Here is a 257,958-nt window from a genome sequence, read left to right as displayed (position 1 = left end):
CCACACACCTAGCCACTCACCACAAGACTGTTTCGGGACAGATTCCCAAGTAAGTTTTCTAAACAATCGACTAATCTTAGAGAGAAAATGAAACTGGTTGTTCAGAATTAGAAATAGCAATACATGGGTTACAGATGGATCTTCAAAATACTCCCAAACGGTTGTAATTAGCCCACTGTGAAAGGAGGGAAAGGTACCATTCTTAATATTATTAATAAACTGGTGTCCAGATGAGAAAAGGAAGGCAGTGTAGTTCTGAATATTCTCTGAAAGATAGTTTCCATGGGACCCAAATGATAACAGTGCAGAGCCTGAATTCCAGATTAAAACCAAGGTCAGTGCTTGGCAGCACAGCGAATTAAAAAAAGTGAACACAGATTGTAGCACTTTGTCGGATCGGATATATAGGAGAAAGGAGAATATGACACGGATTGCATGACATAGGAACAAAGCTATTATTATTAACAGGGCAATGTACATGGTTACTAGCAAGCAAGCGTGTTAGTTATATGCGTTTAATCAATTCTATTGTTATCTCAACCCTTCGTGCCCCACGTTGGGCGCCAAAAAGGACTGTGGTGGTTTTACCGTACTGGGCAGCTAAACCCCACAACCGCTCTCTCACTCCCCCTCCTTTAGATGAGGAGGGGGAGAAGTAAAGCGAAGAACAACTCACGGGTTGAGATAAGGATAATTTAATTAAAGGGAAATAATTATAATAGTTAAATAAAGACTACCATGAACTAACAATTTAACTAAGGGGAAAATAAAAAGGGAAAGGGGAAAGGGAGGGGAAAAAAAGGAAAATAAAAAGAAGGGAGGAAAACAAACAAACAAAATAAATGAAGGCTATATGGAAGTGCAGAGGAAAGAAATTACTCTCTACTTCCCACAAATGAGCGATGATTGACCACGTCCTTGAAGCAAGGCCTCAACGCACGCAGCCGGTGTTCGAGAGGAGGACCGACGTCTTCCAAACGAGAGCCCACCCCTCCCCTCTTCTTCCTGTTTCCACCTTTTATTGCTGAGTGTGACATCACATGGTATGGAATATCCCTTTGATTGGTTTAGGCCAGCTGCCCTAGTGATGTTTCTCTCCTCACCTTTTGCCCACCCCCTAGGAGGGTTAGAGAAAGGCCTAATACTGTGCCCCTGCTGCTCAGCAGCAGACACAACACTGGTGTGATAACACTGCTGTTCCAGCTACAAGTACAGAGTACGGCACTGTATGGGCTGCTGCTGGGAAAGTTAACATTCCAGCCAGACCCAATACAGCAATATTTTAGATTATGAGCAGTAAGGTGATGAGTGGGGGAATGGATTCTCCTTTCCACCATGGCAATGCAGCTCCATCACTGCGGGTAAGCTCTGGGGGAGAGCAAATGCTCCTTGTGTTAAAGCAGCCAAAGCTCGTGTCCCCCGAGCACGCCGGGGACAGGACAGTGGCCAGGCGGTGTCCCCAATTTCCAGCCAAGCTGCATTTGGGGGCAGAGCTCGGAAGATGCAGGTGTAAAAAAGAAGGGGAGCAGCCGGGCAGAAGGCAACCTGCTGCAGCCTTGCGCCCAGAGTAAGCCAGGATCCGGCCACCCGGCAATTACGGCTGATAAATGTTTTAGGGTTGTCATGGCAATGAAAGAGCCCGGCTAATCCTCAGGTTTCCTTGCTTCAAAGGGAAGAAAGTTTTGCAGCGCCGTTGGGTGGGTACCTGACTGCGGGAGCGAGCAGCCCCGCGGGCGCTTTCATCTCCGCGCTGCTGCCAGTCCTCCCACGCGCCCAACGCGAGCCGAATCCTGCTGGAGGAGGGGGAGAGCTCCTCGCTTCTTCTCCATCGCCACCGCCAGGCAGTGGGCGAGCCCTTTGTGATCGCTGCTTGTTTATTTGCCACCTCCCTCCGCCGTATTTATGGGTTTATCCCTGGTTTTCCCCATCGCGGGTGGGGATGACCCCGTGCGGCACCGGGGCTGATCGCTGGGTGCCCTGAGCTCCACGAGCGGGCATGAAGCTGGGGTTGGGTGCTGCTGATGTGATGTTTGGGGAAAGGAAAGCCTGAAGACGCCCTGCCCGAGCACCTGCTGCTGGTGCAATTCAGACCTTGCCCTTTCCCCCTTGCCCTGGCCAAACCCACACAACCCCAGGCACCAGCGGACGGCACCGCTGTGGGCACCGTGGCAAAAAGCATCCGGCCCGGCAAACATCTCATTCTGCTGGCCAAGACGACACCTCCAGCCAAATGTCGTGTCTCTCTGAAGCCAGGAGGGATCCAAGCACTTTGTAAGCCCCCAGGGACCTTCCCTCCCCTCGGCAGGCCCCGCATTCACCCTCCTGCTGTCCGCGCACCGCCGCCGTCCCGCTGCAACCGGAGCTTCTTCAGCTCCCCAGCTGCTTGTCCCAGCCTCGCTCCTATTACTGGAAAGTTTTATAGCCACTCACTGTTTGTGATTAATCACTTTGTTTTAATTGCCACTCCTCTGGCTGGCAGAGGCTCAGCAGGGATTTTATGCCTCTTGGCTGCTTCCCCCAGGTATGTTCCAGGGCTGTGATTGCAGAGCAGCGAGCGCCAGGAGCCCGGCGAAAGCGAACGTGCCGGGTCCGTGGGGTGCGGGTCCGGGTGGTGCTGGAGCTCAGCACCCTGCACACGATGCAGCCCCAGCACAAAGGGGCAAATCTGAAATAGGATCAGTGCCGGGAGTGACAGCTACAAGGGATGGGGGGCATCAGGGATGCTCGCCATGGATGCTGACAGCCTCCTGCCAAAAGCTGCCAGCAGGCAGAGGAGGGGTGAGATGCGGGAGCTGTGAAATATCCTCCCGTGGCATTACTGCGCACAGCGGGAACGGAGCGCGAGGCAGGAGGAAATAAGGAACAACCCAAGCTGGAGCTGGCCCAGGGCTCAGGGTGAGGATGCCCTTGCCTCTGCACACAATGCGGCACCGGGCTGGTCCCGGGCCTGAGCCGCTCAGAGCTCCGCATCCCTCTTTTGTGGGGAACCATGACATGAAAATGGGATTTTGATTCAAATGGTGCTGAGGGGCTGGGAAACCAGCAGAGCTGCCGGCGTCCTGAGGCTGTGCCGGCTCGCGCCTCGGGGGGACCTCCCCGGTGCTCCCCCAGCGGGGGCAATGGCACAAAAACCATGCGGCCTCGGCGTCCCAGCCCTGCAGGTGTTACTCCTGGCTTGTCCCAGAACGAAAATTATCACAGGAGGGGTTCCTGTGAAATATCGCTTCGTTTCCCATTGCCATTTTCAAGCATGTGCCTGCCATTTCGGGAGCCCTGCTGCCTCCAGGCAGACCCCCGCTGTACTCGCACGCCTCGGAGCTGGAAATCCAGCGCTCTGCTGCTCCCGGGATCCCTGCTCCTTCCCCACCAGCTGCTCCAGCCACAATCCTCCCGGCTGCACTCAAGTTGATCGCCGAGCACAGCCCAAAATAGCACAAATGCTCCCCGCGAAATGATTTCGCTGGCACGGGGGCTTTATCCCCGGAGGTTTCTCCCTGCTGGAGGCTTGGAGCTGCCTCTGCCCAGGCTCTTTGGCCATGCCCAGCCCAGCAGGGTCCCACGGGGCTGCCGTGTCCTTCGCTGCCACGGCCGCTGCCTACACCTCGCCTGCGTTTTCGCACTGAATAATTGAAGGCGCATGCAACGGCCACAAATATTTAATAGCTTGTGCATCAAAAATTTACCCTTGTTGAAGCCATCATTTTAGACGGCTGAGAGGGCTGGAGGAAAGGCAACAGGGAGGAGATGCTCCAGCCAGGGACAGCTGTAAGGGATGGGAATTAATTCCCCATCCCTCGCTCCCAGCTCCCTGCTCCAAGCCACCCCTGGGGCACAGCGCGGGGTTGGATGCACCCAAGCAGCGTCGGTGGCTGGTGCAGGCTTTGGGCACGGTCCCCTCCAGTGCTGCACGGCCACGGCGAGGAGCTGTGGGGCCGGGCACGAGGACAGCCCGGCCGCACGCACCCCGATGGCTTTTCTCCTCTACTGCCAAGCAGCCTGGATGGCTCGGAGGCCTGGAGCCTCCACAGCCACCGGCGGAGATGGGAGAAAGAGATATAAAAGGCCGTCCTACTTAACAGGGTTTATATAAGGAGGCTGTCTCCATGGCAGGAGGGGAAAACAGACGGCTATGGGAAGTGATGCTCTGAACGCTGCTGCCTTCATGGGGGCAGCCCTGCTGACGGGTGAAGAGGCAGCCGGGACCCGCTGCGGCAGGCGGGGGGCTCAGCCACCCCGGGTTGTCCCCGTTGTGTCCCCACTGCAGCATGCTTGGCCCGTTGGGGGTCAGCCAGCTCCTCCCTGCCACCCTCCCAGAGCCTCCTCGTCTCTAATTAACACCCTCATTAACTAATTTATTTAATGGCCTCACTGCACTCCTGCTTGCCCGGCGCCGTGACCAACGGCTCAGCCTCTACCGACGAATTTGGGATGGAGAGCGCAGGTGCTGCACCCCTGGAGAGGACAGGGCTGTGTCACCAGCACTCTGCTGGGGGTGCCCAGGGGATTTGGGGGTTCAGGCTCACCAGGAGCCCCTGCCATCCATCCCCTGCCTGGCCCCTGGTGCAACAAGGGCTGGAAGCGAGCCGGGAGCGAGCGGCACCTCGGCGGGCAGCGCGTGGCGCCGGCAGGTTCGCTCCCCTTATGGAAAGGCATGTGGCGAGCGGGCGGCGGGGGGGTTTCATTCCCGTCAGCCCTTGGCCGGTGGCAGGGAGCGGGATTAGGCGGCGAGGAGCGGGCACCTGCTGCCAAGTTCCCCCGAGAGGCACGCGGGGCTGGCCCGGGGTGGCCCCGTGCCATGGAAAATGAGCCGGGGGGTGGCCGCTGTGCCGCGGGCATCGAGGGACGGGAGCGCTGCCCTCGGGGTCTGGCAGGGCAGGTGCCTGCCCCAGCCGGGGACCTGCTGCCCCCGGGGGAAACGCAGGCTGTGAAAGGAGGCGAGGAGAAGGCAAGAGAAATCCCCCCTAATCCCAAGGCTCTGCGAGCGGAGGCTTTGGGCCGTGCACCAGCTTGGCTCCTCCAACAGCCCGCCGCGGCTCGTGGCAGCGTCCCAGCTCCCCGGGGGGAGCAGCGGAGCTCAGACGTGCCGGGAAGGCAGCAGTTGCTAGAAGCCATCCTCTGCACGGGGTGGGGGAGACAGGGCAGATTTGGGGGCAGCACCCAGACACAGAGCTGCTGCGAACCCCGGGTGCTGCCTTCGTTTGAGCACTGGCTGCGCTCCTGCTTGCCTCCGGCTGCAAGGATCTGCTCCAGCAGCCCCTGGGATGCTCGGAAATGCTGGGGCTGATTAGGAGGCGGCTGACATGGCCGGCTGACGCTGGCAGAGGAGCGGGTTAATGTCACCGTGGCCTCGGGGCTGGCGGGGGCACGAGGCCAGGGCAGGGCTGCAGCAGCCCGCGCTCCCCCGGCCGCAGGGAGCCTGGCACAAGAGCGTCTGTTCCTTGTAATTAATCCTCAGTGCTATTCATCAGGTGGTTTTTCTCCTCCGGAGGCAGCACAGGTACCCGTGCCCCCTTCGTGTTGCCGTCCTCCTCCCCTCCATCTGCGGCAGCCTCCCGTGTGTGGGCACCTCGGAGAGCCGCATCCTGCAGTGCCACCCTCCTGGTGTCTGTCTGTCTGTCTGTGCTCATCTCTGTCCCTCCACACCCCTCGCCCTGCCCACATCTGCCTGCCTGATGCCCAGCTGCCCGAATGATTTATTCATGGCGTTGCTCGCAGCATTTGCTGACCCACCTCCCTCCCTGCAGCTCCCCATCTCCAGGGGCGCAGCCGGGGGCTGGAGGGGTGTCCGGACCCCGCTGCCTCGCCAGCTGTGAGGCAGGAGCAGAAAGCAGCCCTCCTCCGGGCCAAGGGACAGCTGGAGGGATGCAGTGAAGGACCACTGAGCCCCTTTGCCCCCAAGCCATCACCTCAGCCCCTCCTGCCCAGGAAGCATTTGGACATTGGAGAGCTGCTGGGGGGAGATAAAGGCGGCTTTACGAGGCTCGAAGCTGCTCGAAGCCGTAGATGAAATCCGTCCCTCCAAAGAGCAGGGCCAGGAGCCACCCAGCGTGGTCCCAGAGCCCAGCTCAGCCTTGATCCAAAGCAGAGCCGGGAGCCCTGGGAGCAATCGGCCGTCACCTGCGTGAGTCACCCGTGGCTCGCCCGCAACCTGCAGCAAACAGCTTCTCCTCCAGCCTCGCGTCCTACTTTCCCCTGCTGTTTACAGTCTTCAACCTTCAAGGGTTTGTTTTGTTCCATTTTTTTTTTTTTTTCTAATGCAATTTCACCAGCCATTAGCCCAGAATGCAGCTTAACTCCTCTGTCACTAAATGCATTTTTTATTTTTTTTTCCCCCCAAGCATCTCCGACTGAAACCGTGGAGCTGCTCCGGCAGCAAAAGGCCGTCCCCAGCGGAGCTCGCCCATCACCAAAACAAACCCCAGCGTGGTAAAACTGCTGGAAAAAAAAAAGACAAAGCTGCTGGGGGAAAAGATTTAAACACATTCTTGCCCTGAGCTGCCACCAGCCCTGGGTGAGTGGGGCCACCAATATTTAGGGCAAATGGTGAGGGCGCAGGGGGGTGTTTGGCCCCGTGGCTTTTCCACCTGCAGGCTGGTGGTTCCCCGGCTGGGGCGTTACACCGGGGGGGTTAACGGGCTTCCATGAAGCTGGTGTTAGGAGGGAAAACGAAATGCCGAGGCACAGAAATGTTTTCACTTCCCTCCAAGCTAAGAATAGCGCCTGGCGGGGCCTCCAGGCAGCGGGCTCCGTGCGCACCCTGCGGTGTGGGTGGAGGGGCTGGGGAAACTGAGGCACGGCAGAGCGTAACCTGGTTGGGGTGGGTTAGGGAAGGGCTTGTCCCCTCCTCGTGTGCCTTTGTCACCCTGCTGTCCCCTGCCACGAGGCACGGAGGGGGTGTCCCATGCTGGACACAAGCTGAGCTGCGTGATCTCCAAGGTCTGTGGTGTGCCAAGGGCATGGGGAAAACGCTGTGTTGGGTGGAAATCTGGGGATAAAGGGGGTTTTCTGCACCCCAGTACTGGGGATAAGCGGGGATGGTCACCCTGTGCCGGGTACGGGACCGGTTCCAGAGCTCCTTGGTCTGCAGCGACAGCCCCGGGGCTGGCAGCACCGCGAGCATCGCCTCTGCAGCATCTCCCAGCTCCGTGCGAGAACCCAACCCCCCGACTTGTCCCAAAGCCAGGAGCTTTCTGCTGGAAACTGCCAGCCTCTGCTGTCCCCTGGCCAGGTACAGAGCCTTTAGCCACTGTTTTGCCACTCACCCCGCTCATTAGGCGTTGATGAGCCCCTCTGCTGCCTCCTGCTCCAAGCACATCAGCTGCGATATCCAGTCACTAATGAATGACTCCGGCAATTAATCGCAGGGGTAAGGCCACTCCTAATTAGGAGCAGATTTAGGGAACGAGCACGAGGAGAGCCCTTTGGCTGTTGGCTGCCTCTAGTGGAGTACATGCAGAGGATTACGGTCTGCGGGGCTTTTAAATTGATAATTGAGGAGTTGATTAAGGCCGAGGAGGAGCTGCAGGTGCTGCCGTGGCTCATGGCAGCAGCGTTGGAGCCGCCTGGACCCAGCCTGGCTTGGACTCATTTTCCTGCCAGAGAGCAAGGACAAGGGGATGCAGGATAGCTGGGAATCCCAAAATGTGCTTGAGCATCTGGATTTTCTGCCTGTTCTTGGACCGGTGCTGTCTGCCCCCTGGGCAGGGCACGGCCCGAGGTATGGTGCCCTCGATGCTGTGTTCAGCTCACTGCTGTGTGTAGCTGAGAGGAGGAGCACTGGGGGGTACCTGGGCCCCCCGGCAGCTGTTTGGGTGCTTTGGCCCTCAGATGGGTGCTGCAGGCTGTCCATCCCCTCGGGTGAGAGCTTTTACTGGTGCTGCCACTCCAAATAAATCCCAGGGGATCAGGGGCTCGCTGGGTCATTCCCCTGCTCCCTGCTGGCTCTTTGCAGCCTCTCTGGAGCCCGTCCCTGCAGAGCTGAGCCCAGAAATGCTGGAGCAGCCCCAGGTGTGGCAGAGGCTGTGGTTGGTATCGCACTGTGTGCAGCAGCATCTCCCCTTCGCCAGGAGCTGTACGCACCCTGGTGACCCGTGCCCACGCCGGGTGTGATAAATGTGTGCTTGTCCTTGCAGGTCACCCGTGCTGCTGCGTGCTCGGAGCAAAACCCAGCAGGTCTCAGGCAACAGAGCAATGCCAGAGGCGGTTCTTGTCCTGTCGGGGTGTTCAGCTGGGGACAAACGATGCTGAGACGCAGCTGAAACAAAACCCAAGCAACCACCCAAGGCAAGGAAAGGGCCAGGGGCCGGGCAGCTTTCCGCTAGCGCTGCAGAACGATGGGTCACTGGAAAATCTTAGTGGGAAGCGAGAGGGAAGGAACCAGCTTCTGCTTTCTGATAGTGGTTCCTGCCACGGCCTCCGAAGCTGAGGGTGTGTTAGGAGGGAGTTAGTCATCGGGGACACATCACGCTGCCGGTGCCATGCCCTGCTCCAGCCCCGGCGCTGCCGCTTCCCTTTGGGGCAGAGCTCCGCCGCTAGCAGCTGGCTCCCTCGCCCACTGCTGCTTGTGAGGAGTGACAAAAGCATCCGACTTCTGCAAAAACGGGACTGTGACCTCGTCAGCTGCCAGGGGAAGTAATCTCAGCCCTGTCTCTTTTTTGGTTTGTTCCAGGATTTCACGCTCCCCATCACCGCTCTGGTCGGCCAGGGGAGGAAAAAGCCGCTCCTCTCGCCCTGGGGCTGGCCGCGGGGCAGGGATGGGGTGCAGGAGGGCAGCACAAAGGAGAGAAGGGAAGGAAGGAAATTAGTCAGGGAAGGAGCAGGACAAAGGATAAGAGGGCTCAAGCTGTCCCAGCTGCTGCTCAGCACTGTGCAGGATTGTTGTCATCCCTCCGGCCCCGCTGCAGACCTCTCTCTGCCTCGTTCCAGTCCCTTTGGGATTGCACGGAGGAGAACTGAGCCACGCCAGTCCCAGTCATTTACCTCCTCCCCGTCCTCTCGCATTGTTGCCCACAGCTAATGACTGAAAGGAGAGTCTATTCTTCCAACCTGATGCCTGGGTGATGATATCTGCAGCCAATTTCCAGCTCGGCGGAGCAGAACAATTCTGCCGAGCTGGTAAAGAGCAGAGCAAAGTCTGCTCCCAAAGGTTACGCTCCCGTGCAGGCACTTGGCTCTCGCTTTTCTCTGCAAACCCAGGGCTTAATGTATTTACAAATAAGTGCACAAAGCCCCGCTGCTGCCAGACCACAGAGCGCACAGCCCTGGCAGCTGCAGCACTGAGTCAGGGCCAGCGCGCACCCGGCCCTGCCCCGAGCAGCGGAGCGCTGCCTCTGCTGCTGCGCGTCCCCCGTGCCCAGCTTGGGTGCGTGCGCCCTTAGCCAGCGAGGAAGAGCTGCCTGCAGTTGTCCTCCCCGCTGCAACATCCCCTGGGCACGACGCAGGAGCACGTTCGGGGTTAGGGACGAGTGCACGCTCACCCTCCTGCCTGTGCGCCCTGTTGGCGTCTCTCCCCAAAGCATTTCATTTTTTTTTTGCAATAGGGAAAAAATAAATAGCGATTTATTTATTTTTTCTTTTGCTTGGAGCTCCTCTCTCGAGGCAAGCATCCGTGTGTTTTACTGATGTGACATGTCATGCATGGCCTGGGTTCACCATCAGCTGCTGGGTTTGGTTCCCCGGGGGGCTGCCGTGTGCCAGCTTTGGGCTCAGGGACCCCCAGCACCCCTCGGGGGGCTGCAGCGCTGCCTGCCACATCCCCCACCGAGCAAACTGGGGCTGGCAGGGAGGGGGGGGGGGAAGCAAGCATATTGGTGCCACTGGAAATTAAGGGCAGGTTCCCACGTCACGGCTGAGAGGGAGCTGAGCAGCCGTCTCAGCAGTCAGCGGGGAAATAAGTTGCTGGCGTCACCGGCGATGTGCGACACATGCACGTCTCGCAGAAGGGATCCGGCTGTGCCATATTTGCAGCACAAGCTATTCCAGCAGCCCGTTGGCATTAGGCATTGCAGTACTGGGTTTGTCAGTTTTTGGGGTTTGAGGTAACCCCTGTGCACTCTGCCTGTAGGGTTTTGTGCTTTGCAGAAAGCTTTGGTGGCCAGGTGGGGTCTGCTGGGGGAGCACAGCCCTCGGGGTCCTCCTGGGGACCCTCGGGGTCTCCACGGGGCCGAAGTCTGGGCAGAAGTCTGGGCTGCGACTGCCCTGCTCGGATGGGGCTCAGCATCAGGACGAAGCAGTTGCTTCAAATCACTTCATCTCCATCCTTTTGGCCAGGGCATCAGGGACGGTGACTCCATTCAGCGCCGGCACCGGCGCTCCTTCCTTCAGCGATGTGCAGACGCCGAGAGCTTCATCTCTCCCCGTCACGACTCATTTCTTTCTCACTGAGGCTTTAATTTTTAAAGAGGCGCTTTTAGGCGCAGAGGTTTTAATACCTGCAGAGGCTCCCAGCAGGTGCCACCGAGCTTTTCCAATCAGTGCTGCTGGGGACAGGGGAGGAGAATGGCCAGGGCCGGTGGCCCAGGGCTTGGGGCTACCTCGTGCAAACGAGCAGTGCTCTGCTTGCACCCGGGACCAAGCTGGGACAGAAAGAGAAGGAGGAGACAAAGCTTGGAGCTGGGAACGGGCGTCCTCTGCTGCCTGCGGGCTGTGGGCAGGGGGGACGGAGGTGTCCCCAGCGCTGCAAAGTGCTTGGGGTGCCTGGGAAGCCCTAGCTGAGAGCTAGACAGAAGGAAAAAAAGAAAAAAGAAAGAAAGAAAAAAGAAAACATCTTGGCCTTGGGAGGGAGGCCTCCCCTGCTCCTGCTGCACACCAGGGTGTCTGATAAGCAGCAGCGTCCCACGCTGCTATCGCAGGGCTCCGGGGAAAGGAGCCGTTTGTGTAAGGTGGGGAAGGGCTCCAGCTGCACGGCTGCCTGGTTTGGAGCCCCAGCCTCCCCCGGGAAGCCTTTGGTGTCTGCCCCGCTCCCTTCCCTCCGCCAGCAGGGACGGGGATGGGGAGCGGTGCAAGAAGCCCGGCACCTGGCTCTGGGAGCTGTGTTTGGACAGCAGAGCCCGTGTTTGGATAGCTCCAGGAGGGGTGGCCGGCTGCTGTTTGCTCAGCGCCGCGGCTCCGCAGGGTGCAGGGTGCGCATAGCGGGGTTGTCACCTGCGGGCACAGGGAGCAGAGCCCCCAAACAGCACCCGAAAAAGCACAGCACCTGCACGGGGTCGTTCCCAGCCCCACCTGCAGGGTTTCATCTTTTTATTTTATTTTATGGGGAACGTTTTCACTCCGTGTTTGCAGAGGAATCGAGAGGCAGACGGAGCGCGGTGCCCGTCCTGGCCCCAGCACCCTGCCCACCGTGCCTGGCAGGGGCAGGCATCGGCACCAAGTCGTCTTTGCACCCTCTGGAGCAGCCCCCACGCTGCCCAGCACCCTGAGACCCCAGCACCCAGCACCCAGGAGCCCCCCCCCCCCAAGCTGCTCTGGCCGTGGGTGTGTGCATGGGCTCCTGGAGCAAACTTTCTCCTCTGTTTCTGTGATTAATTCCTCCCTCCCACCACGGACGCCCGCAATCGCATCTATATCGGTGGCTCCCCACTCCTCCTCGGCTGTAAAATATTTATAACCTTCTACATTAGGGCTCTTCTTCTTTCTCCTTGCCTTTTTTTTTTTCTTCTTTTATGCCTTCCACCCGGGCTCCCGGGCTCCGCTGAGCCACGCCGCACCAGGAGCTGCTTCATTTTAATATAACGCAGCGCGCGGACAAGCTGTGAGGAATAATTTAGATTTTGCTCAGGGAATGCAATGCTTTTTTTTTTTTTTTTTCTTTTTAATTGCAGTCATCTGCAGCTTCTTAGCGATGTATTATTGATGGTTATTATTCAAATCAAACAGGCGCTGCTTGTTGTTTTCCCGCGGCTGGCAGTGTTGATGGTTTCCTTCCCCCTGTTTCTCGGAGAGGTCACCTTTTCATCTCGTACTTTTTTCTGCCCGCCTTCGCCACCTCTCCCTGCTCACGGCTGGGGTTTTGCAGGGGCTGAGCTCACCCTGGCTTTGTCCTGCTCCAGCCCCCCTTGGCCACCAGCATCTTCCTCTTGCCCGGAGGCTGCGACACCAGCAAAATACCAGGAACACCAGCAAAATACCAGGGACACCAGCAAAATACCAAGGATGCCTCCGGGTTGGACTGCCCCAGGGGGGTGACACGGGTTAGGGAGGCCTGGCGTTTCTGCACACTGCATGTTGGAGCTGGCTTCGTGCTGTGAAGCAGGGAGGAGGAGATGCATCCCTGCGCCTTCGCTCCTGCTCCTGGCCCTGCGGCATCACCAGGGCGCTGTGAGAGGGCGCGAAGGCACTGCGGGAGGGGGGACCCCAAGAGACAGAGCCCTGCGGTGACACGGTGACATCCTGCTCCTCTGGGCACCGTGGGGCACAGCACCTGGTGCCCCCCGTGCCATCCTGGCCGTTCCTGGTGTTTCTGGAAGGAAGGCACCGAAGTAGGACTCGGGATCCCGGGGCCCCTCCGCCTCCCCACCGACAGCTTGCGGGTGACGGCGGCGCGAGCGGCCCCCCCCCCTTGGCGTTGTCACTTCTCCCTCCTCCCTTTCAGCACTACCCACCGCCTTGTCACTCCCGGCAGCAGGGACTTTCCTCAGTCCCACTGAGGTCCCCGAGGTGTTAGCGTGCTGCAAACACCGAGTACGAGGTTCCTCCTCGATGTGATGAACGGAAGGAGGTCGGAACCGGGGAAGGGGGGGGGGGGGAAATGTTCATTTTGAGGTGGAGCTGAGGATCTCGCCGTCTCCTTCCAAATCCCTTGAGGAAGGGACTGGGGTGTCCCCAAGATCTCTAGGGGTGGCGTTTGGGTTGCCCTAACCACGGGGTGCTGCAAGGAGAGGGAAGGAGTGGGAGTACCCAGGGCTCCTGGGGGGTTTTGGCGTGCCCCTAACCATGGTACCAGCCTCCCCCTGCCCATGGGTGGCCAGGAAGGCGCAGCCCTTCCTCGGCTGGCACAAATATTGGGGTTTTGATAGATTTCGAGCCTGCTGTGGCTCTGGCTCCAAATGGGAACGTACAAGGATATGGGGAGAGGAAAGGCACAGCAGTCACCGGGTGCCCAGGGAAAACCCCACGTGTCTGGCAGCTCCGGAGCAGTTTGGTGATGAATTCCTTGGGTGAATGAGCAATTTTGTCTCCTAATTACGCTCATAAAGCAAAACTGGGCCCAAATCCCTCCTGTCCCACTTTCGCTTTTTATTTTCAGCCCCCCCTCCCGATGAAGTAGCTGCTTAATTAGGAATTAACGGGGCTGGTAGAGTAAAAGATAGCAGGAGCGGTCTAGGAGAGGTTTATTAGCAATAACGTGGCAGGGCAGCTCGGGGATTTTTCTGGGGCTGCGAGGCTCTGGGGAGCTGCCAGGGAGCAAGAAGAAAGCTCAGTCCCAGGTGAGACAAACCCGGCAAGGGGCAAAGCTGGGTGCAGGATGGGACCCTTCCCGGCGGCACCGAGCGGGCTGGGCACGAGCTTTGGGCACGAACCTTGCAAAATGTGGGCACCGGAGCCCAGCAACGCTCAGGGCTGGGCCGAGAGAGGAAAAAAAGGGAAGCAGAGGCAGCGAAAGCCCCTTCTGCCCCAGCCCAGCACCGCAGCAGGCACCTCCTGGCAGCATCGCCGCCGGCTCTGCCTCCCGCAGGATGGGGCCGCGGGGGCGGCCGGACCCCCGGCAGCTCCTGGCATCTCCTGGCTTGGGGTTTATTTATCCGTGAGCACAGAAAGTTGAATCGCTCCCTCTCTCTCTCTCTCTCTCTCCCTATATTTAGCCCTGAATGGAGAGAGATTTCACAGACGCCCGGCTCTGCCTTGTGCTCAAGGCTCAGTCAGTGTTTCCATGAGAAACCCTGGGGTCCAATCCTGCTCTCTGCGCCCCGGCACGGTGACAAAATCTTCCCCCTCGACTCCAGCGCAGCCACGCTGGATTTGTACCCGCGGCGATGAGATCAGGATCTGGCCTCGGGTTTTGATGGGTTTGTAACTTGGCTGATACAACTTGGCTGATTCAATTCATTTTGGGCTAAAACTCCACCTACAAGTTCCCAGCCTGGGAGACATTAAAGACAAATTATTGTGAAGTTTCATGCTCTTTTTAAAGGGAAATCATCACTTAAGCCCATTTTTTTTTACGGGAGAACCCGTCGGGCTGATCTTTTACATTTCAGGGTGTTTTTTTTACTTTGTTGGTCTCCTTCAGGCTGAGCACCGCTCGGGCATGGGATCACTTTCTGCTTTGCTCACACAGCACCCGGCCGGAGTACCGCGGTCCCACATGGCACAGAAAAAAGATACCAGGATCCAGATAACAGCCGAGGCTCCCATCACAGCGGGGCTCCTGCAGGATTTAGGACGACCGGGTCCTGAAACCTGATGCACTCCCGCGGCCGCGTGCCCGGGTGCGCAGCCGGCCCCGCCAGCCCAGCACACGTGGCCGGAGCTCGTTCTGGGCAAAGGAGAGGGAACAAATGAATATCTGAATCTCCAGCCGCCGTCCAAGAGGAGCAGGGAGGCCAAAGGCACAAGCACAACGCGGGGAGCAGCCCTGCAGGGGCTCGCCGGCAGGATCCAGGGTCCCCCTCGGAGCTGGTGACAAGCAGGGCTGCCCCCGGCACAGCAATTTGCTCCCCGGGGACGTTGCACGGGGAGGCAGCAGGGCACGGGGCACCCATCCTGCCACCCCCCGGGCTGAGTTGCCGCCCTTCTGGGACACGTAGCACGCTCTGGGCACTGAATTTATTCCTTTATCCCGAGGGGCTGCGGGACAGGGGGAGCAGGAGGTGACAAAGAGGGGTGGCACCAGGGAGCAGAGCGGAGCGCAGGCACCATCCCAGCAAGCGTGTGGACACATCCTCACAGCGGTATTAGCTCAGCACCAGCCCAGGGCCTGCGTGACCCCAAAACACCAAAACATTCCCCATAGGAACATTTAAAGTACCTTGCCCCAGCGCCCTGCGTGGCTGCAGCGAGCGGGGCCGCTGCGAGCAGAATCCGGTGGCGAGGAGCTTGCGCTCCTGCCAGGGCCCGGCTTTTCCCCGCATGCTTCTCCTTCAAGGTAAAATGGAAAGGGGTTTTCAGCCTCTGTGTTTGCTGTGGTTGCTTTTTTTCTGCTGGATTTTTTTGGCTGCTTTTTCCACCGGCCAGCACCTGGGGCCGGGCCGGAGGGAGCTGCCTTCCCCCCCCTGTCTCAGCCGGAGCCCAAAGAGGCTGCGAATTGGTGGTGTTTTTTGGGCAGGCGCCTTGCCCCCGTTACCAACAGGCTCCCCCAGGCAGGAAGGCCGATTTCCTTTCAGGAGCCCAAATCCAGATGGTCGGAGGCTCCTTCCAAGCTCTGAAAACCCTGTTTCAGAAGGCCCTTAGGTCTCAACAGCAGCCCAGCGCCCACCCCGCTGGCAGCACCGTCTGCCCTCTGCACCCCCAGCTCTTTTTCGAGCTGTTCTGTGGTCACCCAGACCTCATGCTTTAATTTTTTTTGGGGGTGGGGGAGCAGGACATTGGCTTAAACCCACCCTGCTTCCTTTTTGCCGCTCTGCAGTGGACAAACCGTGCTTGGAGATGGAAGATGCCCGAGTGCGCTCGGTGACAGGAGGCGCGCTCTCGTCCTGAGAGCCCCAGGTCCCGTAAGAAGGACTCGCCACGAGGGTTTAACTCCCCAGGAAAATGCTGGGGGGGGGCCCGCCACCAAATATCAGCAGTCTGGGTGCTGCAGGGTGCTGGGTGCTGCGAGGGAGCTCCCCAGCTTCCCTGCCTGGCCAAGCACCGAGCTGGGGGGGACGCCCCATGGGGTCGGCGCAGGGAAAGCACCGGTGCCTGCTCCCCGTCCCCGCTGAGCCAGGGGACAAGGATGGGGACAAGGAGGGCGCGCAGGGGCTCTGCACCACGACCAGCTCACCGGGGGGGGGACACCCAGCACCCAGCAGAGACATTTTAGCAGCACACATTTGGCTTCACAGCTCCACAAGACGGGGGAGGAACCCCCCAGCAAAGAGCCCAAAGCGTTTGCTGGGGGCTGCGCGCGCGGGGACCCTCCCCTGGCACCACTCTGAGCGCAGGTGCAGGCCCTGGAGAGGGGGGGGAAAAAAAATGTTACGAGCGTTAAACCAGGGCTTGGGCGCACGCAGATGTTACACTGGTTTAACTTGAACTGGGTTGCGTGCCCAAACAACAGGATTAGTGCCGAGGGAAGGCTGCCGACACCCAGCGTTGCACCAGGGCCGCGGCGATCGGTGTGCGCGTTTTACCCCTCGTTTCTCCCCCCCCAAAAAAATAAAGGGGTGAGGGGTGGGTCTGCCAGGGCGAGGGGGCCGTGGTTTGTGCTCGAGGCTCTGCAGCTCGAGGGGTGCGTGCGCCCTCCTGGGTGACACCGGCACCCCTTGGAGACGGCAGGGGGGCTGCGCCCTATTTTTTGGGGGGGCTGCCCCCCGTGTTTTGTGGGGCTGCGCACACCCCGATGGGCACGGGGCAGCTCAGGGAGGACAAAACTCAGTGCCCCTGAGGAACCCCAATTTTTTATCGTGGTTTGTGGTGCTCCGGAGATCCCCGTGCCCGGAGCGGGGAGGGTTTTGGGCACGGGGGTACCCCCCCTGCTTTGGGGTCCACACCCCGTTTTGGGGCACCCACTCCATTTTGGGGCACCCACTCCATTTTGGGGTACGCACCCTGCTTTGGGGCACCCCTCCCAGTTTGGGACACCCCCGCTGTGGGTGGGGGGGTCCCCACTGCTTTGGGGGCGCACGCACCTCACCTCCATGGGGCTCAACCCACGCCCCCCAGGGGGTGCAGCCACTGCGGGGGGGGGGTCCCATAGGGCTTGGGGGTGCCCCCAAAACCCAAGCGGGGGGGGCTACACTGGGCAGGTGCTTCCCAGAGCCTTGGGGTGCCAACACCCTTTTGCACCCCCAGTGCTGGGGGGGGGGGGGGCACTGACCGAGGGGGGGGCACATTGCAGGGATTCTCCATGCATTACACCTCCCGGGAGGGGTACAGCACAAAGTGGGGGGGACCCCAATAAATGGGGAGAGGGGGGGGGTCCACGGTGGTGGCCAACAAGGGCGCTGCGCATCCCCCCTCCCCAGGGGGGGGGTTGCACGGAGGGGGTCCTGGGGGGGGGTGTACACCCCAGGGAAAGGACGAGGGGGGGGCGAGGACCCCCGGGTGCCCCTCCCCGTCCCCCTTAAGCAGCCGCCACCTTAAGAGGGCCCCTCCCCCGGCGGGCGGGGGCCAGCCCGGCTCGGCTCGGCACGGCTCGGGGGGGGGGATTGGGGGGGTTGCCATGACAAGCAGTTTCTCCCGCTAGCCCCGGAGCTCGCCGCCTTCCTCCTCCTCTTCCTCCTCCTCCTCCTCCTCCTCCCATGGCCTCCCGGGGGGGCTCCGCCGGTAGCCGGGGCTGGGCGCAGAGCCGGTGAGTTTGGGTTTATTTTTTTTTTGGGGGGGGGGTATTTTTATTATTTTTTTTTTTGGGGTGTTGTACGTTGGGGGAAGCGTCTGGGGGGGTCGGAGCTGCTGCCCCCACCCCGTAGGAGGAGAGGGACCCCCCCCTTTTTGAGCCCCCCCTCCCCGTCTCCAAGTCTCCGGGGAGGAAGGGACGGAGCGGGGGGGGGGGGCAGCGCAGCAGGTGGGATGGGGGGGCTAAAACGGAGTGTGGGGGGGCTAAAATGGGGAGGGGGGTTGCTAAAATAGAGGGGGGGGCTGTGTCTTGGTCCCTTATCCCCCCCCCCCCAGGGGCGATGCGCATCCCCCAGCCTCGGCGCTGCGCGACCCCAAATGGGGGAGAGTCCGTGGGGGGGCGTGAGGGTCTCTGGGGGGGTCTATGGGGAGGGGGGAGGGTCCTAATGGGGGGTGCACCCTGTTTTTTGGGGGGGGGTTGAAGGAGCCTCGCCTGCGTCCTACAACTTGTTGCTCGCCCCTATTTTTTTTTGGGGGGGGGTGTCAGGGTTTGGGGCTGCGTGTGGCCGTGGGGGGGGGGTTGGAGGGTACAAAAAGAGGGGTGGGGGCACAAAATGAGGGGGGGGGGGGCAGGATGCGGCCACTGCCTCCAGCCCTGGGCACGCCGCAGCTTGGCAGCGGGGCCGGAGGGATGGGCAGAGGCAGCGCAGGGCTGGGGGGGGGCCGTGGGGGGGCAGCGCCTTGCGGCAGCCCAAGGACGGTGCAGGGGGGGCTGTCGTGTCGTGTCCCCCCCTAAAAAAAAGGAAAAAAAATAATAAATCAATCCCTTTCCCTTGGGGGCTGCTTGCCCGAGGCGGACGATCGCATCCACAGCAGGAGCGGAGGAGTGGGGAGTGGGGGGGGGGCAGGGAAAAATGGGGGAAAAAAAGGGGAAAAATGCAAAGCGGTGAGGCTGTGGCCCCCCCTGGCCGGCGGGTCTGGGCTCCTGCCCCTTGTCTGCAGCGAGGTCCTGGATCCGCAGTGCTCCGTCCCCCCCAGCATCCCCCCATGGGCTCACGGCACCCCCCCGGGCACGACCCCCCAGGGGGTTGGGGGGGTCCTGGGGTGGCGGCGTGGGGCTGGGGGGCTGGGTGGGCCCCCCCCCTCCAGCCCCCTATCGCCAGAGGCGAGCTGGGTGCTGGGAAGGGCGCGGGAGGAGGGACAATAGGTTATTGTCCTCTTATCTCTGGAGACCTGAGTTTGGGTGGGGGCTCGCTTTGCAAACCCTCCTCGCAGCCTGTTTGCGCCCGGCGGGGCGGAGGTGTGGGTGCTGGGGGGGCACCGCTCTGTGCCCCCCACCCCACACGGCTGCGGTGCTGCTGGGTGCCCATCCGGCACGCTGGGTTTGTGCTGGCTGCGTGGCTCCAGACGGTGCCCTCGACCTCAATCCTTTGCTTCCTGGAGCGCCGAAAGGCACCTGAATTATTTTGTGGGAAGCAGGAGGAGCAGACGCCCCCCCCAATTCCCTCTGCTCCCCCCCCCAGCTGCAAGGCTTTGTCCTGCGGGCAGCCCCTGGGGGGTGCCCAGCCCCAGGAATTGCCACCCCAGTCCCATTAGGGTGGCAGGGACAGGGCTGGCTGCAGGGTGTCCCCCCCCCGAAACCGCAGCTCGTGCTCTCCGGGGATGAATGGAGAGAGCCGGGGGGGGGGTCCTGGAGGCCTCCCAACATCCTCGTGCCCTTTGCTTCCCCGCAGCCGCTGCCTCTGCTCTCGGATCCCTCTCGGATCCGTGCTTTTCCTGCCCCGTGCCAAAGCTGGCGCGGCCCCGCCGTGATGGAGGAGGTGCCCGTGCCGGCTGCCTTCGCCTTGGGCAGGGCACCCGAGCAGCCCCGCAGAGCTTCCCCATTCCTCCAGCAGCCCCGGAGCGCCGTGCCCTGCACCGTGCCCTGCACCGTGCCCGGCCCCTCGGGGCTCAGGCTCCTTCCCCGACCCACCCTCGCCCGCAGCGGGGCCGTGGGTGCCGCGCCGGGGACGCTTTTGGGCCCCCAGCTTGGTGCTGGCACCTTCCCCGTGGAGACGAGCTGGCCGGGGCGATGCTGCCAAAGCTGCAGGTAGAGGCTTGAGAAGGTGCAGGGCGGCGTCACCGCCTGGTTTTTGGGTGTTTTTTTTATGGGCTTGAGACGGTGACGGAGGGAATCCCCTGCGCTGGCTGCCTGGCGTGCCGTGGCTCTGGCTCCTGCAGCGCCGGGGATGCCGGTGCCGAGTGGCGCGTCCTGCCCTGCGCCGTGCCCACGGAGCTGGGAGCGGCCGTGGGGCGACCGCAGGGCCCGGGGAAGGGTGAGTAAGAGCAGGGAGGGACCTGCTGCTGCTCCTCCGCACCATTGTTGTGCAGCAGAAAGCACCGGGGTGGAGCCCTGCGTGGAGTTCCCCCCTTCCCCAGGGCCTTCCCTGGCTCTGCCCCGGGGAGCTGCCGGCACCTTCCGTGCCCGCGCCGTGGCTGCGGGTTCCCTGCATGCTCCCTGCTCGCCTCCTTTTATTTTTTTATAAATATATAATATTTATTTACCCTTGCTAGGCCATGAGTTTGCCCACGGCAGTCGCCAGCACCCGTTGCAGCTCCGTGGAAGGAGCCTGCAGGGATCTGGGGGACGCAAGGAGCCCGGCGCCGAGCGGTGGCTGTAGGGCGAGCAGCGGTTCCCCTTATCTCCTGCCCCCCTTATCTACCGGCTGCTCCCCTTATCTGCTGCTCCCTTTATCTTGCTCCCCTTATCTACCTTCTGCTCCCTCCCCAGGGCACCCGGGCCCCTCCCCGGCGGGGGGAGGCTGCGCTGTGCTCGGCAAATCGCTGCTGCTCTCCGTGCCGGGGGGACACCGCGGTGCCTCGATGGGGTGCGGAGGGGTGGCCACGGCGTGTGCCCAGAGGTGTCACCTCCTCCGGCGTCCCCAAATCCCTTCGTCTCGCCGGAGGCTGCTGGGATGGGAGCCAAGCGGGCTTGGGGATGCGGCGTGAGGCTGGGACGTGGAGAAGTGGTGGAAGAGGAAAGAAATCGGCCTGGGTGAGCTGGGGAACCGAGCCTGTCCCTGTCACCCTCGTGCCGTGGGCAGGAGGGACCGAGGACCCGTCCCGTGGTGCTGGAGATGCTCCCGGGGGATGCAGCTCCCAGCTTTGGGCGCAGTGGGAGGGGAAGGGGCTGCTCTCCCCGGGGAAAAAAAAATCCTCCCTCTGTGCAAAACCCTCATTCCGTGCCAAATCCTCCGTCCTGTGACAAGGGGGGGGACACGGAGGTGGTGGCACCCTGTCCTCCCCCTCTCGTGTCCCCTGGTGCAGGTTCACGGTGCGGCCGTGGGAGCCCCCGCTCCCCGCCAGGGCTTCCCGAGCCTCAGCTAACGAACCGCCCGACTTTGATGTTTTAATTAGTCGCTTTTGGCTTTAATGCGGAGGGATAATAGTTTCCGCGGACTTATAAATCCTGCCCCTCGATTTGTTCATTAGAAAAGGGGAGGGAAAAAAAAAAAAAAAAGAAAAAAAAAAAAAAAGAAGGCAGCAGCGCTAACCCTGGGTAGGGAAAGGAAGAAAGCAAAGGCAGGAGACGTGCGGAGCGCATGACGAGCGGCTGGCGTGTCACTCGCCGGGATGGGGACTCATTAAAGCGCTAATTAAGCAACCCAGATCCTCCGACAGCTCCCCGTGAGTAAGAGCTGAGCGCGGTGCCCTCCCGCCTGGGAGCTCCTGGCTCTGGGTTTTACCTGGGGGAGCCGAGGTGTGGGGCTGGGGTGCGGGGTGCGGGGTGCTCCGGCACGTGGAGAGGGCCCTGGGGGGACCCTGGTGTGGGCATACGGGGCCACAGAGCGCTTCCAGGCTGCCCCCATGGGGGACCTGTCCCATCTGCGTCCCCCGGTGTCCCCCACCCATGCGGGGATACGTGGGGACTCCTCGCTGGGTGCAGGATTTGGCCGCCTGTCCCCGCTGCGTTGTGCTGGCGAGGAAACTTTGGCTTCCATGGCAGGGATGAGTCGGCAGCCGGGCACCAAAACCCGAAGCAGCCGGGCGCTCCGGCGTCCCCAGGCTGCGCCCGCCGTGTCGGTGGCGTGCAAATCCGAGTCCTTTTTATTATTTTTAACGCCATTAACGTGTGTTTTTCCCCCCCTCTGCCGAAGCCACCGGGGTCTGCAGGACGCAGCGAGGCGCTGGGGTGCCTGGGCAGCGCGTCGGAGCCCTACCCGGAAGAGTTTGGCCGGCAGGGGATGGGGAGGGAGGAATCCGATCCCGATCCCTCCCGCTCGCCGACGGGAGCCGAGCGCGGCGCTTCCCGGGGCCTGCTGCTGCTGCTGCCCCCGGCCAGGCGGCCCGGGGAGAGGGGGCTGCACCCCGTGTCCCCCCCCCGATTTCTCCGCCGTCGAGGCCGCCGCCGGCTCCTCTTTGTCTCGGGTGCGTTAAGGTCAGCCCTGCCCGCCGCGGCGCCGTCCCGCAGGGAGCTGGGAACAAGCCGGAGCCTTGTGCCACGGGGTCCTGACCCCAGCATCCTCCTCCTCCTCCTCCCCGCGAGCAGGAGGAAGGCTCGGGGCTGTGCTCCATGCCGGGGGCTGTGTCTGGTGACGGTGGGAGCGGTGGGGAGGGCTGAGACCCGAGGCGGTGGCTGCAGCGGTGGCAACCCCAAAGCCTCCCCCGGGGCTGGGGCCGGGACCCGAAAGCGCCGCTCGCTCGCAGCTCCTGCGCTCCCCGGGCTAAAAATAAGCTGGAGGTGCTGAGGCTGCTCGGCCCGGGGGGGCTGCTGAGAGCTCGGCCCCGTCGGGGTCTGGCCGGGGCTCTCCGTGACCTTTGCTCTTTGCGCAGCGGATCCCCCGCTCGGGTTTTCAGGTCCGGGCTCAGATTTCGGGCAGAAGGCGGCCGATTTGCAGCGCCGCTTCCTAAGGTGCTAATTCAGGACCCCGCTGGGCAGCTCGGGCTCCGTTGTCCCTTTCCTTTCCCTTGGCTTTCTCCGGCCGTGGTGTTCGCCCTCCCTCCTGTGTGGCTTTTTTCATCTTATTCCTGCGAGCCGCCGAGCTCAGAGGCGCCGATGCTCCATCTCTCGCCCCGGCCCTCCCAGAGACTCAGCGGCGCGGCGCTCCGGCTTTTTATCTCTTCCTTCCCACCTTCTTGCAAGCCACTTGAAAGTAACCCCGGGCTGCTGAAGCGCTCGGCTGCTGCGGGCAGAGCTCGGGCTGGGCTGTGCGGATGCTTTTTACCCGGCGGTGGCAACGCCGCTCACGGCCGCGTGCCATCCGTCAGCGCTGTCACCGCCGCGGGCAGCCAAGGGACGCGAGGACACGCGAGAAGATGGCTCAGGCCTGCGGGCAGCTTCTGCCTCGGCTGCTTTCGGAAGCCCCAGCCATGAGGTTTGCTGTGAAAGCCGAGCTCGGGGTGACGTGGGAGGGGGACGGATGCGGGTGTGATGTGCTGGAGGTGCCATTTGGGGCAGGGGATGTTTGGGAAGCTCCCGGTTCTGGGTGCCACCTGCGCACCCACCCGGGAGGAGCCACAAATCTCTTTGGAAAAACGCCGTGAGCACCAAAAAAAATAAGGGGTGAGATATCCTGGTGGCAGAGGAGCCCCAGGAAGGCAGAGCTGTGCCTGGCGAGGGTCACGTCCCTCGTGCCAGGAGAGGAGGAAAGCTGCAGCAGCAGCAGCCCGCTGGGACGCGTTACTCAGTGCCGGGATTTATCCCGCGTCCGGGCGGAGGGACCTGGCTGCCTCTGCCCGGGGGCACTGGGGAAACTGGGGAGTGAATCAGCTGCGGGGAGCCGGGACCGTAAACCCGGCTTGGCTGTGGAAAAACTGAAAGCGCGGCTCCTGCTCCTCTTTCCTGGGTGTCCTCGTGCAGACGTGGCTCTGAGTCACCGCATCCTGCCCGACGCCGCCTGGGGAAAGCGCAGGGGCTGGGAGCTGTGGGGCGCTGGGGGGCCGGGCTGCTCCCCGAGCCGGTGACACCACGGGGAGTGTTCCTGTGACCCGAGACACCCGCGTCCCCACGGCCACGCTGCTGAAGTGTGAAAGTGCCCAGCCCGCGTTTTCCAGGGTGACTAGTGCTGGCTATTTTTAGTCGTCCAGGCTGGGCTCGCCTAAATGATGTCTTTTGAGTTTTATTTGAGGGAGGAGGGGCGAAGCGGAGCCCTTCCCGAGTGACGAATTGCTCGTGGGGCTGACCCCAAGTGGATTATCCAAAACCAAAAAGGGCTGGACCGGCTGAGTGCTCGGGCAGTTTCCTCCTCAGCGAGCTCCTTGGGGAAGGAGAAATCCCCTTTCCCTTGGGGAGAAACCTAACCTCATCCCGCTACCTGCTCCCGCATCCCAGGGGATGCGCTGTGCCCCCGAGGACCAGCCCTGGGAGCGCCGTTCAGCTCCGCAGGGGGGTTGAGTCTGCGGGCTGCTCTTCCCATGGGCGGCTGGAATCACTCGGGTGTGCTCTGGGTGCCAAAACGCAGCTGAGCGCTGCTCCCGGAGGAGAGGCTGCTTTGCCTGCTGGGGAAGGAGGCTGGAGCCGTGTTCTGCAGGTGGATTTTTTTTTTTGGGGAGGCTCAGCCAGGGTGCTACAGAGGTGGCCGCTCGGGCACCCAGTGGGTGCTCGAGGGCTGGGTGCTGCCCTGGGCCGGGCTCTGGTGAGCCCAAATCCTTCAGCATCGCCTTCTGCCTCCGCTCACTGCTGGATTCTGAGGTGTCGAGGCTGTAGTGCTATCTCCTGACCCGCTGCCTTTAATCTCCTTTAATTCATTGCGTCCCTTCTCGCCGTTGTTTTTCCTCTCTCCCCGTCCCTGCCTGCCATCTGCAGACGCGCTCGGCTGCCGCGCGCCAGGCTTCACCTCGCGCTGCCGTCCTGCGTTCAGCTGCCTGCTCGGGGTGGAGCAGGCGGCGTTTCCTTGTTTTTCTCTCCCCTGCAGCATCTGCATGTTTCTCTGCAGGGCAGCAGCCGGGGGAATCCTCTCGCTCCTGCAGTTGGACGTGAAATGCATCAAATCCGTGCAAGGCGCTGCAGCTCGCGCTCCTGCGGCGCAGTGGGGGGCGCGTGCGGGGTCTCTGCTGCTCTCTCCCTGAGCAGATGCCGCCTGGAGGCTTGCGGTGTTTCCTGCCCTGCCTGGCACTGCGCTCAGGGGACTGTCCCTTTTCCCTTTGGAAAGGACAATGAAGGGATCCTCCCTTCCTCCTGCCACTCCTCTGGCCGCAGCTGCCTGCAGCCTCGCTGTTTTCCCAGCCCTGCGGCGTGCGCAGAAGCCTCGCTGCGGTCCTGCCCTGCTCGAGGGATGGGTTCGGGAAGCAGGGACCCGGAGGAGAGGGCAGGGCTTCCCCAAACCTCTCTGCCCTGCAGCAGGAGGTCAGTGTGGAGGACGAGGAAGCCTCGCTCACCCCGGTGCTGTGCTGCTCGGCTCGGTGGCGGCGAGCGGGGAGCCAGCAGCCGGCTCAGCACCATCCGCTCGCTTTATTCCAGGCAGATCCTCTGGCAGCAGAGCGCTCTCGACGCCCCGATCGCTGCAGTAATCTCCTGCCCTATCGCTGCTAAAGCCGCTATTATCCCCGGATTAGCCCTGGAGCTTCGATACCCACCTGTACGCGTGCCTCTGCGAGGCCGGGGCTGCCGCAGCCGCGCTGCCCGCGCGTCCCCTGAGCGCAAAGCGGTGACCGTCCCGCTGTCACCTCGGGTGACCTCGTGGCTCAGAGGCAGTTTGTTCGGAGGGCAGGGAGCGCTGCTCGGCTGTTTTAGGGCAGCTGGGTCTGTGCCAGGTGGGGCACGGCTCAATGGGGGGCTTGGGGTGCTGCATCCCCATTTAATGGGGTGGCTGTGGCAAGGGGGTGCCCTGAGCTTCGTGCCTGGCTCTGCTGCGAGGGTTGGGGTCGCTGCCCCCAAGTGGAGTTGCCCCAGGCTGGTTGGTTTTTGGTGTTGCTGTGGGTTGATGGCAGGGTTTTAATGGGGTGAGCTGCAGGCTGCTTCCATCACCGTGGGGTTGCAATTTGTGGGCACGAAAGGTGTGTGTGGTGGCAAAACCCGGGAGGTGGGCGAGTGCCAATCGGGCTGGGAGGCACCCCCAAGCTTGGGGACACCCGTGGGCAGCAAGAGCCTCGCCGGCAACTTCATGCTGACCCCTGAGGGAAGAGCTATCCCAGTGCCTCTGGGTTACTGGTGCAACTGGAAGCCACTGGGGTGGTGCCTGAAGGACAGCAGGAGGGAGCGTGGGGGGCTTGGGGCGCAGCGCAAGGAGGGCGCTGGGTCAGGGTCAGGATGGGGCCGGGCACAAGGACACGTATTGGGGGACAGGGCCATGGGTCCTGTCCGCTTTGGGGACACCAAGGGGGGGCTGCCCCCAGCTGCTGGCACCCGGTGGTGATTTTGGGGCTGGCGCAGAGCAGCGCAGCCTGGAGCGAGCCTCTCCGCCAGGGCTCAGCCTGGGTGACTCTTCAATCTATCGGCGCTTTAATTAAAGCACGTTAACGGCCTTCAGAAGCATCAACACCGGGCGTAGGCAGAGGACCTAATAACTGGGGAACGCGTTAGCTGCCTGTGGGTTACCTTGGGGCTGTGGCTGGCACCTGTGGGAAGCGCAGCTCTAACAAAGAGGCTTCAAAGAACGGCCCCGGTGTGCGCTTTCCCTGCTCGGCCCCATGTGCTCTCCCCACACCCCCCCTGCCCTGGAGATGCAGGACAAGGGGGTGTCCTGAGGCACTGAGGGGGGCGGATTTTGGCTGTGGGATTGCCCGGGGGCAGCAGTGGGGTGAGGGCTGGGTGCTGCGTGGCTCACCCTGTGCGTGGGGTGGGTGCCCCCTTGCCTCTCCATCCCAACCCCGTTGTTCGGCTCCAGCACTACGCCGGCGAGCCCCTCTCCTCGCTGCCATTTCCCTCCCCGTTCCCTCGTGTCTGGCTTTATTACTTATTTTTTTTTAAAGCAAATTGCTGCTATTTGCTTAAAGAGCTGCTTCTCCAGCCCCGGGCCGTGGGGGAGCCTGGCGGGGCCGGGGCGTGCGCGCACGCTCCCGCAATATTTTGCATTATCCTGAGCAACTGGCTCGGATTAGCTAGTCCTTCCCCTGCCCCTCCCCGTGCTCTCTTGGCCCATCTGGCTCTCCTCTCTTATTTATTGGTACATATTTTCCAGGCTCTGATTTGCCTCTTCTGCAAAGCCGCCGCTCTGCCCAGATTTGATCTCCCGATGATATCACGGGCTTCGCTCGGCGAGGGTCTAATTTGGTGCCGGGGATGCAGGGCTTTCTTCCCTCGTATAAATATTGCCTTTTGGTCTTCTGCGTCGCTCCCTCTCTCCCTCCCTCCCTTTAATTAGACTTCTTACTGCATGGAACAGTTTGCAGTTATATATGGAAAACAGCCTACACTTTCCCAGGAGCGGGGCATGTCGGGAAGGGAAGCGGCGAGCAGCCGGCGCGCTCGCCCTGGGAGCGCGGGTGTTTTTCCTATCGCAGGCACGCTTCTGCTGCCTTTGCTTTTTTAACCCTTTTGGGGCGAGGAGGGGGCTTCCAGCCCCCCCCACCCCCAGGCTGGTTGCTTACCTTTCCCTTTTCTCCTCCCCAAATCCCCGCTGTTTGTTTGGAGCTCTGAATGGAGAAGCCCGGACGTCCCGGTGACGCAGCGCGAGGGAAACCCGCGAGCATGGGTGGGAGAAGTTACCCGTGATGTGAGCTGGAGCCGACACTGTTGGGAGCAGAGGGGACAGCCACCCCGTCCCCAGCCCGTGTGGCAGCGTCCCCTCGGCCGTGTCCCTGCTGCTGGCCTCGGGGTCGGGCACCCAGCTTGGGGACGTGCCCGTGGTGCCGTCCCTGCTGCCCTCCAGCACTGGGGTGGCTGGGCGCATCGGGGTTCCCCTCTACTGGGCTGCACCCACGCTTTGGGGAGACCCTGGGCATCAAGTCCAGGTGTCAAACACGCTCTGTGCCCCCTGCCTCAGTGTCCCTTGCTGTGACCAGGAGGGATTTGATCGCTGTTTCTTATTTTCTTTGCACGTGCTCTCTCTTTTCGCCGAGGAAGCGGCTCGTCGCGCCGGCGGAGAGGTTAGTGCTGCGCGCCCGCTGCCGGCATCGCTCACCGGGAACACCCCGCAGTGGGACAGGGGGCTCAGCCTCACCCCCCCCGGTGATAAAGGGCCCCCAGGGGAGGAAACCAAACCCATCCCAAGGGGAAGCCCGGCTGTGGACGTCCCCTGTGGGTTCTGGGGTGCACGGGGCCGCTGGGGCGCTCGCCGACCCCATGGGTGACAGCAAACGCAGCCGATGCTCCTCCCGGCTGCTGCTGGAGGAAGTGGCGGGGCCTATTTTAAGCCCCCGGGGATGTTCAGGGTAGGAATCCCCTCTCCCTGTGTAATCCTGCTAAAAATACCGTGGCTGTACCCATGCGCCCCGGCCGCTCGCTCTCTGCTTCTCCGGGTGTTGTTTTGCCTGCGAGACGCCCTCGTGCTCCGTGGGTCGGTGCCTGCCTGCTACTTCGTTTTTATTTTAAGCCGAGCTGTTTCTCCTCTCCCCGAAGAGGGTGCGGAAAGGTGGGAGTCGGGACTGCCGGGATCTCCTCCCGGCTGGGGGCTGGCGGAGGGCTGCAGCCCCCCCCCCGGCACCTCGCTGCCTCAGTTTCCCCGCCTCTGTATGGTGCAGGGGGGCAAGGTCCAGCCCCCTCCAGGACGTTGCCATGCTGATTAACGGGCCGTAATTAATCCCTTCCTGCACGCAGGGGTGCTGTTACTGGGAATGAGGCGTGTTGGAGCCACGGGGGCTGTGGCAGTCAGAGCCCAGCAGGTTCCCAAACCTGTGGCGTCCCCAGGCTGGGTGGGGGAGCCGAAGGGAGCCCGGGACTCGGTGCAGGCTGGCTCAGAGCGGCGATGGATGTGCGCCTGGTGGCCAAATCTGAGGGGTGTTTGGGCCAAATGGGTATTTGGGCCAAATCTGATGGGGAGCAGGGCGAAACAGGGGGGACAGCAGGGATGGAGCTGGTCCAGGAGCCTGGTTCTGGCAGCGGTGCCAAGGTCTGGGGTTGCCCCTACCCCTACAAACGGCTGCGGGGCGGGGAGCACCCTGTCCCTTCGGGCTCCCCCTGTCTTGTGTTGTGCTTTAACCCCGTCCTCATGGCCTGTGCCTTTTCCTCCAAAGCATGTCTCCTCCAGCCCTGCCGGTGCTGATGTCCGCTTCCAAGCGATGTTCCCTGCATCAGCACTTCGGGAGCCCGGCCTCCGAGCATCCCCATGGGCTTTGCAGGTTCCCTGGAGGCCACGGGATGTGAGGTGACCCAAAAACCCAGGGCCAGGTCTGCGGGTTGGCGGAGCCTTGGCTGTGGGGGAGCAGAGACGGAGCCCTGAGAACAGAGGTGCAGCAGGGTGCCAGAATGGGGCAGAGCTGTGCTCCCTGCTCCCCTCGCCACAGGGGGAATTGCCCAGCGGATCCAACTGGGTTTGGAGGAGAAGGGGAGGGAAAAAATTAAAAAAAGCTTGAGTGAAATTGCCCAGTTGCCCAATAGTTGGCCGGCTGCTGCCTTATCACCGCCCGTGGTGCCCGCGATGCTGGGGCAGGAGGAACCAGTTTCCCAGTGCTGAGCTGGGAGGAGCAGGGGATGAAGGCTGGGGCTCTGCACCACGCAGCGTGGTCGGGCACCACCAGCTCCGACGTCTCAGCCCCTTGTGGCCCCCAGCCCCGGCATCTCCCCTCCCTTGGATGCACCTGGGGCTGCGGCACCCTCTGAAGGCGCCCGGCCCCGGGGGGCTCCAGGTATTTTTTTTGTACAGCAGAGGCTGGGGCTCGCCTCGTGCCTCCTCCTGCATTCCTCCCCCTGCCCGACGGCTGCGCTACCTTGTAAAGCACAAAAGAATAATGAGAGGAGCCCGGGTGATTTAGTGCAGGCGCCGGGAGAGAAATACCAAGGCCTTAGATGGAAACATTCCCCTTGACAGCTCGCCTGGAGACTCCCTCCGAGTTTTTTTTCTTTTCTTTCTTTTTTTTTTTTTTTTTCCACCCCCCTGAAATTCCTCTGCCCTTGGTGGCGAGGGGAAGCCCGGGGGCGCGGGCAGATTCCTGAGCCCCCAGCTCAGAGGCTCCTGCTCTGGCCACGCGCCGGTGGCTTCGGCACATGGATGCCCCATGTGGGAACCCCGGGGCCGGCTCCGGGGCTGGGATTTTGGATTTTGGGGCGCTGTGCTCTGGGGGGGAGCTGCGTCCGAGCTTGTCCTGCGGTGCCGCAGCGCGTCCGGTGCTCTCCTGCCTCTTCGCCGCTTCTTTTGCAAGAGGTGATGGGTGCCTTGGGCGTGCAACAACAAACCAGTTTTCCTGCCTTGGTGCACAAGAGGCGAAATAGGAGCAAATGTGAGCAGCAGCTGTAATTAGTGGGCTGCTGCCAGCTGCTCGTGCTCCCTGCGGGGGCATGCACCAAGCGGCTGCGCTCCTGCAGCAGGTTGCACCTCGCCACCCCTCACCTGCGCCCTTCTCCTTCCCCTTGGGTCTTATCCTTGTGGCTCAGGCACCGTCCCATCCCTCCAGCACGCTGCTTTTCGGTCCCTGCAGCCCTGTGGGAGGCAGAGGAGGAGGAGGAGGATGTGCCATGGTTTGGGGACGCTGCTGCTGCATCCATCGGGGTCATGGTTGCGTGGTTCATGTCCCCGTGGAGGTTGTGCGGGGCGGGTGCTGCGCCCTTTCCGTCGCCCCCAAATCCGTGCAGATTTGTGGGTGTCTGGGTGGGGGTGATGGGGTTGGGGTCAGCTCTGTCTGGGCTGGGTGTGGGAGGGGATCTGGGCTTCATGGAAGTGGGGAGCAGCTGGTGGCCTGGGGATGAGCATGTGAACCCCCAGGGGTTGGTGGCTCTTGGGGACATGAGCCCCGACCCATCCGAGTCCCCTGCCCAGGCACTTGGCATCGTCCTGGTGCGTGCGTGGTGGTTGTGTGGGAGCCTGCTCCATGTGGGAATTGGGGATTTGACATGCTCAGGTCCCCCCCTTCCTACAAGATGAAGCCTGGGGGCTTCCTCCCCCTGGGTGCAAAGGGCACAAGGGGTCTCCCCAAATCACCGGGGTCTCCCCAAACGGCCGGGCTCTCCCCTGCCTTTAGGCTCTTGCGTTTCCCCAGCTGCTGGGGACATCCCCGTGCGAACACCCTGGGGTGCCCAGAGCCTCCCACGCATCAGGCAGCTGCAGGTTGGGTGGCCCTGGGGGGGTTTCCTGCTGGCGGGTGCCCCGCAGCCATCGAATGTCACCGTCCCCTCCCCTGGGGCTCCTCGGCGAAGGAAGCGGATGCTGCGGTGTGGGAGGTGGCAGCAGGGAGGTGACAGCAGGGAGGTGACATCCCGTTGGGGTGCCCTGTGGCAGGGGGGTGATGTTGGGGCACCCCCAGCTCTGGGGAAGGAGCGAGGAGAGCCCGATCCCGGTGTTATTGGGGAGCAGGAGCGGTGGGAGCGGGTCCTGTGCCCTCGTTGCGTGGGCGCTGCTGCAGCGATGGAGCTGCCCGGGTGATGGGTGAGTGCGAGCCTGGCGGGGTCTGCCCAGGGGTGTTTTTGGGGTTTTCTCACCCGCTTCTCTAACCCCATCGCATGGCGCGTGGCCTCTCTCCGTGGCATCAGGGCGGAGGGCTCAGCTTCCCGCGCCGTGACCTTGGCTGCCTGCTGGGAGCCCTGACCCTGGGCTGAATCCCTCGGTCCCGAAAGGATGAAAATCCTCCGGGGGCTGCGCCAGCCCCCTTGGGATCCGTGCCCCGTGCCCCCGGAGCGTGCCGTTTGCAGCCACGAGCCAGCTCAGCGATTTAGGAGCCTCTCCCCCCGAGAGGAGGGAATGCACCGGGGACAAAATTGCGCCCGGAGCCGCCCCGGTTTCCTCGTGGGTGTCCGGTGCTGCCGGTGCCGGAGGGGTTAAGCGCGGCGCTGGGCGAGGGGAAGGCTCCCCATGGGTGTTGCTGGGAACGAGGAGCCGAGCCGAGCCGTGCCGCTGCCATCTGCACATTGCGATTTGGTGAGTGTGCGGGGAGGGGCCCCGCGCCCCTGCCCCGGGGCTCCCCGGCCCCCTGCTTCCTTTTGTGGGGGGGGAAATGGGGACGGTGTGGGGTGGGCACGGGGCTGCGGGGCTGCTCCAAGCGTTTTTTTGGGGGGGCAGAGAAATGCCCGGGGGGCTGCTGCTTGCCCAGGGCACGGCGATTTTTGGCCAGGGGGGCCCCACGGTGGGAGTCAGGCGGGGTTGGGGGGGTTGTGCCCTCCCCGAGCCCCCCCCCCCCCCCAGGCTGGCCAAGAGCAGCTCCAGCCCCGAGCTTTTGGATCTGTTGGAGGCAGGCAGGGTGCGCCGCACGGAGCTGCCTGCTGAGTGTCCCCGTTGTCTGTCCCCGTGTGCGGGGCTCCCAGCGCCGCTCCCCGAGCTCCTGCTCCTGCTCCATCCCCGCCACGAGGGGCTGCAGCCCGGCAGAGCCCACCCCTCACCCCTCTCCCACCGACTTTTCTCCTCTCCAGCAGCTCCTTGGCTCAACGGGGTCCGCGCGTGGTGGGAGCAGAGCTGAGGAGAGCAGTTCCTGGATGCTTTTTTTAAAAAAAAATAAGATTTTTTTTTCCTTTTTTCTCCCCATTTGGCACCGTAAGCAGCATCCCTGGCACAGCTTTCCGTTGGCTTTGCCATGGCAACCTCCAGCAGCCAAAAGCTGGGGAGGAGACGGCCCCCGTGGCATGGGGCAGCAGGGCAGGTGCTTGGGGTGGGGGGCAGGAACCCCATCAAAGGGGCTGAGGTTTGCTCGGGGGCCTCATCCTGCCCGGCCGAGCTGGGATTTGTGGCTCTGCTCACCCCCGGGTGGGTGGGGAGGCAAAGGGGTTTGGTTTTCTTCCCCATGGAGGGGAGATGTTTGGGGCTTTCTGGAGCAAAACGCAGAGGAGAGCGGGAGGGTGCTGAGCCGGGGCGCTGATTTCCCCGTTATTTGTGGGTTTAACTAAAAAATAAAAAGAAAAAAAAGAAAAACCAACAGCTGAGCTTGGTCGGGTCGGCTGCCAGGTGCACGGCGCTGGGCTCGCTGTCTGCCTGCTCCAAAACAGGGAGGATTCGCCTCAATCTGCAGCGCGGGGACGCGGTGGAGTCCCAGGAGAGCTGGGAACCCGCGGTGGCATCCCGTGGCGCGGCAACCCCGGGGCTCGTGCTGGGGAATTGGGGTTCCCCAGCGGGTTTGCAGGCGCATCCCCGCGTGCGTGCTGCTCTCCATCGGCCCTGCAACAGCTGCCCGAGCAGGCGTCGCAGCGAGCCCTCTCGGGGCTTGCTTTGGAGGTGTCACGCAGGACGTGCCCGGCTGATTTTGACTCCAGCTTGGCTTTTTCTCCCTGGGGAGGGAAGCCGCGAGCCCCCGGCACGCCAGCAGCGTCGCCGCGGATGCGCTGTGTGATTTTTAGGGGGCTGGCAGCACCGCCTAGGCTGCTCACACCACCGGTGCCTGCGGGACGGGATCCAAACCCTACATCCTTGTCCCTCTCTCAGCTTCCCTTTTCCCCCCGTATTTAGGGCCAGGAGGGCTCCTGTGTTCACACCGGTGGCCACCGCGGCGCGGGACGGTCACGCCGGCGCGCACCCAAGGCCGTGCTGGCCCCGGCGCAGGCAGGCCGGGCCGGAGGTGTAATGCAGCCGTTTTATTATTCCGGGCAGGTTCGGCTGCAGCACTGCATCGGCTTCACGGCTCCCTGGCAGCCGCTGCCTCCTCCCCGCCTGCTCCCTCCGCTCCCTGCCCCGTCGGTCCCCGTGTGCCGCCGCGCGCCGGGAGCGCGTCCTTCCCCGCTGCCACCGCCGAGGTCCTTGTCTGTGAGGGGACAGCGGGAGGTGACACGGCTGCTGGCTGCTCCTTCGGGCTCCCTGGTTGTGTTCCTGGTTGTGTTTGTCGCTCTGCGGGGTGCCCAGTGTCCCATAACCTCTGCCTCCCTCGCTGTCCCCACGGGGGTCTTCGGAGAGCCCCCGTCTCCTTCCGCAGTGCCTGGAGGCTTGGGAAATTAATTACTGAGCTAGGGCAGGCTGCTGAATGCTGCGGGACTCGTTAGGCACTCATTAGTGTTAGGTCTTAGCGAGGCTTCAGTGCAGCTCTCCACTTGCCTGGGACTGATCCTGCCCAGCCAAGGAGCGCAGGAGCCTGTCCCGTGCCAGCAGGATGGGGCAGAAATGGGCCAGGAATGGGTCTGGGACATGGGACCGTGCTCTGTCCCCAAGCTGGGACCAGGGGGTGCTCAAAGAGCCCCCTCCCCGCCAGGTCCCTGTGCTCTCCTTGGCCACCAGAGCGAGTCCTGGGGCTGGGGCTGCAGCGGGCAGGAGCTCGCCACCCCCCCGGGCAGGTAACGATGGGTGCCCCGTGGCTCTTTCGGGGCTAATTACGGGCTAGGCCATCACCGTATTAATTAGCCGCCTTTCTCTTCGCCTCTCGGCTCCCTTCAGAAGACGTCAGTGATGGTGAAAGAGGGGGAAAATTAGCGCGCCGAGGTGGGGGGGAATTACCTTTTTTTTTTTTTTTTCCTGTTGATCAGCAGGAGCCTGGTTAATTGCATCCCCCGTCAAGGATGCTGCTGCTCCAGCTCGCTCCCTGCTTTGTGGGGTCAGGGGGCAGAGGCAAGGCTCCGTATGGGGACGGCAGCGTCCCCATCCCATTTCCACCTCCGGCTGGTGCGTGGTGCCTTTGGCACAGGGAGTCCTCAACTCCCCAGTCCTTCAATCCCTCCGTGTCCCTCTGCGTCCCCAGTGGCCACCAGCACTGCTCCCTCCTGCTCCTGGCGCTGCCGTGGGACCCTAAGCCCTGGGGAAGGGAGATGCTCACATCTCTGCCTGATCCCATAGATTTTTTGGGGGGTTCTCCCACCCTTGCAGTGGGGCTGGCAGCGTTTGGGGGCTTTGGGGGATCCGGCTCCTCACAGGCTGCGCTGCGAGAGCTCGAGCAGAGCACGGAGAGAGAGCCGAGCAGGTGCCATTAACGCAAAAACCCCTTTATTTCGGAGAAACACGCAGGGTTTAGCAGTTCCCTGACGGATCTCTCGGCGCTCAGAAGCCTGCTGGGTGCCGCGAGCCCCCTTCTGTCGGCTGCCTCGGGATGCTTTTTTGCTTACCTGTTGCCAGCGCCGTTACCAGGCGCTGCCTCCCCGGGCCGGCGGGGCGGAAGCAGCTGTTTTCCACTGCCGAGCTGTATTTTTAACCCCAGCTCAATGGGAGCATTTTTGGGGCCGGCCAGCTGTGGGCTGAGCGGAGAACCACCTGGCCGCCCTTCCTGCCCCACGGGCTGGGCCGAGCTCAGCTTTCACCATTTTTTTTTATTTTTATTTTTTAATTTTTTTTGCTCCAAAAAAGCCAAACCTTAGGGTTTTGGGGCAGAGCTATGTGGTTTTGTTTTTTTTTTGCTTTTTTTCTTTAGCAGAGCCGGGTGAGCCCGTGGTGCCGCCGCGCGCCTCCCAACCACGCCGCCTCCTCCTCTTCCTCCATACCCATCCCGCGGGGGCTGCGTGCGTCCGGCCGCGGGCCCCCCGATGACGCCCTCCTCCTCTTCCCATCCTTTATTTATTTATTTTTATTTTTTTTTCTCCCCAGCTCCAGTTGCTGTGGTATCCAGGGAGCCTTCCTCCTGCCGCGGGAGATGCACGCCGGGCGTTGCTAAGGTTGCCTCCGCGGTAACATGCGCATCCTGTTTACACCTGCATCCGGAGGAGAAGGGCTCGGCTAGAGGCACCGCTGCACCCGGGCAGCCCCCCAGGGACCCCCGCCGGGCCGTCCCCAACTCCCTCCCCAAAAATCCACAGCCTCGTGGCTGGCCCTTGCGTCCCGGCGCCCCTCGGCGCCGCTGCCCGGCCGGGGCGAGATGACGAACAACGTGGCCGATCACCACCCCGGGAACTCCTTCACCGAAGGCAACCATGAGGGGGATTTCGGGTGCTCCGTGGGGGAGCTCAGGAACCTCATGGAGCTGCGGAGCGCCGAGGCGGTCGCCCGGCTGAACGACTCCTACGGCGGCGTGCACAACGTCTGCAAGAGGCTGAAGACGTCGCCCGTCGAAGGTAAGCGGGGAGCTGGGGCGCTTTGGGGAGCTCGTGGCGGAGCTCGAAGCGCGGTTCTGTCGTGCCAGGCTTCCTGCGTGGGTCCTGGGTGAAAATAGGGGGGCTGGTGGGGTGTGAGGGGGTGTGGGGCTCCTCTCGCAGCCCTGCTGCTGCCCCAACCTCTCCTCTGTTGGATAATTCACATGGGATGTGGGGGAAGGGGGTGTGAAGGTTGGGCGGCACCTGGTGGTGTGGGGATCTTGCGTGTGGTGCGGGCATCCTGGCCAAAGGACAGGCAACGCGTCCCCAAAGCGCTGATGGGGACGGGGAGGTGCCCACGGCCCCGTGGTTTTAGGGCTTCTTCAATGTGAGCTGGAAGCCTGGGTTTGGGTCCTGCTGAGCATTGTAGGTTTGAGTGGTGGCTGGTTTGGTGCTCTCTGTTGGTGCTCTATTTTTGGGGTGCTGGCTGATGTTTGTGGGGGGTTTGGCTGGAAGGATGTCACCTCTCCTCCCCATTTGCAGGGGTGGCATTTTTGGGGCCCCCCCATAAGCTAGTAGGGCCGGGTGCTGTGACTCTCAGCGTGGGGCTGCTTTGGGTGTCTCTGCACAGCGACGCGCTCCCGCCGTGGTGCTAAAAGGGACACAGGGGGAGAAACCCCTTGTTCCCAGCACCGGGATGGCGACGTGGGATGGGGACGTGGCTGCCCCTCGGCCCCGTTGTCGCTGGGGTTAGCGCGTTTCCCAGCTGTGAGCGGGACCGGGAAGGGGAGACAATCCCGGGATGTCATTAGAGAAGGGGGGGAGTCCCGGTGGAAATACCAAGTCCTGACCGCAAAACAATGCGCTTGGCCGTGCCAAAAGGTGAGCGCGCTTTTGGGGGCGGGCGGGGAGGGAAACAAACCCAAACCTGCCCTGATCTGGGAGCTCAAGTACTGAAGGGACACCGTTTGGCCCCGATTTGGGATCAATTCAGGCCTGAGCCCCTGCTCTGCATACAGCTGTTGATTTGGAGGTGACCCAAATCCCAAACCCCATCCTACTGAGCCCAGAGAGCAGAGGGAGGTTATTTCCTATGAGCTGGGCTATTATTAGGAAAAGTGAAAGCCCAAAGCACTGCTCGGCTCCTGCCGTGCTGGGTTTGCCTCTCCGTGCTCCATGAGGAGCCCGATGTGGGGTGTGATGGTGCCCAGCGAGGGAAACCCCAAAAGAAGGGAGCTGCAAGCCCGGCACTGCGCCCAGCCCCAATAATGACCAGGTGGGACGCCCTGGCCAGGTTTTAGGGCAGGATGTGCATCCTGGGGGCTTCCACCTCATAGGGTGGGATCTCCCCTTGCACAAGTGATTTTGGCAGGGGGCTCTCCAGCGTCTCCCCTAACCAAAGATCTAGATCCTAAAAAGGAGGGAAATGGGTGAGTGGTGGGGGGGTCGTAGGAGAAGCCCACCTGCTGCCCCCCTATGGGGTCCCATCCAGACCCCGCTGTGTCCCCAGCGAGGAGCAGTCAGCTGCTGGCCTCTTGCCCTCTGCAACCCCTCCATATAAACTAAAACCCACCCCACCCTCGTCACCCCATGAGAGCGGGGGTAATTAGAGGGGGGGGGGATAGACCCTGGGGGTGCTCCCAGGTGGGTTTGGAGGAGCCACGTGTGCGCCCTCGGTGGCATCCCGTGCCGTGACGCCGGCGTGAGTCAGGCGCGGCGCTGAGCGATGCTGAGCCAGATTTTCCATCTCGGGGAGGCCACGGGGGGCCGGGAGATCCCGGGATTAGGGCTGGGTGGGGATGCACGGGCTGCTCTGCGGGGTTTTGTCAGGGTAGGGGGGGAAGCGGGGCGCATCCTGCTGCTGCCTCCAGCCGGGCCGCCCTGTGGGGAAGTGGCCCCCGGGGTGGGGCCGTGGTGCTGCCAGGCTGCTCCAGGCACCCATGGGTGCCCCAGGGCCGGGCGTTACAGCCCCTGCCCGGTGCATTTCGGGAGCTGGCAGCAGCCCCGGGCTGCTCTTAAGGTGGAAAACGCAGGGGCTTGGTGTGGGGCTGCATTAAGGTGGTGCTGGGCTGGGGGGGCTGCTCTCGCCTCGTCCCCCCCCTCTTGCAGCTCTTTGGTGCACGGGGAGGCAGCGGGGCCCAGTGCTCGCCCCATTGCCGCGTGCTGGGAGGCTGCTGCGCTCCCCCACCCCCTGCAACCCACAGGAAGGGGTTCAGCCCCCCCAAAACCCAATTCCCCCGATAGATCCGGGCTGTCCTACTCCTTCCCTAGCTCCCACCACCCATCCCAAAGCAGGAGCAGCCCCTGGGTCGCACCGTCCCCCATCCGCTGGGGGTCTCGGTGTCCTCTGGGGGGGGGGTCGGAGACGTTCCTGCGGCTCTCCCCGCTGCTTCCCCTTCCCCGAGCTGGCAGCAGAGAGGCATCAGGTGGCTCTGACAGCTCCGAGCGCCGCTGGCGGTGCCAGATTTACGGTTAATTTGCTGCAGCGTGTAAACAAGCCGGCCAGCGCCAACTGGCATTAACTGCGGCACCGGGGAGCGGCGGCTCCGTGCCCGCCCCGGGTGTCCCTCGTGTCCCTCGCCGTGAGGGGTGGCAGGAGCAAAATCTGGGCTCTGCGCCCCTCCGCAGCACCGGAGGTGAGGAGATGGAGGCAGCGCTGTGGCTCGGTCTCATTTCTCGCCGTCCCCTCGCCAGGTCTGTCCGGGAACCCGACCGACCTGGAGAAGAGGAGGCAGGTGTTCGGCCAGAACTTCATTCCCCCCAAGAAGGCCAAGACGTTCCTGCAGTTAGTGTGGGAGGCGCTGCAGGACGTCACGCTGATCATCTTGGAAATAGCAGCCATAATCTCCCTGGGCCTGTCCTTCTACCACCCCCCGGGCGGTGACAATGAACGTGAGTCCCCGATGGGTTTTGGGATGAAATCTCCCCCTTGTGAGTCCGTCCCCCCCCATCCTGGTGGTGCCTCGGAGCTGTGCTGCTCCTGCTGTCCCCTTTGATGGTGGCTTCTCCCTGTCCTTGGGGCCCTTGGTGTCATCCCACCCGTGTCAGGGGACATGCACTAGTGGATGTCTGGGCAGAGCCATCACTGTGGTGCTGATCCTCCCTCTGTTCCCCAAGGGATGCTCATGGTGTAAGAGGTCTGTATGGCCTGGTGGCTTCCCAAATCCCACATGGCTACTTCTTTGCTTTGGGACAAGGTGTCCTTTGGTAACTCCCCCAAACCAGTGCTCTTGTGAGTGATCCTGGGGTCATTAAGGTTGGAGAAGCCCTCCAAGATCAACCACCCCCTGCCCTACCACCACTGTCCCCACTGAGCCATGTCCCCAAGCACCACGTCCAACCTCTCCTTGAGCCCCCCCAGGGACGAGGAGTCCCCCACCTCCCTGGGCAACCCATGCCAACGCCTGCCCGCTCTGTCTGAGGAGAAATGTCCCCTCATTCCCAACCAGAACCTCAGGGAGCACCCCAGCTGTGCTCTGTGAATGTTTCTCAGGAGCCACCAAGCATCCCATTGTACAAAAGGTTTTATTTTTTCCCCCAAAATGCAGTGTGCGGGCAGTCGTCAGGCGGCGTGGAGGACGAGGGCGAGTCACAGGCCGGCTGGATCGAAGGGGCGGCCATCTTGTTCTCGGTCATCATCGTGGTGCTGGTGACCGCCTTCAATGACTGGAGCAAGGAGAAGCAATTCCGGGGCCTCCAGAGCCGCATTGAGCAGGAGCAGAAGTTCACGGTCATCCGCAAGGGGCAGGTGATTCAGATCCCCGTGGCCGAGATCGTGGTGGGAGACATCGCGCAGATCAAATATGGTGAGTGAGGGGCGCGGGCAGCGCAGTCATTCCTCTCAGACGATGGGAGATGCTCTGTTTGGGTGACAGGGCTCTGCTCACCGCTCGCCAGCCCACATCAGGGACTTGTTTCAGCAATCTGCTGGTCCCAAACAACCCACAACCATGTTCTTCTTGGTGAGCATCTCCCCAGCGAGGTGTCTTTGGGAAGACCTAAATGTTGTAGCCCTCGGGCTAGAGGAGGTCCTGCTCCTGGCTCGCTTGTTCCCTGCAGCTCCCGTCAGGAATGAGTTGTGTTTTTTTTCCCTGTATGGTGTTTATTTTCACGTAGAGCTTTTTCCCACCTCTGCAGGTGGATGTTTGTGTAACAGTTCGGTGTATTGAGGCTTTGGGAAGGCGTGGTGTTGATTCCATCAAATCAAATACGAGGAAGCACCATGCGATTGAAAGACCTCAAAACTAATGCTTTGCCTGTGAAGATTTTAGAGCCATTAGATGTCACTCTCCCTTTGCTTCTCCTACCTCTAAGCTTGGTCTGAGACTGAATTTTGAGTCCTTTTGCTAACACCCGAGTCCTCCTGAGACACAGGGCGAGCTGTGGCTGGCCGGGCTGGGACCGACCCCTGTCTTTGCTCCTCTCCTAGGTGACCTCTTGCCAGCAGATGGGATCCTGATCCAAGGGAATGACCTGAAAATAGATGAGAGCTCGCTGACTGGGGAGTCTGACCAGGTCAAGAAGTCTCTCGATAAAGACCCCATGCTGCTGTCAGGTGAGGCTTCTGGGCAGAAAACCCAACTCGTGTTGGCACCAGAGCAAAAAGCCTGAGGTTTTGGCATGGTTCAAAGTCCCAAACCTGTTGGCATCACACTGTGAATTGCTGAATTGATCGGGATGGGATCCTGACCATCTCTTTGGCAACCATGAGAGACATGGGAACAGCACGGGGACCTTTCCAGTGTGTCCCCATTTGGGCAGATCCCATGTCCCAAGCGCCCCATTGCTGCTGGGGCCGGCAGCCCTGGGGGGAGATGCCCCAGGGAGGAAACCCCGGCTGGTGTGGGGGCTTTGTGCTGCCATGGGGAAGGGGCCTCCGCCTGGTCCTGGTGTTTTGGGGGTGATGGAGCCCCATGCTGGTGTCCTGCCTCACTGTACCTCCCTGCGTGCCAGGTACCCACGTGATGGAGGGCTCCGGGCGGATGGTGGTGACCGCCGTGGGGATCAACTCCCAGACAGGAATCATCTTCACTCTCTTGGGGGCAGGAGAAGGAGATGAGGAGAAGAAGGTGAAGAAAGGTAAGGAGATGACTGAACCCACTTCCTCCCTCCTATTGCCTTTCTCCCTCCCCTGGGGAGCATCCGCCAGTGCCCAACAAACCACCGAAGGGATGCGGTTGGGCTTTAGTGTGCCTGACCCAGGCAGTTTGGCAAGCTTTTGGGACAGCGTGGGACGTGCTGTGAGGGGAAAGCCCCTCGTGCACCCAGACCTCGGCTCTCCAGTTCTTTTTGGTCACAGCTCCAGCTCTCTTCTCCTGCCAGCTGCAGCCTGCAGTTGGAGGGTTGTGGGGTCACGGGGAAAAGGGCCGCCAGTGCTGCCCCAAAGTGGCACGGTGCTCGTTGCCACCCCATGGTGGGAAGGTGAGTGCCTGCAGGGTGTCAGCAGCCCATCCAGAGCCTTGGAAACTTGGCTGAAGATCTATGCTGAGCTCCCTGGGCAGGAGATGGAAGCACAGGGGATGGAAGAAGAGGGCGAGGAGAGGTTTGCGCCCTGCTGGGTGGAGGAGAGGAGAGCAGCCGGGCAGGCTGAGCTGTTCCCGATCATGCTGGGACTCGAATGCTTTCCTGCTCTCACGTCTCGCTGCTCCGTGCCAGCCCTCCTCAGCCACAAAGGCTTCAAAGCCAGCGTTGGTGTGAGTCGGGCTGGGGAAGCTGAGGTTCAGCCCAGCTCGGAGGTGGGAGCGTGGGGAGCGGCTGCTGGTGGAGCTGAGCAGCAGCTTGCCTGGGACCCGGGCACGGTGCTTGGGGTTTTCCTTGTCCCCAAGCTCTGGCACTCAGCCCCACAGCAAACCCAGCTCCGTGCCACGTGCTGGGGCCTCGCAGCCCTCGATTTGGGAGTAAAATTGAGGAAGGGAGAGCTTCATTGTGGTACCTGGGGGAGAGGAGAAACCAGGTGTGGTGTATAAATCCCTTTATCATGCTCTGCTTGTATAAATTACAGAAGCACAGGGCTTCTGGTGTTGTGGAGGCACACCGGGGATCCTGATACGGGGACGGTGCCCACCGCAGACATGGGGGGCTCTACCCCTTGTAGTGCTGCCCATTGTGGGGGGGCAACTAGGTGCGTCCCTGTTGGATCTGGTGGCAGCAGGGGGGCCGGAGCACTCAGCACGTGCTGGGCACCCATCAAACTCTGCTTGTGGCTTCTGCCCAAAGGCCTGAGACATCCCATCACCCCGTGGGGTGCTGGTGGGAGTTGTAGGGGGTGCTTTACATATGGGGATGGGGTGCTGGGGAAGCCAGGGAGCTCCAGATCCTCCTCGTGCTGGGGCGCAGGATGGCCTCCAGCGAGGCGAGCTGGCTGGGGTCCCACACTTGGCACCCAAGGGTGACAGCAGTGGTGCTGAGCCCCCTGCACGGATGCTGCCGGAGCAGCGTGCGGCCCCTCGGAGCGGGGCTGGCCCGTCCCATCCTGTCCCCGCTCTGGCTGCGGCTCCGTGTGCTCAGCCCTGCACCCTTTCTCTCTTTGAACAGGTAAAAAAACCGGAGCCCCCGAAAATCGCAACAAAGGTAACCAGCCTCTCCATCCTTTGAACCAGCACCACACTAACTACCGAGCATTCCTCCTTCCTTCCTTCCTTCCTTCTTCTCATGAGTCTGTGCTCTTTGCTGCTCCGGCGGGACTCTCGCCTCGTTGTCCTGGGAGAGGGTGCAACGGTCCCGTGGCTCCGGCACGGCCTCGCGGCGCTGGGCGCAGCGGGGACAATGCAGGCTGGCTTCCCCGTGGCCAAAATCTTCGTGCAGGGGGGACGGGGCTCTTCCCAGCAGCCCGGATCATTGGCAGAGCATCTGTGTCCACGTTGGCGTGACCTGGTGGCTCTGAACCTTCGTGCCCCCCAGGAGCTGCCCTGCTGCGGGCTTTGTGGTTGGGCACGGCTGGGGGAGAGACGTGGGCACATCGCGTCCTCCCGGGATAAGCCACCCCCTGGGACCCGGCCCGCGGGACGGTTGCACCCTCTCCTCCCATGGCCTCGACTCCGTGAGCGTCTCTCGCCAGTGTTTCTCACCCTGTTCTTTGCAGGCTGTGGAGGAAGCCCATTTCTGCACCTCTCTCTCCACCTCTTTCTCTCTCTTTCTCTCTCTCTCTCTCTCCTCTCAGCAGTTTGAGTTGCCCTCCTTCCCGTCAGACTGTGTCCGGGTGCTTGTTCTGTCCGTGTTGGGGGCTGGCATAAGGAGGTGGCAGACACGGGGCAGCTCGGGGCTGTCTCCGACCATCGAGGGGACAGGTCCTGGGACACTTGGGGGGCCCCCGCTGCGCCCCCAGCCCCAGCAGCCTCGCAGGGGGTGGCATCTTCTCTCCCCATCCTGCTCCACAACTCCCAGCCGACCTGGGTCTCCAGACCCTCAGCTGGATGAGGGCAGGGAGTCGGGCCGAGCTGTAACAGCTGTCTTGGGTCCTAAAAACGTGCCCTAAAACCATGATGGATGGCTCAGGTCTGGGTTACGGGAGCTGGCTCACTCCTCTTCAAACTCCATCCGACCGCCTAACCGTCCCCCTCCATCTCACCCCTCCAGCTCCCCTGTGAAAGGATTCCTGCTGAGCCCCCAAAGGGCATTAAAAAGGCATTAAGGCACCGAAGAGGGGCTCAGAGCAGAGGGAAGCCACTTCCCAAGCTTGTCCCTGCTGGGATGGGGTCTGCCAGTGCATGGGAGCTGCTATGGGGCCAGCCCAACGTGCTACAGGGCACAAAGCAGCCCGTGGAGGGGTTGGAGACCTCCTGCCCATGGCCTGGCCAAGGGGTTTTGTGCAGCACCACCACGAGAAATGGTCCTGCCCGGCCCCCGGCCACCATCAGCTCCAAGGACCCTTCATCCGTGGGGCTGGGGCGAGAGGTAGATGGCAAAGACTGAGCGACAGGGAGGCGACAGGGCCCCAGGCCACGAGGTTTCCATGTGCTCGGATGTGTGTGTCGTAGGGAATGGTGTGTGTTGTAGGGAATGGTTTTGTGCTCTGGGTTTTCTCTCTCTCTCTCCCACCACCATCTTTCTCAGTGGTGTCCTGCAGGTCTTCTGGTCTCTCTCCTACTCACACGTGGTGTCTTATTTTGCCCTGGGGCTGTAGCTAAAACTCAGGATGGTGTGGCCTTAGAGATCCAACCCCTGAAGAGCCAGGAAGGGGTGGAAAACGAGGAGAAGGAGAAGAAGAAGGTGAAGGTGCCCAAGAAGGAGAAGTCTGTGCTGCAAGGGAAGCTGACGCGCCTGGCGGTCCAGATTGGGAAGGCAGGTGAGCAGCTCTCCCTGGAAATTTTGGGGTGAGAAGGGGCCGTCCCCTGCCTCCCCTGTGTCCCCTCACCTTCTGCTCTGCCCCTTTTTTTTCCCCCAGGGCTGATCATGTCGGCCATCACGGTCATCATCTTGGTGCTGTACTTTGTCATCGACACCTTCGGGGTGCAGGGCCGGCCCTGGCTGGCGGAGTGCACCCCCATTTACATCCAGTACTTCGTCAAGTTCTTCATCATCGGTGTCACCGTGTTGGTGGTGGCCGTGCCCGAGGGGCTCCCGCTGGCCGTCACCATCTCCCTGGCCTACTCTGTGAAGGTGAGACCTCTGGGGGGGATGTAGAGGGCTTTATGGGGGAAATTCGGTCTTTTCTGGCTCTAACCCCGCCGGCTCTGCTGCCTGCTGCAGAAAATGATGAAGGACAACAACCTGGTGAGACACCTCGACGCGTGCGAGACCATGGGGAACGCCACCGCCATCTGCTCGGACAAGACGGGCACGCTCACCATGAACCGCATGACCGTGGTGCAGGCCTACGTGGGGGACACCCACTACCGCCAGATCCCCGACCCCGAAGCCATCCTGCCCAAGATCCTGGACCTCATCGTCAACGGTGTCGCCATCAACTCTGCCTACACGTCCAAGATCCTGGTAAGCAGGCTGTTGGAGAGCCGAATCCTTGACTTCCCACAGCCGTTGGCCAACCCTACAGCTCCCATCCTGCCATACCCAGGTTTGACGTTGTGTTTTCTTTCCCTTTTTTCCCCTCCAGCCCCCAGAGAAGGAAGGGGGGCTACCCCGGCAGGTGGGGAACAAGACGGAGTGCGCCCTGCTGGGTTTCGTGCTGGACCTGAAGCAGGATTACCAGGCGGTGCGCAACGAGGTGCCGGAGGAGAAGCTCTACAAGGTCTACACCTTCAACTCGGTGCGCAAGTCCATGAGCACGGTGCTGAAGAACGGCAACGGCGGCTTCCGCATGTACAGCAAGGGAGCCTCTGAGATCATCCTCCGCAAGTAACCGGCCCCTTCTTGCTTTTCGTGTCCTCTCCCAGTCCCACCAGCCCCGAGGGGCTTCAGGCTCTCAGTGCGCCATGGAGCTTTTTGTGGGGGAGGCGTTGAGGGTGAAAGGGCCCAGGTCTTGTGGAGTGGGGAGGAAGGGGCTGAGCTGGAGGTGCTGTGGGTGAAATGTTGGGTCTTGGGGTCTTGGTAGCATGGTTTTGGTAGAGCTGTAGGCAGCCCTGGGTTGGGGGATGTGCCCATTTTACAGGCAGGGACAATGGGTGGCAGGGAGGGGATCACCGAGCAGGGCAACGTGCCGCTGCCCATCTCCCTCACCCTTTTGTCCTGGTCCCACGTAGGTGCACCAGGATCCTGGACAAGAACGGTGACGCCCGGGTGTTCAAGTCAAAGGACCGGGACGAGATGGTGAAGAAGGTGATCGAGCCCATGGCGTGCCACGGGCTGCGGACCATCTGCCTGGCCTTCCGCGACTTCCCCGCTGACGCCGAGCCCGACTGGGACAGCGAGAACGAGATCCTGTCCGAGCTGACCTGCATCGCCGTGGTCGGGATAGAGGACCCTGTGCGGCCAGAGGTACCAAAGCTCCCTCACTGTCCTTCTCCCAGCCCCGTTCCTGGACCAGGAGCCCTTTTCCATGAGGCCCATTGGGAAGCACGAGCATCTCCTGCACGTCCATCCCCGAATTGCCCCAGGATGCTGCGTGCTGCCATTTCCCTCCCACACCCAAACAGAAGGACCTGGTGGCATCCTGCTTCCCCCAAACCCTGCTCCTTTACGGCTGCAGGGGTCTGTGCACAAGCCTGACTCCTTCCATGTGCAATCCATGTTGATGCCAGGCAGGAGTGACGAGGGTGCTGGAGAGGGCAGGACTGATCTAGCCAATTTTTCTCCCTCCTCCTTGCATCTCGCTGCCCCCATCTGCCATGGGGGTGCCGGGCAGGCAGCTGGCCTAATGCAATAACCCCTCCGCTACCTGCCTCTTGATTACATTTCAGAGCTTGCCCCCGTGCTCCTGCCTTGCTTGCATCTTTCCTTATTAGATGTTCAAGTATCTGGGCCTGGGAATTGCATTACAGATGCCCCGTCTGCGCCGGCTCTGGAGGCTGTGATTCGATTTGCTAATTCCTCACTAATATCCTCTTCCCCCACCGCTCCGTAATAGATAAACCCATTAGGGCAGCAACGTGCTGCCGGAGCAGTGTGGGGTTGTTTGGGGGGGGGATGCCCCCGTTTTGACGGATTGTCTCGGCCGTGCCTTGGTACCCAGCTCCGCAGCATGACGTGGAGAGAGCAATGAGGTTACCCTGCCCGGGGAGCTGCTCTGAGGGATGCTCTGGTCCCTGGGGGCTTCTCCGTACCCCCAGGGATAAATGGCTCGGCTGGTTTTGTGGGGGGCAGCTTTAGGTTCAGCAGCAGGTCCCCAAGCTGAGCACCCAGCTGAGCATCAGGTGGCTGTTAAATGGCTCGTGGCTGCACCGAAACCCCTGCCTGGATCTATTTGAGGAGGGGGGAGCACTTGGGGACAGCAGCAGAGGGGCTGCGTGGCCCTGCCCTGCCCACCCACCCTCTGTCTGTGCGCGTCCCCAGGTGCCCGATGCCATCCTGAAGTGCCAGCGCGCGGGCATCACCGTCCGCATGGTGACGGGGGACAACATCAACACCGCCCGCGCCATCGCCACCAAGTGCGGCATCCTGCTGCCGGGGGAGGACTTCTTGTGCCTGGAGGGGAAGGAGTTCAACCGGCTCATCCGCAACGAGAAGGGCGAGGTGGGCTCCTCGGGGGGCCTCTCGGGGGAAGCGGGGTGCCTCGAGGCGAGGGGTTTTGGGGTTGGTGCTCTCAGGTGGGGCAGAAAAGCGGGGTCTGGGGGTCCCTGCCCTGCTCACATCCGTGTCCTGCAGGTGGAACAGGAGCAGCTGGACAAGATCTGGCCTAAGCTGCGTGTGCTGGCCCGCTCCTCCCCGACGGATAAGCACACGCTTGTCAAAGGTGGGTGCGCAGCAGCCCCCTGTGGCCGCCTCCCTTCCCCAAAGCCTCTCGATCCGCCCTGCTCGGGTGCTTTTGCAGCATAACCTGTGCTGGAGGCTGCCCTGGGAGCTGACTTTATCCACGCTGCTTGTCCCCGATGCAGGAATCATCGACAGCACCGTCGGTGACCAGAGGCAGGTCGTGGCTGTCACCGGGGATGGGACCAACGATGGCCCAGCGCTGAAGAAAGCTGACGTTGGGTTTGCCATGGTAGGGACTGCAGTGGGGTCACCACGGGGTGCTCCCTGCTTCGGGGGTGGTTTTGCATTTCTGGGGAGAGAAACTGACGACCTGCTTGGTTGTTCTGAACACTCGAATTACCTGGGGAGTGATGAAGCTCATCCAAATCTTCCTTGGTGGCTTAGAAAGGAAGAAGAAACCCTCTTGGGAGGTTTGATTGAATTCCCAGGAACTTTCTAGGACTTTAGCGAACAATTGCTGAAAAGCAATCCTCCAGTAGCCTGGCTTCTCTGCCCCAGCTGTGGGGTGGTGGCAAACTCAAGGTGACACAGCGCTTGTGGAGCACCAGGGTCCTGCCCACAGTGGCCCAGGGTGCTGAGCTGGGAGGTCCAGCAGTGCTCTGGAGCTCTCTGTGACTCCGTGCAGCTTCCCTTTGAAACTCCTGTCCTGCACAAGCCGGGGGTTCCCATCTCAGGCAGGTTTTGCAAACCTCCAGGAAGCTTCTCGAGGTCAGGGAAAGGGCTCCTTGCAGGGCACCACTGGGTGTGTGCAGTGCCAAGCGAGCGCCTCCCTGTACGGGCAGTAAGAAATGCAGCGTGCCCAGCTCCTACAGAGCAAATCTCACCGTGCTGAGACACTGCAGTGACTTTTGGGGGGCTGTGGGGCTGCTGCTTTGCTGCAGTGTCACCCATCAGGAGCACTGACAGCTCAGGGTGACACACGGCACTGACCCAGAGCCCCAATTTGGAGCTGAGCCGTGCCTGTCCCTGAAGGCTGCGCTGCTCAGGAGCTTCCACGCTCGGTTTGCTGCATGGAGCAAGGACTGGGAGCAAAAGGCAGGGCTGGCACCAGCTCCTGGCTGTGGTGGGGTCTTCTCTCGGGGCTGTTTTTGGGGAAGAAGCAGCATCATGGAGCCGGGCAGATGGAGTGCATGGAGCTGGCCCCTGGCCTCATCCCTGCCGCTTCCTCCCCGGCCCTCAAGGGCATCGCAGGCACCGACGTGGCCAAGGAGGCTTCGGACATCATCCTGACGGACGACAACTTCACCAGCATCGTCAAGGCGGTGATGTGGGGCCGCAACGTCTACGACAGCATCTCCAAGTTCCTGCAGTTCCAGCTGACCGTCAACGTGGTGGCCGTCATCGTGGCTTTCACGGGCGCCTGCATCACACAGGTACGGGGCTGCCAGGCCGGGCATGGGGAGCAAAAGGGCCCGAAAACGGGGCAGGTTTTGGTGATGTGACACGTTTCTCCCTCCTTTCCCCGCAGGACTCTCCCCTGAAGGCCGTGCAGATGCTGTGGGTGAACCTGATCATGGACACCTTTGCCTCCTTAGCCCTGGCCACCGAGCCCCCCTCCGAGTCCTTGCTGCTCCGCAAGCCCTACGGCCGCAACAAGCCGCTCATCTCCCGCACCATGATGAAGAACATCCTGGGGCACGCCGTCTACCAGCTCACTATCATTTTCACGCTGCTTTTTGTGGGTGAGCTTCGAGATCCCGAGAAACCGGGGTGGGGATAAAAGGGGCGGATGGCCACCGCACCCTCGGTGGTGATTTTGGGGACCCCACGTTGGCCACCACGGAGCTGATGGGTTGGGAAGCAAACGGGTGATGATAGGGGATTTATGCTGAGAACTGAGATCCTAATTCTGTTGAGGCCGAGCAGAGGTAAGGAACGGGATCTCATCTTCTTTTCCTTGCCCGTCCCCACCCCGAAAACCCCTCGCCTGCTTAGGGGAGAAGCTGTTTGACATCGACAGCGGCCGCAACGCCCCGCTCCACTCGCCGCCCACCGAGCACTACACCATCGTCTTCAACACCTTCGTCATGATGCAGCTCTTCAACGAGATCAACGCGCGCAAGATCCACGGGGAGAGGAACGTCTTCGAGGCCATCTATCGCAACCCCATCTTCTGCACGGTGGTGCTGGGGACTTTTGCAGCCCAGGTGAGGCCGTGGGGTCGGATTTAAGGAAAGGGGAAGGGTGGGAGGGGTGCTGGGAGGTCCCATGGGTGCTGCTGTCCCTCCCCGTAGCCCCTTATTCCCCTTCTTTCCCCTTATTCTCCAGCAGCTTCTTGGTGACACAACCTGGCATCTAGGGTCTAGAGTGTGTCGGGAGGTGCCAGGGCTGGCAGCACGCCTCTGGTGTCTTTGCTGGTGTAGATATGAGGTCCTTGCCCCAGCTGTCATCTCTGGGAAGGGGATTTGTGGGGTTCTGGGGGACCTTTTTCTACTCGTGGCTGAGCGTTGCAGCCCTCTGAGCTCCCGGCGTGTGACTTGTTCTCCCCTGTGCCGCAGATCATCATTGTGGAGTTCGGTGGGAAGCCCTTCAGCTGCTCTGGGCTCACCCTGAGCCAGTGGTTCTGGTGTATTTTTATCGGAGTGGGAGAGCTCCTCTGGGGCCAGGTAAGAGCCAGCCTCTATAAAAAATCAATCCACCCCGTTCCTCCATGCCTGGACGGGATCCCAGCCCAGCCTGCCGGGCTTTCCCTCTGCCTTTCCTTTCCCTCTGCCTCACCGCCCTGCTTCCCCCCAGCATTTATTCAGTGCTGGGGCAGGAGATGATGCTCCATCCTAAAACCACACCGAGGAGGAGGAGGATGCTGATAAGCCTCCTCGTTCCCACCCTGCATGCCCTGGGGGTGCTTCCAGGGCTGGCATCTCTGCGCTGAGTCCTGGCAGCTCGCTGCAGGGCTGCTCCCCTGGGGGAACGCTGCTGGCTGGGGGCTCCGTGCTGCCCCAGCCCACGGGCTGAGCCCTGCTCTCTCTGCTCTCCCCCCCCCCAGCTGATCTGCACCATCCCGACCAGCCGCCTGAAGTTCCTGAAGGAAGCCGGCCACGGCATCACCAAGGAGGAGATCCCAGAGGAGGAGCTGCCCGAGGACGTGGATGAGATCGACCACGCAGAGATGGAGCTGCGGCGGGGGCAGATCCTGTGGTTCAGGGGTCTCAACAGGATACAGACGCAGGTACTGCGGGGCGGGGGCTCCTGGGGGGCTTTCTTCTCTCTCTTTCTCTCTTTCTCTTTCTTTCTCTCCAGGGGCTCCCTCTGGAAAGAGGCGACGGCTGCTGCTCGGAGGATGCCATCGCCTCCTGGGCTAGACTTCTCCCACCACCTGTGCCTTTTTGGGGTCTGCCCTGGTTTTTGGGAAACCGGGACGGCCTGGCCTGCTGGGATGGCTTGGGGTAGGGGGAGGTACGGGGGGCTGTTCTGACACAGATGGGGGCGTCCTGCAGCCCCCTGCCCGCAGACACCTCGCTCAGCAGCGGGTCAGTGCTGGAGCCTGCTGGGGATCGGCCCCATGGGGCTGCATCGTGGCGCACCCAGCACCTGCCTGCCCTGCTCGGGGGGCTTGCAGCAGGGCTGGCTCTTGCTCCAGGGTCAATGCAAGCTCTCATCGGGCTCGGGCAGAGCCTGAGCTGCCTGGGGAAGGCTTGCACCCCGTGCCAGGAGGCTGCCAGGGCTCTCGAGAGCCAGCTGCGGTCTCTGAGCTCCCCCAAATCTTCGGGCTCAGGTTCCCCTCGGTTCTCCCAGCCGTGCCGGGTGCTGCCAGCTTCCCAGCAGATCTCCCTGCTGTGAGCAAGCATCGCCTCCCTCTGCCCGCGGGGGCTTTTGCCATCCCTCCCTGCCAGCTCCCCTGGCTCCTTGCCTGGTGCTCTCAGCCCTGCCGCAGAGGCAAGGAGGAGGATTGGTTAAGATATGTGTTCTTTTTTTTTTTTTACACCAGGTTTTTTTTTCCCCAAAGGGTGTTTTGTTTTTTGTTTTTTTCCACCCCGATGGTTTGCTGCTCGAGGCAGGGAGAGCTCCCTTTTTCCCCTCGAGGCCTGGGGCAGAGCTGCCCCTTGGCACAAAGCTGTTTAAGTCCCATCTCTGCGGGCACGCAGGGCTGCATCGCCCTTCATTCCTCTTTCTTTAGCCCTAAAACAACTCGGGCCAGCCAAAATGCCCCGGGCATGGGGACCAGAGCTAGCAGGGCAGCTGCCTTGTGCCGTGTTGGCTTCTCCTCTGGGAGACATCACTTTGAGGATCTCGAGGTGGGGGCTGAGCTGCCTGTTCCCCCCGGCTGGCTCCCCGGGGAGCCACGGGCTTTGGGGGGCAATCCAGGTGTCCTGGTAGGTACAAACGTGGACCCGCAGGCTCTGGGGTCTCCCTCCTGTAGCCGTGGTGGCTCCCACGAGCTTTTGCTATTAGAACATGGGGGGGAAAAAAAATGCTCCTGGATGTTGCAGCTGTTGGCAAGTCCTGGTGCTGCTTCAGCATCTCTCTCGTGGCCGCGGTGCCCTGAATTTGGGCAGAGCAGCAGCAGGTCACACCCGAGCGTCGCACGGGCTCGTGCCCCCGGTCAGCGGGGCTGAAGGAGGAGTGCGGGGCCGTTCCTCGAGGTGTGCTGGGGCCGAGCACCCCGCTGGGGATGGAGGTCAGGCTGGGCAAGGAGCGAAGCAGGACGCGAAGCATCTCCGGGGTGATTTACCCTGGCGCTTCCCCAGGGGAGCAGCGAGGAGCTGCGGGGCTGGGCACAGCCCGGGGGGAAGAGTTTTTTGGGGTGGCAGCGACCCTGCTCGGTCCCTGGAAGGTGCCCGCAGCCCCCCTGGGGGTGCTGCCTCGCTGCTTCCCTGCCAGCTCCCCCCCGAGCCCTCTGCAGCCCTGGCTGGGAGGCTGCGATGCCTTCGGGCACGGCCCCAGCCCTGGGTGCCCGCCACGGCCCCGTAGGGCTGAGGGACCCCAAATGCTCTCCCAGTGCAGTTTCCAGCCCGCCGGCTGCCAGCTCCCACTTCTGCCTGCCCTCTGCCTCTCTCTGCTCCTCCTGCAGACTGTCGGGGTAACCCGGGGTGCTCCCCACCCCACCACACCTCTCTCGGTGGTGGGACAAACCCCGCACTTCTGGGGATCAACCCCGCACCTCTCGCACCTGCCGGGGCCGGAGCCCGCCTCCCCTCTGCTCCCAGCCACCCACCGAAACCCCTGCGGGTTTGCGGGAGCGTGGGCGGGGGGCTCTCCTCCTTCCTTCCCCCCTCTCCATCCCTTCTTCTTCCTTCCTGTCCCTGTGTGCCTGCCCAAACCCCGCTCCCCTCTGTCCCCGACCCCTCTCCCTGTCTCTGCCCGGGGCGACGCTATCTCACTCTCTGATTCTTTGCAGATGGACGTAGTTTACACATTCCAGACCGGCGCCTCCTCTTTGCAGGGAGCCCTCAGGAGACAGCCTTCCATTGTGAGCCAGCACCATGATGTAAAAAATGTTTCTAGCCCAACCCATGTAGCTCTTTCCTCCGTCAATTCCACTCCCACCACTTCTGCTGTTGCTGCTGCTGCTGCATCTCCTCCTGCGGGCAGTGAGTGATAGTCTATTAAAATGCATGACTTCTAATAACCACAGCGAGCACCTGCACAGCCTCTCCCAGCCTGTTCTCTCTCCCTCTCTGGCCCTTGACTGACGCACTGATCTCTAAAGTGAAGGATGGGGCGGGAGAGCCTTAAAAAACAAATTTAATTTTTTACGCCGTTGCACCTTGAATGAGCCGCTGGTACCTTCAGGTCCGTCCCCACCCCATTCCTCGTTGCTTCCTCCTCTTTCACCTCTTCTCCTCCTTTGCAGGATTGACCTATGGGTCCGCCCTCCCGAGGGGCGCAAAATTTGGGGGAGTTCTTGTTGAAAGAACCGTGCCTTTCTCAGCAGCTCAGAGCCTTGCTGTGAGAAGGGAGCGCTGTGTCCCCAGGGGGCTGGCGGAGAAGTTGCTTTACCGCAACCCTAAAATCCCTTTTGAGAGCAAAGCAACCTCTCGGACCCTTCCCACAGCAGTCAGCACGCTCCTGAGGGCCGGCTGGGCTGCGGCCAGGGGCCGCCTGCATGCTCCCTGCCTTTTTGCACGAGTGCCAGGAGAGGTTTGTGGGCTCCTGCCACGATCGGGGGGGCTCGGCAGTGCGCGAGCAGCCGGGCACCGCGGCTCAGCTGCGGCCGAGCCCCCCGGATCGGAGCTGGCTTGGAAGCAAGCAGCCCCCGTGTGCTGTGGGTTAACCTGCATGCCGTTTGGGACAGGGCTGAGGTCCCCGTGCCGAGGCTGGGGGTCTCGCTGCGCACCCTGGGGACCCCCCCAGAGCCCTGCCTCGAGGCTGCAGCAAGCCCCGGGCAGGACGGTGCCGGAGCGCACGCGCCACAGCTCCGCGTAAATCCAACGCTGCCGTGGCAAGGAGCACACCGAAGCGTGTCACAGCTCTGTGGGGACACCACGGGGGGCTCCCTTTGTCCCCCCAGGTGTCCCCAGCATCGCCGCCCCGCGCAGCAGCTCGGCGGGGCCCGGCTGGCCGCTCCTTTCTGCGCCCGCCACTTTCCGCATGCAAACGGAGACAGAAAACGTGGCTGGGCCCAGCGGGACCCCTTTTAGGGTCCCAGCCCCGAGCTGATCAAAGCCCCGAGCCCAGCCCTGCGATGTGGTGCCCTCTCCCTGTTCCCTGTGAGCAGCAGAGGTGGCTCACGAGCACGGGAGCCGGGTTCTCTCCGCAGGGCTGTGCCAGGCTGGGAGTAGGTAGCGTGTCTTTCCCGGATAATTGGCTTTTTTTTATTTTTTTTTTCTTATTGCACAGTCATTTTCCTCGTTCTCTTATTAAAGCAATACCCTCGGCGACTTTTTGCATAGCTCCCGGTCCCCGCTGTTTACGCAGCGTGGGAGAGAAGAGGGAATTTGGGGTGATTTTTTTGTTTTCTCTCTGTTCAGCCACCGCCGATGCCTGAGTTTGGCGGTGTGTAACCCCCTGTGCTCCTGCAGCACTGCAGCTGCCTCCTGTTCCTGACTGCAGCTCTGCACCGCCGGGACTCTGATCGGCAGAAAACCCCTTAGACGGGGTCTGAGGGCATTGGGGTTTTGGGGGGAGAAAATCCAAATGCAGATTTCTTTGCAGTCTGCGGATTGATGCTCCCCCCGGGGTTCTGCAGCGGGGGGTGGGTGGATAACTTGGATGGCGCGTGTCCTTCCAGGCAACAACCGACCTTACCAAAGGCTAACCCAGGCTGCTGAGCCTTCCCTCTGTTCTCTATCTGGACTTTTCTCTACGCCCTCTGCTGCTTTCCTGCCCTCCCTCTGCGCTCCTCTTCCCTCCCCGCAGATTGTCGGCGTCCCGCTGCCTCCCGGCTGAGCTCCCCGGGGCTGGACCTTGGCAGCCTTGTGTGTGGGGCCGGGGGGCGTCGGAGGAGAGGGAAATCTCAGGTCTGGCTCCAGGAGGTGGTCTGCAGAGCTAAACCCGTGCCTCTTTGGGACTTTTGGATCTGGTTTGAGGCAGCTGGGCCCAGCAAGCCCTGGGTCGGTGGCGGAGCCGATGCTGGCATCGTGCAGAGGACCTAATTCCCACCTCCCTTTTGGGCAGTGGCTCTTTGCAGTGCTGGTGTAAAACAAGGATTTATTCCAAGCTCAGAGGTTATGCCAAGCTCCTTTGATGAGGGGACACCTGAATCGATTGTGCATCGGTTTGAGGGAGCTGCTTAAATCAAAATATTTGGGGGAGAGGTGGAGCAGACGCTGTTGTGGAGCAGCAGGCAGTGATGTGGTAGGCAGGGTCCGGGCTCACCAGCGCTTGAAGTGGTGTTGGAGGGCGTCTGAGAGGCTGCTCCTTGCTCTGCTGGAGCTTGTACTGGGCTCGCCACCTCCTCGTGGGGCACCAGGGCTCCCCTTATCCTGCTCGGGCTGTGGCTGTGTGTGGTTCAGGTGGTTCTGCACGCTGCCTCCGAGCAGTCGGTGCTTTTGGCAGTTGTTGCTGCTCTTGGGATGCAGACGAAGTGACAGGTCGCTGCCATCGGCACGAGGCAGTGCTCAGTGGTTTGTCTTGTCCTTTGCATTCACCCTAAATCCTGGATTTATCCAGGATCTTGCTGTGGGACATCCTAGTGCAGGACTCAGCTGCGAATTCCCATTCCCAGCCACGCCAACCTTCCCTTCCCGCAGCCAGCTGGTGCTCCAGCATCACACAGCTACCCTCATCTCCTCGGGGGTGTCCCACCCAGCTCGTGTGGGTGCTGGAGCTGGCTGCTTTGTTTCCAGAAGGTGTGCTGCACCCCTGGGACACCCCAGCGTGGGGTGGCACCGCCGCTCTGACCCAGAGCGGGCTCGGAAGGGCACCCCCATGGGAGGGGAGCCCTGAAGCATCCTGCAGGTAAAATCCCCAGGGTTTCAGGCACAGGACTCATCTCGGAGTAACTTCTCTGCTTTGCTTCTGGGGGTGCTGTTTGTGCTGAGACCAAAGACCCCAGGAGGCCCTCGCTGGCTGTGCCGCGTGGCGATTTCCCTCCTAGCATCCAACCAAGGCCGACTGCTTAACCCGGCTCAGCTCCCCGGGACAAGGGGTGCCTCTATCCACCAGCTCTGCAGCCCGTTCCCGAAGAAGCGGCAGCACACACGAGTATTTTCAGCCTCCTGAGCTTATAAGAGGATCCTTGAATCATTCTCCTGGCAGCCCTGCGCTCTCTGCTCCCTCGGCTGCCGGCTGAGTGGTGGGGAGGCTGCGGAGGTGCAGCGTGGGGATGCTGCGGAGAGCATCCCATCGATGGGACCTGTGGCTCTCCTCTTTGTGCCCGAGCTTCAGCCAACAGTGCCACCGTGAGAGCAGGCAGGGGACGTGTATGGGGAGCAGGTGGAGGTGGCCCGTGGCTACCAGGGCTCCTTCTGTGGGGCAGGAGACGGACAGAGCAGGGCTGCTGCTGCTCCGGGGAGGCGTTACCGACTTCAAGGCAGTTCCCTGGTGGCTGGGAGGGTGCCACAAGCCAGGAGGGTGCTGGTGTGAGCTGCTGGGGCCCTCTGGGGAGAGGCAGCAGGGAAGATCAGCGGAAGATGCAGCGGAGTGACCCAAGAGATGCTTTGGAGAGCGCTCCGTGCTGGGCAGCTCCCGGCTTTGCAGCAAAAGGCAAAGCCCTGCGACTTCACCAGGTCCTTCCGGGCTTGGAAGCCTTCAGCTCGGTTTGTCAGCTCCGCTTGGAAAGCCCGCAGATGGCAACGCTCTCGTTCGGTGATGCCTTTTGACATCTTCGAGTGACGGCAGCCCCGAGTCACCCGCGGGGGCTGGGGCACTTCTGTGCCCGTGCTGCTCGCCCCACGCACCCCAACCCCTGCACGCCGCTGCCCGGGGGCAACATCAGCCCCGAGCATCGCTGCCTTCTGCCCCCTCGGCACCCATCCGACCCAACGGCTGCAACCCAGCTGCAGAGGGAGGGCTGGAAGAGGTTGTTTTTTTTTCAAGGCTGGGTTTCTGGAGGAGCAGCGGATCCTGCGGTGACCTCCGTCCCGGCTGACTTCCAGATCTCTCCCTCCCGGTGCTATGCAGGCGGCACGGCCACAGCCTGGCTGCCCAACCTGGGCTCCGGATCTCCCGCTTGCCGTGCCCCGAGCCTGGCTTTTGGCAGTGCTGACAGCCCCCTTGGCTGCTCACGGGAGCAGCGAGAGGTCCTGGCAAGGTTTGGGGTTGTTTTCCGTGCAGAGCATCCACCGAAACAGCTGCCTTTGGGAACCGCCGGGTCCTCGGGCACGTTGCAGGGCAGGACGCAGAGCTCCAGCCCGGGATGCGGGTGGCAGCAGTGCGGGGAAGCTCGTGGGCATTTGGCTTCCTTCCTGCATGCTTGGCTGGGGCCCGTTCTGCTGCTCGTGGCACCCACCTGGACCTGCTGCTGCACGTGGGCTTGAAAAGCCGGTGACGCCTTTTTAAAGCCCGTTCCTTTCTGTAGGACTAAAAAAGCGAAGCAAGCACACGCGTTGCTCCCACGGTAGAGTTTTTGCCTTGAAGCGAACCCACTCTTTGTCTAACCCACCTCTTTTTTTGAGTCGTAGTTCCACTTTTTTTTTTTTTTGTCCTCGTTGATACACACAGATACGCGTGCGCACACGTAATGACAACTAATGCATTTTGGCTTCCATTCATTCAAAGTGATCTGTTTTTTTTATTTTATTTATTTTTATTTTTTTTTTATGTCTTTTCTTGCAGCTTCTGAAGTCGCCCCATAGTCGGTCGATTCCCCATCACACACCTAGTGCCTGAGTCTGATCCATGTTGGCCCTCCTAGTTCACCATAGATCTCTCATTTTGACTTAGCTGTGTGTTCAGTGGTGGTGACGTTGTTGTTGTTGTCGTCCTTTTTTGTTTCATCGTCTTTTATTTTTTAGTTTCTCCTGGGAGCTCGGGCCTCTCGTAGCTGCTACTAACCCCTCTTTTTTTTTGTCCCCCCCCCACGCTCTGCGCCCTCGCCTCCCGGCAGATCAAAGTGGTGAATGCGTTCCGTAGCTCCTTGTACGAAGGCCTCGAGAAACCCGAGTCCAGAAGCTCCATCCATAACTTCATGACTCACCCGGAGTTCATCCTGGAGGAAGACGAGCCTCGAACACCATTCCTTGACAGCGCTGAAGACGACCCCGAGACCGACGGACTCAAAAAGCGAGGTGGGGATAGCCTGGGTGGATCGACAGCCCTCAACAGAAATAACAATGCAGTGGACAGCGATCAAACCGAGGTCACCTTCCCGGAGCCCGAAAGCCCCTTACACAGCTTGGAGACATCGGTTTGACCTTAGAACTTCGACCCCCTCCTCCTCCTCCTCCTCCTCCTCCTCCACCTTCGCCCCGCGCCCTGTGTGATGTTGGCACCAGTAACTGATCACACACTGCGGTCACTTCGTGTCAAACTGCTCATACGTATATCATTTTGGGGGGTTTTGTGTTTTTTTTTTTCTTATTTTTTTTTTTAAACGATTATTTAGCTGTGGGAACCGGAGTACCACGATGCTGGGTGTCGGGAGAGGGGCTACGCCAAAATTTTGTGCATCTTCATCCCTGATTTTTCAGTGGTACTCGCCCAAGTGAAACAGCCAGGTCATTTTCCTCTCCAGGAGTTGGGCTCCATGCGTCCGTGAGGGGGGTTTTCACTTTGAGAAAATGCATGTTCAAAGAAAAAGTTCAAATTGTTGTAGTCTTACATGCACGCTCCCTGCCCGAGGGCTGTGGGCTGCACTTCTGACTTTCATTTTTTTTTTTCCACTTGTGGTTTTTAAGGTTTTCTTCTAATGTTGGGGTTTGTTCTTTGCTTGTGGGATTTGCCCCCAAGGAACTTCACAGCGGGAAGCGGGGGAGTTAGCACTGTAGTGCGACAAGTTGAAAAAAAAAAAATAATAAAAAAGCAAACAAACAGCCAGGAGGAAGGTGTTTACTCGCAGGTTGATAGATGCAGGGATGTACACCAGTCTTCCACCTTGAAAAAAATGGTACCTAGCCTTTCCAGCTCCTCCTCTGCGTGCGCACACGTTTCTCTCTGTTTCCAAAGCAGTGACGGGTAGACAAGGAATGAAAGGGACTCGGCTGGAACCTTGCTGGCCAGGAAAGATTCTGTTTTATTAATTTTTTTTCTACCAAGTTAGGTGCAGGTGAGCTGGCAGTGTAAAGGGGGTGAAGAAGAGCGGTGGTGGTGAGCAGCAGGGCTCTTTCTGGGGAATCCTACGAAACACATCTCTTCTGCTCGCGAGCGGCTGTGAAACTTTTGGCAAGAGCCCTGGAAAGCTTTAGCAGCCCCTGCTGTCGGGAGCAGAGGGGTTTTTTTTTGTGTTATTATTTTTTTTCTTCCTCTTCTGGCTTGTGTGTTCAGCTGGGCTAAATAATCCTCCAGCCTCGGAGTGCCAAGCTGCAGCGAAGTGCCGAGGAGCCCCCGAGGATGCTCCAGCGGTGCCACCAGCTCCGCGCATCCCTTCCTAAGTGGTAGGAGGATGAGCAGCGGGTTATTGCTGCTACGGCTGGGCCAGCTTTTGGCTGGTGGAAGGGACAAGTCAGGCTGTCTGCGTGGCCCCTGGAAGGGAGGGGGTCTCCACGGCCAGTGGGAGAACCCGTGATTGCCAGGGAAGGGGCTCCCTTGCGGAGCTGGCAGGCTGGCTGGCTGGCCGCAGGGCTCCCAGGGCTGCTGCACGCCTCATTTGCTGCTTTATTTTTATTTTATTATTATTATTTTTTTGAAGATCATCTCTTCACCCCGCATCCTGCCTCACCTCGGTCTCCTGTAACTGTTTCTCCCCAGGGTGGGAGCCTCGGGCTCTGAGCAGAGGCCCCGGGGTGCTGGGCACGTTGGCTCTGCCCCGACCCTCTTGCAAAGCCAAGAAGGGGGCAGAGCAGGAGGCAGGAGTTGGCTTTGCTCAGGCTTAGTTTTTTTTTTCCCCCATGGGTTCACCCCTGGTTAGTGGCTTTGGGTGGTTAGGGCTGGAAACAGCTCTGCAGCCTTCTGTCCCTCGTCCTGTTTGGTTTGGTTTGGTTGGAAGCAGAGAGAACCCGATCATAACTGGCTGTACGATTTCGTCTTTGCCCGGCCTCTGTCCCCGTAAGCAGAGGTGCCCACGAGAGGGGGGGGGGCTGGCTGGTTTCTTCTTTTTGTCCTTTCCTTTAAGAACGCACAGCAGAATCTCCCGTGCCTTCTCCGAGCACTGCCTGCAGCACCGCCTGCCACGCGAGGGCCCAGTACTTTGCCAAGAAATAAGTGTTCCTTAAACGACAACAGCAAAAACCAAGTGTCTTTGTTTCGTTGCCCAGCCCAGCACCGACCCACCCGGCCCTCCCCGGTGCTGGCAAGGGGAGGGTGAAGGCTGGGCTCCGTACACTGCCAACAGCAAGGAGAAATTGCCACCACTGCCCCCTCTCAATTGCAAATTCAAGTCTCGAGGCACCGGCCCCTGCCCGCGCAGACAAAAACCCATCGCTGGCCTCCCCTTTTCTCCTGCACGCGAGCCAAAAAAAATGCCTTGGGCAGGACAGGGGGGTGCTGCTTGCCTGGGGGTGCACCAGTGGTGTAAGAGAGGGGTGGCCGTGGGGTTTGGGGACATAGTTCAAAAGATCACTTTTTTTTTTTCTATTTTAAATACTTGCAAAAAAGAAAAAAAAAAAAAAAGAAAAAAAATATTAAAATATGATGTTCTTACAAGCTTACATAAATATTTATTAAATACTTGGGGGGGGGCACTTTTTTTTTTCCTTTTGATATTTTTTTTATTACCTCAAACCTGCTTAAAAACAAAAAAACAAAAAACAACCTTAAACCAATGAAAAACAACAAAAAGCCAACTTTGGAGGCTCTTAAAGTCGCTCCCAGAAATCTGTGACTGGTGGGTTGCCGCAAGGGTCTGGTTGTTCATTAGCTGATCTATTTTTGTTGTTCTAGTTTCCATGTTTAGGAGGGGGAAAATAATTATATATAAATATTATGCAAAAAAAATATATATATAGTTTTCTTTAGATCAAAAAACTGATATTTTTACGTCAGCCATATGTATTTTGTTTAAAAGAAAAAAAATAAAATAAATAAAATCTCGAGTCCCGCGTCCGCGACGACGCGTGACGGCAGTTCGGTGACAGGTAACAAATTCCGTGTATCAGCGACCGGCTGCCAGTCAGCTTCCTTTTCTCTGAGCAGCCATCTTTCTACTAGACGTTAGTTGGACGAGACAAATGTTTTTTTATATAAATTATGTTGGTATGGCTGGTTGCTTAAAGTATAAGCGTTTCTTGTGCATACATCTTTTCTGTAAAGTTTTTTGTTTTTTGTTTTTTTTCTATTTAGTTTCAGTGATATACTGGCAGCAGATGACTATTGGGTTAAGTTATTGAGGACATTACAAAAACAGTTTGGGGGAGATTGGTGCTCTACGTGGAGAGGCATGGTCGGCAGCATGAACTTCTGGGGACTCTCTGCAACATGCCTTGAAAGAGGGGGAGATTTTTTTTATTTTTATTTTTTGCTTTGTTTGAACTGCCACGAGTGTGCACGGGGGAGAGTGCCATGCCAGACAGGAACCGAAGTCATACCCTGTGATCTGTGTTAACTTGCCTTGGAATGCTTTGTTATTAAAACACTCTGAACATAATTTTGCATCCAGTTCTTAATAACAGTAGGGTCTCTGGTGGTGGTGGTTTTCTGTGAAATAAATTGGCAGGTTGGTACCAAAGACATTACATCACGTCCTGTGTGCATTGCTGAACAGGCATTTTTAGGCATTTGCATTCTGTGATTAGGTTTTCTTTGATTTGCACAGGGATTATACTTAATTTTCAAAGGTTTTGTGCAATAAGCTTAAAATAAAAGAAATTAAAACAATCTCAAGAAGGAAAAAAACTAAACCACCTTTTAGCATGGGCAGCCTTTGGCTTTCCCCAGCCAAGGAGTAGACGTCCTGTAGTGCTGAGCCCCTTCGGAAATGCTTCTTTTGACAAGATGTTGGGGTTAATGAGAAATCCCCATCCCGAATCCAAGAAGCACACCTCCACAACGCTGTTGCCAGCTCCTGTTGCCCTCCATAGCCCTTGCATAACTGCAGGGACCTCAAAGAATAATCCCTGCAGGCTTCTGTACCTCTCAGGGGGGGAAGGATGCTTGTACCTGCAATGTTCCTCACCCGTGTCCAGCTCCTACAAGTTCATCAGCCCCTGGAGCACGCAACCTGTAAACTGCACTCCTGCAGCCCCAAATCTCCCGAGCAGTGGTGCGTGGTGATGAGGGGGATGCTCCTCTGTTCCTGCCCCAGCCAGGGAGGTTTGGGGGCACGTAGCTGTTCCTCTCCAGCATCTCTTTGCCTAGGCTGCCCCCTGCTACTGAGGCTGGCTGGTCTCTCTGGCCTGTCTCTGATATCCTCCTGCTCAACAGAAGAAAAAAAAAAATAAATCAATTTTCCTTCAAAGAAGCCCATGGCTAAAACTGCCTTTAGTTTATTTCCTCCCCTTAAAATATATATATATATATATATATATATACAGTATTAAACCAACATTTGTGTGTGTATATATATTTATCCAGTGCTCTCACAACAAAATTTTGATTTGAAGAGGGCACACAGATCTGATTTTTTTTTTTCTTTTCCAGTAACTAGTATAATAAGCACTGGTATTTTTGTATAAAAACAGAAAAATACAAAACAAAAGACTGAATATTATGTGGTATGCATGACATTAAAAAAAAAATGGTGGTTTCAAAGCAATATGTACCCTGGTGTGTTTGCCATATCCTAGAGTCCAGCTTAAAGTGCACCTGATCTGTATTGCATTTTGATATTAATCTCTATGTACAATGTTTTGCATGTAATTTATATGGTTCTTGGGAGAAAAAAAAAAAATTGAATGAATTGTCAGTTAGCTTCTTCTGAGAAAACAGACTCCAAGCAGAGACATTACTCAGATCAGAAGTGGATGAGCAGTTGAGGGGTGGGAAAAGGGGTACATATACAAAAAATTAAAAAAAATAAAAAATAAATAAAACATGCTGGGGGTGGGGGAGAAGGGAAATGGTTTTGAATCAATAAAGCTTTGGCTGTTGAGCAGAAACAATGCACGAGTGCATCCAGAGAATAAAATGTGCCCACATGTAACTGTGACGTCCTCAGTGTGTCCACCAGCTCGTGAAATCAATCCCACATCTTCTCGTGGTGCTAGATGAATGGCTGAGCTTCCCATCTGAGCAAGGCAGAGCGTGCAAGTAGGGCCTGCAGGGTGGAAAGAGGGATGGGGATCAAGAAGCAAGCCCACTGCTATGACAGTCCCTATAGGCAGTGTGGGTTTTCTCTCTATGCAAGCCTCATTATTCAGAGGCAGAGTATGGCTTCATCCATTCAAGGTCCAGAATCAGTTGTCAAATGCTAGCCAAAGCCAGTGGCTCCTGGGCTATGTGACAAACTAACCCTAGAGCAAAACTCCTCCTTGTCCTCTTACCTGGTGCCCTTTCTGCGATGCCTTTAGGGTGAGTCAAGGCTATGATCTCCACCTTCTGGGGATGGTGTTTGAGCTATCTCCTACCTCAGTGCTGAGATCGTTTGCCTCTGTAGAGGCCCTTTGCCATGACACGAGTGACGATGAGAAATAAAATCAACTAGCCTCTGAAACGTTCTTGTTCCCAAGCACAGTTTTTTCACTGGATTGCTTGAACTCCTAGTTTTTGGCCGAGAAGCTGTTGTTTCTCTGTGCCTTTAATAAGAGGCTTTCTCTGGAGCCAAGTCAGGATGGCAAGATTGAGCTGGGCAAGGCTATCGAGGAGGAAATTCAATCTTCCCAGCTGGGTGTCTGACCCTTGGAGCCCGGGCCAACTGATCTGAAGCGGCTGTAAAAGCTTTATTTCGCAGCAGCGCTGTCTTCCCTGCTCGCATTCTAGGCACGGTGTTTCTGCTGACAGCATCTTCCACCTCCTCAGCAGAAGCTGCTTCTTTCTTTAAACGTAGTACAGGCTGGACGCAAAGAAAGAAACTGTTAGTGGTGCTTTTAGCTATTTAAATGGGGAGAAAACCAGCCAATGTTTATTTCTTTGTCCAGGGCGGACACGAATGCTTGCGTGACGTGGGCTCCTCTCCCACGTCCTTAATTGCCAAGCCGGTAGCGGCTCTGGTGACGTGTCCCGTGGGTGTCTGTGCAGTGACGGGGCTGCCTCACCCCTGTGTACCCCAGGACAGACATTTGGGGGGCTCTTTGCTGCTACCACAGGGCGCAACCTGCGGGTCCTGGGGCAGGCAGGATGAGTGCTGCTGGGCCCGGAGGGTAGGCCTGGCCTGAGAGGAGACAGTAAAGGAGGCAGGTTTGGGGCTTAAAGCAGGCTTGTCCTGCCCCAGCCTTCTCCAGAACCTGTGTGCCTGGCTCTGGAAAGCCGTGACAAGACATAAAATGACTCGCAGCTTGCCAAGAGAGCTGCGGTGGTGGAGGAATGGCCGCCTCAAGGGGCTGAGGCCAGGCACCATCACGGGCAGGACTCGAGAGATGAGGCACGATCTTGGCACAGACACAGAAGGGAAGGGGAAGCACTGCTCTGCTGGCCCTGAGCGGTACAGCCCCAGGAGAAAAAAAAATAATCAAAAAATAATAATAAATAAATAAATAATAAAAAAAAGCCGCCCGCCCGCCCGCCAATTTATTTGGGGCCCGCCCGCGCCGCTTTGCTCCCCGCTCGTCACCTCCTGCTAGGCCGGGCGGAAGTAGGGGGGTGAAGCCGAGCCGGCCGCCATCTTGGCCGCGGGAGCGCGGGGGGGGTGCCCGTATGTTGGGCGCCATCTTTGAGGCTGGCAGGCAGGAAAGCGACGGCCCGAGCCGCGGGGACGAGGTGGGACGGCGGCGGCGGCCCTGGGCCCTTGGGGTTCGGTAAAAATCCCTGCTCGCCGGTAACTAGAGCCCTTCATAGACCAGCGGGGGGCGGGGGAAAGGCCTCCTGCCCGGCCCGGCTCCCCTCCGCTGCCCTGAGGGGGAGCAGGCCGCGTCCCGGGCCCTGCGGGTCGGGGTGCCCTGAGGGGAGGGGGGGGGGGGGTGCAGGCCGCAGGGCCTGGAGGCTGGGGGTGGGCTGGGGGGAGGGCTGGGGTGTTCCCCCCCCCTGTATCAGCCCTTTCCGGGCCCTGTGAGACGCGGAGCTGCTGCCCGGGGTTAGGCCCAAGGTCCCCTGTCAGGCCCCGGGCCGCCCTTCCCCTCGGCCTGCCCTTCCCTCCCGCTCCTGAGCCCTTCCTCAGGCCTTGCTGGGCCCTCTGTCCAGCTGTCTGTCCGTCCATCCGGCTGTCTGTCCGTCCATCCGACCCTCTGGCCATCTGGCCCACCACCCTGCCCCATCCCTGCCCTCTCCCTGAGGAAGCAAAGAGTCCCCGGGCTGCCTTCATGGGGGGGGGGGGGGGGGGGGGAGGGGAGGTTCTGCTGAGGAAAAAAATGAAAAATTTCCCCCTTAACGGGCGCCTTGCGAGTTATTTCGAGTTCCAACCTTCTGCCTTCCTTCCATAGCAGTGCCTCTAAGGGGTGCGCTGTAAGGCAGCCCTCATCTGGCGCCTTGCTCCTCCGTTCCCCCAAGGAACTGCCTTCAGGATCTGACTAACTCTGGATGCACCCGGTTGTCGCCTTAATTTCTCCTTTAGCTTGCTGAAAACAACCCGGTTGGGTGATCTTTTGTGTTTCTCACTTAAAATTTGGATCGAGGAGGTCTGTGTTTCCTTACGCTGATGTCCACGCTGAAGGTGCAGAAGGGTTCCGTGCTGTTGCTTGGGTCAGCCTTGTTGCCAGGTTGGGAATGTTTAGCCTCCCGGTGCTTCGGTGCTGTTGGGCTGCACTCAGAGTGTGAGCTCTGGGTGTTATTTCTCAAATACTGCGTTATTTGAGCGTACGGACCCGAGATATTCTGCGGATAGGTGATTTAAGGCACGTCAGAACCACCGCTGTGGCGTGTGCCAGCGTCGGACGCCCGTTCGACTGATCGGGCGGAGCAGGTGAATTGAATTTGGTGCTGGGTGGCGAGGTGGTGTTGGGGGAAGAGCTAGGCTAAGGAGAGCTTCCTCTTGCTCTGCCCCTTCCCATCTCAAATGGCCGCTTCCTGGGGAGATGGGTTCGTTGGGAGGCTAACTACAACGTTACAGTGAGGATGAGGAATCCTCTTTAGTCCCGTAGGTATTTGCTGCCAGGCCGCAGCGTTGATTTCAGAAATTGTATTTAAAAAAGGAAAAAGAAAGGAAATATGTATTCTTTAACATACTCTCTTTTCTCGGAGAGTAGATGTAGGAGCTTCAGCAGTGCCCTTCCTCCGGAAACGATTCCCAGTGTCTGCTCAGACACTGAGGAGGAAAATGGAGGAGAGCCACCCGCTATAAATAAAGGAAAGAAGGGGTTATGGATTAAGGGAAAACCACTACATAAAAAATTGGTGCTCTCTACAAACCGGTTAAGGGTTTGGGACCTGCAGGTGCTGCCTACACCTGTGTGCGTTGCAGTCGTGCCTGTTGCCACTGAGCAAAACAGGGAGAGCTGCTTTGTCGAACGCGGCGTGTTAAAGCACGTGCCACTGCCTGGAAGAAAAGCACGGACTTCCCTCGTGTGGGACTTCTTCCCTAGCCATCTGTGGTTTACCTGATGGTTTCCCATAAGCTGTGAATGTTTAAAAGAAAAAAAAAAAAAAAACAAAAACCAAAACCCAACACCAACGTTGAGAGTGGTGAGGCAGATCCTCACCTGGGGACTCAGAATCAGCGGTGACATCACCATGCGAAGCATTGTGTGCGCTTCGGGTCAGGGCTGCCGAGAGCCTCGCAGCGGGGAGGGAGAGCGGATGCGGGGTGCCTCTGTGTCAGCCCTCTGCCCTGGTGGCTTCGTGAGCACTGAGAGTTTGACTCCTGTGTTCCCAGCTTTCGCTTGCGCACCTGCGGTGTGGCAGAGCCAGCGAGCTGCTTCCTCAGCTGGAGGAGGAAGAGGAGTGACCTCAACATTGCCGAGGTAAAGCACAATTATTGAAAAGATTTGGCAAAGATGTGGGTTGTACCAGCGCGGCTGCTGCAGCTGCAGCAGATCCTGGAGCATTGGAGAAGATAGAGAGGGGTTTCTTCGTGAAGAGAATGCTGTTAAAAGTGTTTTCATGCCAGAAATTAGGATAAACGCCTCTGTTGTTTGACATCCTCTATTGACCTGGCACATTGGCATTACAGCGTACCTGGCAAGCTGTTTGTATTAAAAAAAAAAAAAAAAAAAAAAAAAGGTATTTTAGTCAGGGCAGGCCAGAAACCTGCCTTGGCACTTCCACATGGCAGCAATGCTTACAGACCCTGCATCCTGGCTGCCAGGCCAGGATCTAAATCCGATGGTGCTGTTGGTAAACTGAAGCTCAGGAAGCGCTTCTGGGTTTTTCTGTACTTCCATGTGAATTTTTACCCTGTGAAGATGGTATATTAAGCTATTTTCGTAACAACAAATAGGTTTAAAAGCCATTTCAGTTTAACATCTACATGCTTGGGTGTTATTAACAGAGCTTTGTATACTGAGCTGGTGCTTGGTAGGAGGAAAAACATAAATCTTACCTGGGAAACTTGGACCCCCTCAGCTACATACTGCTATGAGGAAACTCAGATGTAAGAACACACTTAAATAACACATCACCAGAGCTGTTGTGCTCCTGACCACCGAAGGCACCTTTTTCCAACACCGTCGTACTGGAAGTTGATGCAGCTGGCTCCATCCGTAACGTGTGACTGTACAGTACTGTAAAAGAAATATTTTTTCACAGCTTTGGAGAAAGTGAAGCGGAGAAAACCACACATAACCACTGATAGCTGGACCCCAAACTGCCGCAGACTGACAGTGATGCCCACTGGATACCTCCTGATACCCTGCTGCCTTCTGACTGCTCCAGCAGAAGTCCCATTTTAATTAGCCAGCAGGTCCCTCTGAGTGGCTTTGCTAAAACTCCTGCCGTAGGAAGTATCCTACGGGAGCCAAGTTGCTAAACTGATGTATGGTTTTCCCTTAACCCCCTCACCCCTGACTTTCCAGCTCCTGACGACACTGCCAACGTGTGCAGTGTCACCGTGTGCCAACTAGGTGCCAGCTGCCATGGTTTGTATATTGTAAAAGTAGTGATTTGGGACTCGTGAGCACTGAGAACAGGTTAGCAATGGCTTAAGAGCTTTACTTGTGTCGCTCTGGGGCTGGGAGATGGGTGAAACATCTTAGGCTTGAAAGTGATTCCCTGCAGAGTGACGTGCTCAGATCTGCACAACAGATCTGTCGTTCTGGTCAGCTTATTAGATCCCTGCTTGAGAGGGTGCTTGCAAGAATCGATTCCTCTTCACCTTGATGTGTCAAGCTAAAGACAAATCTGTGCCGAAGCACTGTCTGATCAGACGAGTGCCTCTGTTCAGGATTGTTCTTTGACAGCTGCAGAAACACCAGGACGATAAGCACCTTCAGGAACAGATTAATTTGATCTTGAGGCTGTCATAAAACAGGTCCCTGAAGTGGCACGCCTTCAAATAGAGTTGCTTGGGCCAGCAAGGAGCAGCTGTACCTGGCAGCTGCGGTAGCTCGGGGCTCAGTCTCCGAGAGCGTGGTGAAAGGTGACCCCCAGCTGGCTGCTGGAGGAAGCTGAGGCAGCGTTCAGCTCTAACCTTTGCCTTCTTGGCTGGCATCTTTGCACTCCTGCTGTCAGTGGGTGTTGAGTGTCCTTCCCCCCAGCCTCAGAACGTGCCCTCAGATGTAGGCAGCGTTTAGCAGCTAGAATTCACTCCAATATAAAGAGTACAAATCATGCGTTTTCTGCTTTTGCTTTGGAACTCTTAGCTTGAGGTTTTCCTGCAGGCCATGAGGTTTCTTGCAGCAGCAGGGATGAGTTCTGTTAGCAAGAGGCTGTTCTGTGCTTCGACTGTGGGAAGATGAATGGTTCCCTGTGCACTGTTAAATAGAACTTGACACCTAGCACACCGCACTGGCAGCCTGTGGGGTGCTTTAACAAGCAGGTAAATCAGCAGAGGCTGTTTTGCAGCCGGGGTGATGCTGGCTGATTAAAAAGCAGGGGCAGAACAAGAAGTTTCTGGTGTTTGTTCTTGCTTGTCATCCGACTCTCCACTTCCACTGTTCTTTTAAAAAAAAAAAAAAACAAGGGGTAAGCATCTTAATATCTTTATTATAAATGGAAGGCACAAAACAGGCCAGCAACAGAGACTGTCCAAGAGAAATACTTGGTGCTTTATAAACAAACAAGGAAGTACCCTTAGGTAGGTGTGATAATCCTCCTCTAATGCGTTTTTGGAGTGCAAAAATAGATTTGTTCCTTTCTTGCTCTTCTCTCCAGGACAAAGGCAGAATAGGTAACTGCAGAGTTAGACCAGGGAGGTCAGTTTGTTCCATACTGAGAAAGACAAGCCTTTAAAACAAACTAGACAGATTTTCTTTGTACTATTCATCTTCCTTCAGCAAAGGCAAAGCTTATGACACTTGTTGGTGTGCATTTCCAGACCCCCAGCTACTGGCACTGTAGCGCATCTCTAATTCTTTGGTACAAAAGGTTCAAAATCTCTTAATGCAAAAATTTTACCAGCACCCTGGACAAAAAAAAAAGAAATCTAAAAATCTTACCAACTTCTATTACAGACCTGCTGAGTGCACCAGAGTTACTCATTTTTATTCAGGCTTTCAGGGGCAACTTCAGTTGGTTTAGTGCCTGGATTGCCGTGTTAGCAGATGTCAGTTTAAAAAAAAAAAAAAAAAGCTTTTGAGGTCCTTTTTAAAATGAGACTGCTTGTTTGGAATTTAGGGCTGCGAGGTATCCTTGGTTTTGCTTTCTTCCCATTCCTTAGACCAGATCCATTCAGATTCTGAACAGCGTTCCTGGTCTGTTCAGGAAAATGGAAGGCAACAAGCAAAATGATGAGCTCCCTGGGCAGTCAAAAGAGCTAAATCTGGAGAGTGTTTTGAGTCAAACTTCCATGCTAAGGAGCACCAGTAATTGTTAGAAGTAGATGCAGAGGAACCTGCATGGCACTGGGTGTGTTTCTGAAGGTGCTAAAGGTCCGAAGTGACGATTCCTATCCGTACTAAAGAAGAGAAGGAAACCTTGCACTTAACTACTGTTTTTATTCCCTTTGTCCAGCAGTCAAAAGCAGTAACTAATATGAGAACCCAACTTTTCCTCTCTTTATTTTAGATTTGGGAAAATTCCCTGCCAAAAAAATATTTCCTGGAAAATTCACTAGTGTTTGTGTGAGTAAAAGGTTCCAACCTTTTATTATTAATTTGTAAGAACTATTTCATCCACTTTTGTCCAGAAGAGTCAGAAATAATTTGCACAGAAATGTGCAGCGTTTTAATGAAAGGATTCAGAATCACTCTAATTTGAACTTTATCTGGTCTGGTTGCAGGTTTTGTGACATTTAGTGTCTTTTAAAAAAAAAAATATCAAAATTTCTGACTTCATATCAGAAAAAAGAAAAAAAAATGCTTGTGGCTAAATAAAATCTGTTGCAGCTCTGCTCATCGAAAAATCATTGGCTGTTAAATTGGACCTAAGTCTTCTTCTCTAACCTTTCATGATCCTGCAGCAATGGATGATGATGGATATATGGATTAGGGAACAGCACGTGATGGCAAACCTGTGGTATTTGCTACAGCGCAGAAAGAAAAACCAAATTGCTTCCAAAAAATCCAACTAATTCAAAATCCTTGGTATCATGCAGCCATGCCACTGGCAAAGTGAGCATTCCCCTGCCTCTCAAAGCTTGCTATACCCTTGATCTGCTGTCTTCCTGCTGTTAATTGATTGCAACTCTACGTGTCTGATCAGGGCTACAAGTTGTTCTCGATATGGAGATCATACAACATATACTGTGCACGCTTGTGTGTATAGATATGTTTATCCTGTATGCATGTACATACGTATGCATATTTGTGTGCTGGCCCCCAGATCACTCATGTTACAAAGCATCGGCCTCGAAGGCATACTCATCAAAATCTTTTGTAGAGCCTCCATTTTTTTCTAGTTCCCTCAAAATGAGAGAATTTTTACGCGCTCTCTGTGTCGAAAAGGCAAAAATTCTGATTTTCACTGTCGCTCTCGCTAACTTTCTCTCACTCCCTCCTCGTGTGTGTATAAACACAGATGTGTGTATGCATATGCACATCTGTGGATTTATATGCACTGGTATGTTTTTTGCTGTACAGGTAATAAAGACGGGGAAAGGTTTTTGTGTTTTCTTAATAGGTGAAGAAATCTTGAAGACCAGAGATTGGAACATACTGAATTTTAAATTAAAAAAAAAAAAAAAAAAAGTTAAATTGTCCGGCTGTGGAAGATGGAGCCTCATTTTTGCAGCCACTTTGAATCACGAGTTCATCTCTAAATGCGCTGGGTTTTTTGTTTTTGTTTTGTTTTGTTTTTTTGGTTTTTATTTTTTTGAAGAGCTAACTAACCCTGGCTGTCTCCAGTCTGAGAGAGCATTCAAATGGACTTGCTTCCTCCATTAGTTATAAGCTGTTTAAAAGCGCATCCTATGTTTGAATTGTGGATGAGAGGTTCCCTTGGCAAAGTGAGGAGGAAAATTCTTCCTACCCCTTTATTATTAATTCACGGATTCAGTCTTGGTTCGGCCTACAGGAGAAGTTAACTGGAAGTCTTTGAAGATCGACAACTTTGCTGAGGTTGTCCAGGTAGGTGAAATCGAAGACCCACAGTGCCTAGAACGTGCTGTTTAATGTGTCCTAACTGTGTTCTAGAGAAGTTATTTGTAGCCAGAGTTGATTATTGACTTGCATGTATCATCAGGTGGTTTTTTAAGAAGTGACTCCGCTTTTGGGCTTCCAGATGTGCTCCAAGTCATATTATTGAGGATGTGGAAGAGAATGCTTGCTGACAAAGCTCCTGGCAGCTTTACAGAACTTTAATATTTAGTTAGTTCATGTAACAGCTGATTTCAAGGCTTTGCTCTCCTTGAGAGACTAATTTGATTAACTGAAGAAAGCTGGAAAACTGTTTGTTCCTCATTATTTTTCACTTGTTACTTTCTTTAGGGTTACTTTTAAAAAGAAGATTTCACTGATCACAAGCCAGTAGAAGACTTTCAGCCCAAGCAAGGGTGAAGACAGCTCTCTCCAAGAGCAGAGGAAGTCCCTGTGGAGAGAACCCGAGCTTGTTAGCAGAACTCGTCGGCATGTCTAAACAAGGAGATGATTGCTACTTCTATTTCTATTCTACCTGTACCAAGGTATGGCTGGCTTTCCTTTGCTTTGCTTTTTTTTCCCATTTTTTTCAGGAAGGAGTAGATTAGGAGGAGGAAGCACACTGGTCTGTGGTTAACTTGAGAACCAGATAGATTCTGAATTCAGATGTAGCAACATTAGGCAGCAGCATGGCCATTTTTGAGGCTGTACTATATTTTCCTTGTTGGTTTCCTTTTGGTTCCAGGGAGACAAATGTGCCTACCGCCACTGCGAAGCTGCTCTGGGCAATGAGACAGTCTGCAAGCTGTGGCAGGAGGGTCGTTGTTTCAGGAATGTCTGCCGATTCAGACACATGGAAATTGACGTGAGTGCCTAACGATGTGTTCTCAAAATCAATCAACAAAAGCATTTTTCAGTGCCGTAGGTGTACTGATTGTGCTTTTGCAGGATAGATTCGTTTGCTTCAAAATCATACTGGTTTCTGTTACCAAGAGAGGGGGTGGGAGGAAGCAGAGGGAAATAAAATCAATGCCTTATGTATGTCTTAGCAAGATTTTTTTTTTTTTTTATTAGATGCTGACAGTTTTCTCAACAGATGCAGAATAGCTGTTAAATAGACTGCTAAAACCTGCTGGAGCAGGGGGGTAATAAACAGGCTGTTCTATCCTCATGGGAGCAGGCTTGATAATGAACTCTCAGGTCTCTTCTGACCCACAGTCCTTCAGATAACGCTGTTCTAGCTGCCTGGGGTAGGAAGTGGGAAAAGTTAAAGGTGCAGAAGAACTAAGTCTCCGAGAAGCAGTTCTAGATAGAGTTAACCTAGGCAATTTCAGATGTTCTTTTTCCCTCTGAATAATCCTAGTATAATCCTAGGTGTATTAGTTTAACCCACCCTCAACTGATGTCTGAGAGTGCCTGTCTTCTCGAACTGAATGATGACAAATCTAAATGTGCATAGTGGTTCCAGCTTATGCAAACTTTGTGAATATGCCCAGAAATACTACACTTAACTGAGAAACAGACCTTTGGAATGATGTTTCAGCACTGTGTTGTGACAGCTGTCATGATCTGGAGCTGTGCATCTCTTTGCAAGCCTCAGGTGCATGTTATCACGAGCTTTTCTTTCTTTCTGTCTTCAGAAAAAGCGCAGTGAGATTCCTTGCTACTGGGAGAACCAGCCGGGAGGCTGTCAGAAAGCCAACTGTGCTTTTCATCATGCAAAGGGACGTTACATCGAAGGACAATTCTTACCACCAAGCAAGAGTGAGTTTAGGTCCTTTTTCTTTAAGCACTGAAGACTTAATGTTGAGTATTACTTAGTGGGTGCCAATCCTGTAGGGGGCATCAGGTAACTGTTCATTTGTGAGTGCAGGAAAAGGTCTGCAGTCATAGGTGGTCAGTTAAACCGAGTGTACTGCTGGTGTTTGTTTTCTGCTTCCGTGCTCAGCTTCTCTTTGCTTTGTGTGATGTTTGCCTTGCAGTTTGCTTCCTGTTGTTTCGTCTTTTGCTGGGTGGTAGGGAGATGTGTTGTTGTTCGATGGGAAGTCATTGTTCACGGTGTAAACAGTGATGGGATGGGCAAAAGGAGATGCTGAATTCGTTGTCTGTGCGGGTTATCTGCCTTTCCTACCATCTCTTTGCATTGTGGTCAAAGTTTTAAACTGCCATATTACCGATGATCCTCCTCTTCCTCTAGCTACACTGCCAAGTCCGCCTGAGTCCGCGGACGATGATTTGAAAGTGGCTCAGATGTCACTGCAGCAAAACAAACTTTCTGTCCAGTCAAATCCCTCTCCACAGCTAAGGGGGGTGATGAAAGTGGAAAACTCTGAAAATGTCCCAAGCCCTACACACCCTCCAGTTGTAATCAATGCTGCAGATGATGATGAAGATGATGATGGTGAGCATGTTTTGGTTCTTGGAAGGAATTTGTGCTGTAAATGATTGTGTAAATCTTTGGTACTTGAAGGAATTTGTGCTGTAAATGAATGTGTTAAATCTTTGGTTCTTGAAGGAATCTGTGCTGTAAATGAACGTATAAATCACAGATGACCTGAGGTCTGACTAGCGATAGGGCAGGCAGTCTGGTCAGGTCACTGGTGGCTTTGTCTGGCAGTCAGTGGACAGAACTTGAAACGTTGGAGGAAAGCTTAGAACCACTCCTGGCTTTAGCTGGTCTGTTGTGTAAAGTTCTATGTGAAACTAGGAAGGAAATTTCTTTTTTCTGTCTGAAGAGCAATGTGTTGTGTAGTAGTTAAAGCTGCAGAGAGAATCTAGAGTCCTAGGTGTTTTGTCCTAGTGTATTCTTCTTAGGAGTTCATCAGGTCAGTGTAGCTGTTTAAAAAAAAAAAAAAAAAAAAAAACAGCAACAAAGTTTTTTTTATATGAACCATGGGCTGAAGTGTCACTGCATGAGCTACGTAATCATGAACAATCTGGTCTATGCATAACTGAATAGATTTTTCCCTTTCAGACCAACTTTCTGAGGAAGGAGAAGAAACTAAAACTCCCGTCCAGCAACCAGCTGCGGAAGGCAAAAATGGATTACGGGTGATTTCCACTCGGAAAGGCAGTTCTCCTACTACTAAACAAGGTATTCCAGCACCTTAGTAGGATAAATCAGAAGAACTTGACAGTTAACTCAAAAGCAGTGTGGTGTAAAAACACAACAAAATGTAGGGGTGCTGAATGGACTCGGTTATTTCCATGATCTCATTTCTGCCATTAATACCATCATGTGCCCATTGGGTCAGAAAGGTGAACTCCTTTTCGTTACTTTTGGAGAACAAAACAGGGCCACGGCATGGAGTTTAAATGGCTGCACGTGCAGCCTTGCAACCACTGTTGATAAACCATATCTAACGATAGAGGGATCTAATATCGTGTAAATGGATTAAAATTAAAACTACATTTTTAACCCTGAAGGATGAAAGGAGGGGCAAAATGCCATTGGTTCTAGGGCTCTTTCACTTGTGAGGAGTGTTGACAGGCTTTATTCTAAATACTTCAGAAAGTTCCTGAGCGCTAAGAAGCCTGAGGACCTGTGGTCCTCAGTGAGTGCCTCTAAGCCTGTCTCATTAACTGTTTCCTGTTTTCAGAGGGCAATCTGAATTTTGGAATAAAAACACTTGAGGAAATCAAATCACAGAAGATGAAGGAAAAAAATAAGAGACACGGTGGTGAGTTAATATTCCCTACTTTCTTATCCTGTTCACGGCAGGTGATGGTGACTGGGAGCTGCTTGAGGGACAGACTTCCATTTTTATCTGGGGGCATCAAGCAACCTGATTCTCAGCCAGCTGGTATTCTAAATGGGAGTTCAAAGGGCAACCAGAGGCAAATTAGTCACCTCACTTATTTACATGCTCTGCTTGCTGTATTTTTGACAGTAATAAATAATTTAAAGTTTTTTGTTCTTTGTGATAGTTTTTTATGTTGGGTAAACTTCCTTATGTTTTGGTTGCTCTGAACAGAAGGTTCTTCAAGATCTTCTCTTCCTCCCGTTGATTCTATGATTTTTCCTGCTCCAGAAAAGGAAAATGTCCGGACAGTGGTGAGAACTGTGACACTGTCTTCCAAGAAAGGTAATAATGAATGCTTTTGTTTTGATTTCATTACTCCTAAACTGGAGGGTTAAGCAATAATTAAAACAATTCACCCGTGTTAGCCTTCTGGTGCTGCCTTCTGTTCAAAATGTGCTTTTATGCTTCAAGTCCCTGGTTGTACTGGAAAGATTTGGTGCTCAGGTTAAGTGCAGTGGCAGGAGAAAAAAAAAAGTGTCGGTATGCAAACGGGGGTAACTGAAAAACAGAAGAGTAACGAGAAGAAAGAGCTGTAGAAGACAGTGCTATATAAGAAGCAATTTCTGAAGCATTAAAGAGGCTGACAGTGGACACAGTATGACAGGAGTTTGTGTATAAATTGTTTAGAGCTGTGCAAATGCCTTTTAAAGGGAAAAAAGTGTGGAAGTACTTTTACTCGTAGACATTCACCTTAGAAAGGACTATTTCTCAGCATTTGTACCTAATAATATCCTGCTTGCTTATGCAGCTTTGTTCTGCACAAAGTATAGCTGTCAAGCAGACTCAGATTCACTCTCTACTATCTCAGCTGGAATTTGAAGCAAGCACTGAGACTATTAATATTTTTTTTCTATGTTAATTATAGTTAAAATATGAGTTTATGTGGTTTAGCTGTCAAAACAGTATCTGACTGGGGTTTTTTGGACATGGGCTAACAGGATAATATTTCTGTTGGCTACTGATTTCTGTGAAATAGAAAAAAAAATTCCCTTTTGTTTTAGGGGAGGAACCTGTGGTTCGACTAGATCTTGCTGACAGACAAGGAAAACGGAAAGCCTCCACGGGTAAGAACTTTTTATGAGCTGTTACATAGGTGCTGCCTTCTATATATGACTGCATTAAAGAGTATTTTTGATGTATGAAAGGAAAATACATTGCAGTGGAGATCTGTGTTGACTGCAGAAATGGAAAAAAAAAAAATCATTTAGCAGCTGAAAGGCAATTCTATGAAAATATGCTTGAAAAATAGAAGCTTATTGTTGACCGTTCTCAAACCTTCCTGCAAAGAAATGTTCTTACAATATTCCTTGTTTTCTTTGAAGATGATGTAAGCACCGTTCCAGTGAAGCGCAGCCTTGCTGAAAGGCTGGGGAAGAAGGTAGAGGCTCCGGAAAATGATGACAAAGCACCCAAGAGCGATACAGGTACTAAACGGGCATCTGGATTGGATTCCTGGGTTTTGTATTTAGTCTTTCTGTTTGTCCTTTTCCAGTGATGTTTCTTTTTGCATGTTGGCTGAGGTCGTAATCACTGGGATTCAAAGTTACCTTTCCTGTCTTGTTTTGAACTGTGAACCTGAAGTTGACATTATGCAGCCTCCCTAATTCGTTCTTTTTCTGTTTTGCAGTTCAAGTTGCCAAGTCTCTGAAGGACAGGCTGGGATTACCTCCTAAACAGACCAGTACTGAGAGAGGTAACAGCTAGATATTAAATATGCTTTCTCCTCCTTCCTTTCCATGAACTTGGACTGCTTTCATACATCCCTAAAAACTAATTTAAACGAAAACAAAGAACTGATGCCTCTTGCTCGAGTGCTGAAGCTCTTCTGACAGCCACTATCAGAAATCTGTCTCTAGGTGTGTGTTTATTTTCTACTTGTGCCTCGTCAAGGTTTTTAGCTGCTTCTGTGAACCGTTACGTACCATTAGAATAGAACCACTGCCAGGAGCAGGAATTTGAAATGCAGTCTGAAAAAGTAATAAAGTAAAGCAGCATTTCTGTGTAGCAGTTCTCTCTGGATATGGCTGGTCTTCAAAATACAAGTGGCTCAGAGGAGGAAGAGAATGTTGTTCTAAGGATATTGTTCTAAGATGCATTATTGGGAACACTCAAGATTAGTTTTCCTTAGTGCTCTGACAAGTTTTGGAGACTTAAAATATTGCTGGACTCTCTTTAAATGTTGGTGCTTCTCCTCATTTCTTGATGATGACAGGGAAGGATACTAAGCTGATGGGAGAGATCCGTGTGAAAACACTGGAGGAAATCCGTCGTGAGAAAGCTCTTCAGAGACACGAAACGCAAGCCAAAGGCGAGGCTGAAGGGCATGGTAAAACTGAAGATTCCAACACAGGGGCAAGACCTGCTCGTGCAGGTCGCATCAAAACTTTCTCTGAAGCCTTGTCTGAAAAAAAGAATAATCGCTTGGTAGAAGAGAAGAAAAAAGCAGGAGAATCCCATACCAAGAGCAAAATTCAGGGTGAGTCCAAGAAGCAGCTCACTCTGTCCGGGCCCAGCAAAGGGCAGGCGAAGGAACCGGCAGGAAAAGTCAAGCCAGGAGAAGTGCGCGTTAAAACCTTGGAAGAAATAAAGCGTGAGAAAGCTCTGCGGATGCAGCAGAGTGAAGGAAATGTGCCAGCTCCCTCAGCACAACCCGGACCTGCCCCAGCAGAACAGAAATCTTTATGGAGCACAAAACTAACAGGTAATAAGATGCTTTAATGCCTGCCCCAGTGAGGTGCTTCCCATATTGAGCAAGTTCAGTTTGTTCAGGATCTGCTTCATGGATAAATGCTGAATGGATTGCACATTGTAGCCTTTCTCTCTCTCTCTCATGGGACACAAGGAAATAAATGCACAAAGGAAACAAGTACCCAGCTTTCTTTATTTCTGCTGTTGACAAAACTTTTTTTTGGTCTTTTTTTAAAGCACCTGAAAAAGAAGAAAAGAAGGCAGTGGAATTGAACCGGCCTTTTCCTAAACTTTCCTCTGTACCTGATGTACAGGTGAGTCCTCTGTGAAGACACACATACGTTCGTACAATTTCTAATAATTCTGACAAGTTTTGTTACTCATCGTGTGCCACCCTCTTGAGTGTGTTCTTACCCTTCAGCACCTGGTAGGAGCTGCAGTGCAGTCTAAATCCTATCGCCAGCAGCATTTCCAGACAACTCTGTAATCCTCAAACTTGGAATCAGTCTGTTTATACCACAGCAACAAAGAAACCCTGTTAGCACCAGCTGAAATCTACACAGTTAACGTGGAGGGAATTCTTTTTGTTCTTACTGACTTGATCTGTCAGACACGAAGGATTTAATACAGAAGGCCAGAGTTCTGTGTTGAAGGAAATCAATCTGTCAGTGGATACTGTATAGGGGAACTTGTATGCCTTTCTGCTGCTTAAAAAGAATGTGATAAATAGATGTACAGCAGAACACCCTAGCTGTTTAAAGAAGCTTGCCATAGTGGATATTGCAGATATGTGAGACTCTGTCCATAGTAAAGCATGGCTCTTGTTACAGGCAGAATTTTATGGAAAAAAAAAAAAAACAGTAACCTGAACGATATTAATATGCTGTTCCACATCAAGACCATTTTGGAGGGATTGCTGATCAGACTTTCTTAACGAAATATCCACGGGTTATTTTTTTTTGTCCTATTCATGCACTACTTTTCTTTCCTTCTAGCCCACTCAGCAGAGTGGAACTCGTAAACGTCCAGAGAAGAGCATTGAAGAGAGACGGTGGGAGAAGCGGCAACAGAGAGAACAACAAGGGAAGCTTCAGAAGGAGGAAGCTGCTGTCAAATCTACTGCTGGCTTTAATACTGAACCAGCAGGGAAAGTGGCAGCTCAATTTCAGGGCCAGGAAGCTAAAAGTAAGTGTTGAAGGTTAAAAGTTCCTTAGGTTGTCTTCTGAAATACAGACAGAAGATGACAATTCTCATGCTGTAACTCTGGCTGGGTGCATTTTGCCACGCAATGCTATGAAGCGAAGTGTGGACTTTCCTTTTCTTAGTTTGTTTCTTTTCCTGCCAGCCAGATGTTAGGTAAGGAACGGGAGACTAGAAAATGACAACTACAAATTTGGACTTTGTAGAACAACTTAACTGTGGGACATCACTGCAAGGGAGAGGAAGCTGGTACAACAGTTGCATACACTCTTGTCCTACTATAACTGCTGCTTTTTCCTTTCCTAGAGGGAGCAGGACTTTAACTATAAAAGCTGTCTAGATTTGTGAACCTAGCTGGCACTTAGGATTGCTATGTGTCTGAGGTTTCCCTTGTCCTGGATTATTATTTACTGTAGCTATTCGGTTTCTTTGTTCCTTTGTATGGATTGTTGGTAGACAGAGTTTACTATGCGGAAAACATTCCTGAGAATCCAGGCAATGGCGGTGTAATTCTGCTGGCCAAATGCATTTAACTGTGTAGAAGGACTGTGGAAATGATGAAGAGAACCTGGATTTTTCCTGAGGCAGAGCAAGACTGTATCAGTTCTCTCTTCCTTTTACTCTAGCCAACGTTATGACATCTGCGAAGCCTTCGGGGGGGAAAGTCACTTTCCCCAAGAAGAAGGCACTGAAACGTAAGGCACCTGAGAGTTATCCCTCTGCCATAGCAGCTGTGGAACTACGGACTGCCTTGGATGCTGATGCGATGGGACCTCCAGCCAAAAAAGCAGCCATGGTAAGGCCAGGGGCTAATGCAGAGATGGAACCCTTGTTAATTTTCTACCCTCCTCTAGTAGAAAAGGTGGAAAACTCAAACGTTCTGCAGGCCTTCTGTTTCCTTTTAAATCCAGTAGCTGTCTACAGGATGCTTGTAGAACCCTTCTTTATTTATGAGATGAATGGCACTCTTTAACCGGTACTCTGATGCTGTGATTTCTCTGGTGTGGGGGATTTTGTCCATTAATGCCATGTTCTTAAAAGACACAAGATCATGAGTAACCTCCAGGTGAATGTGAACTTTCTTCAGGAGCACCTTGGTTTTATATTTTGGCCACGGCTCCGCAATGCCAGAGGAGAAGCAGTGTGGAGGAAAAAGCTATTAAGGAATCTTTTACCCATGTGTCATAAATACTGTTTTGCTGCTTTCTAGGGTGTTTCAGACATGCCGGAGCACGTCCCAGCCATCAGACTTGAAGAAAATCCCCAAAACAGGTGACAACCCCAACTTGTTCTTTTTCTTAATCAGTGTATATCCTCAGGGAAACATAAGTTCTGTCACATGTGGGGAAAAAATGAGGGTTCTGAGATAATTAAAGCCAAAATCCATCAAAGGAATAAGTCACCTGAAACCACTTTCTAGCAGCTAGCAGGATTGCTTAATTAGGCTTTCTTTAAATGCTGCAAGTCAGCACAGCTTTCCAGTGACTTCTTGTGTTGTCTGAATACCTGAACGAGGAGGAGGTGAAGTTCTACTTCCTCGTGAGGTGATAGATGAGGAGTAGTGTCCTCTGCCTTTTGGTCCTCAAGAATGCCACCTCAACTCCAGGTGCCCTGGCTTCACAGATAAACCCCCAGACTGAAAAATGTACCTGGTAACGCATCGGGCTCTAAATGTAGCCCTGGGTTGATTGATAACAATCCCTGTGTAAGATTGAAGCGTAGGAGGGCTTGCCTACGGTTTTAAGAGCCGGTTTGCAGAAAAGGGATTTCCCGTTAAGAAATGGCATATCCTGATTGTTCTTTCTTGCTCTCCCAAGACCTGAAGTGCGTCTTGGAAGCCCGGCAAGATTGGAGGAGCAGATGGAGACCAATCTCGAGACCTCGACCTCAGCTTCTTCCCAGCTAGAAGAGGCACGGACACGCCGGCTGAGTTCCACGGGGAACGCGCCCTTATCTGCAGATGAAGATTTTGAGAAGTTACTTTGGGAAATCTCAGGAGGCAGACTGGAAGCAGAAATTGACTTAGACCCAGGGAAGGACGAGGATGACCTCCTCCTTGAACTCTCTGAGATGATTGACAGTTGAACTGCGTAGTCCTATGGTATATTTAAAAAAAAAAAAAAAAATTAAAACTGTTCTTCTTGTTGGATACCCCGAGGTGATCCTTTTTCTAACTGAAGCTTTGCAATGAGACTTAAAGCACAGTCTGAACTGGTAGAAATTGGCAGGATCTGCACTCAGTTGTCCTAAATTTCCCTGCTGGTCAGAGTTAAGGTGTTGTGCATCCGTTCTGTAACTATAGGTGGCTACCTTTTGATATCAAGAGGACAAAGCACTTCTTTTGGCACAGAAAGATCTCCATTGGCACGCCACGGTGGCTGCGAATCGATCTTCTGATGGAGCGATGCTCTGAAGGCTTAAACGTAAAGCTTCTTCCTTCCTCCCCCCTTGGCACAACTCGATGTTGGGCACATTGTGAAGCTTCGGTGTTCTGATTTCTCGGACAGTTGATACCCAAATCCTGGAGTTACTATGTCAACTCTTGACTTTTACTCGTGTATGCCATTGTTTTGACTGTTTTCGTGTCAGATGATGAAGCTGTAGGGGTGGGAGGGGACAGAATCGTTATTCCAGTGTGTTGTGGACCAAACTTGCTGCCAGGAGTGGGGGTGGGGGTCAGCCCACCCAGCCTTACTTTCAATTATCAGGGATGATCAAATGGTGAAAAGCAGCAGCTCTGCCATGCGGCTCCGCTACCCCCACTCCCTTCTCTTGTGCTGTACCAAAGTTCCCCCAGGCTTTGGTTGGTGCTTTTTGTTGGTGTGAGGAATCCAGGGCGAGCAGTCGGGACTCTGCCGCAGTCACGGGGTCGATGAAGGGTTGTTTAAGTGCCTCTTGGTTTTCAAAATTGCTCCCCTGAGCTGCTGGCTCTGCTGCCTGCTACAGCAAATATTCAGGTGCCATCAGCATCGCGCTTGGGCGTGGGCACTGACCCTGCGGAGGACAGAGCTGAGATTCGGGTGTATTGTGTACCCTGCCACCAGCCATCGATTTTTTATTTTTTTTTCCCCTAGCAGATCAATTTTGAATTATTTTCCGACCTTTTCGCGGCACGGTAGGCTCTTCCTGCTATGATTTGTGAAGCTGTGGGGGCCCTCAGGCATTTGCTGCTGGCAGAGGAAAAACGCTTGTTGAATTTGTTGTAAATACTTCATGTTTGGACAAAACCACGCGGCTCTGTGTGTGTGTGTGTGTGTGTGTGTGCTGTGACGCCCCGGCCCCACCAGGGAAAACCTCCGCTGACGAAACTGCTGCTGGAGCTCACGCAGGCCTTCATCGTGCCGAAGGACTTCACGGGGACTTCTGCCGGCTCAGAAATGGGGGAGAAAAACCAAAATCAGAGACTGCGCCCAGCTGCCCTCGCTTTCCCTTCACCCCAAGCCCTGTTCTACCATCAGCCTTCGCCTCTTCTGCCTGCGGTGCTGGGCTTTCGTGTGCGCCATTGCTCCTGTACATATTTTACATATTTTATCCTTTTTTTTTATATTTGTAACCTATTTAATGCCCCCCCCCCCCACCTCCAATAAACCTGCGACCATAGAGACGCGGTCCTCCCGGCTTCCTAGAGCGTCCCCCCTCCGCGGTCCTCCAGCATCCCAGCGCCCCTTGCGCGCGCTCCCTCCCGCCCTCAGCGGCTTCCGGCGGCGGCGGCGGAGCGGGAGCGGCGAGGCGGCGGCAGCCATGGCGTACCGCGGGCAGGGCCAGAAGGTGCAGAAGGTGATGGTGCAGCCCATCGTATCCTTCCTGCGGCTGGGGGGGGGCGGGGAGGTGGGTGGGGGGCGGCTCGGACCTCAGGGGGCTCGGATCTGGGGCCCTGGGGGCTCGGCCCGGGCCTTGAGGCCTTGTCCCGGGGGCCCTGAGGCCTCGTTGTGGGGTTTTGGGGCCTTGTCCCGAGCCCGGAGCTGTCGTCCCCGTGCTGAGCCCTTAACGCAGCGCCCCAGAACCTCATCTTCCGCTACCTGCAGAACGTGAGTACCGCGGGAAGGGGGCGGGGAGGGGGATTTGGGGGGTGTGGGGGGAGTGGGGAGGGGCTGGGGATTCCCCTCGGTGAGTTTTCGGCTCCTGGCCGTGTCCCGGGGGGGGTTTGTGGGGGATGGAGAGCTGTGCGGCGTGCTGGTGGGCACAAGGAGCCCGGCGTTTCCCCCTCGTGTAGCCGGGCGTGCAGGGGTGTTCCCTTGTGACTGGAAACGTGTTCTTCACCAAACGTGTAGTAGTCACCCGATGGTATAACGCTAAAACGTCAGACTGTTTGTTGAAACTGCCCCTGAGAGTTGCTCCTGGGAGCGTTTGGGAGCTGTAGCAGCTGTGGCTAGCAGGTATTTCTGAACACATGAGAGAACAAAACTGCTCAGTGTTTGTGGCCCGACTTACTCTCCTCCTTTGTTCTGCAGAGGTCGAGGATCCAGGTGTGGCTCTATGAGCAGGTGAACATGCGGATAGAAGGCTGCATCATCGTGAGTATCCACACGTCCCCATGTTATATCTTTCATTTTCCCTCATTCACAATCCTGGTTTTTGGTCAAGAAAAGCTATCACAAGTTAAAAAAGAATTGTACTTCTCTAATAAGTAGTCTTCGTTGTCCGGCCAGGATCAGCAAAGCTGATGATGGTTTGTGGTGTTGCTGAACTAATTCCCTTGTTGCTGACTCCTAGGGCTTTGATGAATACATGAATTTGGTGCTGGACGATGCAGAGGAGATTCACTCCAAGACAAAATCAAGGAAACAGCTGGGTAGGTCGTGTGTCTGTGCAACCTGAGCGACGCGCGCTCTGAAACCTGCCCGGGTGAGAGGTGCCAAATGTGTGCCGAGCCTTGATGTTGAAGTTCAGTGAGCAATTTCTGGCTGCATCCCTGTCCTTGATGATTTTTGAGCTGGAGGTTTTGCTGAACAAAGGAGAATCTGTCCCTGCCTGTTCAGCTGCACCTGAAGCCTGTGGCCCTGGGCTGTTCTCACACTTGCTGTGATCTCTGAGTCAAGGCAGGGAGCCACGGTGGCTGTGGTGTTTATTTACCACCTTCTGCTGGGCAGAAGCAGCGATGTGTGTCCAGTGCTGGGGTTTTCATCAGGGACAGCGTGCTGCTGGAACGGGGACAGTGGCTGGGGTGTGACTTGAGAGTGTGGGGCAGCCGGCAGGGGAGGGACTCTGTGTAATGGGCAAAACCCTGCTCAACCACATAAAATACTTGCTGAAAACACGAGGTTATTCACAGATTTTGGGCTCTCCCTAATTCTCTCTTTCCTTACTGTGTGTTGCAGGTCGGATCATGTTAAAAGGAGACAACATCACTCTCCTACAGAGCGTTTCCAACTAGAACTTTCTGTTACAACGAAGGTGGCCGCCCTGCTGCGGAGTGCCTGAGTGCCAGGGGAACGTGGCCTGCTGGCTGATAGGAAGTTATTTGTAACTGGGGTTGCATGCTGAGGTAAAAAGTCCTTCCTTTGTGTGGGAGCAAGTTTTTTTGTAGCTTGAAACAATACATGATGTATTTCCCAAATAAACGTTTTTCACATGAACTGTAAACGGAAAAGAGAAATCTGCTCATTTTCAGTCCTGGCCTTCTGTGAGTGGAGAAGGGGGACAAATACTGAAGTGTGGGCTTTTCTTTTCCTGTGGATCTGATAATTTCCTGATAATGATCTGTGCTTTTTCGAATATTACATCTGCATGGTGGGGCCAGGGTGGGCTCCTTCAGGGTCCTTGAGCTAGCAGGGTGCTAATGAGGGTGTGGGAGATCTTGCATACAATTGCAGCCCTTTGCTGCTGCAGTGACAGGTTCCTCAGATGCTTTCTAAATAAGATAAAGAGGGTTTAACTTCTTGAGAATCGTTTTGGGGGTGTTTATTGTGGATCAATCAGTAAAAGTATCTTAGTGGGGCCGTGAGGGATTTGGGGCTGTGAAGCAGTAACCCCACATTTACACGTGTTGTCAAATAAATCTCCAGATCAGAGAGTGAGAGCGGGCAACTGGCTTGGATTAAATCTGTCACTTCGTGCTGCTTTGGACAGAGCCTGCAGATTAAACCCTCGTGCTGCTCAATAAGCTGGGCTATCAGATGTGGCGGCTGGGTTTTTATCATTTGATTTATTCTTTTATCCATTTGGGGATCTGTGTGTTCTCTTTAAGTTTCCCCAAGAGAGCTGAGTTGCTTGGTGCATCGACCAAAGAGAAGTTCCCTGGCTTACTTGGGACAACCAGTCCCCTCCTTGTTTTTCTGATCACAAAAAATAAAGAAGGAAAACCAAATTTTGACTAACTCAGAGATTATGATTACCTGAACAGAGAGAAATGAATTTTGATGCACAGGCTGTGCTAGAAATCTGTTAATCAGCTTTCCGTTTTAAAAAACTTCAATTTGTGTATCATAATCATGAAATTTAATAAATTCAAGGTGGGAGATAACTTCTTTCCTGAAAGGGAAGGACAGAAATAGGAGTCTTGAGCCGACCCGGTGCAGTTCTGCCATTCCAAGAAGCGATACAGCAGCAGTGTCACAGCAGACGTTCATGGTAAGAAGCCTTTGAGGGGCAGCGTGACACAATTATTTGGCTAAAGCAGCCTGAGCTGTGCGGCCTGCTGCTGGGATAGGGAACTCTTTAAGTTGTGTTCAAGCTGCTGAGCCCTTCCATCACGTAGTAAAGAAGTAACGTGCCCGTGGCGTTTGGGAATGGGAGGCACTGAGTGTCATAGCAGTGGGCACGTAGGGAACAAAACAGCATCTTGTGAGGTCCTCTGCTTTTTATTTCGTCCTCGTTTTGCAGGGTATTTGTGATGCAGTGCTTGTCAAATTTACCTGCCTGCGTCTCCTGTTACAGGCAGATTGCAGCCTCAAGGTTCTTTATCTAAAGTTGCAGGCTCTCCTCGAGGTACTGACTTATTCTTTCCAATTTTATATGGAAAATCCCATGCAGGTACGGGGTTAGGAAGAGGTTATTTAACAGAGGAGCTGTTGCATCACAGTGCTTGGGTCCGGTTTATCCAGGGCCCCTGACAATGAAGTAAGGTTGGCTCAGAGCCTACAAGGCTCTGTTCTGGGGCTTTGTGTGCAGCTGCTTTTTGGGGAGAGTGGGACATTAGGAGAAAGAGCTCGTCCTTATCAGCAGCGCTGCTGCCAACTCCAAATTGTGCACTTCGAGGCTCCGTAATGCCTCCTAGAGCTCCTCTGCTCTCTGATATTATCAAATTAGTGCGAACCAACGTCAATATTGGAGTAGGTTGATGATGGGAGGAAGGAAGTCCAGGCTAATCAGCTCTGAAGCATCTCCTGATAAGGGCCCAAAATAGGCAGTCATTATGTGCCTGGGGAAGCTGCAGAAAAAAAAATAAAATAAATGAGAAGCTCCCCAGCAGGAAGCCACAAAAACTGCAGAAAGCCTGCAGGAGAGTCCGAGCATGTGTGGAGGGCCAGGAGGAAATCCAGCCCCATTGTCTGAGCGAGCGTTGTGGTCGCAGCTTCTGGGCATCAGCAGCCCCCAGATGGGGCACGAAACCAATCCTGGCTTTGCCAGGCTGCCTTCCCGAGAAGCACTTGTCCGTCCTCCTAAAAAAACCACGGGACTGACTCATGGAAATGCTCGCTGATTGCTTTTTTTTCAGCCTGATTTCTTCCAGCTTGCTGAGCGAGGAGCTCCCAACAAACATCTCGGTGCCCGGAGCTGGCTGCACGAGGGAGCCTTGGACAGAAGGGGGTGCTGCGGGCTCGGCCAGCTCGCTGCCCCTCCAGCCAAGTGGCACAAAGCTCGGCAGGAACACCGCGTTCCCCAGCCTCCAGGCGGCTTCGCTGGCTCCCAAACAACCTGGCAGAAAGCTCCGAACCGGGCGGCAGCCGCACGGGGTGCCCTGCTCCTGCGGGGGATGAGGAGGAGCAGAAGGCTCCGTTCAGCCTGAGGAGGAGCAAGGTAGAGTGAAGGCGTGCAGCTGGGCTTTCTGCTGCTCCAAGCCTGTTGCTGTGTTTGTTTTTGCAAGCTGTACTTTTCCCTAGCCTGCTCATTCCTTTCCCTCCCGGGCAGGGGCTGGGGGAGAGGGGTAGACACCACCTCACTCTCCCCTCACCTCTCTCTCAGAGAAATCGAGCTAATTCTTTCTCAAAAAGGGAACGCTCGAGACCGGTTCTCCACTAATGATGGCACAAGGTACGTGACAGAGATCTCCACCACGCGGTGTTCCAGTTGGAGAGCGTTGCCTTACCCGTGGCAGCCAGACGCCAGCCCTCTGGGGTCCAGGTGGGGCTGCTCAGCACTGGCTTTGGGTTTTTCTCAAAGCTGTGAGCATCTTCAGCAGCGTAAATGTTTGAGTCAATGTTTGTGTCTGCTTTCTCTGCCTTGTGGCTTCGGGCTTCTGGGAAAAAAGGCTGCATTTCTTCCCTCTTGCACTTGGGAATTCCTCGCCCTGGCCCAGCCCAGTCCTTTCGTGGGATGCGGCTCCGTGCTTGTGAAACAGCCCCCGAGGAGGGAGGCAGAGTGGTCCCGGCTTTCCAGAGGGCGCAGTGCCTCTGTTCCTCAGTAGGATGCTGTGGTTGGGGGAGTGATTGCCATACCTGCTTGAACCTGCACCTCTGAGGAAAGTCTGGGCTCGTGGAGGCACCAGCAGGTGTTTCTGGGTGCTTTTCCCCGCTCCCAAAAGGTTTTATTGCACTTTTGGTCGTGAATCTGAGGCTTTTTTGTGGATGCGGTGGGCTCAGGCCTGGGCTGGCAGGAGGATCACGGATGGGCCATGTGCTGAGCCCGTGCTGCCTTCAGCATTTTCCATATTTTCAGGCCTGGTAAGTTGTAAAACCACTGAACAGAGATTTCAGAGGGGATTTCTGGCTGTTTTCCCTACAAGGGGACGATCACCTTCCCCCTGTTGTGTTTTGCTTTGATCCCCCAGAGCCTCCTTCCCCCCAAGCCTCGCCGCCTCGTGCTCGGTGCACATTATCTGAGAACTTCTTTCTAGTGCTGGTATGTTTTGAGGATTGTGTGCCTAAAAATAATGGTAGCAAACCGACAACAGGGGAAGGTCAAGGACTCAAACGGCCGAGAAGCTGTCCCCTTAGGGCAGCATCTGAATATGGAAAACGTGTGTGGAGGAGGCAGGAGCTGGGGCAGAGCAGCCTCACGCAGCGCCGTGGTGCTTGCCTCGGTTCCCTGCTTGTTTTTGGTCCGTTTCTGCGTGGGGATGGGATAATTTGGGACCTTTTTCTCTGTTTTTCTCCATGGCTAATAAAACCGGGCTCCTCTTGGCTGAAGCCAGGGCTGGTGTCCATCAAAAGCAGAGCCGCTGCCTGGGGAGAGGGGGTGGCCGTGCAGCCGTTTTGCCCTTTTTTTCCCCCCCCCGAAGCCCTCGTCCGAGGCTTCTCAGCGTACACAATGCCAAGAACTGGCTCCAGCAGGTTTTGTTCGTGGCAGTACCCTCCGTTGGCAGCCCACACACAAGGTGCCCAGCATGGCTGCCCCCCCATCGTGCCTTTTCACATTCATACCCACCAGGGGCATCGTTCCTATTGTTTGCCACGGCTCTTGGAAAAATGAGTCATGGGCATTTTGCCTGCCCTCAGCGGGGAGACTCTGCCACATTAGCAGCAGCAACGCCCGCCCCCCTGCTCCGCTGCCTCGCATACCAGCAGGCCCCTTCGTGCGAGGAGCTGGGCTTTGCCTCCCTGCAGCCCCTCTCTGCTGCTGCTGCCTCTTGCCGGGGCCTCGCTCCCCGCACCCAAGGCTGGAAGGAGCTCGGCTCGAGGTGCTGCAGCCAGCTCCCTCGCCCCGTTCCTGCAGGGGGTCTTCTCCCTGCCTGGAGCTGGAATATTGAAGCCCGAGTTTCCTGCACTTGTTTTTGGGCTCTGCTCCTTCCTCGGCAGCTTATCAGTGCAGATAACGGTGGTTTGGGGCTCCTCCTGCAGCAGGGATGGAGATCTCCCTGCCCAGCCTCGCTCAGGGTGGCGTTTCCCTGCAGGATTTGGGGCAGGGGCATGGTAAAACAAAACCTCCAGCTGCCACGGGGCTGGGGCAGTTTCTTTCACTCCCACACGAGCGTTTATTGCTCACCCTCAGGGTGCCTGGGTCCTATTCTGGATTTTTCCTGTTCCACCCGAGAAGTGCTAAGGGCTCAGCTTTGCAGCAGGGCTCGCCTCCTTGCAAGGACTTCAAACGCAGAGCTTCAAAAGCAGGGCTGAGCTTTCCCACCTGCCCTGCCCTGGCTGCTGCTTTTCAGCTTTTTTTTTTTTTCTTTTTTTTTTTTTTTTCTCCCCCCCCTTATCTGCTATTCTTCAGTCTCTTGTCTGCAAAACAGGAGCAATATCTAATAGTCCCCTGGGGGGCTGGTGGCTGATGGAGTGCTGCGATGTCCTCGGCCGAGTGGAACAGCGCTGCGCTCCGTCCTGCTGGCTCTGCAGCTCTCCTGCTGCCTGGCAATCTGCTCCCCAAACCCAGCCCTTTTCCGGGGACGCTTCCTTGTGCTTGGGTCGGGGGGTACGTGCTCGCAGCAGAGCCGCGGAGCTGCTTCATGTGGTGCTTTTTAACCCGAGCTAGAAGTAAACCAGGACCCGCTGGTGAGGCTTTTGCCATTACAAAGCAGCCAGAGCTCAGCTGCACTTATTTATTTATCTATTTTAATTTTTTTTGTGCGTTATGATGCTCCAAAGCAGAGGGGCGCTCAGCCTTTCACCCAGACCCCTGGGTGCCCCCCAATGTGCCCGCCCATGCTCTGCAGGCACCTGCAGAGCCGCTCTCTGCCCCTCCAGCACCCCCCTCCCTGCAGCCCCAACCTCTCGGAGCCCCCCCCCCCCGCCTCGTGCAGGTGTCGGGGGGACCGAGGGGCAGCGCCAACGGGAGACGGGCTCACGGCGGGTACCGGCATCCGCCCCTTCAAAGGCTTCGTTCTCAGCTGGGGCACGGCGAGCCTGGCGCTGCGCCGCTGCCTCCTCCCCGAGGCAGAGTGTTTTGGAGCCCATTCCTTTATCGTAAATCAACAGCAGAGCTAATATATCGAGGAAGTGAGATAATATCGGAGCCCAAGGTGGGCTCCGAAAGGGGCGCACAAGACACGCGCGGGTCTGGGGGGAGAGGGAAAGGGGGGCTGCTGCGGCAGGAACTCTTTATCTGAGAGGAAACGGCGCCGCTCGAGGGGGAGAGAGCGCCCGCGTGCACCTCTGGGCTTGTGTGAGCGAGGCTCGCCGGGAGCACGAGTGAGCCCCCGGTGCAGGACGGGATTTGCTGCGGTGTCCACAGGGTGCCCGGGCTGGGGACGGTCACCGGCAGCTCCCCGGGGTGGCAATTTTGGGGGATGAGGATCCCCGTAGGAGCCAGGGGTAACCCCAAACCCCCTTCTTCGCTCTCGTGAAGCCAAGCGTGGTCGGCGGGGGCATTACCACAGGCTGAAGCTCCCCTCGAAGCACTCAGCAGCTCGGGGCTGAGCCAGTGGCCACCGCTGCCTGCCCCGCTCTGTCCTGTGCCCCAAACCCCTCAGTGGGATTTGTCCCCCTTAGTTGAGGGGCAGGGGGGGGGTGTCAGGGGCCGGGGGCTGTGCTGGCGGCCGGCAGCACCCAGGTGCATTTGGGCAGTGGGGAAAGATGCTCGGCGGCAGCTGGTCCGAGTGTGGCTCTCGCACATCCTTTTAGCCCCGGGGCACCAGGGCTGCCATCCAAGGAACGGGGGGAGCAGGGGGGAGCGGGATGAGTTGCCCAGCTTTGCGTGGCACCCGGGATTCATTTTACACGGGCAGGAGCCGTGCAAACAGCTCCCGGGCTTGGGGTGCTGCAGGGGAAGGAGCTGGGGCTGCGCCGTCCTTCCCCAAGGTGCCGATGGAGACGTTGGGCTTTGCGGTGGGGCAGCAAAGCACCCTTGGCTCCACGTCCCTGGGGAATTTTGACGTTTAGGGGATGCTGCGAGGAGGCACCGCTCCCCCTCACCCATCTCCTGTGGGTGCAGAGAGACCCCCAAACATTCCCAGGATGGCAGCAGGAACGCAGCGTGTCTGGGGCACCCCAGTCCCCTCGGCAGCTCCGTTAGGGGAGCCTGGTGAATTCCCCTCCTAAATGCTGGGATTGGGATTTTTTTCTTGTTTTTTTTTTTCTTTGCTCCCTGCTCGGCTGGGTGGTCCTGGTGCCCCTGCCCGTGCTGTGCCGTGTCGTGCCCTGGCCTGTGTGGGCACACGCATGCTGCAATGCGCCGTGCCTTTTGGGGAAGGGTGGCGAGGAGGGGGTGGGAAGGAAACATGCCTGCCTCGTTATTTAGTGTCCCACACACGGAGCCTGCCTGGCCCTCGGGAAACCTCCATCCACTGCGCGGCTGGGATCTGCAGCGAAAGCAAACAATGGGATCCCCAGAGACAACAATGCCCCATTGTCCTTTGAAGCCGTAACAATGAGACAATAGACCCCAGTCTGCCTCGCTGGTTCCCAGGCACGCCCCCTGCGCCTCCTCCCGCAGCCCCGATGCCGGCTGGACTCGGGCTCGGGGGCTTGTGCCGTCCCCAAGGACCCGGCGCCCCCCTTCCTATCCTGCACCCACATCTCCCGTCCCTCCCTGCTTTGTGGGGAGAGTCCTGGGGGTCCCGGAGCCTCCCGGTCCTTGCGGGTCGTGCCTGAGAGGAGGAGGAAAGCGGCTTGCAGCAGGCTTTGATCCTCGGGGCTTCGGCAGGCTTGGGGATGGAAAAGTCCCGCTGGGTCACGCAGCCCCAACCCCAGAGAACAACGGGACCTTGTTGTCTCCAGGGATGGCCACTTGTCAGCTCCCTGCTGCTCTCTGAAGGTTTCCTGGTGTGGCCTCGCTGCCTCCTGGGGGAGAAACAACCACCACCCCTGTCCCCAAAACCCTTCTGCAGGCACCCCAAACGCTGCATGGGAGCAGGGACCTAGGGAAGGGGTAGGAGGGGATGGAGGAAATGGGGCGCAGGGATCCCCGCTGTCCTGCAGGGCTCCTTGGGGACCTCAGAGCCACTCCTGGGCACCTCTGCTCTCCTCCTCTGCCTCCCCAAAGGAGCCGGGGCCAGGCCTTCAGCTGCTCCGTGCTCCCCCAAAGCTGTGTGGGGCCACCTGGGAGCAAAGGGCACATCCCCACCCCAAAACAGGCTGCAGCACCCCGGTGCTGGGGGCACAGCGTGCGGGCGAGCGAGGTCCCTGTGTCCACAGCCCTCTGCTGAGAGTGGCGAGTGGTCATGGTCTGCATGGGGCCAATTTGTCTTTTTGCCCCATTTTCCTTTGTCACGGGCACGGCCCAGCCTGGTGGTCCCCAGGAGACCCCCAAAACCTTGCTTTTTCCCCAAGAGCATGGCCAGGCTCCAGCCTGGGCTGCGTGGAGCCTGGCGAGCCCCCTCTCCTCCCGGTTACCTACCGGCAGCCAAGCCCACCTGAATAGGTAATGAAAGGAGGAGAGAAAAGAGCCCCGAGCACATTGTGTTTCCAATGGGCCGGGAACAATTGCTAAATACAAATCACACAGAGAAAAGGGAGAGAGAGAGAGACAAAAGAAAGAACCCCGGCACAAAGGAGAGGAATGAAATGGTAAGTAAAGTCAAACAAAAAGGAGCCGGGGCTGAGACAAAAGAAGGGAACAATATCCCCGAGGCAATAGGCTCCTGAACAATGGGGACAGTGACAGCGGCACAAAGGCACACTGTTTGCAAGTAGACGTTATCTCACACAGCCACTGGCAGGCCTGGCCCTGGCGCTTCTATTTTCAGGGATGCTTTTGTGCGGCGCTGAACAATATTCCTTGCATGGCTGCAGATAGAGAGATGAGGGGGGTTTGGTTCTAATTTTTTTTTTTTTTTTTTTTTTTTTTTTTGCCTTCCCGGTGCCAGCTCTGTAATAAAAACAGGTTGGGCCCTTCGGAGAGCCGGCCGGGGCGAGGGGAAAGCCGGGGCTGAGACGGACGAGGGACGTGGTGAGGGACGTGGTGCTGGAGGAGCATCGCCCGGTGGCCACCGAGTCTGCGTGGTGCCGGCAGCTTTGGCACCCCTGGGAGCCTCGCTGGCACCTCGGGGTGCTCATGTTCAGGGTTTATCCACCCTGAGCTTTTATTTTTTCAGGGCAGAAAGCCTGTCCTCATTGCTTTTGTACCACAGCTCTGAAGGGTTGGACATCGGGTACCTGGTGGCGGGGACGTGGGTGCCACCAAGGCGCTCCCCAGCTCTGCGACCACTTAGGGACACCCAGCAAGGCGATGGCACCGCTTGGGGTGGCGATTTGTGGGGTCACAGCTCTGGAGGAGGGCATATATATCCCATAACACCCAGCCTGGAGCCTGCAGACCCCCAGGAGGAGGTTTGTGCCCGGCGTGGAGCTGTTGGACGGGGCGGGCAGGGGCGAGCGGCCCCCAGCCCCCTGCCAGCTGGCCTGCCGCCCGCTTTCCCCTTCTCTCTCGTGTTCCTTGGCTTGGCAGGCGGCTGCCTTGGTGCTGCCAGAGCTGACGGGGCTGGGGCTGTGCTCTGGGCCCTCTTTGTCTTGCCTCGTGGCTGCGCATCAGGTTGCTGGGCCGCTGCTGTCCTCAGCATCCTCTGCTGGCAGCCGGCAGCAGCGGGCCCCGGGCCAGGGCGGCCCTCGGGCGGCTTCTCCCAGCCCTTTCCAGGGAGTTTGTGGCTTTCCGTGGAGCTGGTGCAGGCCTGGGGCAGTTCTGGCCTGGAAAACCCTTCTGCAGGGCCTTCCAGTTTGTCTCCTGGTGCTGCCTACAACCCAACTGGTGCTACCTGCGGCCTTACTGGTGCTGCCTGGGCCCTACTGGTGCTGCCTGTGGCCTTACTGGTGCTGCCTGCGGCCTTACTGGTGCTGCCTGCAGCTTCACTGGTGCTGCCTGTGGCCCTACTGGTGCTGCCTGCAGCTTCACTGGTGCTGCTCACAACCCTACTGGTGCTACCTGTGGCCTTACTGGTGCTGCCTGGGGCTTTACTGGTGCTTCCTGTGGCCTTACAGGTATACCTGCAGCCTTACTGGTGCTGCCTGCGGCCCTACTGGTGCTGCCTGTGTCCTTACTGGTACAGCAGGGTCCGTTATCAAAGCAGGCAGCCTGCAGCTCTCTGCCCCAGCCGTGTGGGCAGGGAGCGATGTCCCCAAAGCCCCCCGGTGACATCCCACCAGCTCCCAGCACTCTCCCAGCATCGCCTCTCCTTTTCCCTCCGGTCCCGTGCTCGGAAACCCGTCCCTCCTACGCCGCCACAAGCCACGGGGACGTCACCCAGTTACTGTAAGTGGCTGGCGAGGGGAGAGCTCGGGGTGTTGTGAAGGCAGAGGCAAAAAGGGACCTGGTATCGGTGCCGATCTCCCGAGACACCCAGTTGAGCAGGGGGGGGGCTCAGCGCTGACTTGAAAAGCTGCGTGCTGATATCGATCACGTTATCTGAGGGCGCATCCTGTTGCTAACTTGGGCTGCTTCCTCCCCCTAACAGCTGGTGCTGCAGCGAGATGCAGATGCTGGGGACGCAGCGTGCCCGGGGGGGGGGGATGCTGCTGTGTTATTTGGGGGCTGGGGACGCAGGAGCCCCGATTTTTGTTGGCAGCACGAGCGGAGATGCTGCGGCGAGCAGGGTTGCGCTCGGCCGCTTCCTTACCCGGCCCAAGCCCCAGCACCACCACCTCAGCGGGGGGAAAAAAAAAAAAAAAAAAAAACACGAGGGGAAATATTTGGGGCATTAAATCAAAGCGAAGCAAGTGTCGTACACTTGCTCTGAAAGGAAAACGGCTCCCGGGGCCTGACCGCCCGCTATCTGATGCTGCGGTCGCCTTCACGCACGTGCCGTGAGCAGCGCCTCGAGGCAGCGCAGCAGCGGCTGCTCCCCCAAAATTAAAGCCCTGCACCCCTGGGGCTGGGTCAGCACAGCCTGGTCCTTGCAGCCCTGTAGGGACAGCAGCTCCTCTGCTCGTCCTCTGCCTTTGCAGAGCCTCCTCTCCCGAGCCTGGCATCCGAAAACCAGCCCGGGTTCCCCCGATCCAATTTCTCCAAGCCGGAGCTCTTTGCTGCAATTAGCTGGTGTTTAAACCCTCGCTAACCCTTAACATCCTAATAACAATAATAGCGATTAGTAATAATGCTCCACACGTCCCCGCGGTGCCACGCATCTAAAGATTACGCTGGCTAATTAATTAAGCCCGATCCCCCCCTACTTTCCTCGGTGAGGGGAAGAAAAAAAAAATCTCTGAGAGTCTCTTAAGAAAGGACATAAAGGCAGGGAAATCCAGGCACCAAAACAAGACAAATGGGGATTTGAAGACAATCCGGGCCGGGCCCATGTGACCCGAGGAGTGGACGAGGCAGGAGAAAGGATAAAAATGCCAAGCACAGAGCGGGGAGAGAAAACAACCGCCAGCTTAAAAATCCGGGCAGAGAGCAAAGCACCAAGATGAAGGGAGTGACAAAGCATCAAAGGGACGAGAAACCAAAGGCGTCGGAACAAAGGACAAGCTGGAACAAAGGACCAAAGAGGGGAGAACAAAAGCACTAAATAGAAAACAAAGGCAGGGGGGACAAGAAAAGCCCCTCTGTCGGGCTGCGCCGGAGGGTCCCGGCCGGTGGCCGGTGGGTGGCACGGGCGGTGCCGCGCTCCCCGGTGGAGCCGGGCTGGCGGAGGGCGCCGGAGCCTGGGAGCAGCGGCCCCGGGAGCCCGGCTCTGCCTTTGAACCCCAGCTGATGGGCTCGGCCCCCAGCGCTGCGCTCCCGGGTGGCGAAGGGAGCCTGGGGACGTGGCTGTGCTGCCACGCTGCCCCCCGGCCTCCTCCCTGCCCGCTGGGTGGTCCGGGCATCCCCTGCCGCTCCCCTTGTCGCTCTGCAGGGCAGCCTGCTTGGCATCAGCACCCCTTTCTTCTCCTCCTTCAGCCCCCACCAGCTCCATCTGGAGCCCCCTGCCCCATTTGTAGCCCCCTGCCCCATCCGCATCCCCAGCCCCGGGCACGGCATCGCCTGGAGGTGCTGCAGGCCTTGGCCGCCTGCTCCCCAGACCCCCGCGGGGGTCCAGCAGTGCCAGCGGGCAGCAGGGACCTTGCACGAGGCTGCCAGGAAGCCTGTGTCCTCCCCACCCCATGCCTTTCCCCTAGGAGAGGAGCTGTGAGCCGGGGCTGCGTGTGTGGCTAGCCATAGCCACGGGGCCAGCCTGCTGGGCTGTGCTCCGGGGGGGACAATTCTGGGCACCTGGGTTTAAAACAGAGGCATTCAGGTTGGGAGGAGAGCCCCAGAGGTGTGCTGCTTGGCTTGCTGTCCCCATCGAATTTTTGGGGCTGAAAGTCCCCAGCAGGGTTCTGGGTACTCGTGGGGTGGGCTGTGATGGTTTTGGAAGAGAGAGAACCACCGGTGAGTGCCAGGGGCTGCCCAAAAACCAAGCCCTGGAGGTGTTCCCGCTCCAGCCCCGTGCTCAGTCTGTGCTCCAGCACCTGCCCTGGCCATGCACCTTCCCCGAGAGCTGCTGGTGGCTGCTCCTCTCCGCACCTGGTTGGGGAAACGCTGCCAAAACTCCCCCGTGGTTTGTGGCTGCGGTGGGAGGGGAGGGGGCCGGGGCAGGGCGAGACCCGGGGTTTTCACCAGCACAGCCAGCAAATGCAGCGTCGTGTGCGTGCCTGCCACGAGGGAGCCTTCCCTTTGGGGTTCTGCCGTCCCTGAACGTCCTGCCCAGGTATTTCTGCTCTGCGCCAGCCGGGCTCCAACTGCGCCTGCAGCCCCTTCCCACCCCCAGCTCTGTTTTCCTGCAGCATCACAATTTGCTCTATTTTACTTTGTGTTATTTTTTATTTTATTTTTTTTTTCGTGTGAGCTCTCTCTGAGCAGTGGCGGAGGACTGGGCTGCTCTCCCCGCAGAGCCATCCCGGAGCATCTTGGATTTATTACGCCCAGATTAGAGGCTGTTAGCTGCGGGCGGACCGGGCTCCCTGCAGCAGCAGGGCACCGCCAGCGCCGCGCGGGAAGGCAGCACGGGGCGCCCGGCTGCTGGGAGCACCTTGGAAATGGCAAGGAAAAATCGTGGTGTTTGGGTGGAAATAATTGGTAGGGTGATTCCCGGAGCACACCCACCACCCTGCTTGGAGCTGGGGGCTTGGGGCTTCTTTTCATGGTGATTTTTTCCCCCGTGGCCCAGCTCTGTTCCCATCCTGAGCTCCAAAACCAGGGTCTGTGGGCTGGAAACGAGGCCTCTGCGCAGGAGGCAGGTGCAGGGGGTAGCACAAAGATGGTCCAAGGCCACCATGTGCGGGTATCCCCTATTTTGGAGAGGATGGGGAGCAGGAGGGAACAGGGAGCTGTTGAATTCCCCCGGTTTGAAATCTGTCGGTGCTGGGAGGAGACCGAGGAGCTCCCTTGGAGGCGGCGGGTGCCGACGGGCAGGGACGGAGCACCCTTGGTGTGCCACATCCCCCCCCGGGCCACGGGACGGAGAAGCCGTGGGGTGAAGCGAGGACAGCCCCGGAGCCGCCGCCGAGTTTGCAGCGAGTTTGAGCTCCTCCGTTCGCATTGTCATATCAGCTCGGGCTTTAATGGGCTGCAGATGTGCGTCTGTCTGCCTGCCTGTGTGTGCGCGCACCCCCACGACGCCGGACCACAACGCGTGCGCGTCCCCGAGGCTCGCTCCCAACCCGCTCTGGTGGCACGGCACAGCTGGGGCTGCGGTGCTGGCCCTGCAGGAGCGCTCCCACCCCCTGGCCGGCCACTCGCTGGGCATGCAAGGGACTTTTTTGGGGTGGCCGGGTCCGGAGCTGGCCAAGCGCTGCGGTGGTGTTTTGCTCTCCGTCTTTCCTACATTGCCACAGGAGGAGCGTGGGGTGGGGGAGCCGCGGGGCAGCTCGTGGGGGCGATGCTTTGCCCCCGGTTTAGCGCTGGTTTTGCAGCTTTCCCAGGCTGGTGAGGAGCGGAGCACATGCCCGTTTGCAAACAATGGGCCCGCTTCCGCGCAGGAAGCAAGGTCGGATTTGTTCTCCCTGCTTTGCCCCCTCCGGCCAGTTCTGAAGGGGCCAAGCCATTGTCTGAACCATTTCCATGACTCAGTCAACAGCATCCTGCGATCTGGAGGCCGGGACTCGCAGCCAGCACAAAGCAGGAGGCATTGCTCCTGCGGCCAGGGGCCCCGCGGGCTGCACCGAGGGCTTGGGGGGGCTTGGGAAAAGGAAGGCGAGCGCTGGCCGTGCCTTTCCCCTCCGTGCCCCCTGCGCCGGCGGCAGCGGGATCTTTGCCCCCGCCAGCTTTCCTGGTCCCCCCACCCATTGTCCCAGCTTCCTTCTGCTGAGGAAAGCAGAAAGCTGGGGGAGGAACCGCTGGGGAGCAGCCCTGGGGGCTTGCCCGGGTGCTGCCAGGTAGGGAGAGGTGGAGCAGGAGCCAAGGGAGCCCGCTGAAGGGATGGGGACCATCCCTGCACCATCCTGACACCTCGTACCAATGGTCATGGAGATGCTCTGTGGGGTCTGGGGATGCTCCGTGGGGCCTGGGGATGCTCTGTGGGGTCTGGGGGTGCCACATGGGGTCCGAGGAAGCCCCACGGTGCCTGGGGGTGCCCTGCACCATCCTGGGGATGCTCCTGGAGAGGAGATGATACAGGTGGAGGTGGCGTGGCTCAAAGGAGATGTGAGAAGGAGAGGAGCCAGGGTCCCTGCGTGCAGAGGTGCTGCCCCCCCCCCCCAGCTAGCTGGTTGGGCCCCCACTTCCCAGCACCCATCCGGGGGTGATGCCAAACCCAGGGGACCACCGCGTGGTTGGCACCGGTGGCAGTGGCCAGGCACCGGGCAGGGGAGCCACCGAGCCACCAGGGCCACCACGGCCACCAGTGGGCAGGAAAGGAAAGTGAAAGTCCGTGGCTGCTGCTCCGGCCTGGCTGTTGCCATGGCGACCCGAACAAAGCCTCGGCTCCCTCTTTTTGGCTCAGTTTTTTGGTCCTCGGCCCCTTTGTTAATTGTTTCCCCGGCCAGTTCGGGGGATGCGCCTCCCTCCGCCCCCGGAGCGGCTCCTGGGGGCCCTGCAGGGTGGCCGGGGCTGGTTGTCCCAGCGGGGTGGGCAGGGGGCTTCTGAGGGGCTGGGGGGGGGACAGATAGCGGGGGGGGGGGGGGGGCACTTCTGCATCCTGCCCTGCTGCAGGTTTGCTGCACGGCTCTCCAGGTCTCAGTTTTGCCATCTGTGAAATGGGAGCGTGTTGGAGAGCTGCAGAGCCGACCACCCGCCCAAATCTGCTCCCAAATCCGCTGGGCTTTGGGCTTTGTCCTCTTGGGGGGGGGGGATGCCAGGGGGGAAATTCTCCCCGATAACTTCTTGCCTCGCTCTTCCTTCTGTGCTCTCCCCACAGTGGGTGTCCTGCTTGGCTAGGGGCTCGGCACCGTGGCTCCGCTCATTTCTTTGTGACGGTCACTGCAGAGGTTTCCCAGGGGAAGGAGTAGGGTCGGGTGCCCAAACCCCTCCCGAAGACCCATTTTTATGGTTAGTGCGAGGCTGCTGGGAGCGCCGGGCTGCTGCAGCTGCACGGGGAGCAGACGGAAGTCCCCGGAGCCCGAGCTGTTGTCTTGTGCTCCTGGGCCGGGCTGCAAACAAAGCCGGGGAAAAAGAAATTCCCATGGAGGAGAGCGACGGTGCGGGGGGGAGGAAACGGCTCCGAGTCAATGGGAATGTTCCCTGTTGGCAAAACGTAAACAGTTCCCCTCCGATGTTGACATAAGACTCTACAGATTTCGGCCCCTGTTTGGCAACACGTGTGCGCCCCGGCGAGCCCCTCGCCCTCCAGCTCGGGTTCGGTGAGGTTCCCGGAGCACCAGGCACGGCCACGGGGGTCCTGCAGGGTCCCGTCCCCCTCCTGCCTTCCCACACCATCCTTTTGGCTCTCCCCTCCTGCCTCCCGTGCCCTCTGCAGGTTTCCTCTTAGGAATGAAACCCCCAAAGGTCCCCAAAAGGCTCGGAGCAGGGTGGCACCCAGCGGGAGCTGCGGGTGCCGGGGTACGGGGAGGGGATGTCCCCGCTGGGAACGGGGACACGGGGGGACAAACGGAGCCCCCGCTTTGTCCAGCCTCTGTCGCTGTGCGTGGGGGCTGTGGGAGCTCCAGTGCGGGTGGGACGTGGGGTACGGGGGTGTCTGGGGGTGTCTGGGGGGTCTCAGCCCCCCACTCATCTCCCCGCCTTCCCCAGGACCCCAGGCTGGGGCTGCCGGCGGTGTCACGCGTGGGTCCCCCCACGGGCCAGGGGGTCCCAAGGGGAGGGGACGGGGCAGAGGGGCCGCCCCGGAGCCGGCTGCTGGCTGGCTGGGCTGCTGGCCCTCCTCCTCTTCCTCCTCCTCCTCCATCCCTCCTCCTCCTCCTCCTCCTCCTCCTCCTCGCTCCCTCTCTCCGCCCGGCGCCGGGGCAGCTCCCAGCGGAGGCGCCGGGGACATGGAGCGGAGCTGAGCCGTGCGCGGCGGCACCGGGGCCAGCACCAGCACCGGAGCCAGCACCAAAACCGGCACCAAACCGGCACCGACCCCAAAACCGACACCGGCACCGGCAGCGGCGGGGACCCGGGCGCAGCGCTGCAGCGCGGCGGAGCCGTGAGTGCAGCCGGGGCAGGGGCAGGGGGCGCAGCCCCGGGGTGGGGGGGACGCACACAGGGGCACGGTCCCGGGGCGCTGGGCACCGTCCCGAGTCGTGGTCCCCGGTCCCTGTTGGGTTGGGTTGGGGGGGACACCGCCTGGCAGGACCCCCCCACCCCTCCTCCTCCTCCACCACAACTCCCTGATTTTTTTAAGCAGAAGGGAAATAAGGAAAAGGGGGCTCCGGGGATTTCCCCCTCCCCGCTGCCAAGTTCGGGGGCCGCAAACTCCCCTCGCAGAGCCGTGCGGGGGCGAGGGGGGAGCTCGGCGGGGAAGGGGTTAAACCACGGAAACCCCTTCCCCCCCCCCCCCCCCCGGGCACGGGGCTGGCAGGCAAGGGGTTAACCCCTGGGCATCCCCCCCCCCCGTGCTCGGTGTCACCCATCTGAAGCCCCCTCCCCAGGACCCCCCCATCCCACCCTGCTGGGAAGCTTTCCCCTCCGGTTCCCCAGCGGGACGTGTCCCCACGTCCCCATGTCCCTGGGCGCACAGCTCCCATCCCCGCTGCCCCCTGCTTTTTGGGGGGGTACAGCCCCCCCACAAGACATGGCACTGGGTTTGGGGAGGGGGTCAGCACCCAGCTGGGCACGGACAGACGGACACCGGACAGGCGGACACCGCGCACCCAGCTACAGGCAGGGCCCAGCACCGTGCCCCCAAAGGTCCTGCAGGGTTTGGGGGTTTGGGGCTGCTCAAAAGGCGTCGGTGACACGGCAGCACCAAGGGGGTGCAGGTTTGGGGGTGTCCCGTCCCCCCCCCCCTTGTTCTGCAAGGGGATGGACGCGATGCTGCTGCGGTGCCGGAGGGGAGCGGGGATTTTGGCCATGTGGCACCATCGCTCCGGCCTCCCCTGCGTCCCTATGGCACTGTCGGGGAAGAATTAGGAGTCCGGGCAGGAAAACTTGCCGGTGGTACCGCACAAGGGTGGGTGTCGGTCCTACAAAGTGCCTCGACAAACCGCAGCAGCAGCAGCAGTGCCCCGCTGGGGAGCGGGGTGAGCGCCGCGGCGCGCCGCTGGCTGGGACCCCACGGAGGCTGAAGCTTGGCACCGAAATTGTGTCCTCCCCGAGAGCTGTGTCAGGTCCTGTCCGCACACCGGAGCAGCGTTTTGGGGCTGTTCCGGGGAGATTTGGGTTGTTGGGGGCTGAGGGAGAGGAGCTGGTGTGGGCTGGGGGGTGCTGCAGCTGCTGGGGTGGTGGAGAGGGCTGGGAAAGGGCTGCGGGGGTTTTGGGGTTTTCACCCCAATCTGGGGTAACCCCTCGGCTCGGGTAGCACCTGCGGCGGGACACGGCCCCTGTGTGGGGTCGGGGGAGTTAAACTTGGGCAAAGTTAGCGGTGGAAGAGACAAACAGAGAGGTGCATCCCCCGGGGAGCCGTAAATGAGCGGTTTTCATACGAAATGCGCAAATAAATGCAAAGCTTTGCTTCTTTCCACCTCAGCCTAATGATTTCCAGTATTTTATGCAGGGTTTCTTTGCCAGAGAGGGATGCTACCCAGGAAAAATTACAGACCGTGGCTGCGTATTGTTCAAGTCTCGGTTACATCTTGTGAGGTACCTTCAGCACGGAAAACACTTGACTTCCAAAGCAAATCTGGAGTAATAGATTTTAGGAGTGAAAAAGGACCATTAGCTCAGCTAATGTGATTTTCTCCATAGCACAGACCAGATAATATCACTCAGTTACTCTTCTATTGAGCCAATAACTCGCGTTTGTAATTCATGCAATTTCCTTTTAGTTCAATTTAATTTTGTGCAGAATCCATTCTGTTGACACTGATACAGTATATTTATTTATTTTATATTTTTTTTTATTTTTTTTGAAAGCCTGCGATTTCAGAGGCTTTGTGTTAAAAATAGCTGCTGTCCTTTGACAAACGTGGGCAGGCTAAAGGCAATTTTCGAAATCGGCTGCGAGCGACGCGTTCGCAGCAGCATCCAGCTCCCTTCTCGCTGCCCCCGGCTGCAGAGCGGGCGCTGGGCTCCCCCCTGGCATCACTTCTGGCCTCATGTGCAGGAGGAGAAGTCCCTGCCGAGCAGCGAAATAGGTAGGAGAGGAGATCAGAAACTTTTACAGATTTATTATCCCTCGCTAAATGTATTTTCTGGAGGAAGGTGCTTTGGGTTTGAACTGCTGGGCACGGTTTTCCTCTCCGAAGCAAAGCGCTGTCATTCCTCTTACCTCCAGCATGCCTGCTCTCTGCTTGCTTATTTTTTTTTTTTTACCCTTTCCAAATTGGAGCACCCAAATCTTCCTCTGGACAGCCCTGGGAGCAAAGTTTGTTCCGGCCAGGGGCTGGGGGAGGCGAGATGTCCTGGGGCGAATAGCTGGGCTTTTTGTCTCCCTGCCCAAATGTCCGGGGAGCTGTGCCCTGGCACGCGAGTCGGAGCGAGGATGGGGCAGATCGTAAACTTGTTATTTGCTGGAGGGGATTTAATCCATCCACGGGACGCAGAGGAAGGGCTCTGCGCTCAGTGCGAGGCACCCAGCCGCAGCAGCACGGTAAATCTAGCCTCTCAGTGGGTTTATTTTTGTATTTGTTACTTGCTGGGGGGCTCCTGGGGCGCACACCCGAGCCTGCAGCTCTCACTGCCCTTTGCCTTCCTGGAACTCAGCCTCGCTGGGGCCAGGCACCGCCACCGAGGCTGCAAAGAGGTCGGGGATGGGGGGCTCTGGGAGCTGGCAGCGCGCTGCAGGGCACATTTTGCACCCCCAAGGTGAGCGCATTGGGGCGATGCAGGGCTCGGAGCCCCCACGGCTGCAGGTGGGCTGGCGAGGGCAGGGACACGGGGCCGGGCTGCGTCCCGTGGACGAAGCATCCTCGGGGCTGCGGGATTTGAAGTTTGCTGGCGAGCTTGTGGGGTGGCTCGGGGCGTCCCCACAACGAGGGTGGTCTGCAGGGTGTGGGACCTGCGCTGTGCCGTGGGTGCCGGGTCACCCGAGCTGGCCCCGTCTCGTCTCCGCCATCCCTCCTGTTCTCTGCCTTGGGACTGAACCGAGCAACCTTGGAAGGGTTTTTGGGGCTGTTCTCGGCCACCCTCAGGGCTCTGTCCCTGCAAACCACAGGGACCTGAGGGCTTGGGGACCGGTGGCCCGTGGCCGCCTGCTGTCCCGCGTGAGCCCGGCTTTGTGTGGCCGCTGCGAAGCCGCGCTCCGGCTTGCTCCAGCTCCATCCCATTGTAAGCCCAGCGCGGTTTTGTGTCGGGCCGGCTTTGTGTGTGCTCGGGTGAGTGCAGAAAGCAGCCGGGCTTTTATTTTTTATCACCGGAGGGCCACCCTTCAGCAGGCACAGCAGCGGCGGCCGATGGTGCGGGCGCGCTGTCAGCGCGGCTCCGCTCTCTGCTTTTACGCCCTGAAAGTTCTCAGCCGGGCTAATAAAACGCGTCGTGTTTATTTTTCCTTTTTTAAAAATAATAATAATAATTGGGAAAAAAAAAAAAACAAAAATCCACTCACGGGCAGGGCAGTTGCTCCCTACAGCTCTGGACAACGCCGTGGAGGAAGCCCGCTGGCCTCTTTTGTTCTCCTCTGGTGCGGCCGTGCTGCTGAGCGTAGCATCGCTACAAGCTGCGAACTATTGATGAAAGATGTTTGTTTCGTTTTCCCTCTGCTAGAAAACACCCACGGGCCGAAGCTGCCCGGTTTTGTGCGTCTGACAGCAGCTGGGGCTGGCCGAGGGGCTGGCGGGGGACTTGTGCTCGCCGGAGACGCGGTGGCCCCGGGGTCGGGCGGTCCCCGCTTGGGGGTCCGTGGAGGCAGCGCCGCGCTGTCCCGAGCTCTGCTTGTTTATTTTTCACCAGCTTTGGAGGTTTGGGTTTCGTTGTGCTGCGGGGAGGAAGACTTGGGATGCTTAAAAAGTTTTACGTGATGCATCCCCAGTTTCCACCCGGTTTAAGCCCAGTAAAAAGCAGACGAAAGGGAAATAAATTAGGGCGGCTTGTGACAGTCCTGCTGGGGAAAATCTCGGTGCCTTTACCCCGTCCTGTGCCTTTTGGAGACTGTCTTCAGGAGCCAAATCTGGCCGTGCCCCATACCCCCAGAGCTCCTCGGCGCGAGAAACGCGTGGGTTCGTCCAGCGCTGCTGCCTCCAGCAGGAGAAAAGTTGGCGGGGCCAAAGGCATCGACTTTGGGAACATTTTCTGTGGCTTGGAAGCCCTCCCCGCCTCCCTCCCACTCCGCCGCGCCGTCCCCACCTGCTCCAGGACCATATGTCCCAAGCTGGAAGCTCTCCAGCCCCGAAACAAGGGCCTTTGGTCTGCCCAGTCCCACCAGTTTGGCACCGGTGGGGGAGAGGAGAGGCTGAGGAGGTGCAGGGGGCACCTCTGGCTGGCGTCGGAGATGCCCCAGCTGCTCGGAAAGGGCAGTAAAAAAAATAAAAATAAATGAGCAGGGGAGGCTTGGAGGGGAGCAGGGCACGGGGACGCTGCCAAAACTGCCCTGTCCCCTTCGCCTCCAAGCCCCGCACCAGCACCTTGCACCCGGGACAGGTTTGCAGCCGCTTTTAGCTAAAAATGTGTCGGTTTTGAGGGAGAAAGCCGCTGCTGCGGGCGTTACGCTGCCCTCCCCGCCGCCTCGTCCCGCTCCCTTTGCCCTGCTCCCCTTCCCCTGAAGAATGCCGCCCGGGAGATGGCTCCGAAATGTTTGAAATTCTGCCTCGCCATAATTTAATGCTCCATTACCAGCCAGGCCCGCTGCAGGCATGTGACCGTTATAAAAGATGCAGCCTGGTGGCTGCAGAGCCCGGGCAGCCTCCCCCCCCCCCCCCCCCCCGGTTGCCTTATCAGAGAAAAAACGAGATAAGGGGCTCATCATTAGGGCAGCCCCGTGCGCACTCAGTGGTCCCGGCCAAAATCTGGCCTCGTTCAGGGAAACAGCAGAAAAAAGCAGAAAAAGCAGAAAAAAAAAAAAACAGAAAATAAAGCAGAGGTAGGTGGTGGCGGTGCGCTGGGTTGCAGTGGGCACGCAGAGCCCGGGCTGCTGCTGGGCTCCACGCTCAGCCCCTGCTGTGCCAGGGACACGTCCCCGGTCCTGGGCACCCCCTGTCCCTCCTGGCGTTGTCCCACGGCTGGTGGGGGCTTTGTCCCCGCTGTCCCCTGCGGGGTGAGCATGAGAGCAGCAGGGGTGGCAGCACTGGTCCTTAATGCTGGGCTGCATGGGGCTGGAGAGGAGAAAAAGTGCGGAGAGGAGAGAAAAGGGGACAGGACAGGACAGGACAGGACAGGACAGGACAGGACCATGGGCTGAAAAACATCTGGGAAGGCGCCGGGCGCACAGCTCGTCCCCAGCATCCTGAGGTCTCCAGAAATTGGGGACGGGGCAGGGCTGGGACAAATCCCACAGGGCAGGGTGACGGTGGTGACGGTGGCTAGGGGATGGAGCTGGTGGCTATGGGATGGAGCGGGTCCGGTGTGAGCTGGGCAGGGGGGAGCCACCTCCTGCAGCCCCTCTCCACCTGCCAGGAGCTGCTGGAGCCGGGTTTAGGGAATTTAGCGAGGCCCTGCCCCGGCCCAGGGCGGCAGCCGCCTGCCCGCCCGTCGGGGAACTGGTCGGGGAATGCCAGAGCCCGGCTTATCTTTTGTCTGGAACAATAGAGGGCTCGGCCCTATTGTTCTACCTTGCACGCCCAGCCGGAAAGCCAGTCCCCTGGGGCAGGGGCTGCACAGGAGCTGCCTCTGGGGCTGCTCGGCGTGGGGGGTTTTGCTGGCACGGACACGGACACGGACACGGCCATGGACATCGCCATCCCCACGGGCTCGCCAGGTGAATTCCCCAGTGGCTGAAGGAGTTTTCCTGCTCAGTTTTCTCCCCGTGCTCCAGGCTCTGGGGAGGGGATGCCCGGAGCTGGAGGGGTGGCGTGAGGGTGGCCCCCCAGGGGACCCAGCCGTAGCTGCGTGGGCTGCAGCAGGGCAGTGTTTGCCCCTCTCTCTCCGAGGCTCCTGGGCTGCGATTTGGGTGTCTGGCTGCAATCCCTGCAATATTTGGCCTTCCCATGCCCAGCGGCAGCGCTCTCAGCTCCAGCTGGCAGCGCTAAAAACCCCCTCCCCACACCACGCTCAGCCTCTTTTTGCTGCCTGAGCTGCACCCCCTGCAAAAAAAAAACAGTGTGTGAGTGTGCACGGAGCAAATGTGGGCTCCCAGCCCCGCTAAGCCGTGCAGGAGCCAGCCGGGACGAGGCACGTGGAGCCAGGGGTTGCCAAAAAACCCCTTGCAGGCTGGGGGACCCGAGGGGAATTGGGGACACGGCAAGGCGCAGGGGGGACAGGTGCCAGCGGGGCTGCACGGCCACAAAGAGCCCCTTGTGGGCTGTGGGACACGGGGGTGGCGGGGGGCAATCGGACACCCCCTCGCCACAGGGCAGAGCCGCCTGCTGCTCGCCGGAGAGTCTCTGCTCTCCCCTTCGCCGTGTTTTTTTTTTGTGTTGTTGTGCGCTGAAAATAATCCTGGCGGGGCAGGGAGGGCTCGTCCCCAAATCTCTCTGCCGTGACCAGGATTTCGTGGGCTTTATCTCCTCCGGGGAGAAGGGTGAGGCGTGAACCCGGCTGGGTGGGGTGGTCTCGGTTTGTGGGGTGGTGGCTGCTGGAGCCCTTTAGCCGGTGCCTTCCCCTCACCGCCCCGGCAGCTCGCTCGTCTCCCTGCTGGTTGTGGAGCTCTGCAGGCTCAGAAGCGATGAGCTGGGACCGGGAGCTGCCCCGGTGTTAATTTTGGGGATGGTTTAACCCATGCCAGAAAAGCTTCCAAAAAAAAAAAAAAGTGCTTGGGGTGGGTGAGCGGGGAGGGAAGGAGGCGGTAGAAATGCGAGGCTGGGAGGCATCGGCCAGATCCCTGCACCCCGGCAGAGGTTTCATGGAGGTGTGAGCCGAGTCCCCATCCCCATCCCTGTCCCCATCCCTCCGGGCTTCCCTGCCCGCCTTGATGACACTTTGCAAGCTGGGGACAGCCCTAGTGCTCTGCCAGGTCTGCCCCATGAGCTGTCCCCTTCTCTTCCCCAGCGCCGTGCTCGGGGTGAGCTCTCTGGGCACGGGGGATGCTGCACGGCCCCTCTGCAGAGGACCCCAGCAGCTGCAGCAGGACGGGGGCGAGCTGAAGCAATGGTAACAGCGTTTTTGGGGCACGAACCAGCCCTTCTGATTTCTCTCTTGCACTGAGCCCCCATGTCGTGAGCCCCGTTGCTGCTGCTGGAGGCACCCGGAGCAGCGTGGGGACGAGCTCCCCGCCGAGTCCTTACCACGGGGGCCTGAATCCACCCCGTAAATCAGAGGAACAGCATCCAAGCGACCCTGGCTGCTGCTAATAAGGGAGAAAAGCCGGGCCGAAAGCATTTTCCTCGGGGGTCTTCATCCTGACCCGGCCAGCCGTGACTGCTGAGCTCCGAACCACGGCGGGGTCGGGGCTTGGGTCGCCGACAGCGAGGGTGCGATGGTTTGGGGGGGTCCCTGGGCACAGCCTGGCCATGGCACCGACAGCTCCTGTCACGCCGGGAAAAATCTGTTGTCTAAATGTCAAAACGGCCCCAGCAGCTGGGAGGTGGTGGCAGCCCCTGTCCCGAGCCCGGGCAGCAGCTGGGGAGGGCGAGGTGGCCTCGGTGGCCAAGGGAGCCAGCACGGCTCGGGCTCAGGGACCCGTTTGCTGCAGTTACAAAGCCACAGAAGGTGAAACTGAAGGTTTCCGGCTCGCTGCAGGCTGCTGGGTTTTGGGGAGCAGTCAGAAACATGTGAATGTGGGGGTTTTGTCTTCGGTGCCACCTTTGAGGAGCCCCCGAGCTCCTTCGGGTGCTCACGTGTGAGCCTGGCTCATGTGGGAAGCATGGGGGCAACCAGACCCCCTCCAACCCGAGGGAATTCCCCTCCAAACCTGGGGGCAGCTGGAAAAAATGACATGGATGGAAGGTGTAAAATGGCACGAGAAGGTCAGCAAGGGTTGAGGGGGGGGGGTGCATCGTGCTCCGTGCCATGCCCGGGGACCCTTGGTCCTAAAGCGCCCGGGCACGCAGCTCTGGTGTGGGGTGAGCCGAGCGCTTTGGGGTAAGAGCCGGAGAGGAAAAGGGTCAAACGTCCTCGCCCCTCCACCGAGCGATAGGAAAGTATTGTTTATGAACAAGTCGAGTCAAACGTGCCCCATGCTCTGCCTGGAAATGCTGAGTGAGTGAAATTGCACAAAACGTGCACCGAGATCGGGCCCCTCGATAAGCCCCAGGGCCGCGCCTGGGTGCGGAGAGGCTGCGAAGGAAAGGAGGGCGACGGCGCTCGCCGCGCGGTGCCGGGTGAGTTGGCCTCGGCCTTCGCCTCCTGGCTCTGCTCCCCTTACGGGAAGGGTTCCTTCATTTGCCTTTTTCCCCCCTTTTTCTTTAATTTCTTTCCCATAATTGATTGTTCGCTCCGGATCGATCGCCTTGTGAGAGGTGGCGGCTGAGCGGGCTGCTGGCTGTATCGATGGGGAGGGGGAGGCAGGGGGATTTAAGGGGTCCCGGGTCTGGGAGAGGTGCTGAGGACCTCAGCAGGGTCCTCTGCCCTGTGGGATGCTGTCGGTGGGGCCATGGGTCCGATCCTGCCAGCCCTGCAGGTGCCTCGTGTGTGGGCTCGGTGCTGCGGGCCAGGTTTGCTGCTGCTTCCTCCACCAGCAAGCATTCTGCGAAGGAGGAGGCGTGTTTAAAAATTATTTCTGGTGCAGAAAAAAGTAAAGAAAGAGTAAATACACGTTCTTCAAAGTTCCTCTCTCCTCCTGTTTCCCCTACATCTTGTTAACATGCTTCGATATCGCTATCTCCTGGGCTTGTGATAAAGGGGAAGAAAGGAAGGGCATGGAAGGGGGTCTTGGAAAATATTACGGTTGCAGGGCTTATGTTTTCCCCTGGAGTATTTAGACCTGCAGGGGAGGGTAATTTTTTTTTTTTTTTCCTGTAGCCCTTCAGAGGAAAGCGCTGCTCTCAAAGCCCTGTGAGCGAGAGCGCTTTGAGTGCCGCTGCGTGCAAAAGCGCCGCTGCGCCGAGCCGCGTGGCTTCCCGCCGGCGGTGTGCAGGGTGCAGAGCTCTGCGAAGGCTCAGGAAGGGCTGCTCCCCCCCTGGTTGTCCTCATCTGCAGCCAGCAGCCCCCCTCAGAGCCCTCCTTGCTCCCCAGGACCGGCTTGCAGCGGGTCCCCCCCTTGGTGCCACCGGTTGTCCCCTTCTGGTCCCCCTGCTGCGGGGCACGGCACTCGCTAAAGCCATTTTCACGCCGACCTGGGTGAGAAACGCATCCAGCTACAGAGCCGAGGCTGGTGCACGAGCCTTTCCTTATTGATACCAGAAGGAAAAATAAAAAACAACAACAAAAACCCCGCGGACTGTCTCGTCCCAGGGCCAGGAAGCGGGGATGACCGGCGCGCTCCCCTGCCCATCACGTGGCAGCCGCTGGGACCGTTCCCCGCGCCTGGTTCCCCCTGGGCTTCGCAGGGCTTTAAATAATTCCAGCGCGACGGAGTTTCCTCCGCTTCCCTGATGAGATCACTCCCCGCCTCATAAATCTCGCGGCCAGGAAGTTCCACCTGATGTGCAGCTTAATTTTTCCCCTACTTAAACCCATCCCGTCACTCGTCTCGCTAAAGGAAAAATCTGTTTGGGCCGGAGCTGCGAAGGCGGTGGACCCGTGCCAGTTTACACCCCAAGCCGGCTCCGGCCGCCTCTTTTTTTTTTGATTTTCTCCTTTTTTTTTGGCTTGGGTGCAGCTCTCTGGGGTGCAGTGGGAGGTGGTGGGCTCTGTCGGCTGGGCTCGCGGGAGGCTGCGTCCCTGCGTGGTGCTGAGCGCCGGGCAAACCCCGCGGCAGGAGCCGGCTGCTTCCATCTCCGGGGTGAAAACATGCAGGAAAATAACACGTGCTGCTCGCTGGGCTTCACCTCCTGCTGTGGCAGCCTCGGGGTTGTTCTTATTCCTTATTTTGAAGCTTTTCTTTAAAATATAGCTTCACAGCAGTGCAGCCGAGGGCGGGCAGAGCATGAGTCCGGCTGTTGCATCCTTAGGGTAAGTGCTGGTAAATCAGATGTGATTTAATTCCCCCTGGGCCAGCACTCTGGGGCTCTCTGCTCGCTGTCGGATGGGGGTGGACATGGGGAGGAGGGGGGCAAAGGATGGCAGAGGGGGGGTCCCAGCAAGGCCCTGGCGCTGGGAGGCAGCACGGGGAGGGTGCAGCTGAGTAAGACAGGAAGGCACTGTGCCGTGATGCATCCCTGGGCCATTTCATGAGAAACCAGAGCCAGGTGGTAAAAGAAACCTCAGAAACCCTACGAAAGCAGCACCAAGTGCGTGCTGGAAATTGTTAGTAAGAGGGGGGGGCATCGGGAGGAGGGGGGAGAGGCGCAGTTCAAACCTGCACGGGCTGGACCAAATGGGCTCCGGCACCCGGAGGGCGCACGTGGCACCTGGAAATTTCCATTTTCAGGCAGGTTTTTGCTTTCCCCTTCCCACATCGAGCACCCCGCAGGGCTGGGGCATCACCTTGCTGCTCCTGCCCGCTCCCCTTGGCACTGGGCTGCCTCCTCTGGGCACAGCGTAGGGCTGGGGCATGGTTCAAGCCCTGGGGTTGTTCCACAAACCTCTTCGGAAAGAGGGACCCAAGCCCCCCAAGGGCAGGGTGCCCCTGGAAAGACTCCGTCTGCTGCTGCTCGCAGGCACCGTGCACAACCCAGGCCCTTCTCCTCCTTGAGTGATGTAGATCCATTCTGCCAAGCCCCCCAGATCCTTTCCTTCCCCTCTGTTATGCCCCCAGATTCATTTTTTTTCTCCATCTTGCTCGTGCGGATCCTTAAGTGAATTTAGCAATTAACACGTTTTCCCCTCCCTCCCCAAGTTTTGCAGGACTGCTTAGATTTCCCCAACCATCCGAAGGGCTCCCCGGCCGGCACGCATCAGCGAGACGAGCATTTCGTTAGCAGTCCTAGCTGCGGCCCAGAGGCCTTTGGAGAAGGTCGGGTTTGGGGACAGAATGACAAAATGCTGCTCGAGCTGCTGGTAATCGCTTTAGGGGCAAGAACCAGGCCGTAAGAGGAGCCGGGCGTTTCTACTTTCCATCTCAGTGATGGAGAATTGGTGCTGCCCCCACAGAGGAGGCCGTGCCGGAGCTGTGACGATGCGAGCCCCAAAAGCGAAGGGGAAAAATCCTTCCCCTGTGGGGCACGAGTCCCGGCCCCGTGGGATCGGGGCCAGAAGGGAGCTGGGTACCGGGGGGGCACAGGTGCCCCTGGCTGGGGGTTTCCGTGATGCTGACGCTGTCCCCATTGTGTCACCGCTTTGCCCCGACGTTTCCGGAGGCCGTTATCCTCCCCAACGGTGACGTTGCCTTCGGGGAGCTGCTGGAGGCTGGACAAGGTGCCGCCTGTTTTGTTTGGGCAGTGGGAATCCCGGCTCTCGCTCAGGCTGGGGATTTTTTCCATGAGCCCCCAAGGCTTTGCCAGGATGGAGCCCCAGGGCTTTCCAAACTCGCCCTTCTTGGCACCGATTTGGTGTTTTTTTTCCAGCAAGCCGAGCTCTCGGCAGCCTTCTGGGAAAAAGGCCGGGGCTTTCCGCGGGCATGCCGGGGGCAGGTGAGGTGTTAGAGAGGATGTGCAGAGCTCGGGCTCGCCCGAACGCAGCGCGTTTCCGCTGCTGCAGCGCCTCGGTTTTTGGGGCAGGATGGGTGCGAGCTGGGGACCGCGCGCCCTGCGAGCGCCGCTGCTGCTCGGTGTCCCCCGGACACGTGGCTGTCACGTGGCGGTGGCGTTTCTGCTGCTGGATAAGCTCGGCATCCGGACATCTTCTGGGCTTAAATCCTGCTTTTTCAGTTAACGCCGGGGGTCTGGTGCTTTCTTTTTGCTGAGCAGTTCTGGGTGGTGATCCTCAGGATCTGTGCAGGGCTCTGGCTGCGAGCCACGCAGGCTGCACTTCCCAGCTCCGCCGTGTCCCTGCCGGTGTCCCCAAAGGTCACCGTTTCCTCCCGCTAGTGACAGCACCACGGTGGGGACAGCAGGTGGGCTTTAGGGCCAGGGGCTGGAGGCTGATGGCAATCCCTCGTGAGCCCCCCCAGCGCGAGATGCGAAGCCACGACCCCGCTCTTTGTCACCCACCGAAGCCCCTCTCCCATCAGCTGCTGCCTGCTGTCCCCTCTCCGGGCAGGAGCCCACCGGGGGACGTGCCACATCCCCAAAAAATGGCAACCCCATGAACTTCCCAGCCGGGGGCCTTCACCTCGGCCACCCCCGCGGGCACGGCGCGGCCCCGGCAGGAGGAAGCCATCCGTTCTTTTATGTGCGAAGGCACGCTGGGCGGAAAGGCTTGGAAAGGGCCCCGAAAGGACATTCCAAGTCTGGCAGGAAAGCGGCCCGCTCGTCTGGCAGGAGACGGGGCTATTGTCTGTGCCGGTGGCCGGAGGGATTCCTTGGGCCTGTGTGGAAGGAGAAAACCTGTGCGTGTTTTTTTTTTTTTTTCCTCTGCCCTCTCCCCAGGGGGTGCTGGGGGCACAAGCGTGGTGGTGGTGATGCGTGGCTCCTGCCCGTGGTGCCTTCACGTCGGCCTCGCTCTCGGTGCCCCCTCGGGTTTTTGCGCTTGGCCACACTTTGTGCTTTCTCCCTGGCTGGGGAGGGATGTATGAACTGATAATTTTCTGCTGTAATTGTGGAGAAAGAGGAAAAGATAAAAAAAAAACAACACGACAGCCTCTCGGCTCCCCTGGCCTACGTGATGGGGCCAGGAATAAAAGCTGGGCAGCCCGACTCGCCCCGTCAAACGTTGGGGTGGGAGCAGCCCCGGGGCGAGCAGGGGTGCAGGACCCAGCCAGCTGCTGCGCTCCCCCTCTCTCCTGGGACACGAGGAGGTGGAATTGCCCAAATGGGACCTCCTGTGCGCCAAAATGGGATCTTCTACCTCGTGCTGCAGCAGCTCAGGGGACTTTGTGTGCTTGTGGCTTTCTGCTCCCCCCCTCCTGCGCTCGCTGGTGTTTTTACAAGAGTTTGGGTTTCACCGAGCCTCAGCGTGTGCGCCCCAGCCCTGCCGAGCTGCAGGCAGCCGCCCTGCGAGCAGGAACCCTCCGTACCCATCCCGCAGCACACACTGCTGCCTTTTTCCTCCATTTGTGCAACCGGGACGACAAACCCGCAGCCAGGAGAGGCTCTGGAGGCAAGGGGGGGTCAGCAGGAGGCACACACTGATCCCCCAGCCGTGGTGCCAGGCTGCTGCCGGCTCTGCCCCTGCCCCTTGGAGCCGTTTTGTGCGCCGCAGGCGGGGCAGATAGGATCAGCCTGCAGCCAGGAAGGGTGGCACGGCACACGGGGAGAATTGCAGGACGTGCCATTGAGGGGTGCTAACGGGGCAGGAAAGCGGCAGGGCAGCGGGGCTGTCGCCGTCCCGAGGTGGCAGCCCCTTGGGCTGGAGGTTTGGGTGGCACAGAGCGGCTGGGGCCTCTCGGAGGCGAGCTGAGCAGGTGGTGCTTGCAGGGGACGGATGATTTAGGGCTTTGGTGGTCGTAATAAGCCCTCCTCGTGCTGCCCAAAGGCTCCTGGGGACACCTTATCCCCACGCCGTGTGCTGGTGGCACTCGTTTGGTGCGAATCCTGCCTGCGCTCTGCCTCCCCAGGCGGGCACGTCTCATCCGCGCGCCGTTCCCCTCCGCCCTTCATTAATCGGGGAACATTAAAGGTGAAGAGCTGCTCCATGAAGACGTGTTCCTGGTGCCAAGGCAATTGTCCCCGTCCCTATTGTCTACACAACAGAGGAGCCCTTGAGCCGAGCACCTGAGCCTGCCGGCGCAGGCCTGGTACAGAGCGAGCCTGTAACAAGAGAGCTGTGCGCTTTTCTCCTTTTTCTTCTCATTTCTTTTTAATATATATATATATATTTTTTTCTGTTCAGCAAACCGTACAATAAACCCACAAGGAGGCCCCTTTCAGCAGCCCCCTATTAAAGCACCAGCCCCATTTTAAGAGTGGACTTCCAGTGATCCCAGGGGGTTAAGGACCACAGGGGGGTGACCTGCCCTAGGAGGGGGATTTGGTAGGAGATGTGGTCCGGGAGGGGAGAGCAGGGGCAGGAAGGCAAGGAGCAGGGTTTTTTCCTTTAAAGACAGGCTGGAGGAAGGTGCAGGGGTGCCCTCAGGGCTTTTTTTGCTTCCCCGTGCTGGGTTCAGGAGGTTGCTGGTGCTGCTCCCCCAGCTCTGCTCCGTGCACGTGGAGCTGCGCTCAGCGCCCAGCCAAACTCCGTCTTTATTCCCGCATCTTCCCCAAATTATAAATCCACCCGAGGCAACGAGCACCATGCTTTGGTGCCTCGGTTTCCCCACGGGCCACATCCAGCCCCTTGCTGCTCTCCCAGCTCCGGCTCGGTGGGCGCAGCACCCGCAGCCACAGGGCACGGCTTCCCGCTGGCTCCCCGCCATCCCCGTTTTGGTGCCAAAAGCGCCCTTTTCCTCCCTTTTCCTCCCCGGCCGAGGCGTGCCGAGGGCACACGGGGTGTGTTTTTATTCCGGTGAGGCCAGGAGGGACGGGACGGGACACACGGGGTGGCAGTGCCCGGGGTCCCCTCCTGGCCACCCCCCGAGGTGGGCTGGGGGCAGGAAGGGGCGACGCGGGCGGTGCTGCAGGATGCGGGCAGATCCCGTGCGATGCCGGGGCCGGGAGGAAGCCCACGAGCCCGGCGAGCGCAATGATTTGTTCGGAGAAGGGCAGGGAACTGAGATTAAAAAAAGCCCTGCTAAGATCAGAAACTCTGGCGCGCACAGTGCCCCATTGTTGAGCTGTCACACTTCCCTTTACTTTATTGCTTTTGTCCAACACCCCATTGTTCCACTTCCTTTTGTCCCCTATTCAGAGCCCTGGCTTTTCATTACCCAGCCGGCCTTGTTGTTTTCGTTTCTTTTGTTTGAAGTTCCTGAGAGGAAGGTTTTATTTTCAGCGGGTTGATTAATTCGCAGCTTGAGCTGCCCTTTGTTTGTTGTGTCACCGCTGCCCCCGAGTCGGGCAGCCGGCTTCGGCCCCTAGCCCATTTTCGGGGGGCCCCGAGATGCTGGGGGGCAGGCGTGAGCCCCTGGAGGCTGCAGCAGGTTTTTGGGGTCCCTGCTTTGGTGTGCAGACCCCCAGCACACCGTAGCCCCTGCGGTCCCTGCGGTCTTGCACCCTCCAGCCTGGCCCCCAGCGGTGCAAACCCCGTCCTTCGTGGCCCCCTTTCCCCTTTATTCCTCCCTGATTTGTGAGCCTGGGGAGGGCGATGTCTGAGCCTGGGGAGGGCGATGTTTGCTGCCAGTCTGCGCAGCCTAAGGGTTGGTGGCCCAGGAGGGGAAATCCCCGCAGGGAGCACCGCAGTCGGGCTCTTCCCCTCGCCCCCGTGCAATCCCGTTGCGGTCCCGGCTTGTCCCATTTGGGAATTCGGCCTCTGCCACCCGGCACTGGCTGACCCCGTGGAAAAGGCTGGCCGTGGTGATGCTCGGTGTCCCCCCCCCGGTCACTTCAGAGCCCTGTGGTGCCCAGCCAAGGGCTGAGAGCCGTGGCATGGTCATGGAAACCCCACAAAACAGCGAGGGCACAGCTTCACCGAGACCCCCGCAAACCATCGGCACGGCGCACCCAGCTACAGGGCAGGGCTGGGCGAAGGGGTGCCCCCTGCTTTGGGGTGGGGGGGTGCAGAGGGACCCCATCACCCCGCTGACGGCCCCGTTGCCCCGCAGGATGTCCATGAGGAGCCCCGTTTCTCCCCACCTGGAGCTCGATGGGGCGGGCAGCATGGTGAACTGCACCATCAAGACGGAGGAGAAGAAGGAGGGCGGCTACGAGTCCCCGCCGGGGGCTGCCCCCAGCGCCGAGCCCCGTCCCAGTGACCCCCCGGGACCACCTCCGAGGGAGGGCACAGACCCCCAGGCCCTGCCACAGGTGGGTCCCACGGCTGTCACCCCCCCCTCCAGCCCCCTGGTCCTGGCCTTGACCGAGCCCGGGTCCCACCGTGCTGGCAGCGCGCTGCATCCCGCCCCGGGCAGACGGGGGTTGTTGTTTCCCCGAGCTTTTATTTCTCATCCTGAGGAAATGAGGCTGCAACCTGAGGCTCCCCCAGGCTTTCTGGCCGCTGCCGATGCTCTCGGGTCAGCCCTGGGATTTGCCTTTGGCCTGCAGCCCTCCGTGGCCGCCTGCACACCTCCTCCGCACGGAGTCCTAGGGCCACCCTCTCATTTTCCCATTTCAGTTGCTCTCAGGCATCCTCTCTCCCCATCTCATAGCCCTCCCGGGCCCAGAGGAGCAGGGCAGCCTAAATAATTAGCAACAACCTCCTGCAAACGAGTCCTGGCCGCAGGAGGAGCGGAGATGCTCTCCAGCAGGGCTGCTCCCCAGGGGATGGGGATGTGCCGCAGGGTCCCGTGGCCCCGTAGCCAGCCTGGTGGGGCTGGCTCCGAGCATCCCACCGGCTCAGCACCGCCTGCCCGGAGCCCCGTGGATGTCCCCATCCATGGGAGCCTCCTCCAAGTGACCCCGTGTGTGTTGCAGGAGTCCCATTCGCCCGCCAGCGATGCGCTGGAGCCCCGGCGCTCGGCTTTCGAGCCGGCTGTCAGCAGCCAGGAGAAGCTGGACTTCAACAAGAACCTAAAAGAGGGTAAGAAAGGCTCCTGTGATTTACCCCCCGGCTGATTTCGGAAAGATTTAGGATGGGAATCGCCATCCCGTGCTGTTTTCATGTGGCTCTCCTCTCCTCCCCTCCTCTCCCCTGCCTCCCCGTGTGCCTGCCGCTGGGGACAGTGATGCCGACCATTGAGAAATTGCTGTCCAGCGACTGGAAGGAGCGGCTGCTGGGCCGAAACGCTGCCGAGACCAAAGAAGTGAAGGGTGAGGTCCCCTCCCTGCCTCCTCGGTGCCCATGGGGCTGGCAGCTTTGTGTCCCCCCCCCACCAGCAGGCGTGCGCGCATCTTTGTGCGTTTTGGTGTTTCGTAACCAAAATGTTCATTTGATTTTTTGGGGGAGGGGAGGAGGGTTCCTGCTAAAAGCTTGTTCTGAGGACACACAGGGATGGCAGAGCACATTGGGGGTCTGTAAACATCCCATGCACGGTCCCCTGGCCACCCTTCACCCACCTGATGCCGCTCACCCCTTCCCAAGCCCCCTGACCCGCAGCCTCGCGGCTCCTTCCCTGGCGCAGGAACCCAGGAGAGCCTGGCGGAGAAGGAGCTGCAGCTCCTGGTGATGATCAACCAGCTGTCCACGCTGCGGGACCAGCTCCTGACGGCGCACTCGGAGCAGAAGAACATGGCTGCAATGCTCTTCGAGAAGCAGCAGCAGCAGATGGAGCTGGCGCGGCAGCAGCAGGAGCAGGTGGGCTCGGGCACCCCCCCGGCAGTGGGGATTGTCCCGTCGGGGATGGCTTTGGTGTCCTCTGGACACAGGAACGGGACCAAGGGGACGAGGAGCAGGGGCAGGGGCGCCCTAGAAGTGATGGGGAGGTGGCTTTGGTGTCGGGGGCTGAAGGATTTTGGTGCTCTAAGTGCGGGGCTGACACCCCTGCCACATGGGGTGTGGGTGATGCGGTCCCTTCCCAGCCTATTTCTCACCTCGTGCCTGTCGAGGTGACGTAGGGACAGCTCAGCTAGCACCCTACCCACCCCCGGCAGCCCACGGGGACCTCTGCAGCCTCTGCTTTGCTGCTGTAGGGCAGCTCGTGCCCCGCTGGGGCTCGGGGCTCCCCGCTCCCGTGGCTCAGCCCCGCTGTCTCCCTCCTGCCAGATCGCGAAGCAGCAGCAGCAGCTCATCCAGCAGCAGCACAAAATCAACCTGCTGCAGCAACAGATCCAGGTAAAGGCGGGGATCACCCCGCTGCCACCCCGCAGGGCCAGCCCGAGGGGACGTCGCGCACGGGGAGGGGGTCACCCGGCCTCTCCGCTCCTCTCCCCCTCTTCCCTCCAGCAGGTCAACATGCCGTACGTCATGATCCCCGCCTTCACCCCCAGCCACCAGCCTCTCCCCGTGACGCAGGACCCCCAGATAGCGCTGCCCATCCAGCCCATCCCCTGCAAACCAGGTGAGCGGGGTCCCCCGGGGCGCAGGGGGGCACCCCAAGGGGTGGCCTCGTCCCCCGACGCCTCCGTCTCTGCTCCCCGCAGTGGATTACCCCGTGCAGCTGCTGCACAGCCCCCCTCCTCCCACGCTGAAGAGACCCGGCGGCTCGAGCCATCTCCAGATGCAGGTACAGCCCCAAAGCATCCGTAAACCACCCCAAAAAAAAACCCGCAGCTGGGGGGCCGTGGGCAGCGCATCACCCTGCCTTCCCTCCTCCGCCGCAGGAGACCTCGCAGCCGCTGAACCTGACGGCCAAACCCAAAGGCTCCGAGCTTCCCAGTGCCTCCAGCTCGCCCAGTTTGAAGATGAGCAGCTGCCAATCCCTCACGCCGAGCCACGGGGCCACGAGGGACCTGCAGACCAGCCCGTCCAACCTGCCTCTGGGTGGGTTCCCAAAAGCTTTCATCCATCCTGGGCACCTCCTAGGCGCAGGAGACCTCTCTGCTCCATGGGGTCCCACCTTGCTGCGGTGGGCGGCAGCCACCCTGCGGCTCCGTGCGACCCCACAAGCAGCTCCTGTTGGGTTTGTGAGGGCAGGAAGGGTGCTGTGGGGATTTTGGGGTGCTGACGCTGACGGGTGCTCTCCGGGCTTTGCCACCAGGCTTCCTGGGCGAAGGCGATGCCATCACCAAAGCCATCCAGGACGCGCGGCAGCTGCTGCACGGCCACAGCGGGGCCATGGAGGGCGCGCTCAGCCACCCCTACCGCAAGGTGAGCCAGGTCCAAATCCGCCTTTTCTCACCCCAATCGGTCTCCGTACGAGGCATAACATCCCTGAGCCCCCCTCCCCACAGGATCACGTCGGCCTGGACGCTTCCCCGGTGAAGGAGCGGCTGGAGGAGGCCCCCGCGCACCGCCTGGACGAGGCTCTGCTCAGCTGCGAGATGGACGGTAGGGCAGGGGGGCATGCAGCAGGTCCCGGTGGGGGGGGGACACCACCCCAGTCCCCTCACCTCCCCGCCCTGAGCCGGCCCCTGCTCTGCCTCGCAGGCTCGCGGCACTTCCCCGAGTCCAGGAACAACAACCACATCAAGCGGCCCATGAACGCCTTCATGGTGTGGGCGAAGGATGAGAGGAGGAAGATCCTGCAAGCCTTCCCCGACATGCACAACTCCAGCATCAGCAAGATCCTGGGTGAGTGCCCCTTGGGTGGGCAGCCCCGGGCTGTGGTTTGGGGGTGAAATGAGGAGCAAAAACCTCCTCCTGGTGTTGTTTGGTGCAGCTGGGGGACAAGGTCTTAAAAATGCCAAGAGGGTCAGGGGGAGGTGTGCGGGGAGGCGCGCGTGGCAGGGACGAGGATGGGCCCTGACCTGCTGCATTTGGCCACCCTGGGTGCATTTGGTCCTTGGGTGCTGCTCACACTGGGGGGGTCCTGGGTGATCACCCCACGGGTGACCACCACCTGCTGGCCCTACAGAGCACCGGCAGGGTCCTGTGGGGCAAATCCCTCCTCTGCCTGATGGTGCCCTGGCCAATTCTGGAGCCCGGCACCGCGTTTTTGCCACCCTCTCCAACCGGCCTCCACCTGAGCGCAGCATCTGCTCTTTTTCCCCCCTCCATCCTCCCCCCTCCCTGCACCCCGAGGTGCTCCTCACCCCTCCGGGATGCTGCTCCGGCACTCGGTACCCTCATGGTGCCTGTAGCAGCAGCATCCTCATCCCGCTACCTCCCAGCCCCACGACCCCAGTGGCCCTGCGGCAGCTCGCTGTCTCTCCAGCCCTTCCCCGCGGCCGTTTCGCCCCAGCCTCCGGCTATTAAAAGCGAGCGGTGCGGTCTCCAGCGAGCCTGTCCCAAGGGCCAAGCCGAGCGTGCGGCGGCGCGGCGCGGCCCCGCTGTGGGTTTACCTCCAGCGCACGCACCTCGCTCCGCCGCCGGCTCGTTTTAGCAGCTCCGCTCGGTAAAGAAGAAACGAAACAACCGCCAGGCTTTTCCCTTTGAGGGAACGTGCGGGCAGGATCTGCTCGCAACCGCTGGGGACCGGGGGGGGAGTCTGGGAGCGGGTGCTCTGTGGTGTGCTGGTTGCTCTCACGCTCGATGTCCGTGGCTTTAAATAACCGGCGCTGGTTTGTTGTTTTTTTTTTTTGCCTGGCAGCCGCTCGCGGGTGCAAATTTAGCAGGTGAATACCTGCAGGCGAGCGGTGCTCACCCGCATCGGGGGGGTTTTGGTTCCTGCGTGCTCTCCGGCACGGTTGCTCCTGAAAAAGTGGGCTCAGCACGAAGGGCTGAGCAGGTGGAGGAGGCCTGAGCAAGTTGGATGTGGGGCGTGCACGCCTCCCTGCTGCGCTTTCCCTGGGGTGCCCGGCTCGTGGTGATGCTCCCCGGGGAGCTGGGCTGGGCTGGGGGGCGAAGGAGACCCAAGGGAGGGATGGGGAGGCTCAAAGAGGATTTTAGGGCATGGGGTCTGTGGAAATGTCCAGCCCAAAGGCCTGCTCAGAGCCCTGCTGACTCCACGGGCAGATGAGGATGCTCAGGGCTGTGCGCTGCTGCCCCTGAGCATCTCCACGGCTGGAGATCCCACACCCCGCTGGGACCTCGTCCCGGGGCTGCATCGCTCCCAGTGGGCTGAATCCTTTCCCCGTGGCCCTCTGTGATTCCCCCTGTGGCTGCTGCCTCTCATCCTCCACCGTGCACCTGTGAGAGGAGCCGAGCTCGCTCTCCCCCGCGCCCCCTTGGCGCTGTGGAAGCCGCAGCCGCAGCCCCTGCGCCTCGCCTGAGCCATCCCAGCTCCTGCTCCCTGGTGGCCACCGCTGCAATTCTCCCACTGTGCCCGGCTCTCCCCAGCCCTGGACACAAATCCAGCTTCAGACCTCGGTGTGGCACCGAGGGGGCTGATCCTGTCCCTCCCCAGCCTGGCCCCGGCCAGCACCCTTTGTGCCGTGCCCCCTGCTTTGCTCTCCTGCCTCGGGTGCTGGCGGAGATGACAGCAAAGTTCAGCCAGCAGGGGAATTGGAGTCACACGCTGGCACAGCCTATTTTAGCTGCAGCACCTGCTCACCGTACCTTGGAGAGGGGAGAGAGGTGAAAGTTGTGGCCGGAGAGGTGCCGGGAAGGTCAGGGCTGGGGACCCGCTCCTGGCACGGGGCCCCCATGGGTGCCACCAGCCCTGGCTCCCATCTCACCTGGGGCAGCCGCATCTCCCCAGGTCCCCACGGTTTGGGGCTGCGTCCCGCTGCCCTGTGCGAATCCAGGTGTGTGCAGCAAAAGGGGAACGTGCACGAGCACGACTGCCACGGGAGCGTGCGCGCTGGGCTGGGCTCCTTGCAGCAGGTTGGGGGAGCTGCGGCACGGCAGGAGCAAACCGTGCGCCCCCCCCTCACTTTCTGCCCAGGTTCCCGCTGGAAATCCATGACGAACCAGGAGAAGCAGCCCTACTACGAGGAGCAGGCGCGGCTGAGCCGGCAGCACCTGGAGAAATACCCCGACTACAAGTACAAACCCCGGCCCAAGCGCACGTGCATCGTGGAGGGGAAGCGGCTGCGCGTGGGCGAGTACAAGGCGCTGATGCGCAACCGGCGGCAGGACGCACGGCAGGGCTACTTGATAGGGTAACTTAATAGGGTGGGGGCAAAAAGGGGCTCGTGCGCCCCCCCCTTCCCCAAACCCAGCAGCTGACTGCATCCCCCTCCTCCCTATCCCGCAGGCCGCAGGGCAGCCAGATGCCCCCCTCCTCCTCGGACGTGCTGTACCCGCGGGCGGTGGGCATGCAGCTGACGCCCCCCCTGATGGAGCACTACCTGCCCCGCAGCGTGGACCCCAACATGCCCGTCATCGTCAACACGCGCAGCCTCAAGGAAGGTGACGGCGGTGGCGGGGGCGGCGGGGGCGACGACGGGCACTCGGTGGCCGACGGCGAGATGTACCGCTACAGCGAGGACGAGGACTCGGAGGGCGAGGACAAGAGCGACGGCGAGCTGGTGGTGCTGACGGACTGAATTTGGGGCTGGGGTGGGGGGCAGGTGGGGCATTTTGGGTGGTGAGGTGATGGAGAAGCGCTGCACGCTGCCGGGTGTTTGGGTACGTGGCCGTGCCGCCCCCAATGCGCACAGGGTGGCTGCTATGGGTGCCACCGAGCTGTCCCCCCCCCCTGCACCCCCCCAGGAGGGGATGGCGATGTGGGAAAACCTCCCGAGCATCACCCAGCTCTCCACCCCGGCACCACAGGGACCCTTGCCGAGAGCCTCACCTGCGGCACCCGCCAGCCCCCCAGGACACGGGATGGGGCCACGCTCAGCAGAGCCCCCCCCCAGCCCCGCTGCGTCTCCCTCCCGGCCCTCGGAGCCTGCCAGTGAATTCCCACGGAGCCAATTTTAGCTCTCGCCTGGCCGGAGCACGAGCCAAGGTCTCTGAGGAGCCCTTTATGCTCCCGGCAGCCCTGGCCCACTTTGTAAATAAAGCGGGGGCTGTTCCCCCCCCCTGCGCTGCTGCACCAGCCCCCCAGCAGACCCTGGGTATGTGCCGTGATGCCAGGGTGCATCCCCGGGGGGGGCAAAGGGGGGGTTCCTCTTGCCCCAGGATGGTGAGCTGCACCCGCGACCTGAGAGAAAAACAGGGATTTTAGAAAAAAAGGAAATTAAAAGGAAAAAAAAAGAAAAAAAAAGGAAGAAAAAGAAAAAAAATAAAAAAGGGAAAAATTAAAAGATAAAAGGAAAAAAAATTAAAAATGAAAATTAAAAAAAAACAGAAGGAAAAATTTAGAAAAGAAAAAAAGGAAAAAATTGGGAAAAGGAAAATTAAAAAAAAAATCAAAGGAAAAATTAAAAACCCGACAATTAAAAAAAAATAAAAATATAAAAGGGAACATTTTTAAAAAAGAAAGAAAATGTTAAAAAAAAAATAATAATAAAATACGACCTGGCTGCAGCCAGCACCCCCCCAAGGGCCGGCGGGGGGGGGCGCAGGGGCGGGCGCGGAGCCCGTGCTCCGCCGTGTGGCCGCCGCTGGGGCTGCGGGCTCCGTGCGCCCCCCCCGGGGGGGGGGTCCTGCCTCCTCGCCCCCCCCCTCCTGCCTCCTTCCCCTTGTCAGAGCTTTATTTATTCCCCCTCCCCGGGCTGCTGAGGCTGGGGGCGGGTGGGTTTTGCTTGGGGTGGGGGTGGGGGGGGAGGCGGTTTTTTGGGGGGGGGGGGGGGGGGGCTGGCAGCTTTTCCTCTCTCTCTTATTTTTTTTTTTTTTTAAAGACTGTAAATATAGATAGAGCTTTATTTTGTTAATAAGACGAGTAACTTAACCTGTATATTTCACATACTTGTTTACAGCTGTCCCCCCCCCCCACCTCTCGTTCCCCCCCCCCCCCCCAACCCCTTGGCACAATAAAGCTGACTTTTTGGAGCTGAGAGAGCTGGGGGGGGGGCTTCACCCCCACCTTCCCTGCCCCTCTTCCAGCCCAGCCCCGAGGCTTTGCTCCCTCCCTTTTCTCTCTGCTGGTCCCCAGCTCCTTCTCCTGCCTGCGGGGGGGGGTCCCAAGCTACCCCCCCCTCCTTCCCACCTGGGTTTTCGTGGGGGTCTCGGCCCCTTGTAGCCACTTTGGGGCTTCCAAACTCTTCCGCCCGCTGCAGCTCCAAGGGGCCCCAGAGCACAGCAAAAGCCCACCCTACAAGGGGACCCCCCCGTGTTCCCCCCCCCAGGCTCTGCCCTTCCCCAGGAGAGCTCCGGGTGCTCCCCCCAGGCGCCACGCACCCACTGGCCCCCGGCTTTCCAGCTACCAGCAGCTTTTATTGCGCACCAAAACCAACACCGAACGCAACAAAAAGTCCCCAAAAAAACCCCTACAAAAAAAAGTGGGGTAAATTCCTGGGCCCTGACAGTCCGCTGTCCCCAGCTCCCCCCCCCCCTCCCCAGCTGATGATGATGATGAACGCCACCCGGGGACAAAGCTGGGCCCCCCCCCCACTTTTTGGGGCAGGGTGGTTCCAACACCGGGGTGTCCCTTGCGGCGCTGCGCCAAGGGCACAGGGATGGGGCAGCACCAACCCCCTGTCACCCCACCCCAGTGCTGGGGGAGCTGGGAGCCCCCCTGCCCTGCTGTGGGATGCTGTAAGGGGGGTCAGGGAGGAGATGGGGGGCCCAGGAGACCTCGCCCCCCCAGGGAAAAGCAGCTGTGGGCTGAGCGCAGCGTGGGGGGCGCGGGCACCCCGAGCCATCGCTGCCCCTTGCTGCCTTGCAGCATCCTGGAGCCGGTATGGAAAAAGGTCCCCTGCTCAGAGACGGCCCCAAATCTGGGATCAACACTGACCTAAAAGGTGTTTTTTGTGTTTTTTTTTTTTTTTTTGGGGGGGTGAGAGCCCAAGGGACACCGAGCAAGGAGGAGGCAGGGAGCCAAGAGGGCGACGGGCGCAGCGTGTGCGTTGGGCAGCTGGAGCGACCTGGCAGCTCCTGGGGCTGCTGAGCAGCTGGGGGGGGGACCCGATCCCTCCCTCGGGGACAGCACGGAGGGAATAAACCCGCTGCCAGGCCCGGCAGCAGCGGTGCCAGCGGGGCACGGAGCCGCTGGGCAGCGGGGCTGAGCCGGGTGGCGAGGTTTCCTTGCGCAGGGCAGGGACCTCCCCGAGGCCGTGGTCCTGTCGAGCGTCTCGTGGTCCAGTCTTGGGTATGTCCAGGGTGTCCTTTAAGCGGGGGGGCTGGGGCAGAGCTCCTCTTCCCCCCCTCGCCACCAGCAGGACCTGCCCTCACCCCCGGCTGGGGCGGGGAAGGGGCGAGGGGGGCGCCGGGGGCTGTGGACGCAGCAAGGACAAAATAGCTCAGGGTCTCACGGGCCAGAGATGCTATTTGGAGAGCTGCAGGGCTGTGACCACCGGCTTCATCTTGAAGTACTGTTTAAATCTTAGCTTTGCATATCTGCCGAAAGAGGGACGGCTGTGAGACGCTCGCCCCCACCCCGGTGCTGACTCCCGCCCGGGCCGTAGGATCCGTCCAGCAGGGAGGGACCTTTGGGGACGTCGGTCCCCTCCAGCCCCTCCTGGACTCACCTTAAGAAGTTAAAGTCTATGGTAGAGTATTTATCCTGGATCAGGCCCCAGCATGCCCAGAGGAAATGGGATGCCTGCAACAAAACAAGGCTCAGGAAGGGGTACGGAGCTTCCCTGCCCGCGGGACGAGATGCCCTCGCCTCTCCCGGCTGGGTCCCAGCAGCCCCGTGGCCGTGACCACAGGACACGGGGTGGCAGCCAGCTGGGGCTGGCCCAGGGGTGTAACTTTAGATGCTCCGGAGGTGGATGGCAGCCCGGGTGAGGAATGCCAGCAGGAAGGATGCTGAGCAGCCGCGCAGCATGCTCGGGGCACCGGCTCGGGGTACGTGCTCAGGGGTGTCCAGTGTTGGTAGCTGGGTGTCCCTCCTGACCCCACAAAAGCGGGCAATGGGGATTTGGCACCGCTGGGCCAGGTCCCTGCTGCAGCAAAGGGCTCTGCTGGAAGGGATGGGGGCAGAGCTCGGGCGTTCAGCACGCAGAAGGTGCAATTTGGCCAGGTGCTGCCTCACTCACCTGGGTAGCTTTTGCTTTGGCCTTTCCGAAAATCAGCTTTGTAAATGCTCTTGGCAGAAGTAAAGGGGTCAGGATGCCCCCATCCCTCTCACAACTGAAGCGTCCCCATCCCTGCACCAGCCTGCGGCACCACCGGGGACCTCCTCCTGCCCAGGTCGCTCTGGCACGGGGAGGACAGAGCCAAAAACCCCCCTCACACCAACCCCGCCGTGCTGGAAACCACCGCGCCAGCTCCAGCCAGGAAAAAAAAAACAGCTGAGATTGCACCCAAAATTTCCAGAGGATCAGCTCTGTTTGCCCAAAAGAGGATTTCCTCATGCTTGGCTGCACCCGGGGGTCACGCAGCCTCTCTGGTGGGATGCCCAAGGCTGCGGTGAGCCGCGCTGCCCTTTGGCACAGGCTGCTGCTGGCACCGCCTCTGACCTTGCCCTGGGGCTCAGCACCTCCGAGCGCAGCCGGGTCCTCGTGGGGAGCCCCCTGCCCTCACCCCAAACCCCCCCAGCCCCTTTCCGAGTGTCCAAAACCCATCCCCGAGCCCAGCTCCTTCCCCCCCTCCGGCACTCACCAAGGAAAACTTGTTCACTTGCACGTAGAGAGCCTCCAGCTCCTTGTCGGACACGGCCGGCCCCGCGCCCCCCTGCTCGCCCTGGGTGAGCTGCTTGTAGGCCTGCAGGTAGGAGCGCAGCCACTGCAGCTGGGTGTCCTTGCTGGGGTAGAGGCGGTAATCCACCTCCTTCACGCCTGCGAGGGGACCTGGGGTTAGCAAAATCCCCTTGGGGGGGGTCTCCAGGGTGACCAAGGGGCCCCCCTAAGTGTGCCGGGGTGGGTGAAAGCATCCCAGCTCCGGGCTCGGTTCTGATTTGGGGCACCCGCCCAGCTCCACCACGGTTATCAGAGCTGGGTCCTTGCAGGCAGCATCAAACGGGGGGGCTCACGGCAAGCTGAGCCCCTCCTTGTGCATCGCTCTCACCCTGGGCAGCCCCTTTTTTAATTCTCTTGGACAAAAGTAAAGCTCTGGGGATGGATCCCTGCCCATTTCCCAAGGGATGCGACAGCCTCCTCTGCACCCTGAGGACGGGGGGCCCTCGGGGAGCCGCCGCCACCCACGGGGGGGTCTCGGGAGCCGTGGAGAGGAGCCCGGCTCACCCGCAAACTCGTTGAAGTGGTTCCCGATGTCGAAGGCCTGGTAGTTGTAGCCGGTGTACTCGTAGTCGATGAACCGAACTTGCTCTGTGAAGGCAAAGCGAGGGGCTGCGAGGGGCTGGGGACGGAGCCAAGGGGTGCCCGTGGGGGTGAGGGGACAGGACACGGGGCTGAGCCCCCCCCCCCTTCTCCAGGCTGGGCACGCCGCGCTGCCGCACACCAACCCTGCGTCCTGTTGTAGATGATGTTCTTGCAGAGCAGGTCGTTGTGGCACAGCACCACCGGGGAGCCCAGCTGGGACAGCGTCTCCTTCATCCAGGCCAGCTCGTGTTCAAGTGTTTCCAGGCTGGGCACGTCCTGGTGGAGGCTGGGGAAGGGGAAGGGGAAGGGGAAAGGGGTGGAATCACTTCTGCTCGCATCCCCTGGGGGCGCAGGGGAAGGGTTGCCCCCCCCGGTTCCCCTCGTGCATGTTATAAATGAATTAATCAGTGGCACCAAGCTAACGAGGCTGGGTTTGGTTCGGAAGCCAGCTCGGGCACGTGGCGCATCCTTGGTGCTGCCCGGGGCACCTGGCTCAGCCTCAGCCCTTCCCCTCCCCTCGCTTCGGTCCTCACCCACCCCCAAGCGTCACCAAATCAGCCGCGGAGCCCGGCAGCGCCGCTCGCTTCCCACTAACCCAAAGGCCACGGGAAGTTTTGGCGTCCCCCAGGCCACGTAACCCATCCCGTACCCTCTGCGGTTGCAGTTCCAAGAAGAGAGCCGGTTAATAATTACCCAACCGACTGCATTTAAGGGGCAGACGTGGGTAAAGTCTGCCCGCAGCACGGCAGGCGCGGAGAGCAGCCCAGCGTCCCACCCAGCTGCCGGGACCCGGTTAATTATTTGCCTGCCTCGGGGTTCGTTCACCTCCGCCGCCTTTTGGGGCCGCCCGCATCCTTCCACGGACTCACCTGACGTGAACCCAGCAGGGCATCGCCCCGCCAGCAATGGGGTGAACTGGTTTGGAATGGGAACTGGCTGCTTGCGTCTACGCTGCGCCCCCCAGCACCCGCTGCTCAGGTCCCCCCCCCAGTCAGAAGGGCCTGAGCATCACCTTATCCTAGCCATGGCTTCGAACGCAGCCTCGGTTTGCAGGGAGGAGGAGGAGGAGGAGGAAGATTACAGCAGGTGGGAGCTGCTGGCTCAGGCTGGATCCTGCCTGGGGGATGCAGCACCCAAAGGTGCCTCTGCCCTAGCGCAGTAAAAATCCTCCCTGCACCAGGCTGATCCATCCCACGAGCATCCCCTGCTCTGAGGGGCTCATCCAAAAGGTTGCTCAGCGAGGAATCGTGGCCCAAGCGTGGCCACGTGGCCAGGACCACCCCAAAAACCTGCTCACAAACCCCAGACTCCAGCAGAGGCTTTACCTGGGGACCGGGGCTCTTCCCCCAGTCCCATAGGAGGACCTAGAGGTGGGTGGGCAGCGGGTGCCCAAGCCAGAGCCTGGCTCTTTGGGATCCCTCTGCCTTTACCTGGGGTTGGGTACCTTTGGGCTGAGGTCCATCTTCACGAGGGTGAGGTATTTGTGCAGCTTCTGCCAGAGGATGGGCTTGGGGAGGCTCCCGTTGGCATGGATGGCGTGCACCCGGGCCATCTCCTGGGCCACCAGCCTGGAAGGAGCCACGGAGACAGGGGTGAGAGCCCGAGATGGGGCTGGAGATGTCTTAAAGAGATTCCTAAAACCACACCCAGCAGGGCTTAGACCCCTCTCCGTTTCAGCTGCGAGCCGCTGAAGGATTTTAAGACCCTGTCTGGGTGATGGCATTTGCCTTTCCAGGGGAGGCTCAAATATAAACCACAATTCTCGGGCAGTCTCTTTACTCACCAAAAGCTTAAAAAAAATGGTGAAAAACCCAGTGCCACTGGGTTTTTCCACTGAGGTGCCCCTCACCGGGGAACTCAGCCCGGTTCCCCCCCTGCACCACCCCGCTTTGGGCACAGAAAGGACGGGAGCAGAGCCCCCGGGCACCGCTTCAGAGCGAAGCAGCAAGGGGCAGAGCTGGAAAAGCAAAGCAGGGCCACGGGCTTCATCCAGCTCCCCCCATCCCCGCATGCCCCAGCACTTGGGGGGGGTCCCGTGCACCTGAATATGCGGGGGTCCCGCACGTGGTCGGGCCCCAGGGCGATGCCGGGCAGGAACTCGTAGCAGAGCCCGTTCTGGAAGGCGCAGTAGAGGTCGGGGGCGCAGCCGTGGGCGCGCAGCACCTGGAAGTTCCTCAGCTCCGTCTCCCGGTCCACGAAGAGCTCCGTTTTCCTGCCGTAGATGCGCACCAGCACGGCGTCCACCATGTCCTCGTCCGTGTAACAGGCCACCAGCTTGTTGGTGATGCCGTCGGTGAAGAGCTGCAGGGGGAGAGGGGCGGCAGAGGCGATGCCCGCAGGGCTCTGCCACGCGGGGTGGGCACGGGGGGAACCCCCCCCCTGTCCTCCTGGCACACCCGTGGGCAGACCCCAGGGGAAAGCAGCGTGGTGGTGGCAACAAGAGGCAACGGGCAAATGGGATTAGGACGTAGCAGTGCCCAAGGAAAGCTCCCGTGGGAGGTGGAATGAGTTTGTGAGGCCTCAAGGTTTGCGCCTAAGCTGGGGCTCTGCATGGGCACGGTTTTTCGGCTACCCCAAAGCGCAGGTGCGTGGGGTGGAAACCCGCTGCTCTTCTCCACCCGGTTGCTCAAGGGCAGCGGGATGTGCTGCAAGCACGCTTGGCACCCCAGCAACCCTGGGAATCGGTCCCAAAAAAATCAGCGCAAACCTTTTGGCAGAAAACGAGAAGGAAAAAAAAAAAAAAAAAAGCCACGGCAAACAAGGCTGAGCAAACACCACCACCCCATCTCCTCCTCCTGATCCTCCCCGCGGGGCCGGGCCGGGCGGGAGTCGCTGATAGGCAGGGACGTCTCTGCTGGGGACGTCTCTTGTCACTGCCCTGATGGCTCCTCGCAGATGGAAAGGGAGTTTTGTTCTCCCGGCTTGGCCGCCTGCCCGCGCACATGTGGGCCCCGCTGCCTCCCGCGCCGGGGTCCCCTTCCTGCCCCGGTTTCCATCCCCTAAAGCATGCCGAGGGGTTTGGGGCTCCTTGGCCCCGTCGGAGACCCCCATGTGGGCAGGATGCTCAGCTGGAGAGGGGACCCAAAAGTCCCCTGAGTGTTCGAGGGGATCCAAGAGTCCCCCGCATGATTGAGGGGACCCAAAAGTCCCTGAAGTGTTCAAGGGGATCCAAGAATCCCCTGAGTGTCCGAGGGGACCCAAAAGTCCCCTGCAGGTTTGAGGGGACCCGAAAGTCCCCAGAGTGTTCGAGGGAACCCAAACGTCCCCCGTGTGCTCTCCCTCCATCCCCCTGAAGCTGGGCGAGACAGAGCCGGGGCGATGCTGGCGGAGCGGGAGGGCGCGTGGTAGGGAGCAGCGGTGCTCGGGGGTGGGACGGCTAATTTTAGCCGGCTCACTCAGCAACTCGCGCTCCTATATAGGGTGCCTATATATAGGGCTTCCCTATGCAGCCTGCCGAGGGAAACTCAAAGCGCTGGAATTACACACCCGAGCTTGGCCGGCGCAAACGCCCCTCCTTGCACAGCTGGCGGCGGCATCCCCGGGGGGAGCACGGTGCACGGTGCACGGGGCAGGCTGTGCCAGCCCGGCGGCATCGCCCCCACGCTTCTGCTGCTGCCTCACCTGCACCTGAGCTGGGCTGACGCTGCCCAAGCAGCCGAGCTGCTTTGCTCAGGCCACATCATCCCCGTTTTCACCACGGTGCTGGGCTTGGCTTCTGTTTTTCTCATCCCGCCGGGCTCCAGAGGGCAGAAATTCAGCAAGCGCAAGGTGTCCTGCCGTGCCAAAGGTGTCCCAGCACGCACAAGGTGTCCCACCACGCACAAGGTGTCCCAGCACGCACAAGGTGTCCCGCTGTGCGCCGATGCCTCTGCGAGCGCCATGCGCAGCAGCCGCAGGTGAGCGGCTCCACCTGGAGATGCTCGGCGCTGCCTCACGCGCTGGCTCCACGCAGCGCCTTGTCGTGCTGCCTGGCGGCGTGATCAGCCCTTTGCAGAGGGTTTAGCGGGATTACTGAGCCTTATCCCCCACCCCCCCACACCCCGCCTTGAATTCCAGACCGTTAATTTTGGAGGCTCGCACGTGGCTCAGCAGCAACCTGCACGCACGCAGGGGCTCGCTGGCACCCCCTCCAGCTCCCAACGAACGAGTGTGACTCCTTGGGATATTCCTTGACACTCCAAAGTGCAAATAATTGGCTTCAGGGCCACGGCCTGCTACCAGCCCAAATCCTTTCCTGCTGTTTTAGTGTGATTTGGGTTGGGGGGAGGTGAGTGTGACTGCTCCAGGAGCTTGGCAGCAATTAAAAGAAAAGCAAGACCTGGCGCAGAGATACCGAAGGGATGCAGCTCTGTGCCGTGGGGCTGCACCCCTGCGAGGGGACACAGGCAGACCCCCGGCCCCTCCTGCAGCCCTGTGCCTGCGGTGAGCCCAGGGGTCCTGAAGCTGCCGCGTTCGCTGCCTCCCCGTGCCCACGCCGGCACTCCTGCTGCCGCTCCTCAAGCGCCGAGCATGTCACAGCAGCCGAAGTTAAAAAAAAAGTCCTGGGAGGCAGAGCACAGCCCTCTGAAGTCCTCGTGGTGGTTCATTCAGCTCCTCATCGCAGTTTGTCTTGTCACCAGACGGGTGATGGAGGTGTGCGTGCGCCCTGGTAGCGTGGCTGGAAGTCACCGACTAACGCCTGCACCGCTTCGGTCCGGGGATGTTTCTGCCCAGGAACGGAGCTCAAAGGATGAGGAGCCGGCTCCCCGGGCACAACCTGCAGCTCTGGGGGTTGGAGACCCCGACAGCCGGAGGGCAGGTGGGGGAGGCCGAGCACCCGGACCCGTCCTCCCCATCTCCTGCACCCTGCCCCAAGCGCCGTGGGATTTTTTCCACGGCACAGGCACAGCCTGGTACAGTCCCTGCAAGCAGCTGTGCACTGACACCGTGCACCGAGGTGGTGTGAACTGGGCACCGCTCCAGTGCGCGGAGGAAAGCTAACAGGAACGCTAATAGGAACCAGCTGAGGACCAGTGTCCCACTCCAATCCCCTCCCGAACTGCTCTTGCAAGAGCAGCGAAGGGAAATGCAACTGGAGGTTTCCCCCACATCTCCCAAGTTTTTTTTTTTTTTTCTTTTTTTAAATTAAAACCACACGCACGCACGCACGAGCTGCTGTTGAGCACGGATTCCCCTCCTATGCCTGGAGAGAACCTGGCCACCAGAGAGCCAGATCCTTCTCCACCTCGGGTCTCCCCCAGCCGTCACCGCGGCAGGCAGGGCTGTGCCGCGCTAGGTGCCGCGCAGCGCCCGGGACATTTCCTGCCCTGACAACTATGTGGTGTGAGGAACTCCAGCTCCAAGCTTCCTGTCTCTTACCATCTGCCCTTTTCGCGTGTATTTTTCCTGCAGCTTCTTGTATTTAATTACACTTGGCTATTAATACATTTTTAATGACACTCCAGGCACACGGGAAGTGTGCGCCGTCGGAGGACACACGCGCACACGTCCGTGCGTCTCGGTGCGCCCAGCTCCACCGTGGCCCCGCTTTGTGCCCCCCAGTGAAGACGCAGCCCCCACTGCTGCACCCCAAGACCTGGCACTCACGGAGGGGGGGACGGGGCTGCAGAGCCACGCAGCCCCCAGCCCCAGGACCCACCGTGCCAGCTCGGGACAATGCCAGCTCCTGGCTGAACTCCTGCTCAGCCCCGCGAGGGGACCGAGCAGCGGTGCAACGCTGCTGGTAACCCACACCAGCCTCGCTCCTGGGACCTGCTGCTCCCCCAAGAAGAGCGATGCTGGAGGGGGGGCTGCCAGCACGGCCCCCAGCCTCCACCCCCTGCAGCAGCCCCCAGCGTCCCGCTCCCATCCGCAATCCCCGCTCCGTCCCTCCCCAAAGGGGGGTCCCCAAAGCCTGCTGGGGGGGGTTTAATGCTGGAGACCTATGCACACCTGCACTGCCCCCCATGGAGGGGGCCAGGATGTGTCCCCCCCCGGCAGGCCCTGCAGCCCCCGCGGCGGGTCCCATAGCCCCCCATAGCGGGACCTCGGCGCCCCCTTTACGCACGCCCTGCGGCCCCCCCAGGGCGAGCCCCCCCGCCCCCCCTGCGGCGGGGGCCATACCTTGGTCTTCACCCTCGCCGGCTCCCAGCCGGGTCTCAGCTCCCGCACCAGCCGCAGCGCCCCGGGCAGCACATCGCCCTCATCCACCGCGATCCCCAGGTGGGGAACACACGGAGGGACCCCGCGGCCCCTTCCCCGAGCCCGGTCGGCTTCCGAGCAATCCGGGCAGCGGCCGGCAGCTCCGGCCATCCCCAGCTCCGAGCACCCCGACCCTCGGCCCATGTGCCGGGGGCTGCGGCGGGGCCGGCGGCCGCGGGGAGGAGCCGCTCGCCGCTGGGAAGCCATGAGTCACCGGCCCGCCTCCCTCCGCCCGCCTTCCCCGGCAGCTCCCGCCCGCATTGTGAGCTCAGCGGAGCCCGCACCGAGCCCCGCACCCGGCTCGGCACCGGGGAACGCCCCGGGGAGCGCCCCCAGCCCGGCCGCCGCCGGAGCATCCCCGCGCTGCGCCCCCGCCGCATCCCAGCCCTGCGCCCCGGGGATGCGCCGGGGCTGGAGGGGTTGCGCCCCGCAGCCGGGGATGCTCCGGGGGTGGTGGAGGGATGTGTCCCGCAGCTGGGGATGCTCCTGGTTTGGGGGCGCGTGGCCCGCAGCTGGGGTTTGGGATCGGGGCTGGAAAAATTGGAGGATGGAGGTGAGCGCGTGGGTACGGGGGAGAAAGGTGAGGGTGGGGTTTTGGGGGGGATGCAGCACGTGGGGGGTGCTTCAAGGTGTGCTGGTGGCGTGGTTTGGTGTTTGGGGTGGGTCTGGGGGGAGATAGGAGATGGATGCTGTGGTACTCGGGGGTCCCTTCTGGCTCGGGGTGTTCTGTGGCTTGGTGGTCTCCAGGAGTCCTCCCTGCACTGCCCTCTCCGGACCTGCTACCATAAATCATAGAATTAGACAATCACACAATCATTAGGGTTGGAGGAGCCCCCCAGGGTCACCTGCTCCAAGCACCCCCCCACCACTGTCCCCACCGAGCCGTGTCCCCAAGCACCAGCCCCAACCTCTCCTGGAGCCCCCCCAGGGACGGGGACTCCCCCACCTCCCTGGGCAACCCGTCCCAACGCCTGCCCGCTCTGTCTGAGCAGAAATGGCTCCTCATTGCCCACCTCAACCTCCCCTGGCACAGCTCCAGGCCATTTTCTCTTGTCCTAACACCATCTCACCCACAATGCTCCCACCCCACCCCAATAGGGATTTACAGGAGGGCTGGGGGGAGCTTTGGTAGTTAAGAGGGAGCGTTCCCCACCCGCTGGCCCAGCTCCCCATGGCCCGCTGACACTGCTCGAGCCCAGCTTCATTATCAGAGGAAATTACAACTGCCCGTGGCTCGGAGCAGAGAATGTCCCCTCCAAAGTTTACAGCTGGCTGCGGCTGAAACCAGCTAAATGGACCGTGGAGACTTGGGGAAAATCATTTAAGGAAGGGGGAAAAAAATAAACCAGCCTGTTCCCGGCGTTGCTATATATAGAGTGAGCTCTGTCAGTTTTAATAGGATGGTCATAATTGCTCCGGCTGCTTTGCCGGGCTGAGCGTGGCCTAATTGCTTGCCCGTAAAGATCACAAGTGTTAATTTGGGGCAGTTGCGGGTTAGCAGTGCCCCGCAGCCTGCTCTGCGCAGCAGGCACCAGGAAATCGCCCTGGCACAGGCTATTAGAGGTGTTAATAGGCTGGCTTAAGGGGCCCGGCATCAGCACCGCAGCAGCCCGGGCACCTTTCCCTCCCACTGCTCGGAGCAACGGGAGCAGAATGAGACCCCAAAAAACCTCCTGGTGGAGGCCAGCCCCACCATTTCCCAGCTGAGGGCTGTATGCAGAAGCTGTGGCGGGGAGGTTAAATCACCTGGTGCTTTTACAAGCTCGGAGACGCTCAAATCCTCTCCAGACCAGACCCTTTGCGGTACAGAGCAGGGCAGAGGAGGCTTAGCTATTTGCAAAGGGAAATTTCCCTGCGGAGAAGCTTGCCAGCATCTCCATGAGGCTAAAAGGCTGCAGAGAGGCCAGGCTGCAGCCTCAGAGCTGGCTTGTGCAGCCCAGCCCTTGCTGAAGGTCCTGGGGAGGCTCCTGTGCCCGTCCCCACGTGGCTGCTGCTTCCCAGCCCTGGGGTTTCCTCTGCTGAGCGCACGGGAGCGAGCTCAGGAAGCTCTGGATGAAAGCGGATGGCCGGGGCCCCTTCCCTCCACCCCCAGCCCCAGGGGGCCATCACCACTGCTCTCCTCGTGCCCCATAGAGGCGATGGATCTGCTGCAGAAGGTGATGGAAAGAAGCAAGCAAACCCTCGGGCGCTTTGAACTTCCCCTCCCCGGAGACCCAGGGATGTGCATCCCAAGGCGGAGAGGTTTAAATACCCCAGCGAGGCTTCACGGCCACGCAGACCTCGACCCTGCCAGTGGGGAAAAACATCCGCTCAGCCACATCCTTCCGCGGAGCAGGGAAGGGGACGAGGCGCTGAGCTGGCAGCACGGCTCAGCAGCAGCCCTGCTCGTGCTGCAAGGAGCATCGCCCTCCCAGACAGCCCGAGAGCCAGCTCGTGTCAGCCTGTGCTTTGGGCAGCGCTGGGAAACCCTCAGCAGTCATCGCTGGTGGCAGAAACGAGGATGAGAAGCTCCTGCAGGAGTTGTGCTCCAGGCTGTGCCCCAGACCCGTGGCACTCACAGCACCCGAGCGGGTCGAACGGGAGAGGAGAGCGCCTTGCAAAGCGCTTGGCCTTGGGGGGACGCTCGGATTTGCAGCTTCTGTGCCGTGTCGGGAGCCACTGCAGCTCGACGAGAAATGTCAGCCCGCGCTGGGAGTGCTGCCTGCACCTCCTGCCGGGGCTGCCAGCCCGGGGCTCGCAGCTCCAGCATCCCCGCTGTGCGTCTCCACAAGCAGCAGGGGCAGAGCCCAGCCTGGGGCTGGCAGCTCCAGCCGAGGCGGTGCTGGAAACAAATCAGGAGCTGGGGCAGCCGGAGCAGCCTTCCTGCTGGGGCAGAGCCAGCCGCCCCGAATCGGAGCCGCAGGCGCCTTCCCCTCCCCAGAGCGCAGCAGACAGACAGACGGACGGCCCCGTCCCGCTGTCCCCAGGGTGCCACCAGCTTTTGGGGGAAGGCAGGACGAGGCACGGGTAGCTGCAGCTCACCTCCTGCAGGAGAGGCTTGCTTGGTGGTTGTGTTACCCCAGTTGGCCTGCAGGCAGGTACAGGGGGGTCCCGCTCTTGTGAAATGGGTAGGGACAGAAAAACAGCTCCTGCTGTGCTGCATTCCAGGGGAGGAACACTTGTTTCCCCAATTCCCTTATTTATTTATTTATTTATTTATTTTTATTTTTTTTGGTCTGATTTCTCCCTTCTGCAGGAATGAGCGCCCACTCAGCTTCCTGTTGCTCTCAGATTGTTTAATATTAAAACACGAAGAGGGGTCGGGTACAACACCAGCCGAAACAGCCACCGTTAAAACCAGCCCGATTATTTTTTCTCCCATTCAAAGAACAACCAGAACGATAACAAACCACCGCTCCAAAACACCTGCAAGCTGCAAAAAACCTCTGCTCCAGCCAGCAGGGAGCCGCCACATGCTGCCCTGTTGCACATCACACCCTGAAAGTCTCTGGAGGTTCCCCTGGGACCCCCGAGGGGGATGCTCGGCGGAGGATGCTCTCCAGGCTCCCGTCTCCCCAGCAGCTGAGGCTCTCGGGAAGCAGCGCGGGGGTTTTGGAGTGGGAGAACATGAGGCTGTGCAGTTGCTTCAGTACAGAGAGGAGGTGGCTGTGCTTTAAGGAAACGCCGTTCCCGTTTGCATTCCCATTTGCTTCTCCCGGGTGCTGCTCCTGCCTCCCAGCTGGCTCCCCAAAACTCCCCCCCGGGGCCCCGGCGCTCAGCGGGCCGTGGCGAAGCCGATGCGGTTGTTGCGCCGGTCGAATTTGGTGTAGTAGTGCCCGATGAAGCTGGCACCCAGGATCCAGAGGGGGCCAGCAGGCGGGGGGATGTCCAACCCCAAGAAAGCCACCACGCAGACGTCCTCCCCGTACTGGGATTGCTGCAGGGAGGAGCAGAGCCCGTGACAGAGGTGCCGGGAGGGGGATTCCTGGCTCAGCGTGCCATCCCCAGCCCCACAGCTTGCTCTTGGCCTTCAATCCCCTTCCTCCACGAAGGGATATCCCTGCCTGTCTCTACTCCTTGCTCTTCACCCCAAATTTCTCCCCAGTCACCCCCCTAGGAAGCAGCTGAATGTGAGCATTTGGGGAAAAATGGGAAGCATCCCTCTGGGGCTGGCTGGGGAGAGCCGGGAGGGTGCAGCACGGCACTGGATGCTCCCGGAGGCGCACGAGCTGTGTCCCTCTCCCCGTGACGACCCCATCCCTGCCCTCCCACCCCCACGGAGGGATGCAGCTCACCCGCAGGACGTAGGCTGAGCCGCCGAGCGCGTACGCCTTGCCGCCCAGGTGGAAGGAGATGTTGGGCAGCTGGGGGACCCGGTCGCAGTCAACCACGTACTGCAGGAGGAGGAGGAGGAGGAGACGGTGCTGAGCCCCGGGCTGGGCTGGGGTGCGGGGCAGGGACACGGAGCAGGGCTTCGCTCACCTCTCCTTCAGCCATTTCTGCCGCCCCGATGGCTTTCATCAGCACGGACACGGGGCCGGCCGGGCCGGTGATGTAGGATGCTCCGGTGTCGATGGCCACCGAGCAGCCTTCCTTGCAGAATAACACCTCAGCCCCTACCGACACCCTGCAGCAGGAGGCAGAGGGGTGACCCTGAGCCTCCCGTGGTGGCCACAGCTCAGCCCCGAGGGTTTCCATGGCCAGAAACACCAGGCAAGCAGAGCTCGTGCTGTTCCCGGTGCCTCCAGCACATCAACCCTCCGGGGGCACCTTCAAGCTTCTCAGACACAGAAGCTAAGCTTCAGCATGTGCCTTTTTCACTTTTTTTTTTTTTTTTTTAATTATTATTTTTAAAACCAAACAAAGCAGGCTTGTTCCAGCGCTGCCGCTGCAGGCTGAAGGGGGTTAAATTCCTCCACCGCAGCTTCGGAGCTGAATCAGCCCACGGTGCTGCCTCCCCCTCCGCATTCCCCAGCACCGTGATGCTCATCGCCCCGCGGCTCCGTGCCAGAGGAGCCCACCCCGCTGCCTCCCTTTTCCAGCGGTGTGGGGGGAAAAATCTCCCCGCCACCCCCAGCCTGCTCCTCCCAGGCCAACCCTCGCAAGCCCGGGGTTTGTAGGATTTACCCGGTGCCCCCTGTCCTCACCCCTTCATGCTGATCTGCCAGTAGCCGCTCTTGCTGACGCTCAGGTAGTGGAAATCGCCGGTGTAGTAGGCTGGGTCGCTGCCTCCCAGGATGATTTCCCCGCCGGGTTTCAGGGGAGCGTTCCTAGGGTGCAAAAACACAGCGGGGTGACTCTCCCCTACCCCCATATCGCTCGGGGTCCCTAAAAACCCAGGGGTAGGGGGCAACAGCATGCGGGGCTGCCAGCCCGGTGAGCAGAGCAGGAGAAATCCCGGGTTAGTCCAGAGGGTGCAAGGCAAGAGGATGGAGAGCTGCGGCACGTGGGTCCCCGAGCAGCTGGGGGCAGGTGGAGCAGTTTTGGGGTCTGCTGCCCCCCGGGTGCACGGTGCCTGTTAGTGGGTGCTGCCTCGAGAGCTCCTGCTGGTCTTCTTACTTCGAAGCTCTGCAAAAAGGAGAGGGCTCTGTCGGGTTGTGCTCTGCGGGTGGTGGTGTCCCAGGGGGCTGGAGGCACCCAAGCAGCCCCCGGGTGAGGCTGTGAATGCAGCTAGCATCCTGAGGGGTTGTTTGTTAGGGGCGAATCCACCTCTAGTCGAGGTAAAGAGCCACAATTTGTGCTTTAAGCACGCATTTGTGGGGCTGGTTGCTGTGGCACATCGTCAGGCGGCTGTGGCCCCGATCGATGGGCAGTGCGGGGACGGGGCAGCGATCGTGGTCTGCCAGGAAAGGGCCCTTCCTCTGCCCCTGGGGGATTTAGGGCTGCTGGGGGGAGGGCACGACAGCTTGGGGCACGAAATGGAGCAGGAAGGTTTGCTGATGCAGGTTTTTCTTCTTCCTTTTTTATTTTATTTTATTTTTTTTTAATTTTGCCTTTAGGCGAAGCCCTGCATCTACCCCCTGCTTGGATGGTTCCAGCCCCACGAGCAGAGCCGGAGATTTTGCACCCTGATGGTGCCACACGAGCGGGGAGCACCCCCCCAGCTCTGCCTCCTGGGCCACCTGGTTCCACCCCAGCTCCCGTGGGCACCCTCCCCATGCCCAGGTCCCACAGCCCCCCCTGTGCCTCCTTCCCAGCCCTAAGACGTGACCCCAGCACCGACAGGGTCGCAACACCCACACTTTGCAAAACCAGGTGCCCCCAAAGCCCTGCGGGACCCACCGGCTGTAGTAGACGGAGAACACGTCCTCCTGGAGGATCTGCTGGGAGAGGATGCGGTCGAAGACAGGGGTGATGCCGTCGATGGCCTGGCTGGGGTATCCCATGCCCAGGACCCCGTCAAACCTGGCAAAGATGAAGGGGAAGGCGGGCAGCGCCGTGGCCTCGGCGAACACCTGGATGATGGGGATGTCCGACACCTGGGGAAGGGCGCGAGGGTCTTTGCAGGGAGCTTGGGGGGGCCAAAACCCAACAGAGCCCCCGTTTTTTGGGTACCCGGCTGGGCTCCTATCAGGGAGCGGAGCCCCCTGGCAGATCCGGGTGCTCCGAAATTCAGGGCTCACCATCACCACGTCCTGGCTGAGGAAGCCTTTGACGCTCCCCGTGCCGTAGCGGATGGCGAAGCCGGTGCCGTTGGCGATGTACGTCCGCGACTTGGAGGAGTCGTAGCGGCTGTGGGAAACTGGGGAGGGGCACAAGGGCATCAAAGATGGCGAGGGAGGGGACAGCGGGACCGGCTGGCGGCCCCTGCTCCCCCAGCTTCTGCAGGAGGATGAACCCAGCCTGCCCCAGCACCAGGAGACCCCACAGCGGCGAGCAGACCCCATGCGCAAAGGGCTGTGAGCACCCCTGGAGGGGAAGGGATTTGCACCCCCACATCCATGGGGTGCAGCTGGGGCCGGAGGGGGTCAGCCCTGGGGTCCGGCTGTGCCCCCCCACCCCAACCACTCACCGCAGGCACTGTAGAGGGGGGAGCACTTGCAGGACGGCACCCACAGGTTGGCCGAGCCCGTGTCGAAGACCACCTTGAAGGTCTGCGCGGGGGTCCCGATGCTGATCTCGCCAAAATACTGGGTCTGGAAGAAGCAGAGCGCGGGGGGGGGTGTTAGCACGGGGTGCACGGCTGGCGCTCCAGATTTCGGTGCTGGAGCCGGTGGGAAAGAAGAGGAGAGGGATATGGGGTGGCAATAAACCCCTATTTAGGGAGGGCCTCACGTCCAGGTAGTTGGTGAGGAGGGTGGGAGCCGTCCCGTTTCGGGGGCCGGCCGCCCCGCTGCGCCTGCCCTGCCGCAGCTCGGGGAAGACGTCCGCCACCTTCACCCCCATCTCCTGCAGCGTCTGCCGGATGGACGGCATCCTCCGCAGCGCAATCCTGAGGGCACACGAGAGGGCTGGGGGGCATGGGGGGCACCCACCAGAGCCCCCCCACCAGCTCCCTGCTCCCCTGCGCTGGGAGATCCAAGCGGGTGGCTCTAGGTGGCAGCAGCTCCCTGCGCTCTGGGGCCGCAGCCAGGCCCCCCCCCCTTGGTCCCTTTCCACCCCCATCCGCAGGGATGTGGCACTCGGGGTGCAGGGATAAGGAGGGGGGACCCCGGGGGTGCCTGCTGCAGGAGGAACCCCCCCCCTGGCACCGGGCTGTGGTGGCGCAGGGTGGCCACAGGCTGCGTTGGGGCTCGGTGGCTCTGCACCGAAACGCGTCGCCTTGGCCTCGTGGGTTATTTGGGAGGCAGAGCTGCTGTCAAACCCCACAGTGCTCAGAGGGAGAGGGGGAAGAGAAGCGAGGAAGGTGAGCTGTGCTGGTGCAGAGGAGGAAAAGAGGAGGAGAGGTGTTTCCAAGCGGGTCCGGGGGAGCGGAGCTGCAGCGGGTGCCGCAGGAGGAGAGCTCCGGGGTCCTCGGCACCATCCTGAGCGCTGAGAAACGAGGGGAGACAGCAAGAGCCAGCACGTCACGGTCCTCAGACGTGGCTGGTACCTCTGCAAAGCCTGGGCCGGCGAGTGGAAGAAGCTGGCACCCCAGGTCAGGGCCAGGAGCAGCAGGTACTGCAGCAGCCTCCTGCTGTGGCCGGCCAGCATCGCGCTCTCCCAGGGCAGCCTCCTCCTCTGCCAGCAGCTTCCCCGTGGCCCAGAGGGGAGGACGCTTTTATAGCCTGGGTTTCTGCCTCCCCGTGGGTTTCTCCTCCCCGCTGGCCGAGGGAGGGCTGGGGATGCTGCAGGCAGCACGCTGCAGGTGGCTGGGGGGTGCCCGCGGTGGGTCCCACGGAGCTCCTGGATCCCAGGGGTTGGCAAAGGGTCGTGAACCCCAAACCCACGCTCTCCGCAGCCCTGCTCGATGCCAGCACCAACCCATTGCTGGCACAGCACCTGCAGGGCATGGACCAAGTGCCTGTGGGTGTCCCTCAGCAAAGACATCGGTGATGGGGACACGGGGGTGGCTCAGCTCTAACCTGCCCCGAGCCGAGCAGGGCAGAGGAGAGCAGAGAAGTGGGGTTTTCCCAAAAGGCCAGGGGTAGGAGCAGAAAACACAGCCCCTGGGCCATACGGACACTGGGTGCAAGCCCACCAGCCTGTGCTACCCTTATGGGGCTGCTCTGAGCACAGCGAAGGGGGAGAAGCCCCCCCCAGCAAGGGAAGAGGGCCTGGGGGCAGAGAGGAGCTGAACTCCATGGAGTTAATCGAGGTACAGGAACCTGCAGCTGGGCAGGAGGAGCTGCCCCCTCTCTGCCCCCACGAGCAGGGTGTGGAGGAGCTCAGCACTTCTGGGGAGGGCAATTTGCTATCCCCAGCCCTACATTTTGGAAGGAAAATGACCAAAGGGGATGCGCAGGTGGCAAGCTGAGCTGCCCCCAAACCAGCTGGCATCCTTGCCCAGAGGAAACGGGTGCTTGGGGGGTGGTGAGGAGGACACCCCACAACCTACAGACACCTCGTTTCCAAAAGCAGGGCTCCAGCCTCCTCCCCCTCACCAAAAAAAAAAATAAAAAATAAATCCCTTGGGGATTTTGGCCGCAGCATTTTGGAGCTGGGGAAGGCTGAACCCAGCGGGCACCGAGGTTCAGCCCCCGCTGGCCGTGCTGCCCCCCAGCCCTGACGTCTTTTCCCACGCAGGGCCCCGGCGCTGCGTCACTGGGGGTGGCCTCGTGCCCCCACCGCGGGCTGCAGCGGGCAGAGGGGTCAGGAGGCAGCAGCCTGGCCCCTGGCGAGGAGCCACCGGGCATAAATCCCCTTCCCGGGCATCCCGAGGGCTCGTGAGCTTCGCAGAGCCCAGGTCCCCAAAGGAGGGGTTGAGGTTGCAGCGTGACATCAAAAGGGACGGTGTCAGCCTGGGGAAGGTGATCCCAGGGCACGGGGCCGTGGGGCTCGGCATTTCCAGCTCTGCTTTGACCAGGGGAGAGCACGGCCACAGGACCCCGAGGATGCTGAAGCCACAGGGGACAGCTCCAGGCTTGGCTTTCCCGCAGGAGGGACAGGGGGGACTCATTCCCCTGGGGCCACCGGAGCACAAAGCAGCTGGGAAAGGCAATGGGATGCGGGTACGGGGCCAGGCACTGCCTGGTGCTGTTCCCCAGGGAGGAAATCCAAGGCTGAACCAGGCAGAAACAACTTACCAAAACCCGTGGCAGGGGAGCTGCAAAAGGACAGGTTTTTTTTTTTTTTTTGCCTTGCAGGGCTGGGCTGGCAGTGCCAGAAGATGCCCCCTTGGTGCACGGCTCCTTCCTCCATGCGAGGAAAATCCCCTCAGGGCATTTTCCAGCCCCCTCCACCAGCAGCAGGACGAGCAGCTGGCACACGGGCGATGGAAAGAGCTGCCACGGGGCTCCAACTCACCAGCCAAGGGTGCGGCTGTGTGTGGGGTTTTGGGGAGCAGGGCAGGGGGAAGCAGCACTGGGACGGACAGCCACGGGGACAGCAGCTGCCTCCACACCTCCCGGATTTTATCCCCTGCCCTAAGGGAGCTCAGACCCGTGGGGAGGGTGCTGAGCCCTTCCCACGCAACCCCGGGGAGTTCTGCTCACCAAAGCGCCTCTTAGCCTGGATTTGCAACGGGTTGAGATAAGAGGCAATCGAGCAAGGCTGCAATTTCCTCCCTGGCTGATTTGTGCGCTGCCGCCGGGAGCCTGCTGCAAGGTTCCTTCAGAGGCTTTCGTGCACTTCCACATCCGACAAGGGGCAGCTCGTCTGGAAATAGCAGGGGAATGCTCTCCAAGTTATTTCCTGCCTGCTTTCAAGGAGCCAAGTGATTGAGCTAAGAGCAGAATCAAGGAAAACGCTTTCCAAAGGGCAACGACGCTTTCCTGAGAGGAAACTGCGCTCCTCTCCAAGGCCAGGCTGATCTGAACGAGGGCGCTTCGGAATAAAGCTTGAACTTGGTGCTTGTAACCATTCCTCTCTAAGCAACATCATTGGGAGATTTTGCGAAATAACCTTCTTTTTCTTGAGGGATCTTTAAAAACAATACAAAAGGTGGATGCATTTCTGTGCTTCCCACGCATTTTACGCGCATCTCTAGCCTGAGTTTGGTGCTGGGGGAAAAGAAAACAAAAACCACACGAGGCTCAGGAGGATCCTTGTTCCAAAGGACCGAAAAGCTCAAGCATAAAAACAACTTTGGGGAAGGATGAAGAGGGAAATGAGTGGCACCAGCACCAGGGGGAATTCAGCCACTGACGTCAGCAGAGCCAGGGCTTCACCCAAAGCATTTTCCTAAAACCCAACCCACTCCAGCAGGACCCAGGGAGGCAGCATTTGGCTGAAGCAGAGGGAAAACGTGGCCCTGAGAGGAGGCTCTGATGCAGCCCCAAGGCATCTCAGGGCTGCCCCAGGGATGGGGGTTAAATGCAGAGAGCATTTTGTTACGGTGCACGTGAGGTCTCCAGCACCGTGCCTCTGTCTCGGTGGCTCCCTGCAGATACAGCCTGGCTGGGAGAAGATGTTCTGCAGCCCAAATGTAGGCTTTCAGCTGGGATGAAGCAGACAGACATCGCAGATGTGCTCCAAGGAGGCTGCAGCCCTCAGCCACCTGTGTGAGAGCCGAGCCTGGGGTGTCTGAGCTCATCCCAGCTCCTGGTGCGCTCCAAGCCCTGCTCCTTTATCACCAAATGTGACCCCGATGCCTCTCCCACTCCCATCTTCCTCCTACCCACAGCCAAACTCACCCCAGCAGAGGCTTTCAGGATGGGGAAAAAAAACTAACAACCTGCACTCAGACTGAAGGTGCCCCCTCCAACCCAGCAGCAAGGGGCAGCTTTCCCCAAACACAGCTCCCCCCAGGGCAGCCCTGCTTTATTCCCACTGGAGAGCTCGTCCCCTGCAACCCCGGGCTCAGCTGGGTGCTGGGGCTGGGCTGGGGGTGTCCAAACGAGATACCCCAAATCAGCTGTGCTCCCAGAGCCATTCCCAGCCCCGCTTTCACCCGCTGCAAAGCAACTGCAGCGCCTGCCGAGTGCCGCCGGGCACAGCCACCGCCTCGCCTGGGCTGCGCTTCAATCAGGAGGGAACAGGTTGGGCACAACCTCGTTAATTAATTCTGGCAATTTAAGAAGGGGATCTGCACAGGGACCTGCTTTGATGTGATTGCCCTGGTTTAATTAAACTTCTGACTTGCACCCGGCTCCCCGAGTGCTCGCAGGGACCTGGCTCGCATCCACGGAGCTCGTGCCTCGGGTTGCAGCCCCACCGGGTTATGGAGCTGGCAGAGCTGCTCCTGGAGAGAGGATTCCCCGCATCCCAGGAAAAATAAATCCTTCAAACTCACCTGCCTGCCCTCAGCAGCCATCCCAAATGGCCCATCCCATCCCCTGCTCACAGCCACCCCAGCTCCACCAGCAGCCCCCCCCCAAGCTGCCACCAGTGCGCCCAGCCCGGGTGCATCCCATGGGAAATGGGGCTGTGGGAAACGCAAACCCGGGCTGATAGCGCTCCGAGATAGCAGCTCCGTGTCTGCGTGCTTCCCTACAAGTGCTTCAGCCCCCCTCCCGCCCTAGCATCTCTCAATTAATTAATAACCTCGGATGTCATTCGCTTTTTCATGGTCACTGGATTTGAAAGGGGGGTAATTTACTCTCCCCCGATGGGGTCATGAAATGTTAATGGGGTTTAATGGGTGTTTTGCTAACCTCCCCTGCCCTCTCCTGCTGCTCCCTGGACTCCGCTTGCCGCAGCCCACGGCCCTGTGAGCTCCCGGTGCCACCACGAGCCGTGGCCATGGCAAGGTCCCCGTGCCACCACGAGCCGTGGCCATGGGAAGGTCCCGGTGCCACCTCCACCAGGCCGTGATGCTTTGGGGTGGCACTCAGAGGAGCCAGAGCCGGAGCAGGCTCTGAGCCCCAGGAAAGGCGCACAGGCTGGGTTCGGTCTCAGACATGTTTTTTAATCAAATCCAAGTCTCATCAGGGGAAGATGACAAAATAAAATAAAATAATAGCTACCAAGCCTGCCTGGTGCAGCCCCCGAGGCACCGTCCCTGCAGCGGGGCCAGCTCCAAGCCCCGGGGCAGCAGCTCCCACGGCTGGATCCATCCCGCGGTCACACCATGGAGCTGCTTTCTCCCAGCTTCTGCAAGAGCTGCAAGAGGGACGGAGCTGGATTAGTGGTCAAATATTTCAGGGCATCCTCCAGGAGCTGCGGGGAGGCCGTGGTGCCTTTCCCCGGTGCGTCCACGATGATTTAACTCAGCGGTGCCAGCGATTTGCATCACCCGTGGAGTGCAGACCCCAAGCACCACATCCACGGGGGAAATCCCTGCCCGGCGCCCTGCTCACCTTGCTCAGGATGGGGATATTTCCCAGCGAGCCCAAAAACCCGAAAGCCACCGGGAAAAAACTCCTGCACCGAAAGAAAAGGCTCCGTTAGGAGGGCTGGGGGGGCTGATGGGGCCACATCCAGCAAGCTGCGGGGTGCTCCATCCCCTGGCAGATGCTGGTGGCGTGGATTTGGCGCTGCCCCCACCCCGTGCCGTGGCAGCCGGGTGCCGCAGGACAGACCTGAAGAGGCTGACGAAGCCGTAAGCCTCCAGCAGCATGCCCAGGATCGGCCAGCGCATGAGGACGATGAGGACACCCCCCAGGAAGAAGCTGGTGCCCTTCAGCTTTTGCCTCTGGAAGAAGAAGGTGAAGGTCCGCCTGAAGCCGATGATGAAGACCAAGCCGGAGAGGAAGAGGATCTGGGAGGAGGAAAGCGGGACGGGTGAGATGAGCCCTGTTCAGATGGGCGTTTGGCTCCGGGCCTCCCCAGCGGGGTGTACTCACGTTCCCAAAAGCCAGGAGCACCGAGTCGAAGTACAGGAGCATCCCAAAGAGGATGAAGAAGACGCCGAAGCCGACCAGCCCCAGGCTGATCCCTGTGGAGGACAGTCTGAGACGAGGATTCGGGCACAAAGCTCCCCCTCGGGCTGTGGTTGCTGTTCTGGGGGCCTCCCCATCCCGTTCCCTCCCAGAAACATCCTTTCCGTTTCTCTCCAAAGCCTTTCCACCTGCCAAAAAGCTTTGGGCAGGCTGCTGGGTTCCCTAAAACCCCTCCGGGCTGCCGAATACAGACTAAACCACAAGGAAAAAAACAAAACAAAACGAAAAACGAAGGGGAAGGTCATTTGCCTGAACTGCCGGTGCAGCAGGCACCGGGAGAGGCTGGAGATGCTGGGGCAGGCAGCGAGGAACCAGCACCTCCCTGCTCCCGCTCGCCTCTCCTCATGCAAAACAGGGGCAGAGAGCGAGGGCAGGGCTGGCCCCATAGCTCTGCACCCCCTACAAAGCCCCCCCTGCACCGCCGGCACCCAGCGGGGTGCAGCACCCACATCCCAGCCCGGCTCCCCCCGTGCCCCCTGCACCACGAAGGGCTTCGCACCATCGTCCCCTCTCCGTGCCCCGATGTCCCCAAACCTCCAGCCCTGGCACGTCCCCGGGGCGCATCCCACACCCCGCCGAGCATCCCCGCGGCCACCGGCTGCCCGCTTACGCTGGAAATCGTTGAGAGTCACCATCTCGCTGCCGGGGGGGGCCGGGGGAGGCCGGCGAGGGCGGCCACCCTTCCACGCACTCCCCGGCAGTGACCCTTGGAAAGGCCTTCGGTCCCCACGTCATCCTGCAAATCATTAACGGCCCCACAGCTCCACCGGCGGGGACGCCGGGAGCGGCTCCCTTTCCAAACCCATTTATTCCTTGGGTTTATACGAATTTGCCAGGCACAACGCTCTCTTTTTTTTTTTTTTTTTTTTTCCCACTCTGTTGAGTAGCTGCATCGAAAATAAATCCTAAAGGGGAATGAACCCCACAAAACAGGGAGAGGGAGGAGAACGTGGTGCCAGCCCCCGAGCTCCGGGCAAGGTCCTTTGTGCACGGTGAGACCCTACAGGGGTCTGTGCACTGTTCAGTCCAGCATTAAAATAATTAGCTGAGGTCAATCCCATACAAAAGACACTGGCATCGTGTTATTTTGTAGATACTTTTATTTCTCTAACACTAGCAAAAAAATCCAGAAAACAACTATCCCCTTTCCCACCCCCCCCCCCACCCAGTGCATAAATAGATTTCCTCCCGATGCGAATTCCTTCTCGCTTACAAGTCACTGCTATATGAAGTGTTATGAAAAATAATAACCAAAATAAAATTAAGAATTAAAATGTATTTTTTTTTCTTCAATTTTCCCTAAAAAACAGAACAAAACAAAAACGACAACCCGGTTCCACAACGCTGCAGCCGTGCCCACCTCCTCCGGCCACCGGAGTCGGGGGCGATTTGCCAGCTACAGGTCTGCGTGCCCCCCCCTTGGCGGGTGTGCACAGCCGGTGTAAAGGGGTCTGCGCCCCCCCCCAGCACCCCCATTTACACCAGCTGGGGAGCCCGGCCCGGCTGGCACGCCGCTGCGCCCAGGGACAGGGAAATAAAGGCATCATCTCTTCAAACTTACAGTCTCTTTATATTTTTATTTTAAATAAATTTGCTTTTAATAAAAGCAGAAAATATATATATATTTTAAATATTTTTTTTCTTTCTTTTTCTTCTTTTTTTTTTTTTTTCTGATAAATTGGCAAAGAATCTGCTTTTGTAATGCATTGGCAGGGCTGGTGCCAACAACCCTGCGGAGAGAGAGATTAGCACAAAACAGTACCTCCCAGAAAAGAAGAGAAAAACAAATATATATATATATATATATATATTATAAATGTAGAATTTCCATAAAACATATATTAAGGCATGTAATAGCAAAATAAAGGGCCAGCTTTATGAGCTAAGAGGGCAGCAGGAGGCTCGGGAGCGGAGCGGGACTTGGGGTTCCTGGGATCCGAGGAGTATTGCTACGATCGGGGGAGCGATGGGGGCGCAGAGGGGGGGCCTGGTGGCAGCACGCGGGTACAGGGCAGGGGGCTGGCCAGGGATTTGGGATCTGACCAGTGGGGAAAAAGCGAGGGGATGGTCAGCATCGGGCTCCTCACCCCATCCGCCTCCCCCCTCCCAGCCCTGCGCAGCCTGATGCTGCTTCCCGGCAGGAGCAGCTGTTGGTCCTCCCTCTGAAAAGCTAAAGAAAAGGGTAAACCCGCTACAGAAAAAAGAAATGAACAAGCCACGGGGGTTGGAGTGCAATGGCAAGGTCTCGGGGTGGGGTGCGCTGTCAGGTTTTCAGAGGGCCCCAGCCCGTGCTGGCACCGGAGGATGCGAGCGCAGCTGGGGTCCCCCCAGTCCTGTCCCCCAAATCTGTCACCCCCCGGTGCTCATTGACCCAGCCCGGGGCTGTGGGGCAAGGAGCCCCCTCCTCCAGCAGCCCGGCTTGCACAGAGGGGATGCCCAAGGGGGTCACGGCTCTTTGCAGCCCCAAGTTGCTCCCCACGTGTCCCCCCCCAGCCTCGGGCACCCATGGGTGCTGGGGGTGACCACAGGCAAAGCATCGCTGTTTGTAGGAGCACACTGAGGACAAACCCCACTGCTGCTCGTGGCCCAAACCCGATCCCCTTCTCGGCACCGTCCCCAGCAACCCGCACAGATCCCTGCTCGGCCCAGCGAGCCCTGGCTTCGTGCTGCTCCTCTGCTCCTTTCCAACATCCCTGTCCCTTCCCAGACCTGCTGCTCCGTGCCAGCACCGCACCGGGCAGCCCTCGCACTGTCCCAGCTCCCCGTGTCCCCCCTGTCCCCTCTCCATCCGACCCCGCACAGCTCCTCCTTCCTTCTGCTGAGCCCCGGGCACGAGGCGTGATGGAGCTGCCAGGCTCTGCTGGTGACTCCCTCCAGCCAGACGGATGCTAAAAGCAGTTTGAGGGCACAGGGAAGGCAGCGAGCACCCAAAGAGCAGAGATGGAGCCTCCAGTGTGCGGTGGGATGGCTGAGCTCCAGCTGGAGGAGCCCCGCTGCAGACTTTTGGGATGCCAACACATCCGCACGGAGAGGCGGAGGGTGCTGCGCTCCTCCAGGGCTGCCCCAGCAAGGGGAGGGCTGGCGGTGCCAGGACCACTGCTGCAAATGCCCCCCTGTACGGCTGTCCCAGCCAGCCCGGCACCGAGGCCACCACAGATCCATCCCTGTGCCGGCGGGCAGCTCGGGACCCCCCGTCCTTGGGGACCACGCTCCAGCAGAGCAACTCCCAGCACCCGCACGTCTCCTCCAGGACGGGGCAGATCAGCGGGTGCCATCCGTGCCACATCTCCCCGCTCATCCATCCCGGGGGGGTCTCGCCGTTGGTGGGAAGGAGGGAGGGGTCCAGGAGAACCAAAAACGATGGCCGAGGAGAGGTTCGGTGTCGAGTCGGGGCGCATGTTGGCGCGCTAAAACGTGGCCCCGTGGAACTTGACGGCGCTGGCAGCGGCCAGGGCTTGAGCTGGAGGGAAAGGAGAGTGGGGATGAGCCACGAGCTCCCCAGAGACCCTTGAGCAGCTCAGAGGAAAGCCCTGCGAGGTCTCAACCCCGTACCCAGCACCTCCCGGGGCCAGCAGCCGGCTCAGCCCTCATGCCCGGCCTGGGGTCCGTGGCTGGCCCACACGGGGGGGCTTCACCACGCAGGGCACTTGCACTTGTTCCATAGGAGGAGTTGGGGCTGACGTGGCTCAGGAGATGTTAGCTGGAGCAAGCAGCGATGGGCGGCCGCCGGGTGGGAAAGGAGGCCGGGGGAAGAGGCGCCCCCCGCCCGTCCCCGGCTGGAGAGGATGGGATGAAGTACAAGAGAAAAGGTGCTTACTTCATGGCTCAGACACGCATAAAATGGCTGCTGTCGGCGACCCGGGATGGTTCAGACGAGAGGGGGTTGGTCGGTGGAGTCGGGGAGGCTGGGGAGGTGGGAGGGCTTGGGGTAGCGCATTGAGCTGGAAACAAGAAATGGGAGAAGGGCGTGAAGAACACAAGCTGGCGGCGGCGGGAGGGGAGAGGCGGCACAGCGACAGGAGGCTCCCAGCGGGCAGGTTAGCGGAGGGGAGGAAACGAAGAGGAAGGAAGGGAGGAAGCAAGCGTGGTCAGGACAAACAGCCACAGCGGCGCCCGGCACACGTGAGCTCCCCGCAGGGCTCCTCATGGACAAGGCACCGCGCTCGCTCGGGCACCGCGGTGCGTCGCCGGTGCTTCCCGGCCCCCGAGCGCTCTCTGAGCTGGGTTTCTTTCCTTGGACGTGGGGCAGGAAGATTGGTTTTGACATGGACTGATCCATCGCACGCTGCTCAGTGCTGCTGCAGGGGAAGGTGGCCCCAGACACCGCTGGCATCACCCTGGCGGCCGCTGGCATCACCTGGCTTGCCGAGCTGGCATCGCCTGCTGCGCGGTGGTTCCCTGCACCATGCTCTGCTGCCTGGCCAGGCCACGAGCTGCTCACCCAACCTGCCTGATCCACCCTACAGCCACTCCTCCTGCGTGTTCAGCACCCTCAGACTCTCTCCTGCAGGGCTGCAAGGTGCTGGCCAGGCGTCCAGGACCCTCCGTGTCCCCCCGTGCCTTACCCGAGAGCATGCGGCCCCGGCGGGACGCCTCAGCAGCCAGCGCGCACGAGATCTCTATCCTCTTCTCCTGCTCCTGCAGCTGCGTTTCGGGGTCCTGGGGGGTGTCCACCTCCCCCTCGCCCAGGGGGATGACGTTCTGCAGGCTGTGGGGACAGCGGGGACTTCAGTGCCCGGGGCTGCCCTTGGTGGTGGGGTGCAGTGGGGTGCCGGGGAAGGGGCGCACGCGGGTTGTGGGTGCCGCAGCCTCACCTGGACTTGGCAATGAGGGTTTTTATCCTTTCCACCTTCTTCTGCTTCTCCTTCATCTCTTCGGGGCTGAGCGGCGTGTCGGGCTCCAGCTCGATGTACCGCTCGGGGATGAGGACTTTGTCCGGCGTGGATAGCTGGGGGGCAGCAGCAGGGGCTGAACTGAGCACCGGCCACCAGGACCCATCCCCACACCAGCACCCACCATCCCCAGCCTCCCCCAGCTCCCACCACCCGCACAGGGACTCGCTTTGGCTCCAGAATCCTGCACGATGCAGGGGTTGGATGGAGCCTCCGGCAGCGGGGATGCCCCAAGCCTGTGCTTGTCCCTCCCGGCCTCACCTCCTTGTTGATATCCACGTCGTAGTGCTGCGGCTCCAGCTCCATCTTGCGCAGCCGGGCGATCTCCTCCCGGGGCGTCTCGTGGACCTTGCCAGGGTCGTCGGAGCGCAGCGCTGCCTCCAGGTCCGAGATGTCCACCTCGTGGATGCTGCGGTGCCGGCGCACCTACGAGGGACCCCAGCCCCGCTGAGCCCCCTGGACCAGCAAACTGTCCCCTGCCATGGTCCCCGGTGTCCCCTCCGCCCCTTCCCCACCTTCAGGGAGCTCGGAGCACCCGTGTGAGGCAAACCCCGCTGTGCCGGGGGCGAAGTGCTGGTGCAGGGACTCACCACCTTGTAGGAGGCGGGTGCCTTCGTGCCGGGGGTGTCGGGCTGCTGGCTGCCCAGCAGCTGCAGGCTGCGCCGCTTCTCCTTCATGGAGCCGCTCTGGTGGCGCTTCATGCGGTCGATCTGCTCCTCCACGCTCATCTTCACCTTCGTCTCGTTGGCAAACACGGCGCTCTTCGGCCTCTCCTGGGGAGGAGAGCCCAGCCCCGTGGTCAAATACCCCTGCACGGAGTGGGCTCCAACCCCATCTGCCCATGCTGCATCCCTCTGCAAGGGGCTGCCCTCCCCTGGGGCAAAGAGAGGCACCCGCAGAGCCCGGGAGGTTCCCAGCTGGGTGCTGAGGTGCAGAACCACGCAGCGACTGTTCCCCCCACCCTCTCCCCATGGCACTGGGGAGCAGAAGAGCCCCCACAGCCAGCCCAGCACGGCCCACCCAGCCCCCAGCCCCTTGCCAAGGGCCGTGCCTTGGATCCCAGCCCGTTGGCCATGCCGCCGGCGCTCCTCCTCAGCATGCTGCCCGCGGGCACCACCTCCTCCTCCGGCGGAGACTTGGTTCGGGGGGGCACGATGCCCACTGCAGGACAGAGAAACACCAGGCTGAGCATCCCCGGGGATGGGGGGGCAGGATCCCAGCCACGTGCGGTGCTGGAGAAGAGCTGGAGACCGTTGTGCAGAGATTTCCCCATGGCCAGGGCAGGCTTGGGGAGCCTGCTGGAGCAGGACCTGCAGGGCCAGCACCGTACCTTTGTTGAGAGCCGCTTGCTTCTCTGCCTCCTGCTCCTGCCTGCCCGGCGGCCCCTCGGTGGGGGCAGTGGGGGCAGCCGCTCGCTGCGTCTCCTTCTTGCTCTGCTCGAAGCTCGGCTTGGGCTGCGGGGGCAAAAGAGGTCCCCGGTGAGCCACGACCCTGCCGGGCAGCCACACTCTGCGTGGGAACACACACACACACTGCCCCGCGGGGGACACACGGCCCCAGACATGCTCCTGGGGCACACGGATGCTGGCCAAGCAGATCACCAGCACACCCAAAGCGTGCTCCTTCAGCGGGGACACAGGCTGGGAGGGCTCTGCAGCTCGTGGCCAGGCACCCCTCGGTGTCCTGGTGACACAGCCCCGTGTTGGAAAAGCTTTCTGCAGGGGGACGGTCCTGACACAGCTTGGAGGGGGCACCCAGGAGCCCCTGCCTGCAGGAGGGGACCGGGACCCATGAGGGCAGCAGCAGGGGGCGAGCTGAGGGCTGTTTTTGGGGTCCTTTCCCCCCTGCACCCTGAGCACGCTCTGGTGACACTCACACTTGGGTCCATCATCATTCCCGGCTCCGCACAGCTTTTGTTTTTACAGCCCCACACGCATGCATCCTGACCCCTCCCAGGGCCACCCAGCTGCAAGGACACTTCTGCCTCCCAGACTCCAAACGTGGCCCCATTCCCAGGTGGGAACACGGCTGAGATGGTGCCAGGAACCTCCAGGTTTGGGTTTGCACACACGGTCACCCCAGGCCGGCCGAGCTCTCCGGCCCCTGGCGCAGCAGGGAGCGGTGCTGCAGAAGGACAGCGAGAGAGGAGAGGGCAGAGGAAAGCAGAGAATCTGGGGCTGCAGCAGATTTACACCTCCAGCTACCCGAGAGGAGCCTGGCCCAGTCCTGAGCATCCACATGGGTGCTGTGTGTGGGTGGCGGGGACCTGGAGAGGCCCCGGTGAAGCTGCCTTGGGGTCAGTGCCCACTGCGCCCCTCGGAGAGGCGGAGCGGTGCCATGTGTCACTGTCCCCTAGCTGAGTGCCACCTCCACGCTGTCCCTGCCTGGTCCCCGAGGTGTTGGGGAGGTTGGGAAGGGGCTGCTCTTCTCGGGGCTGCTCGGGAGAGGTTTTGGTACCTGTCCCCTCTGCGCCTCGCCGCCTCGCTGCCAGGAAGGGGAGGTGGGGTACGGCCAGGGGCGGCTCTCGCTAGGGAGCGGAGGGACGGTCGGAGGAGGCTCCAGGGGGACGTACGACTTGGGGAGGGGAGGTCGAGGCGGGCCGGGTTCCTGGGGTGGAGAGGAGCGTTAGGCGTGAGAGCAGAGAAACTGAGAGACGGGAAGGAAAAGAGAGTTAGAGAGAGCACGAGACAAAACACAGCGGAAGGCCGGGGAAAGGAGGAGGGAGAGCAGCTGGCGGCTGCTCCTTCGGTCCCGCACTTCTGTGTCCCCATCCACGGGGGGACTTTTCCCATCTCCCATGCGCAGCGGGGCCAGGCAGGGCTGGGGGCAGCTGGAGAGACCCTCCCCGAGCTCAGGGCTATCAGGAGACATTGGCATCGCCTTGGCACAGCCAGGGCAGCTTTGGGGAGTCCCCAGGTTCCACCCTGAACTTCCCACGGATGCAGGTGAGATCAGTGGATGCAGAGACTGCGGTGGCAGCAGGAGCTGGCCCTGGAGCTGAGCAACTCCCAGCCATCAGGATGCTCGGTGCAGGAGCCCTGACACAGCCCCTGTGAGGGGCACGGACCCAGACATCACCAGGAGACCCCACAGCCCAGGGATGTGTCCCCAGGCAGTGCCACATGCACACCCGGTGCCCCAGTGAGGACTCGGGGCTCCCTGGGGACACCCCGGCTCACTCACCTCGCTGGGACCCGGCTTGGTGGGCGAGCCCTGGGAGCCGGAGACGAGGGAGAAGGGGCTCAGGGGGCTGGTGAGGCTGGCCGAGCTCAGGGGGCTGGCGGGGCTGTTGGAGCTGTACGTGCCCGAGGGGCCGATGGCCACTGCAGGGAAAAAAAAAAAAGTGAAAAAAAAAGCAGAAATAAGCACGTGCACCACAGCACAGCCTCTCTGAGTGAGTGCCTGTCACGGGGATGCCCCAAGCTGTGACATGCTGGTGGCTGTGCCATGCAGGACAGGGACCGAGCCTGCTCACCTCTGTGCTTGGCGGTGTCCGTGCCGCGGGACGGGTTGTTCTTCCTCAGCCCCTCCATCACGTCCTGGATCCGCCAGATCTCCTTCTGGATCTGCCTGTTGACCATTTCGTTCTGCAGGGGGGAAAAGCAGCGGTCAGAGAGGCTCCCAGTGCTGCCAGCCCCGCAACCAGCTGCTGCTGGCTGTAGCCAAAACAGGGCACCGAGACCTGCAGCCGCTTGCAGACCGGCTCCTTGTAGGCTGAAGGAACCAGGGGACCTCATCCTGCACCAGCTGGGGCTGCAGGGGGGCTCCTGGGGCTGCTGGGGTCCCGCTCACCTGGATGTCGAGGTTCAGCTGCTCCCAGAGGTCATCGTGCAGGGCGGACACCTCGCTCTCCAGGCTCTCGTACTCAGCGGTGCTGTTGGCCAAAGCCTGTGGAGCAGGGGAGTCGGAGGGGTTTGGGCAGCAGCCACAGGGACAGAGCTCTGCCGGCTGCTCCGGGAAGGACGGATGGGGATGGGGACGGGGAATGGGGCAGGAATGGGGACGGGGAGCATGGTGGAGGGGGAGCCCCGTACCGTGCTGGCCTGCGAGAGCTCGACGCGGATGTTGATGAGCTGGTTCTGCAGCGATTCCTTCTTGTGCAGCAGCTTCTCCGGATAAGCTGGCTGGCTGCCGAACATCTCCAGCTCCTGGTGCGTCCCCATCAGGGCACTCTCCAGGCTCTCCTGGGGGGCACAAGGAGGCGATGCAGCCGTGAGAGCACTCACCGGGGCAAATGGGGCAGGAGCAGCATTTCCTGCTCCTTAATGGGCCGTTAATGCATGGAGACCACTGGGACCATGAAATCCACCCCCCCCAGCCCACAAATGTGCCCCCTGAGCTGTCCCCAGCCTGTGTGCACCACGAACCTTCTCCGCTCGGAGCTGCTGCACCAGCCTCTCCTGCTCCCGCAGCACCTTGTTCTGCTCGCACAGCTTCCCCAGCAGCTTCTGCTCCCGGGCAGGAAAGAGAAAATAAGGGGAGGAAGGGTGAGAGCCCAGCAGTGATGGGGGAGATGGGATGCAGCCAGGGCACAGCCCTCGGGGTTGGGTAAATGGGACAACGTCTGGGCGCAGGGGGGGTTTCCAGCCTGCCGGGCTCATTGCACGGGACAGGACACGTAGGGCGAGGGGCAGAGGGAGGACACGCAGCACGGACATTTGCTCTTACATCGGTGTCTTGCTCGCTTATCTTGTAGGCGTGCAGAGGCTCCCTGTAGGCTTCGGGGAAGGGCGTCACCTGCAAGCAGAGCGCGGGGTGAGCCTGGCGCCGGGGGCTGTGTGCTACCAGGAGCCCCTCGGGGAGGAGAGGCTGCAGCCGGCCAGCAGCCCCTCTCCTGGTCCCTATGGAAGGAGAAACGAGGACCGGGTCCCCAGAGGCAGCACGGGGTGGGGGAAGGCTCAGCCTCGTCCCCATTCCCAGCCCCGGTGCCCATCGGTCAGGCGAGCAGCAGGAGTTAACCGGAGACCAGCTCTCCACCAGACACGGAGAGCTGGGCTGGAGAGATGTCTGGTGAATCATTAACTGCCTGGCATCCAGCTGCCACCGTTTCACAGACAGGGAAACAAAGGCAGGAAGATTAAGCTGTAATCCCACTTAGTGGAGTAGAAGCACCCATAAATCAGCCGTCACATCAGGACCTGTTTACCATCCAGCTTCTCTGTGAGTCATTTTCCTTTCCTGGAAATCTAAATTACTAATGGGACCTCACCAATTAAATGCCTCCAAGATCTCGAGATGAAAGGCATAAGATAGGAAGAAGGGGATCATTATTGCTAGAAAGCAAGACGCTACTTTAGAGTGATTTAAAACCACAGGACAATGCAAATAGACCCGGACCTGGGAAATGCCCGGCTCAGCTCGCGGCACAGTCTGGCAGATGTGGCTCCTGCTGCCTCCGAGCAGGGAGCCCGGCCAACAAAAGCATCGCAGCTGCTCTGCCTTCACCCTGCAGCGCATCCCCACTCCCCTGGCCCAGGGATGGGAACAGGCACCTTCCCTTCCCCAAGAAACTCCAGTGATTGCCCGGTCACACATCCAAGAGTCTGGCCCGATCCTGCCCTGCTCGTGGCACTGAGTGCCAGCAGCACCAGGACCCCACGGCCACTCTGGCTGCCAGGTGACTTGATGCACCCACATTTGGAGCTGCACCCCACGCTGGCTGGGGCTCCCCCATGCTTTTGCAGCCTCTCCAAACTCCAGGCAAGAGGAGAGAAGCGTGCCACAGCCTCGTGGGGTAGCAGGCTGCTTCCTCTCCTCGACACCGGAGGTATTGCTTTGGTTTAAGATCCTTGGGCTGGATTCCTCCGGATCTGCCTTCTCCTTGCCTCTTCAACACAACGGCGAGAAAAGCACCTGAACGAGGGCGAGGGCTGGGGACCGCAGAGTCCCCACCTCGTGCTCTAGGGACAAGGATTGACGGCGTTGCAATGGCTCATGGATGGATTAGCAAAGCCTGGGATGGACTAGCAGGGCCCCCAGAGCGTGATGTGCGGGCGCCGCATGGATGCTGGAGCTTGCATGAGCGGAGATGGCAGGAGGTGACCTCGGGGATGGTGCGTGGGGCGGCTGAGGTGGCCTGCCATGCACGAGCGGCCGGGCCAGCCCGGTGGCCAAAGGCTTACTTGCATGTAGAGCTGAGCCCTAGGGGAGGAGGTCTCCACCATCCTGTTCACCATACTGATCAGGGTTTCGCTCTCGCTCATCTGCGACAGACAGGGAAGGAAATTTCAGAGGTCAGCGGAGACGCGCGTGCGCTCGGGTGCCGTCGGTGCAGCTCTGTCCAGGACCCGTCGGGGCATCGTGCTGCAAGGTGCCACCTCCGAGAGATGTCCCAGGTGCTTGAGCCACGAGGAAATTGCTGCCCCAGGCTGCTGCCGCCCTGTCTGGGGCAGTCAAGAGCATCCTGAGGGCTGAAAACTTTGTTGGGGGGAGAGGGAAACACAGATCCACCCGAGCCAGCTCCGAGCTGGGCTGCAGCCAACTGCACGCACAGACACAGGCTTGCACAGAGACACCCACGGCCACGACGCACAGGGTGGCCCCAGACAGACAGACAGACGGGCCCAACGACAGACAGCTCCACGTCCTGCCCGTGAGCACAGACACGCTCTGGGTACGGAGGGGACCGCAGCCTCGGGGGGACAGCAGGGTCCCCCGCTCCAGCACCATGGCTTCAAGCAGCAGAGCCTCCTGCAGGGACAGCAGCACGCAGAAACACTGCAGGTGCCCGAAGATGAGAGGCAGACGATGCCCTCACAGCCACAACCCCTGAGGACCAAGGGGTGAGGGCAGCTGAAGCACGGATCCAGGACCAGCCCCCAGTTTGGGGCCGGTCAGCGAGGTGGGGCGCAGCCAACCCCTGACTGCAGCCAGTGCAGCTCTCCAGACAAGCGAGGAGAGCAAAAATGAAGTAGCAAACTGTTTTAAAAGAGCTACTCGACAACATCCCTCTGAATTAGTCTCTCCAGAGGTCAGCAGGAGAGGAGGAGGAGATGGAAAGCCTTTTTAGGGAGCATTTTGAAGCGCCTCGGAGACCGAGCGTTGCTGCCGATGGCTGTGAAATAATCCAGAGAGCTTTCAGTGCACCGAGCGCTCCTGCTTGTCCTTGGCTCTGCTCCAAGGCAGACACAGATCTTGGTGATTACTGCACCGATGGGGATTTGCAGACTAATGAGATTGTCTCTGGAGCAGCTCCCTCAGTGCAAGCAAGCGCCGGGCGGCAGCAGCGGCCGATGGCTCCCGTCCCCCTCTCTGATTTCAGCCGTGCCCGCGCTTTTCACCCCCCTGCTCCCGCAGCTGCCTCCCAGGCTTTCCCTCCCCCTGCCCCCGGGATGAAGTCAGCTCGTGGCTTCTCTCCAAACCCCCCCTTGGCATGCAAAATCCCGGGAGCTGCTGCTTCGGTGCCAGTCCCAGCAGGCTCCTGCCCCCAGCCCTGCATCAAACCTCTCGCCTCCGAGGAGGCGCGGGGCGAGAGCGTCACCAACGCCACCTCGCCTGGCTGCACGCCTTGCTCACCCTCCTGCGGGGGTCCTGGGCGAGCACCAAGCACCTCCATGCCCCAACCCAGCCACCTGCAGGGGCTCGCAGCCCCTTGCTGGGTGCCCTGGTTGATCATTTTGGCAGAACCTGGGCTCACACTGATGCCGGAGGCACCGCAGGGCGCGGGGACATCCCGCACCGCCCCGCCGGCTCCAGCACACCCCACAGAAGGCACTGTCAGGGGGGGGGTTCTCTGCCAAGCAACGAGAGACCCTACAGAGGGGAAGGATGGAGGAAGCAAAGCAAAGACAACGCGTGCTGCTTTAATGCCAAGAGGGGTGAGGATGGATGTTAGGGGGAGAGATGCGGTGCTGGGAAGGAAGGGGACGCCGCTGGGGACAGGGCACATGGGGACAGAAGCAGCGTGAGGCTCGCAGCCAGCTCTGCCTACCTGCTGGTCCAAATACTCTAGGTTTCTTTGCAACTGCAGGTCTAAAAGTTCATCCTACCGGGAGCCAGCAGGCATGCGGCAAGAAACGAACACACAAAACACATAAAAGAAGAAGCAAAGCGGTTAGGTGAAGGCTGCAGAAATGCCAAGAACCTCTGGGCTGGGGAAGCGAGGGGCCACCTCCTCTGCCCCAAACGGGGAGGGTGGCTGGGGGACGTGCTGCAGGAGCCCAGACCCCGCTCTCCTCCCGGCTGGAAGCAGCAGGTCCCCCTCCTTGGGGCTCCGCTGGTGAGGATGGATGGCAGCATGGATAGCTCATGACAATTTAGGTTTCTCCCTCCTGCAGTGGCTGCTCCTGCCCTGCAGGATTGGGCTGCACACAGGGGGGGGACACCTGCTGGTCGCCCCCCACCCCAGCTCCATGCTCCAGGGGGAAAAAATGCAGTTGAGGGCCAAGCAGCAGCGGTAGCCAAAAAGTGAGGAAGCGAGGAGGGGAGAGGTGCAGGGAGCGCGCCGGCCTCACCCCATCCCCAGGGGAACAGCCCCAGCGGTGACAAGCTGGGCATTGCGGGATATATGGGGGGGGTCCAAGGGGGGCTAGGAGGGACTGGAGACACCAGCAGACCCTGCCCTGCCCAGCGCAGCCCCTCTCCAACCCACAGAGCTGCTCCTGGAGCAGGCGCCTCCTCCTCACCCATCCAAAGCAGGGTGCCCCGAGCTGTGACCCCCCTGTCCTTGCAGCCCCCCCGAGCCCACCCGTCGGTGCCAGCAGCGTACGAACCATTTTGTCGTGGACTGTAGGAGATGCTGGGTAGTGGTACGGGAACATCCCCGCGGGGACGGGCCGCCTGTCGCCCAGGTAGTCATACTGGGGAGAGAGGAGACCCCAATAAACCCCAGGGACCGGTGAGGGGCACGCGATGCCTCCCCCATCCCCTCTTTGCTGCTCAGAACGACTGCAGGGGCTCGGGACACATCTTGCCCACCCGGTGCAGACCCCCAGCCCTGCAGCAGGGTTTTGAGGGGCGCAGCAGCAATATAGGGACAGCAGAGCACTCTGCTTGGGATCGCCTTGCTCATGGGGGCCCCATGAGCTCCCCTCCTGCCCCATCTCTCCAGCCTCCCAGCAGCGCAGGGGCACCCAAATTGTGCTTGTTCCCTCCTGGCAGGGCTGGAAGGGAGGACCTAAAGCCAACCAGCTCCTGCGCACCAAGGACTCGGTGGCATCCTGAGGCCAGGATGTGCGCCCAAAAGGCGCAGGCTGTGCCGCAGCATCCCCACCCTGACCTCCCCAACTTCGGTCCCCTCCATCCTCGCACGCCCCAGCAGCGATGGACGCTTACCTTGGGCGAACTGATGGACCTCCTCATCATGAAGGCGGCGGGGTCGGCGTAAATCTCCTCTCCCCGGGGCGGCAGCCGCTCGAAACGGGCGCTGGGCGAGCGGACGGGGGAGTAGACGCAAGCCCGGGTGTAGGAGCCCTGACTGGGCGAGCGCGGCACGGAGCGGGAGCGGGGCTGCAGCGACATGCGCCGCAGGGACCCCGAGGCGGCGTCCACCTCGTCGAAATAAGCCGGCTGCCTGCCGGGGCCGGCGAGCCAGAGAGGGACGTCCTGGCGGCCGAAAGCGGGGTGCTCCTTCCACTCCCGGAGCTGGTAGGGGCCCCCGTTGCGGAAGGAGGGGCGCTTGTCCTCCAGTGCCCAGGGCGGGCTCACGCGCTCGTAGGCGGGCATGGAGCAGATGCTGTCGGGGCGCACGCCGGGCGGGTAGTACTGGTAGTCCTCGGGGTACTGGGGCGAGTAGGGCGAGTAGTAGTCGGGTACCCGGCGAGAAACGGGGTAAAACCTGGTGGGGCTGGGAGGGAAGTGAGAAAAAAATGAGAGGGGGATGGTCCCAGCGGCAAGGAAATCCTTGTAGCACGCAGCTGCGGCACCAGCATTGGGAAAGGTGGCATCTGTGCTCCTGTGGTCCTCGTGGTGGCCCCCCTCCAAAATTCGCCCTGCTTGGCTTTTGGGGGTGTCCTCCACACAGCATGCAGCAGATTTGCTGACCCCAGGAGGGGATAAAGCAGGTGGGAAGAGGAAAAACATTCCCGGAACATCACCCAAAAAGAAAAAGAGCAGGGTCCCCTCCCTCGCTCACCTCCGCAGCTCCTCGGGGGGCACGTTGCCCCGGCGCAGGTTCACCCACTGCTGCAGCTGCGTCATGGAGCTCTTGCGCTGGGCGATCTTCTCGGGGTTGGTGCGGGGGGCAAAGCTGCGGCGATGGGCAGCACTCTCCCCATCGGGCGGGGGGTAGGCGGTGCTGCCGGGGCGGCTGGGGGAAGAGTAGGGCCACCCGTTGGGCTGCGTCGGCCTCTCCGTGCTCGGTGGCACCCGGGGTCCCTCGGGGTAAGGGCTGCCGGGCTCCGAGGGCATCTCCTGCCCCGCGATGCCGTTGGCTTTGGCTAAAGGTTCCTTCTTGCTCTCCATCCTCTCCGGTTTCCTCTCCATCTTCTCCGAGCCCCGGCCGTCGCCTTCACCCCGGGTCTTGGCGTCGGGGTCGGCCTTGGGGTGCTCGCGGTGCACGGCGTTGCGGTGGTGGTGGTGCTTGCTGGGAGGGATGTTTTCCGAGTCTGTCTTCTCGTGTCTGGAGGCCGTGGAGACACGAGAGAGCATTACCCTCCCCCTGCAACACCCCCGGCGTGCCAGCAGTCCCCCATCCCTCCCTCAGCCTCGGGGGGCTGATGCTCCCCCAGCTCCGATCTGCACAGGGCCCCCTTGCTCCAAGAGGTCCCAGCCGTGGCGCACGGCCCCCTCCACCCCTCCAAGAGGCAGGGGGGTGCCCCCAGCCCCGTGCAGCGCTCTGACCTCTGGGTGGGGGGGATCTGCACCCGGGCGGCTTCGCCCATGGCTTGGATCCAGGATTCCTGCTCCTCCGTGTTCTCGGCGCTGAAGAAATAGGTCCGGATGCCGGCGTGCTCGGCCTGGGGAGACAGGGACTGCCCGTTACTCGCCGGCACCTCCTCCACCCAGCACACAGTCACCTGCAGGGGGGCACAGAAGTGGGGAGAGAGACAGACAGGAGAGTGAGAGCTCCATCTCCACCCCGGCACGAGGTCCTGGTGCCGCGGGAGAAGCCTCCTCGGTCCCCAGGAGCATCCTCAGCAGCACCGGGCGGGATGAAGGCTCTGCGGGCAGATCCAGGATCCCTCGTCCCCTGGGCTCGCAGCCATGCCCTCGCCCTCCGTGATGCTGGGGACCAGCCCTTCCTTCCCCCAGGAGCTGCGCCCCAGCATTTTGGGGGTGCCCTGGAGTGCCCAGAGGCAGCCGGAGGGGGAGGCACATCCCATCGAGAGCAGCAGCGCTGGCCGGAGCGTTATCGGTCATGCAGGGTTAAGGGAAGGTGGCTTCTTGGCCCAGAGAACACTTTTTTTGGGGGGAAAAAAAGGTTTGGTTTTGGTCCAGGATGTCAGTGCCCACCGTTCACCCCATGCTACAGCAGCTGGAGGGCAGGTTTGGCTGCTGAGGGCCTTTCTGAAGCAGCCACCTTCCCTCTCTCTGGGAAGGGACGGGGGGCAGCAAGGAGGAAGAAAATAAATAAATAAATTAAAAAAAAAAAAAGGCAGTTTTTTTCCCCTGGAAAACTTTTGGGGGTCAAATAATTTAAAATTTAAAAAAATAAAAAGGGGAGGGAGGGGGGGTTGGTTAAAACCCTCCCTTGGGTTTCCATTTTCCCCAGCTGCAGGGGGCAGGGATGCCTCCTGCCCGGCTCCTCCAGACCCTGCAGCCTCCTACCTCGAAAGCTCTGCAGCCAGAGCGAGAGATAAAACACAAAACCGCACCGATTCCTGCCCCGGATTAGTGGGAGCGGGGTGAGTGAAGCATGCGGGTCACCCCTCGCCCTCTGCATGCATCAGAAACACAAGCAGATACTACCTAGCTGGTGGCGGGGTGCTGGCGTGGCCGAAGGGCGTGCGGAGACCTCCTGGCCGGGGGGATCCTCGCCCGCGGAGAGAGGAGGAAACACAGACAAGGGGTCAAACCGCAGCGGGGGGATCGTGGGCGCAGCCCTCGCCTGGCTTCGGGGCCCTCTGGGACCCCGTCCCCTCTTCCAAGGGGTACCCAAAGCGGTACCCAAGGTGCTGGAGCAGTGGCACGGAGGGAACCCCTGGGTGCTGTGGCTGGAAGCCCACGCACGCAGATGAGGGCTGCGGTGCTGCCTCATCCTAGCGCAGCACCGGGCGGTTTGAGTCCCTATTTCTATTTATCCGTGGGTTCCCACGGGGACACGAGCACCGAGGACACGGAGAGGAGCGGGTCGTGTAGCTCCTGCCACGCTCAGGAGCAGGAAGGAGCCTGCTTGGTTTTGGCACAGCCAGCAAGCACTAAGCCAAGCACCCAGCCTCCCTGGGCTAGGGACGGCGGCTGATGCTGCTTCACCCCCTGCGTGCCTCAGTTTCCCCAGCAGAAGGCACGGGGGATGTTGGGGGGGTTACTGCAGTCCCCCCTCTCCGCGGCTTGGCTCTGCTCCAGGCACCAGCACCAAGGAAGCAAGGGGAGGGCGCAGCGGGGACCCTGCAAGCATCGCCGCTGCCCCGGCACCGTCCTGGGGGTCCCCCCAGACCCCGCGCTCGGGCACTGACCTTAAAGGTGTGCTTCCTGCTGATGTTGTCGGAGGGCTGCACGGCCGCCACGCGGAAGCTGAGGAGGGGGATGCTGCCCAGGATGCTCTCCTCCTTCTCGTCTGGTGGGAAACCAAGGGGGGTTAGGCGCACGGTGAGACCCTCCAGCTTCGTTTTGGGGACGCGGCCCCATCGATCCTGCCCGTGCAGGCACGGGGCTGCTCGAGCGGGCAGCCCACCTGTAGGAAAGCTCTGCCTTCCTGTTGCTTCGCCAGCAAACGCTGCTCGGCTCGCACAACAGCCTGCTCAATAATTCATGCTCGCCCTCGGCTGCCAGGGGGAGCGCAGCGAGCTGCCAGGGAGGCGTTAACCCCGGCGTGGCAAGCGCCCCCAGAAACGAGCAGCCCCCAAAAACGTACCTTTGTAGTAGAAGAGGCAGCGATCCACCAGCACGAACCAGCGCTTGTTCCACTGCTTCACCCCCGAACTGGCCTGTGAGAGAGGAGCGGTGAGACCGCGGGAGATGCGCACCCATGGGTGACGCGCACCCAAGGGTGGCCAGCACCTGGGCGCAGAGGGGGAGGCACATTCTGGGGATGGAGCATCAGGGGCAGCCGGGTACCTGCTTGTAGAGCCAGCCACTTTTGGTCACGGCAGCGTTGGGGTTCCTCTTCATGGAGTTGGAGCGCTTCCCGAAGGCGATGCCCTTGCGGGAGGGGCGCGATGCCTGCAGAGGGGGAGAGGAGGCGCTCAGCGCCCTGGGGGACCCCCGGCACCCCGTCTCCACCACCGCCCGCCGTGCCGCGTGGCTCCGGGCACTCACCCGGCCTCCGGGGCGCTCCGGGGGCACCTCCGACACCATGGCGTGGTTGGAGGGCTCACTGCTGCTGCTGGTCGCCGGGCGCTTGCCGCCTGCTTTGCTTGACATGTCCAAGGTCGGTCTGCGGCACAGATCTGCTGTCAGCACGGCCACCTTCCAGGAGCCAGACCCCCCAAATCCCCACCCCAAGCACCCAAATCTCCCCCTCCATGCCCTGAGCCCGCCTCGGTCCCCAAACCAGGGGAGGTGGGCTCCAACCTACTTCTGCAAGTCCAGTCTTGAGTTTTCTTCTGGGACCTGGCCCGTCACTGGGTGCAGGAACGTGTTCCGCCTTTCATTGTGGCTGCAAGGCACAGCGAGGGGGGAGCAGGGTTAGAGCCACGGGGGGGAGACCCATGGCACTGCTGCCCCAAGAGCTGAGGAGGAGGAGGAGGATGGGGTCCGAGGGTGCACAAAAACCCGGGGAGGTGCTGAGCTTCTGCTGAGCCCCGGCACGAAGCACAGCTCCACACCGCCTGTGCGAACCTGGGTGCGACAGCTCCATCCATCCCCACCGCCCCCCGAAATAAATCCCTTTGTTTTTAGCGCCACATCTCCTGCTCCAGCACCAGGGCTTTGTCGTGAGTCCTGTACTTTTTGCACCACACTTTGCTGGTGCCCCAAAAGCGTGGAGGGGGATCCCCAAAATCCCCCTGTGCGACCCCTGGATTTGCAGCGCTGCCGGGTGGATGCTCCCCTTGCTCCCCCCGCTCATCCACGCGCTTCATAATCCGCGCAGCAAATTTCAGCTGCGTTTCCCAGACAGCCTTTGCCTCGCCAAGAGCCGAAATGAGGTCTCCGATGGCTGAGACCTCATTACTTCTGCTGGACACATCACACGGCGTCGGCTGCCGCGTGGTGAGACATTACCATAACCCCCCCGGCTGTCAGCACAAATCGCTGCAGAGGCAGCAGCCATGGCCCGTCCTAAAGCGACATCCTCAACGTCACATCCTCTGCTCCGGCTGGCGGATCTCAGAGCCATTTGCCAAAATATCTGGAGTCAGGCTAAGAGCAGGGTCACAAAGCCCCGGGCCCCGCTGCTGGCAGCACTCCTGGGGGGGCATGGGTGGAGGTGGGGGGCTCTCAGCAGAGCCCCAAGCAGGGGTTTTGCAGGCAGCTGTCCCCAAAACGCTGCCAGGCCGGTGGAAGGATGCTGCCTCCTGTGAGGCAATGCTCACCAGCTGGGTGCTCTGTGCCCCAAAAGCTCCACCCTGGGGTGTTTGACTTGCACCAAGGGGCGCTGAGGACCCCATTTTGGTGACAGCCCCCAGCATGTGCCAGGCACCAGGACACGGGTGCCCCCCGGCCACACACCATGTAAACAGCCCGGCACCCTGCTGGAGTGCTGAGTGTCAGCAGAGGAGGGGAAGTTTGAGGAAGAAAACAGCTGCCAAGACCATCCCATCCCATCCCATCCACGCACGCATCGCCCTGGAGCTGGGCTCCAGCCAGGCTCAGCCGATATTAACTGCTTTCTGCCAAAAACAGCCCTGCGGGGAGCTGCTCCCCCTTGCAGATCCCATCCTGGCCCCGCATCCTTCTCTGCCCCCCTCCGCCTGCTCTCCCCGTTAGCGGGGGTCACCTGAAAACCCTTTGCAAGGCGCCCACACCCCGCAGCGAGGGGCAGCAGCTGCTCCCCTGGCACCGGGCTTTTCTGTGCCACGACCGCATCTGCTGCGAGTTCGCTGCGGTGGCAGCGCCCCCGTTTTGTGCTCCCTGCTCCGGGGACACCGAAGGAGCTCTCTGCCACGGGGTCTGGAGCTGCTTCGGGTCCCTTTGCCCCCGCGGGTGACTTTGGAGAGCCACAGCACCACGGCAGGGACAGGGCAGGTCGTGGGGAGCCGACACGCAGGGAGGGTGCAGACACGGAGCCAGCAGCACCCCAAACACCCCAGCCCTGCACAGCCGGGGCTGCACCGAGCCACCGGTGCTGCCAAGCCCCTGCTGGGGACATCCCCCGGGTCCCCAGCCCTGCCCACCAACGTGGCTTTCTCTGCCTGCAAGCTGGGCTCTCCCCCAGCCCGAGGTGCCCACCTGGCTTTGCAGCCCCCCTGGGTGCTTTCCCACCCCCACGGCTCCTCCTCGCACCACCCCAGGCACCTCTGCCCCCTCCCCATGCTGCTCCCACCACCCCCAGACCCGCTGTCCCCACGGGGTTTTGGGGCAGCTCCTTAACCCCCCGCCCAGAGCAGCTGCCTCTGTGACCCCGCTCCCAAAACTCCCGAGCACTGCAATGCAGCACTCGCTGCCCGGCCCGAGGTGCCCCCAGCCACCACCACCACCACGCCAAACCCCCCGGGGGGGTCCTACCTCACCCTCCTGTCCGCCCGAAACTTCAGCATGGTGCCGGGGCCCTGCAGGCTCAGCTCCGGCTGCCGGCTCCCACCATGGCAGCGGCGGGCGAGGGGGGTCCTGTGCCACCCACCACCCGGCTACGGCGCACGTGCCATGGGTGCCACACGGGCAGGGGGGCACCGGCGACGTGCCACGGGGCTCGATGTCCTCTCCCGGCAGTGGCAGCCCCCCGAGCCCTGCGCTGGTGGCATCCGGCAGCGCTGGGGCTCGTGGCCGCTGCGGTGGGTGCTGGCAGCCCCGGCGCAGCGCGGGTTGGCGAGCCCTGGAGCGCGGCAGGCAGCCGGCAGGCGATGACAGGGACAAACAGCTCCCGCTCGCGTCCCCACGCAGAGGAGAGGCGAAGGGCAGCGCTGCACACGCCGCCTCCCCCAGCCCAGGTGCAGCGTCGGGGAGCGGTGAGCGTGCAGGAGAAGGGCGAAGTGGGGTGGGGGCTGCTTGTCCCTGTCTCCCCCCCAGCCCCTCGCCCCTCTCCAGCACCGAGCGGTGCAGGGGGTGCTGCCCGAGGAGGGGAGGGTGCCGCGGGGAGGAAGGCGCTGAGCCGGCGCTGCTGCTGCTGCCCTGCATTCCCTGGCTGCATCCTTATCCCTTCCCCCTGCTCCTGTCCCCAAACCCTCCCCGCTCCCCCCCCCCTCGCTGTGCCTCCGTCCCTTTCCAGGTCACCCCAGGGAACAGGATCAGCACCAGCATCGACCAGCGCCGTACAACCCAGCAGCTTCGGGGGGGGGGACGGGGCCCTGCAGGGTGCCAGAAACAGGGCTCCGGCACCCCCAGACGGGATTTGGGGCGCCCTCAGCCCCCCAGCAGGTGAAGGGGGGAGCCCAGGGGGCAGGATTGGGGGTGCCCAGCCCTCCTCCTGGGCACGGCGCTTTGAAGAGGCAAAGCAAACGCATCGCGGCTGTTATGATAATGGGCTGAAATGTCAGCGCTGCCTTCCCTCCCCTCCAGAGAAAGCTCCAAAGAAGGAAGCGGAGCGCAGGCAGCCAGCTGGCCTCCATCACGCCCCGTCCCCGCTCCGCCACGGCCCCGGGACCACCTCGGGACACCAACGCAGCCCGACGCACCGCTCAGCACAGCGCCAGCACCATTGCATCATTCACCTGCTCCTCCCCAAAACCAGGACCTGGAGCCGCAGCCTGCCTCGTCCCTCAGCCCGCGGCGAGCTGGAGCAGTGCCGGATCCCAGCCTCAGCGCTCGGGGATGCTCCCACCGCTCCCCGGCCAGCACAAGCGGCCCCTGTCCCTGCCAGGGCACCGGGAACCACGTCACCAGCGCTGCCAGAGGCTGTGCCAACGCAGCTGGGATGGCAGCTCCCGAAGCAGCCACACGCACCTGTGTGGGGCACCCGGTGCCGAAGCCGCTCTCGGAGGCGTGGAGGAGCCGAGCGGCGCGGCCGCTGCCCCCCTTGCTGGCATCCTGCAGGTGTGAGGAGAAACCAGCCCGCTGCAGTGCCCACGGGCAGTGCCTGCCCCTGGGACGTCCCCACGTCCTTGCAGCAGCTCCCCAAACCCCGCCACCCGTGGTCAAGGTCCCCCAACGGCCCATGGATGCGTGCCAACACGCCGCCGCCGCGCGCCAAACCTGGGGCTCACCCGATGGCGGTGCCAACAGGAGTCACCAACGTCCCCTCTCCTTGCCGTGCCAGGGTTTCACCTCCTGTCCCCTCCCCGTCTGCACCGAAGCGGAGCAGAGCCACGCTCAGGGGTGACTCCAGCAGTCCTTAACCCGGGTTCAACCCTGGCGTTGCCAGCTTGCAGCAGGCGCCGTCCCCGCTGCCCAGCTGGGCTATTTCACGCTGAGCAGCGCCCGGGGGTGGTCATGGACACGGCCCCCCTGCAGCAAAACAAGCAGACACGCTCCTGGGCTCTGAGCAGCAGCTCCAGGGTGGGAGCTCCCCCAGACCTCCCAGGAGATAAGAGCCAGGGCTTTTCCTTGGGGTGAACATCAAAGGAAAACCCTCCAAAATTTCCCCTTCATTTTTTTTTTCTCAAAGGTAGGGAGCAAGGGAAGGGAGTAAAGGCGGTAACTGGAGAACAAACTTTGTCTGGGTGCTGCTGGTCTTCCCCCTCCCCAAAGTTAAAGTTTGCTGAGCGCAGGGAGGACAACTCCACCCTTTCCCCAGGGGGAAAACCCTCCTGGCTCCCCGCTGCCCTTCCTGCGACCGTGAAGGTCACCGCTCCCCGAGCGCTTGCAAACAAGGGCTGGGACGCGTCCAGGAGCAAAACCTGAGGACCCTGCGGTGGCCGAGGCCCTGCATGAGTGCATCCCTTGCTGGCATCGCCCTTCGGTGCGAGCAGCAGCGGGCACAACCCGGCCACAAGAGGCAAGAAAGAGGCAGGCGATGCCGGGCGATGCCAGCCTGCACCCGCGGGCAGGAACCACGGGCGGCTGGGCTGGCTGGCTCTGTGTGGCGGGGCAGGCACGGGGCACACTCAGCAGCAGCTGGCTGGCTTCCTGGCAGCGATTTTTCCTCGGAATTTCTCTGCAGCCCATCCCTTTCCTCCCCAGCTGCCTGCTCAGGGTGGTCAGGACCCTTCCTCGCCCATAGCTGGGTGTGCGAGGCCCCTCTCCATTGATTTTTTTTGCACGCACAGGGCTCCGCACCAATCTCAGTGCCTTGTCTGCTCCGCAGCGAGTGCGCAGGGGCTCAGGGGGTGCGTGACCCCATCTCGTGCTGCTCGCATGCAGTGGGAGAGCGTCGGGGCTGCAGGCTCTTATCTGCACAGCCAGGGAGCTGGAGGGGAGCGCAGCCTCTCCGCCCAGCCCCAGGAGCCTGCCAAGCGCTAAATCCAGAGCAGAGCTGTGGGGAGGGGGGTCCCCGGCCCCCCTCCTCTCCACCGACCCGCCCGAGGTTGGGCTCAACCCCTCTGAGCGCTCCCAGCCGGCTAAAAACATCCCCCAGCTCCCAGGCTGGCTGCGCGCCACCGGGAACGGAGCACCTTGTCCTCCCACGCCCCAACCCGAATTTCAGCTCCGCACGCGCCTCCACACCCCCCCGGCCCCCGCCCCACGGAGGGGCCCGGTGTAAACCTGGAGCAGCCACACTCGGTTCCGAGAGCGGCTCGGGGGCGAGCATCCAGGCAGCTCCCAAGCGAGAGGGGCTCGCGTGGCTCTGAGCCAAACACGCCCTGCGTTTTGGCCTCCTTCTTCTGTTTTTCTAGCCCTTTCTTCACCTCTCCCTCTCCTCCGGAGCCACATCCCTCTCCTCCGAGCGAGGCAGGGCTGAGCTCTTGAAATCTCTTTTCTCCTAGGAAGCAGCGAAGCCGCAGCACCCATGGGGTCACCCCGGCACCCGTGGGCACCCTGCAGGGAGGTGGGAGAGCAAACCGCCCCCCCCTCGACTTCCAAGGGCAGGAGCAAAGGGCTTTGGGAGCAAAGCACCTCGAAACGCACCAAGAAACGAAGCCTTTCTTCTCTCCTCCGCGGCCCCATGGTGCAGCCGGGAGCACAAAGGAGAGGCTTTGTCTGCGAGGAGTCGGTGACACCCGGGGGAGATTTATTTTCCCCCCAGCAGTAATAAAGCCGCCTCTCCGCGCACACGGAGCTGCCCCGCTCGGGGCAGGGGGTGCAGCAGGCTGGCTGCGTGGGCTCTGCTCCGCGCCTTGGCTGGTGCAGCTTTTCCTCGGGATGCAATAAAAATGAAATAATTTAAAAAATAAAATTGAATTCTGCAGGCGCAGCAGCGGCCCTGCAGCCAGGGGACGAGTGCCAGCGGCTCCTCCGCTGCCTCTGCACCGGGAGAGGCCAGGGGAAGGCAGCGGGACGGGGCCGCCACGCAGCTCCTGCTGGCTGCCGGGAGCAGGGGGGGCAGCCTGCAGCCACCCCACACCCCCCCCCGAGCTGATCCAAGCGGGATAAAAGAGGGACGTGAGCGCTCCCGGCGTCCTGTGCCAGCCCCAGCCCAGCCAGCAGCCCGGGTCACAACCCCGTGGGAGGGGAGGCAGCGCAAGCGGACAGGAATTCGGCTGAACAAATGGAAGAGCGGGGACTCGCCGGCCAGGAGCAAAGCCGACGGGGAGAAGTTTGGGAAATGCTGCTCTCAGCGTTTCTGAATTCCCCCGTGCTCACAAGCTATGCGTGAGGCCGGCTAGCTCGGGGCCCTGTGGAGAGGGAGAGAGGGGACGGCAGGGAAAGGGGACAAGGCTCTGGGGACAAGAGGAGACGGAGGCAAAGACGGGAGGGCGAAGCTCCGTGACCCCCCCGGCCTGCACCACCACCACGGGCTCTGCAGAGCCTCGTGGGCGCTCAAAAACCAGCTCTGGGTGCGTGGCCACGCGCGGAGCTTCCTCCTCTACCCACCACCACGCTGCCAGCTGGCCGGCGCCCCGCAACCGATGCGCACGGCTCCGCGCGCCGCCGGCTTTTCCTCCGTAACCAAATCCGTGCCCTAATCCCAGCCCTGCCGCCCAGCTGAGCAAGCGTTTCCGGCACCGCCGAGGCAGGGACGGGGGCCAGCAGCCCAGCGCAGCCCCCCCCCAGCTAATGACAACGAGCTCCTGGTCCTGCTGCTCCTGGCTCGGCACGGGGACGCAGCCGAGCGGTGCCTGAGTCCCCCCTGCCCGCAGGCCCGGTCCTGCCGTGCTCCCCGTCCATTTCTGGGGTGCAGCAGGGGGGGAACCACAAGGCTTAGTTTTGATTTCTGCCCCATCCTGAGCCAGGAGCTTCTGAAAAGGGTTCTCCAAAAGGAGGCGGCCACCGTGCGCTTAGGGTGGCTTCAGCCCTTTGGCACCCCCTGACCGTGCCGCGATGCCGGGTGGGAAGGGAGGGTGCCAGCACCCATCCTCTCCGCCACCTCGCCCCGGTGACAAACCGCACACGTCAGTGGCCACCAGGGCACCCGGGCGGGGAGCACCACGGCTCAGCACCCGCCAGCACCCAGAACTTCCCCAGGCGGCACCCACGGGGGGCTCAGCACCCCCTGCTCAGCACCCTCCACACCGAGGCCAGGCCAGGCTTTACCCGCGGCTCCTGCAAAACACACCCTGGCTGTAAATCCCTGCACAAGTCCCCTGGGAGACGTGAGCGGAGGGAAAGCACAAAGCCTGAGCTGGATCACGCCCGCAGGACCAGGGCTGGCAGAGCCTGGGCAAAGTCCCCTGCATGAGGACGGCGGCTCCTGCGCGCCCACAGCCTGCGGGGTGGCCCCGTGGCACCCAGCCCCCTGTGGCACCTCACCGCCGCCACGCAGAGGAGGGGGCCCTGATGGGGACGTCCCCATGGCTGGGGTCCGAGGGTCCCTGCTGGGGGTCGGAGGGAGGCAGAGCCCCCTGGAAGGGGCAGGAGAAGCCCCCAGCAGCCTCAGCACTGCTGGCTGGCTGGGAGCACGGGGAAGGCAGGGGATTTCCAGAGAACAAAGCGACTGCTGGCAGCCGGCATCGCCTGCGGCGGGGGGGAGCCGTCCCAGGGAGAGGAGTCCGGCAGAAGCAGGGCAGTTTGTGTTTGATCTCCCTGGAAACTCCGGGGCCAGAAGGGAGAGGGAAAGGCATCGCCCAGAGGGGCAGCCCGGATGAAACGTGGGAGGCGCAGCGCTCGGTGCGGGCGCAGCACCGACAGCACCCGTGGGGTGACGCATGGGGAGCGTCACGGCGGGGTGACAGCAGCGGGGTGACAGCAGCGACCTGGGGCTGGGGCAGGGCAGGTGGCAGCTCCGTGTCCCGGCACTGCCAGGTGCATGGCCCTGCTTCAGCCACATCCCTTCTCTCTGTTTTGGGGTGCACACCGCCAGGCTCCCAGAGCCCCCCATGCCTCCAGGATGGGGCAGCTCCCCTGCAATGCCACCAGCCCAGCCCCCTCCCCAGCCCCAGGGGGGGTCTGCCAGCCTGGAGGTGACCCAGCAGGGGTCAGAGCGGATGACAGCAGTCGTGTGGACCCATACAATTTCCTACCCAGGCACTCGGGGCAGGGGCTGGACGTGCTGCTGGCACCCCGAGCAGCACCGTGGCAGGCACCGAGAGGCACGGGCAGGGCACCCGCGTGGGCGAGCGGCCACGAGACATCAAGAACATTTATCAGCAATCCTTCAGCCTCCCCCACACACACCACGGTTTGCCCTACAAACCTGGAATCGCTCTGGCTCTGCAGACCTCCCCCCTCCCTCAGCCCGGGCTGGGGACACAGCAGGGACCGGGGTCACCGCTCAGGGCCCAGCTCAATGCTGTGGGCAGACTGGGGGGACACATCCCCTCCTGGACACCCCCTCTGCCAAACTGATGCATGAACGTGGCCACAGAGCCACATGCCAGCCCCATCCCCGAAGGATTTAACCCCCTCTCCAAACCCTTCACCAAACCACCTCCAGTGCGCAGAAATACCTGTCTCAAGCGATCGCCGGCACGAGGCAGCAAAACAAACCGGAGCCGAGCCCCTCCTCGGGCAGCTCAGGTCATGAGCGGGGGGATTACGGCACCGGGGAAATCCTTTGGGGCCGGATCCTCAGCACCCGCTTGGGCCAGCGCAGGCAGTAATCACGGCAGCATCCCGAGGGTGACGGCCACGGTGGCACTTTGCCTGTCACCCCGCCGGCTGCCCTCGGTCCCTGGCCGCAGACAATGGCCCACGTGTGCCACCGGGGCTCAGCACCAGCACTGCACGCAGTGGTGTCACCGCACGCACCGGTGTCACCGCGCGTCCACGCCGCTCGCCGACGCCGGCGGCTCTGGCAGTGGGTGGTTTTGTGCCGAGCCCTGGGGACGGCGGTCGGTATCAATCATTAAACAGCCACCTCAGCCTTAACCCCATCGGCACCGCCTTGCTCCAGCCCCGCCGTGGGCAGGCTGCCTCGGCTCACGCTGCCCACGGTGCCCTGAAAGTCCCCGGGATGTCACCGCAACGCTGATGCTGGGGGTGCAGAGGGGTTCCCAGGGGGGCTCTGCACCCCCAGGGGTTTGTGGCCATCCCTGCAGCACCGAGCAGCTTCATGTGCACCACTCCTCTCATCTCCTCGCTCTGTAAGCTGTATTGCAGGGGTTGCAAAGTCCTGTGTCTGTGCACCCCAAGCTGCTCCGTGTCCCCGAGCAGTGCTGCCTGTCCCCGTGCAGCCCCGAGGGCTGTACCCTGCCTCTGTACCCAGCTCAGCCAGCAGCAGCCACCCCATGGGGCCAGACCTACTGGGACTGGGGATGGAGAGGTCCCGGAGCTCCACGAGCAGCATTTCCAAGGAAATCCGGCGGCTGCAGCTTCATCCGAGCGTGTTTACAGCCCAGCCACAGCTCCTGGCTCCTGCAGCTGTGCCAGGGCCAGCCCAGCTCCCGGGGCTGCTGGCCGAGGGGCCACGATGCCAGCACCCACGGGGGTGGGAACAGAGCACCCAAGGTGCTGCCAGGATGGCCTCGGTGAGCAGCTCACCACTGGGAGAGCAGAGCCAAAACCATGCCCATGGCTCTGTGCCGGGCAGGGCACTTGTCCCTGTTAGCTGCAATAAGGACCGGGCACATCGTCGGGGACAGGGTTAACCCAGCACGGCAGCGACATCTCCTCTCCGCACAGCCTCCCCAGGCAGGGGGGAGAGGACGGACACACGTCCCCCCCCCTCACCTCTGGCTGTTACCTGACCTGCGAGCGGCTGAATGATTAACCTTGGGTCCCCCTGACACCGGCGGCCCCGAGCATCCCGTGCCAGGCCCCAGCACACCAACACCTCGCTCTCGGCACGACATCTCCGCATCCCCCTGCGGCCCCAAAATGGCACAGAAGAAGCGCAACCCCCAGAGGAGACCCCCCAGGACAAGGGGGCTGCTGCACCTCCATCCCCATCCCCATCTCTCCCCATTGCTCAGGATAACGGAGCAAAGACCCCCGTGCCCAGCCCGTGCTGCCCAGTGCTGGCACAGCCGTGGCTCTGCGGGTACTCACAGCCCCCCCGGCACAGCAGCGCACGGCTTGGGGATTCGGACGCCGACACGCAGCGAATTTCGGCTTCTCCAGCAGCTCAGCCCCGGCTGCGGCCCCGGGGGTGTCCGAGCTGCGAGCGCTCAAAAATAGCCACGGCCAAACATCTGCACGGCACCACCCCGCGCGGGCTGGAGAGCGGAGGGCTGCTGGAGGGATGGTTTTAATCAAGATACAAGCCCATCAAATGGCTCAAAAAGCCACAGACGGGAGTGAGCTGTAAATGCGCGCAGATGCAGCGGCTGATAAGATCTGCCTGCAGCCGGGGCTCGGCTGCGATGTGCGCGGCCCCTTTGCATAGGGGCAGGGCTCTGGGTTTCCCGTTCCCGTAACCAGGCTGACTGCTCCCATCGGGATGCTTCACCCCCAAAATACTCGTGGCTGCCTGCGGGTGGGAGCTGCCTCCTTCTCCGGACCCGCCAGGAGCCCCTGGCACCCACCCCACATGGGGCACCCATGGGTACGGAGCCTGGCTAGGGAATCGTGCGTGGGGTGGCCCCACAAACACCCACACGGGCCGGGGAGCCACCAGCTCCTTACAAACCCCTCGAGCTGTCGGTATTTTGGAGGTGCAATGCCCCCGGCTCTGGCGCAGGGTGCAGGAAGCGTCCCTCCTGCTGCCAGCAGTGGGGTTTGAAGGCTCTGCCCTCGGGGGCTCCTCTCGGGGTGCAGCACGAGCCCCAGCCTGGGGGCGGTCAGACCCAGGAGGTTTCCCCACAGAAACCCTTGATTATTTTGGTCTAAATCACAAATTCTCTGCCGCTGCCTGTCGGATCTCCCGGAGACCCCTCAGTTAGGGAAAAACACTTGGGCGCACGAGCAGAGGGTGTGCTCAGACGGATGCAAGTCACCCCCGCAGCACCCCAGGGTGCTGGGGGCACGACGTGGCACATCACTCTGCCAACACCACCCCCACCGCAGCCCTGCATGGCCTTGGTGCATCACCCACTCCTCGCTCCTCCTGCAGAAGGGAGGACGGGCGCTTCCCGCGCGGATTCGGGTTCGGGGAGGCTTTGGGGCTGCGAGGCTGCCACTGCTCTGCCTCGTCCCCAGCTCGCGGGCTGCACCGCGCCGCTGCCAGCCCTCCGAGTGACTCAGCGGCTGCTCTGCGCCCCGAGCACCCACAGTCAAGCCCCGACGCATTCGGCGCATTCCTGGCATAGCCGGCTGTGCCGGGCCGGCGCGGCGCCGAGCCCCACACCTGCCGCAGCGGTGAGGTGGGGTGGAGGCTGGCAGCGCGCTTGGGTCTCTGCGAACAGGCCCGCGTGCCCCTGGGCTTCTCCACGCTCTGCTCGCCACGACACAGCCGCCTGGCCCCGGGGGGATTTACCCCGAGCAGGAGCAGGTCAGAGCCTCGCTGCCTCCCGTGCCGTTGGGGTGCCATCGCGTGCCACCCAGCAGCACGACTGCTGTCCCGGCTGCCTTCCTTGTGCAAAACCACGCTCCCCTTATCTTCTCGCAGGTGCGATGGCAGAATACGGGGAAACTCGCTGTTTTTAGGGCTGATCCTGCGCCTCCGCAGGCCCCAGAACAGTTTGTAACCGCGCTGTGACGCAAGAGCGCACGCGTGGCGGTTGTGCAAGTGCATTGCGCCAAGCAGCTCCCAAGGACGGTGCGGGCAGCAGCTCCAAGCTGCCCGGCCCCACACGGGGTGGCCGAGGCTCTCGGTCCCTGCAGGCACCCACAGCCCGGCTCGCAGCTGTGGGGAGCATCCCGAAAGCTCGATGTGGGTGCCAGAGGGTCTGCAATGCTCAGAGCAGCCCAAATTGCTCCCAGTGCTGAGGAACAGCCACCGCAGGAGCAGAGCGTGGCACCTCCGGCACAGCAGCACCTGCTGCACGTCCCAGTGCTGCCACCCTGTCACCACTAGCCCCAAACCCCTGAGATGGCCGTGCATGTGTCCGTACCGCCAGCCCCTGTGCCCAAGCAGAGCAGGAACCAAAAGTTCCCCAAACCCTGCGGTTTGTTTATAAACAAACAGATTTCGGCCCAAAGCAAACACACAGAGCCAGGCTCGGGAGCTGCTCTGCTTGCCAAGCTCACCCCTGCGGTGGCCGTCCTCTGTGGGGACACGGAGAGGGACACGGGGGACATCACCAGCTGCCCTGCCCGTGCAGCACCAGAGCAGAGATAAATCAGAGCGCTCTGAGCAAACCCCAGCAGCCCCACAAACCGCAGCCTAACGAGGCGCCTCCCGCTGCTGATAAGTCTCCGGCACGGCCATCAGGGGCTGCCAGACCCCTGGGATGAGTGAAGGACCCGGGGAGAGCGATCCTCCTCCCGTATCTTGGTGGAGAAAGCAGTGCTCCAGCACAGCTCGGACGGGCAGGTCCGGCTGGACGCCCTCAGTTCCTATCAGTGCTGCTGAGAACTCGCTCATCACCACCACGGTGCAGCCTGCAGGTGAAACAACACCGGGCTCGTTGCGTATCCAACCCTGAACCTCCTCCACAAGCCATTAAACACCCGGGGAGCCTGGGGTTGAGCCCGGCTGTTGCCACCAGGACCGGCTCAGCAGTGGTGCCGGTGCTTTGGGATGGCCGGGCCCCTGTTTATTGCCATCTCCAGCCCTCCACACCCCGGTGTCCCAGGGCTGTGGCTGGGGCAGGCGGGCACAACCTGCTGGTGAATCACAGCCAGGTCCCAGCACCCCGACCACATCCTCACCTGGGGAAAAGCACAAAATCTGCCGGGGGAAAAGCAAAGGGAGCTGCAAGCGCTTTGCACCCCCACGGACCGGACCCTCAGAACCTCCCGGGCTGGTGCAGAGGCAGCACATGGCTGGGCTGTCCCCCTGTGCCACCAAACAGCCCTTCCCTTGTCACCCTCCCGCTGCCGCCCCCGCAGCAGAGCGGCCGCCGCAGGCGGGTTTTGCAGCGCGGCGTCGGCTCTGCAGAACGAGCTCTTCCCCTGAATGAAGTTTAGTCACCGCGGGATGTTTCCAATTGGAAACCAGGACAGTTCCAGGCTGAAGGCGAGCCAGCTTTCCACTTCCCAGAAATCCCATTTGCAAGCGAGCCTCCTGCCAGTTCCCCTTTCTCCCCCGGCATCGAGTAAATAAATACAGCCCCGGCCCTCCCCGTGCCGAGGCGGGGAGGTGCAGCGCTCCGGGCTCCGTCTGCAGCCCTGCACAGCCTCCGTAGCTTCCATCCCCATCCTGGGGAGGCTGCAAACCTCCTCCCGGTCCCAGGCAGGGGGGTGACAGCCTGGCAGGGACCTCGGTGCCTTGAGCCGTGCCCGGGGAGGGAAGCAGGAGGGATGGGAGTCGCCGAGCTGGGGCTGGAGCCGGCGGTTGCGCAGCCTGGATGCGTCCCGTGGCACCGCACCTGCCCGCAGCATCCCCCCGAGGAGGCTGGCGGGGGCTGGGGAGTTGCATCAGGTTTCGTCTCTGTCCCAGTGGAGAGGAGCCAGCCTGGTTATCGCCCTCCACGAGGAACTGCTTGGCTCCGGGGAGACGGCGCTGGGAAGAGCCCAGGGGCTTGTGCCGGGTTTCCAGAGGGCAGAGATGGGCTGATACGGGTGGGAAGAGCAGCCAGGCGCCCACCTGCACCTCGAGGGAGCCCAGCAGCTCCTGCTTCCCATGGCTTTGTGTCCGCGGTGGATTCCCTCCAGCTTCAGGAACAAAAAACCGCACTGAAAGAGGAGCCGCTTGTCCTCCTCCGTGCCCACACCCAGCTGCCCACTCCAGAGAATTGTTAGGGCCGTGCATGGAGATTTGGCTGAAATTTGTGGCCCGAGAGGTGAGGAAGTCACTGCGAATCAAGGGATTGAACTGAGAGGTTTGGATTTAACGCCCCAGGAGACCAGTAAGTGGAAGGAAGCCAGCCGTGCCCTGGGCTTGCACAGATGGACCGTCCCTCCCCGTGTGTCCCTCCTGCCCCAGCAGGACGGAGCAGGCTCTGTGCAGGGACAGCAGAGCTGACGTGCTCCACCAGCCATTGTCAGGAGCTGCTAATGATCCTTCCTTGTCACAGAATTAATTAATTAGCGGCCCTGCGGCACTAGGACGGAGCGAAGGACGTGCCTGCCGGGAGGAGGGAGCGCTCTGCTCCAGACCACAGCCCGGTCCTTCACCTGCAGCGTGCTGTCAGCAGGGGAGGAAGGAGCAGGACGGTGCCAGGATCAGGCCCAGCTACGACCCCACCACCCTCCAGCACCGCAGAGCAGCGGGGAGACCGCTCCCACCCCCAGGACATCCCCACGCGTGGCTGGGAGCAGCCGGATGGAAACCACAGCCGTCCTGCACCACCCGGCAGCGGCACCCACCTTGCTGGTGGCTGCTCCCTGCCTTATCTCAAGAGATGGGAGGAGAGACACGGTGACAGCTGGGTCACCTGCTCCAAAACACAGCTCGCTGCCACGGCCCTGGAAGCGGATTTGCTGCCACGCACAACCCAGCTGCTCACGGAGGGACACGGAAAAGTGGGGAAGGTCTCGGGGCAAATCACCACGTCCCTGGCCACGCACACCCAAGGGGCAGCCCAGCAGCTGAGGAGGGGATTATTCCCCCAAATGGCTCAGCTCAGAGCAGGGTCTGGCTCTCCTCAGGCTTCAGAGCGTGGCAGAGAGCAGGGGCACAGCCCTCCCCTGCCCAGCGCGCGCACAACGAGCCGCCACGGGGGCAGGATCCCTGCCCGCATCCTGGCTGCGAGCGGAGCCGTGCGTACGCACAGCGTGCCCGGCCCTCTCAGCTGCCTCTGCCCCACTCCCGGCCCTGCCAACCTTATCGGCGCCGCCGCACCTTCCCTGCAGCTCCCCACAAGGCTCAGCTTTAACCCCTGGCAGAGTGCAGCCCGGCTTTCCCGCGCACACCGGTGCCGTGCCGGGCGGGACGCGCTGCCCGCCCGTGGGCACGCTGCCTCCAACTTGCTGCTATTTGGGGCTACGCTTGCCAGCCCCCTCCCTACAGCCCCCCCACCCCATATGTGCCCACCGGTGTCAGCTCTGAGCCCCTCCAGTGCTGCTCCAGCAGCTCTGCAGCCGTCCTCCAGCAAAGCCCAGCTCGCTGGTGCCCCGCAGCCGCACAGACCCCTCCGGCACCCCAGCCCTTTCGCTCCAGCCCTGGGGGGCTCTTCCTCCATCCCCACGTCCCCCCAGACCCCCCAAATCCAAACCAGGCTCTGCGCCCCTGGCCGGCTCACCCTACCTGCTCACCGGGAGCCACCGTGCCGGTGCGGGGAGGGCGGTGGGAGCAGTGCCGAGGTGGGGAGCCCTGGGGAAGGCGGGGAAGGGGGAAGCAGCAGCCGCCTCGGAGAGCCGCCACGTCCAAACGCTGCAAGGACTGATAAGCGAGGGCTGAAATCTGAGCCTGCAGGTTGGCTGCCTCCTATATAAACAGGCGCTCGCACACACACACACCCCCGTGCGCGCCGGCTCTCACGCCACTCCCGCCTGCTCCCGGCCACGCCAGGCGCTCGCCAGCCTTCCGCTGGGGATGGCCGTGCCACCGAGCCCCCACAAATACTTCCCGAGCCCTCCGCCGTCAGTCCTGGCCCCAAAGGTGCTGGCTCAGGCTCAAAGCAGAGCCTGGCGCTGGTTTATGTCATGCTTCAGATGTGTTTTCATTCCTCGGGCAGCTCTGCCACTGGGCTCCGCGCTCACGGTGGGTCTTGGGGAAGGGGCAGGGAGCCCGTGGTGGGCACTGGCTGGGCACCGCCTGCCTGGATGCTAAAATCAGCAGCACAGGAAAAGAAAATGGTGCATTTGTAACCTCGTGCTACAGGACAGAGGGGCTCAGCACTGTGCTGGATAAACACAGGGGGTGCCCTTGCCCTTGGTCACGAGCCATTTTGCATCCCTCATTTGGTTGAGCCGGGCAGTGGTGCCACATGCGTGTGCCACGACTGCTCTGGTGCCGCAGAGCTTTTGGCTCACCCCTGGGGTCCGTGCCCACGAGCGTCCCCAAAGCTTGGTGCCCTCAGCAAACCCTCTGCTTGCCAGGGCTTCTGCGGCCAGTAACCAGACCGCGGCCGTCCTGTGCCACCGCGGGACTTCCTCGTGCCAGCGCCAACCCGGCCGTGCTTCCTGCAGCAGGAGGAAACTCTCGAGCAGACAAAACCCGGCCCTGTTTTTCCCAATTCTCCAGGCTCACCTGCAGCCCAGAACTGGGGCAGCCACATACCATCGGCGAGGCTGGGCTGCACGCGCGGCTGCTTGCTTCATCCCCGCACCTGCCTGCGGGGCGAGCGGGAGCGGGGCTGTGCCGTGCACCCCGCTGGGGGCCGTGGGGCTGGTCCCGGGCACTGCCCTGGGGAATTGGGAGTCCCGAGGCTGCTCTGCCTGCTGGGGGAGAAGCCGACCCCTGGCACCTTGGCACGGGGAGGTTCTTTGTGGCCATAACCACGGCGACCCCACCATCCCTGTGCCGGGAGCACGGTGCTGAGCGGGGTGCACGAGCCCAGCCCAGGTTTTTCCTGCGCTCCCCGAGCTCGTGGGGCTGGATCCAGCTGAGGATCCTGTCGCGGGTGTAACGAACCCGAAGGAGCCCTGAGCCAGCTTCCCCGCCCCGGTTGCACAAGCGGCCGCGGGCGCTGCTGCGGCGCAAACAAAAACAGCCTGTTTACGAGCAGGCAGCACCAGGGCCCCACAACCTGCCTCCTCCTCCCCCATCGCCCCACCTGATCGTGGAGACGTGCCGGTGTCCCTGCTCCGCCACCAGCTCCCATACACCCAGCACCCTGCACACCCAGCACCCCGAGCCGTTCCTCCCCCCCCTCGCCCCAGCAGCCCCCCGTCAAAGCGCTGCCACGGCACCAGGACCCGTCCCCGCGCAGCACCCTGACCCCGGGATCTTGTGACAACTTTGGGAGAGCAAATTTGCCTTTGGAGCACTCAGCTCACGCTGGGCGCAATGGGGATGAGACGGCCTCGGGCAGGGATTTAATTCCCAGGGCCGCTCCACGGGACTTCGACCCTGGCTGAAGGGCTGGGGTGGGTTTTTTTTTTTTGGATTTTGCTTTTGCTTAAAGAGAACAGGAGATGGGGTCGAACCTTGCGCACCCTTCCCATCCCCGGAGTTTCTGTGCCACACAACCAAAGGAGCATCTTCCCCCCAGCGGGTGGGAGCTGCTTCATGCTCCTGGTCATCGGAGAGCCGAATTTGGGGGCACCCTTACTTGTACCCCAGCCACCGAGAGGGAGTTCAGCCACCCCGTGCTCACGCTGCCCGCCCAGCACCAGCACAAAGCATCAGTTCCCCCAGACAGCCCCTGCCTGAACCCAAGGTCCCCCTTATCTCCAGGACAAGCATGTCTGCTGATAAGCCCAGCACACGGAGGATAAGATAAGGCTCCGAGCAGCCTCTCTGCTATCAAAAGCCCTTCCTCCAGTCTGCGGCACGGGGCAGCCGCTGTCCCACCGCGCTCCCCCCCCAAGGCTGAGGGGCGCTGCGCAAGGTCTCGGCATCCACACCCCAAATTCTGCCCCCTCTCACCAGCACCGGGGCTGATCCCTGCCCGTTCCAGCCACAGGGTGGGCTCAGGTCACGATCAATGATCCCAGTGGAGTGGGACCGAGTGCCCCACACACCCCATGGACCCCCCCGGCAGCCTCCCATGGCGGTGCCCCTCGGATGCCCGCGGTGGGAAGCACTCGCCGGCCCCCGCGGCGCGCACGCAACCTCTCATTTAGATGAGCTTTAAAAGATTCATTAGCTTCACACTCCAACAGTTGCTCGTTGTTTCCAAATAACAGCATCTATTTGATTGAGGAAAGAGAAGGGGGGGGGGAAAAAAAGGCACACGAAGCACACGGCAAAGCAAACAATTTGTCTCAGACAACCTGGCAGCGGCTCCACCTCGGCGGGGAGAGGCACGCAGCGCGCGGCCGCGCTGGGCTCGCAATAAAAACTGGAATTGCTAATCATCCCTGCTCAGCCGGCCTGAAAGAGGAGATGCTGCCGAGGAAAGCAAAACCCCCAAGAGCGAGCGTGGACTTCACCTGACCCCACCTTGCCCGGCCTCTCCTCCCGGCTCCTCTCGCTGCAGAGGAGCTGCCCAAAAATCAGGGCACGAGCATCCCTTGGGGGGGAGCAACACAGGGCCGGAGGGCGCAGAGCCAGCCTGGCCTTTAAAAGGAGCAGGATTTGGAAAAAATAAAAACAAAGAAGACCCAAACAACCCCTTTCTCTCCACGCTTGTTTTTGCCCGGTGGCATCCATGGCTATAAATACCCGGCACGCTCCGTTCCGGACGTGGCAGCTCCGCTGTGCCCAGCGGCACCCTCTGAGCCCGGATTTGGGAAGGGGCCCCTGTTTGCCTCTGCCACTTCTTGTGGTTAAAAACGGAGCAGGGTGCCGGGAGCTCACCCAGCAGCACCACAAGGGCTCCAGGATGGGGAGGGGACAGCTCTGTCCCCAGCAGTGCCAGCCCCCAGCAGTGGGATTGGGCACGGCCGGACGCCCGCCAGCCGGGTGGCGGCGGTGCCAGCGGGGACAGGCGAGGGCGGGTGGGAGGAAATCCCCAAAAGGGCCCCGGAGGCAGAGGAGACGGTGCCAGGAGGGAGTGAAAGGCAGCGCTGGTAGGTGCCAGGGCTCCGTGCCAGCCTGGTGCCAGCGCTTCGGGGACGCACGGACGCAGCCAGCCCCCAGTACCCCCACCCTGGTGCCCCTGGCTGGGAGGAGCGGGGCAGGAATGGGATGAGGAATCCTTTTTCCAGCACATCCTGCCCCAGATTTCCCCATCCCGCCCCCGGGACGAGGGGCACCCGCCCCTGGGGACCCTGCGGAGGAGGAGGAGGAGGAGGTCAGGGCATGGGGTGCAGCCCAGGCTGGGGAAGCCCTTTGTAAGCGCGGCCCCGCCGCAGGATTGCACCTCATTACAGAGCAATTACAGAATAATTATCCCACGGGAACGCCCAAACCCCGATCAGGAAATGGGGCTGCTGGGTGCCAGATCCTGCACGCGTGCACACCCAGAGCCCAGGAAACCTCGGGAGCACAGACAAGAAGCAGCAGAGAGGTGCTGGGCCTCAGAGGGTGCTCCTGGCTTAAATCCCACCACGCTGGCTCCGTGCCTCAGTTTCCCCACTTGTGCACGGGTCGTCCCCTAGCTCTGCACCCACAGCATCCTCTGAGATCCTTTCCTTTTGGGGCTTTTATTTGGCTCTACTTTAGCCAGCGTGCCCCCATCTCACCCCCCAGTGCTCCCCAGCATCCCCATGGGCGCTCTGCCCACTTCTCAGCGACCCCAAACCCTCCACGACGGGGACAGCCCCAAGGAGCAGGTGAACTTTAACCACACACAGGACATTCCTGCTCCCCTCTGGCACGTCCCTTATCTATGGAGAGCTCACCCAGGCCCGTCTGCAGCCCCGAGGAGGAGGCCAGCGGCCCTATCTCGTGCCCAAGGACGTCGGGAAAGGGGACGGCGTGCGGGGCTGGCGGTCACGGGAAGGATGGGACCCTCTGAGCCAGCACCGTCCCCGGCTCCATCCACCCCGAGGGACCCACAGCACCTGAGCCTCCTGCGACGGCAGCAGGGACAAGGTCACGCCAAGAGCAGCCGGCGGGGAGGGGAGGCAGGGACGGGGACAGGACGCGAGGCAGCGGCGCTGACGGCTGCTGAAGGGGCTGGCATCTCCGGCACACGGGGAGAGAAGCGAAACGAGCCCTCTCCTCCCCTGCGGGAACTCATCAGCGCGATGGCAGCTGAGCGGTGGAGCCCGGAGGCCCCGGCGTTCGCACGTAGCTCTCGCATCCTTCATCTCCCTGACAAGCGGGAGAGCAGCCGGCAGCCAGAGCCGGAGAGCTCCGGGCGGCCCCCACGAAAGGTCACTGCCTTTGCACATTCACAAAACACGCATTTAGGAAGAAAAAAAAAAAAAAAGAGGAAGAAAAAGGAATCCCACGCTCGCACGGAGGATCTGGAGGATGCGCTGCAAGGAGACCGGCGTGGGTTGAAGGAGCCAGCATGGGGCTGGGGAAGGGGGGGGGGGGGTGCTGGGACCCTGCTCTGCTCTACCCCAGTGCCCCCGGCCCCGCAGTCTGGCACCGAGCGATGGAAATCGTCAGACGCACGCGAAACTCGCAGATTTGTATCTCCTGATTTGCTTCCTGGGCCCTCAGGGTGCAATCGCGTTTTCAAATTCTCCGGAAGAATAAAGGCTGGAAAATGAGTTTCAGTGCTCAGAGCAGCTGGCCCCGGGGAGCCTGCCATGCCCCGAAAAACTCCCTCAGCAGGAGGGGGCAGGGACCCCCTCCGGCACTGCGGGACCTTGGGGTGGGGGTCCCAGCTGGGGACCACGCACACGGGGCAATGTCACCTCCTCTGTGCCCGAGTTAGCAAAGCCGGGTGGCCACGGGACAGCCTCGGCCCTGGTTTTGCCCCGCAGAGGCTGGTGATGCTTCAGGGCTCCCCCATGGGAGCTGGCAGCGTTGTCTCGCTGCCCCAAGTACCCCGCTCCCATCCTGCACCCCCTGCTCCAGGCACTGAGGGATGCCAAAAGCGCAGCCCTGCCGCCTCCGAACCAGCCATGGATTTTATAAACCACTGGAAGGGAACAACTGCAAAGCCAGGGGGGATTCACCTCCTGTGAACACAGATCATGGTGCACGGGGGGAGGCCAGGATGAGGCCCCAATGCCTCCATCCCCAGCGAGACCCACTCAGCCTCAACACAACCAACAACGCCGAGCCTGCTCCGGGCTGCGGCCGGGCTCACCCTCACCACCTGTGCCGGGAGAGCCCTTTGAACCCAGCCCGTGTGGGGCTGTAATTAGCCCTCACCTGCCGGATCACATCACCGCACCACGCACCCACCGGCTGGACCTGCCGGAGCTCAGCACCCCCAAACCCTGCGCCCCTAAACCCTGCACCCCTAAACCCTGCGCCCCCAAACTCTGCACCCCCAAAACCTTTCGGGTGCCCGGCACGGGGCTGCTGGGGGGCAACGCGTCGGGGTGGAGGTTCCCAGCTCCTTCCCCCTCGCCCAGGATGCTGCGCCCCAGCACCGGTGCCTCGGGCACACACGCCCCGTCCTCGCCCGGCGCCGAGCGGCGTCCCCTGGGGGGGCCCCAGCACCCAGCAAGGTGCTGAGCCCGGCGCACGGCTGCTCGGAGGCGCGGCGCCCGGCCGGTGCCCCGGGATGGGGGAGCGCGGTGCCGGCACCCAACCGGCCCAGCCGGCTCAGGAGGCAGCACCCGGTGCTCCCAGACTGGTCCCGGCTGTTCTGCCGGCTGCCGGCCCCGAGCACGGCACATTCCTGGCGGATTTGGGGTGGGAGCTGCACCCGTAAGGCCACCGCCGCGGGGCTGAGCCCACTGGGGCCGTGCAGCACCCAAAAAAACCCAAAAAACAGAGCATGGGGCCGAGGTGGCAGCAACCCCTCAACAACCACAGCTGTGGTGCGGGGTGACCCTTACCTGGCTGCCAGCAGCCGCGGCGAGGCTCCAGGCCCCGGTGGTGCTGAGCTGCCCGAGCTGCCGTGCTGCTGCTGCTGCTGCTGCTGCTGCTTACGTAAGGAAGGCGAGGAGGGGAACGCCGGCTGCGAGTCCCTGGCGACTGCAGGCAGGAGGAGAGGAACAGCAGCCTCTGCTGCTCGGCAGGCGTGCACGGCTCCGGCAGCAGCAGGAGATGGGTGCCGGAGCTGCGCGCCGCGGGAGGATGCGGGTGCACGGCCGGCATGCGGGAGGATGCTATGCTCCATCACTGCGCGAGCCCCCATCCCTTACCCTGAGCTCCTTCCCCAAAATAAGGGGGCTGGGGATGCTATGAGGATGGGGAGGGGAGGTGGTGGCAGAGCAAGGGGCAGCCTGAGCCTTGTCTTGGCCGGATCCTGCCTCCCTGAGAGAACAAAGGGCTGCGCCGCACAGGTTCTGCCGGCCACTTAATTACCAGCGGGACCCGGGGGCTCAGAGCAGCCCAGCTGCATCCGAGCCGTTCAGCAGCAGCGAGGTGAAACCCCCCGCCCTGAAGGACACAGCAGCAGGGGGCAGCTTCGTTGAGACCCCGTTAACGTGGGGGCACGGGGAGGGATGGAAAAAAAAACCCCGAGCTGTGCCAGGATGGAGGAGCGGGGCAGGCAGGGAGCAGCACCCACAGCCCCGGGCATGGCAGCGGCGATCATGGACATGGAGCAGGGATCAAGGGCACGGCCCAGGGATCATGGAACAGGGATCACGGAGCAGGGATCATGGAACAGGGATCACGGACACGGCGCAGCGTGTTTGGAGCAGGGCGGCTGTCTGTCGACGGGACGCCAGGCGCGCACAAAAGCCGTCTCATTATCCCCTAATTAGTGCTTTGCCAGCTCCTGCAATTAACACCCATGCGAGCGGCTGCTGTTGAAGTAAACAGAGGGTTAGAAGCACCCTGGAGCCCCTTGGGGAGCCGGGGGACCTGGCGGGGTGCAGCCCACCCAGCCCCAGAGCAGGCTGCGCGGAGAGGTGGCAGCCTGGTGGGGCTGGGGGCTCTGCCTGCTGCCCACCAGCGTGCCCTGACCTAACAGTGTGTCCCCCCACCGTGTGTGGCAGCGGGGACAGAGGCTTTCCCCAGGCTCAGGACGGGTCTCAGGGCTCCGGGTGAGGTGAGGGAGCCGCGCAGAATTCCTGCTGCTGCACCAGCAAGGTGTTTATTCAAAAGCCGTCTCCTTGGGAAACATCAAAGGCGAGCCATCAGCCAGGTCTTAAATGGCCTTTCTCCGGCTGACCCAGAAACACGGATCAAGAGCTGTCTCATCCCTTAATTGAGAAGTTGGTGACTTTGAATCTTTATTAAAGAGCTTTGCTAAATTCACAGATTAAGGCCACAACCGGCCGCTGCCATCACCCGACCTCACCCAGCAGCTGCTCGCCCCGTGCAGGGCGAAAGCTGAGACACAACCAAAACCACACTGAAAACCAGGAGAAAAAAGAAAAAAAAAAAAGAAAAAGAAACAAGAAAAAAAAAAAAAAAGCCTTTCTGCACAACCCAAGCCCCAACCCAACCCCAGGAAGTTTTGGCTCACGCAGGGGCCTCGGCGCGCCCCCAGAACCACCGCGGTGCTGCCCATGCCAGCACCGGGCTTCCCCGAGCAGCCACGGAGCTGTCAGATGCTGGGGAAAAAACAAGGCTAAAGAGGAGCCGGCGCATTCCTCCCTGTGCTATTTCTGCCTGCTGCGGATTATCGTGTTTCAAGCTAGGGCAAACAGACGGGGGGATGCTACTACAAATGCCGGAGCGGGAGAGGGCACGGAGAGGAGCCGCGTTTTCCCCTCCAGCGAGCAGGGACAGGCAGGGGAGATCCCCAGCCGCTTCCTGGGGGCACAGATGGAGAAGGAGAATAAATAAAAACAAACCCAAACCAAGCCCCAGCCCGGCTGCTAAGGGTTAAGCTGGCCTCGGCGAGGGATTAAGCCCCGTGCTGCCCATCTGGGCGATGTTTGCACCAACCCTCCCGTGCCAGGCCTGGCTGCACCGGGGGGGTGGCGGGGGGCCAGCAGCGTGCACGGGGGCACACGCACCCGCACGCACACACACACGCACTGCAGAGGGATGGGGTGATGCTGCTGCATCTCCCCCAGGAGCAGGGAGCAGCCTGGGGACGGCACGGCCACCGGGTGCCCAATTTCTTCCTCCTGCAGCGCCGGGCACGGAGCTCGGCCACCCGCCCGCGCCTGCCCCTGCCTCCTCTGCCTCGGTCCCCGAGCCCTGCTGCTGCTGCTCCCGACGGTTTCTATGGGAACTCGGCAGGAAAACACGGTTTTCCAGCGAGGCCAGCGCCAGCCTGGCTGCCCGAGCCCACGCGGCGAGCTGCGCCAGCACCGGGCTCGCCTGCATCGCCAGCACCCCGTGCCGCTGCACCTCGCTTCGCCCGGGGAGGGCTGGGACCCCCGACCCCAGCCCCGAGGGGATGCAGGGAGCAGCGATGGGGTGCCTGGAGCTGGTGCAGCGGGACGGCCAGCTCCTCCCCGGCATGGGATGGAGGCACCCTGCTCGTCCTACCCTACACTGGACAAAGCAGGCAGAGCCCCGGCCGCAGGGGAGAGGCTTTGCGCTCCCCCTGTGATTTTTAGCAGACGCTCAGGAATGTTAATGCCTCGTCTGCCCCTTCTCCAGGAGTCCTAATCCCAGCTCTGGCTCCCTGAGGGGCTGGGGGCAGCACCGGGGGGCTGCAGAGGAGGGCCGGGGGCTCCATCGGGGCCTGGTGGGGAAGCCCCAGTCCTCCCAGAACAGAGCGAAGGAGGGACTGGTGCGGCTGGGAGGGGAGCAGGAGCAATCCCTCCTGGAGAGCGGGGCGCCCAGCTGCTGCCCTGCACGTGGCCCCGGGATGCAAAGCAGGATGCAAAGGGCGATGCCAACCCCCTGCGCACGAGGAATTGGGAGAAACCGAGGGATGGATGCTGCAGAGCAGCACGCAGCGCCTACCAACAGCCCCCCTGCTGGAGGGACCTCACCCCGAGCGAGTGCCACCGCCCCGCTGCCCTCGGTGCCTGCCCCGGGGGGGGTCCACACACCCCATCCCCGCCGTGGCACGGATCAAACCACGCACAGGAGCCTCCTGCCCCATGGCACAGCCTCAGAGGGGGACGGGGACCCTGCAAAGAGGTGCCGGAGGGGCTGCGCCTCCCCCTAGCACCCTAACAAGGTTTGGGGGGGGTGCCAGGGGGTGGCCAGCCCCAGCCCTTCCAGCGGCGCTGGGCTCAGAGGCGAGCAGAGCGGGGTTTAGCAGACTCGTGGCTCGTTTCAGCCGCACCATCATGTGATGCCAGGAGCAGGGCGAGCTCCTCCAGACCTGGCAGCAGCACCACAAAGCTGCGACTGACTGGCTGGGGCACCCACGCCGTCCCCGGCACCGCCAGACACCTAAAATGCACCGGGGGGCACCCAGCAAGCACGGCACCCGCCTGCTGCCCGCCGCCGGGGGGGCTCCTGCTAACAAGGGGGCAGCAAAAGGGAGCTGAGAAGCCCAAGGAAGCTCTCGGATGCCCGGGGAGCACCAGGAGATGGCTCCGGCCCCATAAATTTTATCCCATCCTGGCTGCCACCACGGCGAAGTGCCTGGCCAAGCCGTGGGACCGACCCCAGCACCCAGGGCTGGGGGGGGGAACGCAGCAGTCTGGGCCCCCAGCCGTGAGCAATGGGGCTTTCGGGTGCAGAGACCCCCCCTAAAAAAATCCCACGTCTCTCCCAAAGCCCCTGCGCCGGGTCCAAGCCTGGGGGACCTCAAGGTGCAGCCGCGGGGGGGCTGGGAACACAGCAGGCACACAGCAGGCAAACACGAAATGGGGAGGGCTGAGGGGGGGTCCCTGAGTCTCACCAAAATCCCAGCGGGGGGGTGTGAAACCATGCACAGGGACCCTGTCCCCCAGCCCCTCCAAGAGCCAGGAGGTGCCAGCCCCTCTGGTGCACCCGGTGCTGGCCGTGGGGCACCATCGGGGCACCCCTGGGGGGCTGCGACCCCCCCGGCTACAGCACAGATCCCCTTATAGAGACCCCCCCGCCCACCCCACAGCACACATCCCGATGGGGGAAGGATGCTCAGCCACCCCCCACCCCCCCAGACCCCCAAGCAGCCCCCTGGGGAGGAAGAGGAGGGGGAGGAAGGGCTCCGCGCTGGGGGCACTCACCGTGCGGGGTGGGCAGCGGCCGGGACCCCCCCCCTCTGCTGGCACCTAGGGGGGGCTCAGCATCCTCCCGCTCAGCCCCAGCCCGAGCTGGAGCCGCAGCCCGAGCCCGAGCGGGAGCGAGAGCAGGAGCTGGGCATGCTCGGGGGCCGCCGAGCAGCACGTGATGCCGGGCTGGCACCCAGCAAAGCGGGGGGGGCTCGCTCGGACCCCCCCGCAGCCACCGCACCGCTCCCCCCGGCATCACCCAGGGGGGCTGCACTGCACCGAGGCATCACCCCGAGGGGGGCCTGGGCCCTGCTGTACCCCCACCCCTATCCCTCTGGGATATCTGGGGGGTGCCCAGAGGATGTGCAGCAAAAAAGCAACCACGGGGGGGTCCCATGGGGCACAAACCCCCCCGCCCCACAACCCCAAGCCCCGCTCAGCCCCCCCGCCTCCAGCTGGGCTGGCTTGGGGAGGGAGGGGGCCCTCCAGAAAGGAAAACCCCACAGCTGCCTTCAATCCTATAATCCCACCATTAGCCACAAGGAATTAGGGGCTGGGGGGGGGGGTTCACTGGCTGCCCTGCATCCTGCATCTCCCCCTCCCAAGCTCAGAGACCCCACTCCGTGCCTGCGAGTCCCCCCCCTCCTCCCCGGTCCCTGTCCCCAGGCACCCCACAGCTCCCCAGGCACCCCCGGCTCACTGCGGGGATCCCGCAGCCCGCAGCCATCCCCAGGAGCCACCAAACAACCCAAGAAGCACGGAGCAAAGGGGGCTTTTGTGGGACCCCCCCGGACTGGTGCAGGGCACCGCACCCCGTGCTGTTTGTCCCCTACCCCCCCCTGCGCAGGGACCGCAGCCGCCCGGCGCTGCTCTGCGTGTCCCCAGCCCCGTCGCAGCCCAAGGGCGCAGACACAGCGGGGCCTTTTCTCCTCCTGGCACCATCCGGGCAGTGAGCCGGGGTGCAAAAGGGCCCTTTGTAGGCTCCTGGGTGCTCCTACAAAGGGCAGGAGCCGGCACAGCCCGGCCAGGGGGGAGCCTTTGGGGTCGCAGCCCCCCTCCCGCAGCCACGGTGCCGCCGTGCGTGGCGAGGCAGGGCCACGAGCAGCACGTGGGAAGCATGGAGCGGGCTCTGGGCCAGATCCTAAAGCTCATCCCCATTGAGCACGGCCAGCTCGGGACCACCGAGGTGCCCTCTGCAAGGGCAGCATCCTGGAGGACCCCCCCTTGTTCTTTGGGGACCCTCCCCAAGGGCAGAGGCAGTGCCCGGCGCAGGGCAGGGGGGGCCGCCTGGCTCGCCCCCGTGTCCCCAAGCTCCCCAAGCTCTCAGCAGTGACATTTGCATCCCAAATGGGAGCGAGGTGCGCACGGAGCAGGTCCTGCTGCCTGCGCCCAGAGCCCTCGGGTGGCTGCTGCGGCGAGGGGAGCGCCAGGGGAGACGTCTGAATTTGGCAGGGGGGAAACCTCCGTCTGCAGGGGGGGTACGGGCGCTGCAGCACCGCCACCTCCGAGCCAGAGAGTCGAGAAGAAAAGGCTCTCATCAGCCACAACTCTGCTTTTTTTTTGTTTTTTTCCAGCTGCTGGTACCCGTGGGACTGCCACAGCCACAGGCACCCCCCCATCTCCCAACTCACGCAGCAGCACAGACCCCAGCCCCATCCTCCAGCAAGGAGGATCCCCAAAACCTTCCCAAACCACACGCTTTGGCTCTCCACGTGGATTAAACCAGCCCGGCAGGCGTTTTGCTACGGTCTAGGGAAGAGCAGGAGGAGCAGCACCCCAAAGGCTGCAGGACAAACCCCGCACCCAGCAGCACAGCACCCTGCTCGGGTGCAGCGTCCTCCAAGGCTGTAAAAACAGCACAGAGGGGACAGAGTGGCCGCCCCCGTCCCCTGTCACTTACTTGATGAAGTAGAAGCCCCCGTGCAGCGTGGTGTCCACCTCCCAGCCTCGGGGCAGCCCTGGAAGGACACAGCAGAGGCGGTGGTCAGCCTTCCTCGCCCCCACCTGCACAAGAGGGGAGCGTTGGGTCCCTCTCCCACCAGCGCTGGGTTTTGGAGGCTTCAAGGAGTCCTGCTGCAGAAGGGGGCTCTTAAGACCCCCTCGGGAACACCTCTCCAACCCCGCTGCAGGGGTTACGGGGGCTCGTGCATCCCCAAGAGATGCGGCATCGCCTCGCGCCTCGTTTGAGGTCTCCCCCCAAAACCCACCCCTGCTCTCCCAGCTGCTCGGGGGGCTCCAAGGCGTTTCTGGAGCTTTTTATCACACGTCCCAAGAGAGGGTGGGGGGCACGCAGGGGGAGCCGGGGCCCGTCCCTTACCGGCGCAGGAGAAGTGCCCGCTCTGGACGGAGTAACCCGTGCTGGGGTGCACCCAGCTCGTGGACTTGGTCTCGTCGCTGTGAAAGACAAAGTGGGGGGCAGTGAGCACCCCGGGGGGCTCGGGGAAGGCCCTTTGGCAGGGCGGGGGCTTGGCAACACAAGAAACTTTTTTTTTTTTCCAGCCAAAGGAAAGGAAAAGAGCAGATTTTAGGGAAATTGGGGAGCGGCATCCAGCAGGCAGCAGCCGGGACAGCAGCGAGCCCCGAGAAGGGAGGAACGGGGAGCAAGCCGAGATGACCACGAGTGACAGGAAAGCACCTGGACACCGAGCCTTGCAGCGGGCAGGACCCCTTGCTCCCAGCCTGGATTAAGCCCCCAAAACCCCTGCAGCCCCCCAAAACCGTGTGCCAAGCCGGGAGCGCAGCCCCTGCCTGCCCCCTGTGTCCCACCCCCAGCCCTGTCCCCATGGCACCCCCGGTCCCACCAGGCAGTCCCGTACTTGATGAAGAAGATGCGTCCGTCCCCACAGACGCCGTAGGTCCACCTTCCCGGCAGGTCCAGCCACTCGATGTCATCGGCCATGGGGGCCAGCGGGCGTGGGGCAGCCCCGTCCTCCGCTCCCCGTTCGGCTCGGGGAGCGCGAGCCAGCTCCCGGTCCCCAACCCTCCTCCTCTTCCTCCTCCAGCAAACACTTGCTCAGCTCAGCCCTTCCACCCCGGGCTCTGTTTGCTGCAAATAACCAAGGAGGGAAGAAGGAAAAAAAAAAAAAAGAGGGAAAGAAAACCAAACCCATCAAGTTAACCCCCTCGGAGCCAGGCTGCCACCTCGCCCGCCAGCCGGGGTTCAGAGGGCACCTGGGCGGCAGCGGCGCAGGCTCCCCGGCTGCCTCTGCGGGGCTAGCCCATCGCAGCTTCCTCCCCTGCCTACTCAGTGTAATTACCGTCAATTAACTCCGGGTGAGTAATTATGGAGTTGTTCCTTCCCTCTCCTGTTCGTCTTAAACAATGTCAAATTCTTCTCGCCGTCTGATCTCGCAGCCAAGCAGAGGCAGTATGTAGGGCACCCTGATGATTATCTGCAGCGCTCGCGGAGCTGCCCAGTGGGTATTTTCTCTCTGCCTGTTCTTAGCCATCAATTAAACGTCTTTCAAGGGGAAAGGTGGGGTCTGGGAGGCACCTGGGCTGGGTGACTGTGAAGGAGGCAATTGCCCTCGTGCCTCAGCGGCGCCTTGTCCGGGTTTCTCATGGCACAAGCAGGAAGGAAGGCGCTCGCTCGGGAGGGGACCGAGAGGAAAAGGCAGGAGCCGGTCCCCGAAGGGGATTCTTCTGCTGAGCTTAAGCACAGCCCTCACTTCAGAGCTGTTCCCTGCCAGGATTTGGGAAACCACATCACCCAAAGCCTTGGGAAGGATTTTCATGTAATTCTTTGAATACCTGGGTGAGAAAAATGCGCCCGGCGAGCCCACCAGGAGAGCAACGGGACCACGGCACAGCAGGGGATGCTGCCCCTGTCCCCAGCATCGTTTCACCGGGGCAGGCTCCATTTCACGGGAGAAACACCGGGGTGCAAAGCACCACAACAGCTACACGCTGCCTTGTTGCAGGATTGGGCTTCTTGCCCAAATTGGGGCTGAGCCCCGGGGATAGCGTTGCGCCGCGCCCGCCCCCGTAGCCCACGGCCACGCGAGCGAGGTTGGGGAGTCACCCCCCTTATCACGGCCCCATCGGCTGCCCCGGCCCCGCAGAGCCCACGGGGCAGCTCCACGGGCTCTGGCACCACGATGTGCCCTGAGATCGGGGGGGGTCAAAACGTGGCCCTGGGGGAGCCAAAATGCAGCTGGGGTTTTGTGCTGGCTCCGTGCGCTGCTGCGTCACCGCGGGGCAACCCGGCCCCTGGGACCACGCTGCCACGTGAAATTGTTCCCATCATGGTTTTTGTTTTTGTTTCGTTTTTTATTATAGGGGAAGCCATCGTCAGCCCTGTGCTGGGAGATGGCCCAAGCTGGCTCAAGGCAGGAACAGTTCCACGAGGTCAAAACGCGGTGAGAGGTCGGTCCCTAAACTGCCCTAATCCCATTTTGGCTCTCGGGGAGGCTCTGGGGATGACGAGGGCGCACCTGAAAGCAAAGCTCCCTCCCAGCCAGCCCGTCCCAGCGGCCACTTGCCGCAGTTTCGTTGACTCAGAGGAGCCTCCGACCTGACTCACAGGGGATGAGTCCTTGGCGCAGTTGTTTCAGTGACCTGCAGCCCCCAGCAGCTCCGGGCACGGCTCCTGCCACTGCTGCAGAGCCACCGAGGCTGCCCGGAGCTCTCTCCATCGCAGTTTCAGGACCGAGAGTTTCCAAAGCCGGTGCCCGCTTGTTTCTACAGTCACGGAACAGAAACGTGAGGAGCAGCAGACCCAAAGAGGCTTGCTCTGCAGCTATGGGGCTAAGAGCTTTCAGGACACGGTGCTTAACACCAAGCCCAGGGTGAAATCCCCCCCGATTACTGCAATCACCCTCGAGGGGATGCGTGGCCAGGGTCCCTGCTAGATAAGCTCAAAGATCCTCAAAGATTTCCTTCCTTCTCCATAACCCCCAGCAAGGGATGCGTTTCCCTGGCCACGGGTACCACCAGCGTCCCCCTTGTTTATTTTGGGGTCATTTGGGGCAGTTGTGGGCTCATCCCAGCAGGACTGCTGTAGGAAATCAGAAGCCAGAAGCGAGCAGGAGCTGCTCCAGCCCAGGGGTGAGCGCCGTGAGGCTGCTGGAGGGCTGTGCCGGACCTGCAGCCAAGAATCCCGAGCAGCTCCCGGCTCCGTTCTGCCAGGTAAATAAATCAGCTTTTATTGTTTTCCACAGGAGAACTTTTCCCCATTTCTTTATAACTTAATCCAATGGAAATTCAAAGGGGAAATACCAGCAGGGCTTGTTGTTTTCATTTGGTTTTAAACCCTTTTAAAAGCGCCTCGTTCGTTACCGCACGGGTTAGGAGCAAGCAGACGCACACCGAGTTTTTTTTGGGGAAAAATGCTCATTTCTTATGTTTCCACAGGTGGTCCTGGGGTCCCCCCCAGAGCCAGGCACCGCCACCTCTGCCCCATGCACCACATCCATCCTTCAGCAGGGGATTCCCAGTCTCCTATGGGACCATCCCTAGAGCCAAATCCCACATTCACCACCTCTGTAGCCCCGCACACCAGTGCCCAAAGGGATCTGCACCGGGACCAGGCCTATGGAGGAGATGGGGACGAGACCCCTGTGGATTTCCTTGCTGCAGCATCAGTCCTCTGCAGGAGACGGCTCCTGAAAAGCCCAGGAGCTCTGGGTGAGCTTTGGGGTGATGCTGCTTTGGGTGATGCTGCTTTGGGTGGAAGGACCTCGCTTGCCCATCCCTGGGGAGCAGCCACCGGCGGACACCTCCTGCTACGTGCCGGGCACCGAGCCTTCTCTTCAAGCCCCGGTGGCAGGGATGACGGGGAGAACAAAAGCAAAAGGGAAGCAAAGCACGCGGAAAAGGGCCGTGCTGGGTGAGCAATGAGGTGACACCGGCACCGCCGGGGCTTAATTGTTGCTTCAGAGGCCGCCTGGCGCGAGCTGCGGTCTGACACCCAGCTCCACGCTCGCTGAGGGCGACTTGCCCTCGTGGGGGAAGATAAATGAAGGCTGGGGAAGTTTCCTGCGTGGAGCCCTCGCAAGTCAGAGGCGAGGAATGCCGCGAAGCCGGGCGGTTCTGCGAAGAAAGGGCTGGCTCAGGAAGGGCTGGTGGCACCGGTGGCTTGTGGCACCACGCTCACCTTTGCGCCCTGCCCTGCCGAGAGGTGAGGCGGTGGGTGAGAGCCGAGGGCGGCGTGCCGGGGCTGCGGGTGCTGCGGTACGGTTCTGGCACCACCTCCTGGACAGGAGCTTTTCTCCAGCTCCTTCCAGAAACGCAGCCGCAGCAGCGCAGGGCAGCAGCGCTGCCGGAGCTGTGAGCTCTGCTCCCTCCCCAGCTCACCCACGCCGCAGCCTTGGCCAAGGAACCGCTGCAGCTCATCCCCTGGATCCTCATCTGCCCTCTCCCAGCGCCTCATTACACGGCGCTCAGCTAATTGCTCCAAGATTGTGCAGGGCCAGGCTGAGGACACGGGCACCATCTCACCGGAGCCACCTCGCCGTGCGCCCATTGGCGCCGGGAGCGCACTGCTCTCTTGGTGCTCCCAGGAGCCGTGGGGAGGCCAGGAACCCCCTCAAGCAGGAGGGAGCAGTGGAGCAGAGAGGGTAATGGCTTCGTGCTCCTTCTGCCCGGCTGCAAAGTGCTCCTGATTTGATCATCGGGGCCGGCAAACGCCGTTGCTGGGAGTGCTCCTGGGTGCAGCTCGGTGGGTCCTGCCCGGCTGGCGTGACGGAGCCCAGACGGTGAGATTGCAAGCAGATGTTTAACAGCCTCTTACAGCCACTCTGAGTGACACATTTAACATCGGGCACGGCGAGCAGCAGCTCCCAGACCTACCCCAGGCCCTCCGAGCTGGTGCAAGGCTTGTTGCCGCAGCTCCCACCAGCCTGCGCTGGAGGAGGCATGGAAAGGGGCCAGCGAAACACCCCCAGCTCTGAAAGTGAAACCTCTTTAATCTGCTCGTGCTTCCCCCTCGCCAGAAGCCTCAACCTCAGATCTGGTCTAAATTATCTTGGCTAAAACACAACCCAAAGCAGCGAGCTTAAAACAAGCAGCCTGGTGCGTGGCCAGGGAGGGGGAAAGGTGCTGAACGCTGAGCCCCCGCTGCGGCTTTGTCCCTTCCTGGGACCTGGTCCCAGCTGCTCTCGGCCGAAGGCTGCTCCCTGCATGCAAAAAGCTTCGAGGCTGGAGCTGGTTTCTGCCCGAGGAGGTGCCAGGGGGAGGCAAGCTGGCCAGCATTGCCCGCAGGGTGCAGACAAGCTCACGCGGGGCCACCCCGCAGCCGGTGGGGTGGGAGCAGCTGGGCTGGGGTGATTTTAAACATGTTCATCCTATTCCACGAACCTCCCCAGACGCACGGAGCATCAAAGTCCTGTTTTCCTCCTGCTGCTGCTGTGTATGCATCGGCTATTTTTCTCTTCTCTGAAGGCAGGCTTTGGGATTCAGCTTAAAATAGTGCCACCCGGAGCTGTTCAGACTGCAAAACAGCAGGAACTGGTCCTCAACAGCTTTGTTTTAGAGCTGGGGAGCCAGCACAAAACCAAGTTTGCATCTTGAAGCAGGAAGCTGTGCTGATCAAAACCTCCTTTCTTATTCTTTCTCACCCCAAAGCTTCCCATCCAGCCTGTCAGAGCAGAGCTGCCTACACCAAGCAGCACATTTCTACATCGGTTTGTGTTTTGTTTTTTTTTTTTTTCCTTTTGCTAAAAGCAGCACCTACCGCTCGAAAGGAGAAAAATGGAAGACGTGTCCAACATCTAGCAGAGCACCGCGTGCCACCCTGCGAGCAGGCAGGGAAAGCAGCGCGTGTGCGATGTGCTTGTACAGCTGGAAGGGCGACACAAAGCAGCAAATGGTTTTATTGCTCCCAGGCTGGAGCAGGAGCAGCAGGGGCAGATGGATGCCTGCTCCTAATGGCCTCTAATACCTCAAACCCACGAGATTAATGCACATCTTTCACAGGACGCTTTGCCCACACCATACAGAGACCAGACCCTGGGTTATATCGGAGGCACGGTCCATCAGCTCGTGGCCGTGCAGCTGAGGAGCGCTGGGTTTTCCCTGGCGTCGCAGTCACAGCGTGATTCACAACCCCTCTGCGGTCGGCATCCTGCCTCTAAGTTTCGGAAGAAACCTGCTTTTGTGGGACCCAACCAGCTCTGCAGCTGTATTAATTTGCAAATGACATTTCGGTGGATGCAGTCACTGCCGACTACCAAAATAGCAGCTTATTTACTCCCCGCGTGCTTTGCTGACAAACAAGTTCTCAAGTCCCACGGAGAAGATCCAGCTCCCAGAGCAGGAGCAGCTCCACTCTAACGCAGATAAATTGTCAGCTAAACTCCGACTGCAGACTTCAGCGCTGATAAAGAAACCCCAGCAGGATTTCTGCGTTCCAGATGGCATCTTGATGCACTGCCAGATCCACGGAAGCCTTCATTTAGCACGCTAACTGCATTTCTTTAAGCCATCACGCTGAATAAAAGGAAATTACAATGCTCATTTAAGGCAGATTTTAGAGCCAGCAGAACAGGTGAACGCGACTTTAGCAAACTGCTGTAGCTCCCAGTAATTACGTAGGTTTGCTCATTATATTCAACGAGCGAGTGTGGGATTCCTGAGGACTCCGTGCAGTTCCCAAATTGTTTTTCCTTGTTTAGCTCAGCAGTTTTGTACCCTGATGCTGTTCCAGAAATAAATACAGGGCTGGGGTGATTCTAGAGGTGCCTGCAAAGGATGCAGCATGGTGAAGGATGGCTTGTGCTACAAGACAGAACCCACAGCACCTCTCATGTTATTCCAGAAGTAGCTCTAAGCTGCACTTTTCCTCAAGGCATAAACGAAGCAGGCAGCAAGTTGGGAGTTCTCACCCTAAAACCCTGCTCTAAAGAGGTGTGCCCAACCCCAGGCCCTTCAACTCATTCCAGACATTCCCATGCCGTGAGGAGCGCAGCCACCAGGACGTCACCAGGAGGATGTTCATCAGCAGCGGCTCCGGCCAAAATCCTCCCACCCAGCCTGGCCAGCCTCACGTCCCAGGAAGTTTTCTTTCTCGTGGTGAAAATGCCCACTTATCCCAACCAATTCCCTGGCCTAAAAGCGTGGAGTGACAGATCCTGGTTTACACGAAGCGAGGTCCTTCTTTAAAAGCAGCTATGGCAGGTAATGCCACCTTCCTACACTCTCACCTATCCTGAGCTCCTCAAAAACGTTTTATTCTCGGTTCATTGCAAAACAAGAGAGTAAATGATTCACTGTGCGAACGTCCAACACCAGGCAGCAAAACACAGACGTGTTTGGGCTCTTCTAATTAAAGAAGGATCAGGTGTTCGGCACCCTCAGGTCACTTCTACTCACAAGGTGACACCTTGGATTTATTTCAGTGCAGAAACTTGGAAGTGCTTCAGGAAAAAAAAAAAAAAGGAAAAAAAAAAAGGAAAAACCTTCAAAGCCATGCAGTAATCATGGTTGAACAGCTGTGCTAACCAATAAGGAAAGCAAATCTCTGGTATTTGTTGTCAACTGGAGCAATAAAACGTTACCATCCCCGCTTACACCAAGCCAAGACCCAACGTGAATCACGAGGAATTGCACATTTTGGGTCAGTTTAAAGGCTCCAGCAGTACAGGAGCCCTTACACTCATGCAGTTACTGGTTCAGACCTTACAGCCTGCTCCCAAATTACCACCTCCTCTGTAACACCAATTCTGATGAAGCATTTAAAGTTCTCAAAGCGAAATATACAGGCACGAGTTGGGCTTTGGCACAGTTTCACGACATCTCCCATCAGCTCCTTCAAATAAAAGCACAGCGCAGCGTTATCTTGCAAATATCTTTATTACAATTTACAGATTAGTTCTGAATAGTTTTGTTATGTACAGAAATATAACTTTAGATATAAAAAACCCAACAAACTCGACACAAATCAATTAAAATCTGTATAAAGCCAATGCTGAAGGTTTTCTAACTTTCTCTAAATTATACAAAAATAAAATCTGATAATTACAGTTTTGATTTAAAGTTCAACAAGTATTATTTTTTTATGTTTCACTCCAAACGCACATGTACACATCCTGTAAGACACCTTTGAAGTATGTTATAGGGAAGATGGTGACAAAAAATAATGAGCTTGCTCATAAATTTAGTGTTAGAATAACTTCCTACCACCACTGGATACTCTGAAAGTATGAGGTTTGAGAGGAGGGAAAAACAAACAAACAAACAAAAAACTTACCCGAGCAGGCACGTTTCTCTGAGAACCAGCAGTTTTAGAACAGAGTGCTTCATACACTGCAGGTTGAAAAAAATAATCTCAGATATCAGAAGGACTTTTGGAAGGAACAGTTTTCAGCCTAGTTTGTAGATAATTTGTCAGTTCTGTTCATTTCCAGCTGTAGCCTTTCCCAAGCCTCTGCACAAAGTTGTTCGGTGTTTGCAGGTGTTAATTCACATCACCCTGGAGGTTTTTATGAACACCCCTACACCAAGTTCGCCAGAGTAATTGAAGCAGCAGCAAGCTTTACAAGACCAAATAAACTAGGAGTGTCATGGAAAAAAGCTCTCGTATATTTTACCAGGAGCAATGAACAGCATTTTTCCTTATCAGTCACACCAGGACCATATGTCAACAAGTTTTCTCCAATTCTAACACATTAATCATCCCGCGTGCTTTTCCCTAAACAAAACAGCAGAACACCTGTTATCAAATACGATATAGGAAAATCAACTCCTAAAAACTGAAAGCTAATCCATAAGATTCAAGGGCATGATTTACCATTTCACAACTAAAATAATCTTTTTTAGAAAAGAATGTGTTGTTTTTTTTATTCCACAGGGATTAGAATAACATTGTTGCATGGCTTTCAATTAGCCAATCCATAAGGCTGCCCAAGTTTCAGCTGTATTTTATGTGACAACTCTGGTATAAATCATAGTTAACTCTCTTAATTTCATAATTAACACTTCTAGCACGTGGCAGAGAAAGGTAATTTTTGAATCTGAAGAATAAACTTTTTCCATAAAGAGTAAACCCCACAGCTCTGAAATTTAAGACAATTAAAATCGCCAGAAGCACAGCAAGGTGAAGCAAAAAATTCTGTAAAGCTCTGTGAAGCTCCTTTCTCCATGTATCCATAACTCCTTTTGAATTCAGATTTGAATAATGAGACGACAAATCTCAAGTGTTTCTAGGTCTCTTCCTTACAAAAATGGAGGCACTCCTAGTCAGCTGAATGAACAAAATAGCAAATCATTTCCCCACACCATTTTTTGCAAACAGATACAAATTCTTTAGATCTGACTGGTATTTATTCCATTGCATGACCTCATTCCTGCTTGGGTTACAGCCATACATCATCTTCCAGGTCCACATGCATATCCAAACTGTGCTGCTCTTTTATTTTGACTGAAACAATTAAACATTTTAAGTTACGAACACAAATAAGGAGTGTTTTCCTTCCACCAAGGACCTCAACTTTCAGATGCCACACGTGAAATGTTATTTTGGTACCCAACGAACAAAAGTGCGGACGCAGAGAGGTATTAATACTGGCTTCTGGTAAAGAACACAGCACTCTGTAGTCTCAGATTTCCAGAAAGATAATTCTCCTTACACGCACCGATAAAAGAAATACAAAGCACACTCCACTTCAGTTGGGAAGCAGAAGCAATTAGGGTGAAGTTGCTCTGAGATTACCTAAAGACCTAGGGCCTGCTTCCACACGTGCAGCTATCAATTCTGACCATCAGCCACAGCTTTGATATGTACCTTGAAGCTTCAATTATTGATCAGGACGAGGCCTTTCACTGCCCTGAAAGCAAAGCAGCTTGGTGCACAAGCAGCCAACACCCTTTGGAACAGTACTGGGCAAAGGTATTACTTAAATAAAGACAAACCAAAGGGCTTAGAGTGCACCAGAGTTCCCCTGAATCCCCCAGTGTGCTAGACTGAAATATTTAGACGTGAAAGCGTTACATCAACACTCAAACAATTAGACTACACGCAAAACTGGGACGTTAAAAAGGAAGCAAAAAAAAAGCCTCTGCTTCACGCAGTAAAGTTAACATGAGCTAACAAAATCGGAGACTTTTGTGTAGGTTAGAGAAAATGGAGAACCACAAACAAATAGCACATGCCTTTAGAAACTTTAAATCAAAACTGCAATAGCTAGGTTCTGAGCTCCATAAATATTTCCTTCAAAATATGTTTGCTTTTTCAAAGTGCAAAATTCCAACTGAATAGCCACCACTTCTCAACGTACGGCAGACAAGGCATTTTTGGAATGGATTTAACCTAAAGCAGTCTGTTTCTCAAATGGTACTGAAGAGGAATGCAACTATACCGCCCTCACCCTTGCTGATACTCGAAAGGTTCTGTTTGGATGTCAAAAACGGGATACACACAGGTATATTCGTTGGCTGAATATTAAACTGGGAAAAAGCATTAGAATCCCACTTTTCTCCCCATTTCAAAAAAAACACACGCAGCTGCCACTTCTTGGTTTGAAGATCTTTGAGTGCTCTGGGTCACACCCAACTACCAGGTCCTTTTAAGGTGCTAGAAGGGCTCAACCCCCTTGGAGCAGGTTTCTCGGAGTCTATTCAGGACTCTCTGTCTATGCTCTGTGGTGAAGCAGTACCCTATGGCTTCTTCTGTTTCTTGGATACGTTTCTGGAACCTGCAGCCATCTCGGGCAAGCTCTTCCCAGGGTCCTTTCCGATCCTCCTCGCTGCTGACGTAATACTCAGTAACTTTTTCAAGGAAGGTTACCTGGAAAAGACAAGTCGTTAGCCAAATACACAAAAGGAGCGTAAACCTCACCTGCACATACAATTATTTAAAAATAAAAGTTGTCTGAAATAGCAGCAAACCCTCAGGTGGGCTACCAGCTCATGCTAGGCCTGCACCAGCTAGGCAGGAGCATATTTCACCTCTCAGGTTTAAAAGCAACCTCACGTGCAGCTGCTGACTTCTCCCTCCACCCAAAGCAGTCCCTAATCAGGGGCTGACAGCAGAGCACCCAACGCTCCCTGGGAGACAACAGCCCCCCAGCACCATTTTAACCTCTCACAGACGCAGTTTCAGCACGTTACTCTGGAGGATGTACCAGAACACTCATTTCAGAGCGGATGGTACCAACCGGTTTCTGATTAGTGCATCATATAAAAAGCCAGAGCCATTGTTCTGTGGAATGAGTAATCGTGAGTCAACTTGAGTGCCTGATAAGGCATCTCACTACGCTGCATTTAAGGAACCAACACTCATCTCCATGTGACTGGAACAAACTCATCTGCTCAGCGCTGGTATCAGTTGTAAGCTCACGGAAGGAAATGAAGTCAGTCGGGGCACTTCAAACTGAAGGCCAATTTTTTCCACTCTTCATTCTTAAGAAAGTGAAAAAACCTCCCAGGGTCAGAGTCTGAAGTCAACAGCACTTAGCTGATTGCTATATAACTACATAAAGATCCAAATCTTTCTCTTATCAAGAAATAAGTGAAAGAGAAACTAGTTCAGACTCCTGCAGAATTATGCGTTGCTTTTTATTTAGCTATATAAAAGGCTTAAAACCAAAGGTCAAACTAGCTGTCGGAGTCCCTTGACTCTCAGGCTAGGACCAATTCTTGAAGACAAGGCAACTGCTGTAGTTCTAGCAGTATAGTCTAATTTGCAGCAGGAAGGAATCTGTGGAGGTAGCAAACCCTTGCTGCTCTATTCCTGCACTTTATTCACAGAAACCCACACTTTCACACCCCGTTCATGTCAGCATAATGAGAAGTGTAGGAGGAGATGGCTTTGTGTGGTACTGCCACCTTCTACCCCTCACAGAAAGCACGAAGGTGAGAGGCAGAGGAGGGGTGTCCTACAGGAATACCCACCAGAAGACACAAAGCCCCAAGGGACTGTGCTGAAAGCGAGCCCCAGAGGTCACCCAGCTGCAGTGCAGCCACCCCAAATTACTTGAAGTGGTCTGGGAAGCGTGGGCATCAGCCCCCACGTGCCCTGGGAACACATCTGATGTGTACGAACACATCCCACAAGCGACACGAACACTCCCAGGCTTTAGGGCTGTACAAACACGAACGCTGCTGCTGTTTGCATGATGCCACAGAGGAAACAGCCCTGTATGGGGCAAAGGGCTGCGAGGTTTCCTGGGCAGGCACTGGTCACTGCTGGGCGACCTCTGCCCCCCTTTGCTGGCAGGCCTAACGAGGTACCTGCCCTCAGGCACCCGGCGCTGTTACATCAGCCTGTCCCTTAGTGAGTTTCCACCTTTCAGCCTTTTTACATCAGTCTGAGATACCCTTGGGCACAATTACTGGGTTTTGTACACGCACTGAAGTAAATATTGCATCTAGATCACCGGTCTTTCCCTGTGTTGCTACATCACACGGACTCAGTAAATTAGTCTAAAAAAATTATTACTGCAGTCAAGAAGTGCTGTTAAGTGTACACATCTGCCACGCAACGAGATTTTAGGGCATGACAGCAGGAACTTACAGCCGGGCTCACCAGCGCGACAGCATTTCAGACACGTGCTGTCAGGTACAAAGGTCCTCTTGCAAAAACTGCTCTCCATTTAGGTGGCAAAGCAGTGGCTTGTCCTGCGTTAACCACCTAAGTTTGTCACTGCCACCTGCCCCAGCAAGAGCAGGTATGAAGCCCAAACCAGGCTCTCAAGGAGGCAAAATCTGTGTTGTAAGAACGGCACAGAAAGCAGGACACACCTTGCCTTTGTTGCTGTCTTGTTACACCAGGGCATTATGCCGGGACTTGGTATCACAGGCTGTTACTGACACAAAGGTATGAAGTGTCAGGCAAGACTCAGAGGAACGCCTCGTGTCTGAAAGGCAGCCGTGTCCATCTGTAGCATCACAAAACCTTGTAGAGGGCAAATTTATTCACCTGAATCCTAGCACCTCTAGCTTACATTCAAAAGCCGATAAAAAAGGATGTCATGGAACTAAAGACTGCTGAATTATGACTCTTAAACGGAATTAGGAGCATTAAAGCACTTCTACTGAAAGTTTTAACAGCTTACAGCATGTGCTAACCCACAACTGAAGAGTTTCTCCTACTCCCAAAGACTTTTGCTGCCTAGAACTCTAACAGCAGGCTTGCCACACTCCTAGGTACTTACCACACTTCATTCTCAGTTACACTGCGCACACACAAGCCCTGAAATACTTTATCAACGTGATTCACAACAGAAAAGGCTGCTTTCCACGGGCAAAACTTAGATCACAGGTCTCATCCGTTCGCCTGATGATGGAAGACACATTAGAACGCAAATACAGATGAAAACTATGTTTTAAAAAGAAACTTAACTTCCAGTCTAAAAATAAAGCGTAAAGAAATTCTGTGCCCAGTGTGACTGAATGACAAAACCTCCCATCACGTATGAGGCACGCTGATTGCAGTCAAATAATTAGAGCGTAAGCTCACAAGGTAGCATCTGCGGCTGAAATCCTGGTGCAAATCAGCTCCCCCACCCACATACCACTTAGCAGATCCCAAACAAAAACAAAATAATACCTTTTTCCGCGTGGTACTTCTACATCTCTCACCCAAAAGAATGCCATGCTGCACCAAGTCTGGGACCCCACAGTTATGTTTTTCCAGCTGTACCCGACAGACAGTTAAGTGACTACGCTCCGAAGTGCCCAAACTCGGCCCCTCTGTTCCTTTTGAGCCAGGCTTCCCTTTCTTCTCCGCTGTTTGGAAGGGTGCCTTGAAATTTAAAGGATTATAAGGATCGTCTGAGGTACAGAATGAGTTCCAAAGTTTCAAGTTTTCTGCCTCATCCGCGCTGCTGCACTCCCACTCGTCGTGCTCTTCCGAACTGAGGTGAGGAGAGCCTGAAGATGAGTCTGCCCATGAAGAATCCTCCTCCTCCTCCTCGTCCTCCTCCTCTTCCACATCAGACCCGCCGTGCATGTCCTTCCCTGGGCTGCTGGAAGACGTCTGGATGGTGGCCGTGAAGTTCTGCGGGTTGTAAGGATCCAGGCTGAAGAAGGACTTCCAGAGGTGCAACCTTTCCCCACTCTGGCTCCCGGCGTCTGAATCCGACAGCAGCCCTTCGCTGTCAAACCCATCATCACCATCATCATCCTCCTCATCATCATCCCAGTCCTCATCATCCTCCTCATCATCATCCTCTGCGCTCTCCTCCCCGCTGGAGGTCCCCCCGAGGATATAATCTATCAACTTATTAGCGCAAGCCGGCCTGGCCGCAACCCGAATCTTTGGCTGGATTTCCTCGCCGCCCAAACCTTCCCCTTGGAGCTCCCCTTTCGGGCCGGGGGCACCTTTGGGTGCCTGCTGCTCCTCGTTTTTCCAGGGTTCCCCGGCGGCCCCCCGCTGCTGCTGCTCCTCCTCCAGGCTGTGGTAGCCGTGGTCGGGCTCGGGCACGCCGAGGAGGCGCTGCTGGAGGAGCCCGAGGCGCTCACAGCGGAGCAGCCCCAGCTCGCCCAAGCCCCCGCCGCCCCTCCAGGCCTCACCCAAGGGCTCAGCGCTCAGCGGCCGGCCCCAGGGGCTCTTGGAGGAGCCCAAAACGAAGGAAAAAAGCTCCCCACTCCGCACCCCCCCCCCCACACCACCTCCTCCGTGTCCCTTCTCCTCAGCCCGGCGGAGCAAAGGGAGAGGCTCCGGCGGCGGTGAAGGAGCCGCGGTGGCCGGGCACAAGGCGCTGCTGAGGGCCGTGCCGGGCCGCAGGCGGTGCAGGAGGGAGGGCAGCGGCGAGAGGAGCTGTGAGGCGAGGCGCAGCCACGAGAAGGACGGGCTGGGCTGAGGCGGCCCCGGGGCGGCGGGGGCCGCGCTGCTGGGCACCGCCAGTTTGGGCCAAAACGGGGCAAAACCCAGCAGGGAAGAGGCTCGGGCTCGCCCCGGGATGGGGCTGCCCCGTTCTCGGCCGCTCGGCTCCATGAAGGAGGAAGGGGGAGGCTCCTCAGAGCGGCCCGGGGGCGGCGGAGGGCGGCTCCCCGCTGGGGCCCGGCGCCATCCCGGGCCGGGCCGGGGCCGGGGAGGCGGCGGCGGCCGCTACAAAATGGCGGCGGGGGCGCGAGCGGCGCGGCTCCGAGCTGCCCCCCCCGCCGGGGGGCGGAGGGCAGGAGCTGTCCGTCAAGGAGAGGCGCCGCAGCTGATTGGCTGGAGGAGAGGTCCCGCCCCCTCCCGTTGTGGGAGGGGTTAGGGGGAGGCACCGCCCGCCCGCCCCGCGCGGGGATTGCGTCAGCCGCTGGGAGGCACAGCGCCCCCTGGGGGAGGGAGGGGGGAGCGCAGGGACTGGGGGGGACAGGGGGGACACAGGGGGACACAGGGACATGGGACAGGGGGACACGGGGGGACATGGGGGGACACAGGGGGACACGGGGGGACATGGGGGGACACAAGGGACACCGACACATGGCTAGGGGGACATGGGACACGGGGACATGGGGACACAGGCAGGGACACCTGGGGACATGGGACACACTTGGCCATGGGGACACATGGAGATGGGGACATGGGACACAAGGACACAGGGACAAGAACATGGGGACAGACACGGACGCGGATACATGGCTATGGGGGCATGGACATGGGGATGGGGGATATGGGGACACAGGGACATGGGGACACAGGGACATGGGGACAGACATGGACATGGAATGTGGGGACAGACATGGACACGGATACACAGCTACAGGGGCACATGGACATGGGGACATAGGACACATGGACACGGGGACAGGGACAAGAATGTGGGCACAGACACGGACACAGACACATGGCTATGGGGACACAGACATGGGGATGTGGGATATGGGAACACAGACACAGGGGGACATGGACATGGGGACAGGGATACACAGGGACACAGATACAGGGACATGGGGACAGACAGACACAGGGGGACACAGGACATGGATACACAGACACAGCTACAGGGACACAGACATGGGGATGTGGGGCACAAGGACATGGGGACAGGAAAATGGGGACACAGATAGACACAGGACATGGACACATGGCTAGAGACATGGGGACAAGGCTACAGGGACAGGGGGACACAGACTTGGGGACATGGGACACAAGGACAGGGACATGGGGACACATGGGGACACAGCGACACAGACACGGGGACAGAGGGAGATGGCGACAGGGACAGAGACGTGGACACTGGCAATGGGGACACAGCAGCACAGGGCCCTGGGGACACAGGGACATGGAAATGGGGACATGAGGGGTCCTGTGGCCCAGTTAGCAGCAGCCAGGCCGGGTGTGGGGTGCGGGGAGCTGCCCCTGCCTGCCGTGAGGCCTGGGCCTGCTCGGTGAGCAGCTGAGGTGGGGAGGCACCGACACCTTAATTAGGGTTAATTGGTGACTGAAATATCCCCGTGCTGGGTTCGCCACGGGCACGCTTAGTCAGTCTGCGGGGTAATTATGGGAATAAAAATGCTTCCGTGCTCGGCAGAAAGAGCTGGGCCTGCACCATGGTGTGAGGGGTGGGATGGCAGCCCCAACCCTGTCCCCATCCCTGTCCCCATCCTGGTCCCCATCCGGCCCTGCAGGACCGCAGTGGGACGAGAGGCTCCCCCCGGCCCCATGCACTTCATCGCCTTCATTTTAACACCATTTTCCTTCATTTTAACACCATTTTCCACGGCCAGGACAGTCCCGGCCATGGTGAGGTGCCGGCTGCAGGAGCCCTTATCCAAACCCCATATCCCTCCCCCCGCCCCCCCCCCTGCACGCCCTCTCCCGCTCGATACAGTATTTAAAACTTTTAATATAAAGGTAAGTTCATTATTCTCGATCCTGAGAAACATTTCGTCCGTTTACGGAGCTCTCGCTGTAAACAAAGCACCACAGGCACCAAGCCCACGACGCCCTGGAGCAGGCGTCCCGGGCTGCGGGGCCGGGCGAGGGGCTTAAGGAGGTGGCTCCGTGCTCCCCGGGGGGCTGGTGGGGTCACCCCAATGGGACCCCCCCCCCCCATGGCACACCGCTCTCCTTTGGGAGCAAATCCCCCAGGATGGGAATGGCCCCGATGCCAGCAGGCAGCTCCTCGAGGAGATAAGGGGGGTAAGAAATGTCCCTGGGGGGTCACAAATGTCCCTGGGGGGCACAAATGTCCCTGGGGGGAACATCCGAGTCCAACCTTGGCGATGCCACCGCCGCCACTGCCTCCTCCTCTCCGCCCCGGTGCCCGGCCGCGCGCTACTCGTTATTAAAAAAAATTAAAATACAGATATCCCAAAGGAAGAAATAACCCCCCCCGAAGTGCCCCGACACTCCTCCTCCCTGCCCACCCCTCCCCGCGTTGCTCCCTTGACACAAGGTAAACTTAAAAAAGAAGACGGCTACGGCAGCTCCCGGCCACGCGAGCGCCCGGTCCCCACGGGCACGTCCCCGGGGGTGCCGGTGACACCGGTGCCGGGTCCCGGAGCTCAGAGGGTGCCGTGGCCGCGGGAGCCCAGGGCGAACCAGCCCATCTTCTCCTGCGCCAGGTCGAGGTCCCGCAGGCGGATGCCGACCTCCCCGAGGAGGATGTTCTCCCAAAAACCTTCCTCGCTCAGCACGCTCAGCCGCAGCTCCCGCTGCTGCAGGTCCCCCCGGGGGACCCCGTCGTAGACCAGCTGGAGGAGGGGGGGGACACAAAGCAGGGCAGAACCTCAGCCACCGGTCCCCGAAAGCCCCCCCAAAACCTTATCCCCGTCCCCCATACCATCTCGTTGTAGGTGGGGTTGCAGGTTTTTCGGGCCACTTTGGTTTTCCTCTTGGTGGTTTTTTGGGGGTCGGGCAGCAGGTAGGTCTTGACGTAGGGGTCGGGGTCGTTGCCGTCCTGGAGGGGCTGCTGCCGGGCACAGCACGGGGCACGCCGTGAGCCCGGCCCCGCAAGCAGACCCTGCCCCAGGACGCCGCGCACCTACCAGCCCTCGGATGTGCATCACCATGATGAAGAGCTTGTTGTTCTTGTAGGAGATGGAGAGCTTCACCTCGCCGCCCACCTTCCCCAGGGGACGAGCCCACGTGGCGTCTGGAGAGGAGAAGGGACACGGGAGGGACGTGGGGGGGACACGGGAAGGACACAGGGGGGGATGTGGGGTGCACCCCAGCCCTACCTGCTGGTTTTGGTGCCGGGCTGGTGCCGGCTGCCTTCTCATCCCTCGGCAGGGGGTGGAAAAAGGTGTAGATGAGGTCGCACTGCGGGGCAAAGAGGGGCCGGTACCGGTGACCACATCCCCCAGCACCCAGGGTGCGCACATGGATGCTTTACGCACCGCATTCGCCCCCTTCCCTCCCAAATTCCTCTCCCCAGCACCCCCGTCCCCACCTCCCGGGGTCCCCCGGCCCCTCACCTCGGCCACCTCGGGGGCGGCGTGGATGAGGTGCCAGATGTAGCCGTTGAGTTCCTCCTTCCTCCGCTCGGCCACCGCCTCTCCCCGCGACCGGCCGATGACGAACCTGCTGGGGAAGCTGCCGCGCGGCCACGGACCCTCAGCAACCCCAAAGGGCATCGGGAGCCCCCCGCCACCGAGTGTAGGGTCTGAGGGGATACCTGGGCAGCAGCGAGGAGGGGAAGAGGAGGCGCAGCTTGTTGTGCAGCTCCTGGAACTCCTCGAAGGTGCGCTGCACGAACACCACCTCGCTCGGGCTCTCCCGCTGCACCTTCACCACGTAAATCTGCGGGGAGAAGGGGCTGCGAGGCGGGACGGAGACACCGGGACCCCCTGTGCCCACGAGGTTTAGGGGCTCGGGGATGGGGAACGCTCCTCCGCCCGTCCCCTCGGGCTGTCCCCACTCACGTAGCCCTTGCTGGGGTTGAAGACCCTCTCGTGGCGGCAGAGGAAGACGTCGCGGATCCGGCCGGCCGTCTTGATGGTGTGGGTGCGGGGGGCGAAGGAGAGCGTGGGGCGGGCGTCGGAGCCCGTGAACTTCATCTGCGCCAGGTTGTGGATGAAGAAGTTGAGCTTGGTGGCCACGCTGCCCAGGCTGGACTCGATCAACCTGCAACGAGGCCGCGTAGCAGGATGGAGAGGCTGGGTCACGGAGCCCACGGGGGCCGTGCCTCCTTCCTGGGGGTCTCGCCATCACCCCCCTCCACCCCGTCACCCACCCGTGTCCCATACCTGGTGAAGTAGGTGGTGGCATCGGCATCGGTGTCCTGCGGCCTCAGGGCATCGTAGACGTATTTGAGATCCTCCAGGTCGGAGAGCTCGGGGATGCCGCAGGACAGCATCTGGGCAGCGAGGCGGGGGTGAGGGCGGGCGGGGGGACGGGGACGCGGCCCCTCCGAGCCACCCCGTCCCCGTTTTGAGGGGCAGCGAGCGGCCCCCAGGCTCTCACCAGCCCCAGCAGGTTGAGGAAGAGGTGGGTGTGCTTGCGGATCAGGTTGTAAGCCTGGCAGCACAGGTCGACGAAGTCGTGGAAGCGGCTGGAGGGCTTGTCCCCGCCGTTGATGACGTACGCCATGTCCGAGGTGAAGACGAACGGGGCCCGGTCCCTGCACCGGGGGAAAAAGGAGCAGAAAGTGAGCACGAGGAGAGGGGCTGCACCCCCAAAACCCGGGCAGACCCCACAGCCGAAGCAGCATCGCGGCCCCACGTGCGCAATCCCAGCGATGGGGGGTGGGGGGGGCGCTTCCCACACCTCTTGATGTTGCCGAACATCTGCGCGTGGCCCAGGAACCTGCCGAAATCAATGTGGAACATGTGGCCGGTGGTCTTGAGCATGATGTTGTCGTTGTGCCGGTCGCAGATCCCCAGCACGTAGGTGGCCACGCAGCAGCCGGCGCAGGAGTAGATGAAGTTCTCCACGGCCTGGGGGGGGGATGGAGAAAGGCACGGTGGCTCCCAGGTGGGTTTTGGTGGCCCCAAGGTGGGTTTTGGTGGCCCCCACGCTGGAAAACGATGTGTCTTGTCCCCAAAAAGGGGGACACGAGGAGCAGGGCCCCTGCCGGGCTCCTCCTCACCTTCTCGTACTCATCCTCCTCGGGGTTGTGTTTCTGCAGCCAGTCTGCCAGCGGCCGGTCCTTGAAGGAGCCCGTCACGCCGTGCTCCACCTGGATTTTGCGGAGGGTCTCGGCGTTGGGGATCATCTCCACCATGCCTGGCAGCCGGGACAGCAGGGTGAGACCCGTCCTTTTCCCCCCACGGGGGGGGGAGGGCACCGAGACCCCAGCCCCATTTTGCCACCACCAACCCCACTGCCCACATTTCACAGAGTTCCTACAAACGGCCTGTAGGAACCAAACACGGCCCTACAGATGGGCTGTAGGATCAAACCCCATGGCTGGTGGCTCACAGAGACCCGCGGTGGTTTCTCCCTGGGGACCCCCCCCATGCCATTTCCAACCCCACAGCGTCACAACCCAGGGACCGATGCCCCCGGGGGGATGCCCCGACACCCCGATACCTCGTCCTCGGCCCGTGGAGAAGCAGCGGAAGATGACCATGCGCATGTCCAGCCCCTCCTGCACCCAGATCTTGTTCATGATGCGGATCATCTGCAGCGTCAGCATGTCCTGCCGCAGGTCGTCGCCGCACTGCGAGCCCCCAGGGGGGGAGCGACCAGAACAAAGGGGGGGAGCGTCAGGGGCAGGCTGCCCACGGTTTTTGGGGGGCGCGGTGCCCCCGTTTCGGGCACCTGATGGAGGATGAGCTCACCTTGAAGATGACCCGGATATTTTCCCCCAGGGGGTCGACGTTCTGGAAGGAAAGCTTCAGGGGGACGGCGTTGGAGTTGAAATAGGAGCAGTCCTGCCGCCGGGGAAGGGAAGCAAAACCCCATCAGAGCCGGCCGGGCCCCGCTGGGTGACGGCACCCCCGGCACCAGCACTCACCCGGGGCACGATCCCCTTCACCAGCAGGCTGGGGCTGAGCGGCAGCCGGCACGACCCGTTGGCCTTGAAGAACTGCTTCACCTCCTCCAGCCCCTCGCGGAGGATGCCCTGCGGGGGGGACACGAGGGGGCTGAGACCCCGCCGGACCCCGTAAACCCCCCGGCAACCCCATAACTCACCTGGCGAGCAGACGGCGCGGCGTCTCGCACTTGCTGGGCCAGCCTGGCCAGGGTGTTGACCAGCAGGCACTGGCGGTCGAATTCCTCCCGCAGCCCCTTCCCGCAGCAGCACAGCAGAGCCGCCAGCAGGTACTGGTAGCGGATGCTGAACTGGGAATCCTTCAGGCCGTCCTTCAGCAGCCTGCCCGCGGCGCAGAAGCAGGGGGTCAGGCTCGCCATGGGTCCCCCCCTGGTTGCTCCTGGCCACCCCCTGAACTCACCAGAAGAAGTAGTGGGTGATTTTCAGGTCGCAGATGGCCCGCTTCATCAGGAAGCGCACCAACGGGCTGTCCAGGTAGCACTCGTACTTTAGGGCCTGGATGAGGGGGAGAGGGGATGCTTTTGGGGTACAGCGGGACCAGCGCACGCCCCGTGCTGTGTTCTGGTCGCAGTGTGTGCCCCTCGCTGCATCCCCACCCCCGGCATGTGTAGTGCAGTGTATCCCCGTCCCAGTACACATCCCATACAGCATCCCCATCTGGGACTCATCCAAAATAGCATCTCTGTCCCAGCAAACATCCCAAACAGCATTTCTGTCCCATTACATATCCCATACAGCATCCCCATCCCAGTACACATCCTACATAGCATCCCCATCCCGGTACATATCCCACACAGCATCCCCTTCTGGGACTCATCCAAAATAGCATCCCCGTCCCAGCAAACATCCCAAACAGCATCCCTGTCCCAGTATGTATCCCATACAGCATCCACGTCTGGGACACAACCCAAACCGCATCCCCATCCCAGTACACATCCCATACAGCATCCCCATCTAGGACTCATCCAAAATAGCATCCCCATCCCAGCACACATCCCATACAACATCCCCATCTGGGACTCATCCAAAATAACATCCCTGTCCCAGCACACACCCCACACAACATCCCCCTCCCGGCACCCACCTGCACCAGCTGGGGCAGGTAGTCCAGCAGCTCCGTGTCGGAGATGGAGTCGATCCACTGCACGGCCGTCCTCCTCACCTCCTGATCCGGGAACCTGCGGCCAGGGACAGCGTGTCCCCACGGGACCCTGCTCCCCCCCACACCAAACTCCCTACCGCACGCAGCTCCCCGTTCCCCTATGACAGTGACTCACGTGGCGTGCAGGAGCCCCAGGGCGTCCTGGTGGCTCATGCAGCTCCACTGGCCCAGCAGGGCGTAGATGTCGGGCAGGCAGGCCCACTCCCAGCTGGGCGCGCTGGCCAGCAGCATGGGCAGCGCGCCGGGCGCCGCGTGGCAGTAGTAGCGCTTCTCCCACAGCCGCTTGCGGTCGGCGTCCGTCAACCTGTATGGGGACGGCACGGGGTTGGGGACAGGGTGCCCGGCCACCCCCGGCACGCACGGGGTTGGGGAGACACCGATAAAGCCCTCGGGAGGAGGGGAAGGGGAGCAGGATGCTGCTGGCACCCCCCGTGAGATGGTGATCCAGGTGCGCCCGTGCGTGGGGGGAGCGAGCACCCATGGGGTCCCCCTGAGCCACCCCGTTGGGGGTTTTGCGAGCAGGATTGGCCCTGTTGCGGGGTCCTGGTGGTGTGGCTGGTGGGGAGGGCACGTCCAGCACCAGTGCTGAGCTCCGGGGAGCTGGGCACAGCTGCTGACACCCGATCCTCCCAGTTTGGAGCCAGCAGGGGCCGGGCAGCTGTCTCCGTGCTGCGGGGACACCGCCGGAGAAGCCACACTCAGCCCCTACCCCCGGCTGCTTTCCTGGCAGGATCAGGCCCCCCAAACACCCCCTGTGCTTGCCAGTGCTGGGGGGAGCTCAGCAAAACCTTCCATCACCCCGAGCAGGATGATGATGAGCCCCCCCTGCTCACCAGTAGAGCGATTTCTTCTGCATGGCCTCCCGCAGCCTGCGCTGATCCTCCTCGCCCAGGCTGCCGAATTCGTACCTGGGGCTGAGCTCGGCCGCCAGCGGGCTCGTGAACTTCACGTCGAAGGCAGAGGTGGGGAAATCGATCTGGGATGGAGGCGGGGGGGTGAGCGGGGGCTCGGTTCCCCCCCCCACACGCACACCCCCCGGCGCCGTGCCACCGGCACCCACCTGCAGGATGACGCTGTCGGGCTGGTTGAAATTAGGGGCGCTCGACCTGGCCCTGGAGTTGTCCTGGGTTGCTGGCCACAAGCCCAAAAGCTTTCGCCCGCAGGTCAGGACCCTGGAGGAGTTAAAAAAAAAATAAAAAAATAAGGGGGGGGGGGGCTGAAGGTGCCGCTTTTTGGGGGGGTAGCGGGGGGTGGTGCTGCACCCAAGGGTGCCCGTTGCGGCGGGGACGCCCCACGCACTGCCTGAAGTTGAAGAGCGGGGTGGTGACCCAGCCCAGTGCCTCGGGGACCCGCCGCTGCTTGTTGGTGTCCGAGGAGCTCCCCGGGGGGGGCACGGGCACGGCGAAGAGCGTGACGCTGAGCAGCGTCTCCCGCGGCAGCCGGTTCACCTGGATGGGGAAGCAAATCCTGCAAGAGAGCAGGCGGAGGCTCAGTGCTGCCAGCAGCCCCCCCAACACACCTCAAGATGCCAAAAAAGAGCCCAAAAACCCCCCCGCACTGCTGGCAGCGGGGGTGCCACGTGCCCCTGGCGCAGCACCGAGGCCCCACGTCATGGGCAAGCCCCCCCTGGGGTCGGGGCCAGCCGGCTGCTTCTGCGCCCTGGGAAGGTGACCGAGGGACTTGGGGGGGTCTCCCCAACACTGACCTGCTCCCTGGGGGTCCCTGGGGGTCCCCGGGGTTGAGGCTCCTCTCCGGGGCACCAGCTACATCCTGCCCGTGGGGTGGGCAGGAGGCAGGGAGGGGGGGACGGCACGGCCCCGCTCGTGTCCTTCGGGGGCACAGGCGCCTTCTAAAATTATCCCCGGCCCGTCCCCCCCCCTTCCCCGGGACACAGCGGATGCCAGGCACGGCGAGGGCTCGGCACAGCCTCCCCGCCTGCTGCTGGGGCTATTTTGGGAGCAGATCCCCTTTCCTGGGTGCAAACAAGCGGCGTGGCTGGCGCCGGGGAGGGAGGGGGGCAGCGCTATTCCCGGGGATGACACAAGAGCTTCCGAAACCCGAAATACAGAGGGCACAGCGAGGAGGAGGAGGAGGAAGCAGCGTGGCTGGGGACCACCCGTGCCCACCCTGCGGCCGGGGGGGGGCTGCCTTACTGCTGGTCCCATATGATGAGGTGGAAGAGGTACTTGTAGACGTGCGCCTTCCTGGTGTGCAGCGGGCTGCACAGCTCCTTGCCGCCGTGCGTGAGGGAGCAGGAGAGGTAGAAATCTTCGTAGCTGCGAGGGGAGCAGAGGGGCTGTGAGCACGGGGGGGGGGAGCCCTGCGGGTTGCTCGGGCTTCACCCCACGAAGGGGCAAACCCCATAGCAGCGGGGTGAGGAGGAGGAAGGCGATGCCCGGGGGTGCAATGAAGGCTTGGAGCCCTCCCCACCGCTGGCCGTGCCCCAATTCAGCCCCTGCATGGCTTTGAGTAGGGGAGGGGGGCGCAAAGCCAGCAGCCCCCCACCCTCCCGTCCCCATCCCCATATGCCACGGCGCATACCGGCACACGGGGGGCTGCCGCGGAGGGGTTTTTGGGGGAAAGGGGGGGGCCCTGCCATGTGGCAGGTGCCGAGCAACAATCCGGGGAGGGCTGCGGGGCACAGGAGGTCAGGGGGATGCCGGCATTTCCCAGGCTACGGGCTTTGTTCGGAGCCAGTCAGCAGGGGGAATGCATTAAGGACGGGACAAAAGCGAGGGGTCCCCGGCGGGGCGGCTGCTGCCACCGCCGCTGCCTCGCACGCCCTCCCCGCGGTGGGCTCCTGCCGCCCGCCGGGACCCCCGCCGTCCCCCCCCGGCACGGCGGCACCTAACAAAGGAGCCCCCGCGGCACCGGGGCCATCTGTCACCTCGTGGAGCTCTCGGGAGGGATGCTGCAGCCCCGAGGCTTTGCGGGGTTGGGGTGGCAACCCCATGCGCCCCCACCCCGTGCGCCCCCAGGCTCGCGGTCCTGCATTTTGGGGAGGTTTGGGGTGGGTTGGCTGTTACGTGGGGTATTTGGGACGCGCTTTTTACAGTGGTTTAGGGGAGGGATGCCCTGCTAAAGGGTCACCGAAACGGCGCCGAGCCCCGGGGACCCGCAGGGGGGTTTCTCTCCTCCCCTACCTGGCAGCCCAGGTGATGGGGATGCGGTGGGTGGCGTAGACGGTGAAGGAGAGCGGGCAGGAGAGCAGGCAGGCCTCCTGCACCACGCCGTGCTCCCGGCTCCCCGGCGTGGCCGTCTGGAAATCGGCGTTGAAGGTGCTGCAGTAGAGCCCCACCAGGTCGAGGATGGCGGCCGTCAGGCTCTCCACGATCCTCTCTGCAGGGGAGGCAGGACAGGGCTGATGCGGGGCTGCCCCGCACCCTTGGGGTCCCCCGGGGATGTTGGGGGGACCCTGGGCACGTCCCCTCCTCTGGGGCGCAGGGGGGGATTTGAGGCTTCCCGATTTGTTGGGTTCATGGGGAGGAACAACGGGCACGGCCTCAAAAGCCTCGTTTCTTAAAAAAAAAATGGTCTCAAATGCGTTTTTTTTTTGGCCGTAACACTCGAGGGAGGAGGAGGAGGGGTTTGGGGATGAAAAGCACCGGGAACCCCAGCCCAGAAGGGGAGGAGGAGAATTGAAATACCTCGATTTTCCCTCTTGGCCAGGACATTTGGATCCTGTTGAGGAAAAAAAAAAAAAAAAAAGAAAAGAGAAAGAAAGAAAGGAAGGAAGGAACCACGAGGGCAATGGCAGGAGGAGCCCCGCGCGTGGCCACGGCTGGGAGCAGCTCCGTGGTCCCGGCTGCTGCCACGGGCAGGGCAAGCAGCTGCCTGCGCCCAGCTATTGAGGAATTTTCCCCGTGGTGCAGCGGGAAGGAAGGGAGGATGGTTTGGATGCGTTGTTTTTTTATTTTTTTTCCCCTCCCTTTGCACCCCCCTGCCCTTACCTTCTGGATTTTGGGCTGCATGCGGGAGGGGCAGGGGGGCATCTGGTTGAGGGCGGCCGTGATCTCCTGGGACTCGACGGCGGCCAGGGCGTTGCAGATGGCCATGACCGACTGGATCACTCGCTCTGCCTTCAGAGGGAAGTCTCCCTGCGGGCAGGGGGAGGCTGAGCAGAGCCCCGGGCTCAGAGCCAGGGCAAAGCTCTGCCCTCGGGGAGCCGGCAGCAAGCGGGGAAGGGGATGGGGAGCGGCGTCTGCACCCTCTTGTGCCCCAAGAAACCACCAAGGAGAGGAATAAATGCTGTCCTGAGCCTCCACGGCAGCTCCCCAGCCCACCACGCGGCTGCCACGTGAAGGTTTTCCCTCCTTTCCCCTCCTCTGATGCAGACTCGGAGCCCCATCGTGATCATAAAAAAGTCTGCAGCAAACATCAGCTGCGCTCCCTGGGAATATGGGAGCCCCTTCTTTTGGGGTGATGCTGTCCCCTCGGGTATAGGCAGCCCCTTGGGGTGCGGGGACGGGATGGGACAAGGCGGATCTGTGCAGGAACACGTGGAGATGCTCGGAGGAATGGAGAGGTCGGGGCTCCCCGGGGAGGAGAGGCTGCTTGGAGCCTCCAGCAGGAAAATCCGGCACCGTGGGCACGCGCCGGAGCCAGGCTGTGCCAAAACCAGCCTCCTTCCAGGGAGGGGACGGGAAGGGCAGGGCTGTCCCGGTGCCACCCAGCGCTCCCCCAAGGCCCCGCAGCCCCCTAAAGGCTCACCTCGGCCGCCAGGAAAGCATCCACCTCGTTGTGGAAGGTGTCGAAGAGGAGACTCAGCGCCTGCCTGCGGATGCGGAGAGCGGAGCTCAGCCCCGACGGGGAGGGCGCCTGGCGCAGGGGCTGCGCTCGCCCCGCGCCCCCTTTACCTGCTGATGGTCTGCTTGATGGGCCTCTCCTGCAGGTGGATGTAGTGGTTGAGGGTGGAGGGGCTCTGGTCGTCGTTGGCCTGCAGGAGGAGAGAGGTGGAGGTGGGTGCCACCCCTGCGAGCCCTCCTGCCCCTCTCCCCGCCGTGGGTCCCCTCTGAGCGGCTTGATATGGGGCTGGGGGCTGGAGTCCTGGAGGTTACACCCAGCTGAGAGCTGGCTTTGCCAAACCCTAAGCATCTCCCAGCCGAAGCATCTCCCCGTGGCAGGGTCCCGGGGCAGGTGGGGAGGGCGCTCCCCCCGCGGGCACCCACCGTGCGGGCCAGGTCGCTGCGCACAGCCTTCCTCCTCATCAGCTGCAGGCGGATGTCGATGTCAAATTTCCTGCAGTGCTGGATGTACTCGTGGCTCCCCAGCGCGTGCTTGCTGCAGGGGCACAGAGAACGGGCTCAGCACGAGGCCCCTCTCCACCAGGACCAGGCTGGGGGCTAAAATCCCCCTCCCCCAAAGCAGCCCCGTGCTAAATCCCTGCGGCCAGGCTGAGTGCTGGCTGGGGTTTGGCCGTGCTTTTGCCTGCAAAACATTTCGCTGGGATGCTCGTGCTTGAAAAGCCCGAAGAATAAATTATTGGTTTTCCTCCTTCCCCTGCATCCTTCACAAAAGGCCCTGCTGGTGCAAAAAGGAGCGGGCACGGAGGAGCCCGGCAGCAGTAGGGGGAAAACCCAGCACCAGGGGGCTTTTGCAGCAGGGGAAAGCCCCCGACCAGAGCCTGCGGGGCTCACCACACTGCCCCAATTTCCTTGCCAGCTTGGGAAGAGAATGAGCCAATTCAGCCGGGCACGGTGCCGCGGTGAGGGCGGCCCATCTGCAGGCTCAATGGCAGGATGCAGGGGGGGCCGCCAGGGGCACCCCCAGGGCTGCTGGGGACGGGGAAGGGGAGCCGGGTGGGTGTGCGGCTGCTGGTGCTGGGTCCTGCCCTGCTGCGTGCAGGAAGCCTGGCCCTTGGGCAGCACCACCAAGCCCTTATTGTCGTGGAGACGGCGTCCTGCGCACCCCTCCTCGGGCTGCAAATGTCCCCTGGGGTGCCCTGCTTTGTCCCCTGGGGTGCCCTGCCCCATCCCCTGGGGTGCCCTGCCCCGTCCAGCCTTCCCCCTGCACCTCGCACGTGCCAAGTGGTGGAAAGCAGCAGCAGCTTGGGCTGGTTTGGAGAGCTCGAGCACCCAAACGGCTCGGCACGGAGAGTTTTGGCACTTCCAGCACCTCCTCCGCTGGGGGAAGACGTGGAGAGAAAAGACGGGCGACAAAAGGGCTTTATTTCCCAGGGCTTTCTCAAAGGTCCTTTGAGGGCCCCGGGAGATACGGGAGCTGCTCGCTGGGGACAGGCTGTCCCTTTCCCAAACGGAGAAGTTAGGCAAAACCCAGGGGATTTGCCCCAAATCGCGCGGGAACCCTGCACAGAACCCAGGACGGGCGTGCAGCCCTGACTGGCGGCCTGAGCCAGCCTCCATCCTCGAAAGCCCTGGCTCCCTCCCCAAAAAGCCACGCCGAGGAGCTGCACCACAACGCGGCTCTGGGCTGGTGCCGGTCCCGTTTTTCCAACGGGGGCTGTTTCTCGTTAAGGCTCGTTCCGGCAAACATCTTTTTGCTGACACCGGCAGCGTTTGCAGGAGGAAAGAAAGCAACGAGCGAAGCCCAGCGGGGACCCAGGGGAAAGGGGGGGGCTCCCTGCAGCCCCCCAGCAGAGGGACAGATGGATGGAACTGCCGCTGTGCCCAGGGCTGGGGGAGCAGCCCCGCTGCGCCCATGCACGCACATCCTGGGCTCAGCCCCGGGGCTGTGCAGGCTCATCCCGAGCAGAGCAATTCCCAGCTGCCCCCTTAGGGCCTGAAACTGGAGCTAGCGGCGGCCGTGGCAAAGCTCCCACGATTTCGAGCAGCAGGGCCAGGCCGTGGGGCCGCTCTCCAGGCAGGGCTGGCGGCGGGGAGGTGCCGGGAGGGACGGCGTGTGCCCCTGCGTGCGTGGCTGCCGCTGCCTCCACGCGGCGCCTCGCTCGGGATGGAGCTTTTCCCCGGCCAGCAGAGCCAAAATCACAGCCCTGGTGGGAGCAGCAAGCCCCCAAGCAAGGGCTCTGCACGGTCCTGGCTTCATTAAGGAAGGGAAACCTGTCCCCTTTCTCCCCGCTTTGCAGATCGGGACGTTTCTGAGGCTCTGAACCGCCCCCCCGGTCCCCGCTGCCCCCCCTGGAAATGGCTTTTTCCAGCTCCCACAATTTAAAAAACAGCCCCGGGGGAAGCTGGGCTGCTGCATGAGCTCAGTGACACGGCCGTTATTAATGCTCTCCCAAAGAGCTTTTTTGGCAGCTCCCGGGAGGGAAGGATGCTCCCGGCACGCTGCTTTTGGCGAGAGCCCCGCGGGGGCTCGGGAGGTGGGGAGGGACCCGGGTCCCCCGTCGCATCCATCGCGCCTGCGCGTGAGCAGCACAGTCCCTGCGTCCCCCCCACACCCCCCCGGCACTCACTTTTGCAAGAATTCCTCCAAGCCGCAGAGCTTGAGCACGAAATCCTCGACGTCGACGGCGTGCAGCTCATCGTGCGTGTAGCACAGCGTCTGGTAGATCAGCAGGTCCACGGTGGACGAGCCTGCGGGGACAGCGAGCGGCGGTGACCCCCCATGTGCCACGGGAGAACTCCCCAAAAATCCCTCCCCCGGGCATCGTTTGGGGCTGATCCCTGCCTCGCAGCCCCCCCCCCCGCCGAGGGACACTCACAGTCGCAGGTGAAGGTGAGGGGCTCCCGCAGGCTGTCGCACACCACCGTCACCTTCAGGCTGACGCCGTGCCCCAGGTGCTCGGGGCTGAGGCTGACGGAGCTCCACACGAAGCCGCTCAGGGAATAATCCTGGGTGCTGGGGCCGGACCGCAGCCTGGGGGCAGGGGCAGGCTGAGAGCCGCTGCCTGCCTTCGTGTCCTCCCCCCTCAAAACGCCTCCGCCTGGGGGCATTTCGCCGCCTGGCATCGCCGGGGCATGGAGCCCGATGCCCCCCTTTAAGGAGGGGTTTGGGGGCGCACCGAGGGGCGCAGGGATGGCTCGGGCACGGTGGTACTCACACGTCCAGCATGTGGCAGAAAGCAGCCACCTCCTCGTCCCGCTCCTCCGACACCTCGAAGAGCTCATAGCCGTTGGCTAAGGAGTGTGGCCGGGGGGCAACCTGCGGGGGGCAACCGTCAGCGGCACCCCGGGGGCTCCCCGCGTTCCCCCTGCACCCCGCCTCGCTCCTCCGTGAGCGAGCAGGGGATCATTGCCTCGTGGTCGTTGCATCTGAGGATGCTGAGGGATGGAGGGAGCGTCCCCAAGCCCCCAGGGAGCCGCGGCACAGCCCTGCCCGCGCCTGGTGCCAGGCTCCCCCCGCGCACACGGGGGTCCCCGAGCCTCCGCGGCTCCTCTGCGGTGAACAATGGCCCCAGTGTCAGGGCAATTAACCCAGCCAGCAGCCAACGGGAGAGAGAGAAAGGCAGAGACCACGGCAGCCACTAAAGACAATTTTAATGCCCTTTTATAATTGGGTTCTGGCAGCGAGAAAGCCGAGGGCGCCTCGCACCACCCCCGCCAGCGGTGCCCGGCTGCAGCGCTCGCCCACCGAGGGAGGGGGGGACCAGGAGGGGCTGCGAGAGCAGGACACGAGCCCGCTGCAGCCCCCCTGAAGCCCCAAATATTCACGTGCTGGGCTGCTGGGGGCACGGAGGGGCTGGGAGCAAGGCGAGGAGCTTGGACACAGCAAAGCCACGGGGCGCAAGAGCCAGCGGGCACCCACAGCTCCCTCCGCACCCCGCCTTCACCGCCCCACTTCCAGCTCCCCCCAGCGCTTTGCCTCCATCCCTCCCACCCTCAAAAGCAGGGGGTAAAATCCTCTTACCGGGTCGACGGAGATCCTACGGTTTTTGTTGGGGGCCAGATTCTTCCTGTTGCCGAAGCGGGAGACGTAGGTGCGCGGGGGCACCTGGGGGGGCATGGTCTTGCTCCGCGCCACCGGCTTGCCGCTCGACTCCTTCTCGAAGATGCTCCTGCCTTCCTTCCAGCCCCGGGAGGCTTCCCGCAGCACCTGCGACTCGTAGGTGGACTTCAGGTTGAGGCAGGTGATGGCGTCGTTGATGCCCTCGTAGTCGGCGAGGCCGTAGGGGTCCTCCTCGGAGATGCGCCGGGCGAGCAGCTTGCCGTGCGCCCGCTCCTGCGAGAACATGTTGATGTCCCTGGGCTGGGGGGCTTTGGAGGACGGGGGGGACCCCTTCCCCGGGCGCCGGCTGCCCTCGGGGGGGCTCCAGATGGAATGCCGGGGGGGCAGCGGGGGCGGCGAGAGCTTTTTGGGGGAGCCGTCCCCGCCGTCGGGGGGCGAGGTGCCGTTGAGGGGCTCCCCGAGGAAGTCCCCCCCGGAGCCGTCGAAGATGTACAGGTAGTCCCCGGCCAGCGGAGCCTTCAGCCAGGGCTGGCTATCCGGCCGGGGGGGCGGCCCGGGAGGGGGCCGGGGGGTCGGGGACCCCTCCTGCACCGTCGGGGGGTTGTAGCTGAGCGTGGGGTCGGAGCCGGAGAGGCCCCGTGCCGCTTTGATGCCGGCGCAGCCGTTGGGTTCGGCGGGGTCGTCCCAGGAGATGAGGGGCCGCTCGCCCCGCTGCTTGGTGCGGCTCTCCTCCTTGTCCTTGTCCTGCCGCAGGCGTGACAGCGCGTCGTACTCCATCTGCAGGGCCTCGGCCAGCGCCAGCTCCTTGCGGCTGATGCCCACCGACTCGAGGGATTTCCAGTGCTCCCCATCGCCACGCGTGGCGGACATCTCCGCGCGCCGCGACCGACCCTCCTCTTCCTCCCGCGCTCACAGGGCTTCAGGAGAAGGGCATGCTGCACCGCCGGCCACCTGGGCAGAGGGGAAAGGAGAGGGTTAATGGCTCTGCGAGCTCGTCAAGGGTTGGTCCTAACGAGCCTCGCCCTGGGCGTGCACCCAGGGGTCATTTGGGAGCCCCGCTTCGCTTCGGAGGGTTGGTGCCGGCAGCGCCCTGAGGTCCGGCCCTTCCTCTCCGCGATGAAATGAAGGAAACTGCTCCCGAGCCCCAAGAGCGATGGCTTAAAGAAAGATTTTGCAGCCCCCACGCAGGCTCTCGGGGCTGCTCGGCCCCCAGCAGCAGCTGCTGGGGCTATTGCTGGATTTCCCCCGAGGACAAAATAAGACACCGAGGGAGGGCGGCGGGGCCAGCGCCGGCATCTGGGGCTGACTCAACCCGCAACCCCAGTGCCCCGCGTTGGCTTCGTGGGGCCCGGCAAGCTGCTGTCGCGTGCCTCGGGCAGGGTTTTGAGCCCCCCCGGTGGTCCTGGGGGCTTTGCTGCGAGGAGAAAAGCAGGGCCCCCGCCGGCAGCGCTCGGCCATCAGAAAGGAAAAGTGGAGGGAGAAAAGCAAGGGAGGAAGGAAGGGCGTCTGCGGCCCCTCCTGCCTCGCCTCCCCCAAGGGAGAGGATATTGGGGGAGAGGATTTTCGCTTTGCATCAGCGCAGGCAGCGAGGCAGAACCCCCCCAGCCTGCCCCCAGGGGGTTACCCAGCCCCGAGCCCCCCCCAGCTGCTCTCTGCTCACCCCAAAGCCCTTGCGGGGCCCTGGACAGCCCGGAGCAACCACTGCCCACCAGCTCCCACCAGCCCAGGATGCTTCAGAGAATAAAAATCCAAGCTGAAACCCTCCCCGAGGGACCCGACAGGTCCCTCTGAGCCCCTCTCCAAGCCCCCTCTGCCCCGGGGAGGGTCTCAGAGCCGGCTGCCGTCCCTCAGCAGGGATGCTGCGAGCCCCCGGCCTCACACAGCCTCCAAACCCGGCGATTTTGCAGAGCTGAGCCGCAAGCAGCGAGGAGGAAAAGCCTGACTCGAAACCACCTTCCTGGCCCCTGACCAAGGCACACAAACCGCGGTGACCGCGGAGCCGCCGCTCCCTCCCCGCCGTCCGCGCGCCCGGGACCGCTGCCGGGGCTCGCTCAGCACCGCCAGGCCGGCCCGGAGCTCTCCAAGGAAGGCAATTTCCCCTCCTCTTCCCTTCCTAGCAAAATAAATAGCCAAGTGGATGTTAAACAGAAAAGTGGAGCGAGCCCAAAGCCTCCGGAGACGCTCGGCACTTGACGTCTCTGGAGCTGAGAGGCGGCTGAGGGTTTTCTCGCTCCGGCCAGGGCGCACGAGCCTCCGCGAGGGGAGGATGTGGGGTGCGAGCTGCGAGCCAGAGCCCTCCTCACCCCGACCCCATGCACTCTGCAAGGCTGGGGACACCCTGGTGCCTTGCTTCGAGGTGCAACCACCTCCAGCACCCAGCAGAGCACCCTCGTGGATTGCACCCACGGCAGCCCTGGAGACCCAAAGGGTCCCCCCCTGAGCTACGCGGTCCCGAACCAGATGGGTGCTGCTCAGCCCAGCTCTGGTTGTGCCTGCTGCAGGCACGCTTTCTCCCCAAAATTGCATTTCTGAAGGAAAGGGCTCGACCCTCTCCGTGCGCAGGTGTCGGTGCCACCGTGCAGGCAAAGGGGGGGGGGGTGTTGCTGGCAGCCACGGGCTTTTCCCGGAAAAACAGAAATCCCAAAAGCTGGCAATCCTGGGCTGCTGGCAGCCGAACAAAGCAAACGTGCTTTTAACCCAAAAGCAATAAAATAGACCTGAGCTTTTCGTGGCTGACAAAGCTACAAATCCATTCTTGCCTCCAGGAACGGCATCTGCTGGGGTTTGAAGCGGAGAAAAGTGGCCCCGAAGCGGCCGGCCCCATCCTGCCCGTATGAAAAACCCCAAAGAGCCGCTGCACCAGGGCTGAGCCTGGCTCCTCTGTGGGGTTTGGTAAAGGGGCTGGTTGTGTTCCCACCAAACGCCCCCTCTGCCCTCCAGCCTGGTAGAAAAAGGGCATGGGGCTGAGAGCTGCGGGTTTGGGGCAGTCCAGGAGCTCCAGGGGCAGGCACCAAATTCGGGAGGCGCAGGCGAGCGGCTCTTTTTTTTTTTTTTTCCCCTCTTTAAAACATCCCTGCTGCTCATAGCGGGGCAATCTTCTGACTTTAAATTTCCTGGCACGTGCGCCGGTCACGTCAGCCTCAGGAGAGGCGCTCAGCGAGCGCTCAGCGTCCCACCTTGCAGGGAAACGCTTCGAGCCACGGCTCGGCGGGGGCAGCCCAGCAGGGAAAAGCCCTCGTCCGCTGCAAACCCGCCCCGGCTTGTGGCTTAACATCGTTTTCTTCCCACTTTCCACCAGCAAAGCCCCAAAAAGGGAGGCTGCAGCCTTGTGGGGAGCCGCACGCGGACACCACATCCCTGGTGCCCCAGCAGGAGCTGCGGCGCTGCCACACGGGGGGCTGCCGGCAGCAAACTGGGGGGGACCCCAACGCGCAGAAAAGCTCCCCACACTCCTCTCCGGGACAGCCCTCGGGTGCTGAGCACCGAGGAGGAACAAAACCAAGGCGAAATGCAGCCTCGCATTCCCCATACAGCGAGGATGAGCCCACCCCGTGCGCCCAGCACCCCGCACACCCTTACAGGGTCCCCTTGGGGAGGTGCAGAGGGGTTGGGGGGCAGCTCTCCCACCTGCACGCCCAGAGACCCCGCAGGGTTTATTTTTCCATCCCCAAAATAACTCCGTCCACCCACGGTCGCCCAGCCGGGCAGAGAAATAGGAACAAACCCTCCCGAAACGCCCGGGGTTTTTCCCCCACCACCTCTTCGTTTCTCAGCCGGTTTGTAGGGCACGGCCGGGCAAACCTGCTCGGCTCTGGGGCTGCTCGGGTGCTTTGGGGTGGCTTTTGGGGTGCACGGCCCCCCCCAGGGCTCTCCTCGTCCCCAGACGGGGCCAGGCGCGTTCCCAGCCCAGGATGCTCAGGGGTGCCTCAGGGACACGGCTCCTGGCGGTGTCCCCAGCCCCGTGAATTGGGAATTGGGGGTTTTTGGGGCCTTGGCATCGCTCTCCCAGCAGTGCAGTGCCCAAGGGAGGCTCGTTGGGTTGCTCCCCAAGTTGTGCTTTGCTAGGGCCAAAGCTCCGGATTTTCTTCCTGGCTTGGAGCTGGAGCTCCAGGAAGGGCATCTGCTCGTAAAGGTCATTTCAAACCGAAACCAAAACCTCGAGAGTTTCACTCCTGGAGCCGCGCTCAGCACCACCAAAACACCACACCTCAACCCAAAACCCAGCGAAAGGAGCGCTCGGACTTCTCTGCTGGCAGCAAAACCGACGCGATTCCCCCCAAACCGATTCCCGCGGGCGCTTCCGAACCCCTCCAATTTTTTACCCCAGCAGGGATCGGAACTGCGGGAGCCGTTCCCCTTCCCCCAAACCCCAACAAATTCCCAGCAGAGCTTTCGAGGAAGAAGTCATCATCCCTCCGAGACGGAGCCAGCCCCTATTCCACCATCCCAAAGACCCCAATGGGGAGCCCCCCACGCTCTCCCCAGCATCGAGCATTTTGTTAGGGGCACCAAGGCTGCCCCGTGGTGCGCACACGGAGCCCAGCGCCGCGGGCTCCCAACCTGTTCCTCGCAGCTCGAGGAGCTCCTTCCTCCCGAGGCCGCTCGCGCCTCCTATTAATAGGATCCAGCCCTCTCCGAGCCCTCTGGAGGAGGCAGGATGTGAAGCTGTCCCCTGCCAAACGCTCTCCGAGCAGCTCTCGACGCGTTTCCACCCTCGGGAGGAAATCCTGCCTGGGGAAGGTGGCTCAGGCTGGGGACGGGAAAGCCCCCCGACGTGGGGCAGCCGAAGGAGCCCCCCCAAAGCCCCTCATGGCACAAGCTGGGGACACGCAGCAAGGTGTGAGAGCCACACAGGGCGCACAGGGGGTGCCGCACCTCACCCAGCACCTGTAGGGCCAGCAGCAGGGCGAGGGGGGGACACGGGGGCTGCTCATGGTCGGGCTCCCCGGGGCGCTCGGTTCCTATGCAAATCTCAGCATCCTGCTCTCTGCACCACGAGGGGGGTGCCCAACCCACACGGGGGGCTCGCTGCTGTCCAGCACGGCTCAGGATAACCCCACAGAGCCCGGCAGCATGAAGCACAGCCCCACAATTCTGCCTTTTCTTTGGCCAACCCCGCTGCACCAGGGGGGTCCCGGCAAGCGGCGGCTGCCCCTAACCCCAAATCCTGCGTCGGGGTCACTGCCACCCCCATCCATCCGCCTGTCCCCACTGCCTCGGGGGCTTGCGCCCACCCAGGAGCTGGGCGCACGGAGGACACGCAGCAACTGGGGTGTGCCCAACACCCCCTGGCACCCCCCAAATTGGGGGCGCACAGGGCACGGCCACCCCAAAACCCAGCCCGCGATGGGAAGCGGCTCCTCGTGCGCCTGGGCTCGGTGGATTTGCATCTCGTGGGAGTCGGGCGAGACGCAGCCAGGCACCAGGAGGGCCGGGCGTGCAGGGCTCCTTCCCGGCACCCCAAAACGCTCGGGGTTTGGCCGGGCGGCGGCTGCTGCAGCTTCTCCCACGCCACCCAAAATCCGCGGGGCGCAGCCAAGCACCGCGCGCACCCTGCAGCAGGAGGGCAGGGCGGCCTCGTGGCTCACCCCCCCTGCCCGGCCCTGCCTGTCTCCTGCCCTCATTTTTTAATTAATTAATTATTATTTTTTTTAATTTATAAGGCCGTGCTCCCCAGGCAGGCTGGGGCAGCACCTTGCCGGGGCGGTGAGCCCGGGGAGAAACCGAGCACCCCATTTCGGAGCAGATTCCCCTCGCCCCGCTGCGCTTTTCCTCTCGGTGTGGGAGGAAACGATTGATTTTTTTTTATTTATTTATATATATATATTTTTTCGTTTTGTGCTGGTTTCACCCCGGCCCGGATCCTGTGAACAACCACGTCCGTGCCTGGCTTGGCAGCTGCGCTTGAGCCACCGCGGCTCCCCTGGCTCTGGGGTAACAACTCACGGATTTGGGTTTTTTTTTTTGGCTAAATGCTCGCGGGGAGCCCGCCATCCCCAGGAGCAGCGCACCGAGCCCTGGGCGGGATGAGCTGGGTCCTTCCTGGCCGCACAAGTGCAGGATTGTCCCCATCAATGTCCCCATCCCTGTCCCCATCAATGTCCCCATCAATGTCCCCAAATGTCCCCATCCCTGGTCCCCATCCCTGTCCCCATCCCCATCCCGGTGGGGGTCACTTTGACATCCCGGGCAGCCTGGTGCTGGTCCCCCCCCCCCCCCAAACACTTCTCTCCCTGCCAACTTTGCAACGTGCTGGGGGCCCTTGCACCGCTCTGCACCCCCCCTCCCCAAAATCTCCCCCCTCCCTGCTCATTTTAAATCCACGACCCCCCCTGCGCCCCCCACCCCGTTCAGCTGCGCCCCCCCCCAGCTGCCAAAATCCCCGCACTGGAAGCTCAGGGGCAGCACCCAGCACCAGGGATGGGGGGGGGGGAAGATGTGGGCACCCCACAGCACCCGCACACCCCCGCAGCACGGCGGGGGGGGGCGCAAAAACCCGCAAAAAGGGGGGCGAAAACCCGGAACGAGCCGCAAATTGCACCCAAGCGGCCTCCTCCCGCGCCCCCCCCCGGGTTTTTCCTGCACCCCCCCGGTGCTCCCCGTCCCCCCCGGCTCCCCCCGTTACCTGCTCGGTGCCGTGGGGGGGTTGGGGGGGGGGGTCCCGGTGGGTTTGGGGGGGGGGGGTCCCGGTGGTGGCTGCGGGAGGAGGGAGCGCGGCGGCGGCTGCGGACAATGGAGGGGGCGCAGCGCGGAGCGGGGCCATCTCCCGGCCACCCGCAGCATTGCACGGGGCTGTGGCCCCCCCCCTACCACCACCACCACCCCGGGGGGGGGGAGAAAAAAAAAATTAATTAATAATAAAGAAAGAAAAAATGCGAACCCGGCAGCCCCGGCAGCGCACACGCGGCTGCTGAGGGTTCCCAAGGGGGTGTCGCTGGTGTAGGGGGGTTGGGAAGGATGCTGCCCCCCCCCCCAAAAAAAAAAAAATTAAAAAAAATAATAAATGAAGCCCCCCAGCCCCAGAAGTGCACCCAGATGCTGAGGGTTCTCCCAGGGGGTGTCAGCGTGCCAGGGAGCTGGGGAAGGATGCTGACCCCCCCCCCAAAAAGAAAAGAAAAATCTCCCCCAAAAAGGAGCCCCATCAGTCTGTGGGGGTGTCAGGGATGCAGGGAGATAGGGAAGGATGCTGTATCCCCCCCAAAAAAAAAAACAAAATCACCCCTAAATGCAACCCTGACAGCCCATGGGGGTGCTGGAGATGCAGGGAGCTGGGGAAGGATGCTGCCCCCCCCCCAAAAAAAAGTATAAAAATAATAAATAAATGCAGCCCCACCAGCCCCAGAAGAGCACCCGGCTGCTGAGGGTTCCCAAGGGGGTGTCGTTGGTGTAGGGGGTTTGGGAAGGATGCTGCCCCCCCCCCCCCAAAAAAAATAAATTCCCCCCAAAATGCAGCCCCATCAGCCTGTGGGGGTGTCAGGGATGCAGGGAGCTGGGGAAGGATGCTGCCCTTCCCCCCTAAAATAAAATAAAATAAAATAAAATAAAATAAAATAATAAAATAAAATAAAATAAAATAAAATAAAATAAAATAAAATAAAATAAAATAATAAAATAAAATAAAATAAAATAAAATAAAATAAAATAAAATAAAATAAAATAATAAAATAAAATAAAATAAAATAAAATAAAATAAAATAAAATAAAATAAAATAAAATAAAATAAAATAAAATGGGGAGGACGCAGGGCACCCCACAGCCCCTAATGGGGTGGGGGCTCCTTGCCAAGCTGGGGGGGGGCCGCTCACCCACCAGGTTAAGTAGTTTTGGGGGGGTGGGGGGGAGCCCCAGCACCCCAATCCCAGGCTGGTTTGGGTGCCGCCAGCACCCATGGGTGGGCTCGAGGGGTCTGTGGGGGGGTGCAAACACCAAGGGGGGGGGGGGGGGGGGTAGTAAGGTCATATAGAGCCGGAGGGGGCTGGGATAGCAGAGCCCGGATAGCTCAGTCGGTAGAGCATCAGACTTTTAATCTGAGGGTCCAGGGTTCAAGTCCCTGTTCGGGCGGTATCACTTTTTTTTTTTTTTCCCCCGTTTATTTATTTATTTTTTAATTATTATTATTTTTTTTTCCGATTTTTTTCCACCTCTCTTTTTTTTTTTTTCTTTTTCTTTTTTTTTTTCCTCTCTCTCTCCCGGCTGTCATCCCCCTCCAAAAGCCGCTGGAGGATGCTGCGTCTCCCCTCCTTGGCATCCCGGCTGAGCCCCCCTGGGCAGCAAAACCAAAAAATATTGAGAAAAAAAAAAAAAAAAAGAGAAAAAGAAAAAAAAAAAGAGAAAGAGAAAAAAAAAGAGAGAAAAAAAAAGAGAAAAAAAAGGAGAAAAAAAAGAGGAAAAAAAAAAAGAGAGGAAAAAAGAGGAAAAAAAAAGAGAGGAAAAAAAGAGAAAAAAAAAGAGAGAAAAAAAAAAGAGAAAAAAAAAAGAAAGAGAACAAAATAAAAAGAGAAAAAAAAAAAAAAAAGAGAGAGATAAAAAAAAAAAAGAGATAAAAGGTGAAGGAGGGAGGGAGATGAGGCCAAAAATCAGCACCGCCCGAACAGGGACTTGAACCCTGGACCCTCAGATTAAAAGTCTGATGCTCTACCGACTGAGCTATCCGGGCTCTGGGCTCCCAAGGCCGGGGCCGCCCTTATCAGCGTGCTGCCCCGCTCGGGGGCTGCATTCAGGGAACCGGGGGGGGGCTGCAGGGGGCTGGGGGGGGTCCGTGGGGGGCTCGGAGAAGCCGGGGAGGGGCAGGGGGCGGCGGCGAGGCGGGGAGGGGAGGGGAGGCCCCGGGCCCCTCATGGCGCCGCGCTGCCCTCAGCACGGTCCTCCAAGGCTGGAGGGGGGCGGGGGGGGGGGGGGGGGTCCACTCTAGGCCACACTTCCGGCGCGCTCTATGGTACGGCCCCGCCGGGCCGGAAGTGGCCGCGCCGCCATGTTGGCTGCGAGGGGAAGCGGCGGGCGGCCGCGGCGCTAAGATGGAGGCGGGGAGCCCGCGGGGGGCCTAGGGGGAAACCCCCACCCCTGAGGGGGGCGGCCCGGGGCCCATGGGGATGCTCTAGGGTGAGCTGAGCCGCCGGGGGAGCGGGGTTGGGGTTGGGAGCGGGATTGGCGTTGGGATTAGGGTTGGGGTTGGGACTGGGATTGGGATTGGGATTAGGATTGGGATTGGGATTGGGAGCGCTTTTGGGGTTGGGATTTGGGGCTCCGGGACCAGGTCGTGGGCAGCGGAGCCGTGGCCGTGCGGCATCCCCCGGGCGCTGCGCCTTGGGGGGGGGGAAGGGAGGGGTGTTACTGGAAGGAGGGGGTAAAGCTCGGGATTTGTGGGTGAAAATCAAGTTTCTGACCCAAAATCGGAGCTGTCCCTTTGCAATCCTGTCCCTGTGGCAGCATTCAGTGCGTTGTGGGGGTCTACAACGGTTCTCGGGGTGTTCTGAGGTCTCGGCCTTCATGAGGTGGCCCCGAGCGCTGTGTCGGTGCCCCTCACAGACCCCCAAACTTTTTATTCAAAAATTCAGCCTTATTCTGCACAATTCCGGACCCGTGGTGTGTGGGCAGCTGGTGCTTAAACCACCTGTCCCGGCAGCACAAGGAGCTGTGCCAAGTGTGTCTGTGCCAGGCCCTCCCATGGCAGCCCCAGCCCGGGTTGCTGTGCTGCCAAATTTAATATTTTGGAGCAGCACAATGCGCCCAAACCACAAAATGAAGCTCTTTGGAGCTGCCTGTGCCGTGCCTCATCTCTCACCCCACGATTTACCCTTAAACACTGCTTTTCCAGGGTGAAGCACCACCAGGGGCTGTCCCAGTGTGGTGCTGCTGAGAGCCGTGGTAACAAGGAATTAATTTCAGAGAGGCATTAATAACCCAGAGATCAGGGGTGTAAAGCCCTGCAGTTATTGCACCCGAGGGGCTGTAAAAGGTGAGCCTTTTTTTTTAGGATGGGCGGTTCTGCTGGCTGTGGGCAGTGCAGAGCTGCTGAGGGTTGCAGTGCTCGCATCAGAGGTGAAGAATTTAAATTTAATCAAGTCCTTGATAGGATCAGGTTGAGGGAAGAGCTGTTTTGGAGAAAGAACAGCAAGCGGGATCAAAAGGGGACTTGGAACATAGACGGCTGTTGAAATTTGGATTTACACCCACCCTGGTACTCGTTCGTGTCACGTCTCCAGCAGGTGGGTTGGGCGCAGGCACTGCGCTGCCCAACAGGAGGCTGAGAGGTAAATGAGGTGAATAAGGTGAACGAGGAGGTCAGAATTTGGGTACAGAGCACCCGGGTCTTCAGGGACGAGCTCTGGGCTTTGTGTGGCAGCCGGGCTTCCAGGAGGGCGCTGACGTGTTCAGCGACTCTTCTAGGAGCAGGGCAAAAACCCCCAGATGTTCAGCTGCAGTCAAATGTCAGACGGCTGGTTCTGCTGAAGATGTGGTTAAAATAAGGGCTTTTCTCGCTTTTCACTACTGCTAAGATTACTGGCTTCAGTTTCACTCCTCCTGAAAAATTAATGTCAGCTTTTAATGGCTTTTTTTTTTAAATGGCTTAAAAATTAATGTCAGCTTTGTGGCAGGACGGTTAGCACGCTCCGGTTAGCCCTCACCTGGTGAAGAAGCAGCTTTTTTAACTCTCTGACTTGCTTCCCCTCTGTGCTTAAATGGTGATGTTGATTTGCCATCCCCTTATGAAAGCAGCCCAAGGAAAAGCCCGATTTAAGATATTAAAATAGAGATAAATGGAAACAACAACACGAGCGTGGGGCTGGAGCTGCTGCCGGATTCCAGCCATCGCCAGCAACAGCCACTGTCAGCAGCAGCTGATTTAGGGAGATTTGCAGAGCCCTTGGCCAGCATTCCTTTTTAATTGAAACAATCAGTTTTGTTTTCCTCCCGCTTAACTGGTTTTGCAATAAAAGGGCCTTGCATAACATTTGTACTCTGAGAAGTGCTAACATCTGTCACAGGTTGGCTGCTTTCGGCGCCTCGTTGGCAGAGCTGGAGGTAGCAGCACGCAGTGCAGGGCAGATGCAGCGTGTCAGCAGCATAACCCGGGGCAGGAGAAATTCAGAGTTGTTACATCTGCTGTGTGAGCTCTGGAGTTGATTCCAGAACAGTTTCCAAAAAGGAGCTCTTTAAAACGAGCGTTTTGGCTAGTTGTTAAAAGCTGGAGCTCTGCCTTCAGTGATGCGTTGCGGGGCTTCTCCGTGGTGAAATCGGGTTTTTCTCAGGGTACTTTTCCTAATTAAATGCCAAGTCAGCCTCCAGACAACGAATCGGAGCACTCGACTAAGAGCAGGACAGTGAAAATTGAAGCCAAGCAGGCCGTAAAGCACAAAACCCCTTCAAATCCAGTAATCCATGCCCCAGCTCTCCCTCCTCCTGCTGCCACCTCCCAGCCTGCGGCCCCCAGGTAGCCCTGGGACCGGCTCACGGAGACAAATCCCTCCGAGGTGGCCCTGGAGGGGCACCTTGCAGCTCTCCCAGAGGAATTTTGATGCACTCAGGTGAGAATTAGGGCCCGGAGAAGGGCTGAAGATGTGAGCGAGGCTCACAGGGAGGAGTCATGGTGCTGAGAAAGGTGAGCAGAGCTGGCAGACACAAAGCTCCCAGGGCCTCGCACTGATAGGAACAAACCTAATTAACTGTGACTCAATTGTCAGATCAGTGCTTGTCTAAAGCTTCCCCTGTGGGGCTTCTCTTTCCACGATACTGTACACGAGACTGCAAGCTTGTTTTCTGGAGCAATTACAGCGCTTGAAAGCAGGAAGGATGCTGCTGGCTGGGGACAGCCCTTCAGAGCAGAGTGTAAGGAAGGTGTTAGTGAGGCTGCGGGGACACCGAGCGGGATAACGCCTGCTGTATGCTCCTTGCTGCTGCCCCCACTTTGCACAGAAGCTGCAGAGTGCGTCAGTCTGGCATGAAAGACACAGAAATGAGCCGAATTAGAAATCTATTCTCAGCTTTACAGATGTGGCTGCCAAGAAATGCCCACGCACACAGCTTGCAGCAGCTTCTGGGGCCGTTAGCTACGATCTTCTCTCTCAACCCTGCCTTCCACAAGAGTTCTGATCTCTTTCAGGAACTTTTACTCACAGCACGGGCAGGCTGTGCTCATCCCTGTAGCCTGCAATGCCCATATAAAGCATTTGAGGGGAAAAATCCTTGCTTGGTGACTCTTCTGTGATTCATGGGTTCTTCCAAGCCTTCAGGCTGCTCCAGAGTGGTTTTGTTACACGGCTCCAGAGCTGTGGAGGGGAGCAGCGCTGAGCCCTCTGCTGCTTCCTTCAGATGACTGAAAATTAATTTGAAAGCTTCCAGCATTGTAGGGTAAGCGTTTGGCATGAAATCAGTGGGACAATACAGTTCCTGGGGAAGTTGGGTAGGACTGCAGCAGGGGGCTGGACAGTTCTCTAGGAACTGGCAGCATTTCTCCTCCTGGCCAGCCTGAGCAGGGCATCGGGGAGGTTTTCTGTCCGGGCAAGGCAACCAGGGGCTGCCTCTGTGAATCTTGTGGGTGTTTGCAGCCTGGACATGTCCCAGGACTTGCTAGGTAGCCTAATTAGAAGTTAAAAGGAGTCTGATGTTCCAAGGCGGTGCTGAGGCTCTAACCTGCTAACAAATCCCCTTTGTAGGGGCTGGAGGCGAGGCGCCAGCTCACCTGCCTCTACTAAAAGCAGCACCGGAGCACTTCAAGTCTTTTTTTCTGCCTTACCCTGGGGCAGCAGAGTCCCCTTCCAGGAAGGCAGGGTGGGGGGAACTCCACGCTTCTTTGCCTGCCCTTCACACCTCCTGCAGCCGCCCCTGATGCATTTAACAGCCAGCTGCGGCCAGCAGAGGGGCAGGGGCTGGCTCTGAGCTGCTCCCAGCACAGGGACTCGCAGGAGCAGAGGCACAGAGGGGACGTGGAGCCGAGAAGCTCACGGTGGGTAAGTTCAGCTGTGGCTCCCACAGAGTTCGTGGCAGGGGGTAAGTTGCCAGCTTGCAAGGAACTGAAGACAGCAGCGACTTCAGCTCTTCAGCCAGTTATTTCTGGTTGTGCCTAGATCTGCTTGCTGTCAGCGTGGTTTACCAAGCTTGGATTTGACACACGTTTATCGGGCTTTAAGCATTTAGAGATGCCTCATCTTCAGGAAGGATTTTATCCCCAGCAGTGCTTATTTCGGGGAAATGCAATGGTATAAGAAATATCAGAAGCCTCTTAGTAAATTAGTGCTTGTTCCTTAATGAACGGGGCAGTGGGAGGGTTAGGGTGTGAATGTGTGATACTGCCCATCAACTTGAACGTGTTTTGAAACTAAGTTTTGTGAACCGAAGTATTTGCAGTGCCTGCTAGATAAGTGTCCAGCTTGTTTTGTCTCAGCCGGAGATGTTTTTACATTCCTCAGGCACAAGCCTGCTTGTTTTGCTCATGTTCACCTCTGAATGTAGCTGAGCATCCGACTCCGTCTTCCCTAAGCAAGGAAGACTCATCTCCTGTCTCTCAGGAGTCTCGTGGCAGCAAACCTAAGATATTTCTTTGGAAGAAACGAATTTTTTTGGCTTCAGATTTTTAAATTAAATTATGGCAAGGGTTAAAAGCTGGCACCTCTGCCAGAATCCACAGACTAAACTTTCCTAAAGCTGCAGCTGCGTGGGCAAGCTCAGGAGCCGGGCTTTGCTTTGTAGTTCATCTCCCACTAGCCTTAAATGTACCCGTGTGAGCAAGAGTCAGTTGCAGGACTTCCTTCATGGTGCCTGTAAAAAATGTGAGTAGATTAGTGTCAAAAGGCAGAATTTATTGTGCCCTGTTCCAGGGAAGCAGAACGGCTTTGCTTCAGCAATAAATCCGCGTGCTGTAGGGCGGAGACGACGCTGTGTGAAATAAGAGGTCAGGACTTGGGTTCCTTCTCCAGCGGGTTCGGTTTACTCTGTCCCCACGTGCAGCTAATTAACGCTGTCCTTTCTCTGTAAGGATGAAGGTTTTGAACCTACTTTGTGTGGGACAGATCGGGCTGGATGGTGTCGAGAACATGAGTCATTGCAGATCGCTCTGCATATGAAGCTGCCGGCCTGGGGTGGATGCTGAAACTGATAGGGCTGCGAATTCAAATCGCTGCAGGACTTCCCCTTTTGTTCCTTTCCAGGAAAGGATCATTTCACCCGCCCAGCCAGCGGTGCTGGTGGAATTGTTAACTTGTGGCCTGCATCTCCTCGCTCTGGATGGAGGCTGCAGCAGCTTTCGCGGGTTTTCATCTCTTAAAAAGCAGGCGGGGAACGTGCTAATCATTGCCATCAGCCCTGGCTGCTCAGGGCTTTGCTCTTCTGGGAGGATTTCCCTTGGGGTTGCTGTGACTCAGCTCCTGTTTCCCCCACCCTCTGACTCAAAGATTTCAATGTACTACACTCACTAACAGCATGGCAGAGACTGGTGCTTCCCTTGAGCCGGCAGGTCCAGGTTCCTCGCCAATTCCTTAGAGGGGCAGAGCAGCAGCAGCCCCAAGTCCCTGCAGCTCTGTCCCAGTTTGCTGTTTGCAGCCAGGACGGGGCACAGCAGGTCTGTGGTAGGAGAGCAGGTGAGGGGGCACAGCAACGTTTAGGATATGCAGGCAGGGCTATTTTTGAAACGCAGATTTCCTGAAACTTCTAAGAAGTGGAAGTGATTAAACCCCAAGAGCAGGTTTCGCAGCTTAACTGGGACGTGAAACTTCTCGTTTATAGGTCTGTGCCACAAACAGCTCATCACTGCCACCATGACATCTTCAAGCTCTGCCCAGCATCCAGCAGCTGAGGATGCCTGCAGAATCACTCTTGGACAAGCTAACCAGGTAATCATCTCCCCTACTTACCTTCATTGCTTTCCTCTCACTAAAACTCCCACTTCTTCCATCAAATCAAAGCTCTTTAATGCCGTTTAAGTAAGAAGAGCTTAGCCTGATGGAGTAGGGCTTTTATCCTGAAGATTTCTGTTGCTTTGACTACCAGATCAGAGATTTAGGAGTATTTTCAAGGGCAGAAAAATAGACAAAGCAGTTAACGTGGGCTGTACAAGCGATGGCATGATGCACGTTTTCATGCAGGACCTGCACTTAGAAAAATTCTCTGTAGAACATTTCTCCTAGTGCTAGACTATGTGACAGTGGTGTTGGAGCATCGTAATGGTGCTGTGTTGAACTTTGCTCAGGCAGCAAGGCATCCCCAGGCCTTTTTTGGAGTTGCTTAGGTAAGTGGCAAGCACAGCACCCATCCTTATTGCCTATTCTTAGAGCAGCCCTGGAACAAAAAGGTAGCTGAAGCTTCAAGCCAAGGCCAACGGGCAAGTGCATAGTTTGGGGGAGCCTGGCTCTGACCCGGTATGTTGGCAGCCCAAAGAAATATTTGTAGTGTAAACAGCAGCTAGAGAAAGCTGGTCTAAAGCGAGGTGTTTCTCCAAGACTGGCATCCCACCTGCCAGAGCCACTTCATTGGGAAAAAAACTGGCTCTACAATATGAAAGGAGGGGGCAGGAATGAAAACGAGCTGAGAGGAAGTTAGAAGATCTTCCCATCTGAGGCTTAATTTAGGAGTTTTGAAACATAGCCAAGTCCTGGGCAGAATTCATATGTATGAATATTTATTCCAATCAGTGCTCAAAAAAATACATAAATAGGCTGGGGTATTATTACCAAAATATTGATTGTCAACACTCAGATTCCAGACTAACGCTTTGATTTTGGCTGTACTGTGATTAATGAGGGCCCCTTCTAAACGGATCAAGTGAACTGGGTTATTTCTTTAATAAGAAAGATATGAAGAGTTATTTCAAAATCTATTTGAGACTGGTCATTAGAGAAATGAATGAATGCAAATACATAATTTCATCTTATTGAAAACTAAGTGCTGATACGTGCAATTACTTGTGTTGTGCTCAGCTTTTTCCTGGTGAAGAAGCTGTCTTAGAAAGGCTTGTGGCTGGACATGAGTTGCTCTGAGCTTGAAAATGCATCCAACAGTTACAGTAACGAGAACACAGACCAGATACACTCACAGCAGAAATGTTTAAACGGTGGAACAAATGCTTTGCCAATATCACCTTCGATAGCCGAGGGACAAATTAATTTGTGTGATGAGCACCCAAACCCCTCCTCTCCTTACCTTCTGCAGGACAATGGTGGTGCAGCTAGAGCTGGCTGTTGAGGAAATAAATGCAGGGCTGTAAGCAGACTGTTCACATCAGGCAGGAAAGGTGTTAGAGTTGCATTTATAAAGGCAGAAAGGAGGGGTGTGTGCATGAGGCCCACCTCACACTGATCGCTGAAGTCCTTTACTAGCAGAAATTACATGCCTTGAGAGCTTAGGTCTTGTCAAAGTGTAGGGGAAACAGCAACGAACATCGTGTGCTGAGGGTTGGACATTCTGCCCAGTGCCAGATTGAAACATCTCGCTGTGTTAGCATCTGGGAGACAAAGGAGAGCAGAGCAAGAGGTTCAGTGTGGGAAACGTACGCATTAGCATACAATATTGTACACAATTACGTGGCATTCAGCTTCCAGGCAGAACAGTGAGGGCTTTCTGACATTTTGTAGGAACACAAGGCGTGGATCCAGGGGGTGATGCTCTCCTAAGAATTGTTAGAATTCTTGTGGAGTAGATGAAGTAGTGGTGCGGGGGAAGGAGCTATTTAAAACTTGCTGTTTTGCATAGCATCATCTGTCTCCTCTGCTACTCAAAGTGGCTGGGGTGTGTGGGTGAAACCTAAAGAGGTGGTGGTGCAGTTGCATTGTTCCTGGGATTCTTTGAATTTCGTGTAGTAAAGGCTTTGGTTGATGATTGAGGGCCACAGAAAATACACGTCCTGATCCTTGGTGTTAATTAACCGTCCATGCTCCTGAATGTGTGACTCAGTGCTTTGGTTAGTCACTGCCCAGGCCTCCATACCATGGGTCTGAGTTTCCGATCTTTCCTCACATGATGAATGACATCAAAGTTAATTGGACAATGGGAGTGATTAAAGCCTTTGGAGCAGTCTGCCCAAATTCCAGAGCTTTTTTTTTTTTTTTGTCTTGCACTTGAGTCAGAATGATTGTGCTGATTTCCAGTCCTTCTAACTTCTTTTTTTTAAGCATTGTCCATGCAGATGACTTGTAAAAGAGTACCAGCCCTCAGCAAATTAGCCTGAGGCAAGCGGTGTTTCCCATGATCTCCAATTCATCCCCCAGTTGTTATCTCTGGGCTTGGTGTGCCAAACTTCCACAGGTTTAGCAGCTTGGGCTTGTGAGCTGTGGTAGGCAGGCATGCCAGGGCAACGTGCTTTCTCTCAGGGCACTGCTTCTTCTCCTTCTAACAAAAATCCCTGCTTTGCGTTTTAGGTGCGACCCAAACTGCCACTTCTGAAGATTCTGCAGGCTGCAGGTGCCCAAGGAGAAACCTTCACGCTGAAAGAGGTGGGCTCAGTTTCCAGGCACTGAAACTCTGCCTGTCCCTGGTCGCTTGGCAGATGGCCCTTGGGGAAGGGCTGGGGCTGGCTCTTGATTCTTCTGTGCTTGGAAGCCCTACCTGCAAAACAGGGATACCATACCCAGAGGGCTGCTGCGATTTGATTGATTGTTAATTGTCCTGAGAGCCTTTGAAGGAATTGGGAATGGAGTGTGAAATAAAATCAAAAACCTCTTTAAAGAGAGGAAAGATGGGATAGATAGTCACATACCTGAGAGGGCGTAGGATTCAATTGTCTTGCTGTCTGCTCAGTGCATGAAAGCCTTAAAAATTGGATTCTAGTTGATATTTTTCTTTTAAGTTTTCTTTGAAATAGCTTGTCAGCTAAACCTGAGAGACCCTGTGAATTCATTTATTTTAAGATTAAAATGCAATATATGTACAAGATTAAAAAAATGACACCGACTGTGATTTACAAGAGTAGCCTGTCTGCAAAGAATTAAATGCAGTGGTTTTTCATTATGAATGTGTCAAATATTCCTGCAGAGCCCTGTGACTTATTTTAAACACTTATGCATTTAAATAACTTATTTAGCTTCTAAAAAGTTTTGGAAAAACAAATTGAATGGTTTAAATGGGGGGAGTTGAGTATTAAATGCATGTTGCTCGTATGGATTAACATTTTAACTCCACTAAGTCAGTTTTTCTGCAGTGAATGGCATCCTGTTAGCATAGTTTTGGTGGCATTTGCTGTCATTCAGGATGTCACTTTGGTGGGTAATGGGGGATGGATCCTTGCCTATATTGTGCTTAACTTTTTTCACCTTTTTTTCTTCTTGTCCTGTGGATTCCTCACTGTAACTGGTAGTGTCTGGTAGCTCTCACAGGATGTTTTCTCTCCATGCTTTGTGATACTGATGCTCGCGTTTTTGCATCTTGCAAGCTGTCTCCTCAGGAATGACACTGCAATTGTGGCCATCCTTTAGTAGCAGCTTATACAGGTTTTAGCTGGTGATACCTTCTGCCTCCTCCCCATGCCATCCGTTCTCTTTACTCTGAGCTGTTATATTGTTCCCGCTCCCATTTCAAAGAGTGGACCTTGAATGATTTGCTACCATTCTTTCAGGGTTTTCTGTTCCAGGGACAGTTCTTGATAAGGTTGATGTGAACCTTACAGGCTCCATCCGGAGCTGTCACTGAGGGAGATGTCCCAGATAACATGATGTGTTTTTTTAGAGTGGGATAGCAGAGTGACTCTTGTTTATCCATTTTCAGCTCAGTTTTCTCTCCTGTCAAGGATTAGTAATTATAAACCTTACAGCAGTGTGTTAAAGAATAATTCTCCCTTAGTTGTGAGGCACTGATGGATGCCAGAAATGCAGAATTAGCAGGTACTGTTTGACTGACACTATGTAAGGAGGCAAGTAGCATAAACTAAAACAAACTTCCAGGGCCTTTGGTGGTTTGGTTTCAGCTGCAGACGTGGCTCATGGTATGTTCTGTGTCCACAGGTTATGCATCACCTAGGACAGTATATAATGGTGAAGCAGCTGTATGACAAAAGACAGCAACACATGGTGTACTGTGGAGGAGATCAGCTGGGAGAACTGCTGGGGCTGGAGAGCTTCTCTGTAAAAGATCCAAGGTAAGAAAAAGTGGCTGTTAACGTGATGTCTCACAGAGATTGCTGAGTCAGGAGACCCTTGGTGTCACTGTTCCCACTTACAGTCACATAAGCCTCCATGAATGCCGAGTGCCCAGCCCAGTGACTTTTTGGCTAGTTGATTTGACAAGTTCAAGTTCAGCTCCTTTGTTTTGAAGAGCCCGTTCTGAATGGTCCAGACAGCTGCTTGAAGTGACATCTCTTCCCCCCTTTTATTTCTGTGTCTTCTCAGACAGTTGGTTTCAGACTCATGCTGAAGGCTGCACCCCTCACTTTCTGAGCTAGACTTCTCTGTAGCAAGCATTTAGCTAAAGAGTGACAAAAATTGCCCTGCAGATTCCAGCATTTCTTTGCATAATAAACTATCTCCTTCTTTTTCAACAGCCCAGTCTATGAAATGTTGAAACGGAACCTGACTTCTGCTGCAATGACAGGTAGGTTTGTCACGGTATGGACAGCTATATTCAATATAGTGTTGATGTAACTTGGGTAAGTAATGATATTCAGAAAAGATGTGTTTCTGAAGTTGGAACAAGCTGCTAATGAAGGCTTTGACAAGACAATCTCTTTGAGTATGTGTCTTTTTTTGTGTGTGCACCATCAGTAGCTGTGGTATGAAATCAGTTAGCTGGTTGAGTAATACAGCTGCCTGCAACCAGTGGCCAAGCCTCAGAATGGCAGACAGACTAAATATTGCGGATGTACAAATCATCGTGGCTGAAGTGTCTCGTCCAAATGGTTATTGATTTTTCAGTCTTCCTGCAGTTTCATAGCATTCTGTGACTTCTCTCTTACCTCATTTTATGCTTTCATAGTCTTGAGAGTGAATGTAAAGAGTGCTGGAAACCTAACCTAGTTCTGCAATCCAAAGAGGTCTGGACTTTAATGAAACACTTGAACCTTTAAAGGTTGCTATTAGTTTTTCAGCTCATGAGAGAAATTATCTACATCAAAAGTCCTTCAGTCATAAGTTAAAATCTGTTCTTAACTTAATGTCAGCTGATGGCTCCCTTGCAGCCAGTTCCCACTGTACAGCTGGTCATCTTCATGTGAAAATAAACATCTCTTGAAAGCACAAATGTGCAAATCAGGAGTGAACTATACCAGGGAATTTGTGCAGCCTCGTGTCATTCTTCCTGGGGTCTCCAGGCAGATAATATGGGCTTACTTTTTCCTAAGTGCTTAGCCTGTTTGTGCAGACGGACATAAACACTAGTTCAAATTTAGAAACTGAGAAAACATGGCCCTAAACTGTTCATGTGTCTGCTTTAAGCCATATATTAGCGCCTCTGAGGTTCCCCTCCTTTCCCTGTTTATACAAAAGAACCTTCCTAAGCAGACTGTCTAAACACTTAGCTGCAGATTTACTGTGTGAGTGCAGTTTCCCTTGCTGGTGGTACCCTGGCCTTTTCCCTGTAGGCAGTGTAGGTGGAGAGCAACGGATTTCGGCAGAATGCTCTCCTCTGCTGCCCTGTTCCCTTCCACTTGGTGTGTGCGTGTGGCCCTGCACGTGTGGCTGGGTGTGCGTGTGTGCTCCAGTCGTGGTGTCACTATTTCTAATCGTGCCAAAGGAAGTACTGTTCCTTTAGTGAGATGGCCATTGAGTTTTTCTACCATGTGTGCCTGTGTGTGTGTGACCATGAAACGAAACAGGTTTGGCAGACCAGGCCTTTGGCAAATATGTAGGAAGGATGACTCCTGGTATTGTTTTTCCTTTGTTGCAATATATCAGTAGCTGAAGGTGCTGCAGGGCATAGAGGCCATTCTGTTTCATGTTGTGCAATAGCCACTTGTGTTCATTAGCCAAACCAGTGCTTGTCAGAACATCGCTTTGCAGATTATCCTGCCCGCTTCAAGTACACTTGTAGAAAGAAAAGTGACTGCAGTACATCTTGATAACGAAGATTAAGCTCTTACATAATGCTTTTTATCAGATGGTGTCCTTACATGGCAAACTTTCACTCTTAGTATGAATCACATGAGGAGGTTTCAGGAATACCTACTTCTCCTTAAGGGCATTTTACGTTCAGTTCCTGATAATATGTGGGCTTCAAAGAAAGCCTTCCAGTAAGTGGAGTGTATTTTCTTAGTGTTTAAGACTAGTACGTGTCACTTGTGAATTGTTAGAAGGGCAGTTCTTCAGCTCTTCTAATGCCACTGCAGAGACAAAGCAGTGATGGATGAGCCAATTGGCTTCTGCTTTCCTTCAGGTATCAAATAATTAGTGACTACAGAAGCTGTATGCTGAGGGAAGGGAACAAAAGAAAGCTGAACTAATGCGTGGAAGGCAAAAAATGTGGGATAGAACCATGTCATTTTGTGGTCCTGTGCTCATCACTTTATGGTCCACTTTTCTGCCTACAGGGGTAGTTTTCAGTGCTTTTGTATCAGTGCTGTGATTCATGATGTGAATCAGATTCTTTGTGTCTCCTTGGCATTCTACAGGGAGTTTTTAAACTGAAATGGGAGAAAGCAGGAGCCATCCTTGCATCTTTTGTTTTCTAGCAAGTCATCCTATTCAGAGAGTGAATTCCTAAATACAGTACGTACAAAGATTCTGTTGATTGTTCTTGCTGTTCATGTTGGCCTTTTATTAACTAGTGGGGCCAGAGCCAGCATGGTTGTCTGGATCAAACTGTAGTATGGCTACATACTCAGTTACCCAGGAAAGAGCCTGCTGTGCATGGAATTCTTAATCTAGTTCCTGTTCTGGATGCCCACACCCTTCAGAAGGATGCCTCTCTAAGCAAGTACCAAAAGCAGTAGTATTCTCAGGTATTTGTAAGAACCTTCCTTTTTCTGTTCACCTTCTTCAGTGTAGATCTGGTCCAGCCTTGAAGTTCCCACCCTCTGCTGTTGCTCTGGGTTTCTGCTTCCATGCAGTCCTTGTGTGTGTGAAGGACCTAGAGCTCACAGCCTGAGGACAGGCCGTAGGAGACAGAAGAGTTTTTCACATTGGGAAGAAGGTTCTTACATGCTGTAGTTCCATCAAGCTGCATTTGTGGGGAGGCACAGCTGTATTCCATAGGGTTTTGCCTCCATATGTGTCTAGCAAAACCCAAGGAATACTAGAGTGGTGCCTCTTTAGGAAGGAAATGGTCAGCTCTCTAAGAAAGAAAGGGCTCTGTTTCCTTAAAGGGTTACTTAGAGGTCTGCCAAGCCTGGCTCGTTGGTTGCTTGCTGAAGACCCTCTGTGTTGTGAGAATGGTTATTACCAGGGAAGGTTTTTTCTTTTGTTTTACCTGCTATCTAGATGCTGCACAGAATCTCGCAAAGGAACAGAGCGTCGATAAGCCAAGCCAAGACCAGCTGAAGGTAAACCCACTGCCTGGTGGTTTCTTTTGTTGTACAGAGTGCCCCTTCTCTGTACCTGTGCATGGTGGACTGCCAGAACTTTGTGCTGCTTGGCTGCCAGGTCCTCACCTTCCTGAAAGTTCTTGGAGTCCACAGAGCAGGGACAGAGTGACCCTTCTCTGTTCTCATCATAACAGAGTACCAGTCTCTGAGCGCGTTTCTCTGGGGTGTAGCACTTCTAGTCCTCAGTTCCTCCAGCGTGCTCTGTCTTTTCACGTCTTTCCCCCTCTCTCTCATCCCCTCTCTGAGTAGGAATTGCCAAATAGTTAAAGTTTCTAAAAAGTATGAATAGGTTTTGTGTTTAATAGGATTGTTTTTGAAGCTTTCAGGCAGAATCGGAAACCTAGGAAAAATCTTAATGTATTCTAACTTCTCTCAGGTGTATTTTGGGGTTAAGGTAATTGGTCTGGGAGGGGGCCAGAGAGTCACGAAGATCACAGTATTTCTTCATTTAAGATGGCAGCTTTTGGATTTTTGCCAGTCTTAAGATTTTTCCTGGGTTGCAAGTATATTGTTTGTGCTGATTACAGATGCATTAGCCTTCCTAAAGAGTTAACAGTGTGTATAGCTGTTGTTCAGAAACTCCTGTTTCTCTTCATGCCTTTTTGGTGTTGTACTGCAGCTGGTGACTCGGAATGGAAGTGCTACATCCCCTTGTCCCTATAAGCTCTGGTGGACTAACATCTGTTTTTTCCTTCCTTCACGCAGTTTAGCCCGCAAGAAGGTTCTGACACTGTCATCAGAGAAGGTGAAAGCAATACATCTGCTGTGTCTACCTCAGAGCACAAATGTGAGAATTATGGAGGTGAGTGCCAGCTTTTCTGTGGTGACAGTGTGTGCACGGACTTCTCCTTCCCCAGTGTGACACCTTGAGCTTTGCATCAGGCAGCTGCTGGAGGAGGGTGTTGGGAGACTAATAAAAACTTGTGAAATGCAATCTTTAAAACTCATCATTTTATGGCAAAGATTGAGAGAACTGCAAATGTCTGTCGAAGGTATTTCATGATAGACTTGTTTTCTAGCTTGGATATTTGGTCTCATAAACAAACAAACACTGAATAAAATGGCAGGTTAAGCCTCAAAAGCACATCTATCACTAAACAATGCCATCAACAATCTTACAGACCTTGCTGAAGGGTATTTTAAATGCCGAAATTATACTCCTATCTATTTATCTTCCCAAGGGACTCTCTCCTCTGATTACATAGAACACAGCCTGAGCTGTCTGCAGTCATTACCTGCAAACCAATCAGGAATCTGAATAACAATGGGATTTTTTTTTTCCTGCCCACTTTAAGTATCATACAGCTCCTTCATATTTAGACATTTCCTTTGTTTTAATGTCTGGGGATTTCTTGCTGGTTCACTCAAGGATTTCTGATGTTACAGAAACAATTTTCCTGTTTTTCCACCTTCTACTCTCAGATTATTTGTGTATCAAGGAAACTAATTTGTAAACCTAAATCATCTTTGCAAGTGTGCGTATTTCTGCATAAAATGGGAGCAGTAAATATTTTCTTGGCTGCATGTACAGAGGAGGCAGAAACAGTCCTTGTCGGTGCCTTTGAAGATCTCAGAACTGAGGAGAGATGGATTCAAGGTTATCTCGAAGCTCAAACCTCTGAGTTGAGGATCGTAGACTAAACTGCACTGGCTAAAAGGGAGGAAGCTGAAGCAGGGGGCTATGAAGAATAGATTTTTACCTTTCTGATTTGTATTTTGAGCTGGTTTGGGAATTCAGGAGCTCCCATCATCTGAAATCTGAACCAAATTCAAATCAGTCTTTTCTACATATTAAGCATTCAGGAATTTTCTCTGTGTTGACTTGGATAGAGTTCTGAAAGAAGTGTTCATGTTTGTGTATTGAGTCTTAAAATTAAGGTAACGCTAAAGAGAAACGTGCACAGTTATAGAGACACTGGGAGCTTGGGGATGCTTCTTTGACCTCTCATGGCTGTGTGGTGACTATTTTGGCAGGTTTGCTTGGGTAGATACACTGGCACAGACGTGCAGCAGATCTGACATCTCAGTACGCTTACACAAACCTCAAAGCTGTTAGCTTTATCTCTGGCTTTCAGATAGAGCACGGAAGATTTCTCAAATCAGATGGGGCCAAACTTTTCTCTGCTAGTCTCTTAAATGATGTAGGTGTGGCGTGACTTAGATTCTACTTGGCTCTTACAGACAAAGACTTAATAGAAAACCTCTCTAAAAGCAAGAAGCCTAAACTGGACCTAGTGTTTGAGGAATGGGATGTAGCTGGTCTTCCATGGTGGTTTTTAGGCAACCTCAGAAGCAATTACAAGTCCAGAAGTAATGGATCAACAGATATTCAGACTAACCAGGTGTGTAGACATTTTAAAGAGGTGAACTGTATTCTCTTCCTCTCCTCTTTCGTGTTCCAAGTAAATAATAAATTCTTGTTCCTTCTCTTCCCTTCCCACATCCCTTCAGGACTTTCAGCCTCTCCTTTCTGTGTTCCTGTCCCAGCCTTTCACATCAGGTGGTTGGTTACCTTTAGTGTTGTTAAATAAACTAGGCAATCTGTTATCCACTGGAGGTCCTTCTGCACTCCAGAGCACTGGTTGTATTGCAGGAGCTGCCCCTCTTCTGGGTGGAAAGTTGTTACACAGTGCAGATGATGGTAGCGTGGTGGCCAGCTGCTGTATGGCCAGCTAGCAAGGGGAACGAGCACAGTGCTGCTGCCAAAAAAAGGGGTGGTTTATTTGAGAGTAGTGATCTGTCCCTTTTTCTCCTAGGGGTGACTGGAGAAGCTGACCAGGGCTGAGAAGGCTGTTAGTGAGGAAAAAGGGCGAGGTGTTCACTGGCTGTGGCTGCAGTGCTGGCACTCCTGCTGCTGATACCCTGAGCTCTAAGTGGTCTCTCTCGTTTCTTCTCCAACAGGACATAGACACTGCCATTGTTTCAGATACTACTGATGACTTGTGGTTCCTCAACGAAAGTCCGTCAGATCAGACCAGTGCTGCAGTCAAAGTGGAAACAGCTGACTGCGAGGAAGTGAAAGAAGATGACAAAAAGGTACCTTTCCAAACAGCCACAGCACACATGTTCCACTGGTTGGCCTCGTTTAAGCGATTGCATGCAAAAAAAAATCCTTTTTCTCATGAAAATCCCTTGCTTTTTGTCTGTCTTCTGGTGTTACATTGACTTGAAAGGAGCTAGATTTGTAATCATCCAGAGTTTAAATTGTGTTTAGAAAAGGCTGTCACCATTCTGTACGTGATGTGATAGCTTTCGCTTGTAGTTAGTCTGTTTTTTTTTCCTCAAATGTGCATTTTCAAGGCACACAATTAATTTAAAATTACTTAAAATTGTAGCACCAACTCTACTAAATTTGTGGCCAGTATTTGAAATCTAATTTTTTCTAAAAAAGGAAGAAAATCTCAGCTTACGTTGTGCTAATGTTTTGTATAAGATGAGCTTCTTGCCTGAATCTGCTAGCTGAGCTGGTAGTAACACTAGTCACAAGAAAAATTAATCAGATTTATGTTTAAACGATTGAATTCATGTTTTCTTCCACGGAATTTAGTAGGAACACTCAGGTGTATATGCTTGCATTTGTATGACTCTTGTGTACATCAGAGAGAGATAAATCGATCACAGGAAAATACAACTGTAAAGCAGCTCAGCAACAGTTATCAACAATGTTCTGGAATAGATACAGTACATAAAACGGCTTTCCATTCACTTCTCTAAATGGATTAATTCTCATGGTGATTATGGTGTTATTTTAGTTTTACTCTACTGTGCCAGGCACATCGTAAACACAGATCCGTGCCGCAATTCTGACAGCATATCTGCTTTTCCCAGGTGACTGAGGATGCATGTTTGCATGATTTTGAGGATTCTCAGTGCTTAAGTGATGACACGGACACAGAAGCTGCAGCCTCTGAGGTAGGCATCCTTTAGGTCAGCGTTCCTTGCCTGGAGTATGCTGCAGCCCTAGCTGTAGTTAGAAAACCTCATCTTACAGCTCCTGGTTGTGGTAAGAGAATCTGGTTCATACTCGAAAAACTTGTCAGTGCAAATATCTGAGTCAGAATCAGCATTCCACTGAGTCCTGGACATCCAGGCAGGCTAGGAAGCTGTCTGTTGCTTCATTGTGGTCTTTGCCATGAGGAGAGAATCCACACCCCACCTCACCCCTCTTTTTTTTTCTTTCTCAAACAATTTGTATGGCCAAATCAGGAGGATAGTCTTTTGAGTCTTGTTTTAAGTCAGCAAACATGTCATGATAATTTTTGTAGCTGGTGACACCAACATTTTCCAGCATTATTTTCTGGTCTGCGTATGCTCAATGAATTGGGATGTCCCTAGCATTGGGCAGCTGAAACATAGCTCTGATCTTGGGCAGCTCTTGCACTTGTTTTGTGGGATAAACAAATACGCAGCTATAAGTTTTGCGGGTTCATCAGGTGCTAAATGATTAATGAGTCTGGGAGATATATTCCTAACTGATTGCAGGAGCTCTACCCTTGAATTTAGGGTGAGATACTGAAGATTCAATAAACTGCACAGCTTGAGAACGTTGTATTCTTGCAGAGTGGTGGAGGCTGGGAGAAAGGCAGTAAAATATTCCTTAGGCTTTCTGAGGTGTTGAAAATCAAAATAACAGCCATGCGTCTGCAAGCCTCGGTTATAATGTCCTCTTTTGTTGAAGCTCCTTTTCTGCTTTTCCTGTGCTGGGGAAAAGAACCGTATGCAATATCACACTAACTTGCTGCTGTTTTTGTCTGCCTCAATCGTTCTTCAGGACTGCTGGCAATGCACCAAATGCAAGAAATTTAACTCTCCAGGCAAACGGTACTGTTACCGCTGCTGGGCCCTACGGAAGGACTGGTACTCAGATTGTCCCAAACTGGCTCATTCTCTTTCTCTGTCCAACATTGATGCTATGCAAAACAAAAACGAGGATGAAGGGATAGATGTCCCGGACTGCCGAAGGACTATTTCTGCTCCAGTTGGCCAACCTAAAGACATGTTCGTGGTAGAAAACAAATTACACGTAGATCCCTGCAGCTCTATTGAGTCTTTGGATTTGGCACGAGAATGTGAAAGCAGAGAGTCCCTGTTGCATTTCACTGAACGTAAAACGGAGGAAGAAATACAGTCTTTAGAAAGTATAAAAAAATTACTGAATCCTTGCTTCTTATGTCATCACAGACCACGGGATGGGAATATTGTCCATGGAAGGACTGCTCACCTTGTGGCCTGTTTCAAGTGTGCAAAGATGTTGAAGAAAAAGAGATCACCTTGTCCAGTGTGCAGGAAAGAGATTGAGATGGTGATCAGAATCTTTATGGGATAGCTGAACCAGTTCAGGCCTTCTCTATCAAAAGATAGCACGCAGATTCTCTTGCACTCTACACAAACCCTAACTTCAGAGATCATCAGGTGAACACCAAAGAGAATTAAGATTCCAAACTGCCCATGAATCATCTGCATCAAATGAAGTAGCATCTTTTTTTTTGTCTGTTTTAATGAAACCCTGTAGGGAGCACGCAATAACCAGCATGTTGGTATCAATACCCTAGTTTTTAATGGCTTACTATGATTCTCTGTTCTGACAACTGGTCCTTGCAGGAGGCAAGTTTTGGAGAGTGTTATGACTTTGGCTGTTGGAGTGTTCTCCAGGAAGTCAAACCCTGTGCAATGCTTTTTAAGGGAGGAGTCTGGAGCTGACAAATAATATATGCAGAGTGGGTGGGGCGGGAAGATGGGAGGGGAGGGGAGGTGAAGAGGGTTCTAATTTAGAGAAGCCATTTCTCCAAGGATCAGTTCTCTTGAAGGCAATGAGAAGCAAATAATCATGTATCTTAATAAGATGTTTTTTGTTTTTGTTTTGTGTGTGTTTGTTAACTGAGGTCCTTTTGTTTCCAGACTTGAAATGAGCAGTGTCAATCTATAGCTATCTCAGGTTACATACCAGTTGGGAGTCAAGTAAGATGTTATACTGTGCCGTGTTGCTGGATTTTTTTTCACTTGTATTGATTCTTTTTTCATTTCAGTACAGTTCTATGTCAGCTGTTGTTGCTTTGTTGAAGCCTGTCCAGTGTTAGCTCAGAATCTGGCGTGCCAGCTGGGTTAAATTATAATAGCTCTTTATCACAGTGCCCATTGCAGCTTCCCCAGCTGCAGCTTCCACCATTGCTGCATTTCATCAGGCCAGTCTAGAAGATGCTCGCTCTGTGTGATGTGGCTTTACAGACAGGGTATGGGCCTTTGAGGGGGGAAAAAGTCCTGCAATGCACTGTCTATGGACTGTGCTTGGTGTTAATTTTTGAATGCTCTCCAACGATGTCCTTTCCCAGTGATTTAATGCCTCAGATCCGTTTCAGCATTTATGTTGTTCTCCGAAGTTGTCTATGGTTAGTGTACTTGTTGTTAAAGCTCACGTAAAACTTCAAAAAGGGCTATATGTTCTTAAGCTATGAGCTCATGCACTAGAAGTGTACTCAGCTCCTCCTCAGCCGACTGACTTTGCGAGGGTTTCTGCTCAGAGTATTCCCCCAAGGAGAGGAGCTGTGTTCTTCACGTGTGGAAGGCAGGTAGATGCACCCCTAAATCAGGGGTGAATTATAGGAGTGTAAAGCCTTGGGGCTCCCAGAGAATTTCCTGCAGCCACCTTGGATGCCCTGAGATCCCTGGCTAACCGGGCAGCCCTCCTCCACGCTTCTTCCAGCTTTCCCTTCTGGATTCTGGACGGCGCCGAGGAGTTTGTGGAGCCAGTGGGAGAAGACAGCGCTGTGGGAGCATGCGTTAAGCATTATTTCTGTTAGTTTTCTAGGTCATTATTTATTTTAAACATCAGGTTGGTGAGTAGTCTTGCTATCCGTTTAGTCTGGAGTTCACGATGGAGAGCCAGAGAGGCGAGGGAAGGCAGTTCTTGGCATGTTCTCCAGGGCTTTGGAGAGCCTGCGTCCGGCAGCAAGAGTGCCTTCACCTCTCTTCAGTATACAGGTGTGTGAATTCAGTACATTGTTTAGGATATAGCCTGTTTTGTCATCGTCTGTACAGTTCCCTTTCTGATCTAGGGAGTGCTCCACTCCTGGCTAAGAAATTAAAAAAAAAAAAAAAAAAAAAAAAAAAAAAAAAAAAAAACGGGGAAAAAAAAAAATAGTGCTTAGACCTTGGTGCTTCTCTTGGCTCTTTGTTTCCTACACTCCTTCTGCTGGTCCAGCCCTCACAGGTCAGGTGTGCAATGAAAGCCCCGAAACCTGCCTGGCAGAAAGTCCCAGCAGTCTCCCATGTCCGAGTTGTTGTTTTTATTGTGCAAAGATACTGGAGTAGGTGCTATCTGCAGTCACTGCCTATCACTGCCAAAAGTCAGGTCGCTCGTGTGTTTTGCGTTGTGTTGTGATTTCTTCTACACCAGCTGTTATTTAGGTTGTTGTTGTTGGCTGTTCTTTACAGTTCTCTTGTAAAAATCGGGGGATAACCTTCTGTTTGCTGCACTATCCGTACATACGTGGGAGTGGATCCGTGTGGAAAAGATTTACTTTTTGCTCCCCTAACTGAAGGGCTCTTAAATTGCAGGTGATGCACTTTAATCATGCTAAGCTCAGTGGTGTTATCTCCTCGAATCACAGAAGGGAGTTCCTGCCAGGTAGTTGCTTCCACTTTCAGGTAGTTGCTTCCCTTTTAGGAGCGTGGGTTCAGGCAGCGTGCATTGTGGCACTTCTGGATACTGTGAATCTCCCCTCACCCCAATTGCTTCTAAAAACAAAAACATTTTGCTCAAAGCAGTCGTACTGAATTGTTCAGCTCTGGCTGCACTGAAAAGCTTGTAATTTGTGTTGACCAAAAAAATGTACGGAGAGTTTAGGCTGCTGTAAGGGGTTGAATATTCGTACCAAAATCCTACTGAGATCTGTATGCAGCTTCCATTGTTAAATGAAAATTGCTGTTGTGATAAAAATCCAAATCCGCAGGATGCGTTTTGGGGTAACGACCTTCTTATCTGTGACTTCTTGTTGAGTAGAACCACGGTGTTTACAACATGCGTTTGACAAGTTCTTTATTCTTTTGAACTGAAATAGCAGTCGTCATGTCTCTCAATGTTACAGTTGATCATGCTTTTATAGAAGAATAAGCTATTGCGGCACAAGCACCTCGTGGTGAGATGGAACTGCCCACCTTGTGGCTATGCTCTGGGGCGGGGGGGGGTGGGTGGTGAGGGAAAAGGAGGGAAGAAGTACATTTTATTGCTTTAAGTATAAGGCTAAAAAAATAATTCAGCAGGAGCTGCTGTTTGTTGTTTTTTTTTTTTTTGACACTTTTGAGGAAGTGCAGGCTTGAGGTGTGAGTTGAACTATCTCAAAGCACTTGGTCGTGATATTCAATGCCGTGAGCTGTCGGCCCGGCAGTGCTACTGATTTCCTCTTCTACAGATGCCACAGCTGATGTGGGCTCTGTTCAGAACTGCGTTTTGTTGGAGCTCAGCATCTCCCTGAGATGGGCGTGAACTCAAGTTCTCTGACTACAGCCTTGCTGTCTCATCACTCCTGGCAATTTGTTTCTCGGTGAGGTTTTACTATGAAGTGCAATATGGCAGAAGTGGTCCTCGGGCAAGCATTAGCAGGCATTGCTGCGTGTCTGCTGGAAGCGTGGAGCACAGCTGTCCTGTGACTGTCAGATTAGAAAGGTCTCTGCTTCCCTGCTCCTTTCTCCAGTGACGTTGGTTGCTGCTCCTCAGGAACCTGCTGAAGTCTCCCCAGTGTGAGCACACCCAAAGTCTGGACTTCATCCACAGATACCTCCGCTTTTCACTCAGCACCGTTTAGCCCTAGAACCACCAAACTTCTTACATGGATGTTGAAACAGAGCATGGGAACCATAAGCCTCTCAGCTGTACACTGCCGCTCAGTACATTACAGTGCTCTTCGTTGCAAAACACTGCACATCATTTGCCTTCATCCCGTTTTGGCAGCCAGAGGTACCCACACAACACTCACTGCATTCGCTCCTGCAAGTCTTTCCAGTTTAAGTGCCTCTTCGCAGTTACTCCCAGTGACTGTTATTTGCTGATGCGCCCAGTGTATCAGCCTTTGCTTCAGCTGTCTGTTCAAACACCTGTGTCCATCCTCTGCTGAGCTGTATCACGGAGCCAAATTTAGCCTCACCAAAGCTGCTACGTGAATTCGAGAGCCTTTGGAGCAGCCCCCAGAGTGCTTGTTTCTTCTGGATGCTGGGTGTTTCATTGAAGACTGTTGCGAACTTTCTGCTTCTGTGCGTTATTTATTACGGTGCATGGCTGTGATGGAACCCGTGGTGCAGCTCGCCAGGGTCCTCCATCCAGTAATGATATTATATTTGCTACTGAGAAGTAGCAAAGTAAGAAGTAATGATATTATATTTGCTACTGTCCTTGCAGGACAAAAGTGGCTGTTGACAAATGGAAATGGCCTGAAAACCGAGTTTCAAAACCCACCAGGGTAGCTTGCAGTTGCCTGCTCACTCTTTGCCTGTTCCGAGCTTCATCTTCCTCCTGGAAGAAGAGAAATGTTCTCATTAGAGGCCTTCAGTGGAGGCTGGCTGCTTCGGAAGACAGCACGATTTAATGGCTGAAGAAAGGACGCAGAGCCAGGGCTCCGCTCTCCATTCTGGCTGTACTCTTGCCGTGGTGCATGAGGTGAGGAAGAAACTCCCCAAGTCCTGTGCATGCTCTGTTCAGCTGAACACCCGCAGGTCGTGTTGCAGTCCTTGAAGAGGAGGCACTGCGAGGCTGATCGTTCAAGGTCAAGGACACCCACAGGTAGTGTGAGGCTGATAAACAGCGCGTGCTTGGAACAGCTCCAGAAACAGGTTGCCTCCAGGCAGCAGCTCTCCTGCTCTGAATATCCTTCGTTGGTTATCTGTCCAAAGTGGCTGGAATTTTCCTTCGCTGCTTAGCAAATCAGTGAGACCATGCCTGTAACCGCCTGGTGGTGTCTGGCCAGCGAAATCAGAATGGTCAGCAGCCCCAGGCTGGGTTACACACCTCAGCAACTTGCTTGCACTTGTTTATGATGAATACAGGCAGCTGTTATGATTGCAGTCTTGTTTTTATGTGCTATTACCCTGGTAATGTGCATTTGCTGCCCACACACACGCACGGACACCCCGTGCCTGCCACTCGGAGCAGGTGTAGGAATCCGTAGCTGCTGAACTCTGCAATTAGCTTCAGTCCCTTACTCCTAGAAGACAGCTGCCTTTGATGATCAGTCCGTGAAGATACCTAAGGTATGAACAAACATCTTTTACCTCTGGCCAAGCTAACAAAGACTTGCTCTTCTGGCAGGAATCTTTTCCTGCCCTGTCTCACTAGCACCCTTCCCCTGCAGCCCGCCGTTCCCGAGCCAGAATCTGGATCCAAACACCCACCTGCACAGCAACCCCAATAACCAGTCTCTGTGTGTTTGCACTATTTAAAAAGGCACGTACATGTATCATGGACCTGATGACCTGTTTTTGTGTCCACAGCATAAGTCTAATTAAATGGATCGCGTTCTATGGCAATGTTGGGTTTATTTTTTCATTTGTACTGCGTTTCGGGGACAACTTTAAGTAAAGGCCTGTTACCAGTTACGTAGCCTCTGCTCTTTGTGTGCTTGCCTTCCCAGAGCCCTTCCCTCCCTCCCAGGATGTGTCTGCCTTGCAGCTGAGAGGGGAAGTTACGGTGCAAGTATTTGCCACTCCCGCTGAGGTTTGCAGATGCAGCATGAGAACAGCCCAGGTTTCATCTGTGCCAGCCTCACCACCTACTTGCTGTTTACAACCTGGAGCAGCTCCCCAGCCCCATTCCCACCACCACTTGCAGCTCCTCCAGCTTCCCAGAGGGTCACCCACCCCATCGCTTGCTTGTGTTAGTGCCGGGAGGTTGCTCAGCACCTCTCCGACAGTTTTTAAGCTGTTCACAGTGAGCGTGGGATGAAGGCAGCCCTGGTGAAGGCAGCACACCCCTGCTGCTCCCCAGCCAAGCCAGCTCGCTAGAGGGCACCCGGTGGCTGCTGATGCGGGGAGCTGGCTGCTGGCAGCCTCCTCACAGCTCTCCCTTCTTGCCTCTAGGTTTTATGTACCCAACCTTTAAGGCTGGCATAAGCAGGCTGAGTTGGGATTTAGCTTTCCTCGTTCTCCTGGTTTCTGGAGCTGCTCGGGGAGCAGCAGGCTGTGCGTAATCAGGAGGAAGACGGATGAGCTGCTCTGGAAAGCGGCACTGTGAACGCCCAGCGGTGATGGATCGCTGCTCGCTTGCCAAGGAGGAGCTGCTGCTCCATAACAAGCAGCATCCTGATGGGGGGAAACCAATACAACCCCACCTGTGGCAGCAGGAGAACCAGGGCTGCTCCCCCCCATCCCTGCCACCAGGCAGGAGGCAGCGCTGGCCCTGGTTGTGCCCCTGTGGCCGCGTTTCTCCGAGCAGCTTCAGGCAGGGCTGGTGTCCAGCTTCACCCGCGGGCAGGCAGCTGGTTTGCACCCAGCAGCCGTTCCCAGCTCTGTCCTGCAGAAGCCACGAGGGCAGTAATTAGACTCGCTGCTAACCTCTGCCTCCGTTCCAGCCTGCGGGGAAGTTTCTGGCTCTGCCTCTGCAGCGTTTTGTCAGCGTAACCTTCCCCTGCACCCTGCCAGCAAAACCAGCCGGTCTCAGCGTGCTCCGAAGAGCAGGAGCTGCATGAAGCAGGTCGCACGGAGCAGAAGGTTAAAGCACTGCTGAAGCAATTCCCTTCCTGCTGCACGGTCCCAAATGGACAAGGTGACGTGGTGCTGCCTTGGGCACTCGGGGCTGCAGAAGAGCAGAAGCCCCCCTCGAGAAGGAGCGATCACAGCTCTGCTTTCTTGGCCTTACAGCACCGGATCCAACTCCCAGTCCCCTCCCAGTTTGTGCCAGTAGGGCTGTGGGGACAGGCAGGAGCCCAGCTGGGGAAGCTGAGGGCAGGTACAAGGTGCTTTGCCTAACCAGGACGCGATCCTTGCCTGTGCAGGAGCTGTTTATGGATAAACGCGACAGATTGCTCTGGGTGCCTTTCCCCACGGTGTTTTACTTGTTTGTTTTTCAGCTTCCCCTGACTTCCCACTCCTCCAGCTGTCCCTGCAGCCTCCTTTGGGTTTTTTTGGTGGAACGCTCAGCACGCCTTGGCCTTCCTCTCCACCGCAGCTTTGAGTGAGGAGCTGGGCTCTGCTGGGATCTCCCTCTGTACCTGCAGCCAGCCAGATGTTTTCACCAGGCTGCTGTGAGGAAGGAGGCTGCTCCAGAGCATCTGTGTCCGTCCTGTTTGCCAGGGGCTCTTTTGTGCTGGTGAGAGCCCCCAGCAAGGTGGAATTGCTCACCTCCAAATTCGATTTAGCGCTGTGGTGCTAAAAGCACCATGAGCCCAGGAGCTGGAGGCAGGGGGAGAGCCATGGCTTTGCCCCGCTCTGTCCCTGCTTCCCGTGGGG

General features: G+C 59.0%; 11 protein-coding genes, 1 long non-coding RNA gene and 2 other non-coding genes across 76 annotated transcripts; 7 read left to right on the top strand and 7 right to left on the bottom strand.

Moving 5' to 3' along the window:
- Positions 1–5,154: 5,154 nt before the first annotated feature.
- Positions 5,155–9,466, top strand: LOC137844107 (uncharacterized). The gene is made up of 2 exons (XR_011089827.1): positions 5,155–7,717; positions 8,133–9,466. It is a non-coding gene; the product is annotated as an uncharacterized lncRNA (long non-coding RNA).
- A 7,797-nt stretch (positions 9,467–17,263) lies between these two features.
- ATP2B4 (ATPase plasma membrane Ca2+ transporting 4) lies at positions 17,264–60,695 on the top strand. 16 transcript variants are annotated; one of them, XM_068660391.1, is made up of 22 exons: positions 17,264–17,428; positions 34,905–35,368; positions 38,021–38,218; positions 38,875–39,132; positions 39,756–39,881; positions 40,280–40,405; positions 41,861–41,896; positions 43,476–43,610; positions 43,710–43,924; positions 44,015–44,257; positions 44,379–44,620; positions 44,965–45,199; positions 46,214–46,393; positions 46,526–46,613; positions 46,756–46,862; positions 47,815–48,006; positions 48,102–48,315; positions 48,569–48,780; positions 49,132–49,239; positions 49,620–49,802; positions 51,972–52,061; positions 57,063–60,695. In XM_068660391.1, exons 2-22 carry the CDS (start codon positions 35,173–35,175, stop codon positions 57,366–57,368), a joined length of 3,690 nt encoding a protein of 1,229 aa, XP_068516492.1. In that variant the 5' UTR covers positions 17,264–17,428; positions 34,905–35,172; the 3' UTR covers positions 57,369–60,695. The 16 variants fall into 16 exon arrangements, with proteins under 16 accessions (XP_068516492.1, XP_068516491.1, XP_068516483.1 ...); XM_068660390.1 differs by having other exon boundaries at positions 43,449–43,610; positions 51,972–52,043; XM_068660382.1 differs by having other exon boundaries at positions 43,449–43,610.
- Positions 60,696–63,822: 3,127 nt separating this feature from the next.
- Positions 63,823–82,038, top strand: ZC3H11A (zinc finger CCCH-type containing 11A). Of its 10 annotated transcripts, none has more exons than XM_068660271.1 (19): positions 63,823–63,959; positions 69,236–69,291; positions 70,682–70,734; positions 71,095–71,288; positions 71,489–71,608; positions 72,384–72,507; positions 72,941–73,144; positions 73,718–73,837; positions 74,343–74,423; positions 74,718–74,828; positions 75,548–75,610; positions 75,869–75,970; positions 76,174–76,239; positions 76,759–77,247; positions 77,472–77,548; positions 78,230–78,419; positions 79,061–79,230; positions 79,645–79,706; positions 80,252–82,038. In XM_068660271.1, exons 4-19 carry the CDS (start codon positions 71,235–71,237, stop codon positions 80,517–80,519), a joined length of 2,301 nt encoding a protein of 766 aa, XP_068516372.1. In that variant the 5' UTR covers positions 63,823–63,959; positions 69,236–69,291; positions 70,682–70,734; positions 71,095–71,234; the 3' UTR covers positions 80,520–82,038. The 10 variants fall into 10 exon arrangements, with proteins under 10 accessions (XP_068516372.1, XP_068516370.1, XP_068516376.1 ...); XM_068660269.1 differs by having other exon boundaries at positions 70,289–70,734; XM_068660272.1 differs by having other exon boundaries at positions 63,847–63,901.
- A 35-nt stretch (positions 82,039–82,073) lies between these two features.
- SNRPE (small nuclear ribonucleoprotein polypeptide E) lies at positions 82,074–84,030 on the top strand. The gene is made up of 5 exons (XM_068660362.1): positions 82,074–82,229; positions 82,436–82,462; positions 82,886–82,948; positions 83,148–83,226; positions 83,753–84,030. The coding sequence occupies exons 1-5, from the start codon at positions 82,176–82,178 to the stop codon at positions 83,806–83,808; spliced, it is 279 nt and encodes a 92-aa protein (XP_068516463.1). The 5' UTR covers positions 82,074–82,175; the 3' UTR covers positions 83,809–84,030.
- Positions 84,031–86,248: 2,218 nt separating this feature from the next.
- SOX13 (SRY-box transcription factor 13) lies at positions 86,249–122,841 on the top strand. 8 transcript variants are annotated; one of them, XM_068660286.1, is made up of 14 exons: positions 86,249–86,393; positions 115,636–115,837; positions 116,444–116,549; positions 116,693–116,779; positions 117,091–117,263; positions 117,672–117,740; positions 117,852–117,966; positions 118,049–118,131; positions 118,229–118,388; positions 118,606–118,715; positions 118,799–118,895; positions 118,995–119,138; positions 121,333–121,549; positions 121,645–122,841. In XM_068660286.1, exons 2-14 carry the CDS (start codon positions 115,637–115,639, stop codon positions 121,934–121,936), a joined length of 1,854 nt encoding a protein of 617 aa, XP_068516387.1. In that variant the 5' UTR covers positions 86,249–86,393; position 115,636; the 3' UTR covers positions 121,937–122,841. The 8 variants fall into 8 exon arrangements, with proteins under 8 accessions (XP_068516387.1, XP_068516386.1, XP_068516384.1 ...); XM_068660285.1 differs by lacking the exon at positions 86,249–86,393 and adding an exon at positions 96,002–96,066; XM_068660283.1 differs by lacking the exon at positions 86,249–86,393 and adding an exon at positions 99,702–99,936.
- Positions 122,842–123,687: 846 nt separating this feature from the next.
- ETNK2 (ethanolamine kinase 2) lies at positions 123,688–133,117 on the bottom strand. Its single transcript, XM_068660340.1, has 8 exons — positions 132,806–133,117; positions 128,745–129,004; positions 128,134–128,271; positions 126,847–126,989; positions 126,626–126,709; positions 126,045–126,220; positions 124,967–125,040; positions 123,688–124,835 (listed from the first exon to the last, which is right to left on the bottom strand). The coding sequence occupies exons 1-8, from the start codon at positions 133,088–133,090 to the stop codon at positions 124,763–124,765; spliced, it is 1,233 nt and encodes a 410-aa protein (XP_068516441.1). The 5' UTR covers positions 133,091–133,117; the 3' UTR covers positions 123,688–124,762.
- A 3,048-nt stretch (positions 133,118–136,165) lies between these two features.
- Positions 136,166–143,665, bottom strand: REN (renin). The gene is made up of 9 exons (XM_068660313.1): positions 140,895–143,665; positions 140,138–140,294; positions 139,875–139,998; positions 139,486–139,604; positions 139,145–139,341; positions 138,010–138,132; positions 137,345–137,489; positions 137,158–137,256; positions 136,166–136,799 (listed from the first exon to the last, which is right to left on the bottom strand). The coding sequence occupies exons 1-9, from the start codon at positions 141,329–141,331 to the stop codon at positions 136,638–136,640; spliced, it is 1,563 nt and encodes a 520-aa protein (XP_068516414.1). The 5' UTR covers positions 141,332–143,665; the 3' UTR covers positions 136,166–136,637.
- A 1,603-nt stretch (positions 143,666–145,268) lies between these two features.
- GOLT1A (golgi transport 1A) lies at positions 145,269–147,018 on the bottom strand. Of its 2 annotated transcripts, none has more exons than XM_068660360.1 (5): positions 146,873–147,018; positions 146,167–146,258; positions 145,899–146,081; positions 145,681–145,741; positions 145,269–145,483 (listed from the first exon to the last, which is right to left on the bottom strand). In XM_068660360.1, exons 1-5 carry the CDS (start codon positions 146,895–146,897, stop codon positions 145,344–145,346), a joined length of 501 nt encoding a protein of 166 aa, XP_068516461.1. In that variant the 5' UTR covers positions 146,898–147,018; the 3' UTR covers positions 145,269–145,343. The 2 variants fall into 2 exon arrangements, with proteins under 2 accessions (XP_068516461.1, XP_068516462.1); XM_068660361.1 differs by having other exon boundaries at positions 145,681–145,744; positions 145,903–146,081.
- An 806-nt stretch (positions 147,019–147,824) lies between these two features.
- On the bottom strand, positions 147,825–193,359 carry PLEKHA6 (pleckstrin homology domain containing A6). 23 transcript variants are annotated; one of them, XM_068660225.1, is made up of 29 exons: positions 193,133–193,356; positions 192,634–192,710; positions 192,217–192,274; positions 164,770–164,850; positions 164,511–164,628; positions 164,310–164,414; positions 164,107–164,179; positions 163,709–163,809; positions 161,934–162,109; positions 161,227–161,712; positions 160,428–160,938; positions 159,866–159,952; positions 159,085–159,138; positions 157,277–157,357; positions 155,823–155,891; positions 155,522–155,602; positions 155,189–155,338; positions 154,947–155,042; positions 154,630–154,741; positions 154,338–154,477; positions 153,612–153,761; positions 152,485–152,608; positions 152,206–152,315; positions 151,745–151,927; positions 151,416–151,580; positions 151,077–151,210; positions 150,828–150,970; positions 150,080–150,203; positions 147,825–149,722 (listed from the first exon to the last, which is right to left on the bottom strand). In XM_068660225.1, exons 1-28 carry the CDS (start codon positions 193,213–193,215, stop codon positions 150,088–150,090), a joined length of 3,864 nt encoding a protein of 1,287 aa, XP_068516326.1. In that variant the 5' UTR covers positions 193,216–193,356; the 3' UTR covers positions 147,825–149,722; positions 150,080–150,087. The 23 variants fall into 23 exon arrangements, with proteins under 23 accessions (XP_068516326.1, XP_068516319.1, XP_068516333.1 ...); XM_068660218.1 differs by having other exon boundaries at positions 164,310–164,628; positions 193,133–193,359; XM_068660232.1 differs by lacking the exons at positions 192,217–192,274; positions 192,634–192,710; positions 193,133–193,356 and adding an exon at positions 190,332–190,482.
- Positions 193,360–200,086: 6,727 nt separating this feature from the next.
- Positions 200,087–207,351, bottom strand: PPP1R15B (protein phosphatase 1 regulatory subunit 15B). Of its 2 annotated transcripts, XR_011089838.1 has the most exons (3): positions 205,801–207,351; positions 205,406–205,527; positions 202,912–203,037 (listed from the first exon to the last, which is right to left on the bottom strand). XR_011089838.1 is itself a non-coding variant. In XM_068660308.1 (2 exons), the coding sequence occupies exons 1-2, from the start codon at positions 207,187–207,189 to the stop codon at positions 202,825–202,827; spliced, it is 1,602 nt and encodes a 533-aa protein (XP_068516409.1). In that variant the 5' UTR covers positions 207,190–207,348; the 3' UTR covers positions 200,087–202,824. The 2 variants fall into 2 exon arrangements, 1 of the variants encoding a protein (XP_068516409.1); XM_068660308.1 differs by lacking the exon at positions 205,406–205,527 and having other exon boundaries at positions 200,087–203,037; positions 205,801–207,348.
- A 1,661-nt stretch (positions 207,352–209,012) lies between these two features.
- PIK3C2B (phosphatidylinositol-4-phosphate 3-kinase catalytic subunit type 2 beta) lies at positions 209,013–229,823 on the bottom strand. 3 transcript variants are annotated; one of them, XM_068660191.1, is made up of 33 exons: positions 229,720–229,823; positions 223,056–224,045; positions 222,250–222,350; positions 221,911–222,065; positions 221,662–221,782; positions 219,458–219,569; positions 219,146–219,225; positions 219,000–219,063; positions 218,240–218,386; positions 217,937–217,970; positions 217,433–217,628; positions 216,443–216,565; positions 215,589–215,756; positions 215,350–215,461; positions 215,123–215,265; positions 214,405–214,593; positions 214,212–214,305; positions 213,528–213,622; positions 213,268–213,448; positions 213,089–213,196; positions 212,913–213,005; positions 212,662–212,791; positions 212,219–212,355; positions 211,897–212,066; positions 211,594–211,750; positions 211,377–211,486; positions 211,053–211,254; positions 210,806–210,930; positions 210,606–210,723; positions 210,369–210,450; positions 210,177–210,283; positions 209,972–210,100; positions 209,013–209,882 (listed from the first exon to the last, which is right to left on the bottom strand). In XM_068660191.1, the coding sequence occupies exons 2-33, from the start codon at positions 223,962–223,964 to the stop codon at positions 209,694–209,696; spliced, it is 4,881 nt and encodes a 1,626-aa protein (XP_068516292.1). In that variant the 5' UTR covers positions 223,965–224,045; positions 229,720–229,823; the 3' UTR covers positions 209,013–209,693. The 3 variants fall into 3 exon arrangements, with proteins under 3 accessions (XP_068516292.1, XP_068516294.1, XP_068516291.1); XM_068660193.1 differs by lacking the exon at positions 229,720–229,823 and adding an exon at positions 227,655–227,786; XM_068660190.1 differs by lacking the exon at positions 229,720–229,823 and having other exon boundaries at positions 223,056–224,632.
- A 1,259-nt stretch (positions 229,824–231,082) lies between these two features.
- On the top strand, positions 231,083–231,155 carry TRNAK-UUU (transfer RNA lysine (anticodon UUU)). The gene has a single exon. It is a non-coding gene; the product is annotated as a tRNA-Lys (tRNA).
- Positions 231,156–231,677: 522 nt separating this feature from the next.
- TRNAK-UUU (transfer RNA lysine (anticodon UUU)) lies at positions 231,678–231,750 on the bottom strand. The gene has a single exon. It is a non-coding gene; the product is annotated as a tRNA-Lys (tRNA).
- Positions 231,751–232,034: 284 nt separating this feature from the next.
- On the top strand, positions 232,035–256,110 carry MDM4 (MDM4 regulator of p53). 6 transcript variants are annotated; one of them, XM_068660328.1, is made up of 11 exons: positions 232,035–232,193; positions 237,813–237,919; positions 240,440–240,514; positions 242,018–242,151; positions 242,554–242,603; positions 245,423–245,484; positions 246,232–246,328; positions 247,708–247,868; positions 248,428–248,562; positions 249,355–249,438; positions 250,298–256,110. In XM_068660328.1, the coding sequence occupies exons 2-11, from the start codon at positions 237,845–237,847 to the stop codon at positions 250,850–250,852; spliced, it is 1,428 nt and encodes a 475-aa protein (XP_068516429.1). In that variant the 5' UTR covers positions 232,035–232,193; positions 237,813–237,844; the 3' UTR covers positions 250,853–256,110. The 6 variants fall into 6 exon arrangements, with proteins under 6 accessions (XP_068516429.1, XP_068516434.1, XP_068516432.1 ...); XM_068660333.1 differs by lacking the exon at positions 232,035–232,193 and adding an exon at positions 232,959–233,299; XM_068660331.1 differs by lacking the exon at positions 232,035–232,193 and adding an exon at positions 233,320–233,344.
- The last annotated feature ends 1,848 nt before the right edge of the window (positions 256,111–257,958 follow it).

Source organism: Anas acuta, chromosome 24, assembly GCF_963932015.1.
Source record: "Anas acuta chromosome 24, bAnaAcu1.1, whole genome shotgun sequence".
Lineage (NCBI taxonomy): Eukaryota > Metazoa > Chordata > Aves > Anseriformes > Anatidae > Anas > Anas acuta.
The sequence above is the reverse complement of the archived record's forward strand: the minus strand, read 5'-3'. Positions and strand labels throughout refer to the sequence as shown.

Excerpts from the sequence above, each read along its gene's own strand:
- ATP2B4 (XM_068660382.1), top strand. The coding sequence starts at position 35,173 with ATGACGAACAACGTGGCCGATCACCACCCCGGGAACTCCTTCACCGAA. Across the intron at positions 43,925-44,014 it reads CCCTGGCCTACTCTGTGAAG|AAAATGATGAAGGACAACAA; the intron begins GTGAGACCTCTG and ends TGCCTGCTGCAG. Across the intron at positions 49,240-49,619 it reads GAGAGCTCCTCTGGGGCCAG|CTGATCTGCACCATCCCGAC; the intron begins GTAAGAGCCAGC and ends CCCCCCCCCCAG.
- ZC3H11A (XM_068660275.1), top strand. The coding sequence starts at position 71,235 with ATGTCTAAACAAGGAGATGATTGCTACTTCTATTTCTATTCTACCTGT. Across the intron at positions 73,145-73,717 it reads TGATGATGAAGATGATGATG|ACCAACTTTCTGAGGAAGGA; the intron begins GTGAGCATGTTT and ends TTTCCCTTTCAG. Across the intron at positions 78,420-79,060 it reads TCAGGGCCAGGAAGCTAAAA|CCAACGTTATGACATCTGCG; the intron begins GTAAGTGTTGAA and ends CTTTTACTCTAG.
- SNRPE (XM_068660362.1), top strand. The coding sequence starts at position 82,176 with ATGGCGTACCGCGGGCAGGGCCAGAAGGTGCAGAAGGTGATGGTGCAG. Across the intron at positions 82,949-83,147 it reads GGATAGAAGGCTGCATCATC|GGCTTTGATGAATACATGAA; the intron begins GTGAGTATCCAC and ends GCTGACTCCTAG. Across the intron at positions 83,227-83,752 it reads AAAATCAAGGAAACAGCTGG|GTCGGATCATGTTAAAAGGA; the intron begins GTAGGTCGTGTG and ends TGTGTGTTGCAG.
- SOX13 (XM_068660280.1), top strand. The coding sequence starts at position 105,371 with ATGGAGCGGGTCCGGTGTGAGCTGGGCAGGGGGGAGCCACCTCCTGCA. Across the intron at positions 118,896-118,994 it reads GCTCAGCTGCGAGATGGACG|GCTCGCGGCACTTCCCCGAG; the intron begins GTAGGGCAGGGG and ends TCTGCCTCGCAG. Across the intron at positions 119,139-121,332 it reads CAGCATCAGCAAGATCCTGG|GTTCCCGCTGGAAATCCATG; the intron begins GTGAGTGCCCCT and ends CTTTCTGCCCAG.
- ETNK2 (XM_068660340.1), bottom strand. The coding sequence starts at position 133,090 with ATGGCTTCCCAGCGGCGAGCGGCTCCTCCCCGCGGCCGCCGGCCCCGC. Across the intron at positions 129,005-132,805 it reads CGGCGAGGGTGAAGACCAAG|CTCTTCACCGACGGCATCAC; the intron begins GTATGGCCCCCG and ends CTCCCCCTGCAG. Across the intron at positions 126,990-128,133 it reads CCAAAGGTACCCAACCCCAG|CCTCCACCAGGACGTGCCCA; the intron begins GTAAAGGCAGAG and ends CCCCTTCCCCAG.
- REN (XM_068660313.1), bottom strand. The coding sequence starts at position 141,331 with ATGTCTTTGCTGAGGGACACCCACAGGCACTTGGTCCATGCCCTGCAG. Across the intron at positions 140,295-140,894 it reads CCGGCCCAGGCTTTGCAGAG|GATTGCGCTGCGGAGGATGC; the intron begins GTACCAGCCACG and ends GTGTGCCCTCAG. Across the intron at positions 138,133-139,144 it reads TTCTCCGTCTACTACAGCCG|GAACGCTCCCCTGAAACCCG; the intron begins GTGGGTCCCGCA and ends TTTGCACCCTAG.
- GOLT1A (XM_068660360.1), bottom strand. The coding sequence starts at position 146,897 with ATGGTGACTCTCAACGATTTCCAGC. Across the intron at positions 145,742-145,898 it reads TCGTCAGCCTCTTCAGGTCT|TTTTTTCCCGGTGGCTTTCG; the intron begins GTCCTGCGGCAC and ends TCGGTGCAGGAG. Across the intron at positions 145,484-145,680 it reads ATATCCCCATCCTGAGCAAG|CTCTTGCAGAAGCTGGGAGA; the intron begins GTGAGCAGGGCG and ends TCCCTCTTGCAG.
- PLEKHA6 (XM_068660218.1), bottom strand. The coding sequence starts at position 193,215 with ATGGCCGATGACATCGAGTGGCTGGACCTGCCGGGAAGGTGGACCTAC. Across the intron at positions 164,851-192,216 it reads GGGGGCTTCTACTTCATCAA|CCACAATGAAAGGCGGAACA; the intron begins GTAAGTGACAGG and ends TGTGCCTTGCAG. Across the intron at positions 152,316-152,484 it reads GCAAGCGGCTCTCAACAAAG|TGGGCATCGTGCCCCCCCGA; the intron begins GTACGGTGCTGG and ends TCTGTCCTGCAG.
- PPP1R15B (XM_068660308.1), bottom strand. The coding sequence starts at position 207,189 with ATGGAGCCGAGCGGCCGAGAACGGGGCAGCCCCATCCCGGGGCGAGCC. Across the intron at positions 203,038-205,800 it reads GAAGTACCACGCGGAAAAAG|GTAACCTTCCTTGAAAAAGT; the intron begins GTATTATTTTGT and ends TGTCTTTTCCAG.
- PIK3C2B (XM_068660191.1), bottom strand. The coding sequence starts at position 223,964 with ATGTCCGCCACGCGTGGCGATGGGGAGCACTGGAAATCCCTCGAGTCG. Across the intron at positions 217,971-218,239 it reads TGCAGCCCAAAATCCAGAAG|GATCCAAATGTCCTGGCCAA; the intron begins GTAAGGGCAGGG and ends TTTCCTCAACAG. Across the intron at positions 210,451-210,605 it reads CCGCCCCCGAGGTGGCCGAG|TGCGACCTCATCTACACCTT; the intron begins GTGAGGGGCCGG and ends TTTGCCCCGCAG.
- MDM4 (XM_068660328.1), top strand. The coding sequence starts at position 237,845 with ATGACATCTTCAAGCTCTGCCCAGCATCCAGCAGCTGAGGATGCCTGC. Across the intron at positions 246,329-247,707 it reads CAAATGTGAGAATTATGGAG|ACAAAGACTTAATAGAAAAC; the intron begins GTGAGTGCCAGC and ends TGGCTCTTACAG. Across the intron at positions 248,563-249,354 it reads TGAAAGAAGATGACAAAAAG|GTGACTGAGGATGCATGTTT; the intron begins GTACCTTTCCAA and ends TGCTTTTCCCAG.